Source organism: Nomascus leucogenys, chromosome 18 (assembly GCF_006542625.1).
Source record: "Nomascus leucogenys isolate Asia chromosome 18, Asia_NLE_v1, whole genome shotgun sequence".
In the NCBI taxonomy this organism is placed as follows: Eukaryota; Metazoa; Chordata; class Mammalia; order Primates; family Hylobatidae; genus Nomascus; species Nomascus leucogenys.
The window spans coordinates 37,606,664-37,825,689 of NC_044398.1; the positions used below are offsets into that span (position 1 = coordinate 37,606,664).

The 219,026-nt window shown below is 47.7% G+C and overlaps 1 protein-coding gene and 1 long non-coding RNA gene across 12 annotated transcripts; both read right to left on the reverse strand.

Moving 5' to 3' along the window:
* Positions 1-1,596: 1,596 nt before the first annotated feature.
* ARHGAP22 (Rho GTPase activating protein 22) lies at positions 1,597-217,658 on the reverse strand. 11 transcript variants are annotated; one of them, XR_004026707.1, is made up of 11 exons: positions 216,865-217,658; positions 213,559-213,721; positions 144,219-144,418; positions 116,760-116,847; positions 34,700-34,828; positions 15,218-15,425; positions 10,607-10,687; positions 9,639-9,712; positions 8,855-8,976; positions 5,807-6,686; positions 1,597-2,174 (listed from the first exon to the last, which is right to left on the reverse strand). XR_004026707.1 is itself a non-coding variant. In XM_003278162.4 (11 exons), the coding sequence occupies exons 2-11, from the start codon at positions 213,608-213,610 to the stop codon at positions 1,946-1,948; spliced, it is 2,115 nt and encodes a 704-aa protein (XP_003278210.1). In that variant the 5' UTR covers positions 213,611-213,721; positions 216,865-217,658; the 3' UTR covers positions 1,597-1,945. The 11 variants fall into 11 exon arrangements, 10 of the variants coding, with proteins under 10 accessions (XP_003278210.1, XP_030654044.1, XP_030654045.1 ...); XM_003278162.4 differs by having other exon boundaries at positions 10,555-10,687; XM_030798184.1 differs by having other exon boundaries at positions 10,555-10,687; positions 34,652-34,828.
* LOC105739096 lies at positions 23,136-34,274 on the reverse strand. Its single transcript, XR_001114964.2, has 2 exons — positions 34,109-34,274; positions 23,136-24,933 (listed from the first exon to the last, which is right to left on the reverse strand). It is a non-coding gene; the product is annotated as an uncharacterized LOC105739096 (long non-coding RNA).
* Positions 217,659-219,026: the final 1,368 nt, after the last annotated feature.

Below are 219,026 nucleotides of genomic sequence, written 5' to 3' on the forward strand. Positions count from 1 at the left end.
CAGCCTCTGTCACTCAGTGTGCCTGACAGTCAAGTCAGATGTTTTACAGATAAGATGCCCAGTGCTGGTTACATAGAGATTGGAGAACAGAACTGAACGATCATGCCAATTCATTTTGAGATAAGAATGCCATTTGCAGATCCTACTTGGCCAACAGGTGGCCGATGTGGCTCAGGCATTCATGAGCTCCTGTCCCTACTGGGGACTCACTCAGCAGGAGCCTAAGCCTTTGCCAGGATTAGTGGTTGAGACAGACAGACAAGCTTCCTTTCATCATGGGAAACCCATTTCAGTCTCCTCTGCTCCTTTGATAGCCTGGTAGCATTTTCTCTCCAGGTCAAAATCAGCAGAATTCCATGGCTGTGGCAAAAGAACTCAACAGGGTCATCAGAACGCACTGCTCTTCCTACCCAATTTCTCCAAGCCTCCGTTTCTCCTCTGAATATGGATAACAGGGCCAATTTTCTACTTCACTGGGTTGCTGTGAGGACTCAAAGTCACCTCGTATTCTCTTCTCTCTCCTTGAATAGAGGGGAGGGCAGCATCTCAACCCCAGGGAAAAATCCCATCACCCAGACAGCTGGCTCGCCATGTCAGTGGCCGAGCAAAGACAGACACCACTCTCCCTAGCCCCTCCTGAGCTCTGGCATCCAGGCCTTGATGCTGCTGAGGGCCCTGAACAGGTGCCCGTCTCCTGGTGGATGAGCCCCTAGTAGCTGCCTGGAGACAATGGGTAGCTGGCCACACTGTGGGAGCTGCCCTGCCTGCCTCGCCCTGCGGGCCTGCCTTCCTGGTAGGAAGCCAGCATTTCCTGGGAGCACTGAGCCCCTGGCATTTAAAGCATCAGGTGTGGGCAACGTTTATACCTGACTCTAGGTGGAGCTGGTTGGGCCTGAGTGACGTTTCTAGAGGCTGTGGTCAGAAACTGGGCGCTCTGGTGACCACTGCTCCCTGAACAAACCCCTGCAGGTTACTGCTCAGGGGCAGCAAGGTGCCAGCCACACATCAGGACACTGTGAGGGGAACAGGTGAAGACAGCCGTCTGACACTGCTGGGCCCAGAGGCGCTGCTGTGCTGCCTCCTGAAGCACAGTCCAGGAGCTCCAGCAGGGCCTGGCCTGGGTGCCTTGTGGGTAGGAAAGGCTTTCTGGAGGGATTTGCCCTAATGGAGCCTTCAATGAACAGACGCTTCCCATGGCCTTGGCTCAGCCCTCCTGTAGAGCGGCCACACTTGCCCACACCTTGCCCAAGCACAGCACCTGCGCTGGGTTCCCACTCAGGCTCTGGCCCTGGAGCAGAGCTAGGGCCATGGTGGAAAGCCCAGGGGACCTCCCAAGACAGAAACTGGCTGCAGAGGTCCAGATGGCTAGGGGGCAGGAGAAGTAAAGAAAGGCATCCCACCTGGAGCATGCAGACGAGACAGCTGAAAGCACAAGGCTGCTGCCCCTCAGGGGGCTTCACATCCCACTTCACAATGCCTGTGCTATTCCAACCAGGGGCATACCTCAGGGGGCGCCTAGCCCTTGGAGAAACAGGAGCAGTCCTGTATTGTGCCCTGTATTGCGCGGCATGAAAAATGAGCCAGTTAACAAGGCACCATGCTTTGTGAGCACATTTAATAAAGAAAGCTGACTGTTCCCGGTGGCTGCCTGGATCCTGGGTGCCCTCCATTCCTGTGGCCATGAAGGACATTTCTTGGGTAAGGGCTAAGCGCTACTCTTGGTACCGTCCCCTTCTGACCCTCACCAGGAGCTGCATGGTTGGAGCAGCATCTGATCCCACCTGGAGTATGTGGGGGTCCCAACAGTCCCCACAGAGGTATCAGGATCTCTCTCTCTCCAGCTGGCTCCAGAGCGCCTGGCTGCTCCAGAGATACAGAGGCTTCTGATTCCGTACATGGCTGGAGACCAGCAGACGTGGTACAGAAGTGAGCTCTGCCACTCCTTTTACTTTGGGGCCCTGGCACCTTTTGGCCCAACAGTCAAGCTTCCTAGGGTCAAAAAAAACTCCTCCATTTCCCTCTGCAACAGCTGGTTCCTCCTCTCCGCGTCCTCCCGCGCCCGTTCAGAGTTTCGCAGCTTTATTTCCAGCATGATGTATTTTTTCTTTTCCTGGTCCAGTTCTTCTTCTAACCGGGACATTCGTTTTCTCAGATCAGCACTCCCTTCTTCGATTCTGAAAAGTCAAGGAGAGATGCTGTTTGAGACTCTGCGGGCCAGGTTCACTGTCCCATGGGTGCACCCTGCTTGTGCTCACGGTGGGTTGAGGGGTCAGGCCAGGCCATGGTGGCAGGAGGAAACCCCGGCTCATCTGCTCCTCACAAGAACCCCAGTACTTCACCCGTGAGCAAACTGCCCCCTGCCATAGCTCCCCTAGCTCCCCTGGGCCTGTGATCCCGAAATGCCAACACAAGGATCCATGCCTTCGGTGCCTCCCTGGGTCCGTGTTTGCCCCTTCAGTGCAGTATGGGATCCCTGCCAGCTAGTAGGAACAGCACAGGCCCCTGCATGGGGAGGGTTGGGACTTGGACTGTCCCCTGACCTTTGCTCCTATGCTGTGGCCTCCCCTCCCACAGCTCCCCACACTGTCCCCACAATCCAGCCACACGTGGTGACCCACAGAAGATCCTGTGGGGTGGTGACTTCCATTCCTGCTTGCCCATCATGTTCAGCTCAAGCGCCCCTTCCATGATGCTACTTCCTGTGATCCTCCCCAGCAGGTCACAATGGTGCTCCTCTGCGCCACCAGAGCCTATACCACACGCTTCCATGCAGGCTTATGCCGCAGTGTGCCAAGGTTGGCACGGCCATCTTTTTGACCAGACGACCAGCTTCTGTCTGTCAGAAGGGACACACCTGAGCCCAGCCCCTGGGAACATATGCTGGATTTTAACACCCAGCCTGGTGACCTCTGAGCCACATGGCTGTGGACAGGACACAAGCCACAGTGAAATGCAGGGGGTAACTGCTCCTCAGAGAACTGGTAACCATAGACTGGAACATGCCAGGGGCCAGCACAGCACCTGGTACGTGGTGCATGATGAACAAACACGGATTCCCCAACCCACCAAAACGAAGCCTCCATCCTCATCACTGAGCTTGAAGCATGGCCTGAGCCCTCCCCACCAGGAGCACAGACACCTGTCAGAGAGAAGCCACCCACCTCCCCACTGCTGCCCCTGGCTCGGGCCTGGACCTCCCCTCTCCCTTCTCTGTCAGGCTCAAGACTCCAAGCCCCAACTACACGCTGATGACCCTGCACCATTTCATCAGCATCTCTGACTTAAAGGGTCCTGACCCTCATCTCCAGACCACTCTTCCGCAGCCCCGGTGCACTCTTGGTGAACACCTTCCCAGGTGCTCAGCTGAACAATGATGTCCTCCCCTAAGTCCATTCTTTTTCTCGGCCCCATATCTCATCAGTTAGCAAAACCTTTTGGCTCTACCTTCAAAATATGCTCAGCACCTGGCCACTTCCCCCACCTCCACCTGCTGCCCCATAGGGCCACACCCCCCATAGGTCAGGCCTAGACCCCCACACCTCCTAACTGGTCTGTTCTGCCCTTGTCCCCTGGCAAGTTCTGCTCGGCACGGCACCCAGGTGCACCTGTCAAAGTGCCCAATGTGCCAAGACCCTCCGTCGGCTTCTCACTTCATTCTCATCTCACTCCACGAAAAACCACAGCATTGCCCAGGCCAAAAGGCCCCACCTATTGCCCCTGCCCCACACATCTCCAGTCCCCAGCCCCTGACTCTCCCTGCCTGCAGGGGTCTTGGGGTCAGTGCTGGCTGCAGCTCTGGGGTCTCCTTCCCAGGGCCCTCCAACCTTCTACCCTGAGGCTCCTCTCGGCTTCCCTCCATGCTGCTCTATGTTCCCCTCCTTCTTTTCCCTTCTAACACACCGTATATTTTTAAAAATGTATCATGCTTATGGTCTTTGTCTCCCTGCAACCCAAACAAGAATGTGGACAGAGATTTTGATCAGTTTTCACCTCAACCGTGGCCACCCGCACAGCATCTGGTACTTCACAGAAAACAGGTTCTCTTTTGGGAATGCACGAAGGAAGGCTGACTCCCCAGCAGGGCCCTGGGGAGGGGCTCTGACCAGAGTCCTGGGAGCCAGGACAAGGCCAGCATCACCCCACCCCCCACCCGATGGCTCCATACTTCCAGAGGACAGGACACACATTACCCAATCACCTCCTGGACGGGACAGGTGCTAATGCCCTTGCCTTCCTTCCTGTGCTCAGAGACCTTCCTCACACTAGACCCTCCCTCTCTCTAACCAAGACAACAACCCAGACCACTCTGCTAGCAAGTACAGTCCCTCCACAAGGGCTACCACTGCTGTCCCTTTCCCTCTGGGAACCTCATCTTACCTCCAGCCAGCAGGCAGGAGTTAATGCGAGCAGCAAAGCTTCCCAAGCACTCTCATCCACTGTGAGTCACTTAATACCCAGGACAAATGGGTGAGGTCACTGGGGCCCAAAGACCCTGCCAGGGACACTCAGGCAATCCCTGGTGGAGCTGGGACTAGAATCCAAGTAGTCTGACCTGGAGTCCAACAGCCCTGCATCTCCCTTGAGAAACCAGGCCTCAGAGCAGGCCAGAGGAGCTCCAGGCACTCAGCACACAACTGGCGCAGCTGGTCCAGCTCAGCCTTCTGCATGGACAGCCTTCTGTATGGTAAGAGTTCCCACATACCCTGTAGTTTGGTCTGTGAGCTCATCTGCAGCAGATAGCATCTTCTACCAGATTTCTGGAGGCCCTTGGGTTCTACTGATGCTATTTCCTTTCTCGGCTCCATCCTATTTGTCCTTCCAGCCCTGGCTTAGGCACTGCCTGCTGTGACCTCCCCTACGGCAGAGGCCTCTGCCCTCAAGGTCCCTCTCCTGTCTCTTCCTTTTGCAGACATGGTGCCTGTACATGCCTAGCACTCTCCAGCACCCAGGGAACAGCTGTCAGCAGAGCAAAAGGGCAAGGGCTGCCATTCCAGCTCCCAGTGGAAATCACAGGCTCAGAGTGGGTGGCAGGAATGCCTTCCACCTCCATCCACTGCCTCTAACGGATAAAGGAATTCCCTGCTAGTGGGTGGGACCCAGGTGAACAGGTCGGCCAGCTAACGGGGACCTGCAGCCAGAGGGACCAAGGAGTCTGAGTTGCTAAGGGAAACTCCCTGTGCTGGAGAACCCAATCTCCAGGAGCTGAGGTTCCTCACTGCAGAGGGGAACCCCGGTCCTCATGGGAGGCTGGAACTCCGGCCCTCTGTTAGTGAGATTGTAAGCCTCAGGGTGCAGCACAGCCATCCTGTGACAAGGGCGGGCACGAGGGCTTGGTTCAGCAGGGAAACTGGATTCTGATCCCATCAAGGAAGGGGTCCTCACTGCCAGCCTGGCTGGCCTGGGGCCTGGGCACTTCCTGGCGCTCAGCATCCAGGCTATGAGCCCCTGTACTGGGACGAGCCTGGGACCTGCCTCCAGGGGACGCCCCCTCCCTAGCTGCAGACTGCACACTGACTGTTCCCACCCCTGTAGCAAAGGTCCCCGGCAGGCTGGGCAGGCATTCCCACTCACGTGGAGTCAGCAGGCCTCTGCAGCGCTGACTGCGTGCCAGACTGACTGCGTGCCAGACTGACTGCGTGCCAAGCCTGCCAGTCCCAGGGCTTTCCCAGAGCTAGGATTCCCCTCTCTGAGGTTGGCTTCCAGGGCCAGCGGCCCAGAGGTCAGGGGCCGACGCCCATGTGCCAAGAGCACAGCTCTGCCTGCAGGCTCCGCCCCGTCACAAGAGGCTCCACGGGCAGCACGTTACCTTTTCACACTCCTCTCGTACTCAGTCCGCTGGCGGCACAGCTCGGCCCTGAGCTCAGTGACCAGCCCCTGTAAGGCCTCGGAGCGGCGCGCGTGCTCCCGGCTGGGGCTGTCCGGCTCGCTGGGCTCACTGTTGCTGGCACCCGCGCCCGCCTCGTCCAGGCTGTGGTCCAGGTCCAGGGACTTGGGGTCCTCGCTGCTGCTGGGGAGCGGGGAGGGCTCCAGGGCCCAGTCGGTGTGCAGGGAGCTGCGGGCGGACGAGTCGCTGGCGCGGCACGCCGTGCAGCTGCTGAGTGAGCCCCCCACCGACGACTCGCTGGACGAGGCCCCGGACCACGCCATGCTGGCCACGCTGGGTATGCCGGGGACCAGGCCCGGCGCGGGCACATTGTCGTAGGTGGAGAGTCTCTGCACGGAGCTCGAGTCCTTGAGCCGGTCTCCCGACGAGGCCCGGCGGTGGCCGCGCAGGGAGGACAGCCCGTTCATGAGCCAGTTCCCGCCGGAGGAGATGATGGGCACCTCCAGGGATGAGCCGCCCCCCTTCGGGCTTCCCGATCGGGACCCCGGCTGCCGGAAGGAGGACTTCCAACTGGGCAGGGTCTGCACCTTCTTCCCAGGGCTGCACCGGCTCCCCGGCCCCGTGGGGGCTGTTCTGGAGAGCACCGCCACGGCCGCCCCGTCCAGGGAAGAGGTCCTGTGCGCGGGCAGGCCGGGGCCGCCGGGCTCTCCCTGGCTGTCCCTGGTGACCTCCTCGGAGCCCCACCCCACTGCGCACTGCGGGCCCCGGGGTGGGGAGGTGGGCCCTTCCGGGGCCGGTGCGGTGAAGAGCTGGCTGTGTTTCCGGATGAGGACGGTCATCAGGTGCTGGACGAGGGAAGTGCCTGCCGGGAAGAGAGGCGGAGAAGGGCCTTGCTGCCAGCCACTCGGCCCAGGCTCGCTCTGCCAGTCATGGAGAAGCTGCAGCTTCGTGGGAGCTGGCCCTGTCCCCAGAGCCAGGCCGCCCCTCAAGGGAGCCTTCATCCGCCCAGAAGAAAGGACCACACACCCTCCAACTCCAGGCAGGACAGCAGGATGGGGCCGCAGAACCGCCTTCCTCAGGCACAGAGCCGCAGCGGGGAGGAAGCACTGTGCCTGCGCTCACGCCCTCCAGCTGGGGTGGGGTGAGGAAGCAGGCACCATGGCTGCAGGGTGAGCAGGTGGCAGGTTGGAACTGGAACCTGGGACCTGACATGCCAGAACTCTCTCGGCTGCCCCATGTCATCCCCCTGTGCTGCTGACAACGGCCATGCCTGGATGTCCACACTCTGGGAGCATAGGGCTCTGGGACAGGGAATAGAGCCATCTTTCCTGTGTGGGGGCACACACATACAATTGCACACACAGTGCACCCCACCCACCCCCTAAAATCCCCCCCACAATCACACGTACAATGCACCCCATCCACCCCCAAAGTCCCACACATACATACAATTGGACAAACAATGCACCCACCCAGCCTCCCCAAATCCCCCAACACACAATCGCACATACAATGCCCACTCCCGAAAATCCCACACACATAAATTACACACACAATGCACTCTGCCCAGTTTTCCCAAAGCCCCTCCACACACACAAGTGAACACACAAATCCCCCACCCAGCCTCCCCAAATCCCCCCATACACAATCGCACAATGAACCCCACCCACTCCCCAAAATCCCCCACACACAATTGCACACACAATGCACCCTCCGCAGCCTCCCCAAATTCCCCTATACACAATCGTACACATAGTGCACCCTGCCCACCCCCCAGAATCCCACATACATATAATCTTGCACACACACAATCTCCCGTCTCTAGGCCAAGGCCCCCGAGATGCAGCCCCCAGTCCTGGGGACTCAGTTCCTGCGGTGGTGGGGTGGGGGCCTACAGAGGAGGTGGGCAGTGCAGGAAGGACCAGGGCATCTACCTAGCTGCCTCATTCCCTCCTGCCACCCTCACCACAAAGGCCAGATGCTAGGAAGTCCCCCGGGTGGGATGGAGGGCTGAGTACCAGGGTGGACTCTCCCACTGAAGTTGACTAGGAATCCTGGAAGAAGTCAAGTAAGGAATTCTGAGGCCAAGAACCTAGGTGAAGCAGGAACTCCACGAAACAGGCAGGGCAGGCCTCCCCCCTCAAGCATCTGTACCACCAGGCTGGTGGGAGCTTGTGTTTTCCTGGCCTCAAGGGGCCCTGGGGTGGGAGACCCAGCCAGGGCAGACCGAAGTGGGGACTTGAGCAAAAGCACTCCACCATGTCCCTCGACATGGGATAAGGGCAAGAACAGCCTCAGCTGTGGGCTTCCTGTCTGAGCAGCACATCTCTCATGCATACTCCACTGGGGACAGTGTTCCATGGGCCCTATGAGGTAGGCTCTCTTTTCTATGGCAGCCTACACCTGTGCCCTTTGCTAAGTCTGGCTGACTGGCCTCTGGTGAGTCCCCTCGCCTCTCCTGGCCTCAGTTTCCTCATCTATAAAGTGGGGGCGATTACCACAGCACAGGCTGGTTGTAAAGCCTGAAATGAGGTGATACAAACAAAGCACTTGGTAGAAGCTTACTGAAAGCGGCTGCTGTTGCTGCTATTTTTAATCACTTATTGTTATTTCTCATAGAGAAATTCTCCAGGGTTTGCAAAGCTGACATCCAGGAACCTATGACAATTGCTTAATTGTAAAAGAAAAGCAAACATGTCTGTGTTCAAGGGCAAGAGTGCTGATCTCTCCCATCCCTCCAGCCTCTTCCATCCACAGAAACCCATGGCCATTCTAATTGCACCCAGTGACCTGCTGCTGCCCATCGCAGGGCAAAGTTCCTTTTTATCTTATAGCTGGACCTCATGGGGGTTGGGGGGGGTGAGGTCTGCAGAAGTTCCTGCCAAGTCCCCAGAGATGGAGATGTGCCACCTGAGCCACCCCTCCTGCTGGCCTGGCCCTGGGCTGGGATGGTTCCTAGGACTTGCCCCAGACCAAGATGAGCCCAGACCCCGACAGCACCCAGGGCCACCAGGTACACCTCCCACTTACCTTCCATGATGGTTACTGGGTCCTCTACCTGTGGCCGCAGAATGTTAGGTCCAAAGACGGTTGCCAGATTCTGGACACTCATCTTGTTGACATTTGAGTATGCCTGAACTTCATCCAGAAACCTGCAAAGTAAGGAAGCAGCAGTCATCAAAGAAGCAAGTTCTGACGCCCAGTCTCCTGTGCGCGGCCTGGACGCCCCGCCACACCCCTGCTGAGCCCTGCTGCCTGTGGGCTTTTGCCACTGGGTGCAGCCTGCCTCTGCCAGGCTTGATGAGAGCAGGCTTCCCCTGGGGCCCAAGAGGGCCATCAGAAGTAAAGGTCACTGGGACAAGGGCCCACTGCTATTTGTGTGAAAGGAGGACAAGACTTTGCACATTGTAGTGGGCGCAAATTCTAGGAAGTCCCAGACCCCAGTCAGCACCGCCCCCGCATGCCCCTTCTCAGTGTCTAGGATGGGGATACATGAAGGGTTGGGGTCAAGGGGCAGATGCCTGGGGGGACAGGATGGCGAGAGGCACCCAGGAAGGACAGAGGGTATGTCCCTTCTGGAATTATCTACCCAGGGCTGTTTAAAACCAGCTGCTGCCATGGGACTGTAAGCTTCGTGAACTCAGGGTCTGTGCTTTTCCACTCCCTGCTTCGTCCACGCTGGGTGAGGCTGTGCAGAGTGGGGAATGACCCAGGCCCCCCTCTGACAAGGAAGAGTTATGTGTCTTGCTGTTGGGTTGGGGGAGCGTGGAGCCAGTGCAGGAAAGTGTGGTTCCCCTCCTGCCACGCCGCTTACTTGCAGATGTATCTGAGCAGGTTGTAATTTGCCTGAGGAAGGTTGCTCACTTGTTTAGCCAACTCCAGAGTGCCCTTAGGAATGAAGAACAGAATTTCAAACACTGGCAATGAGGCCCCTGACCCTTCTCTGACTGGGAGGAGGGGTGGGCAAGGAGAAGGGAGGTGGGAGCTACAGTGGCCCAGCCCCAATGGACCAGAGGGCTCCACCACCTCCACCTCCCCTCAAAGAGTGGCCAGGGCCCAGCTGTGACCTCCTGGGAAGCTAACTTGCTTCCAAGGAACTGGTGTGAGGGGTGAGCCTCTACGGGGCCCGTGGAGGAATGTCAGGGCCAGCACTCAGCTCACTTATCAAAACACAAATATTTGCCAGATAATGAGCCCTCATCTCCCACATGGCCGCAGGGAAGGCAAACAGTCCTTCCCTGGCCCTGAGCCACCTGGGGCTGCAGACCAGCACCTGCATGGGTGGGGACAGGAGGGCTGGCTCATCTGTCCTGGGAGCCAGCTCAAATTCTTTTGGGAAGGAAGCAAGATATAAATAAAAGGTCTCCCTGTTTCTGAGCCCATGACAGGCCTGAGTGGCCTGAGTCGGGTGTGGGGAGTGCAAGCACCTACTGGTGTGGCAGCCAGAGCCGGGCACACCAGACCCACCCCTCCCAGGGACCAAGGCTGCAGACAGGTATGGCTCTAGACAGCAGAATGCCCCGGCCCTCCCCGACCCAAGCAGGATGCCCTGGCCCCTCCTCCACCCGAGCAGGATGCTCCAGGCCCCCACCACACCCCCAACACAGAGCAGGCCTCCATAGGATCCATGTGCCATGAAAATTCATGAAAAGTCAGAGTCTGTGTCCTGAGTCTACAGGCTGCCACCCAGCCAGCCCATCTCTCAGGAGCTATCCCCAGGAGCCACTGACCTCCCCCTCGTCCTTGGTGAGCAGCTGGGCGCAGCTGAGGAAGTCCTCGTACCTGGCGAAGGGGACCACGGGCTCGGGGAGCTCCCGCAGGTACAGCTTCAGCAGGGAGGCCACCGTGTGCACATCTGTTGTGCTGTGGGGGGGAAGAGGACAGATGTGTGAGGCCTGGGATGCCAGGGGACTTCAGGGTTGACTGGTACCCTCTGACGCCAAGGGGCAGCCTCTGGTCTCAGGTGCATTCTTGGGCACCCTGGGGGCTGCATCTGCAGCCAGCTGCCCTGGTCAAGGAAAGGCCAGTGTTGCTTCTGGGAGCAGTGGATAGAGCTGGGGCGGGGATGACTAAGTATCCATAGCCAGGAGCTCCAGCTCAGGGACCACTCATCATGCCTAGGCACCTGCTCAGAATCCCTGAGTCTCATGTCTGTGTCAGTCTGTCCAGAACCTGCTCCTGTCCTGCGTAGACTGCGTAGGACTCCAGGGACTGCGAAGCCACAGGGCCCTGCAGGGCACAGCTGCTCCACCCTAGCAGCTGCCCTGGGCCAGAGGAATCAAGTGTGATGCAGGTCAGGTTGCACAGGGGAGGGCCCTGGGACACGGGCCAGGGAGCCCCTTCCACAGGCCTGGTGGCCATCCCAAGGTCCCCTGCAAGATGATGTGGGAGCTGCCTGCTCTTCGGTAGGAACAGCTATCCTGCAGGCCTTCCATAGGTGCTGCCAACCCCCAGCCCGAGCTTGCCCTCTCCACTGCACTTGACTTTGGCTGGAGTCAGAGGAGCTGCATCAAAGGCGACCACAATGCAGGGCTGCTGGCTCCTTGTCGGGGAGCAGGTATCCGGGGACCAACAGCAGGAGCAGGTCGAAGGTCAGGCCCTTTCCTCTCTTCCTGTCCACAATGGTGACACCTAGGCTTCTAGGCTCATCACCCCCTCTCCAGTGCCCCAGGAGTCCACTCCAGGCCTCAGTCTCCTGCTCTGGCTGGGAGCTGCCAAAGGCAGAAGTAGACCAGTTGTGGATGGTGGTGGCAATGGGCCTGGCATAGTCCTTCCCTGGGTCCTGTGTGGGGTCTGCAGTTCAGATCCTAAACGAGAGCCTTGGCATCTCCTCCGAGCTTGCATTCCAAGCCGTATAGGGGCCCCAGGTTGTTCATCTGCTTGTCTAGAACCAGGGACTTAAACCCTGGGCCGCATTTCCCTCAGGAAAGATGAGACTGGGGCCAGGAGACTGGCTGTGCCATTATGCTATCACCTGACCCCGGATGAATCCCGGGCTAGGCTCACTGAGATAAATACCTTCTGGCCCTGACATTTGGGATTCTGGGGTTCCATGTATACATATGCACCCCAAATCCATATACCTGGGGCCCCTCCTTGCCTGAGGCTCAGTGACTCTTGGTCTGGCTGGGTCCAGGCAGCCCCCATCCCACCCTCCTTCCATCTCCAGCCAGGCATGCTGCTACCACACCCTCCTCAGCCTTCTCCTGGGCCATGTTCCTGGCCAACTGCTCTGGGTACCCAGGCTTGAGCCCAGCGGCCCTTTCCCCACTGGGAGCCCATGGCTTCAGTGGCAGCCTGAGTGGAGCCCAAGAGACTGGGGGAAGGGCAGGAGGCAGGGAAGTGTGGTTGGGAGCCAGCCCACATGTCTTCCCTTTTTCTGCAGCTGGGGGGATGGGAGCATTTCTGCCCTGGGTGAGTGGACACAGAGCCACCCCTCCTCGGCTGCATCCCTGCCCCGCAAGGTCCTGCTGCTTGGCCCTGCCTGACCCCCTATCCGCTCAGCACCTGAGCTCTTACTTCCTTTCCTCGCCCCTGCCTCCCTCCCTCCTTCTTCACTGCAGTGCCTTTCCTCCAACAGCTGTCGCCAGGCCTTTTCTTGAGACTTTTCCCTAAACTGCTGTCCCCTTCCCCCCTCCAACAAGCACCCAAGGACAACTCTGTACAGCCCGTGGCCTTGTGGGTGCCTCCCCAGCCTGTGGGCCTCCCAGCATGCGGCGACATTAGTGCAGGTGGAGGGTGGGGGCAGGGGTGGGACAGAAAGGGCAGCAGCTGGTCAGGGGACCAGGTGCCTGCCCTGGGGGTAAACCGGCCCTGGTGGTCAGTGCAGCCCACAGCAAGGTGACCCTCCATCTGCAGGTTCCTCGTCACCTCTCTGTAACCAGGGAACCCCCTGCCCACGCCAACACCAGCATCTATGCAGGATACGCCATGCCTCCAGCCTGGCCCTGACTCGCCTCACTCCCCTAGAGTCCATTTCTCATCACCCAGCCCCACTTCCTCGACCTGCCCCCCAGCCGGGCTGCCTGCTTCACCCCACCTGGGTGTCCGCAGGGCTCCTCCCTGAGCAGCCCAGCCCTGCCATCTGCAGCACCCTGGGAGGTTCCCTACCACTAGGCCCGGGACTGGTGCCCCTGGTGTTTACTTGTTATCTGTCAAGACCCACCCCTCTTAGAATTTCTAATGCATGTGGGTGCCCCTCCACCCCTAGGCCTCCCAGTGGTCCCTCCCTCAAAGGATAGCAGCTGAAGGAGTAAGAAGAGCCTGGCGGCTAGGAGTCCATGCAGCCCTAGGCTCCAGCCCACAGGGGGCCGTCCTCAGAGCTCAGCAGCAGGGTGGCAGCCCGGGAGATGGACAGCCCAGTGCCCAGGGGACACTGTGCTGGGAAGGGGCAAGTATAGGACAGCTCCAGGCACTGAGGCTTCCAGGCCTGGTGAGGCTTTAGCGGAAGAGAAGCCCAGGACCTGGAGCTAAAGAGGACCTTCTTATAGAGATGAGCAGGAAAGTGAGGAGGGGGCTTTGTGGGGGAAGGGGCCAGGACAGAAGCCAACACCCCGGCAGGCAGGCAGGCTATGGCCTTGGGGAGAGAGCTCCATCCCGGGACCCTCTGTCGGAAGTGGGTGAGGAGGGGACCCTCTGTTGGGAGTGGGTGGGGAGGGGGGACCTTCTGCTGGGGTTGGGTGGGAAGGGGGGCCTCCATCAGGGGTAGGTGGGGAGGGCCCCTTTGTGGGTACAGCTGCAGAGCCAGGGGAGCTGCCATGGAAATGGCAGAAAGTGGGAAGGATGGCCTCAGATACCCCAGGAGGAGTTTCTAAAGGGAGAGGAAACCAAAGCCCAGGGCCACCGTGGCAGTATGGGGGTCCCTGCTGAGATGGGGGTGGAGAGACAAGGCCAACATGCCCACCATGGAGATGGCCTTCCTGACACAATTCCAGAAGCAGGGTAGAAGCAGCCAGAGAAGGAGAAGGCAGACAGGGGAGGGCCTCCAAGACATAGGGAAGGCTGCCCTAGGCTGCTGGGAGGCCGAGAGTCAGGTCTGCATGGAACTCACCCTAGGGTGCCCAGCTGCCTCTCAAGGCAGCTTCAGCAGGCAGGCCAGGTGGAGAAAGGAGGCTGAGCATGCCAGGAACCACACCTTGGGAGAGCAGGTGTGCCCAGGTGGAGACCCGCCCAGCAGGATGGGAGAAGCTTGGCAGGGTGGGTGAGGCGCGGACGGCCTGAGCCACTCCAGGGAGCCCCAGCAGAGTTTGGTAGGGGAGTGGCAAGGTCTGATCTGTGTCTGAAGAAGCCCCTCAGGTAGCATCAGGCACTAGGGCAGAGCACCTGATCCCAGGGAGCTTCCAAAAGTCTCGGTTCCCAGGCCTTACCCAGGTGACATTATTTGAAGCAATCTGCAACCCTAACGCTGAGACACAGGATGAAGAGGCCTGGCTGGCCGAGGTTCAGAATGGACGACAAGCTCATTGAGCATCAACACTGGGATGGAGCTTCACAAAGCTCCAGAGGAAGGGTGCCCTGTACCTCCCTGGGTGGAGCACCGCTAGGGAACAGTTGTCAGTCCTGGACTCCACATCTAAGGAGAAGAGCTGACACCCTCCCTGGCTGCAGTGACGGGCCTGGGAAAGAGCTGAGGGGCTGAGTGTTCTGCCCCCAGAGGAGAAGCCCTGGGAGGCCAGGGCTGCCTGTGGGTCCTGGTGGGCCCATCCTGGGGCAGATCCAAGAAGACAGGGCAGAAGCCCCATGGAGGGTAGGTTTTCTTGATGTAGGAAGAACTCTATGAAAAAACTGCCCCATAATGGGTGGGGGCACTGTCAGGGGAAACAGAATCCCCAAACGGCCCTAGGCTGGGGGTATAGTTGGCTCCACCCAGGGGCATCCAGGGCTTGGGTAAGCCCCCATGATGGGTAGGATGGACATGGCCCCAGAGCAGATGGAGGAGACTCGCTCTCCTGTCCCCAGAATCCAAGAGGAGGGGAGTCAAGCTGCTGTGCCATCTTGCCATCGATAGAGCCTGGGGGTAGGTCACCGGAGGAAGCACGGCCAAGAGACAGACCCTGCAGAAGGCCTGGGGTCCCAGATGCAGCTGCGCCTGGTCTGTCCTCACATGGCAGCCAGCAGAGGTCCTTTTCCTCCTGCCTGGGTCAGGTTTATTAGCATGTGCAGGGGAGGCAGGCTGTGTGGATGTGAGCTGGCCTCGTGCATGGCAGGCATCCATCCTGAGAGGGGACCCCGGGCTGGTGGAGTGAGGGTGTGCCCTACACTCTGCCCACTAGGAGGGCTGGCCCACCATCCTGTCACCAGCCCACCCCTGCCCACTGGAGCTGGTGTCCTGGGCAGGAGGCCCTGCAGGAGGAATGGACAAGTGGCTCCACCTTACCCCGATCACCAGCTCACCTGTCAAACAGTGGCTTCTCCCCACAGTCGAAGGAATCCTGCAGCTCCCTCACCAGGTTGGCCTGGCCCGGCATGCGGAACAGCCCCTCCTCAGTGAGCCCGCGCTCCCGGATGAAGTCCACACACTGCTCCACCAGCAGGGGCGCCAGGCGGGGGCCATACTTCCGCTCGTGGTGGACTGTGTCCTCCAGGCGCTGCCCAAAGATCCCTGAGCACAGAGAGGAGCTAGTCACACCCTCCACCACCCAGCTCAGCGTTGGGTGCTCAGGACAATGGAGGGCAGGCGCACTGTTAGGGCTAAAGGTGGCTCCTCCTCAGGAAGCAAATTACACACTGGGAGGATGCATACCAGGAGGCTGCGCCCTGGCCGCCCGGACATATGCTGGGAGGATGTACACCGGGAGGCTGGGCCCTGGGCTGCCTGTGGACAGACAGCAGGAGGGAGCAGTGAGATGGTGGTGTGACCTGGCCCATGGAGCTTGCCCAAGCCAGGAGCAAATGGCCCTTGGGAGCATGCATTATGCCTGTCATTGATTGGTTTTGCAGTCATTCCAAATGAGAAGCCATCCAATGCCCATCAACAGCAGATCTCCTGTGTTCTATTCTTACCATGGAACACAGTGCAGCAATGAGAATAATGAGGCACAGCTCACTGGACAAGACAGATGACATAGTAATGTGAAAACCATAGTCATGACTCAGCATCAATCATCATCAGGAAAATGCAAATCCAAACCACTATCTGATACCACCTCACACCCAGTAGGATGGCTACTGTCAAAAGATCAGATAGTAACAAGTGTTGGCAAGGATGTGGAGAAACTGGAACCCTTCCTTGTGCACTGCTGGCAGGATAATAAGATGGTGCAGTTGCTGTGGAAAACAGCATGGCAGTTCCTCAAAAAATTAAAACCAGAATTACCAATAATCCCTCCCCTGGGCATATACCTAAAAGAATTAAAGCAAGGTCTCAAAGAGACACTTGCACACCCACATTCACAGCAGCATTATTCACAGTAGCTGAAACGCGGAAGCAAGCCATGTGTCCATCAATGAATGAATAGAAAACCAAGACGTGGTATTTGCATACAGTAGAACTTGATTCAGCCTTAAAAAGGAGGGAAATTCAGACAAGTGCTACAACATGGGTGAAACTGGAGAACATTATGTGAAGTAAATCATTCACAAAAGGACAAATACTGTGTGATTCCCCTTATATGAAGAACCTGGAGTAGTCAAATTCACAGAGACAGAAAGTAGAATGGTGGCTGCAAGGGGCTGGGGACACGGGAGATGGCAAGTTAGAATTGAATGGGCACAGAGTCTCAGCTTTGCAAGATGGAAAGCGTTCTGGAGATGGATAGTGCTGATGGTTGCACGATAATTCGAATGAATGTAATGCTGCTGAACTGTGTGCTTTAAAAATGAAGACAGGAAATTTTATACTAAGTGTATTTTATGAAATGTTTTAAAAATTAGAAAACAAAAAAAATCATCAGAAACAAAAGAAGCCAAACCCCAGAGTGCACACTGCATGACTCCATGTATGTAAAGTTAAAGACAGGCCAAACCCATCTGTGCTGTTAGGCCGGGACATGGTTACCTTGGTGGGTCAGTGACTGGAAGGGGCTCAAAGGCTTCTGGGTTCCTGGTAACACTGTGTCTCTCCCCCAGCACTGCTTACCCAGTTATGTTCCTCTTGAGAAAATTCACTGAACTGTACACTTATGACTTATATGCTTTTCTGCATGTTACTCTTAAATAACATTAGCAAAAAGAAAGAAAAGAAATCAGAGAGAGAATGATCTAAAACAATACATGACAAGACACCAAATGAGGAATAGAGGGAGAGAGGAAGGAGGCAGAGGAACTTCTGAGAAAATCTATGAAAACAATATATCACTAGGCTAAGAGGTTCCTGGCAGCCCAGGCAAAGAAGGGAAGGAGTTGAGGTCCATAAAGCTGTCTACGCCATGGCACAGTAACTGGAGAAACAGACTTGTGCCAGCCCCTAAGCTCTACAAGGTGAGTGCCTGACTCTTTGGAGTGCCTGACATTATTCACACCCACTGTGCAGAGACCTTCCCTGCAGGGTGCCTTGTGGGGTGTTCCAGGGGCAAGATGCCAAAGCACCATGTCCAGGCTTCGGACTTCTCAGAGACCTGGGCACTGAGCCAGCTAAAAGTGGGGCTCCATTTGTCTTATTTAGCTTCCCACCCAGGGGCTATTTTGGAATAAGACACATCAGTCCCTGATACAGTGCCTGGCACACAGCAGGACACAGTAAATGCTCCTCCTCGCCCTGCTTGACCCAAAAACAAAGTGTATAAAACGTGAAAGGTGAAGACTCTTCCTTTGAGAACACATGCCCACGTGGGCTGCACCTGCTGGATACCAGCAATGCTTTAGGGAGAAGTGTGTATGCACATGTGTACATGTAGTGTGGGCTTGTGTGTGCATGTGTGTGCACATGTGCTGGATGTGGGCGTATAAAAACGTATGTGCATATGTGTGCATGTGGGCTTGTGTGTGCATGGGCCTGCACACGTTGGGGGGGGGCACGTGAGTGTGAGGAGAGTGCCGAAGTAGCTACACACGGTGTTGTGGTGCCAGGTGCTGTTCTGAGCATTTTACGCTCATCAGCACATTTAATCCTACCCATCTGATAACTTAGGGACTGTCACTATCACTGTAACCATCATCATCATTATCTTGACTTTTGCCTGTTCAGTTTGTAGGATGTTTGAATGGAGAGGCATGGGGGCTTAAGAATGTGCCCAAGTTCACTCAGCATGCATGACAGGGACAACGGTCCAACCCAGGAAATCTGGCTCCAGGTATAGGGAATGTACTCATGGCTGCTTGGCACCCATGTTGGTGTGGAGATACCTATGTGAGGCATCCCCCAATCCAGCACCAGCAGTTCCTGAAAACATGGGTCATGTGAACAGAAAACAGGTGGAGGTAGCAATACTAACACGAAGGGAAAGCTGTTCCCACCTGGGACCTGGTGGGCAAGACCAGGCGCCCCTGCCCAGAAATGGGGCCCAAGGGGCCATTCATCAGCCTTGAGCACAGGGGGTGATCCTGCTGCAAGCTTGGCCTGCTAGCTGCCTAGGACAGCTGTGAGAAGTCAGTCCGAGGAGGCTCCAGGGCCCACCACTGACAGCGTCCTGGCCTTTCCACCATCCCGAGAGTGGCCTGGGCTGGTCCAGTGACACTGAGCCCCTGCTCTCTCTTATCTCCGTCAGGGTTCAACATCTGATGCCTAACAGTGGGCCACACAGGTCCACAGATGTGCCTATTTAGCTCATACGATGTTTGAAACATTTTTAAATTAGTTATTTACAATCAAGAGACTTCATATACAAATCTGGATTCCCAGCTTCTCTTAAAAAAATCCAGACATGGTGACACCAGGCCTGAGTTCCAAAAAAAGCAACAGTTGCAGAGCTCAGTGATATCTGTGCCCTTTTGATAGGACACACACTTGCTAGTTCTCCACAGTCCCCACCATCCCCTCTCACTTCCAACCTAGCCCATGCTCTGCTCGTGTGGTCTTGACGGGTATTCGTTCACCTCTTCTGCTTTGACCTCTGGGGCACTGACTTCCCCCAAGGACACTGGGGCCAGGATAAGTAGGAAAGGTAGCAATGGGAAGCTACACCTCTCAGGACCAGAGGCCTCTGCTAGGACCTCAAATGAGCAGACAGTGGGCATCCAGGAGGAAGTGCCCATGGGCAGAGGGTCCCATGAGGGGAGAGGCTGACCTGGCAGTGCCCCTGGTGCCTGCCACCTGCCTCCTGCCTCCCTCCCCTTTCCTCCAGCTCTGCCCACTGCTTGAGTGGCATGAATCCATCTGGCTTCATGGGCCTGTGAGTGGGTAGGGCCTTCTCCCTGGGTAGCGCTTTCCTCTTTGGTCTGGGCAAATTTCCTACTAGCCCTTGGAAGAAAGCTCAGAAGTCCCTCCTATGTGAGCTGCCCCAGATCCTCCCTTCAGCTTTCCCTCCCCTCTGTCACAGCCCTGACTGCCACTACTCCAGACAGTGTGAGGACACTCCCCTCTGCTGGGTTGCTGAACTGCCCAGAGCCACATGCTGGGCTTGCAGCAGAGGCCAAGGAGAGCCAGTGAAGGAGGGACCAAGTTCTCCAGGGCCGCCACCCATCTCAACTCACAGCGTTCAGCCCCACCCTCAGCTCACAGCTGACTGAAGGCCACAGTCAAGGAAGAGATACATGGGGAAAAAATTCCAAAATTCTCTCTGGAAGCCCATGGAGCATGGGTAATTCCACCCAGCCATCTCTTGGCTCCAGCCCTGCCTGCTGTCCCATCTTCTACCCCCAAAACTCCTGCTGTCTGTCTGTCCATCCACCTTTCCATAACCCCTATACTTTGTGCCTGGCCCCACTCTAGGAATTAGAGAGCTGCCCTGAGGGCTGTAAACATATAAATCTCCCTGGGGCCTCCCCTGCTCCCTGTTCCCCCACGCACATTGTCCTCAGGATAAAGCCTAAACTTGGCAGGCAGGCAAGGCCCTGCCCCACTCCCTCCACCAGACCCTAGGGGTGCAGAGCCTGGGCCAGCCCAGGATTTGCACAGTGCCCGCACATCCAGGCAGCTCCCAGCCCCAGCACAACCACTACCCCTCTGCTCCCCCATGGCACCTTCCTGACCACTTTCCCAAAACAGGGATGGAAGAGCCAGGAAAGGGACATCCACAGGGTCCTGGGCACTTCTAGAGAGAACAGGTTCAGGGAGGAGATGATGCTGAAACCAACGTCTAAAGATGAGCAGGAGGTAGCCAGGTAGGCGGACGGGGGTGCAGGGCACATGATGGAGGAGCATGGGCATCAGAGGGCAGGGGTGAAGGAGCATGGTTGGCAGTACCCTGCCCTGGCATGGTGGGGCTGGGGTGGGGACACGGGAAAGTAGGCGATGTTCAAGGCCAAAGGTCACAGAGACAAAGATTCTGGGTCTGCATGCACTGCTCTGGTGCACATCCTGGCTAACCCACTGAGGAGAGGAACTGCCTCCCTTTCCTGGGGCTCAGTCTCTCCATCTATGAAATCTATAAAATGGGATGATCACACCTGTCTTTAGGGGGTGCTGTGAGGGTGAGACTTCCCTGAGGCCCAGCCCCCAGGTACCACCAGGCTGCAGACTGGCCCCACATTCCCAGCTGGCCACTGGAACCCTTGGAGGGGAGCTGCCAGGAGACGTGAGAAGGTCTCATTCCAGCTCAGCCTCCCAAGAGGCTTCCTTCCCAGCGGCCCTCTTGTGGGAGGCACCCTGTGCTGGGGCTTCTGGGCCCGGCCTCCCTTATTAGGGGCCCCACCAATCCCTCCCCTCATCAGGGTCTCTCGGGAGCCTGGCAGGGCCTGCCCCCGCCTGGCTGAACTCCCTCAGCTCTCCTGGCACCCTCGGAGGGGAGCCTTGCCAAGAACTAGTTCCAGTAGGTTTGTCAGCTCCCTGGAAACCCAGCCATCGTGTGGGTTCCTCGAGGTCCCAGCCCATGCTCTTCACAGAGCACTGGCTCTGCCACTGCAGGGGAAACTGGCAGAGGCTGCCTCTCCTCTTGATGAACTTGCTGCCAGGCCTCCCCCGCCAGCGTTCCCCTGGCAAAGCCGTCCCTCACTCCCCTCCCTGGGAATCCCACACCGGAGAGGAAGCCCAGGCAGAGCAGTCCGCTGGCTCCAGTCTGCGTCCTCTATGACCCTGGGCACTGTCCTAAGCCTCTCTGAGCTGGGTTTGGCCATCTCCCGGGGTGTGAGCGTCCACGGGAGATCGACCACATCAGGCACCCGGGAGCAGGAGCTTTGAAATGCAGCTTTCTCCGGACCTTGCAGGGTCAATTCCTGGACAAGTTCTGCCTGCCCCTGAGTCCCACCCCCAAGGCCGCATCAGGGAAGGGAGACCTGGGATTCCCTCTTGGAGCTGATCCCGGAGCACAGTGGAGCTGCGCAGCAGGTCTGCTTCAGTCATATGCCTGCTTTTCACTCTTACAGGAGCGGGCAATGACATAGTCTGGGAAGAGGCACAATGAGGAAAGTAATTCTAAAATTCTCTCTAGAGACTCCCAAACTTTAGGTAATTCCACAGTTTCCCTCTTGGCTCCAGGCCTTCCTGCTCTCAGGTCACCTGTACCCCAACATTCACCATCTTCCATGCAACCACCCCACCCTTTGTCCGTCAGTGCAGGGACTCACTGGCCGGCCAACTCTGTCACTTCCAGGCTCTGCGCTATATATTAGGGAGCTTCAGAATTGCCCCCAGGGCTGTAAGCGGTAAGCTCCACCAGCCAGCCGGCACAGCTGAAAACTCTCCTGCTCCCCACCCGTCTAGGCCTGGAGGAGCACAGCAGAGGCTAAGCTCACCTGGAAGGGTCCTGCCCTGGGCAGTCCACCCCAGGGCAGAAGTGATTCCCTCCTCCTGGGGCCTCCGGTCCCACACCCCTTCCTGTGGCCCAGGTAGGCTTGGGGTCAGAGCATGAGGCTCGGATCCCTCTGGGTCCCCTCCGTAGTTCGGGGTGGGGAGGGATCCTTTGCAAGTCCCTGCGCCCCTCCCAGACTCTAAGTCCTCGTCTCTACATGCGGGACGCCCACAGCCAGCAGGAGATTGGAGGGCGCCTCCGGTCCCTGCCCCTTCCCTCGGACACGCACGACCCCCGCCCCCTGGGAACCGTCCCGCAGCACCAGATCCGCGGTGACACCCAAACTCCCCCAGGCTCCCCGCCGACCCCCGCGAGACGCATGCGCGGCGCTCTCCTCGCCCGCTGCGCCGGTCCCGGCTTCGAGCGCCTCTCTGGCCCGGAGACGCAGCTTCTCTGGCGGGCCCGGGGGCGCCCGCACCCCGTCCCGCCCCTACCTGGGGCGGCGGGCGCACAGCAGGCGGGCAGGCGGCAGGGCGGCCGCGGGCAGGCGCGGCACCCGGAGTAGGCCCGCGCGGCCGGCATCAGGCCCATGGCGCGCCCAGGCGCGGCGGCGCGGCGGCAGCTGGAATGCCCGGCACGCGCGCAGGTAGCGTCTTGCCCGCCGCCCGCCCGCCCCGGCCAGCGCCGCCCCAGGCCCGGACCCTGAGGCGAGGGAGGGCCCAGGATCTGTGAGTTGCCTGGGATGCCACGCCCGAAGTCGGCCCCCGTGAGGGATCTCCGGTGTCAAACTTCACACCCTTTCCCCTAATGCCCCACGTTCCCGGGCACCGCAGGAATCCCTTCCCTCTTTACCCAGGACGCGCTTTCGAGCGCCCGCTCAGCCCTTCGCCTGGGAAGCAGGTGTTCCAGGTGAGGCAATGGAGGTCCAGGGAGGTTAGGTAACTGAGTCTGGGTCACCCAGCAAGGAGGAGGGCGCTGTCTTCACAGTGGGGGTCCAGGCTCCAGGCCCTCCTGGCCTCTTCCTGCCTGGGCATCCTAGTGCCAGAGATAGTGGTTTGGACTTGACATACAGTATGCCCCTGAGCAGTCTGAGGGGTATTAGCTTCCCTATATTACCGAGAATCAGAGAGGTTGTGTGATTTGCCTAAGGTCATACAGCTGGTGATGGACCTTCATTAACACCTACATGATCTTTCTGCAAAGCCTGTGTTCTTCTCGGGTTAAGTTTCTGAGACCAGCCCACAATCCCCATACTTCCAAAGGGTGAAGGCTGGAATGGGTACACCAGGAAGGCAGGTGGACAGAGAGGCACGGCTAGGGGCAGTGCAACGCCAGTAGCAGGGATGGGAGTCCCAAGGGTAGGAGCGCAGAATTCTTAAGGGAGGGATTTGCGGCCCTGGGGCTGGAAGAGGCTGGGGCCCTTCTTCAAGCTGGATGTACAGAGCTGGGTCACGCCTCTTGCTCATTCTAGGCAGAGCCTGGCCTAGGGTGAAACAAGCCAGGCACTCACCACAGGGGCACAATTTAAGGGGCACCCAAAACCTCACTCAGTAACTAGGATAAACACTATTGTAATATTTTTAAGAATAAATATTAGGCAAACAATCTTTGATGAACAAAAGATCAAAGTTTTCAATACAGACAGGAGCAGCTATGCACTTGCGCAGGCCTTGAGGGTGAGTGCTTCCCACCCCAATCCCACCACACTCCTGCCTTTATTTCACATGTTCGCATTTGACCATGGATGTGGTTGGCTGAATAATGCCCTTCCCCCCAAGATGTCCTGATCCCTGGAACCTGTGGCTGCGTTATCTTACACAGTACAAGAGACTTTGTAGGTGTGATGAGGGCTGGAGAGGTTAACCTGGGTTATCTGAGGGGCCAGGTGCAATCATAGGGGTTCTTTTACGAGGAAGGCAGAAGGAAGTTTGACCACAGTGGAGGCGGCGGGGGCAGGACAGAGGCAGAGACTGCAGTGCTGAAGCCACAGCCAAGGCCTTGCTGTAGCCCCTGGAAGGTTAAAGATACAAGGAACTGCTTCTCCCCATGTCCTACGAGAAACCAGTCCTGCTGACATTTGGATTTTAGCCTTAGAAGACTGGTTATGACTTCTGACCTCCAGAACTAGAAGATAATCACGTTGTGTTAAGCTGCCAAATTTCTGGCAGTTTGTTAGAGCTGCAATGGGGACCTAATATAAGGATATTTTTGTATTAATGTTCATTTTTTAAAAGATTACAATAAAATATCTTGATTACTGAGTTTTTTTGGTGCCCCCTTACATTTTGTGCCCCAGGCCAGTGAGGATCCCTAGTCCTGGCCCTGACACTGAGTATGAGGGCTAAGGTCCTCAAAACTGGGAGTGGGGCTGCAGAGCTGTTTTCTCCCTCCCCAGAGCTCAGGTGAACATGAGGGTGCCAGGGCAGGTTGGTGCAGGGTGTCACAAGCCAAGGAATGTCTGTCTTCCACCTACCAACAGAGCCTGGCATTCCCACGGCCCAGGGACCCGCCAGCTCTGGGCAGCCCTGTGCATGTCAAAGAGCAGGGGCCAAGGGTTCAGCAGAAGCTCCCGCCAACCGGGGGCCGGCAGGCTTCTCTCAGGTGGGCAGGCAGGATCTGGTGCCGACATGTTTTCTCTGCTCTGAGCCATGGTTTTCCTGCCTGTGTCTTCAGAGTCAGACTGGTCAGTCTCTGCAGTGTGCCCTCCACCCCTACCCAGGAGCCCCACATGGCTAGAAGCCTGCAGGCGCCACCCATTAGAAGGCTCTGACAGGCACTGCCACATTGAGCTCCAGGTGAAGCCCTGGCCCTGCCAATGCCCACCCCACCTCAGGGGTGGTTTTTAGCGGTGGGGCCTGTTGGGGATGGGAGTGCAGAGACAGTCATGAGACTGCCTTCTCGGGGCAGGGCTAGGGAGCTGACAACCTGAGTCTGTCCTCTCACACAAGCAACCCAGTAACAGTTGGCTTCTTCACTCTGGATGGTCTTTGTCTCTGAGCTGTGTGTACAGCAGCTCCCTGGCTAGGGCTGGGATCCAGGACCTCAGGGATTGCCTCTTCCCTCAGTCTTATGTCCCCCTCCCCCATCAAGAAAACTCAGATCTAGTGGGTAGAATGCGCTGAGGCCTACCTGGCAACAGCATCCAGCGATGAGCTTACCCTGGAGGTGGGCTGTGCTGCCCTCAGCCCCACTGTGTGTTGTTAGGTAAGTTGCTGAACCTCTGAGTCTCTGCTGCCTCCAGATTGTACCAAACTCCTGGCAAGGGCAGCCCATAGCCAGTGTGAGCTCCCTTCCTCTTCTCTCAGGGTGTGTGGGCTGAAGTCCTCCAGGGCCATTTGGAACAAGCTGAGAGATGAAGATCCAACCCTAGGATACCCTGAGGCTTCCTGGCATCCTGCTCTCTACAGCAGGCAGCCAGCACCCAGGCTCTGCACTCCAGCAGACCTAGGCCGAAATGCCAGCTTCCCACTTATCTGTGGTTTGGACAAAATGCTGGAGCCTCCTTGATTCTGTCTCCTCACCAAAAGTGGGATATAATGGGACTGATTTCATAGGGCTATTGTCAAGCTCAGCAGGGACACAGAGTCCAGGACAGGAAATGCTGGGGTCCCCAGGGGTTCATCCCCATCTTAGCAATAATTGAGACAAACTCTTTTCTGGTTCTGTGATCTGAGATCTATTGAAACCAGACTGAAACCAAACTGGCCAAGCTGATGGGCATTTCTCATCAGAGCTGCTGAGAAGGAAGGGCTTAATGAACCAGCAAGGTGGTTAAAAGAGTGTTGAACGTTAGCGTCCTGACCTTTGCAGGAAGCAGTGGTGACAGCCCCCTGTAAATCATCCTGACTAGCTTACCATGCTTTCCCTAGATAAGGCAGCTGCTCTGGCCTTTGTTCTGGTACACAGCTCTGTGGCTGTCCCATCAGAGGGGGTGGGGGAGGGTGGCTGTGGCTGGAGGCCATTTCCTCTGCCTTGGGGATCCAAGTTCTCAGGCTCCTGGGGCTCTGGCAGGGTAGAAGCCTTGAGCGCTGCAGGGGAAGGAGGCCCAAGTGTGCTCAGAACACCCTCTATACCTAGAAGAGGCCAGGCCTGCCCTCTATGAGCCTGGACAGGATCCAAGGTCCATAGTGACATCTTCTCCACTTGAGTACATGAACCCTCAGGGCCCACTAGAATGGACGGAAGGCACCAGAACTAGTCTCAAGTACCCCTCTGCTGGCTTAGTGACCTGAGGCCTAGCCCAGGTCTGCAAGAGTCCTTTCTCTCCCCTTTTGGAAGGGCTGCCTGGAAAAGCCCAGGCCCACTGGCCAGGCAGGTTGACATTCATAGGAACTAGAAATAAGACTGTTTCCTTGAATCTCCCAGTAGGGCTGTGATATAGAGCAAGCAGTGCTGGGGAGAAGTGGTCCACTAGGACCTTGGGCCCCACCACTGGCAGCCTGGCCTGGGGGTAATCACCTTTCACTCTGAATCTGATTATGCCTCCAGGGCTTCCTTTTAGAGATGCCATTCCATCAAATGATGACCACTACCAGCTAACAAGGTTGCATTGTGTCCCACCTGGTTGTCCCAAAGTTGGATTTTTTCCATGTCACATGTCCTGCCCTAGGGCTTCAGGGAGCTGTATTTCTCCCTTCTTTCTTCCACCCATGACTCCAGAGGAACCCAAGGGCAGGAGAGTTGACTCCTGGGGGTCTGAGAAAAGTCTCCTGAGGGCTGTGAGATTCCCACACAGCCAGGCCAGGGCACTGCAGTTCCGATGATGACCACAGGCCTACTGCCTGTCTCCGGCCCCCCATGCCCCGCCCCAGCACCAAGCAGTCACTCTGGGCGGGGACACCTTTTCCCAGCTGGGCTCCTTGCCCCAAGACTGCCTTCTGCGCTGTCACTGGTAAGGTTGGGACCAACAGCTTCAGGGCTTTGCTTGGTGGTGCCTGCTGGCTGTAGTGCTACTTAGCACCAGTCCCAGCCCCCAGACTTCTGAATCTAACTGCCTGCTCAGCGTCTCCACTGGTTTAATGACTCACAGACACCTCAAACCTAAACGTGTCCAAACAGAGCTATGGTCTTGCCATAGCCTCCCAAACCAGCTCTGTGCTAAGTCTTCCCTTCTTACTTCATAACAACTCCAGCCTCCAGATGCCCAGCCAGACACCTTGGAGTTAGCCTCCACTGCGCCCTTCTTCACATCCACAGCCAGGAGAGCTTATTGTCCTACTTGCAAAATAGAGTTGGAATCCGATCACTTTCACTACCCTGACCACAGGGAGAGCACCCCATTCTCTTGCTTGGGTTATTGCAAATTCATCTTCAGCTCCCCCTTGCACAACTCTGGTCAGCAGGCAGAGTGGTCCTCTTAAATGATGTATTACATCAAGACATTTCTCGGCTCAAGGCCCTCCAATGTCCCCTCCTCATTTCAGAGTAACAGCAGCCGGGCGGGGCGCGGTGGCTCACACCTGTAATCCCAGCACTTTGGGAGGCCAAGGCGGGTGGATCACAAGGTCAGGAGTTGGAGACCAGCCTGGCCAAGATGGTGAAACCCTGTATCTACTAAAAATACAAAAATTTTTAGCCACCCACGTGGTGGCAGGTGCCTGTAATCCCAGCTACTCGGGAGGCTGAGGCAGGAGAATCGCTTGAACCTGGGAGGCAGAGATTGCAGTGAGCCCAGATAGTGCCACTGCACTCTAGCCTGGGCGACAGAGCAAGACTCGGCCTCAAAAAAAGAAGAAGAAAAAAAAAAATAGTAACAGTGGCTGGGTGTGGTGGCTCATGCCTGTAATCCCAGCACTTTGGGAGGCCGAGGCAGGTGGATCATTTGAGGTCAGGAGTTCGAGACCAGCCTGGCCAACATGGTGAAACCCCTGCTATACTCAAAATACAAAAATTAGTTGGGTATGGTGGTATGTGCTTGTAATCCCAGCTACTTGGAAGGCTGAGGCAGAAGAATTGCTTGAACACAGGAGGCAGAGGTTGCAGTGAGCCAAGATTGTGCCACTGCACTCCAGCCTGGGCAACAGAGCGAGACTCTGTCTCAAAAATGAAATAAAATAAAACAAAATAAAATAACAGCTAGAGTACTGAAAGGGGTCCAGGAAGCCTCTACCTTCTGGCCACTCCCATCTGGCTCCCTTCCTCCCTCCCTCCAGCCCATCTGCCTCTGTGCTGGTTCTAGACCACATCAGATGTTCTGCTTTTGCCCAAGCTATGGCCTCCGTCTAGCACACTTCCACTAGATGTCCCCTTGACTCACTTTCTCACCTCTTTCAACACCGTATGAACAATGAGATAACACTTCATACCTGTTAGGATGGCTATTTAAAAAAAAACAAAAAAAACCAGAAAACAAGTGCTGGTGAGGATGTAGAGGAACTAGAAACCTTTTGTACCGCCAGTGGGAATATAAAATGGGGCAGCCACTGTGGAAAATGGTCTGGAGGCTCCTCAAAAAATTAAAAATAGAATTACCATATAATCTAGCAATCCCACTTCTGGGTACATACCCCAAATAATTGAAATCAGGGACTTAAAGAGATATTTGCATACTCATATTCACAGCAGCATTATTCACAATAGTTGAAACACAGAAGCAACTCAAGTGTCCATCAATGGATGAATGGATAAGCAAATGTGGTATATCCATACAATGGAATATTATTTGAGCTTAAAAAAGAGAGAAATTCCAATATTCCACATAGATGAAACTTGAGAACATTATGCAAAATGAAATAAGCCAGTCACAAAAAGACAAATACTACAGGATTCTACTTATATGAAGTACTTAGAGCAGTCAAATTTATAAAGACAGAAAGTAGAATGGTACTTGCCCAGGGCTGGAGGGAGGAAGCCAGAGTTTCAGTTTGGGAAGATGAAAAAGTTCTGGAGATGGATGGTGGTGATGGTTGTACAACAGTGCGAATACACTTAATGCCACTGAATTGTACACTGTACACTGCTTTCTTCCCTGCTGAGTCCTCTGCCTGCATGTGACAGGTCTCAATAAGTGTGATGAATGAATGAGAACTAGTACTGAGAGAGAACTGAGCACTTTATGTCCATTTTCTCTCTTAATTCTTATGACAATCCTGCAAAAAAGATATTATTCTTCCTATTTTGCAAACAAGGACACAGAGGTACAGCGAAGATAAGAGGTGTGCCAGGTCATGCAGTAAGCAAGTGGCAGAGCCAAATCACACCTAGACCCAAGCCTGTTGCCAAAGCCTCACTCTCCCTCCTCTCACACTTCAATGCAATGGGCTTGGCTAAGCCCCTTCCTATGCATATAAATTCCAGGCTTTAAGGGGGCTTGCAGACTCTCTGCAGATAACCAGGCAAGGGACACACAGGGTCACTGGGGACCCTGTGACTATTGTCTCCCTTCTCTCTCCTCTCAGAGAGAGCTGGCAAGGAGACAGCTGGCAAGGAGGTACTGCCTCATGCATCCTTCTGGGACTGTGTTCCCTGAACTGGGCGTGGAAGTTCAGAGATCAGTTTGAGGAGTATTGGCCTCTTAACAATATCAAGTCTTCTCATTCCTGAACATGGAATGTCTTTCTTCTTATTTAGATCTTTTTCAATTTCTTTCAGCAATGCTTTGTTATTTTCAGAATATAAGTTTTATACTTCCTTTTGCTAAATTTATCCCTAAGTATTTTACTCTTTTGGATGCTCCTGTAGATGAAATTTTCTTAATTTCGTTTTCAGTTTGCTCATGGCTACTGTACACAAATACAATTGGTTTGTATATACTAATCTTGTATCCTTCAACCTTGCTGAATTTTTAATTAATTCTAATCTTTTTTTGTACTTTCTGTATACAAGATCATGCCATCTGCAAACAGAAATACTTTAATGTCTTCCTTTTCAATCAAGCTTCATTTTATTTCATTTTCTTGCATAATTGACCTGGCTAGAACCTCTAGTACAATGCTGAATAGAAGTGGTGAAGGCAAGAATCCTTGTCTTGTTCCTGATCTTGGAGGAAAAGTACCCAGTATTCCTCGATTAAGTATGATATTATCAGTGGGCTTTTCGTAGATGCCCTTTATCATAGAAGTTCCCTTCTATTCCTAGGGATAGAATAGAAGTTCATTTCTATTCCTAGTTTCTGGAGTGTTTTATTCATTAAAGGGTGCTGGATTTTATAAAATGCTTTTTCTAGTCTACTAAGACGGTCATGTGTTTTTGTCCTTTATTCTGTTAATATATTACATTAATTGATTTTCAGACATCAAATTACCCTTCCATTCTTATGATAAATCTCATTTGGTCATGGGGTATAATTCTTTGGATTCAGCATGTTAGTATTTTGTGGATGATTTTTGTATCTATATCCATAAGAGACATTGGTGTTCCAGCAATCATTCTCTGTCCCTCCTGCACCATCAATCTTTTGCAATGATGCTTTGTCTTCCAACTTAAAAAAATAAACGAACTTCCTCTTTATCTCACCTCCTCCTCCAGCTGCTGTCCCCATTTCTCTCCTTCCCTTTTCTGCAAACGTTTTGAAAGAGTTGGCTATGCTGACACTCCATTTCCCCTCCTATCATCCTTTCTCATTCCCTTTATTATCAGGCATTCCACAAAAGCCCCTTTGCTCAAGTCACCAATGACTGCTCAGCTTTCACCCTCTGGTTGATCTATCAGTAGCACTTGGCTGCAGTTGATCACTGCCCTCGTTCCTTCACTTGGCTCAGGGACCCTGGTGGCTTCTGGCTGTCCTCCCTCTTGGGGCTTGCTCTCTTTCTCACCCTCTCTGCTGTCCCTCCACCCGCTCTGGGCTGTCTCATCCAGCCTCATGACTTCAAACCCCATCTATGTGCTGATGGCCCCCTAAATTCTCTCTCTAGCCCAGTCCTCTCTCCTGATTTCTAGGCCGAAATATCTACCTGCCTACTTGACATCTAAACTTGAGCATCTTATAGGTATCTCAAACTAGGCCCATATCTTCCTTCCAAATAGCTGCAGTTCCCGTAGTCTTTCTATCTCAGTTAATAGCTAACCCATTAGCTTCCCATTGCTTAGACCAAAACATCCCAGAATTACCCTTAACTTCTCTCATTCATTCTCATACACCTCTCGTCCATCTTAGCAGGGGAATACCACTGGCTCTACCTTCAAAATAAATCAAGAATTCAATGACTTCTTATCGCCACCGCCACTGGGCCAGGCCACCCTCACCTCTCACCTGCACTGTTGTGTAAGGAGCTCCTAACTGGCTTTGGTCTCTTCTCAACATGGCAGCCAGAAGGATCGTGGTAGAAGATGGGCCAGGCTCTTCCACTTCTCTGTTCCATACCATGAGGTGCTAACAGCTCTACCATGATGACAAGGCCATTCATTCTTTGGTCTCTCTCCTCCCCTTTGCCCACTCTGCTCTGGCCACACTGGCCTCCTTGCTGTTCTTCTGGGATGGGCCCCCTACCTCTGCCTGTGCTGTTATCCACCCTTTCTTTCCTTCTACTAAAAAGTTACCAAACCCTAACCCTATCTCTTGTGTTCCCCTCCCTGCCTCTTCTGTCCCCACTGTGCCCACCACCATCTAACCTGCCATGTGCCTGCTCAGCTGGTCACCTGCCTCCTCTACTAGCACATGAGAACTATGAGGCCTATGCCTGTCCTCCAGCTCGCTGCTGTCTCCTCAGCCCCTAGAACATTTGCGAGTCCATTGCAGATTGGCTGAATGACCAAATTAATTCCCAAATGAGAGGCACTCCAGCTGTGGCCACAGCTTGGTGGGCTGGTCAGGCCACCAGCAGTGAGGCTCCCCGACCACTGGCCTGCTCCCACTTCTCAAGGGAATGGTTGGGCTGTCCCATCTGCAGCAGGCATGCTGCCCACTCCTGTCTGTCAGAGGTGGCCTGCCGGTGCCAGAATAAGCACCCCAGGAAGAGCTCAGGGGCTCTGTTACAAAACAGTCAAAGAAGGACTGATCCTCTAAGCCTCCTTCCCAGGGGATACGGGCTAATAACAGCTCTTCCAGAAAACCTTCAGGGGCCAACTGAGCCCACCTGCCAGCACCATGCATGCCCAGACACGTCTGGCATCGCTAACTCCTGAGATTTCTGCATTTCCTCTATACTCCCGGGAGAAAGGAGATAAGCGCCTTTGATGGCAGTTCCTGTTTTAATGGTTGTGAGTTCTTCAGCACACAGCCTGGGAAGGCAGATAAATGCCAGGCCTGGGAAAGGGGTCAGTCTAGGGTCTATGTGGGATTCTGCCAAAGATCCCCAATTCTGAGCAAGCAGAGAGGGAGATGGACATGTGGCTGGGGAGCCAGGCCTGCTGGGTGCAGGTCTTGGTGCAGCTCTTGGACGGGCTATTTGGGCCAGGACCAAGCACAGTCTTTGAGGTCAGAACATCCACCTCCACTTCTCAGTTCTGCCCCCTAGCTGGCTGTGTCATCTTGGGCAAGTCATCTCACTTCTTTGACCCCAAGTTTCTCCCTTTGTTTCATTTATTTTTTATATGCACACATCTAGAAAAGCACTTAAAGCATAAATGTGCAGATGAACATGTTATTGTAAAAGGAACACCTGTTTAACTATCCAAGCCAAGCTAGAGAACATTTCAGATATGTATGCCCTTCTCCCATCCCATCTTAACCTCTTCCCTCCTCCCTACTATCCTGACTTTCATGGCATTCATTTCTTTGCTTTTGTTTATATTCTGTTGCCTATCTATCTATAAATAACATAGTTTACTTCTGCCCTGTGTTTCAACTTTATATAGGTAGATAATACACCATGTTATTTTGTTTGTTTGTTTGGGTTTAGTTCCACATTGTTTTTAAGATTCATGCATGTAGGTGGCACTGTAGTGGATTCATTCCCATTGTTGTGGTGTTTCCCATTGTAAGACTGAGTCATAGTTATTCATCCATTGTATTGTTGCTGGGCATTTGGGTTAGTGTCAGGCTATCATCAATAAGGCTGCCATGAACATCCCATGTATCCAAGTCTCCTGGTGTACCTGTGCACACATTTCTATGTGGGACACGCTTCATATGGAATTGCTGGGACACAGGTGTGCACAGCATCAACTTCAGCAGACACTGCTGATTTCCCTAGCAATATGTGCAAGTTTCTATAGCTTTCTATCCTTATCACCACTTGAAACTGTCTTTTTCATTTAGTCATTTAGTCATTCTGGTGGGTGCATACAAGTATCCCATTGTGATTTAATTTGCAATTCCCTGATTACTGATGAGGTTGTGCACAGCAGCCTATGTTCACTGGTCATGAGGATTTCTTCTTTTAGGAAATGCCTGTCCAAGTCTCTTGCCCATGCTTCTGCTGCCTTGTCTGTTTTCGCCTCATTCATTTGTAGGAGTTTGGGGAGCGAGTAATTTGATGACCATATGTGTTGCAAACACCTTCACCCAATCTACAGCTTATCTTTTCATTTTCTTAATCTACCTTTTACAAACAGATGCTCTTCATTTTATAAAATATAATTTATCAACAATTTCATAATAGATAGTGTTTTTTTGTAACTCATTTAAAAATTCTTTCTCTACCCCAAGATTATGATAATGCTCCTTCCCTGTTGCTCAAAATTGCCACCTGTCATACATCAAAGTCCAACTACGTAAGATTCTGCTTCTGGGCTCTATTCTGTTCCACTGGTTCACTTTCAGCAACCTGGAACCAAAGCGACTGCGAGGCTGCAGAAATCCCTGGGTGGGCTCAGGCCTTTCCAGGCCATTAATCTAGGGCCCTAAGTCAAATGTGCTGCAACCTTCAGGGATCAAGGAGACCAAGGCTCACAGTGTGATATCATTCATGAAGCCTGAGAGAACAACTTTCACTCTCAACATTATATTGACTCTTCCTTGTAAGGGATTTATCATTGAATGAAAGGTGGTCAGGCAGACCATAGCCAGGGGTGGGAGAGGAGAGTGGGCAAACAGAGGAGCAAAGGAAGGGGCTCAGCCTATGTGGCTTGTGAAATCTGGAGACTGGCCCAGAGCCCCAAAAGGTGAGTCCCTGCCCAGACTGTATGCTGATCAAACACCACAGGGAGAAAGAGGACGTCCATAGCTTGTGTGGTCAGAGCCCGGCCAGCTTTCAGACTCCCAGTCTCCACATTCAGCAGGGAGTCGGTGGCCCTGGCCCCAATGCCATGGTGATCCCATTATGAAAGATCTTTTCATGACCACTTCATATGGACACCAACCTAGAGATAGTGACTGCACGGCTGGGAGTCACCTTTCATTTCTCTCATACCGCATGTCCAGACCATAGGCAAAACCTGGCAGCTCCACCTTCAGGATACACCTGCGGCTGGCCACTTTGCACCATCAGCTGCATGCCCACCCCATGGACTCTCCTGGCCTGCTGTGTCTACTCCTGTCCCTCTAAGGTCCACTCCTCATGTGGTGGCCAGGGGGCCTTTTTCATAAATCTGACTCAGGTCCTCTGTGTCTCCTGCTCTGAGCCCTCCTGGTATCCCACTGTATATAGAACAAAATAAAAAATCCCCACCAGGACTCCAAGGCCTTGGCGACCACTCTTACCTCAGGCCCTCCCACTCTCCTGGTCTTTACTCCCTCGGGGCCCCGGGCTTCCTGACATGCCTTGTGTTCCCAAAGCTCGTCCCTACCTCAGGGCCTTTGCATGTATCCATGTCTCTGCTGGAATGCTCTTCCCCAGCATGTCCCCAGCTCCCTGTCGCTGCATTAAGCCTGCTTGGCCACTCCACCTAACCACACCCCCGCCGTCCTCTCACTGAGCTTCACTGGTTTTGTGGCATGTCTCACCCCTGGACACCACGAGACACATGTCCTTGTCTACCATCCCTCCCACAGAGAATGGAGATGAGGGAAGGTGGAGGTGTGGCCTATCCTCATGAATTCCTCAGCCCTGGAATTGAATCCAGTACATTTAGACGTCTAATACAGTTTTCAATAAAAGAGGAAGTGAGTACACGGCAGCCATTGGGTGACTCCCGAGGGCTGGCAGTGGAAGGGCCAGCCTGCTGTGAGAAGCACAGGATGCAGCCAGCAAGTCCTCAGTGAGCGGGGTCTTTGGGGCTCAGGACAGGCAGGGGGCATGATTACCTGGAGGCAAGGGTTCTAGAGGGTGGGCATGCGATCTACGGGCAGTACCTCCGCCCAGCGGGGCCCAGATGACCCGGCGGATGGCCTGCACCCAGTCCTCCATGTCACGCTGGGAGCTGGCCATGAGCAGGAGCGCCTCGGGGTTGGCCGGCACCTTCTCCCGCTCCCCGGCACCACCTGCAAGACAGGGAGACACAGGCTTACGCAGGGTCCCTGCCCGCAGCGCACTCTCCATCCCCGGCACTAGTCAGCGTTACTCCCTGTGGGATATTCCCAAAGTCCTTCCAGCAACAGCTGAGCTTTGCTTTTATCTCACAGTCCATCCCTTTCACACCTCATACCTCTTTCTTTGGAGCCTTTTCCCATTTTCTCTTTTTTCCCTTATTCTCACTTTGTTATTTTCTCATGCCAAAATAGAAATAATTTAATGCACCCCAGGACACTATTAGAAAATAAAGCATGCAGATGTTAGGCCAGCTCAGAGATTTTCAGTGCCCCAGGGTGGCCTCACTTTATGCTTTGTTTCAAATCAATTTTGCCCATTTTAAGAACACAGTTAAACATCACTATGTGCTTTTAACTTTGGCTCGGAGATTAGGGCCTCCCTTCCCCATCCTGAAGATAAGAGTCTCCGTATATATTAAGGTCACAGAGGCTGGATGTTAAACCAGGATGCAGCACAGAGCCCCAGAATTCTCCACCACACCCATCTCACGGCTAGACAGTGGATCGGTACCTAAAGGCAGAAGGATCGGAAAACTCGGACAGTTGCTTGTGAACTGACTTTCCCCTCTTCGGTTCTCAAGTTTTCATGTGTAAGCGAATTGATCTTTGGGAAATACAAAAAACTATTTATACTGAACTTTACAGGTAATTTTGGGGTTTTCAAGAACAAGTTTGTCTTTATACATCCTACCCCCGACATCCCAGGACTATCTGCCAATAGGGTGTGAGATCCACAGACCTGTGTTCCCAGGGGATGGGTGGGCCCAAGCCATGCTTTGCTGGAGCCTGTGACCCAGGGATGGAGAGCAGACAGGACCAGCGCTTACTGAGCACCTGGTACGTGCCTGGGACCCTTCTGGTAAGCACAGCTGCCACACACATGCCCTCCTGGGGTTCTTTATCGTCCACAGTGACTCCGTGAGGAAGGTACTATTTCCAACCATATTTTACAGATGAGAAAACTGAAGCACAGAGGAATTAAGCAACCTGTTGAATGCGCACAGCGAATGAGTGGCACAGCCAGAGATTCAAGTCCCGGCTCTGGGCTCTCAGCCATCCCACGCTCCCTCTTGCCATCTCTCCACCAAGAACTGGGGAAACCAAGCAGGCTGCTCTGAGGGCTGAGGCAGAGGGCAGGGCTGTGTCCTGGCTGAGGGCACCACAGCAGGCCTGCGGGGAGGCAGGGGGAGAGGCCATGGGGCCCAACGCTCAGGAGGGTGAGGAGCAGCCAGGGCTCTCTGTGATACCCTCTGGAGCCCTTCACTACACAGGTAAGCCCTGCTTGCTGGGGCTCAGGCAGCCGCTGGGCAGCAGAGCTGTGGAGGTGGGTAGGAAGGGAGCTGGAGGCTGAGACAGCGGAGCCCAACCCCAGAGGCTGCTCGGTTGGCTGCTGTGGTCACTCACAGGACTGTGGGCACTGCCACCTACCGAGGTTGCCACCTGGAAACAGCTCTGCCTTGGGGATAGCAGTGCTGCACAGCATTTGGGCTACGAAGGCTGGAATGGCTGAGTGTGCGAGATGGGGAGAGGAAGCCAGATGCCACCAGGAAGCTTTTCTATGTCAGCGTTCCTAGAAAAACATCTCAAGATGGCTTGGAAAAAAAAAAGGAACCTGGAGATCCACAGCTCCAGGAATTTGTGGTTACTTGTTTTGTCCTAAATATTCACTTTTGTACCTAATCTTGAATTTCTCATTTGAAGATTATTTTCCCTGTAGAGGGCCACCCAAGTCATCCAAGCTTCAGGCCCCACAAAACTTGGATCTGCCCTGCCCAGAGGCTGGCAGATACCCTCATGCCCAGCTGTGCCCCTGTCCTAGGTCCTGCCCCAACGTGCTCTCAGCCTAACTTTTTAAGTATTTATATATATTTTTATATATGCATAACTGTTAAGGAAATGGTCACACACTGTTTTGCAAAGTGACTGCTCCATTTTACTTTCCCGACAGCTGTGTATGACAGTTCTGGGACCCCCACATCCACACCAACACTAGCTATGCTCAGACTTTTTACTTTTAGCCATCCAAATAGGTGTGCAGGTGTTTGAATTTGCATTTCCCAAACGACTGATGACATTGGACATCTTTTACGTATTTAGTTGCTATCTGTGTGTCGTCTTTGGTGAAATATCTGTTCAAATCTTTTGCCTATTTTTAAAATAGGTTATTTATTTTCCATTATTGGTGTTGAGAGTTCTTGACATATTCTGGATATAAGGTCTTTACCAGATATTTGCTTCGCAAATATTTCTCCCAGTCCATGTCTCTCTCTTTTTTCATTCTATTAACAGTGTATTTCCAAGAGCAGAAGTTTTTAATTTTGCAAAGTCCAGTTAATCATTTTTTTCTTTTATTGAGTGTGCTTCCTGTATTGTATCTAAGAAATCTTTACTTCATCTAAGGCCATAAAAGTTTTCTTCTAGGTTTTCTTTCAAAAGTTTCACAGTTTTAGGATTTACATGTAGGACTATGAGTTACTTTTTGTATATGGGAGAAGGTGTAATTGAAGTTCATTCTTCTGCATATGCACATTACAGCCGCACTTGGTGAAAAGTCTATCATTTCTCTACAGACACCAATGAACCTTCATGTGCAATCATGCTATCTGCAAATAGAGACAGTTTACTTCTTCCTTTCCAACTAGGAATCATTTCTTTCTTTCTTCTTCTAATGACACTGACCAGAGCCTCAAATACTATGTTGAATTGAAGTGGTGAGAGCAGACATTCTTGCTTGTTCCTGTATCTTATGACAAAAGCATTCGGCTTTTCACCATTGAGTCTATCTGCTGTTGGCTTTTTGAAGATGTCCTTAATCAGGTTGAGAAAGTTCTTTTCTATTTCTAATTTGCTGAGAGGTTTTTTTTATTGATACATAATATTTGTACATATTTATGGAGTACATGTGATGTTTCGTTACATGCATAAAGTGTATAATAATCAACTCTAGGAATTTGGGGTGTCCATCACTTCAAGTGTTTATTATTCCTATTTGTTGGGAACATTTCAAGTCCTCTCTTCTAGTTATTTTGAAATATGCAATACATTGTTGTTAACTATTGTTACTCTACCCTGCTATGGAACATTAGAATTTATTCTAACTCTATGTGTGTACCCATTAACCAACCTCTCTTCATCCCCCTCTCTGCTCGACTCTTCTCAGCCTCTGGTAACCATCATTCTAATCTCTACCTAAATGAGACAAACTTCTTTTCAGCTCCTACATATAAGTGAGAACATGCAATATTTGTTTCCTATGCCTAGCTTATTTCACTTAATATGCTGGTTCCATTCATTGCTGCAAATGACATGATTTCATTCCTTTTCTATGGCCAAATAGTATAACATTTTGTATATATACCACAGTTTCTTTATTCATTCATCCACTGATGGACACGTAGGTTGATTCCATATCTTTGCTATTGTGAATAGTGCTGCAATAAACATTGGGGTACATTAATGTATTTATGCCTAGTGTTCCATTATTGGAACGCTAAGCTTGTGGGAGTTATGCATATCCTACTGCTCAAGGTCACTGCCAAGGTCTGATCTTTCCCCCCAAAATTTGCAATCTCCAGCATAAATGGGTTAATTCCTTTGATATACTGATTTCCTTTCCTTTGGATAAATACCAGCAGTGGAATTGCTGGATCACATGGTGGTTTTACTTTTAGGTTTTTTGAGAAATCGCCATACTGTTTTCCATAATGACTGTGTTAATTTACATTCCCACCAACAATGTATAAGTTTTCTTTTTTCAGTTTCTTCTCCAGTGTCTATTATTTTTTGTGTTTTTTATAATAGGCATTCAAACTGGGGTAAGATGATATCTCATTGTGGTTTTGACTTGCATTTCTCTGCATTTTTTCATATACCTCTTCACCATTTGTATGTCTTCTTTTGTGAAATGTCTATAGGATCCTTTTCCCACTTTTTAATGGGTTGTTTTGCCAGTTGAGTTCCTTGTATATTCTGGATATTCATTTCTTGTCAGACGAACAGTTTGCAAATATTTTTCTCCTATTCAATGGGTTGTCTGTTCACTCTGTCGATTGTTTCCTTTGCTGTGCAGAAGATTTTTAGTTTAATATAGTCCCACTTAGCTATTTTTGTTTTTGTTGCCTGTGCTTTAGGAGCCTTAGCCAGAAAGTCTTTGACTGGACCAACATCCTGGAGTCTTGCCCTCTAGGTTTTCTTCCAGTAGTTTCATGCTTTCATGTTTTATGTGTAAGTCTTTAATACATTTGTAGTTGATTTCTGTACAGAGAAATGTGAGAGATGGGGTCTAGTCTCAGTCTTCTGCATATGGAGATCCATTTTTCCAGAACCACTTATTGAAGAGGGTGTCCTTTCCCCAATGTATGTCCTTGGCACCTGTGTTGAAAATTGGTTGGCTGCTGAGCCACGTTTTTATTGGGAATGGATGTTAGATTTTGTCAAATGTCTTTTCTGCATCTATTGTAATGACAGTATAACTTTTTAGTGTGTTAATTGATGAATTACGCTAATACATTTTCAAATGCTAAACCAGTTTGCATTCCTGGGAGAAATCCCGCTTGGTAATGATGTATTATCCCTTTTATATATTGTTGCTTTGATTTGCTAAAATTTTGTTAAAAATACTTTATGTATTTTCATGAGGGATATTGGCCTGCAGTTTCCTTTACTTACAGTGTCTCGATCTGGTTTTGGTGGCCTCACAGAATAAGCTATTAAATATTCCCTCGTTTTCAAACCTAGAAGTTTGTAGATAATTGCTATTATTGCTTCCTTAAATATTTGATATAATTCACCAATGCAGCCATCTAGGCCTGGAGTTTACTTTGTGGAAAGGTTTGTAATAACAAATACAGTTTCTTTAACATATATATATCTATTTCTTCTTGAGTGAACTTTACTAGTTGGTGTCTTTCAAAGAATTTGTCAGTTTCATCTAAGTTATTGAATGAATTGGCATAAAGCTGTCCATAATGTTCCTTTATTATCCTTTTACTATCTGAATAAGCTGTAGTGATATTACCTCTCTCACCCTGATATTGGTAATTTCTGTCTTTTTCCTTTTCTCCTTCAATCAGCCTTGCTGGAGGATTACCAATTTTATTGATCTCAACAAATCAGCCTTTTGCTTCATTGACTTTGTTGTTTTGGTGGTTAGCAAACTTGTTTTTAAAGGACTAGATGGCAAACATTTTAGGTTTTTAGGCCATATAGTCTCTATCACAACTACTTTACTCTGCCACTATAGTGCAAATGCAGCCAAAGACAATATGTTAACGAAAGGTCATGACTGTATCTGTGTAAACTTCATTTACAAAAACAAGCAGCCAGCCCGCAGGTTGTAGGTTGCCGACTCGGGTCATAGTTCATTGAGTTCCACTCTGATCTTTATTTTTTTTTCTTCTGCTTACCTTGGGTTTAATTTTGTCTTTTTCTAGTTTCTTACAGAGTTCAGTGCTATAATTGTCCCCTGAACTACTACTTTAGAGGCAGCCCCCATATTTTGATATGTTGTGTTTTCATTTTAATTCAGTTCAAAATACCTTCTAGTTTCCCTTTGGATTTCTTCTTTAATTTGTGGGTTATTTAGAAGTGTGTTCGTTTCCAAATTTGGGGGGATTGTACCAGAATATGGCATATCTTGCTAAGTGTTCTGTGTGCACTGAGAAAAATTATTCTGCTGTGGTTGGGTGGAGTGTTCTATAAATGTCAATTTGGTCTAGTTGAAAGTTTTGTTCAAATCTTCAATATCCATACTGATTTTTCTGTCTATTTCTTCTGTCAATTATTGAGAGAAGGCTATTCAAATCTCCAATTAAAATTTTAGATTTGTCTATTTTCTCCTTGTATTTCTATCAGTTTTCGCTTCAGGTAGTTTGAAGCTGTTATGGAGCATAAATATTTAGGACTGTTATGTCCTCTTGAAGAACTGACCTCTTTATCATTATGAAATGATCTTATTTATCCCTAGTCATATTTTTTACTCTGGTCTGAAATCCTTGATATAAATATAGCCATCCAGTTTTCTTTTGATTAGTGTCAGTATGATGTTATCTTTTTCCATCCTTTTAACTTATTTGTGTCTTTACATTTTAAGTGCATTTTTTATCAGGCATATAGTTGGGCCCTGCTTTTTATCCAATCTGATAAGCTTTATTTATAATGTGATTATTGGGATGCTTAGATTTAAGTCTGGCTTCTGTTTTCTATCTGTCCTTTTTCTCTTTTCTTGTCTTGTTTTGGATGGAGTTTTTGTTTTTTGTTTTTAATGATTTCATTCTATCTGCTTTGTTTGCTTATTAGTAAAAATCTCACTCTCTTCATGCTATGGGAATTGCTTAAGGGTTTATGGTATACATCTTTAACTTATCACAGTCTACATTAAGTGATATTATACCCCTTCATGTATAATATAAAGATCTTACAAGATTATACTTCTATGTCTTCTTTCCTGACCTTTTTTGCCGTGGTTGTCTTACCTTTTACTGGTATACTTTGTTATACATCCCATAATATATTGTTGCTATTTTTATTTTATTTATTATTATTATTATTATTATTTTGAGACAGGGTCTTGCTCTGTCACCCAGGCTGGAGTGGAGTGGTGCAATCTCCTCTGCCTCTTGGGTTCAAGCGATTCTCCTGTCTCAGCCTCTTGAGTAGCTGGGATTACAGGCACGCACCACTATGCCAGGCTAATTTTTGTATTTTTAGTAGAGACGGGGTTTCACCACGTTGGCCAGGCTGGTCTCGAACTCCTGACCTCAGTTGATCCACCTGTTTTGGCCTCCCATGTTATTTTTACTTTAAAACTTAATATCTTTTGAAAATATTTAAATTATAAGAGAAAAGCATATATTTACTCATGTAGTTACCACAGTGCTTTTCATTCTGTTGTGTAGATTCGGATTCCCATATGGTATTATTTTACTGCTGCCTGGAGGTCTTCCTCTAACATTTCTTGGAGTATGCAGCTATTGGTGATGAATTCTTTCAGCTATTGAGTGTGGGAATCATTAATTCATCTTCATTTTTGAAAGATATTCTCACTGGATAAAGTCTTCAAGGTTGGAAATGTTTTTCTTTCATAACTGTTAAAGATGTTGCTCTACTTGCATTGTTTCTCATGAGAATTTTGCCATCACCATTATTTTTTAATGTTTTGTGTCTTTTTTGCTGTTTCACTAGTTATGGGTAATTTGATTATGATGTGCCTCAGTGCAATTTTATTCAGGTTCCCTATACTTGGAACTCACTGAACTTCTTAGATTTGTGAGCTTATAGTTTTCATAATATTTGGAATATTTTGGCCATTGGTACTTCAAATACGTGTTTCCATCCCCTGTCCCTACTTGAAATTCCAGTTACATGTATATTACACAACTTGAGGTTGTCCCGCAGCCCGCTGATGCTCTGTTTTTGTTAAATTATTTTTTTCTCTGTGTGTTTTATTTTTGTATAGTGTGGTAGCAGAATAACAGCTCCCCAAAGACATCCACATGCCTGTCTGTGGAACCTGTGATTAGGTTAGGTTACACAGTGAAGAATTAAGGTTGCAGATGGAATTAAAGTTGCTAATCAGCTGGCTGCTTTAAACTAGGAAGATTATCCTAGATTATCCAAGTGGGCCCAAGGTAATCATAAGGGTATTTAAAAGTGGAGGGGGAGACAGAAGAGGAGTGTAAGAGAGAGATGTGACTACAGCAGAAGGGATAAAATGTGAGAAGAACCTGATCTGTCATTTTTGGTCTTGAAGGTGGAGGAAGGGAGCCAGGAGCTGATGAATGCAGGCAACCTCTAGAAACTGCAAAGCTGAAGAAAAATGGATTCGCCCTCAGACCCTCCATAACGGAATTCAGGCCTACTGACGCCTTGATTTAAGCCCAGTGAAACCTGTGTCAGACTTCTGACCTATAGAACCATAAGGTAAATTTGCATTGTTTAAGCCACTAAGTTTGTGGTAACATGTCACAGGCCAGGCACCAGGCACTGTGGCTCACGCCTGTAATCCCAGCACTTCGGGAGGCTGCGGTGGGAGGATTGCTTGAGCCCCAGTTCAAGACCAGCCTGGGCAACATGGCAAGACCCCAACTCTATGAAAGATAATTTAAAAAAATTAGCCAGGCATGGCATGACCAAGCCTGTGGTTCCAGCTACTAAGGAGTCTGAGCCCAGGAGTTCCAATCTGCAATGAGCTGTGATCACGCACTGCACTCCAGCCTGTGCCACAGAGCAAGATCCTGTCTCAATAAATAAATAAATAGTAAACAATGTGTCACAACAGCAATAGAAAACTAATACAGCTAGTTGCTATTGCTATGTCTTCACAAATCTTTTCATGTTAGTGTGTCTAATCTGCCATTAACCCCACCCAGCATTAGTTTTCATCTCATACATAATAGGTTTGATCTCTAGAAGTTTAATTTAGGTCTTTTTAAAAAAATAACTTTCATGTGTCTACTTTTTGATCATATAGAATACAGTTAGATAAACTGTTTTAATGTCTTTGCTAATTCTAAAATCTGTGTCATTTCTGGGTTTGTCTCAATCGATTGCTTTTTATTTTTCTCCTCATTATGGGCTACATTTTCCTGCTTCTTTGCATTCCCGTTATTTCTAATTAGTTGCCAGACACTGTGATTTTTAAATGGTTGGGTGATGAATATTTCTGTATTTCCATAAATATTCTTCAGCCTTTTTCTGGTATGAACTTAGATTCTTGGAAAGAGTTTGATCCTTACAGATTTTGCCTCTAAGATTTGTTAGGTGGATCCAGAGTACTCAGTACAGAGCTAATTACTTCCCACTACTGAGGGAAAACCCTTCTGTGTATTCTGTCCTACGCCCTACAAGCTGTTAGGTTTTACCGTCTTGCAGGCAGGAACAGGCGCCATGCTTTGCCTGGTATTAGCGTGGGCGCTGTTGCCTCTGATCCTTTCTGGTAGTTCTTTGCCCAGCCTGGGGTAGTTTTCCTCATGTGCATATGCTGATGAGTGCACGGCTCAATTCTCAAGGCATTTTTCTCTCTGTGCAGCTCTTTCCTCCTCAGCAGCTACCCTGCAGACTCTAGATGTTTTGGTCTCTCTGGACTTTTAGCTCTGTCTCTTCAACTCACGGAGTCCAGCCGGCTCCACCTGGGTCTCCCCTTCCTGCATACAGCCTGCAAACTTTCTCCAGGCAGTCAGCTGGGGCACATGTAGAGAATCACCTTGTTTCCCATCTCTTGGGGGTCACAGTCCTTCCCTAACATCCAGTATCTTGAAAGCATTGTTTCAAATATTTTGTGCTTTTCTTTTTTCTTTCTTTCTTTTTTTTTTTTTTTTTGGTCGTTTCAAGTGGGAGGGTAAATAGGTCCCTGTTACTTTATCTTGTCCAGAAGTGAAAAACCTATTACCATGCCTAAGGGCCTACTCTATATGAAACACCCTGCAAGGTGCTTAACAGGCACAGTCCCAGGCAGTCTTCATAGACACCCTAGGAAGGAGCATTGATGATCCCATTTGACAGGTGGAAAAACTGAGGCTCAGAGAAGTTAAGAACTTTGCTCATGAACAGGCAAGTGGAGGTGTTGGAATTCAAACACAGGTTTGTTCGCCCATAAACTCATTCTGTTTTCTCAATATAAAATTTTCCTTATGGCAATAAAGGGGAGTGCAAGGAAGATGAAATGGGGGATTACAAGATTACAACAAACTTGGGGACTTTCTACAGTGTTCCATGGTTTATGCTGACCTTCTTCTCTGTAACTTAGGAAACATTAGTATTAGCTTTACTTAAATGAATAAGAATTACACTGGCAAATATTTCAGGAATAAATTCATTATGAAAGATGAGGGTCTATTATCATAGTTCCTGGTTTTTCCTCTTTTTTAGTTGTCTGTGTGGCCACTGTGTTTCCACCCCATCCCATTACACATGGCAGACTTCTGAGGCTCTCTGTCTCTTTTTTTTTTTTTTTTTTTTGAGACGGAGTCTCACACTGCAGCCCAGGCTGGAGTGCAGTGGCGCAATCTTGGCTCACTGCAAGCTCCGCCTCCCAGGTTCACGCCATTCTCCTGCCTCAGCCTCCCGAGTAGCTGGGACTACAGGCACCTGCCACCACGCTCGGCTAATTTTTTGTATTTTTAGTAGAGATGGGGTTTCACCGCGTTAACCAGGATGGTCTGGATCTCCTGACCTCGTGATCCACCCGCCTAGGCCTCCCAAAGTGCTGGGATTACAGGCATAAGCCACCGTGCCCGGCCCTAAGGCTGTCTTAAACAGTGCTTAGGGTCCAACGTCTATGGGTCAAACCTCAGCTCCCTCAATATGGAGCACAGTGACTTAATTTCCCCAACTGTCAGACTCATGCACCCATAGGGGGATGAAACCAAAGGCACCCACCTCATCAGCAGAATGAAATGGGACAGCCCCTTAGCTTAGCCCCTGGCAACTGGCAAGCACTCTCTAAGTGTTCCCTTTTATTATCATATTTAAGTACAGGATAGAGGGGGATTTCTCAGCCTAAGCACTACTGACATGTTGGGTGAGATCATTTTTCATGGAGTGTGGGGGCCTGTCCTGTGCATAGCAGGATGGGCAGCGGCATCCCTGACCTCTGCCCACTCCCTCCCTCCCAGGCTGTGACAGCCAACAGTGTCTCCACACATTGCCAAATGTCCCTTGGAGCCCAAATGCCCCGGTTGAGAAACATTGATACAGAACAGCCAGATCTCTATTGTCTATGAGTCTAAATGACTTACAATTCTATCGTCCTGTGACTTCCCACAGGCACAATGTGGCATGTCCGAAAATTCTAAGTGCCACTTCTACCAAACTAGCTCCTCCTGTGTTCCCACTTCGGTGGCCACAACCAGGTGCCCAAGGCAGGACATTGGGAGCCCCCTGGATTCTTCCTCTCCCTCACCTTTACACTGACCCCAGTCTCCCTGGTGGGCCCATCCGTTCTCAGGCTTTAAATGCTGTCCTCGTGCTGATGACATCCAGATTCACTGCTCCCCTGACCTCCAGACCTGTGGGAAGTCCACCTCCCATCTGCCTACACCCTTTGCTCTCAGGTGAGGGCAACTCCATCTTCTGGTTACTCAAGTTGAAACTGGACACATCCTTGCTCCACTCTCTCTCACCTCTCCTATCCATTCCTCTCAGCAAATTCTATTAGCACCTCCTTCAGAACATAGCTGCAATCTGGTCACTTCTCACTGCTCACCTGGTCTGGGCCACCACCACACCTCATCTAGAGTGCTGCAAAGTCTCCAGGCTCCTTCCTTTATCCCGACAGTCTATTATTCTCAGTTGAGCAGCCACAGAGACCTGGTAGATGCCTGAACCAGCTCCCCAACCCCTGCTCAACATCCCTCAGCAGGCCCCTCTTGGCAAAGGCCTCGCAGTGAGCCTGAAGGCCCCTCACCCCTACTCCTGCAACGTCATCTCTGGCTCCCCTTCCCTTTGCTTTTGCCAGTTCTCAAGCACACCTGGCATGCTCCTGCTTCATGGTTTTTGCACCTGCTGTTCCCTTGCTCCTGCTGTGGCCCAGAAAGCTGTCCTTGCAGCATTGGCCCCCTTCAGGTCTTTCCTCAGATATTACCTTCTTGGGGAATCTTTCCTGACCACCCTATTTAAGCCTCACCATGCATCACCCACCACACCACATGCTCCTTCCTGGCCTGAATTTTTCCATAGCACTGACTGCAATCAATACACTCTGTATGTATTTTATGTGTTTACATGACATGCTTATTCATAATGTTTCTGGTTGGCCCACCCCGACTCTGTCTGTTTTATAGGCAACTCCAGCACAGCCAGCAGAGCCTGGCGTGGAGAGGACACGCGCTGAGCCTGAGATGAATAGGAGGTTAGTGAGGGCAGCAGCGGCAGAACAAAGGAGACCAGCACACGTGAAACCCTCGCGTAAGGCGGGCATGACACTCACAGACTGATGAGCGTGAGTAGTGTGAACACTTGTGGGATCTTGAGGGAAGCAGTATCACTATTCCCATTTTAAAGAGTGGAAACTGAGCCCAGAAATGTTTAGAAACAGCCCAAGCTCTAACTATGAGCTGTGTGTGTATGTACCAGGGAACTATGACCCCAGGAAGTCTGGCTCCTATCCCAACCCTACTTTTCTCACTGCTTCTGCCTGTGGCTTGTTCAAGCGCACCAGCCCCAGGTGACCAGCCCTTTTTGATTCCAGCCAGGCTTTCTCCCCTCTGAGCTTCTGAACTTAAGGATTTCCTTTTGAGACCCGGGGAGAGGGGGAGGCTCGAAAATGCAGGGGTCCCAGGACAAGAACTGACTTCCAACTTTTCCATATAAACATTTTCATAAGAAAAAGAAAAAAGAGTAACTGATATGTGTGAAAGCATTTTGTAAGCCACTGGGACTTATTCCATGATGTTCAGGTGAAAAAGTTGTCAATTGATCAAATTATATATCTGACTTAACCTTTCTTTACCAAGGTTTATTGAAAAATATTTTTTAAAATCACCATTTAAAAGTGGCAGCAGCAATGTATGATTTGTCACAGGGCCCACTGTCACTCTCCTGGCTGCCTAGAGTATAGAAGCCCTCGGAGGGCCCTAGCAGCTGGGTGTCAGGGGTGAAAGCCAAGTGTCTAGATGCAGCCGTCTAGGGCAGTGTAATCCAACAGAGATGTAACGTGAGCTACATGTGCAACTTCAAATGTTTTAGCAGCTACACTCAAAAAGTAAAAAGGAACAGCTGTATTTGCGTTTAATGTATATACAAAATAAATTACTTTCTTTTTTTTTTTTTGAGATGGAGTTTCACTCTTTTTGCCCCAACTGGAGTGTAGTGGCACAATCTTGGCTCACTGCAACCTCCGCTTCCCAGGTTCAGGTGATTCTCCTGCCTCAGCCTCCCGAGTAGCTGGGATTACGGGTACCTATCACCACACCCAGCTAAATTTTGTATTTTTAGTAGAGATGGGGTTTCATCATGTTGACCAGGCTGGTCTCAAACTCCTGACCTCAGGTGATCCGCCCACTTCAACGCCCAAAGTGCTGGGATTACAGGCCACTGCACTCAGCCAAAAATAAATTACTTTCAATGGCAAAAACAGCAATTACTTTTGCACTAACCTAATATTTTGTTTATTCCAATATATCTACAATAGTAGCATTAACTTCAACATATCAATTAAAATTATTGAGATAATATCGTATGTATATGTATAGTATACATATATTTGTACAAAGTCTTAAAAATCTAGTGTATATTTAGCACTAACAGCACATCTCAATTTGGACTAGCCATGTTTCATGTGCTTAGCAGCCACATGTGGCTGGTGGCTACAGTGAGGGACAGTGTGGACTGGGGCTGGCAGTGTATGTTGCCTTTGATGGGCCATTATTTTGCCAACCACACTCTCAGGCATCCTGAGACCTGCCTGTGTGTGTGGTGTTAGCCCTGGGCAATGAGCCAGCTGGAGGTTCCTGCACAGGATCCCCAGCGGCGGCCTCACCTTGCCAGATGTACCGGGCTGAACCTCCCTGCTGTCCTCCCAGTCTTCATTCATGTCTTTCATTTCTCTTTACCTGGTTGCGGCCACCAAACACCACTTCCCTTTCAAGGGTTAATCACCCTCCCCAGTCTCCTAGCCTGGTCCTCGCAGCCTGCCAGTGACTCCAGCTATCCACTTACCCCTGGGCAGACGCCTGCTCCTCTTCAGATGCCTGATGGGCCAGAAGGGCATGGTGTGGAGCAACGGGGGCTGCAGTGGGAGGAGCAGTGGCCAGACACACCTGTTAGGGTGCAGAAAACCACCAGGTGCATGAGGCACTCCTCCACTGCGGGGCTGCGGCCACTCGGCTGCTTGTGTGCTCTGCCTGTGGGCACCAGGCTGAGGCCTTTTGTCTCTCCTGGGGAACTTCTGCATTTATCAGTGCCCGAAGGCTGGGACTGTCTGGGGCGGGGCAAGAAGGACCTGCTGGGATCCCCGCCAGTGGGAGGTTGGCATGGTTGTTCTGCATCCGCATCTGTGCCTGCCGCCCCGTGCGCTTGTCCTGCTGTGTTCTTGACTCCCTGGAGGTGGGGGGAGTGTCCATCCTATTTATCTGGCATGTGGGAACCCCGGCTCAGCGCCACTAGCTTTATGCCTCAGGGTTCTCTCCAGGTGGACCCACCCACCAGGTAGTGGAGATTAATGAATGCATGGGAGAAGCCTGATATAAGTGCTTAGTTGCCACATGGTCTTGAGATAGTTACTTAATCTTTCTGTTTCCATTTTCTCATCAGCAAAACAAGGCCAATAACTAAACCCACCTCCCGGGACTGTGGTGAAGATGGAATGAGACCAAGAAGCCAGAGGCTGAGCATGGCACCTGCACATGGTACTTGGTAAGCACCCCCATATCCTCTAAGGTAGGCACATGGTCTGCGTCACAGACAGAGAAGCTGATGCTCCATGAGCTTTCAGTGGCCCAGGGTCACCACGCTGGGAAACGGCACAGCCAGGATTTGAACTAAGCTGTTGTGGATTCTGTGTGCCAGTCAACTGCCACCCTTATGGTGTCTCCCTTGCCTCTGGGACACAGGGAGCAGGAAGCAGCTCCTTCACCTAGCCTGGTCTCCTCTCCTCCAGCAGCAGTCGCTCCTCCCAGGATGTGGTGTCAGGAGCTCACCACCTCAGGCAGCCCTGAAGGGCAGAGGGAGGCAATGGGCACCAAACTTTGCTCAGCAAGTACAGAGCAAGGGGCTACGCCTGTGCCAATGCCACCTGTTCATCTGCCCATATCCCCCATTTCTCCATCCATCTGTCCACTTGTTCATCTTCCCATCTATCCATCTGCTCATTTGTCTACCCATCTATCTATCCATCCATCTGTCCATCCATCCATCCACCCATCTATCCATCCACCCATCTATCCACCTCTCCAACAAAGAAAAGCAGCCTCTTAAGGGCAAATCACAACTGCTGGAAACCCTTCAGAGGGCCTACCGTTCTTGGAATAAAACCCAACTCTGATGTGACCATGGGCCTCCAGGTCCCTCGGACCATCTCTCCTCCCCCTGGCCCATGTCCTGCTGTCGGCCACTCTAGCACCCTCTCTCCCTCAAGCTCACCCTCTTCCCACCAGAAACTTTGCATTCTCTTGGGTGCTCCAAATGCCCTCCCACCTCCTTGCATGGCTGACTCCCTCTCATTTTCCAGCCTCAGCTCAAATGTACATTACAGAATCCTTCCCTGGCTGAGAGCCTTTGTCAAGGAGCTGCCCCCTCCCACCCAATTAGTCTTACACGACTTTCTCTATAGAACTTATCCTGATTGGAAAGCAGCTTGTTTGCATACGTGTTTACTGCCTGTCTCTGTAAAAGGAATGTATGACTTATGAAGGAATGTATGACTGTTCTTCCTGGTGTCCCCAGGGACTAGTCTAATGCCTGGAAAAGGGTCGGGGTTCAGTGAATGGCAGCAGTCACAGTGGGGGATGTGGAGGGCTCTGAGAGGTAACAGACAATCTCTCTTAATTAAAATATCCAGCTTTGATTGAGTGCTCACCATATGCTGGGCACCATCCTAAAAGCTTTCGTGTTTTATCTCGATGTCCTCACAACCACCTGATATGGTGTTACAATGATGATACCCAATTTATAGATGAGAACACAGAGGCTACAGAAGGTTGAATAATTAGTCCAAGGTCACATGACTAGTAAGGTATATCTTCCCAGCTGCCCCTGGTCACCCAAGGGAAATTAGTTGCCAACTGGTGCCTAAAGCACTGGCCACTCAGAGCCCACTCTTAATAGCTGAGGATCTGAATGCCCCAGGCAGTCTGGCTGCAGAGTGGGTGCTCCAGGCTCCACCCCTTGGTGGGCAGCCTCTGCAATGGCCCCCAGTGAACCTGCCTCCTGGTAGTCAGACTCTTGTGTAATTACTCCTTGTGAAGGTGGGCAGGACCTAATAACTTGCTTTTAATGAATAGAATGTGGCAAAAATTGACAGGATGTCACTTCTGAGATTAGGTCACAAAGAGACAGTGGCTTCCCTCTCACATTCCCTCCCTTGTTCTCTGGCTTGCTGGCTGTGATGAGGCAGGCTGCTCTGCTGGGAGCTGCCCGAGGCGGGAGGCCCACGTGGTGAGAAACTGAGAGAAGCCTCCAGGAACAGCCAGCAAGGGACTGTGGTGGTCTGTCCAGCAGCCCTCAAGGGACTGTCCCTTACAAATAGCCGTGTGATTCAGCTTGAAGTGGATCTCCCATCAGTCAAGCCTTCAGATGAGGCTACAGTTGCAGCCAATTCTGTGATGAGCCTGTGAGAGCCCCCAAGCTACAGGATGCAGCCAAGCCACACCCGGATTCCCGACCCACAGAGCTGTGGGATAATAAATGTTTGTGTTTTAAGCCACTAGGCTTGGGGGGTAACCTATGATGTAGCAAAGGTGATGTATGCAATTCCCATTTTGTCAAAACATAGCCTGAAGCACAACTGTCCCCCTTGTGGTCGGTTGCCTTCAGAGGCCTGGACAGTGGGGCTCTGGTGGTATGAGGATATACAATCCTCACATTTCTTCTTGTACCAATAAAGACGGGGATGGTAATAACATTAAATAACAACAGCAGCCTACTATGCGCCAGTCGTGTGCCACATACATGCAATCACATAGACTGGCATTTTATCCTCTCCATAGCTTGTGAGATAGGTGTCATGATTCTCATTTTACAGATAAAGAAACTGAGGCTCAGAGAGATGGACTTTGTTGCTCATAGTCACATAGATAAGAATTGGAAGAGCAAGAATTCCCAGCCCAGAGCTGCTGCCTCCAGGGCTGCCTGTTCTGGCCACTCTCTTCACCTTAGCTGCTGGGACCTGACCTCCTTCTCTAGGATCTTACCTAATCCTTGTTCCCAGGTGCCTGCTGAACAATCGCCTGGTGCCTGCCAGAATATCTACAGGAAGACAGCGGTAACACTAGGTAAGGAAGTCTGTACTGCCGTGTGCCAGTTGCTACTTTATGGAGTCGCCCTCCTAGTTCAGGGCAGTAATGGAGGGGGGCTGCATCTTGCCCTAAGGAGTTCACAAACCTGGCTGTGGAGGTGCTGTGTAGTACACCTCTGGAGATTGGGGGGTAGGAACCAAGGTGCCCTATCTGCCACTGGACCGTGAGCTACTCATACTCGGCTTTCTCAGGTCCTAGCTCAGAGTGAACTGGGTGTACCAGATTCCTTGGGGCTCTGTGCAGGGGGCCCAGGGCCCACTGCTCCATCCCCCAGGGCAGCACTGCAGTGGGCCCTGGCCCTGACTCTCCCAGCTGCCCATGGCTGGTCAGGAGAAACTGCATGCTGCTGACCTCCTAGGGGGTTGACACCTCCCACCTGCCCTTAGGTGGTGATCATGGGACCTGGACAATCCACTGCCTGCACATACAGGGTTAGGGCCTCCCACGGAAAAATTGTCAAAATGGCAAGATGTGCTTGCTCAGCTGCAAAAGCAAAGCCCACTCCTGAAGGAGAGCAGGATCCTGACCTTGTCTCCCCCGGTTAGGCCTTGGGCCACAGCTCTGTCTCCTTGGCATGGGTGAAGAGTAGGTGGGGTTCTCCAGGGCAGCTGGGCTTTCTGCTTCCTGCCTCCCCGTCAGCAGCGCTCAGCCAGGGATAGGAGGAGGCCAACGACTCACTTCTATGTTTCCAGAAAGTGTTTTTATTGCCATAAATGCAGAGAGAAAAGGAGACGCAGAAGGCAGAGGGGAAGGAAGGAACAGGATATTGAAGAGGGAGTGCCGGTGGTCAGCGGACACTGTGTAAGGGGTCGGCTGTCTGAGGCCTCGCAATGTGCTGCAGTACAAGCTGAGCAGTCTGGGGAGGAAGGAGCCCCTCCAGGAAAACAGCTCTGGAAAGAAGAGGCAGGGCACTACGGGGGACACAGGAACAAAGCCAAGGAAACCTGGGGTCTCACCATCCACCTGCCCTGTCTTCTAGGTCCCACTTGGCCACAATACCTCAGTCCCAGGTGCAGCTCCTGCCACTTGCAGCAACTGCAAGGCCCAGGGGCTCAATAAACGGACCCCTCTCACTCTGCTCCATCCCCCAGGGCAGCACTGCAGTGGGCCCTGGGCCCTGACTCTGTCGCTGTCTGTCATGGGATAGGAGAAGGTGGCCATCCCAGGGTCCTCCCAGCAGGGCTGAAGAGATAAAGGGCAGAATATCAGGAGGGGAGGCAATAGGCTGACAGCAGCAGAAACTTCAGGTTTCCATGATTCCTCTAGGGCTCTGCCTCTATCTATCCCTCAGAGTTGCTGTGGGTGCACTCCAGAGAAAGACGATGCAGCACCTCGGGCCAGTCCCCAACTTTCATAAGGCTCCCTGCAGGTAACATCTACCTTGGCCTGTCATCACGAGCCCACATGCTCTGTTTTCTGAGAAGGAAGATCGGATTCTGTGGTGAAAGGAGAAAGCTGGCCAGAGCAGGACAGGGCCCAGAAGAGTCTCCCATGACCTACTCTCACACCCCTGCAGGGACCATGGCAGCCACACTGCATAGCTGTACCGGGGCACCTAGAAACCTGGTGAGTCCCCCACCTCCTTGGGATGTGCTGGCGAACAATGAAGGCCCCTGAACAAAAATACTGGGCACTTGTTTGTCCTCAGAGCCTCCAGGTGCTGCACATGATGGCCCTTCTGGCCCCTTGCCCAAGCCAGGAGCCAGTGAAGTGAAGTGGCCCACATGTAGAGGAAGCCACCCCAACACCCCTACCAGTCCCAGCACAAGGATGTAGAGCCCTCTGCATCCCCAAGCAGTGGCCCCGCTGCAGCCTCCCTCGGCCCGGCCCCCTGCCCTATCCTTTGTGGAGTTCTCATACCCGCTTTGCACACAATAGCACCTCTTGATGCGCTAGAGCCAAAAGTACAATTCTAGCTGGCCTAAGAAGGGCAGCAGCCACAGAGTCCATACTCAACATTTCGGAACCCAAAACGCCCAAACAAGCAGGCAATGATAAAAGCCAATCCAATACCAGAAGCAACATCATGACCAAAGCAGGGGAATGGGACACCAGGATACACAAAGGTGATGGAATGACAGGCAGCCATTGAAAGAGGTGCATACCTATCACTCATTAAACAAGATCTGCAAAGAAATGAAAAGCAGTTCTATTTTACAGGCTGCCCTAAGACTAGAGATGCGGCCACTGAGACCCAAGGGGAGCTTCTCGGAGGGACATCTGAGAAAGGCTCCCTCCTGTCTAAGAAGGACTCCACCAAGAGACCCCTCTCCATGGAAGGGGCATGTCCTGCCTGTTGGTCGCTTGGGGGTCACCTTGCAGCCACTCCGGCCAGCAAGCAGAGCCAATAGTCCAAGGCGGGTGAAAGGGCATGGGGAGGCCATGCCCTCATTGACAGTGCTGGGGCCCCGAATCACCAGCCCGGGGGGCCGCCTCCTTCTGGGTTTCTTGGTCTGTAAGAATAACATAGCTCCTTTGATTTTAAAAGGTTACATAGGCTTTCCTGTTTCCTGCAGCTGGAAGCAGGATGGTACAGACGGTGTGAGAGCCACAGGCCGCCCGCATAGCTGCACCACTTCCTCCCCAAGCTGCCAGGCATGGGCAGGCCTCGCTGGCTTGCTGGTGCACACTGACAGCCTGCAGCTCACCAGTCTAAGGGGAAATCTGAAAAGACACTTGACAAAACTGAACATCCATTTTGATAAATATTCTTTGTTAAATGACAACAGATGGATTCTTCACCTGGATATACTCAAAGCCAACACTGCATTCAGTGGAGAGACAATGGCAGCATTCCCATCAAAGCCAGGAACGATACAGGCACGTCTACTGAAGCCCCTGGTATAGAGCATTTCCCTGGAAGCGTTCACCAATGAGACAAGAGAAAGAATGGAAAACTATGAAAGCTGGAGAGGAGGGTGAGCTGTTATTACTCCTGCTGTTAAATTATTTTTCAGGGTACTTGTTTATATGTGTGGAAGTTCTAAGTCAATGAACTGAAAACCCATCATAATCAATAAAAGAATCCAGTAAATCAACTCGGTGCAAAATTAATATATAAAAAGAACAATCTATTTGTAAATTAGGAGAAAAGAAATGCATTCTATATATGTAAGTAGGAAAATAGAGATGCCAGCAGCCTAATAGAGATGCCAATTCTCTCTAATTTGGTCTATTAATTTAACACAATATGAATAGCATTTCTCTTTAAACCAGATAAGTTGATTCTTAAGGTTCATAAACAAAAATAGCAAGTGCACTTTTGAAAGAAAACACAGTGAAGTCTGACCAGCCCAACCAATTATTAAAAGAGAGTATAGAGGCTGGGCATGGTGGCTCACACCTGTAATCCTAATATTTTGGGAGGCGAAAGTTGGAAGATTGTTTGAGGCCAGGAGTTCCAGATCAGTCTGGGCAACATAGCAAGACCCCACCTCTGTAGACAATAATAATTTAAAAATTAGCCACGTGTGGTGGCGCACACCTGTAATCCCAGCTATGCAGGAGGCTGAGGTAGGAGGGTAACTTGAGCTCAGCAGAGCAAGAAGCTGAAATAAGCTGTGATCTGAACTCCAAACTGGGTGACAAAGCAAGACTCTATCTCAAAACAAAACAAAACAAAAACAACAACAAAAACCTGAGTAGAGCTACTCAGTAATTAAAACAGCACTGGGTGGCATGACCAGAGAAAGACTCACACACATATGGGAGTTTGGAATGTTTAAGGAGCTCTTTCAAAGGGGTGAGGACAGGTGGGATTCTCTAATAAATGGGATAGGGACAACGGGAGAGCCACATGAGGAAAAATCAAGCTGAATCCTTATGCCACACCTCACAACCAAATAAAAATACACAGTAGATCAAAGATTAAGGCCAGGTGCCGTGGTTCACACCTGTAATCCCAGCACTTTGGGAGGCTGAGGGGGGTGGATCACATGAGGCCAGGAGTTCGAGACCAGCCTGGCTAACATGGTGAAAAAACCCCATCTCTACTAAAAATACAAAAATTAGCTGGGCGTGGTGGCAGGCACCTGTAGTCCTAGCTACTTGGGAGGCTGACGCATGAGAATTCCTTGAACTCAGGAGGCGGAGGTTGCAGTGAGCCAAGACGATGCCATTGCACTCCATCCTGGGTGACACAGTGAGACTCCGTCTCAAAAAAAAAAAAAAGATTTAAAGTTGAAAAATGAAACTATAAAAGTGCCAGGCTCAACCATGGGAGAAATTTTGTATAAAATTTTGGAGAAGGCCTTTCTAAGTATGACTCAAAAACAAGAGACCACAAAAGAAAATGTAACTACATAAAAGTTAAAAATAGTTGCAAGGGAAAGAAAAGAAAGTGAAAAGACAAATGGCAGAAGGAGAGGGCCCAGCTACATATCCATAAAATGGGATGCTTTGCAGGTATTAAAAAATGACGGTGTACTTTATGCCCAGATTTGTTTGAATATGTACAAAGTATCTCTGGACAGAGAAAGAGAACAGTGGCTTTTTCTGGGGACGAAGGTGAGTGGCTGGAAGGCAAGGAAACAGGGAGACTGGCTTGTGCCTTCGGATAGTTGTACTATTTGTTACCTATTTTAAAAAACAAATGAAAATGAGGTTTAATATAAAGTGACAGGTGAAATAAGCCTTCTCACACCACGTGTTCCAGGTGTGTGGGTGAGGCCAGTGCAGGGACCCTGAGGCCTCCCCATGGGAGGTGCTCTTGGCTGGTTTACCAGCATCTCAAGGGAGGGGTTGCAGCTGAAGGCACCCACCTGATGGGAATGGTGAGGAAAGTGGGCAGACCTTCGAGCTGTTGCTAGAAGTAGATTTTGGTTTTGACAATCTCTTTGGAAGAATAATTGGGGATCTATCAACATTTTAAATGACCCAGCAATCTATTCCTAGAAATTTACTCTTCAGATAAATTTGTACATGTGCATAAAAAGGTAGTAAAAATAACTAGGAACAACTTAAACTTTCATCAAATTAAATAATGTATTGATTAAATTATGTACGTCCAAAAAAAAAAAAAGAAGGTGGTGAAACTGTGTGCAGTGATACGGGACGCTCCGTTACTATGTGGAAAAAGTAAATGGACAATATATACTCAGAGGTGCACAGATCTGCATGCCTATTTCTGGAAGGAGGAGCTGGACCCTGGGCCCCAGGCTGGCTCCCAGAAGAGAAGGGAGGGTCTCAGGAGCAGGGGAGGAGCAGCTTCCTCTCAGGAGAGGCTCTGAAGTGCTGGCATGTGGATTCTCATAGGCACAGATGACTGTCTTGAGTGAAGATTGTGTTTATTTTCATTGTTGAGAGAGTCAGGAGCTCGTGTTTGGTGCTGGAGAAGTTAATCCAGCCTTGTGTTTTGAGTACTTTTAATTTAGGAAAATACCCCAAATGTTCTCCAAATGGTTTCAGCTCCATTCCCCTTTCACTAGCTTATAATCATAGCAGAGCTTCACTTCTTAAAACCAGCCTCTCCCTGAGAATCTTCCTTTGTGATTCTCGGGATGTTGGGGCTTTTAGGGGATTGGTGTGTGACCTTGACCTGGGCAGTACCCCGTGGGGGAAGGAGGACTCTGATTTTTCTCCCAGGGACAATTGCAGAAGTGAAGAGTGTGGGAACAGCTGGGGAATGCCCAGGCACTGCCAAGGGGTGGTCTCTGCAGTGCAGTCAGAACTTTCCCTTCTCCATTGAGAATCTTACATCATGGCCTTACCCTGTTGTCTTCAGGACACGTCCCAGTTTGCTGCTTCCCACTGGGCTCCTGCGTGATGAGTGGAGAGCACCTTTCCAGCCCCAGCCAGCTCTCCCCATCTCACTGGACACTCCAGGCGCCCTGCCCTCTTGCTTATTGCCAGGAAGCACCACATTCTTCATGCCTCCAGGTCTTTGCACGTGCTCGTGCCTTTCCCACCTGGCCACCTGGCAAACTCCTACTCATTCATCAAGACCCAGCTCAAATATCCCTACTTCTCCCTCACCTTCCCCAACTGTTGCCCCTCATCCACTCCCAAATTTCCATATCCCATTCTTCCTCCCATATTTATTGATGGTCTACCATGTGCCAGACACTGTGCCACATACTGGGGACACAGCAGTGACAAAAGCAAGAGTCTCTGCCTCTCAGAGAGTGTGGCCTGGTAGCAGAGACAGGCATTAACCAACATCATCAACAAACTCAAAGCAGCCAATGCTAGGAAGGATCCTGGGGGCCTACTGGGGTCGGGGATGAGGCCATAAATTCAGAACAGCATCCTCTCGGCCACCTCCACCCACGGCTTGGGCTCGCCTGGCTCTGAGGCTGATTGGACGAGGCCCCCTCGTCTCCTGACCTTGGAGAAGCCAGGACTTGCGCCTCAGCCGTAAGGATGCATGGCTGAGACTGGAAAACACCAAGGAATGTGGTGCCATCGCTGATGTAAAGGTATTTGGAGGGAGAAGAAAATAAGTTAAAACAGCAGCATGTTAAACGGAATATGTTAACTGTCAGCTGAAGACCATGTTCCGAAATGTTCAAGAGAGGGGTTGTGGGGACAAATGGGTGGCCTGGTGGTTAGACTGAAAAAAAATGTAACTGATGCTGAGTGACCTGGAGGGAATAATGGATGGCTCAACTCATTATTCTAAGGAACAAAAAAGGAACGAACATTTATGAGGCACCTACTCAGTGCCAGCTTCCAGTGTCAATCTGTCCAGTGACTCTGGAGGGGAGGATTATTTATTTCAACATTGGTACAAACAATGTCAGTCTCAGAGATGAATGAGGCCCCACACCTGCTGCTGCTGCTACTGCTGCTACCATCACTGGCACCACCACCCTGCTAACACCACATACATACTTTGCAAAGCTCCTCTCCAGCAACTCTGGGAAGTGTACAGGCTATTATCACGCTGTCCTTCCCTACGATCCCATGGTGCCGGGAGAAGCCCAGGCCACTGGGTGAACCTCCCAAGCCCAGGAGGCTAGTAAGTGATGGAACTGCAATGTGCATCGATGTCCCCTCCTCAGACCAATTCCTGCTGGCACCCACCTGGAGTGCCCCTTCTGGGCCTCCTGGGGTATGAGTGGTGCCTGCACCCCCTGTAACTCCTGCTAGAGTGCTCTGCTATGAGTGAACACATCCACATTTGCTAAATGAGTAACTCCGAGCAATGTGGCCTAATAGGAAGCAGATATGAACCCCGGCTGGGCTGTGCCTTTCTCTACTTTGGTTTGCTATTGAGAACGTTTTCCCCCAACTAACAGTGTGTCTTAACCTGGGTTCCCTAAAATCAAAGCCTGAAGAAAAGGTTATTGTTCAGGAAGCTATCCCAGGGAGAGGTGTGGGATGGGGAAGGAGGGATGGGAAGGAGGGAGAGCCCCACAGGGAAGCTGGATAAGCTGCCTGCTGCCCTGGGAGCCTGGGGACTCCATTTGGCCTCATGAAATGTGTGTCAGGACTGCCAGTCCTGGGACAAAAAGGGGAGGAGGGATCCCCTGGCTCCAGTCATCCAATGGCCAAGGGTGATCCCTGGAGCCTTAGCTCCTCACTCTCCAGAGGGCTGGACCCATGCAGGAAACCTGAAGGGCAGGGAGGCTGATTCTTCCAGTGAGACCACAGGTACTTCCCAAGACTCTGGTGTGTGCAGGATGCTGTGCTTGACATATGGGGTGGCGTGGTGGGGCTGTGTGGTTGAACAAGGGAGACAAGGCCCCCGCTCTCCTGGAGAACCAGCCAAAGGACAGGGAGCCAACCAAGGTGGCAGGGGGAGCTCAGATGGATGGGATAACAGAAATGGGGTGGGTCAGGAAAGGCCACTCTGGGGAGGGGATCCTCTGGCTGAGAACTCAGGAACAGCAGGGGCTGGCTTTCTTGCACAGATCTGGTCTGGGCACAAAAGGATGAGCAGGGGAGGCGGTTGGCAGATGGGCAGGAGAATTGCAAAGGCCCTGAGGTGAGAAAAGTCCTGAGCTCTTCTGTGGGGCTCCGTGGGCTGAGGAGGGCAGGAGTAGGTCAGGAGCTTAGACAGGAGGTTCTGGCAGGTGTCCAGGGGAGGGAAGCAGAGGCTGGGGCCACATGGGCTGGGATGCAGGTGGTGACAGGCACCCAGGCTCAGTGCCTGTCTGGATCTGAGACTCACCAGAACTTGCTCCTAAGTTGGGGGTGAGCTGAGAGAGGGGGTGGAAGAGTCCTGGTAGTGATGAATTGAGAGGAAATTTGAGAGCATGGGTGTGAGTGGAGCCTAGGCCGGCAGAGGGGCCCAAGCAAGCGATGGGGAGAGGGGATGCCCCAAGTCCCACCACACCCTGCTTCCTCTGTCTCCAGAAACTGTACATTTTATTTTATTATTACTATTATTTTTTAAGACAAAGTCTCACTCTATTGCCCAGGCTGGCATGCAGTGGCACAATCTCGGCTCACTGCAACCTCCGCCTCCTGGATTCAAGCGATTCTCCTGCCTCAGCCTCCTGAGTAGCTGGGATTACAGGTGCCTGCCACCACACTCAGCTAATTTTTGTATTTTTTAATAGAGATGAGGTTTCACCATGTTGGCCAGGCTGGTCTCGAACTCCTGACTTCAAGTAATCTGCCCGCCTTGGGAAACTGTACACTTTAGACTAAATATAATAAATAAATAAAAATCAGTCTGTAATTGTAAGCATCAGACAAAATATGCTGGTGGCATCGCCCTACTCCCATCCCACTCCCCTAATCCATCCCCACCATGAGACCACACCCAGCAGCTCCAAAAGTACAGACGCAGGAGTCCCGTGCACCTGACCCTGCTCTCCTGGCTGTCGGCCACTGAGCCCCATCCCCAATTCTGCATCACAAAACCTCCCAGAGCCAGGCTGGAGGTGGCTCTAGAACTCCTCCTTGTGGTTGGGGCAGGACCTGGCTGGCCATTCCCAGTTCCTTCCTGGAAACCTAGGGTGGGTGGATGGGGATCCCCTGGGAGGATTTTTGCCTCCCCAGAGGTGTGTTCAGACCGCTTCTCCTGGCTGGGATGGAGAGAGGGGTAGGCCAGGAGGGCTGCCTGGTGGAGGCATGCTGGAGATGTAGCTAAGGCCTGTAAGAAGCCTGTAAGGGCTGGTTGGAGAAGCTGCAGCCCAAGGGAAAGTGGCTTGCCAAATGGCAGAGGCCGCCAAGGCCTGTGGCTCTCCACACCCGTGTTCTACAGGCCCAATACTCTATACCCCAGTTCTGCCCCCTCTCTGGCTGGTCATGCAGACATTTGTTGAACCACAAAATCTATAGGCATGTAAGAAACTTCCCTAATTTGATTTGGCCACCACGTATCTCTCACTGATGCTCCTTCCCTCTTCACGAGGGGTTCCTGTAAGGTCAGGCAGCAGTGGGCCCTCCTCGGCAGCTGGGTGGGACCTCAGGGCCTCAGCTAATGTCCTTCCCACTCTTTTTCACTCAAGTTCTTTAGGTTCTTATAAAAACAACATATAGTCAGGCACCACTTAGTGACAGGGATACATTCTGAGAAATATGTCATTAAGCAATTTTGCCATTGTGCAAACCCCACAGAGTGTGCTCACACAAACCTAGACAGTACAGGTACTGCACACCCAAGCTCTATGGTACAGCCCATTGCTCCTACAGTACAAACCAGCACATCATGAGACTGTGTGGAATACTGCAGGCAATAATAACACGGTGGGAAGTATTCATGTATCTAAACATAGAGAAAAGGTACTGTGAAAATACAATACTATAATAGGAGCACTGTCACATATGCAGTCTATTGACTTAAACGTCATGATGTGGCACATGACTGTACTATTTTTATAAGCTGCCTCCTTCCTGGAGGCCAGGTATAAGCATCCAGACACGTAAGAAGTACCCTTGCCAGTGCTAGGATAGAAGTTTCACAGGTTCACTGTCATCCAGCACCATTCCCTAGCACAACACCAGGAGACAGCCATTCACATGGTAGTCCCAGTGCATGCGCCCCGCCCCCCCACCAAGGCAGCCACTCTCACTGTAGTCTAAATCAATGGTGCCCTCTGGAGGCAACATGGTAGCTTATGTGAATGGTGCCCCCTAGAGTTATGTGACACGAGGGCCTAGATGTTCTCGCATTCAAGCCTGTAGACAACCTTCAGGAAGGTCTTATTTTTCCATTTTCTGCAGAAGGAAACTGCTCAAGCAAGAAGGCCAGAGCTAGGATTTTATGCTTTGTCTGCTAGACTCTTAGTTCAGTGCTATTCCCCTTGGCAAAGCTCACAGGGCTGGGGAGCAAAACCTGAACTCCTCCAGCCTCTCAGGGCCTCCCACGCCTCCCACCAGTCCCCCGGCAAGATAGGGTTCAGCACTAATTTTGGAAAACACGCTCAAAAATGACCTTGTTCCCAAGGGCCATCATCATCTTAGCCATCCTCATGTGAACTTGCAGAGCCAGAAAAGCTGCCAGACCCAGGGTGACTCCTGTCCCTTCCATACACAGAGCATCACAGTAACACCTGGTTTATCTAGAAATCACCCATCTGTCAACCTCATCCATCTAGAGTCCAAGGACACGCAAAACAATGATTGGGAAAGGCCAAACAGGTGAAGGTCCCCTATGAGCCAAACGACTGACCTTCGAGGGCCTTACCTGGGGCTTGCTGACTCTTACTTTGCATACATTTCTAGCAAGTGCAGTTCACTGCTTCATGATATACAGTGAATTAGAACAGTTAAAAAAGGATTGGGAGAGCTGACAGAGGCAGCCACACTGACATCAGGAGGTGATGGCTGACAGCAAGAGAAGAAACAGGAAACACCAGGACTCAGAAAGGTTAGCCTTTTGGGGAAAGGGTGAGCAACATCAACATAAAAAATCAATCGTGCAGGCACACAGAGTGAAAAGTGAAAAGTCAGTCTCCCTCCTGCCCCAGAGCTCTGTGTGCTGGGTCCTCTCCCACAAAGCGGCATCTGTGAGCAGTTTCACATGTCCTCATGGGACAGTCATCCACCCATATATCTATGTGCTGAGGACACCAGGATAACAAGCAGTCAATCCTGAATTTGCTCACAACCTCAAGTGGGGACGGCCACAGGCTAAATAAATCACAAAACCTCCCATTTACTTTGTAATTCACTTAAGGATAGGATGCCACCAGTAACAGCCCCCACTCAGCCAGACACAGTAATTACACCGTGAGCAACTGAGGCTCGGAAATGCTGGGGGGTGGGGGTGGGGGTGGGGGGATCTGAACATAGAAATGCCAAGTCACTTGCCTGAAGCCCTGCAGCTGCTGAGTCATGTGGACCTGCTTGTCTTGGAGGCACCTGCTTCTCGGGCCATCCCTGCCTTCCACTGGGATGGTCAGACTCCAAGTGTCAGGGCTCAAAGGCTGGGGTGGCCACTCTCCTTACTGAGGCGGGTTTTGTTCATTACACCGTAATGCTTTGAGAATCCCAAAACCACCTGTGGGACTTCAGCCTCTGGCCCGGCTTTCACCCCAGGCATATTTGCACTCCCAGGCAGAACTTCCCCATCAAAGGTCACTTTTCCTGCTGCAGTTGGGTGTAACAGCCTCACCACTGCTCAGGGAGTGGCCATGTGTGCCTCGTGACCAGCTGTTACTGGGGACATGTTGGGGACCTGCTGACGACAAGTGGCTATACTGTTAGAAAACTCAAAACCTCACTTCAGTGCGGCTGGCATGGCTGCCCGGTGAGGGCCGCTGGGTCCTGGCTGCCTAAGCCTTTCCCACCTGGGAGGGGGTCCCATCAGCCACTCCCAGATCCACTGCAGGCCCTTGTCTTCAGGCATTGGCCAGGACCAGCAAAGTCACCTCCTTTTGGAGCAATGTCTGGCTGCCTATGCAACTCATGGGTAGGTATCCATGGGAAAAGACAAAAAAATGGGAAGTCATCAAACCCTTTGAACAGATGGGCACACTGCCAGGAGCTCTAGCCACACCTGCATCCTGCAGGGCCAGGGAAGGCCAGAGCAGGCTGCCCAGCCAGGCAGCTGTGTGAGGAAGGGCCTGAGGGTAAATTGTATGGGAGGCACTGCCCAGGGCAGGGTACATTCACATAGCAAAGGCTCTGACAAGTCCAGAAGCTGGGAAAGCCCTCAAACTGCTCCACTTATCCCAGGTAGCACAAAATGCATTGCTAACAGTGACACCAATCAACATGCCAGGAGCAAGCGTTCCTAAGGATGCCCTGTGGGTACCACTGGGGCAGGGGAGAGAGAGATGCAGTTGGCAAGGATACCACTGTTATCTAATGGGAAACTGAGGTCTGCCCACAGGGGAAGGCAGAGAATGCCCGCGGCTTTGAAACTGAATGCTAAAGGCTTTATTCTCCTGGGTTCCCCCTGTTGTTCTTTGCTCGTTGTCAGTCCACTCAACTGTAGCTAAGCAGGCTCTGGGCTGAAGCCTGACGTCAGAGCTGGGGGTATGGGGACAGCCACGAGAAGGGCAGCGGTCTCACTTGCAGAGTGCGGCATGCCATCCTGCACTCAGCTGGCGAGCGTGGCGCAGGATGTGCTTCTGGCCAGCGTGGGGGACCAGAGTCTCTGCTGGACCCCATGGGGCCTTGCTCAGGAGCACCTAGGACAGGGAGGACACCAACATCCCCAGTCAGTGGAGCAGAGGCGACACCTCCAGCAGAGGCCAGAACGGGATGCCAGGCACAGCGGAGCTTTGTTCTGATGTCCGCCATCGATGGCTGTGCAGACGCTCCATGAATGACACTGTTGTGATATTTTAAGAAGATTCTACAAATAGCACTAACGTGGAAAGGGCCTCAGAGCCAGGCTCATGAATGCTCAAGTTGAAGGCGGGCCAGCCTGGGAGATCCAGCCAGGACAATGGGGCCTCACAGCAGAGGCAGGGCGGGATGCTGGGTGACCCTGGCCTCTTCCGGGGCTCCACAGCCTCATTTCCCCCAGACTCGCTGGGCCCTCCCCACACAGCCCCATCCTCCCCACCATCAGTGCCTTCCCAGAAGGTTATTGGAAAGGAGAACCTCTCTGAATAAAGGGAGGGGGCCATGACATCCTTTCAGTGCCTGCTACTCCGGATTTCCAGGGACTTCCAGGCTCTGAAGACGCCCGACGAGTCATGGAGGAGGGGGCACAGGAAGGAAGGATGTTCTCAGATTTTCATCAGAAATCACTTTATTAGGAGAAACTCAAAGACCTGTAGTCCCACAGTCAAGAAGTACTAACAGAATGCTTTCCAGACAGTCCATTCTGGACACTTGGAAGACAGCCGAGAGAAGAGAAAAGAACATGAATTTTGGAGTTAGTCAGCAGTGGGTTCAAACATAGCTTCACCAGCCACATCTAGGTGGCCTGGGGCAAGTTTTTTACCTCTTGGAGCCTTGATATTTTCATCTCTTTAAAACCAAGGGCATTGCACCCCCTCGTGGGGACAGCTGAGAACCCAGGGCACAGTGAGCCCTCAGCAAATGTTAGCCTCTCTTCCTCCCTGAGTGAGAGACCACTCATTTAGTGCATGAGCATACTCCATGCATAAAACAGTTCTGTGCTATGGCTGAAAAACACAGCAGGCATAGAAGGAACTCCTCTTGACCAAGTGAATCTACAGACATCAGGGCAGGCAGCAGGAGCCTGCGTGGGACAATAGAGAGCACTGGGGCCTGCGGCAAAGTAGAAAGGCTTACATCTAAGCCATTTTGTCCTGTCTGGTACTTGGAAAATGTCTTGAGACAACAGAGGAAAGATCATTTAAGAAAGGGGTGCCTGACCCCACCCCTGGCACACTCTGAACCGGACTGCTGCCATGGAGTGGCTATGCCCTCCAGCTGTCTCAGAGGTGGCATGGAAGGGCTCGGCTTCCTCCCTGCACCCTCATCCTTGTCTTGAGTAACTCTTGTATGTACTGTCTCCACCTCCACCATTTCACAGGAAGGAAGGGATAGCACTGCTCTGTAAGTGCTATTAGTGGCCTTGCACAGTTTTGTGTGCAGAACTTGTGCTCAAGTCACACAGACTAAAATGAAGTGAGGCAGCCTTGCTTAGAGCCAAGAGTACAGGGATCCCCAGACTCAGGGGCTGTGAGTGGAGTCCTAGCTGGCCCGCTGACATGCTGTGGCCTTAGTCAAGTCATTTAGTCTCTTTGGACTAAAAAAAAAATCATCTGGAAAATGAGAAGGCTGAGCCAGGTGATCTCCATGGACCTGTCCTCCAACCCCTCCAAGGCTGTATGTTACATCTAAAAGTAAGCGCGATGCCATCATTAGCAAGAGGGGGTCAGGGTTTGAACAGCAGATGCCCTCCTTGACTCTTCCCTGGGGGCTCTTCACTGGAATAGACCTTGCTTGTTTTTCAAACTGGACTGGGGCAGGATAGAGAGTGGCTGTTTGCAGGCAGGTGACTCCATGCATGGCATGGCAGCCAGGATGTCACCAATTTAGAAGGTGCTGGTGTCTACAAAGGACCTTGGTTGCCCTGGCCCTCATCAGGAAGATCGTGTGTGGTACTGGTGGACACACATCCTGCACAAGTCCTGCTCTCGGTGCCCTCATGGCACACGGCAGCCCTGAAATGCCGCTCATCCAGCCAGCATGAGACTGAAGCCCAGAGAGCTCAGGCACATGCTCAGTGGCACAGCAACGGTCAGGATTTGAGCCCAGGATGGCCTGACCCCAAGGCCATCCATGCTGCCCCTGATTCTGCACCCTCAACTCCCAAGGAGCTGCTGCTCCCTGCACACAAGCCATGTGCCGCAGTGGGTGATGCAGGCCTCTCTCCATCCGACTCTCCCTATTGGTAAATGGAGGAAGCAGAAACAACCTAATCTCAAATACCTCTCCTTGCTCCAAGGTTCAGGGACTCTCTGCTTCCAGAAGTTGTTGATGCAGACTGGGTGCTGCTGGAAATCCTCAACAATGGCTCCATAGGGCCCAGGACTCATCATAACAAAGTGGCCCGTAAGTCCCCAGCAGAGGACTGGTGCGTCCATGCTGGGCCAGGCATGAATGCACCAGATACTTGATAATGACATCATTGACTGTTCAAGTCATAATGACTGAATGAATCCCAGGGTGGGGTTGCCTGGTCCTACCTGGCCCTGGCCTGTAAGGGTTAGCACTGAACCGGCTTGTCAAGATGAGCACTGAGTTAAAAATCCTCTCTGCCGCTACTGTGGGCTCCCAGGTGGATCTGACTGTGACAGGCTGAAGCACAGCAGTCCCTACCCACCTCCCCTAATTAGCCCCGAGTCTCAACAACAGCCTGAGCAGACTTAGTGGGCAGGGAGGAGGCTGCTCCAGGGACAGGGCCCTACCTCAAGAGGAACTTCAGTGGTGAGCAGCCTCTCTGCGTGACTGATTCTCAGAGAGGAACCTGGCCAGGCTGAAGCCACAAAGGGGAAGTTTGTATCTGACCTTTAACTTCTTCCAAATTGGATTGACTAGGGGACGTCCCAGGCCTTTTGTTGCCAGTTTCAGTGGCAAATGGCATATGCTGCTTTTCTTATTGTCCTTTGGTGTTCTCCATTGCTATTTGTCAAAGTGCACACCGGCTTCTCGGTTGTGTAGTATTAACATGAAACAGATACAAGAGTGCAGGCTCTGGTGCCAGATAGCCTATGGGAATCCCAGCTGTGGGTGGCCTTAGGCAGGAAACTCTGCACCTCAACTTCCTCATCTCTAAAACAGGACAATTAATAAAGTCCACTTGAGGCTAGCATGAGGATTAAATGAACTCTACATAGAAAGTGCTTAAAACAGGGCTTGACACATAACGTTTATGTGTTAAAAATGCTTTTATTTCAACAAAACAATACTGGTCTCATCACTTTTTAGCGTTTTAACCTAAGCCTCAAGCCAAATAGTAATCATTTCCATTTTGGGACATTTTCTGTGTGCTAGCAATCTTACACACAGAGACCAATTTAATTCTTCCCTTAATACAACCTAGTGAGGCATCCCAATTTACAGACAAAGGTATCCCTCTTTGGCTCAGAGAAGCATCCCATCCAAAGGCTGCACAAACAGTATGTGGCAGAGCCAGAATTCAGAACCAGGTCAGCCCAGCTCCAAGCTTCCAGAGCTTCCAACATTTCACACTGCTTCCTTGAGACCAAGCCCTCAGGTACCTTAACCCACCTCCATGTCAGCACTTAGCATTTAGATAAAGATTAGGTAAGGGGGACAAGGCCCCATCTAGAGAAGCCTTGAGAACTTGCTCATATACCTTGGTATGAATTCATTTCTCGAGGATTCTCATTCCTAGAGCACTGTAAAAATTTGATCTGTTTTGCAACTTCTTTAAAAAGCCCCTTTTACAGAGCATTGCTTTTTCTCTCTTTCTCCCCTATCCCCTCTTTTTTAATCCCCTGTGCTTCCACAGACACCGAGAGAGCATTGTCATATTTGATCTGACTCAGAGCTCACTCTGCAGGAAAAGATCTAATTCCAGGGCATTTGTCAAAAACAATCAGCAGCAATTCCTTAACATTACAGCTGCCTAAAGCTGCGATATCAACTGGGGCAAACAAGAGTGACCAAAACTTACAGATCTGGGGAAGGAGATATCCACTGGGGGCTTTGAAAACCCATGATATACTCCTAGAGATCCAGAAAGCCATATGCCTGTGCAGTGCTATGCCATTGTGGAGGAAAGACCTGAGAGGGCCTCTGTCTCTCATCTCTGGCTGATTTTGAGTCCCTGCACAAGCAGGAAGGGAAGACTATGGCAGAGTCACAAACTTCCTAAGCAATGGAAGTGTGCCCCAACACACAAACTTACATGTGCAAATACACTCTCCTCAGAGGGTAGAAGACTTATTGCTTCAAGACACTTAAGTATATTTCTGACAAATCATTGGCTGACCAATAAACTAACCAAGAGACTTGGTTAGTTTGGTGACTGCATACAACAGGCAACACAGATTTAATTCAGGAAATTCACTAAACAAAATAGCTACAACAGCAACCTGAGGAGGGAGGGTAAATCTGATTTGCAGAGTTGCCACATTATATTATTTACAATGTCTAGGTTTCAACAAAAGATTGTAAGATACCCAAGAAAAATAGGTAAGTATGGCCCATACACACACAAAATAGCAGTCCATACAAACTGTCCTTGACCTAGATGTTATACTTACTAGACAAAGTCTTCAAATCAGCTACTGTAAATATGTTCAAAGAACTAAAGGAAAATATGTCTAAATAATAAAACATAGTGTGACAATGATGTCCCACCAATTAGAGAATGTCAATAAAGAAATAAAAATTATAAAAAGAAACAAATATAAATTCTGGAGTTTAAAAGTACAATAACTGAAATATATAAATCACCATTTGAGCTCTAACAGCAGATTTGAACTTATAGAAGAAAAAAAATCAGTAAACTTGAAGATAGGTTAATTGAGAATAGCCAGTCTGAGGTCCAGAAACTAAAAAATAATGAAGAAAAATGAACAGAACCTCAGAGATTGACGGGACACCATAAAGTGTACCAAAATACATAAAATAAGAGTCCTAGAAGGAGAGGGGAGAGAAAAAAGGTAGAAAGAATATTTAAAGGAATGATGGTTAAAACTTCCCAAATTTGTTGAAAAAAAAGAGATTTACACCTAGACATATCACAGTCAAGCTGTCCAAAGACAAAGAATCCTGAAAGAAGCAAGAGAAAATACAAGAGATTCTCAATAAAATTAACAGTAGACTTCTCATCAGAAACCATGGAAACCAGAAGGCAATAGAACAACATTTTCAAAATACTGAAAGAGAAAAAAAATGACAGTCAACCAAGAATTCTATATCCAGCAAAACCATCATTCATACATGGAGAAGACATTCTCAGAGAACTAAAAACCAAGAATATTCAGTCCTTCGTCCTAGCTGATTGGACCTACAAGAAATCCTAAAGGGAGTCCTTCAGGAAAAATAAAAGGACATTAGATGTTAATTGAAATCCACATTAAGAAATGAAGAGCACATATATAGTTAAACATAAAAGACAAAATAAATGTATTTTTATAGCTCTTCTATTTAAAAGATAACTGCATAAAGCAATACTTACAAAACTCCAGTAATTCATAAAGATATAATTAGTATGGCGATAATGGCACCAACGAGTCAGGCAGCAGGAAGAACAAAGTTATATTGGAGCAAAGTTTCTGTAAACCACTTAAGTATTAATCTGACCTATATCATTTTAAATTAAGAGGCTAATTGTAATCCCCAGAATAACCACTAAGAAAAGAACTAAAAAAATACTGTGAAGAAACAATCAGGGAATTATATTGGTATGCTGGAAAATTTCTATTTAACACAAAAAGAAAGCAGTAATGGAGAAATAGAACAAAAAAGATATAACATGTATAGAAAACAAATTCCAAAGTGGCTAACATAAATCTGTATTATCAGTAATTACATTAAATATAAATGGAATAAATACTCCAACAAAAAGGCAAAGAATGGCCAATAAATTTTTTAAATAATCAAACCATTACTGCTTATGAGAGACACATTACATTAAAAAACACAAGTAGGTTGAAAGTAAAATGATGAGAAAAGATATACCATAAAAACAATACCCAAAAGAGATCTAGAGTGGGTATACAAATATCAGACAAAATTGACTTTAAAACAAAAATGTTACTGGATACAAAGAGGATGAACATTTTATAATGATAAAAGGGTAGTTGCAGGAGGAAGATAAAACAATTATAAACATATATGCCCCTATAAACAGAACCCCATAATTCACATGACAATAATAAACAGAACGTAGGAGATTTTAATCATTGTTGGAGACTTTGATGTCCTACTTTCAAAAATAAAACTAGGCAGAACATCAACAAGGAAACAGAAGACTTGAATAACATAAGGAATCAAGTAGAACTAACATACAACTGTAGAATGCTCCACCTAATAACAGCAGCATGCACATTCTTCTCAAATGCACACAGAACACATTTGAGGATAGACCATTTACTAAATCATAAAGTAAGCCTTAAAAATTTTAAAGGATTAACCAAAACAAAGTTTGAAAGTATATTCACTGACTACCAAGGAATGAAATTAGAAATCAATAAAAATGGACATTTGAGAAATTCACAAATATGTGGAAACTGAACAACTCCCTTCTAAATACTCAAAGAAGTTGATCATAGTGGCATCTGTGCTAGCATCTTTGGGTATTTAGGGGTGAGTTGGGACGTGTAGTCCCAACCATTCAAGAGGCTGAGGCAGGAAGATCGCTTGAGCCCAGGAGTTAGACGCAGCAGTGAGCTATGATTGTGCCACTGCATTCTAGCCTCAGTGACAGAGCAAGAACTTAACTCAAAAAACAAAACAAAAAAAGCTAGAAAAACAATAGAAAAAATTTAAAAATCTATAAAAACAAAAGTTGGTTCTTTGAAAAAATTACCAAGTTTGACAAACTTTACCTAGATTGACCAAGAAAAAAATAATATTATTAAAATCAGGAATGACATAGGGAACATCACTACCAAACTTACAGAATAAAAAAGATTGTAAGGGATAATATGAAAAAGAGTGGCCAGGTACAGTGGCTCATGCCTGTAATCCCAGCACTTTGGGAGGCCAAGGCAGGAGGATTGCTTGAGGTTAGCAGTTTGAGACCAGCTTGGGCAACACAATGAGACCCCATCTCTAAACTTTTTTTAATTAAAAATTAGCCAGGTGTGGTGGTATGTGCTTGACTCCCAAGTACTTGGGAGGCTGAGGCAGGAGGATTGCTGGAGCCCAGAGGTTTGAAGCTGCAGTAAGCCATGTTTGTACCACTGGACTCCAGCCTGGATGACAGAGCAAGACCCTGTCTCAAAAATAAATAAATAAATAAACAAAACCTATAACTGTTTGCCAACAAATTAGATGACTTAGATAAAGGAGACAAATTCCTAGAAAGGCACAAACTACCAAAACCAACTCAAAAAGAAATTGAAAATCCGTATTACTGAACATTTAAGAACTAATACCAAATGTTCACAAACTCTTCCAAGAAACAGAAGAGAGGGAAAAGTTCTCAATTCCTCCTATGCAGCCAGTAGTCCTCCGATATCAAAAACCAAGACATCACAAGAAAACTACAGACCAATATCTCTTATAAATACAGATAAAAAATCCTCAAGAAAAACTAGCAAAATACAGTCCAAATCTACTGATGAATGGATAAACAAAATGTGGTATATTCATACTATGGAATATTACTCAGCCTTAAAAAGGAATGAAGTAGCCATACATAGATGAACCTTGAAAATATTATGCTAAGTGAAAGAAGTCAATCACAAAAATACAATATATTATTGTATGAAAACAGTTTCACGGTTGTCTAGGCTGCAGGGCTGGGGACGTGGGGATACGGGGAGGGTTGTCTCTGGAAGGAGACATGACTACTAATGGGCATGGAGTTTCTTTCTGGGGTGATGACAATGTTCTAAAATTAGATTTTGGTGATAGCTGCATAACTCTGTGACTACATTAAAAACTGCTGAATTATATAAATTCAAATTCAATTCAATTGAATTAATTTCTATAATACATGAAATACACCTCAATACAGCTGTTTAAAAGAGTCCAGTGATAGGATGTTTAGGAGAAGAGCCAGCAAAAGACAACTTAGGCAGTATAAGCATTAGCTACATAGCTGGCTGGGGGTGGGCGATAGGGAGAGATATTTTAGGGGTTCATTTCATTGAGGTGTTCCCCATTTTGGTCCCAGGATTCCTGGGGACCAAGGAGGGTCCCCTACAGGTACAAGGACCACAGAGCAACAAGATGAGAAAACACACCTCCAAGCCTCTTCTTCCTCTTCCCTTCGGGAGTTCAGACCTCTGAAGCTCTCTGGGAGGCTTGCTGCCCTAAGGGCCAAGGTCAGGGACTTAGGGCTTCCTCAGGATTGGTTCCTCTCTGGAGCCATGAGAGCCAACCCCCTAACCCTGGAGGCCAGCAGCGTTGACCCTGGCTATGTGCTGTCGAGCCCCCACCTTCCAGCTGAAAGGCCACAGGACACCTCTCCAAGCAGGTAGGAGGGGCCACCGGGACTTCTCGTTTCCCTTTGCTAGGCACACGTAGCAGTTCTGGGTTTCCTCGGAGAATCATCAAGGTTCAAGCCACCAGGGACCTAGAGATCATCGAGTCACGCCTGTTTCCCTCTTTCCAGATAAAGAAACTAAAGAAACTGAGGTTCTGAGTGGCAGGGAGCTGGGACGACTGCTGGGCTTTCTGACAGTCTTGAGGCCTGCGTGCCTGTCCCCATTACAGGTGGAAGGGCAGAGGCTCAGAGGGGTGAGGGGGAGGCCTGGCTAGGAAATGAAACCAAATTTCTCTGCTGGATGCTGGTTCCCTTTTTGAAAAACCCCCAGGGCTGCTGTGCAGGACACCGAGTGGAGAAGAAGTCACAAAAAGCAGCCCTTCTCAGAAACCGAGTGGAGCCAGAAGCCTCAAGGTTCAGTCTCCTGAGCATGGCCCGCAGGACGGCAAGGCTCGACCACACCCCAGCATGTGGTTCCAGGCCTCACATCTGTCCACATCAGCCCACCACTGCCTTCAAAGTCAAGTCAGATATGAGGGCTGCTACCTCGCCTGGCCCCTGCCAGCCTTCCCAGCAGCAAGCATAAGACAGAGTCTGCCCTGGCCTTCAGGGAGCTTCTGGCTCACTTAGTGAAGGAACAGATTGTGCAAAATAATGACACATGTATATTTACACATTATGGTAAGTGTTTTAAAGGAAAAATACATAATGGCAAGTGAGCAAATAACAGAGGTCAGAAAAGGCCTCTCAGGAAATAGTGACACTTAGGCCCAGACAAACGAGGAGCAAGGTGACTTCAGGCAGAGAGAAATGAGGGAAGCAAAAGCAGGCAACGTGTGAGAGGAGGACGGGGATATGGGGAGCTGGAGACCACATGGCCGGCAGTGAATGGCACTGAGAATCAACTGTCACTGCCGCTGGAACCACTGAGCATGCGTAAGCAGGGAGCAGTGAGACCCTGCTGGTGACCTGCACAGGCCACACTGGCTACTGGAGAAGGGACTGGAGTTGGGGAGGGTCCATGTGGGAGGCCTTGTCGGGAGAGGCCACTGCAGCAGATGGGGCCGCAGGTGCTGGCATAGCATAGAGACAGCAGAAAGATTCAAGTGCACTTTGGAAATAGAACTGGCAAGATGCGGGGATGGCAAATTGGAGTAAAAGGATGAAATTGAGAATTCAGTTTTAGCCCGATTAGCTTTGGCCAATCTCTAGCCCAGGAGACATCCAATGGAGGTGTCCAGGGGCCAGAGGCCTGAGCCGGGAAAGTGACCGAAGATTCTGATGAGTTTGCCCGCCAGAGGGCCGAGCAAGCAAGCCAGAAGCATCAGAATGTGCAGGCCCCTGGGGACAGGAGCAGAGACAGAATAGCAGAGCAGGAGGCAGCCACTGTGCTGGCCTGAGGACTGTGGCTCCCTGAATGCTGCAGCGGAAGAGCAGAACCGGTCCTATCACCCAGTCAGTGACAGCCATGCCTCCTGACCTCTCCCTCCAAGATAGAGCAGGGCACTCTGTCCACTCATCTTGCACCAGACCAGCAGCAGCATTCCTGCCCAGGCCCACTGGCCTCTGTACCCTGGCTGCTGGGCACCCCAGTGAGCCCAAGCCTGGCGGAGCCTATACTTTGTCCACCAGCAAAGGGGCACAGGGTCTGCAGGAACCCATGCCCAGAGCTCATCTACTACAATGCAGTGATAAACACAGTGGACTGCCACTGGGATCTGCTGGGTGTTGGGTGACCCAACAATAGGCTGGGTCCAGCCAGCAGGTGAGCTCGATGGTTTCCTGTCTGCCCACACTCTGCTCTTGCTAGTGTTCACAAGTACAGATTCTGTGCCAGTGTGGTGCCAGGCCACATAGGTGACAAGGTGATCACCAGCGGCAGACCCAGGCTCACTGCACCAAAGGGAATGAAATGAACTGGGCCCGAAGGCTGGGGCTCAGAGATGGATCCGGGCATAGGCCACCTGCCCAGGCTCGACTGCCCTCAGGCCCATTTGATGGCATCTTGAGAGGAAGTGGTGTGGTGCAGAAACCACAGAGGTGGTTTGGGGAGCCTGGGAGGGGGAGGGGGGAACACAGTGCCAGCAAGGCTGGGAAGCTGAGCCTTTTCTGCAGGCAGTGTGGGGCCAAGGTGGGGTTTGAGGAGGACCATAGTGTCACCAGAGCTGTGGGTGGATGCTGGCTTGGGCAGTGGACTAGAAGGGGCAAGGGTGAACTCAGGATGGCCAGCCAGGAAGCAGTGCCATCAAGGTGACAAGTCGATGAGTGAATGCACAGGTGTTGCGGTAGCCTTCAGGGCAGGAGCACAGGAGCCATCAGCCATTGGTTGTGAGAAATGAAGAAGAGGGCAGGGTCGAGAGCCAGGAAAGCAGAAGGGGCAGTGGGAGTGCGGGACTGCACTGGAGTCTGATGAGGGGCTCTGGATCTGCAGGCCGCAGACAGGCACTGCAGAGCTTGGAGGGGGAATTTCGGGGGGGCATTTGTTTAGAGGCAATCACAGTCATCAGGGCCTTGAGGGAGACAGCTCAGAAGGTGAACAAATTTATAGCCAAAAGCCAGCAGGGCAGGGCTGCCTTCAGCCCTGGTTCTGCTGTTCTGCTGCAGCATTCAGGGAGCCACAGTCCTCAGGCAGCCCTCAGCAGCCCAGGAGGGGCCTAAGGGGAGTAGGCTCGTAGGCGCTCAGAGCGTCAGGACTGGTCACCTGGTCCAGTGCAGATGATCTCCTTCAAGGCAGAGCCTGACGGGGGGCCAGGATGAGTGGGGAGGAGGACAAAGGGGAGTCAGGGCTGGGCACACTGCTCCCTGGTGCTGGGAATGGAGGGGAGGAACAACGGGCAGGGCTTATGGAGCATAGAGGGGGACAAGAAATTGGCCTTGTTGGTTTTGTTTTTGAATTTTTGGATGAGCAACTCAGGCAGGTTTATGGGCTGACAGGAGTTGATGGGAGGGAGGGTGAGGATGTTGGGAAGAGCATGGGACCTGGTCATGGGCAAAACCCCAGAAGGCAAGGAAGAGCTGCTGCTGCTGAGAGCAGCGGGAAGGGTGAGGGGCGAAGAGCTCCAGAGGCAGCAGGAGATGAAGCGGTGGCAGAGTATGAGCACGTGTCAGGATCTGAGGGCCTAGCAGTCCGCTCCTGCCCCTTGCTGCCCTGGAACAAAAGCTGACTCCATGCTGTGCTCCAGTGCCGCCTTCTTCCTCCAAATCTCCACCTTGGGTAACGATGCAAAGCTGAAGAAAATGAAATTTGCCACCAAACAGACCCATCACAGAGCTCTAAATACAGATGCACCTGGAAACATGCCCAAGAAACAATACCCTCAGAGTTCAGACAAGTACATGAGCCCTCTGCTTTTAGGGGAGGCTCATCCTCTACAAATCAGATCCTGCTCACTGACCTTTTTGGGAGCACCTGGAACCCAGGATTTCTCTATTTGTGACAACCTGTCTTGCACATGATATTAAGTGGGATTAATGACACAGCATATCACACCCTCCCCTTCCTGAAAAAGGCAAGCGACAATCCCTTCCTGGACCCACTGTGCCCACCTGCAGCGTTGCAGCCAGCAGGAGAGCAAGGGGCTCCTGGATAAAGCCCAGGATTTGGGTTTTAAAGGCGTGATGATGACACCTACTAATGTGGCTCTGGCTCTTGGTATATTTTTGCTGCTCTCTTCATGAGATTATAGAATATTTGAGCTTTTCTACTTTATCAAGTAGATTTTTACACAGGGACAAACATGCTAAAATGTTCTGTTGTAAGAGTTTGATTCATCCAAGAATGAAATCAATAAGAACAACTGTTGTCTTAGCTGTTGCTTTAATTGAAATGATATCAATGATTAATGGACTCTCTTTCGACCTTTTCTTAAAAAAAAATGCGAGGGTGGAGCCAAGATGGCCGAATAGGAACAGCTCCGGTCTCCAGCTCCCAGCCCCAGCGACACAGAAGACGGGTGATTTCTGCGTTTCTGCTTGAGGTACCGGTTTCATCTCACTAGGGAGTGCCTAACAGTGTGTGCAGGACAGTCGGTGAAGCGCACTGTGCACGAGCCGAAGCAGGGCGAGGCATTGCCTCACTCGGGAAGCGCAAGGGGTCAGGGAGTTCCCTTTCCTAGTCAAAGAAAGGGGAAACAGACGGCACCTGGAATATCGGGTCAGTCCCATCCTAATACTGCACTTTTCCAACGGGCCTGGAAAACGGCACACTAGGAGATGGTGTCCCGCACCTGGCTCGGAGGGTCCTATGCCCACGGAGTCTCGCTGATTGCTAGCACAGCAGTCTGAGATCAAGCTGCAAGGCGGCAGCGAGGCTGGGGGAGGGGCGCCCGCCATTGCCCAGGCTTGCTTAGGTAAACAAAGCAGCCAGGAAGCTCGAACTGGGTGGAGCCCACCACAGCTCAAGGAGGCCTGCCTGCCTCTGTAGGCTCCACCTCTGGGGGCAGGGCACAGACAAACAAAAACTCAGCAAGAACCTCCACAGACTTAAATGTCCCTGTCTGACTGACAGCTTTGAAGAGAGTAGTGGTTCTCCCAGCACGCAGCTGGAGATCTGAGAACGGACAGACTGCCTCCTAAAGTGGGTCCCTCACCCCTGAGCAGCCTAACTGGGAGGCACCCCCCCAGTAGGGACAGACTGACACCTCATTCAACTGGGTACTCCTCTGAGACGAAACTTTCAGAGGAACTATCAGACAGCTGAATTTGTGGTCTCATGAAAATCCGCTGTTCTGCAGCCACCGCTGCTGACACCCAGCCAAACAGGGTCTGGAGTGGACCTCTAGTAAACTCCAACAGACCTGCAGCTGAGGGGCCTGTCTGGTAGAAGGAAAACTAACAAACAGAAAGGACATCCACACCAAAAACCCATCTGTACATCACCATCATCAAAAACAAAAAGTAGATAAAACCACAAAGATGGGGAAAAAACAGAGCACAAAAACTGGAAACTCTAAAAAACAGAGCACCTCTCCTCCTCCAAAGGAACGCAGTTCCTCACCAGCAACGGAACAAAGCTGGATGGAGGATGACTTTGATGAGTTGAGAGAAGAAGGCTTCAGACGATCAAACTACTCTGAGCTACGAGAGGAAATTCAAAACAATAGCAAAGAAGTTAAAAACTTTGAAAAAAAATTAGAAGAATGGATAACTAGAATAACCAATGGAGAGAAGGGCTTAAAGGAGCTGATGGAGCTGAAAGCCAAGTTTCGAGAACTACGCGAAGATTGCAGAAGCCTCAGTAGCAGATGCGATCAACTGGAAGAAAGGGTATCGCTGATGGAAGATGAAATGAATGAAATGAAGAGAGAAGGGAAGTTTAGAGAAAAAAGAATAAAAAGAAATGAACAAAGCCTCCAAGAAATTTGGGACTATGTGAAAAGACCAAACCTACGTCTGATTGGTGTACCTGAAAATGATGGGGAGAATGGAACCAAGTTGGAAAACACTCTGCAAGATATTATCCAGGAGAACTTCCCCAATCTAGCAAGGCAGGCCAGCATTCAGATTCAGGAAATACAGAGAACGCCACAAAGATACTCCTCGAGAAGGGCAACTCCAAGACACATAATTGTCAGATTCACCAAAGTTGAAATGAAGGAAAAAATGTTAAGGGCAGCCAGAGAGAAAGGTTGGGTTACCCACAAAGGGAAGCCCATCAGACTAACAGCTGATCTCTCAGCAGAAACTCTACAAGCCAGAAGAGAGTGGGGGCCAATATTCACCGTTCTTAAAGAAAAGAATTTTCAACCCAGAATTTCCTATCCCGCCAAACTAAGCTTCATAAGTGAAGGAGAAATAAAATACTTTACAGATAAGCAAACGCTAAGTGATTTTGTCACCACCAGGCCTGCCCTAAAAGAGCTCCTGAAGGAAGCACTAAACATGGAAAGGAGCGACCGGCACCAGCCACTGCAAAAACATGCCAAACTGTAAAGACCATCGAGGCTAGGAAGAAACTATAGCAACTAACGAGCAAAATAACCAACTAACATCATAATGACAGGATCAGATTCACACATAACAATATTAACGTTAAATGTAAATGGGCTAAATGCTCCAACCAAAAGACACAGACTGGCAAACTGGATAAGGAGTCAGGACCCATCAGTGTGCTGTATTCAGGAAACCCATCTCATGTGCAGAGACACACATAGACTCAAAATAAAGGGATGGAGGAAGATCTATCAAGCAACTGGAAATCAAAAAAAGGCAGGGGTTGCAATCCTAGTCTCTGATAAAATAGACTTTAAACCAACAAAGATCAAAAGAGACAAAGAAGGCCATTACATAATGGTAAACGGATCAATTCAACAAGAAGAGCTAACTATCCTAAATATATATGCACCCAACACAGGAGCACCCAGATTCATAAAGCAAGTCCTGAGTGACCTACAAAGGGACTTAAACTCCCACACAATAATAATGGGAGATTTTAACACCCCACTGTCAGCATTAGACAGATCAACGAGACAGAAAGTTAACAAGGATATTCAGGGATTGAACTCAGCTCTACATAAAGTGGACCTAATAGACATCTACAGAACTCTCCACCCCAAGTCAACAGAATATACATTTTTTTCAGCACCACACCACACCTATTCCAAAATTGACCACATAGTTGGAAGTAAAGCTCTCCTCAGCAAATGTAAAAGAACAGAAATTATAACAAACTGTCTCTCAGACCACAGTGCAATCAAACTAGAACTCAGGATTAAGAAACTCACTCAAAACCGCTCAACTACATGGAAATTGAACAACCTGCTCCTGAATGACTATTGGGTACATAATGAAATGAAGGCAGAAATAAAGATGTTCTTTGAAACCAACGAGAACAAAGACACAACATACCAGAATCTCTGGGACACGTTCAAAGCAGTGTGTAGAGGGAAATTTATAGCACTAAATGCCCACAAGAGAAAGCAGGAAAGATCCAAAATTGACACCCTAACATCACAATTAAAAGAACTAGAAAAGCAAGAGCAAACACATTCAAAAGCTAGCAGAAGGCTAGAAATAACTAAAATCAGAGCAGAACTGAAGGAAATAGAGACACAAAAAACCCTTCAAAAAATTAATGAATCCAGGAGCTGGTTTTTTGAAAGGATCAACAAAATTGATGGACCGCTAGCAAGACTAATAAAGAAGAAAAGAGAGAAGAATCAAATAGATGCAATAAAAAACGAAAAAGGGGATATCACCACCGATCCCACAGAAATACAATCTACCATCAGAGAATACTACAAACACCTCTATGCAAATAAACTAGAAAATCTAGAAGAAATGGATAAATTCCTCGACAAATACACCCTCCCAAGACTAAACCAGGAAGAAGTTGAATCTCTGAATAGACCAATAACAGGTTCTGAAATTGTGGCAATAATCAATAGCTTACCAACCAAAAAGAGTCCAGGACCTGATGGATTCACAGCTGAATTCTACCAGAGGTACAAGGAGGAACTGGTACCATTCCTTCTGAAACTATTCCAATCGATAGAAAAAGAGGGAATCCTCCCTAACACATTTTACGAAGCCAGCATCGTCCTGATACCAAAACCTGGCAGAGACTTAACCAAAAAGGAGAATTTCAGACCAATATCCTTGATGAACATTGATGCAAAAATCCTCAATAAAATACTGGCAAACCGAATCCAGCAGCACATCAAAAAGCTTATCCACCATGATCAAGTGGGCTTCATCCCTGGGATGCAAGGCTGGTTCAACATACGCAAATCAATAAATGTAATCCAGCATATAAACAGAACCAAAGACAAAAACCACATGATTATCTCAATAGATGCAGAAAAGGCCTTTGACAAAATTCAACAACCCTTCATCCTAAAAACTCTCAATAAATTAGGTATTGATGGGACGTATCTCAAAATAATAAGAGCTATCTATGACAAACCCACAGCCAATATCATACTGAATGGGCAAAAACTGGAAGCATTCCCTCTGAAAACTGGCACAAGACAGGGATGCCCTCTCTCACCGCTCCTATTCAACATAGTGTTGGAAGTTCTGGCCAGAGCAATCAGGCAGGAGAAGGAAATAAAGGGTATTCAATTAGGAAAAGAGGAAGTCAAATTGTCCCTGTTTGCAGATGACATGATTGTATATCTAGAAAACCCCATTGTCTCAGCCCAAAATCTCCTTAAGCTGATTAGCAACTTCAGCAAAGTCTCAGGATACAAAATTAATGTACAAAAATCACAAGCATTCTTGTACACCAATCACAGACAAACAGAGAGCCAAATCATGAGTGAACTCCCATTCACAATTGCTTCAAAGAGAATCAAATACCTAGGAATCCAACTTACAAGGGATGTGAAGGACCTCTTCAAGGAGAACTACAAACCACTGCTCAATGAAATAAAAGAGGATACAAACAAATGGAAGAACATTCCATGCTCATGGGTTGGAAGAATCAATATCGTGAAAATGGCCATACTGCCCAAGGTAATTTATAGATTCAATGCCATCCCCGTCAAGCTACCAATGACTTTCTTCACAGAATTGGAAAAAACTACTTTAAAGTTCATATGGAACCAAAAAAGAGCCCGCATCGCCAAGTCAATCCTAAGCCAAAAGAACAAAGCTGGAGGCATCACGCTACCTGACTTTAAACTATACTACAAGGCTACAGTAACCAAAACAGCATGGTACTGGTACCACAACAGAGACATAGATCAATGGAACAGAACAGAGCCCTCAGAAATGATGCCGCATAGCTACAACTATCTGATCTTTGACAAACCTGACAAAAACAAGAAATGGGGAAAGGATTCCCTATTTAATAAATGGTGCTGGGAAAACTGGCTAGCCATATGTAGAAAGCTGCAACTGGATCCCTTCCTTACACCTTATACAAAAATTAATTCAAGATGGATTAAAGACTTATATGTTAGACCTAAAACCATTAAAATCCTACAAGAAAACCTAGGCAATACCATTCAGGACATAGGCATGGGCACGGACTTCATGTCTAAAACACCAAAAGCAATGGCAACAAAAGCCAAAATCGACAAATGGGATCTCATTAAACTAAAGAGCTTCTGCACAGCAAAAGAAACTATCATCAGAGTGAACAGGCAACCTACAGAATGGGAGAAAATTTTTGCAACCTACTCATCTGACAAAGGGCTAATATCCAGAATCTACAATGAACTCAAACAAATTTACAAGAAAAAAACAAACAACCCCATCAAAAAGTGGGCAAAGGACATGAACAGACACTTCTCAAAAGAAGACATTTATGCAGCCAAAAAACACATGAAGAAATGCTCATCATCACTGGCCATCAGAGAAATGCAAATCAAAACCACAGTGAGATACCATCTCACACCCGTTAGAATGGCCATCATTAAAAAATCAGGAAACAACAGGTGCTGGAGAGGATGTACACTGTTGGTGGGACTGTAAACTAGTTCAACCATTGTGGAAGTCAGTGTGGCGATTCCTCAGGGATCTCGAACTAGAAATACCATTTGACCCAGCCATCCCACTACTGGGTATATACCCAAAGGACTATAAATCATGCTGCTATAAAGACACATGCACACGTATGTTTATTGCAGCACTATTCACAATAGCAAAGAGTTGGAACCAACCCAAATGTCCAACAACGATAGACTGGATTAAGAAAATGTGGCACATATACACCATGGAATACTATGCAGCCATAAAAAATGATGAGTTCGTGTCCTTTGTAGGGACATGGATGAAACTGGAAAACATCATTCTCAGTAAACTATCGCAAGGACAAAAAACCAAACACCGCATGTTCTCACTCATAGGTGGGAATTGAACAATGAGAACTCATGGACACAGGAAGGGGATCATCACACTCCGGGGACTGTTGTGGGGTGGGGGGAGGGGGGAGGGACAGCATTAGGAGATACACCTAATGCTAAATGACGAGTTAATGGGTGCAGGAAATCAACATGGCACATGGAAACATATGTAACAAACCTGCACATTGTGCACATGTACCCTAAAACCCTAAAGTATAATAAAAAAAGAAAAAAAAAAAAAAAAAAAAAAAGAAAATACTCACCCAGCATGGGCTGTAGCTGGAGATGGCTGTGAAGTCAAAAAAAAAAAAAAAAAAAAAAAAAAAGAAAAGAAATCCAAGATTGTATTCATTGGAATAACAGACCTTTCTTCAAGGTGACTTCTTCCAAAAGAACAATATTTAGGGGCATATAGAACATCATTTTTAAAATAATTTATTTTGCGATATTTGTCACATTTCATGACACCCTAAAAGATTTTGGCTAATGAAGTTTATACAGTTCAAATGTGTATTCCTGAAGAGACAAGACTGAGGGGAAAAAATTATCCCAAAGTCATTCTCAAATTAGATATGAAATGAATTACTATTAATTTCTACATATTTTGCCATCATGCTTGTAGCTTTAATAAACAAAAATCAAATGCAAAAAAAAAAAATGCACATACACATCTCTAGGCTAGAGAGTCAGATATCTCCTTAGGTGGGTGGCAAGAGCTAAACACACACATGGATACATACACAGACATACTGTGTTACTGCTATTACAACTGAACAGTTTAATGTCCAAAGCAGCATTTTGCAAAGTGTGTCCACACATATGTGTGCCATGAAATGCCCTATGAAAAGAAGGTTCCCTAGGGAAAGGTGTGGAGACCATACCTCCAATCCACCTGACTTAGCAGGCACAACTGCGCCAGTATGGCAAAGGCTCTGTTTGCTGTGAAAAATCTTCCAAACTTTCATAATTCCTGATGTCTAAGATTATTTGACCAAATAACCCTTCCCGTGTTTATTGCAGAACTAATTGTGAACAATGGTTCGGACTGTCCACCACCCAGCCAGACTGGCCACATGGGTTCAAATTTGTTAAATGAGCCTGCAGCATTTAAACCCTTGGAGATTTTGTACACTAAGAGATCAAACATCTGTCTTCCTTGAACCACAGACTCTCCAAAAATTGCATGGGTTCTCTCCTCCCTGCCAGACAGTGGCTGGTCACCCACTCTGGCACCACAGTGCTCCCCACCCACTTGGCCAGCTTGGCTAACTTCCATGGGCTGCAGAACCTTGTAGGCACTTCAGACTCAGTGCCTACTCCCAGGCTGCTGTGGCCAGCCGTCTCTCAGGTGGGTAGGAGGGTAGGGCCCAGCTGGGGAACACTCCCGGACCAGGCTTGCTCCTTACCTGGATTGGTGAAGCCAGCAGCTGGCCTTGGGGGTCCACAGCCCCAGAGGACAGACCTAAGCAAGAGGAGGTGCCCCCGGCTCCCTTCTGGGGCTGCTTAATGAGTCTAAGTCCTCTCTAGCCAAGACTTTGTAAATCCACCCTTGCTTTTGGGACACCCTTTGCCATGTTTACTGAAGAGGGGTCAGGACTAAAGCTGCTCGTCCAGGCCCTGGTGGGGGTGAAATCCTGGGCTCCGACCTGCCCTCGGGGAGCATGCAGCAAGACCTTGCCCTCTAAACCCTACTGCAGCCCTAGCTATTGTCATAGTGAAGACACCACACACAGGGCTCTCGGCCCCTGCTTCCAAGAATGAAGCCTCATGTGCAAAATTCTTTTTCATTCTTTCTACAATCAGAAGCCGAGAAAACTGTTGCTCTGGGACAATGAGAACCTTGCAACTACAACACTCACATTTTTCACTTGGTTTTGGTTGCAAAGAGGCTCAACCACAGATCCTACCTCATGGCCAGATTAACTGGGCTCCATTTTCCCTTGACCTCTCTACTTCCTGTGTAAATGTAGGGTCCTGTTTAGGTTTTTAAATAGTTAAGTATTATACACGTTATAAGCTACTTCAAACCCTTTGTGAAACCAGCCTGTACATTGATGGCACCATTCTCACCTGGACAAGGTCTAAGGCTGTCTGCCCTTTTCTGCATCTGGATGCAGAATACACTTTTTGGAGGAAGGAAGACCTAGTGCTCATTCTGGCAGAGCCTTCCTTACCCTATATGGTTTACAGGCAAGGCTTCCCAGACTCACCTGGCCATAGGTGTCACTTGGGAAACTCCTTAAACACACAGTTTCCCAAGGCCTTCCCCAGAGCCTATCCAGCAGGCCAGGGTGGGGCCTGGAAATCTGCATGCTTAATAAGCGCGGCAGGTGAGTGTTAGGGTTAGGTGAGTTTAGGGAGCGCTGCAGGAAAGGGATGCACCACTGTGTTCCCAACGATCAACAGGGATCATTTCAGTCAGTCAAGGGTTAAGTCGGCCGGGCCCCAGCCCCCGGGAGGCCGGACCTCCGGCGGCGGCCGCCAACGTCCTAAGCGTGTTTCTGGGCTTTGGGCCCTCTCCAAGACTGCTACATTGCTCAAGCAGCTCTGCTCGCAGGTTCCGCCGCGAGTTTTGGAAAACTCTGAGTCAGGGCCCCACCGTCCAAGTTTGTGACAGAGGCGGGCGAGAATGAATGGTCCCTCTCCCGGCGGTTAAGCCGCAGGGGCGGCGCAGGGCGCGGGCCGGGCTCGCGGTGCAGAGACCTGCGAGCGGGTCTGGGCGCCGGGGGTTCCTCGGCTCCGGCAGTGGACTTGGCGGACCTGCAGCCGGCGCCGCGGCCAGCCCCGGGCCCTGGAGGACGGATCCTCCCCTCGGCTCTACCCACTCCCGCCCAGGGGCCGGACCCCACCCCCACTCCCACATGGGGACCGAGGAGCCCCCGGATGCGCCCCCGCGCCCCGAGTCAGGGGAAGCCTCCCCTGCCAAAGTTAGGAGACTCAGGGGAGCAGCAGCCGCACCTGAGCCCTTTCCAAAGCTGAGGCAGGTGCGGGCGGCCCTGGACAACCAGTGGCGAGTCCCCGAGGCGGGGCTGGCAGCCTCTGGCGGCGGCCGCAGGGAGCGGGGCGCACGTGCGCGCCGGAGTTACCTTTGGGCGCTCGCAGGTGTCCCCTCCAGTCCTTGCAGCAGCACAGCCCCATGGCAGCCGCCCGCGGCCCCGCCGCTCGGCTCCTCTCCCCGTCTGCCGCCTGCGCCCCGCGGCGGCGCGGCCGAGGTCCGGCCCACGGGCAGTGCCCAGCCGGGCGCAGGGTGCGCGGGGCCGCCGGCCCGCGGCTCCCGGGCCCTCACACTCCACCGCGGCCCCGCGCAGCGGGCATCCCGGCCTCCGGGCAGACCCTGCTAATCAATAGGAGAACGCGCAGATCGCGCCCGCCGCGCCGCTGCCCGCTTTTATCTCCGCGCGCCGGGGCGGCCCCGCGCTGCTCCCTGCCCTCGCCGGCGCCCTCCCCACGGCCCGTTACTCTCCCGGGGTGCCGGGCCGCGCGCTCGCCCAGAAGCCGCCAGGGGGCGCCGCGGAGCCTGGGCTGCCTCCGTCTCCCTGGGAGCCAAGCAGGGGTTGGGGGCCACACCGGCCTGGCCTCCCCGCGCAGAATGGGAAGAAGGGGCGCCCTCGCTGTGCAAGGGAGACGCCCCCCACCCCACCAGCATCCTCTGGGCAGTCATCTCAAGGGTGATTTGGTCGGGGGTGTTCGGGACCACCGAGCTCTCAGTTTCCCAGCTCACCTGTACTGTGCAGTAGTAGGAAGAGGGAGTGTTTGCCCAGGCTACCCTCAAACCTGGCGGGGCTGCCTATGAGCTGTGTGACTTTGGGTGAGTCATCTCCCCTCTGAGACTGTTTCCTCACCTGAAAAGTGAGGAAAATGATACCGGTTCAGATGCCACTTAGCACAAATTAAGAATTAAGTTATTCAAATTCTCTCTGTGCCCAGTTTCCCCACCTATAAAACAGAGAAGATAACAGAAACTGCTTCACCGGATGGTTGTGGCAATTAAATGAGTTGATGTATACAAGGACTTAGAACCCAAGTGGCCTGTAGCTAAGTGTTTTGCAAGTGTGAGCTATCATCATCATCACGTCTTGGCGAGGATTTGGGCACTTTTTCATGAGAGTGTGTTTGGTGCAATCACCTTGGAAGGTAACATGGAAGCTGCTTTATTAAAACTAAAAATGCTGATGCCCTGGGAGCAAGCTATCTCATTTCTTTGTATGCACCCCATGGAAATGTGTGCCCACATGCCCAGGAAAGTCTATGGAAGGCTATTCATGGCAGCCTTGCTTGTGATTGCAAAAAGTTGGAACCACCAAAATGTTCATCGGTAAAAGAATCATCGGCCAGGCATGGTGGCTCGTGCTTGCAATCCCAGTACTTCAGGAGGCCAAAGTAGGTGGATCACTTGAGCCCAGGAGTTTGAGACCTGCCTGGGCAACATGGCGAAACCGCATCTCTACTAAAAATACAAAAATTAGCCATGCATGGTAGCGCACACCTGTAATGGCAGCTACTCGGGAGGCTGAGGCATGAGAATCACTTTAACTCGGGAGACGGAGATTGGGCCACTGCACTGCAGCCTGGGTGACAGAGCGAGACTCTGTCTCAAAACAAACAAACAAATGAAAGAATTATCAAGTACATTGGAATTTTCATAAGATGGTATATAAAAGGAGAGTGCTATGGCTGAATGTTTGAGATTTATGGATTCATGGCACTTATGTAAAACACATACCCCTACTCACAAAATATTACTATAGTGTTCACTCTATACCATGCTCTGTTCTAGGCCCTTGGGCTTAGAAAATTATGTGAGAGGAAAACAGGAAACCAAGAGTGGTTCCCTTTGGGTAGAGGGTGGAAGAAGAATGGAGTAAAGTGGGTGTCAAGAGACTTGGGCTTTTTTATAATGGCCTCATTCTGTAAAAGGAAAGCATAATCATGTATGATTGTGTAATTAAAGTAAATAATCAATTTACTTTGATTGAGATAATTATATTTTTAAGTGTTTGGCACAGAGTAGGCTTCTTCATGTAAGGTTCTTTGTCACCCCCCAGTTCCTAGGATCTGTTCCTGACCCTGAAGCAGGGCTGTGGTCCAGCTCTGATGGCCTCGACTTGACTGGAATTTTCTCCCTCCCTCCTACCACAATTCCATTTGGGGAGAACAGAGGTGGTCTCAGAGGAGAATCTCAGCAAGCGCAGGCTGGAAAGCAGAGGCTGCCCAAGGCATGGAGCAGAAGAGTTAAATAAATGTGGGGGCAGGAAAGAATGACTTAGAGCAGGGAAGAGGTTTTCCCAGGAGTTAAGTCTTCATTCAAAGGAGAGATTAACAACAGCGGGGCAGATTTCTGCCTCCCTCCCTCTCCTTTAACTCCTCAGAAAGATCAGGGTGAGGCTTTGGGGAGAGAGAAGGGTTGTCCTGCGTTAGATCCGGAAAGATGTTTTCACTTCATGACATGTAGGCGGGGGTTACAAAGAGAGAGTAACTGAGAAAAAACAGAGAGACCTGACTTCTGGTTGCTGCCAAGTCATTTTAAACAATTTTAGCACCAGGCAAGATCACTTAGTCACAGCGGGCTTAATGAGGCCCCAGGAATTCCAAGCTAGAGCTCCCTGCATTCAGGGAGAGCATCTGCGGGGAGCGAGCCCCTCGGGTGATTGTCCAACAGCCAAGTCCTACATTTGGAAAGCAAGATTTAAAAGAAAACATCACAGCGGCCATTGTGGGCCGCTTGTTTATCTTTCTAAGAGGAAGTAGCAAAGCAGGATCGTTTCAAATGAGCCTATTATAAAGGGTCAACGTCCCCATTGAACCGTTTAAATATATTTTGGGATACTCGACTTTTCAAAGGGGCTTTAAATATCAACTCCCAAGGCAGTTCAGCAGACAAATAGGAAGGCAAGGGCTTCTTGTTTTATTGCCTTTGGTTTCACACACTTTTAATTCCTAATTACACATTGTCTTTTTATAGTTTTTTAGTTGTGTGTTCTTCCTCAAGGGGGAAGGAAAATAACATTCACTATGTGTTTCCCACCATGTGCCAGGCAACTCACAAAGGTTATCTCAGTTAACCACAGGACAACCGCATGAAGCAGATGCCATGAAATTCAATTTACAACGGAAGAAACTAACGTTCAGAAAGGTGAAGAGACTTGCCCAAGACCAATGAGATGGTAAGTGGTAGAGCCAAGATGGATGGGTGGATTAATGGATGGGTGCATGGATGGATGGATGGATGGGTAGATGGATGGGTAAATGGATGGATGGATGGATGGATGGATGGATGGATGGATGGATGGATGGACGGAGAAATGCATGTTTGGATGGAGGTGTAGATAGGTGAATAGATGGATGGATGGGTGGATGGTTGGTTGAATGGAGGTGTGGATGGGTGAATACATGAATGGATGGGTGGATGGATGGTTGATTGGATGGAGGTGTGGATAGGTGAATAGATGAATGGATGGGTGGATGGATGGTTGCATGGAGGTGTGGATAGGTGAATAGATGGATGGACGGTTGGATGGATGGTTGGTTGGATGGAGGTGTGGATAGGTGAATAGGTTGATGGATGGGTGGAGGGATGGTTGAATGGATGTGTTCCATAGGTGAATAGAAGGATGGATGATAGATGGTTTAATGGTTAAATAAACAGAAGAATGGGTAGTATTTCCCTAGTTAGGCCTAAAGTCATGGGCTGCAACTGGCAAAGCACCCACTTAGCATAGAATTTGTCTGAAAAATCAAATTTTCTGAACATAGCTCTGCCACCCAAATTGATCATGACCCCAAACTAACTAGAATGTAGCCAAAACATCAGGATCACACATGCTGCAAGGCTCTAGCTGTGCTCAAGCCGCCTTGCTCCAGAAGAAGGGCCAGAGGTGGGAACCTCTAGGACATGTTTCCCAGCAGGAAGGCCAACCTCCAGCCCACCACCAGGCACAGGGCAGAAGAGCTAGAACCAGGGGGTGGATATCCAGTGGGCACAATGGGCTCTGGGAGGAGGCTGGACACTAGCTTTGAGGACAAAGTTTCTATAGAGGCTGCCCCATTCATCCAGAGCTCTACCTCCTGCCACTTTACTCCATTTCTCTTGGAGACCCACAGTTGGGTGGTGAGAATGTCAAGCTGTTTCTTGGGGGTGCTACTGCTGCTGCTGGGATCCTGAAGCCTGTGCAGCCTGAGCCCCTGGTCCCAGATATGCCCCAGGCCATTCAAGGATTTTCTTAGGAGACTCAGGACCTGCTCTCCATAGTTCCAATGCAGGAGTCTGGATTGCTCCTCCCCAGAATATCCAAGGCACCCTCACAGCACTATCTCAGGTGTGAGCTCAGCCCTGGGTAGCACAGGGGAAGGGAATAAATGGGAGTGTACCATCTTAGCCACAAGCATAGCTTAGGGAGCCTATAATGGTCATTCTTTCCTTCATTCATGTACAAATGATGACTGAACACAGCTCAATGCCTGACACAAGGCCCAATGTGGGGCGGGGGATAGGAGGCTGCCCTGGGAGCTGTAGGGGACAGAAAGCCAGTCTGCAGAGGGTGGTAAAGAAAACTCTGCAGAGGAGGATGCTTTGAGGTGGGACCTCAGCTGCAAGGAGGGGTCCAGCACCTTAGGGGATGGCACAGGAATGGTCCCTGATATGATGTAGATGTGTGTCCCCTCCAAGTCTCACGTTGAAGTATGACCTCCAGTGTTGGAGGTGGGCCTAGTGGGAGGTATTTGGGTCATGGGGCAGATTCTTTATGAATGGCCTGGTGCCATCTCTGCAGCAATAAGTGAGTTCTCACTCTGGTAGTCCACATGAGAGCTGGTTGTTTAAAAGAGTATGAGACCTCCTCCTTTCTCTCTCTCTCTCTGTCTGTTACTTTCTTGCCATGGGACACATATGCTCCCCTTTGCCTTCTGCTGTGATTGTAAACTTCCTGAGGCCTCCCCAGAAGCCAAGCAGATGTTAGTGCTATGCTTGTATAGCCTGTAGAACTGTGAGCCAAAATAAACCTCTTTTCCTTATAAATGACTCAGTCTCAGGTATTCCTTTATAGCAATTCGCATGGACTAACACAGTTCTCCAATGGGTGCAGTAGTATCCCATTAAGAACTTGCTCTTTACTTGGGTGGGGGGAGTCACAACATGGCATTTAGGGTAGGAGACATGATGCAGCCTGTGATTCTGATTGGCTAGTCTGGTGGCTGGAGCGAGATAGGGACTGGAAGGGGGAGACTGGAGCAGAGAGAAAGCAAAGATGCAAAAGGCATAAGCCAGGTGAGAGATGTGGGCCAAACACAGGTTGGAGGAGTTGGAGACCAGGCAGGGCAATGTGTTAGCTCAGGGGCCCCAGTTAACCACACCTTCCAGTTCTTGCATCTTATGTAACCCCCTCCTTCGAATCTAGGCTGCCCTATGAGCTGCTTTAATTGACAGAAGGTAGCAGAAGTGACTCTGGACCAATTCTGGGTCTAAGTCTTAAGAAAACTTGGCAGCTTCTGCTTTTCCCTGTCGTCAGGGAAAGCACCCCCTTGTAAACAGTGGAACTGTCCTGAGACTGTTGTGCTGCAAGAACCCCAACCTAGCAACGTGGAGAGGCCTAATGGAGAACTGAGGTCCAAGCCAGCAACCACATTGACTTCCAGCTGTGTGAGTGAGGCTGTCCTGGAAGTGGATTCTCCAAGTGATACCATGTGGAGCAGAGAGAAGCTGTCCCCACCAAGCCATGGCTACACTGCAGAACAGTGAGCAAATAAAATGTGTTTTGTTTTTAGCATGGTACTGGTATAAAAATAGGCATATAGATGATTGGAACAGAATAGAGAACCCAAAAGTAAAGCCACATACTTACAGTCAATTGATCTTCAACAAAACAAACAAAACATAAAAGTAGGGAAAGAACACCCTATTCAACAAATGGTGCTGGGATAATTGGTAAGCCACACATAGAAGAATGAAACTGGATCCTCATCTCTCACCTTATATAAAAATCAACTTGGCTGGGCTCGGTGGCTCAAGCCTGTAATCCCAGCACTTTGGGAGGCCAACGCAGGCAGATCACCTGAGGTCAAGAGTTCGAGACCAGCTTTGCTAACACAGTAAAACCCCATCTCTACTAAATATACAAAAATTAGCCAGGCGTGGTGGCGGTCGTCTGTATTCCCAGCTACTTGGGAGGCTGAGGCAGGAGAATTGCTTGAACCCAGGAGGCGGAGGTTTCAGTGAGCCAAGATTGCACCACTGCACTCCAACCTGGGAGACAGAGTGAGACTCCATCTCAAAAAAAAAAAAAAAAAATCAACTCAAGATGGATCAAAGACTTAAATCTAAGACCTGAAACTGTAAAAATTCTAGAAGATAACTTGGAAAAACCCTTCTAGACATTGGCTTAGGCAAAGACTTCACGACCAAAAACCCAAATGCAAATGCAACAAAAACAAAGATAAATGGATGGGACTTAATTAAACTAAAATGCTTCTGTATAGCAAAAGAAACAATCAGCAGAGTAAACAGACAACCCACAGAGTGGGATAAAATCTTTGTGATCTTTACATCTGACAAAGGACTGACATCCAGAATCGAAAAGGAACTCAAACAAATCAACAAGAACAAAACAAACAATCCCATCAAAAAATGGGCTAAGGACACGAACAAACAATTCTCAAAAGAAGATATACAAATGGCCAACAAGCATATAGAAAAATGCTCAACATCACTAATGATCAGGGAAATGCAAATCAAAACCACAATGGGATACCACCTTACTCTCGCAAGAATGGCCATAATAAAAAAAAAATAAAAATAAAATAGATGTTGGCATGGATGTGGTGAAAAGCAAACACTTCTACACTGCTGCTGGGAATGTAAACTAATACAACCACTATGGAAAACAGTGTGGGGATTCCTTAAAGAACTAAAAGTAGAACTACTATTTGATTCAACAATCCCACTACTGGCTATCTACCCAGAGGAAAGTAAGTCATTATATGAAAAAGATACTTGCACACGCATGTTTATAGCAGCACAATTCGCTATTGCAAAAATATAGAACCAGCCCAAATTCCCATAAGTCAATGAGTGAATAAAGAAAATGTAGTATATAAATACCATGGAATACTTCTTAGCCATAAAAAGGAATGAAATAATGTCATTTGCAGCAACTTAGATGGGACTGGAGACCATTATTCTAAGTGAAGTAACTTAGGAATGGAAAAGCAAACATCGTATGTTCTCACTCATAATTGGGAGCTAAGTTATGAGGATGCAAAGGCATAAGAATGATACAATGGACTTTGGGGAATTGGGGGAAAGGGTGGGAGGAGGGTGAGGGATAAAAGACTACACATTGGGTACAATGTGCACTGCTCAGGTGATGGGTGCACCAAAATCTCAGAAATCACCACTAAAGAACTTATTCATGTAACCAAACACCACATGTTCCCCCAAAACCTATTGAAATACATTTTTTTAAAAAAAGGAAAATGTGTGTTGTTTTAAGCCATTAAACTTTGGAGTAGTCTGTTAGGCAGTTACAGATAGCTGAAACATAGGAAGTGATGCAAAATCCTCATGGCTAGCACTGCCTGGCCCTGACAATGTGCCAGGCTAAGAGCTGGACATGTGCACGTTCACTTAGAATCCAGAGCAATCCTATGCATTCGATGTCATCATTATTTCCACTTTCAAGAGGAGGGCACTGAAGTACAGAGAAGTGAAGTCATTTGCACAAGGTCACACAGCCAATTAGTGGCTAAGCTCAGATCGGAACCCAGCCCATCTTGCTTTCTAGCCTGTGATCTTAACAATTCTATGATAAATGTTTTTTGGAGAAAAGGAGCAGGACTCGGTGGTGAATAAGATGGCCTGTGGGACAAAGGCACACATAACTGTAGTTGAGACTTCCAGTTAAAAAAGACAAGCCCTGTGGAGTGCTGGACTGAGACCGTGGGTCATTGCTCCTAGCTTTTCAGAATGATGTTTGTCTCCTGCCAGCTCTGGCCTCTGGTAGAGGGAGCTTGTTGAAGAAGGGCGTGATGAAGACACTTTGTAGACAGCTTATCACAAAACATACCTTTGATTGGAACTAGTAACTCACAGACATTATTTTGTTTAATTTTCACAATAGCCCGTAAGGGTGATATGTCATCAGATCCAATCTACAGGTGAGGATATGGACACCCGCCCAGGTTATGCGAGCTCTCAAGATCACACAGCTGGTAGGTAGAGGGTAGAGGCTGTCCTCCAATCTGGGCAGTCTGAACACTGCTGGTCACCTTCTTACCAACCACTCACTGCCTCCTGCCTCTTGGCGGTGAGGGTCTCTTCGGGGCCTGCCTCCCTGCCCCCACCCCCTTCTCCCATCATATTTCTGATCTGTATTAGGAGTTTGGCTGAAATTCAGTGTGCACACACACTGTATGTCCACATACCGCAGACCCACAGACATTGGAATTGGAAGGTTCTCTTTTAGCACAACCTCCTCATTTTTCACAAGCAATTTTTTTCCTTTTTTTAAATTATACTTTAAGTTCTAGGGTACATGTGCACAACTTGCAGGTTTGTTACATATGTATACATGTGCCATGTTGGTGTGCTGCACCCATTAACTCGTCATTTACATTAGGTATATCTCCTAATGCTATCCCTCCCCCAACCCCCCACACCACGACAGGCCCCAGTGTGTGATGTTCCCCTTCCTGTGTCCAAGTGTTCTCTTTGTTCAATTCCCACCTATGAGTGAGAACATGCAGTGTTTGGTTTTTTGTCCTTGTGATAGTTTGCTGAGAATGATGGTTTCCAGCTTCATCCATGTCCTTACAAAGGACATGAACTCATCCTTTTTATGGCTGCATAGTATTCCATGGTGTATATGTTCACAAGCAATTTCTTGAGGGCCTACTTTGTGCCAGGCACTGTAAGGTGAGTTAGTGACAAGTTGGGGCTGTCCTTATTTAACTCCAGTTTTTGCTCTGAAACAAATAGATTTACAGAAATGATAAGCAGAAATTAGGCTTCTTACACCCTCTCAAAATGTTTTATGCACTTTGAGCACAGTGCATGGAAGCCAATTGCTTTGCCTTTTGATATCTAGCTCAATCTCTGGTCAGACATATTAACAAGAACCCCTGTCCCCATACTGACCCTCATCAACAGCATTGCCATTGCTATTCATTTTGCAGACTCATTGTTCTGTTTTTTTTTTTTTTTTTTAACTAAGTATATGATTCTGGGGAAGGTGGGTATTACTCTTTCTCTGTTTGAAGCAAGCCCCATACATCTTTGTGCTAGAAAAAGCTCTAGATCCCACAAAGACTGGTATTCTTTTTTCTTTCTTTTGATGAGACTTGTCTCATTTCTCTTTTTCCTTTGGCTTCCAGGAAGCTCGAGAAAAATTTAAAACCTGGCTTTGGCAAATATGTAGGTCCTAACAGTCTTCATATTTGTGTTGTGGTTCATGATTTTGCGTTGCTACTTTTATTTGCATTTTCTCAGGCTCTCAATTATTTTGAACTATTGTGTTATCACTATTTTATTCTAAGTCTTCTCAATAGAGGCCATTTCAAATCCTGTGTGGAATAACAAAGGAGTAAACCAGAAGTCAGTAAACTTTCTCTAAGCGGCAGATAATAAACATATTTAAGCTTTGAGGGCCATACAGTCTCTGTAGCAACTACTCAGTTCTGCCATTGTGGCGTGAAATCAACCATCGACAATGTGTAAATAAATAAGTGTGGCTGTGTTCCAATAAAACTTTATGTACAATAGCAGGTAGCAAGCCAGATCTGGCCTGTGGACTGTACTTTACAGTGTTTTAAAATAATTTTAGAGCATCTGGGAAGTAATTTCCTCTTAAGTCGGGAAGTACTTGGCTTAGAAAAAGAAGTGAATGGATGGGAATTCTCTCCAAGATGTCTAGTCTCCACTTCCGGGTGACAGATTGTGGAAAAGCAGCTGTGAAAGCTGTCTGGGCAGTTTGGCTCAGGAGAGGAGAGGGCCGTGCCCAAGAGGGGTCAGTCCCTGACAGAGCAAGCTGTGAGGTCTGCCAGTGAGAGTGCATTCTCTGGCACACTCGCAGTGTCCACTCCTTGAGGGGGGGAGGCAGTAGGGGCAGAGCTCTAGAAGTGCTCAGCCAGCCAGGTTCCCCAGCTCGGGCCAATGGGCCTTCAGCTGCCACGGATGCTGTTCATGGAAGGAATGTGTCTGCAGCTCCAAATTCCCACAGAGAAAGACAAGGGGAATCGTTGGGGAGAAATTCCTGGGCCACATTTTTCTTGCTGTTCATGTGGCCTGAAGCCATTGAACTTGGCCAGCCTGCCCAGGGAGGGATTTACAAAGCCCATTGTCCTTTCCCTGAAGCCTCACCCCCACCCTGCCCCCACCTGCTCTTTCCAACTTTCTTTCCTCCCCCACCCCCAGGAGAAATGCAGCATGGGAAAGAGCAGGAGGCCATGGGGCCAAGAGGGCTCTCTCTCCTTGCCATATGGACAAACACAGCAGCAGCTCCCAAAGCGGACAGGTACTTCCCAGCGGCTGTGATGACATCAGACCCTACCATGCACTCAGGGTGGGAGGCAGTCTCGGTTGCCTGAGCAGGAGTCACTTAGTGGCATACATGCCACTTACTGTATGCCAAGCACTGTTCTGAGCATTCTGCATAAATTAACTCATTAATCCCTGCAAGAACCCTATCATAATCTCCATTTTACAGATGGGGAAACTGAGACTTGAAGTGGTTAAGTGATTTATGTGGGTTCCAACTAGTAAGTGGAAAAGTCAGAATTAGAACTGAGGTGTCTGCCTCCAGGGTGATCCTTACTTTCTTACTTCTCACTTTTACTATGTGTGACCCCTCAGCTTAGCATTCTATTTACAGATATCACCTTAATGGTCTGCAGTTATAGGAAAAATTCATTTTACAAAGCATTTGCAGTCAGTCCTGCACACCTTTTAAGGCTCCCAGCACCCCCATGCTATAGAACATGAGACCCTGTATATGAACTAGGCCCATCTGGTGTCTGGTCCACTTAGCTGGGGCATAGTACTGTGCACACTGGGAGTTAACTAGTGCTCCTTGCACTGTTGCTGCTGTGGCTGCTGCTGACACTGTAAGGAGGGACCTTAGTTACCTAGAATGTGTCAGATCCTGGGTTTGTGTTTTCACTGCATCATAAGTCATTGACACAACAACCCTGAGAATGATGTTGATAACCTCTTTTACAGATAAGGAAACTGGGCACATCAATCAGGTAATTCATGCTTGCTGCTCTAACAACTCCCAAATCTCAGTGGCTTAATCCCCTAAAGACTCTTCTTGCTCAGGTCACTGGCTCCTGCAGGTCAGCCTGAAAAGGGAGGAGGGAGTGGGGCTGCTCCATGTGGTCACTCAGGGACCCAGGCTCCTTCTAGGACCTCAGTGTCTTCCTCTGAATCCTCTGCTGTGAGATGCAGGGAGAGGGGGCAGGGAGTTTCTCAGGGGATTTTAGGATCTGTTGCTGACAACAGCCTCAGAAGCCTCTGAGGTCACCTGTCACTCCTACCTGTGTTTCCTTAACCAGAGTTTAGTCATGTGACCCTGTCTTACTGCAGGGAGGATGGGAAGTGGAGTCAATCTTCGCAGCTGCAAGAGAAGCAGAGGCTTTGGCTGCTACACGGGTCCAGAGGGGTGAGGTGCTGTAAGGGACAGTCAGAACTTTTGGCACCCAAGCTGGTGCTTTGCCACCATACTGCCTTGACTGAAACTGACGCCAAAGCTATCTGAATTGAATTCCAACTCCTGCCATCTTGAAAGACTCTCAGTTCATGTGGACAACGAATGGGGTGGAAGGCCCTGAGGGTTGTCAGCATTGGCTGTGATATGAAAAAAAGAGAATGGCACATGGCAAATGCCCGACACCCTTCCCTTTCTCAGTGGAGCTGTGGCCAGGTGTGCTCACAGGTGGAGGGGCAGGAATTGGGAGAGTTTCTGCCCTGAGGAAAGGGGAGCATGGGCACTTGCTGCTGCCACCTAGCTGTGGAAGAAGAAAGGCACAGGACGGGGCCCAGCGGAGGCTGGCCTGGGTCCTGTCCAAAGCGTAGATAGATGTTGGGGTGGGGAAGGTCCCTTTTTCCTTGGGGTTTTGCTGCAGAAACTGCAACTCTTCGAGGGTGTTCTGCCTTCTGAGAACACCTCTGCACTCTGCTCAGTCTTGGGGGGATGGTCTCTGCCAGACGACGGCACTGGGTTGCCCCAGGATGATGGGCACAGGGTTGGTATCTTCCAAGCTGGCCTTGGTGTTGCCAATGAGATGACAGCTGTATAGAAATAGGGGGTTGAGCCTGTGGAGCTGCCAGCAGGGGAAGGAGAGGGCTGCCAAGTCTCTGCAGGGTCAGGCAGGGGACCTTCATGCTAGAGGACCAAATTTGCAAGCTCTTGTGCCCTCGCCACTATTTTCCGGGATCAGTTGGCCTCAGATGGCCAAGTCAGACCCAGCTCTACTGTTGCATAGCTTAGAAGACCACTGTCCCCCCACCTGCTAGTTACTCAGTACCAGGTTGGCTCACTCAACCTCCAGTGCTTCTGTTTCCCCACTTCCTACAGCCAGGCCTCAATCCACCCAACAGACCTCCTGTAAACCAAATCTCGAAAAACATTTTTCAGACTATGGACACCAGTTCATTAGAGGGGTCATGAAATCAATTCTGCGGGCTTTGTCTGGAATTTTTAAGAAGGAGATAGACTCATATAGGACAGAACATGCCAGAAGGCATTGCATGTAGGAATAGCAGTGTTTCCTGAAGCCTTAGCTTCTGTAGCCCAGGGGGCAATGTAATGTCTGTTTCTTGTCAAAAAAGTGTGAAAACACTGTGTTGGTGTATTTGTCTCATTCCTTTCAGAAAACCTGGGCTCTTTGTGCAAATTAGTCCACAAATTTCTTTTCCTCCCCCAGCTCTCTCAACCAATCACCCCTCTTTTGCAGGCCAAAGAAGGGCACAATCTTTGCCAGGCCACTCAATAAAAAATAAAACCCATCACCAAGGGCTGCAAAAATTCCTGTTATACAGGAATCCCAGGAGGCCTGCTGCTTTCTAGCCTTGCATTTGCATATCTAAGAGGGCCACTTAAGTGACCCTTCACAGGACAAAGAAGGTTAGCTTCTCTTAGTTTTTAAAAAATGAAAGAAAGAAATCCTTCTGGTTTCCACATTCCTTCAGGGCAGCCCTTGCAGGGTGGCTGGTCTTGCAGCTCTGCTCTGGTGCACCAGCCAGAGGGTCCTCTGCTTCTCCAGCATTATTCCTGCGACCAGGATTTGTGGAGCCCTGCTCTGTGCCAGACATGGAAGACTGGGGACCAGAGCCCCTGCCTGGAGCCCTCTCCTCATCCTCGGGCTGTGTACATGTGATGAGGATAAGTGGCTCACATCCCTCTCCAGCCTCACTATGGGTGTGTTGCTCCTGTCCCCACATGTTCCAGCTCTGCCCTCAAGCCCATCAGGGGAGGCCTGGTTCTCCAGGATGCTGGAATTCTCAGTCTTTCCTATGCTGACTTGACGGGAGGTTCTCATGTTTATTGAGCATCTGCTGTGTGCCAGGCACTGCTGTATTCCAAAATCTCTGCCAAGGGCCTGCAAAGGTCATTACTGTCACCATCCAGTGAGACTCAGGGAGATGAGGTGACTTTCCAAGGTGGCGCACGTGGGCGGGAAGCAGCAGGTCCTCTCCTGGGTCTCTTGGATGCCTGCAGCTCTGTTCTTTCCACCGGACTGCAGGCCTCCGGGAGCGGCACCGGAAGTCCCAGGGGCTGTGTCTCGGGCCAAGTAAATGATACAGCATGGCTGGAGCAGCATGCTGCATGGATGGAGGTGCTGGGCAGAGAGGGGGCGCAGGAAGATGGGAGACCGGCCAGTAGTGGACAGCAGGAACAGGAGCTTGGTCTTCTGGCCCCTGAGAGTGTGGACTGGATTCCAAGATTAGTGAGCATGGGCCCTGCTGTGGAGGGCCAGTGGCCCTGGCAGTGTCCCTCCCACTGCCACAATGGTATGAGTTTTCCATAGGGATGCCATAACTAACTCCTACAAACTAGGTGGCTTAAAACAACAGAAACTTCTTTGGTTAGAGTTCTGGAGGCCAGAAGTCCAGGATCGCGGTGGAGCTCTAAAGGCTTGAAGGAGGAATCCTTCCTTGCCTCTTCCAGCTGCTGGTGAATTCCAGGTTCCCTAGAAACCCTTGGCTTGTAGACACATCCCCCAGCTTCTGCTTCTGTCTTCACATGACCTTCTTCCCTCTGTGTCTCTGTGCATCCTGTCTGTCCTCTCCTCTGCTTATAAGGACACCAACCATCGGATTTGGGGCCACCCTAATTCAGGATTACCTCCTCTTAGCTCATTGCATCTGCAAATACCCTATTTCCAAATAAGATCACATTCTGAGGTTACCAGTGGGCATGAATTCTGGGGGACACTATTCAACTCGAGACAACAACTTCCCTTCTTTCCTAACCTTGGCCTCCCAGACTCTGTCCCCTCAATCTCAAGTCAACAGAAAAGCATCAGGGAGAGCTATGTTCTTGGAACCCACGAAGGCAACTGACTTGCAGAAGACTCTGTAGACCTGGTGTTTTTCAGTAAGTGTAATTCCAGTTTTGGGGATTCTGGGATTCCAGAATAATGTGCTTTTGAGAAATGCTGAACTATTAGTATTTCTGTGACATGTTTTTTAAAAATTAGAACCATTTACACCTGGGAATACACTACAGTAGGCGTTTGGATCCAGTAAAGGAAAGCCTGTTTAGAAAGCAGTTTTCTGTTCTTCCACAACCCAGAAGGAGGGGAACTACGCTGCCTCCATCGTGATAGAAATCTTCACTCTGCTTCAGAGACTTTCCAGCCTGGAATTTGCTCCAGGCGACCCACTGGCATCTCCACCTACCCACATTAACACTGGAGAAGATGATCACAAACCAGGAACGCTTTTTCTGAAATAAAACTAAAGCTACCAACAAAAAAGAAGGGAGTTTAAAATAAAAGATATCTTCTCAAGTGGGGAAGAAGCAATGGAATTACTTGAAGATGAAAAACTCAAAGGATAATATTGGAAATTAGTTTGAAATTTAGCTTGGAACATCTCACCATTGCCTTGATCAGCCTAGGGTAAAAAAAAAGGTTTCAGCAGCCGGAAAAAATGGGCACAAAACTATGCTCATGATCCAGATAACATCAAATAGCAGATTTTCATTCCAAATATTATTAGAAGTTTCTTTATCTTACAGGGTTTAGTTCATTACTTTTGAATAGTATTTTATTCGTGTCATCTGTTAACAATTAGTATGAGAAGGGTAACATTTTTAACATTTATATTTCATAGATTTTTGTTTTCACTTAATGCTTCTAATATTTACTTTTTATTTGAAATGTCTAATATTTTAGCTGAATTTTAAAATGTTAGGCATTCTGAACACCTTTTCATAGAAAATATTGATAATCAGTGTTGGTATTTTAGCAATGTAGGGAATAAATACTTGTATTCCTTCGTGTTGTTTTGCTCTGGTACTGCAATTATAATGCTGTGCTAATTAGCTATTGTTAAATAGCTGTAAATTAATTTAAATACATTGACTTATAATAAATTTTTTTATTTAAACTAATTTATAGCCTTTACCAATAACTAACCATGTGCCAGGCAACACGTTTAACATCCTATATGGAACTACTTTTGTCACGGCCATTTTTCAGATGAGGAGCCTGAAGTTTACAGGGTTCTGTGACTCGCTCTGGACCTCAGATCTGGGGAGAGGCTGAGCCGTGATTGAAACTCAGACAGTATGACTGAGCACCTCACCCTTAACCATGACCCCACAGGACAAATAATTAAGGGTGTCAAATAAGTCAGCCAATACATAATAACCATCATTTTCTAGCCATCTTTGCTTTTGAGTTTATTATGTGCACTAGTACACACAGACTCTAACCCCACAGAGATCAGGCAGGTAAAATAAACTGAAAAAGCAGCTTCTGCTCTTGCTGCCCAGGCTGGAGTGCAATGGCACGATCTCAGCTCTTCACAACCTCCGCCTCCAGGGTTCATTCTCCTGCCTCAGCCTCCTGAGTAGCTGGGATTACAGGCATGCGCCACTGTGCTCGGCTAATTTTGTATTTTTAGTAGAGACAGGGTTTCTCCATGTTGGTTAGGCTGGTCTCGAACTCCTGATCTCAGGTGATCCTCCCGCCTTGGCCTCCCAAAGTCCTGGGATTACAGGCGTGAGCCACCACGGCTTACCAGCTCCTGTCAATTCTTCATATGGAGAAAGCAGGCCCAAATTTACCCTATAGCAATCTATATATTTTTAGTGGGTAAAATCCTGCGCATTGAAAAATATTGCGTGAGCCAAACAAAATATGTCTGTGAGCCAGAATCAGCCCATGGGTACTCAGCCCTGGCTTGCAGCTCAGTTTGCAGCCTGAGAACTAGACTCCATTTCTTGTTATTGTTGCCTCTCCCAACCATGACTTTTAGCATTCTTTCTGCTTTTGGATGATTGCTCCTTCATTGGTTTAATTTATCAAGCACCTTTAAAGAACCAGGCACCTTAAAAGCAGCGCTTTGGAGCAAAACAACATCAAGGCTACTCAACCCTGGACTAGGAGTTCTTGAGGGAGGGGATCACATCTCAGGAGCTCCTAGTCCAGGGTTGGGTAGGCTTGATGTTGTTTTGCTTGAAAGTGCTGCTTCTCCAATTTTAAGATGCACACAGAGCACCCAGGACATACCGCAAGAACACAGATTCTGTTTGCGGTGGCATGGGTGGGGCCCTAGGGTCTGTATTTCCACCAAGCTCACAGGCGATGCTGATGCAGCTGGCCCATGGACCACATGCTGAATAGGAAGAACCTACTCTGGGGAGCAGCCTCTGTCTCAGAGGGTTCCTGAGCTGACAGTTGGAGGAGCCTCTGTACTTAGGCTTGGTTTCTCAGAGGTGACCTGGGTCATTCAACCCCCACCTACTAATCCCCTGCCACATTCCTCCCCACATCCTAATTTATCTAGGGATTTAGTCTAGCTGAGATCACTCATAAAGAATTTTATCTACATCTTTGTTCTGCGCTGGCACCAAGCATGCCTCCTCCTGCGCATCACCCCTTCCTGCCCGGTGCGCTATCACCATCTGAGGGATTTCTGTGCACATCCTTCTGTGTCTCAGTGTCACAGAACCATGGTGCCCAGCACCAGCCTGATCTTCTGTGAGCCTCCTGCTAAGAGGGTGACCCTGCTGAGAGTCAGCCTGGAGTCTAGATCCATGCAGCTAACCCACTGCAGGACAGGATGCATCCTGGAGCCCGCAAAGGCCATGGAAGTGTCCCCCTGTGTAGAACAGGCTGTGGGGTCAGGCAGGCAGGCAGAGTGTCACACTGAAGAGAGAGGCTGGGCCAGTGCACTAGAGTATAGACCATGTTATGCAGCCAGGAAGCCAAGCTAGTCCAGGTGGGCAGTCCTATTGGTGGGACACTAAAGGCACCTTCCAGTTGGCATCATTCAAGAGATGTGGCTGAAGTTTAATCACCTAATTGAGACCCTGGCCTCAATCTGCAAGGATGAAGGTGCAGGCCATGCTCCAAGGGTGACATTCCCTATTGTGCTCCATGGGGGGAGTTCAGTTAAAGGCTCCTTTGCCGTATTGGATCAGGAAGAGCCACCTGTGAAGTGTGTGCTGGAGTCTTGCTATCAGCAGGTTGGACAGGAGAAGGCTGTGGGGCAGGGGCCGGGTGCTGGAGGGAAGAGCATGGCGCGAGAATGTGGTGGGAGCTGCGCATGCCCAGCCCTTGGAGAAGCCACTTTCCTTCTCTGGATGTCAAGTTTATGAATGAGATGAGGACCATGATAAGATGTGCACCAAACTCACTCAGGACTTGAGCTCTGAGGGCCAGTGCATTTGCAGGATGAGACCAGCAAGGAATGTTCGAAGGTTGTACCCACAGGATGGAGCCCAGCAGGTCAGAACGGAGGGCCACTTCCTGCATTTAAATTCAGAAACTCATGGTCATGGCCAGTTTCATGGCCTTCAACTAGGGCATGTGCTCAGTGACACCCCTGCCTCTTGAAGGGCTCTGAGTTTAGAATTGAATGCTCTGTGGTTACTGTCTTGAAATTCTTAATCATTCTATCTTTAAATTTGTGTTTTTTAAGTGAAGTCAAGTGGGCCAGTGGAGTGTATGCTGAGGGCTGGGGCCCTTCTGCAGTCCTGCCTCCTGCTGCCTCTGCCTCCGCCTCCTGTGAGTGGGTTTTCCTGGCTCCCTCCTGCCTCCTGGTTCCCAGGCTGCTGTCCCACCTCTCCCCGCCCTGCCCAGTGGCTGTTGCTGTCTTCCCCTCAAGCCCAGTGGAGGCCTGACCACAGGCATGAGGAGAGCTGGGGTTGGGGTCAGGCACCCCAGAGTGTTTTGGGGTGGAGTACGCTCAGGGTTGGCAGTGCCAGTGCCACAGGGTGGATATCTTTGTGGGGATGGGTCTGTTGCCCATCCCCAATCCAGGTGCCTAGTGCATGGCGGAGTGGAGGCTGAACACCCTTGGGGGTGGCCTGTCCACTGTAGGCGGGGTAGCAGGCTGTGGGAAGAGGAGCTGCCTGGCTGGATTTCCTTGCCCAGGATGGTGTCTGTATGTAGAAAGGAAGGCTCCAGAGGAGAGCTGGGGAGGCTGAGCCCAGGAATCATCTCCCTATTTGTGCCCATTTTCAGTACACCCTCAGCAGAGCACCACGGTCCCAGTGACTGGTGGGAGAGGGACCTGGCTGGTGGTGGGAATGTATGGAGCAACTTGGGGGCCCCTGGGTGTCTGTGTGGGTCTGTTCTCACCCCTTGAGTATCCATGTGCCCAAGGGGACACACCAGCTAAATATCAACTAAAAAACATGGTGCAGGGGCTAGCCCTAGGCCCGCACAGAGATGTGCAGCCCTTCACATCCATTTGTGTGGCCGTTCAGCCCCGCAGAGTCCTCTTTCCCTCACAGTGGAGCAGCTCACAGCTGCAGGGAAGCAGAGTGGCCTCCAGGCTCCTCACTGCCTTGGGGACAGCCCTCCTGAGCACAGTGCCCAGAATCAAACACAGTCCAGGGACATCTCTCTGCATCCCAGATTCACACCACCCTGAGCACAGCCTCAGGGCTCCTGCTTCTGGGGTGGCTCATCCACTCTGCTCAGGACCAGCTAGAGAATTTTTGGGGACTCAAGGCAAAAATGAAAATGTCCTGTATTAAAAAAAGGAAAAAAAGTGCCATTAAAGGGATTAAGTATAAAGTTTTTTTCCTTTTTTCTGCTGTTTCTTGACCTGTCAGAGAGTGGTTCTCAGACCAGCAGCACCAGTATTGTCCAGAGTTCATTAGAAATGCAGATTCCTTGACTCACTCCAGGCCTCTGGAGCCAGGGAAGGGCCAGCAGCCTGGGGGATTCTGATGCACCAGGAAATTTGAGAAGCACAGCTGTAAAGTGATGATTATTAAATTTTTTGTTTGTTTGTTTTAAAGCAACACAACTAAAATATTAAAATCTCATTGGAAGCTTGTCTATGACAGATAAAAGAAGAACTGAAAAAAAAAAAAGAGAGGCTGGGCGTGGTGGCTCATGCCTGTAATCCCAGCACTTTGGGAGGCCAAGGTGGGCGGATTGACTGAGGTCAGGAGTTCGAGACCAGTCTGGCCAACATGGTGAAACCCCGTCTCTACTAAAAATACAAAGAAATTAGCCAGACATGGTGGTGTGCGCCTATAATCCCAGCTACTTGGGAGGCTGAGGCAGGGGAATTGCTTCAACCAGGGAGGTGGAGGTTGCAGTGAGCCAAGATCGTGCCACTGGACTCCGGCCTGGGCGACAGAACGAGACTCCGTCAAAAAAAACAAAAGAGAAAGGACTGGGTGGGGTCATGGGAGAAACTGTCCTGCCGTCTGCACTTCTGCATATCGTACTTCACATGATGATTACAGCCGTCTTGCCAAGTAGGCAGTTTCCCTTCTACGATCAGATGATGAAAATGAAGCTCATGGGATTTAAGTTATTGGTCCATGTTCTTTTATTGAGCAAGTGGCAGAGCTCAAATGTGAATCTGGCTCTGTCTTACTCCAAGTCCGAGGCTCCCACCCCCTCCCCATCCCTGCCGTTCTTTCTTTGTTCATCCTTCCTTCTTTCTCTTTCTCCCCTCTCTTCTTTCATGTTTGCCTGTAGAGCACCTGTTCTATGCTGGTGCTCTCATCTAGGCCTGTGCTGTCCAATACGCTGCCACCACATATGTGGGTCCCGAGCACGTGAATGAAGCAGGTGTGCCTGAGCAATGGAATTGTCAATTTAATTTAATTTACATTAGCTTAAAAACTGACATTCAGTTCCATTGCTGAAAAACATTTAAGTATGTTTGGAATAACTTGGGTATGTGACTCTACTTTTCAATCACACATTTTATGAAATCTAAACGCAGATCAAAGATGGCAATAGTTAATTAATATATTACATCATTTCAAATAGCCAGAAGGAGGACAGTGAATGCTCCCAACACAAATAAATGGTAAATGCTTGAGATGGTGGATATGCTAATCACCCTAACCTGATCACTGTACCATATATGTATCAAAACATCACTATGTACCCCATAAATATGTACAATTATTATGTGTCAATTTAAAAAATTAAAAAATTAGAATAAATAAATATGTATCAAGTACTTCCAGTGAAAATTTAGTGTCTGCATGGAAATGTGCTTTAAGTGTAAATACCAATTTAGACTTGGAAGCAAAAAAGAATGTGGAATATTTCACTAATGTTTATTTTGATTACGTATTGAAATGGTAGTATTTTGGAGCCAGTAGTTTAAATAAAATACATTATTAAGAATAATTTCACTAGTTTTCTTTCCTTTTAGTTTTAAAAAAAATTTAAATTTTTAGTCTTTGTGAGCGTGTAGTAGGTGTATATATTTATGCAGATGTTTTTACATGTGAACTCACTAGAAAATTTACAACCACGAACATGGCTTGGGTTACATTTCTATAGAAGAGCGCTGCTCTAGGACACGATTTTGGCCAAAGGAATGATCCTGCTCAAGGGGCCTCTTTCCAGGGAGCCTGCAGGAGTTTCCCACACCTGTCCTGTGCTGAGCTGAGAGAAGTGAGGCTAAGACAGGAGAACCCCACTGCAAAGCCAGGAAGTGTCAGAGCCACTCCCATCTCAGGGGTGGGGATCACTCGCAAACTTCTCATCTAATTGCATTTCTGTCGTTACCCATCATCTGGCGCTCTGCAGACAACCTCAGCAGGGGCTGCGCGAGGTCAGGCCAAGACTCAGGCTGGCTGGTACCAGGTGCCAAGATAGGCCGGTATCAGCATCCTCCCCACTCAGGCGGCGGCTAAGGTGATCAGGGATGCTCTGGGCATGTCAGACGCACAGTATCAGTCTCCTCTGCGGAGTAATCTGTGCACACTGGCTCCCTTTCAAGGTCAGGCCTTCCTTCAAGACAGCAGGCAGCAGTCTCCTATCTGCTCCAAGGGCAGGCTGGATAAGGCCAGGCAGCTACAAGCTCCATGCCTGAGGGCGACTTCAATGACTTTGTGTAGCCATAAGACAGGCAGGAACTGGCTCCCTCTGGGCAAACTTGGCTATAGAATGCCAGCTGGTGCCATTCTACTAGGTCAAGCAGACACCTCGGAGGTCACTGGGCCAGCCCTCTCATCTTACACAGGGGGAAACTGAGATTCAGAGAAGGGAAGAAACCTAATCTGGTTGCCCTTGAGAGCCAGGGTCTGAGCTGAGTCTGGAAGCCACTTAAACAGGCCCCAAGGCAGAGATGTTGTTAGTGATCAGGACTCCCTGGCTTGATCCCGGAGAATTTGGCACATTAACTTGTAAATGCACGAAAGACTCAGGGCTCTGCTTTAAGCAGCCTGGCTTCTGTGTTGCCTCCCACAGGGGTCCCTGTTACTCCTGTGGCAGTGTGGTCTTTTCTGTCGACACTGCCAGGGTGGGGGTGAGGGCCCAGAATAGACATTGGTAGAGATGAGCATCAGACATTATAGTCCTTGTAAGCCCCTCAGTTGGTCTACCCTGAGTGATCTTTCTAACACATAGTTTTGGTTTTATTCTTAAGGATTCAAATGTACTTTACTTCTTCTATAATGCCATATTTTAATGGGCACATGGAGCTTTTACTTGACATCAATTATAATTTGTGTTTTAAACAATTCAGTATGACACCAGCTGAGATGATTACTGATCTCTCCATTCCGTTAGGGGTGACCCTGGCAACACGGCACAAATTCCATCCGATTCCAATTTGTGTTGCAACATAGGTCCATATGGGCAGTAGAGAAAGAGGCTCTGCTAGCTAACATGGCATTACTGTATCTGTCATGAAAATCATGTGTATATTTTTGGTGGCTCTGCCTTTCCATTGTTTGCTGAATGCTTTGAACTCTGAGGTTACTTACTGTGCTGTTGGCCAAGGGAAATCATGAAGCTGAAGATAAAAGTGTCTCAGTCAGGGACACCTCTATCAGAGCACTCATCACATGGCATTGTGATGGGATTGGGATGCTGTTATTAATCATAACGATTAATGATTAGAGAGCATGCAGGGAGGAGGGGAGCTTATCCAGACCAGGTACCTACTATGAGCCAGGATCTGGGTTCTCAGGGAATCCTCACCACAACCCAAGGTGCTTGGCAATATTCTCACCCCCAGTTTATGGGACATTGAGGCACGGAGCGCTCTGTGACTTGTCAAAACCCACAGAGTCCCTGAGTAGCATGGCTATGCTTGCATCTGGCTCTCCCTGACTCTGGCCTGGAGAGATGGGTGGTCTGGAACAGCACTGACTAGACACTGCAAGGCCCTTGGTGTCTGTTGAGAGTGTGTGGAAAATGGGCACAAACAGGAAGACGGCTCCCAAGCTTGCCTCCCCAGCTCTTCCTCGGAAGCTTCCTTTCTACATGCAGACACCAGCTTGCCCAGGCAACATCTGCATCCGTGTGTGGTGTGTCTGGCAACAATCAACCCCATGACCCTGATTCCCATGGGACACAATGCTAGCTTTGCTACTACCATGGTCTCTGAAGACTGGTTGGAGCTGAAAACCCAAGACCTCAAAGGCATCCCTGTCCAGGCCTCCTATTGCCTGCAGGATGCCCATCTGGTGTTTGGGGAGTTGGCGGGAGGCCCCAAGGAGCCCAGTGGGAGGGAAGGAGCACGGACCTCTGTGGGAGAGCAGACAGCTTGCCAGGCCTCTGAATGGTGCAGCTGGCTCCCAAGTCTCCTGACCCTGATCTTGAGAAATACGGGGCTCCCAGCCCAAAGCAGACAGGTGCTCCAGGATGGGGACTAGACCCAGGCCTCAGAGCAGCTGTGGTACCCTTCACCTCCTTCTGCACCAGAAAACAGAGCACTCTCCTCCTCCTCCTTTTCCTCAGATCCCGGGTGGCCATTCACGTCTTCTTCAGGCTAATCCTCAGCACTGCACACTCAGGTCCTTCCCCACAAGTAGGAATTGCTCCTGAGTGTGGGGGACCATTGACTCAGTGCAATGTTGTTGAAAAGGCACCCCATCCTGGCCCCTTGTCTGGCACTTGGAAAGGGCAAGGCCAATGATGTGACACTCAGCCCTGCAGAAATATAGTCATGGACCATCTGGAGCAGTGAACATTTGACAGAGACTGGCTGTTCGTCATCGACTCTCCCCTCTGGAAGGCACCCAAGTTCCTTTGGAGTCTCCTTGCCCCCACTAGGCAAAGCCTTGGGAGGGCTGGCTCAGATGCCAGAGCGGACAGGCCCTTCCTCACCACCCCAGTGTAGTCAGGGGTGGGCATGTAGCTTAAGAACAGATACTGAGACTTTGGGCTTTCGGCAAGTGAGCCGTGCTGGGATTGCAGAGCCAGGCAAGATACAACCTTCCCAGCACAGAGCACCACCTGCTCGCCCCTCCCAGCTCCTGGCCCTGTGACAGCCCAGCCGCCTGCCCCGTCCACAAGTGTCACTCCCACCCCATCCCATCCCCTGGTTTCTGGTGAATTTCCCCTTTGCTAGAGTTAGCCAGAGCTGGCTTCTGCAACCTGCTCCCACCAGGACTGTTAATCTCCAATCCCCTGGCCCCATCGCATTTACATTTACTCACTAGAAAGACTTATGGCTCTGGTCTCAAGCCTGCAGCCAACCCGCTTGGTTCCCTTTGATAGCACTAACCCACTTGGTTCCCTTCAATAGCATTGTGCTAATTCCAGAAGAAGCATTTTAGCAATGAGTTACAAAGCTTAACAGATGACCTAATTCATCTCACCAAACATGGCTGTTTTTTGGGGACAGGCCTGCTCTGGGATTTAGCAACTCTTTTTGCCCAGAGTGCCAAAGCAGGCCTTTCCACTCCCCACCCGCTCCTTGTGGATTTAAAGGGAGGCCTAAACTTGGCCTGGGGCTGGATGCCCACATCAGCAAAAAGCCCAGGTCTGAGAGGCCCCCAGGATCAAGTCTGCAAGGAGCAGACAGCTTTCAAAGGGCTGGGAGGGGCAGGGTTTGCCAGGCAGCTGCCCTGGCAAGAGAGAAGTACCAGGTGGGCAGGACCTGGGGGTCCTTGAGTCTCAGTCCCTTTGTGGGGCCTGGCTTCTTCATGCCTGCGCCAGGGGAGCAAGCCTCAGCAGGCTGAGGAACAGCAGGGCTCTGGGGTTAGAGCTGGCTCAAGTGCAGTTCCACCGCTCACTGGCCCTCAGATCCCAGCAAGTTACTTAGCTTGTCAGAGTCCCAGGGGCCTTGCCTGTTAGATGGGTTAGTAGAGGTTAGTCCCAGGAGTGTGGTGAGGATAAACGTGGTGTGCTCAGCTTCATTCCTTAGAAGGAACTCAGTGAATGTTTAGCCCACTAGCACTCATACACACGTTGGTCTACAACCTCAGGCACTCAACAAATATGATATTTATTAGAAAGAATCATGTTAATTCTATCTCCAAGCCCTATGCTCCCAGGGCTGGAAGGGAGCTGAGTCCCAGCTACTATTGAGATGGAGGGAAGGGGTCCTCTTTGCTGTGGTCAGGCTTACATGGGGCCTGGCAAATGAGAATGGGCTCTTCTCGGTCCCTCCTGGTCACCTGATGTCTTTACCTGCAGTCACTTGGAGCTGGAAGCTAGGTAGCTCCCCTGCCTTTCTTGACTATGGTGTGTCTGTCTGAGGCGGGACCCTGGTGCCTGGAGCCAGCTTTCCTGGTGGCACCATGCCTGTCACCTTCCTGGGGCATTGCTGGGGGCAGGGTGACCAGTCTAGGGGAATACCTCTTGCCCGACCCTGTCTACATCAATTTTCTGGGGTGGGAGAGCAGGAGACTTCTGCTTTCTGCTCCAGAGACCTCAACTTCCCCTGAAGCAAGTGACCTATGGATTAAAAAGGGCCAGGAGATCAAAGCACAAACCAGCATCTTATACATTATACGGTCCTCCTCCTCCTAGAATAATAATTATTAGAATTAAAACATTGGTTGTAGCGTTGCCTACCCCCAATTAACTCAAACCTCCTCCCACTCACTGCCCCTGTGAGGCCCATCTCATTCACCCTTCCGGGATTCTAAGTCCCCCACTGTCTCTACACCAGGGGCAGCCTCTCCACCTGGGACCCTGAGCCCGCTCAGCAGTGTTTTTTGCAAGCCCTCCAGATGAGGCAGAGGCTCGCTAAAGCTTGAGAACCACTGCCCATTCTCCTGCCACAGAGGACAATTTTTCATTCTGATAGAAAGCTTAACCTCCTGTTGCTTCCAATCCTTACATTAAATTCAGTTACCTATGTGCTGAGCGCCTTGGAACTAAGGTGTGAAGGAGACACACAGGCCCCATGCCCACTGTGCTTGCCCATTGCTGCTTCTGCCCAGCTGCTCTCCCTGATTCTTCACCTGGCTGACTCTCACTTAACCCTCAAAGAGCAGGGTCATTGTCACTTTATCCTGGAAGTCCTATGTACTCCCTGCATGCATTAGGGTCCCCTCCTCCAGGCTCACACAATTGCCTTTTTACTCTCCTCCTAGCCCTTCTCATCCTATGAGTCAATGTCTGCCTTCCTGCCTGTCTCCCTGACCTTGTTAATTCTGTGAGGGTAGGAAGGTGTCTTTCTTACTCCAAGGTAACAGATCATTATACAGAATGGCAGGACTACTGACTGTTCACCAAACCAGCCTTGCCTTCCTCCTGGAAAGAGCTGGACTCCATTTCCCAGATGCTCTTGCTCCTAGGTGTAGCCACACAATCTGCATTCTGGCCAATGGGCTGTGATGGGATGATGGGGCCACTTCCAGGCCTGGAACAACACATGTCCCAGGCATGATGGCCTCCTAGCATGGAAACAACTAGGATACCTTTGCAAGCCACAGGTTTCAGATGGTGAAACCATGAAACAGGAAGATGCTGGGAGACCAACTGCCTGCCAATCACAAGTGTTCATTTTTGACTTTATATGAAAGACAAATACACTCTTGTGTCAAGATCCTGAGATTTGGGGGTTATTTCAGCATTTCACTTACCCTAATACAAAAAGCTAAGCTCACTGGAGAATAAACATGAAATGGTTTTACTTTCCCAATAACTATGCCTATCACTTCCCACCTTCCCTTTGAGTAGCTGCTCACTTGGTGATTTTCCCAGGGTCCAGAGTGTGTGCCACTCTTAGTTATTCTAACAGTCTCATTAAGGATCCCTCCAATTCTTAATTCTGTTCCCTCACATCTGGTTCAAAGCTCTTTTTGTGCTGCTCCCCCAGCACTGTGGCCCTCAGGGACTGGGGTGTGCTGGCATAGATGGGGGTTGCTTCTCCTAGACTCTTCCCTGAACTGCACCCTGGGCACTAGGGTGGGAAGGAGGCAGAGGGGAAATGCAGACCTTTCTTTGCTTGCCAGGCAAGGTTGCAGTTCCCTCCCTTGTGGATGGTGTTGTGAACTGGGGCAGGGGCACCCTCCCAACCAGCTCCTCTGGGCACTGGGGATCTGTTGTGAGTTCTGACCTCAAATCTCAGCTGACTTCCTGCAGGTGGCATCTTGCCTGTCTGCCCTGCACTATGAGAATTCTAGAAAGTCTGAGGGCCCATGTCACCCTCTTTTCTCCATCAGTGCCCAGGCCTGTGGTCCCACAGAAGCTTCACATTCTGCTCCTCTTCAGAACTGGATGCTTACGGCAGGAGGTGTGCCTGGCCCCACTCTCTGCTTGGCAGAACCCCATCTGCCATCAGTCCTCAGTTAGATTTTCCTTGCCTGGTAACCATGAAAAGCAAATCTTGTGTGTAAGCAACTGTCCAAGCAAGACACAAATGCCAGTCACCCTTTCAGCCTCCCTTAAATTTTATAAGTGGTTTTCTTGCGTGTCCCCACAGCTCCAGGGAGGAGACCGACACCTCTGCCCAAAGCAATTGCTGCCACCTCTCAGTATGCTTTATATACTGACCATGTCGGGGAAGCAATGGCAGGCCACAGCCACAAGAGGACAGAAGTCCTACTGGCACTAAAGCCCCCTTATAACAGTGTTTTCTCTGTGTCTTGCTCAGTGGCTGGATGTGCAGGTTCTCAGGTGTTTTGGGAACCAGATGTGTATGTTTTATCAAGTTCCAAGACCTCCCAGCCCAGATGGGAACAATGCTAGAATCTGTAGGAGGCCCCATATGGCCAGATGCCTGTGTTGGAGGGCAGTTTTAGTGTGTGGCTTTGGAAGCCAGATGGCTTGGCCTCAAGCTCCACTCCTATCTAGCTGTGCTGGCTGAAAGGCTGGGGGTGGGCAACAGGGCCTGCACTTTCTGGCCCAGAACTGGCAGATCTCTCCACTAGATGGCACTCACAGTATAATGTTTCCTCATTTTAAATTCTACTTTGAAAACATTGTCATTTTTTATACCGTTGAAGAGCACAAATAGAACTATGGCTTAAAATTTACATAGGTGATTCTACGCATGACCATCCTTGGAATTCTGTCACATTTCCAAGAGTTGTCAAGTTTTTCTTCCTCTTGGGGGTGCTAGCTGGAGAGCGAGGGATCCACTGTGGTGTGACCGGTGCCACACGTCAGCACAGGCATAGCCTGGAAGTGATCCGGGGTTTGTCCTCCTTCCTTATATCCTGCCCTGATTTCCTGGCCTAGGCCCAGACCCCAGGCGGGGCTGTTAGGCTCCTTCCTGCGTCTGTTAGTTCACTGCTCTCAGAGCCTGCCACCCGGCACCCTCGGAACTGTAGGAGAAGCCCCTTGTCCCCCCAGCTGCACTTGCCGCCCTTTGCCCACCCAGCCTGGACTCCACTGCTTCCCCCGGGGGCTGTGCTTGGTGCACACTGGCATGGCCCACTTGGTGATACTTCCTGCTCCTGCCCCCAGGTAACTGTGCTCGACCTAGTGAGGATAAGTCCTTATTGTGCCTTGAGCTCAGGAAGAAAATGTCCCCAGACTCCTTAACGGCATAGATGGACCCCTGCTCATCTCAAGGCCCCACAAGGCTGGCTCAAAGCTGAGGTCACACTAGAGGTTTGCTGAGTTGGATGTGAATGGGTTTCTTGGCCTTCCTGTGACTGCATGTTGCTGTGGTTTAGGGTGGGTTCATCCAATCTTCTTCTTATTCATTTTTAGCCCCAACATGGCCTATAGCTGAAGCCTCAGTCAGCAACTGCTGTAACAGGAAGCCCACCCTTCTGGAGTCAGGCTGACCTGGGAGGGTCAAGGCTCCCCTACCTTCCAGGTGTTTGGCCTCAGGAGATTCACCTTACCCCTCTGGCCTGACACCTTCATGGGCTGTGAAGGATGGGGAGCTTTGCCAGCTGCAGCCAGAACCAAGCATGAGCTTTGAATGCAGCCTCCCAGGTCCCATCTGAGCAGGCTGATAGGAAGCACCCTACATCCGGAGCCCCCAGTGGGAGGGGAGCAGAGGGGACCACTCTTGGGCCTCGGGCAGCACTGGCATTGTGCTCTGCTCTGCAGATAGCCGTGCCGCACTCTGCAAAGGCTGACTGGACCGCTTACTGCCCACCACCCGTCCTGTTCTCCCTGAACTGCTCAGCAGCTGCACAAAGACTGGAGGGCAGAGAGGGGAAGCTCTGGGGAGCAGCTCTCAGGATCTGCAGGAACCTGATGCGCAGGCAGGCTACTGTTGCTGTGCTTGAGACAAAGGAGTTCAGGAACTTTCCTTCCCGTAACAAAGTCCTTAGGCCCAGGTGGGGAAAATGCTAGAATCTGTAGGGGTCCTCAGATGGCCAGATGCCTGTGTTGGAGGGCAAGGTAAGTGTGCAGCCCAGAATGTCTGGGCTGAAGCCCCAACTCTGCCACTAGCTGTGTGTCTCTCTGGGGATTCTTTCTAATCCCCAACGGTCTGTTTCTGTACAATAGGTCTGACGACATTCCCTATCTTAAAGAGATGTTGGGAGTATTGTGGGAGGCAGAATAATGGTCCTCAAAGATGTCCGTCTTCTAATTTCTGGAACCTTGTGACTATGTTATCTTTTATGGCAAAGGGTCTTCTCCTACCGCCCCCCATACCCTCAACACCACTGGCAAGAGTCAAATAAATTCTTGTAAATAGCTCTGACCCAGATAATGAACATGCACACAGGTGATGTCCCTTATCTGGTCTATGGGGCACACACTCAGTGCCTTTCTGAATTGATGGCTGGAGTGTGTTGACCTCTACCTTCTAGTTCTGGCTTTGACTCACTACCCCTCTCCCCAGAGCCAGGGCCACATCCCTCGCCTAGATGGCAGGGCCCTGCCTACCTCACTACTTGCATTCCTTCTCTATCTGAATAGCTGAGGCCTTTTCTCCTGGTTCCACAGTCAACCTCTGTTTTCTACTCCATACCCCAGGATCCCTTTGTTACCACCTTCTGATGTGCAGTTTTACTACAAAGATTCCTGCATTAGATGGAAAGGAATACCCAAGTGAAACCATAGGTACTTGAATTTTGTACAGGGTCATACAGTTGGAAAGGGTGTTTCTGCACTTCAACTTCAGCCTGTGCCCCTGGGAACTCTAGCATGGACAGGACAAAGGTAGACATCCCCCTATCCCAGGCAGGATCTGCTCATACCTGTTCCCAAAGAGCCTCTGCTCGTGGCCTCAGCCTGGGGTGCTCCCTCGGTGGACAGCCAATAGGTCATTTCTCAGGGTGGCTGGGGTGGCTTTACTGCTTTGCGACCAGTCATAGACTTACTGGTTCACTGGGCCCCAGTGAGGCCCTAGTACACTCAGTTCACAGCCACCACCACTTCCTGGGATGTCTAAATTCAGCTGACACTCTTGGTACCCTTCCCAGACCCCTCAGCACTCACTGTTCCCATCGCCCTGCCAGTGGTCTCCTTCTTCAAGCATCTGCATCTGTCCCTGAAGGCTGTCTCTGTCTGCAGAGTTTGGTCCATGTGAGGATAGGCCAGAAATGTCAGTTATTCCCCAGAAAGCAGTTCTCAAAGACTTGGGGGTGGGAGTGGGTGGGTAGAGCCCCAGCCTCACTTCTTGGGTGAGACCCCTCTGAATCCTGTTCTGCACTGTGTCCAGAAGCCCCTGTGGGAACTGAGCCAGGATGCCTGCAGCAGCAATCCACTCACCAGCACGCCCGGGCTGGCTTTCTTCCCTTCTTTGACTCCCTTCCTCATGCCAGATCCTTGTCTCAGGCTCTGCTTCTGGGGGAGGCCAAGCTAAAGAAAACACTGGCTGACAGCAGAGTTGGCCCTGCCATGTACACTGGCTTCTCTGCAAGGCACTTTTACTTAGTGCATTAACAATGATATTGTCAAACTTGGAAGTTTAAAATATTGTTTTGTAACTGCTAACGTGACAGTAGAGTAGTTCTTTAGGCAAAATTATTCCCCTTCCTCCTGCCACATCCCAATTCTCTGCCTTGGAATTTATAATCATCCTTACTTAAATATTCTCCACCTGTGCTACTGTTTTTCCCTGGCTTTATTTCCAGGTATTGTGTTTAGATTTTCACCCTGAGATGTTCCCATTGACTAGTTTCTTTCCTTGCATTTATCGTGAAATTAAAAATCCTCATTTCGCATTACCCAAAAGCTTATTGTCCAGATAATTAATGGGACTTTCTAATTTCTTCCCCATGTGAGTATCCTGTCGATTTGGCCCACATTTCCGAGTCATGCCTGGAGACTGTGCTGGGCTCCTGCGGGAGGAGTGTCATGAAGGTCTGCCCTTCCCAGGCCAGGGGCATGGCAACACCCCCACCAGGGCCGCAGGGCTGGAAGGTGCTCAGGCCTACCTGGGCTGATCTCAAAGAGGTGCTTCCCTGGGTCCTCGGGGCCAGGAGGAAGATCAGTCACCTGTGTCCCTTGTAGAGAAATAAATCCCTAAAAAGGAGGCAAACACAAACACAGGGAGGATGAGATGATGGGGAGGGGACTGCTGTTGTCAGGGTCCCTGGAGAGGAGAGGTTAGGACCTGGGGCCCTCCAGGTCATGGCTGGGAAGGCTGGGCCTCAGGGAGGGGCACACACCTCCTCTCCCAGGGAGAGATGAGGCCTACTCAGGGTCCCAGGTGGATTAAGGTGGACACTGTTGTCTGCATACATGCTTGGAGGAGCTCTGCCCACAGGCAGGGGGAACTCTGGAGCAGGGAGGGAGGCTCCCACCACTGGGAGCGCCTGATCCAGTGTGCCACCTAAGCCTTTCTGGGCCAGCAGGGTTTTAGGCTGGACAGGGTCAGGGAGAAGCCTGGCACTCTGGCTCCTGAGGCAACATGGGGGAAAGGATCAACAGATCTGTGTGCGTCCAGTCCTGCCACCTCTTGGCTGGGTGAGATTTCATTTCTTTACCTATGAGATAGAAGTCAGCTACCATGTACACGGTACCCCACTACACAGAGTGCCAGGTGCCTGGGGTGCGTGTGTATGCATGACAGAGGGCGGCTCCACCTGCTCTCTAGTGCTGAGGTCTGGCAGCCGGGCTGAAAGGTGCAGAAAAAGAGCATGAGGTATAGGGATGGGGAGGCTGGCTTTGAGTCCCAGCCTTGCACTTCCAGGCTGTGTGACCTCAGGTAACCCGCTCAATGTCTCTGAACCTCAGTTTCCACATCTGCACAATGGGACACTAACTCACATGTCTCAGGAGGGTTGAGATGCCAGATTCCCATGTGGTAAGTCCTACTCAAGAGGATGAGGTGTTACAACTGCTGTGATTGACCCTTCCCCAACCCCCAGGCTAGGCAGGGCCTCCTTTATCCTCCCTCTGTATGTCAGTGACTATGGGCTGTGCTGAGGCCTTTATTTCATTCATGCTTGGTTTTGCTCAACTCAGACTTGGTATGGCTTCACTACACATTTTTGGTCCTCTCAGTGGGAAACCCATTTTGAACTCCATCCCTGCAACCAACTACCTGGGTTCAAATCCTGGCTCAGCTACAGGAACATTGTTCAACCTGTCTGTGCCCCAGTTTCCTTATCTGTGAAACAGGAATAATAAAATACTTTGTGGGGATGTTTGGAGCATCAAATGAATTAGTACTTGGAAGTTCTTAGTACTTAGTACCGGTACACAGTGAGAACTGTGTGTTTGCTAAATAAATGCCTGCTATTATTGTATGTCAGGGCTCCACACCTAGTGGGGCGCCACATCCCTGTGTCTGCATTTACCCAGGTGAGGGGCAAAGTCACCTGCTGTATCCAGGTCGCCTCCTGCCCCTACCCCCATGTGTACTCACAGAGTACACCCCCCCAATATTTTCCAGGCAAATCCTGGCTTTCACAGGGTGATGGGAGCCTCCCATGTGCTGCTGGAATCTTGTGCTGCAAGGACACGTGGAAATGCCTCTTCTCATTTAAGCAACGTTAATGTGGAAAGGCAGAACGTCGTCCTTACCCGCAGATGCTTGCTTTAGAGGAATTACAGCAATAAACCAGAGAACCAGCTGGTAATCTTTGTAACAGAATTAATGGTTACTTTCCTGCTAGAGAACTTGGAGCTACTGGAAATAAATTAGGATCACAGCCCCAGGATGGAGAAATGTGCTCATTAGAGGGTGTGGGTGAGATCCATCACTGGCTAATGGGATGCATCTCGGGCATTTGCTGTTTCAGTAAGAGTCCCTGTGTCGTTCATTCTGGGTACTTTGGTATTTTTTTTCTGTGTCCCAAAATCTGTCATCCATACAAGCAGAGTAACAATATTGACATTGACATTGCTTTCTACTGTAGCTAAATGGAAAAGCAGTAATAGTTTCTGTTTATGAAGACTGTACTATATTCCTGGCTCTTTGCCTAAATTATTGGATTTAATGTAGAGACCCCAGGGGGGTAGATACTACCATTCCTGTCTTCCCAGACAAGCAGACAGAGGTCAGGAAGGTGATACAACCAGCCCTGTGCCCACAGCCCACAGGGTGTGCTGGGGACGTCGGCTCAGGTGTGCCCAATGCTGGAGCCCCAGGCTTTACTCTTTGCTTCCCTATCTTTATCATGGCAGCCACCAACTGACTTTGTTTGCAAGAAGCCACAGTAGAGAGCCAGGCTGTGACTGTGGGATCCGCTGCTCACTTCTCAGGGGAATCCCAATGTGCCCCCCACCACTGCAGGGGCCCTAGCACTGGCCCTTGGCTGCCCAGATTCCTCTGCCTCCCACAGGTCAAGAATGTGGCTCTGGGACTGGGTGGGGGTTGGGGGCCTGGGGAGCAGAGGGAGTCTGCTCTGTGGTCCCTGGTATGACATTTGCTAAGACTGTGATGAAAAGATGTGAATGGAGTCAGAATATAGCATTCAGCTGAGACACTCAGGGTTGGTCTCAACACTGAACATGCCTTGGAGTCACCCCAGGGCTTGTTAAAACACAGAGAGCCTGGTGTTTTGGTGGTGTTTAACAATGGGGTCTCTGAAAACTATAAAGTACCCTGATTTGGAGTGTTTGCTAACTTCAGTGATATAAATACCCTCCCCCTCCATGGCCCATTTTATGACGTCATTGCATGTGGAGCTGAGAAGAGATGCACCATAGTGTTTGCACCACACAGATGCAATGGATGTCAGTAACCTCCAGAGCTTAAGACATACTATGTGAAGTCATAGTACATTAAGTTAGGAAATGAATATTTTGAATACTTTTTAACCTTTGTTTTTACTATAACATTTATCGGTAGTTTTTTGTGATTTAATGATATTTTTTGTTTTTTTGTTTGTTTGGTTTGTTTTGTTTTGCTTTTTTGGGTCTTACTCTGTGGCCCAGGCTGGAGTGCAGTGTTGCCATCATGGCTCACTGCAGCCTCTACCTACTGGGCTCCAGTGATCCTCCCACCTCAACCTCTACTTGGGACCATAGGTATATGCCACCATGCCCAGCCAATTTTTGCCATTTTTAAATTTTCAGTAGAAACAGGGTTTCCCTATCTTCCCCATGCTGGTCTCGAATTCCTGGGCTCAAGCAATCTTCTTGCCTCAGCCTCCCAAAGTGTTGGGGTTACAGGTGTGAGTCACACCACCCGGCCTGATTTAATTTCTAATAATGTAAGTGTTCAATCAGAATAGTGCTGGACCCCACCCTTGAGTTTCTGACCCTATAGGTCTGGGGAAAGTAGGACCATTTGCATTTCTAACCATTTTTCTGATGCTGACAGCCCTGGGGAATACACTTTGAGAACCACTAGTCTAGGGAAGGTGGCCAGAGGATGACACCTTTTTCATGAGCTCACTCAGCACCTTGGTTTCCTTACCTGGAAAATGAGGACAATAATAGTATCTGCTTCATGGGGCTGTCGGGAGGATTAAATGATTCAATATCTGGCCCCAGTGGCCTTTGAGAGCCTGTTTTTTGCCAAGATTCTGTGCTTTAGACACATGCAGGTCACAAGAACCAATACCTGCTTCTAGCACCTCAGACACTGCCCTCAACTATGAGGGTCCTGGGAATTCTTTGAGGAGCCCAAAGTGAGTGTCAGCACTTTGCCAGCTGGCCTTCCTACTGTAGTGCCAGGGCAGGGCTTAACTGTTTGTATCTCAGAAGGAATCAGGCACACAGTTTGCACCTAGAATGGCAGTTTGCAGACAGGCACCTAGGTACAGAAAGAGTGTACAAACTCCAGGCACATGATAGATTTCCACAAATGTTGGGCCCTTTCCCCCTTCCCCATGTGTCCGAGCTCATGTTAATTTGCTCTGTTAGGGAATTGCTCAGCCTATGTATCTAAGTTCCTCCTGAGAGGCTGCAGCTGACTTAATGCATCTCTAGCTCCATACAAATGCAGTCCATTGGTGTAAGTAGCTAATGGACAAAGAATGTGCCATTTTGTCTGCATCTAGGAGGGCTCATATTTGCAAGTTTTAGACCTTGCAAAATTGCTTTCAAAAAGTCTTTATCAAATTATGTTTCATCAAAAGTGTATGAGAATGCCCATTTCTGTATGCTGTTCCCGTTGCATGGTCATTAAGTGCTGATTGTCCTTTTAAATGGAGAATCTTATGACATATTTATTGACCGTTTGTATTTCTTCTATTAATTCCTTGTTAACATCCCTTATCCACTTTTCTATTGGGTTGTCTTTTATTTTAACAATATATTTTTTAACATAATTATTTATATTGGATAACCCAATATGTCAAAAAAATCAGCATTTCAACAAGTAATCAACATAAAATTATTAGTGAAATAGTTTACATATTTTATAGTAAATCTTTGGAATCTACTTATAGCATATCAGATTTACATTCCAAGTTTTTATCAAATATATGTGATCTATATTTCGATCTTATCAAATTTGAAGTAGATTCATGTACCCAAATTGTTTCAGATATACTGTAGTAGGTAGAATAATGGCTCCCCAAAAGATATGCCTGTCCTAATCCCTGGAACATGTGAATATGTTATGTTACATGACAAGCATTTAATTAAGGTTGCAGATAGAATTAAGTTTGCTAACCATCTGACCTTAAATCTAGTAGTATTAGAACTCCAACTTAATTATTCTATTTCAAAATTGTCTGGCTATTCTAGGCCCTTTAAATTTCTATATGAATTTTAGAATCAGCTGGTCAATTTCTATTAATAGAAAAATGCCTACTGGGATTGTAATTGGGATTGCATAGATCAATTTGGGGAGAATTGACATCCTAACAATAATAAGTCTTCTGACCAATGAACACAGTATAACTCCTCATTTATTTAGAGCTTTCATTTTCCCCAACAATAATAACTCATTTTTTAGTTCAGTAGATTTTTGCAGGCTTCATCAGATTTTTGACATAAACAATTATGTTGGGTATGGATACAGTTTTACCTCTTCCTTTCCAATCTGAACAACTTTCATTTCTTTTTCTTGCCTTATTACACCAGGCAGGACTCCATGAAAGTGTTTTATGGAAGTGGTGAGAATAAATATCATTATCTTTATCCTGATCATAGGGAAACAGCTTTTAGTCTTTCACCATAAAGTATGATATTAGCTTTCAGTTTTCCATAGATGGCTTTTCACAGGTTTAAAGAAGCTTCTTTGTATCCCTGGTTTGTTGAGAATTTTTATCAGGAAGCAATATTGAATTTTGTCAGATGCTTTTTCTGAATCCATGAGATGATTATTTTTTTCTCTTTCATTTATTAATATAATGAATTACTTTAATAATTTTCAAACACTAAATCAACCTTGGATTTTTGGGATAAACCCCACTTTGTCATTATGTATTTTCTTTTTTATGTGTTGTTAGATTCAATATGCTAAAATTTGGTTGAAAATTTTTTCAACTGCATTCACAAAGAATATTGATCTATAGTGTCTTTGTCTTGTGATGTCTTTGGCTAGATTTATATAGGGGTAATGCTAACCTCATAAAATGCACTGGAAAGTATGCTTATTTTGAAATAGAATAATCAAGTTGGAGTTCTAATACTACTTGATTTCAAGACATTGTAAAGCTACAGTAACCAAAACAATGAGATATTAGCATTAAAATAGACAGATTAATGAATGAAACAGAATAGAAAGGTCAGAATAGACCCATATATACCTCCATATCTATCTATCCATCTATCTATCTCCATATATGGATAATTGATTTTGACAAAGGTGTAAAGGCAATTCATTGGAGAAAGGATAGTGTTTCAACAAATGATGGTGGAGCAACTGCATATCTGTGTGCAGAAAAATGAATCTCAATTCATACCTCACACCATATATAAAAATATACTCAAAATGATATACCTAAACACAAAATCTGAGACTATAAAGCTTCTAGTAGAAAACCTTTATGACTTTGGATTAGACAAAGAGTTCTTGGATACAACATCAGAAGCTTGACTCAAAAAAGAATTGATAAATACGACTCATTTAAATTAAAACGAACTGCTTTTCAAACACATTAAGAGAGTGAAAAGACAAATTACATACTAGGAGAAATATCTGAATGTCATGTATCTGATAAAGGACTTGTACCCAAAATATATAAAATACCATCAAAATTCTATAACAAGATAACAATCCAATTTAAATAAATAGGCAAAAGATTTAAACAGATAATTACTACAGAAGATATAGGATTGGAAGATAAGCTCATGAGATGATCTTCAACATCATTAATAGTTAGGAAAATGCAAATTAAACCCATAATCGGATACCACTACATATCTATTAGATAAAGCAAAAAGACTGACCAGACTAAGTGTTGGTGTGGATGCAGAGGACCGAGAATTCTTGTACACTGTTGGTGGTAATGTTAAACAACAATCACTTTGGAAAACAGTTAAGCAGACTCTCAAAAGAGTTAAACACACTGCCGGGGGCAGTGGCTCACACCTGTAATCCCAGCACTTTGGGGGGCCGAGGTGGGCAGATCACGAGGTCAGAAGTTCGAGACCAGCTTGACCAATATGGTGAAACCCTGTCTCTACTAAAAAATACAAAAATTAGCGGGGTGTGTTGGCATGTGCCTGTAGTCCCAGCTACTCAGGAGGCTGAGGCAGGAGAATCTCTGGAACCCAGGAGGCAGAGGTTGCAGTGAGCCGAGATTGAGCCACGGCACTCCAGCCTGGGCAACAGAGCGAGACTCCGTCTCAAAAAAAGAAAAAAGAAAAAAGAGTTAAATATACACCTGGGATATGACCCAGCCATTCCCCTCCTACTTATGTACCCAAGAGAAATGGAAGCACATTTCCCTACAGAGATTTGTATGCAAATCATTGCAGTTTTGTTTCTAATATCCAAAAATTCACTATAATGCAAATGGCCTTCACCAGGTGAATGGATAAGCAAATTGAGGTACCTGCATACAGTGCAATACTACTCAGCAATATGAATGAATGAACTCTTAATGCACACTGCAACATGGATGCTTCTCTAAATAATTATGCCACAGGAAAGAAGACAGACAACAAGCCAGAGTACATACTGTGTGATTCCATTTCTATAAAATTGTAGAAAATGAGAACTAAGTGGACCAGCCTGGGGTCAGGGATCAGGAGGGGCAAAGGGAGTGGGAGGAGGGATTACAACAGGATACAAGGAAGCTTTTGGCAGTGATGGATATGTTTGCTGCCTTGGTTGTGGTGATACTGTCACAGATGCACATCTATATTAAGACTTACCAAACTGTGCCCATGAAATATGTGCAGTTCATTGTATGTCAATTATACCTCCATAAAGCAGTTAAGAAAAACTGAATTTGATTCAGTTATCAAAAAACTTTTAGAAATATGTATTTGTTTCCTAACAGATTACTAAAAACGTAGTGGCTCAAAATTTATTTTCTTACAGTTCTGGAGGTCAGAAGTCTGCAATGGGCCTTACTGGGCTACAGTCAATAGCTGGCACCACTGTTCCTTCTGGAGCTCTAGGGGAGGATCTGTTTCTCACTTTTTCAGCTTTTAAAGCCTTCCTGCACCCTTCCACCATCTTCAAAGCCAGCAGCCTCACATCTTTAAATCACTCTGACTCTGACCTCTTTGTCTGCCTCCCTTTCCACTATAAAGAACCCTTGTGATTATATTAGATTCACTTGGATAATCCAGGATAATTTTTTTTTTTTTTTGAGACAGAGTCTCGCTCTGTCCCCCAGGCTGGAGTGCAGTGGTGTGATCTTGGCTCACTGCAAGCTCTGCCTCCCAGGTTCACGCCATTCTCCTGCCTCAGCCTCCCGAGTAGCTGGGAGTACAGGCACCCGCCACCATGCCCGGCTAATTTTTTGTATTTTTAGTGGAGATGGGCTTTCGCCGTGTTAGCCAGGATGGTCTCGATCTCCTGACCTCGTTATCTGCCCGTCTCGGCCTCCCAAAGTGCTGGGATTACAGGCGTGAGCCACCGCACCTGGCCAATCCAGGATAATTTATTTAAGGTCGGATGGTTAGCAACCTTAATTCTATCTGCCACCTTAATTAAATGCTTGTCATGTAACATACCATAATCACATGTTCCAGGGATTAGGACAGGCATATCTTTTGGGGAGTCATTATTCTACCTTATAGTACAGTAGACTACAGTATATCTGAAACAAGTTGGGTATGTGAATCTACTTCAAATGTAGATTTGATAAGATCTAAATACAGATCACATATATTTGATAAAAACTTGCAATGTAAATCTGATATGCTATAAGTGGATTCCAAAGATTTGCTATAAAAGATGTAAACTATTTCATTAATAATTTTATATTGATTACTTGTTAAAAGGCTGATTTTTGGACATATTGGGTTATCCAATATAAATAAATAAAATATGTTGTTAAAATAAAAGACAACCCAATAGAAAAATGGGTAAAGGGTGTTAACAAGCAATTAATAGAAGAAATACAAATGGTCAATAAATTTGTCATAAGATTCTCAATTTAAAAGGACAGTCAGTACTTAATGACCATGTAATAGGAAGAGCATACAGAAATGGGCATTCTCATACACTTTTGATGGAACGTAATTTGATAAAGACTTTCTGAAAGCAATTTTGCAATGTCTAAAACAATTTTAAAGTAAAGTGTCCTGTAACCTTGTATTGAATTTTAAGAATTTGTTCTAAGGAAAAACAAATGCACAAAAATGGATGCATAACAATCCTCAATGTAACATTTTTTACTACACAAAATGAGAAATGACTTGTTCATCTGTCAACAGAGGAATGGTTAAATCATTTCTGGTAAGGCCATACCAGAATGAGGTACATACAAAAGGTTTCTAAGATGAATTGCTAAGAAATAAGAACACCAGAAAAATAATTTTAATACAATTCCATCCCAGTGTCTATTACTGTCCTCTTCCCAGAGCCCACAAGTTACATGTTAATGTATAGAAATAGCACAGATAACTTACACTCTAGGAGGGAGTGGTGGGAATGGTGAAGGAGCTTTCATGTTTTGCCCTATCCTGTTTGCATCAACATAAAATTTAAACAACGTTAAAGTTGAAGAGGAAAGCAGTCAGCTAATTCATGCAGCACTGCCCATGCCCAACTCATGGGCTGCTGCCATCTGATTACCATCATACTCTCCGACCTCACGTGTTGGGGCCAGGCCAGCCTGCACAGTGTTTCTGCAGCCCAGAATGCCCATCCATCATTTTCAGGAAACAAAGAGTGATTTTCCCTCTCTCTTCTGCAAGCATTTAGGGTGACAGTCCCCTCAAGCTTCCGCAGACTGAAATAAAGTGGCAAGTACTTTCCAGGTCCTCTGATCAGGGTCTGCACACATCCCTGCCTGCAGGGAGCCCCTGCCCACATCAGGAGACTGCCATAGCTCATTTTGCAAAGAATGATCTGCCTTGGGAACAGCTCCCAGAACACTGGATGGTCTGGAAGCCTCAGCTAAGTCCAGGAGAATAAATGAGATTAACAACAGCAACAGCAACAATGATTTCTACTCACATGTCTCTAGTCAGATGTCACACACCCAGAACTCACCCAAATCGTAAAAAGATAAGCACCCATTACATAATAAATCCGAGATCCTGTAAGACCGTCATGGAAACCTCACAGGTTTTAGCCCCAGACAGATCTGGTTTCAATCCTGACACCACTGCTTAGTGATAGTAAACTTCAGGACAAGTTTAGCCTCAGTTTCTCTGTCTGTTAAATGGGGTAGTGGCATCTCCCTCACAGATCTCTGAGAATTAAACGGGATCGAGTGAGCAGAGGGTATGGAATGGAGCTGGGCTGTAGCAGGTACCCAGGATGGCAGCATCCTAAGAAAGGGCAGTGCTGCAGAGGTTTTGTGTGAGTTCATGACTGGGGGTCAGGGTCAGACAGGTCCTCCACCACCAACACCTGTGCAACCTGGCTGAACTTCCGTTTCCTCCTCTGCAATGTGGAGGTGTTTTGAGGATTTCCCCAGGTTTAGAGCCCAGTGAGAGTAAGTGCTGTTGCTGTGATCATGCATTATCATAGGGCCAAGGAGTAGACTCTGTGCATGAACATTTTATAGGAGTGGGAATAGATAGAAACACTTAGAATTATTACAGGGTTTGTAATTACTGTGACATTGCCACTTAGGTAGAACACAGACAAGTGTGTTCCAGCCTGTTCCACCAGGCTGAGGCCTGGTTTCTTTATGTGTAAAAATGAAGATATTTGTCCCAGATTTGTCACTGGGCCATCTGAGATAGTGCTGTGTATGCACTAGGGGCCTATATAAATATGAATTATCATAATTATGACCTCAAAACTCATTTTGGCCACTGTATCATTTGTTTGGTCTGTTTGTAGAAACAATCTCCCCTCCCCTAATAATACCACTGCTTGTGCCATGAAATGAGATGTGAAACAGACTTCAGGAGTCCTAGCATGGTGAAGGCAGGGCCCTGCTTCCTAGTGTGTGATGACAGTTCACAGGGACCTCCTGCAGGGCCCGGGATGTCTGTAATCCTCCTATCGGCCAGCCTTTGGAGTTTGCAACAGTTTGAGGTCTTTGCAGTCTGAATTCTGCTCTTTTCAACATGATCAAAGACTGGCTCTCTGGGAAGTCTTCATTTTTCACCTAGTCTAGGAGACTGCCTGAATAAACAACTTCTGCAATTCTTCTTAACAAGTCTCCTGATAAAATCCTCCACAGGCAGCATCTTGGAAAACGGCAGGCATGTTTTAGAAAGCAATTGCTCAGGGTTCCTTATCTCTGTTAACTCTGATTGGGGCCTCAGATCAATCTTAAAAACCTTTATCCACCTGACACCCAACCAGGAACTGAACGTCTCTGAGTAGTACATAAATAATACAGATCAGAATGAAGTTCAGTGCCAAGGAGGGAAGCATCCTCCTTGCTTCCTTATCACACAAGCCTGTAGCCATGCCCCATGACTGTCCAGAATACCGATTTAAAAAGGCATTGTAAAAATTGGAGACAATTGAGTTCTTGGTAAAGGAACGTTCCCTCCCTAAGGAGTTGAGGGCAACTCCTGGACATAATTTGTCCAGCTTGTTTCCTTGCCGATGACTTTGTCTTGAAGCTTCTTCCAACAGATTCCACAGTGACACCGCCAGCTGTGAACCTGTGAACTCCAAATGCTCTTGTTATGATCCACAGGTCTGCAGTCTGCAGATCAGCCCTGGGAACGTCCTGCTTCTTCACTGTGTCATGAGGCTATCCATGGTCCTCTTAGAGAATCTTCAGCACATGCGGTGTGCCACAGGGACAGTGTGTTGAGGTCAGCACCATGTTCTGCAGAGAGCAGGGGCTTTGAAGGCAGAACACTGGCTCCCTGCACCTTCCCTATCCCTCCCAACTAGCCACAGCCCCTAAAGCCCTTACTCTCAGGGCTGCACATCTCAGGCCCTGAGCCTGTGGAAGTTCAGCTGGGAGCCATGAATGAGCCCAGGGCCTGGGGCCTGAGACCTGGGATAGACTTGCAGCCTAAGCTGGAAACCCTGGTGGAGCCCTCAAGAACCTTCAGGTCTCAGAGCTCACGGCCTCTTCCAAACCCCAGGGAGTGCCCTTTTCAGGGTGAGTGGGTCCTCTTTGCAAAGTTCTGGTTGCTCTGTTGTAAGCCAGGACCTTGCACTAGACTCCATACCAAACAGCGTGCCCGTGACTTGCCCTGAGTCACTCCTGGGGTCTACCCCTTCAGGCAGCCTCATCTCACTGGATTCCTGAGCCCTACAGAAGACCCTGTGGTTGAGGCTGCTCTACTGGTCCTCACCCAGTGGCCTTGGGCTCAGCCTCTCTTCCTCTCAGTCCTGTCATTCATGTGAACATTCTAATGCCTGCGACCACGCTCATGGGAATGAGATGCCATGCCACGTTGGGAAGAGTCACTAGTACTAGTGTCCCGGCCTTGGTGGCAGCCCGGGGCTGGGTGCTGAGTAGTGCCACAGGGACGCAGCAGGATTAATGTGGAAGGGACTAGTGAACAGAATGCTTACCCAGGGGAGCTCCTGAATCCTCTAGTGTTTAGCTTGCCCTGGGAGAAGGGAGGAGAGGCCAAGGTGCACGTGATTTTACAACACATTTGGGGCAGACCATTAGTGTCATCAAATCTCCATGGGCTGCTCTCTGAGTGTCCTTTGTGCTTAGGTTGGGGCCATGGGAAGGGGTTCTGGCCAGTGGGATTGGGCAGGAGTGACAGCATCCACTTCCAGTCCTGATCCTTTCAAAACTGCCAGTGACCTCCAGTCCAGTCCTCTCTCCTATCTCTCCCCCTGAGTCAACCTTGGTGACCACAGAGAAAGATGAGGCCAACATCTGGCTCACCACAGACATTACTACAGTGAGAGGTAAACTTTTATTATGTTTAGCTGCTGGGATCTCAACGACATTTAACGTTGTTCATTTTACTAATTAGATGTTATTCTGAGAAAATAAGTGTTAGAGAATTTTGTCCTTAGCTGATCACGTGGCCACATGAACAAAGAAGTTATAAAATCATAGCACTAATTAAACATCGTATTTCCATGCTGGTAAATCCACTTAACTAATAATGCTGATTTCCTTGCTCCTTGGATTGGATGTTGGGAAGGAAAAAGAAAGGAGAGTTCAGTCTCATCTACTTTGACTCTGGGGGCCTTGGGCTGATGGGAGCTGTCTTACTCTGATGGTTAGAAGCACTGAGCATGGCATGTATAGGTTCTGGCTCAAGCTGTGATGGCCGTGTAGTACCCGCTTCCTGCCTCACTTTTTGGACTGGAGCATTGGAGGGAGCCCAGAAAAAACTGATCTAGATGACTGAGGGGTTGTGGACCCCATGCCCATTCCTAGCTGAATGACATGCCCTGGGCAGCATGAGATCCTGGGAGTGTGCTAATGACCCTGCTTCCTCCTTGGCTTACTGGACCATATGGTAGGCCTCTTTGCCCCCTGAAGTACCTGGTGTTCCATGTGGAGGGGCTAAGGGGGAAACTCAGATGAGCTGAATCCCTCTGGCTGTCCATGGCGTTTGGTGGCTGCATCAGACACTGCAGTCGAGGCAGGTGTGTTCACAGGGAACCAGCCCTCAGAGGGCACGTGCTCTGAGCCTCTCCAGAGGGAGTGACCACCCACTTTTTAGTATTTTCTCTGATCTGGGACTCAGGTGGATATGGGCGTTGACTGCTGCACCACTGTGATGCTCACCGTCTCTGCTGCTCTTCAGAGCCTGCCGGCTGGGTGTGAAACAGCCTCTCGTGTTCCTCCAGAACTGGGAGCTCTTGGTAGGTGCTGCCTGGCCCCACCTCCACCAGGAGGAGCCCATGGGGACACAGGGCCTCTCCACTGCCTGGGTTGACAGCACTGAACCACCGCCCTGCTCTTCCATGCCATGGTCCCTGCCATGTTTTCTGGGGTTGCACAGTGTTTCCAATCTTCTCTGTCCACAATGAACAGACCCAGCTGCTCAGACTGGGATCACTGGTGCTGTCCCGTCTTGTCCTGAGCCTAAAAGCACACTCTTGGAAGATTTTTTTCTGCTCAAAATACACCTTTGGGACATGTTGATGCTGGGTCCAGGGCCCCTCCTTGGAGTGGGTGGGGCCCTCCTTTGGCTGAAAATGGTTTGATTCTGTCTTATTTCTGGGAGGCCCTGAAACTAGTGCTATGCTCTGGGATATATGGTGTCTCTGTGAGAGAGGCTGCCATGCTGCTTAGTTGAGCACAGGTTAGCCTGAATAAGATGGTATAGACACTTTTGCATTGACCTGCCCTGGCTGTGCCAGGCTGATCTGCTGAGTCAACTGCTGCCAAAGGGCACTGGCTGCATTTTGCTGAGGAAGGCACACCTCATCCCTGTCTTAAGCAAAGACCACAGTCCATTTGGGAAATGTACCCATCGTCCTCGGCAGCCCTTCCAAACCACCTCCATTATGCTGATCAACTGTAACTCAGTATTCCACCAATGCATTAAGGAGCTAGAATGCTCCAAACACGATGAAACATAAGTTATGCTCTTTTGAACAATGAATAAAATATGTTTCCCATGCTGCTTCAGTGTTACTTGATTCATTTTTCTGCCTTGTGATTGATAAAACTCATAATTTAATTATCATTTTTCTACCTATTACTGTAAATTAACTGGGTTACAATGAAAGCCAAAGGACTGCTCTATTACAAGTGGGAGACCTTTAAGTGCTGTAAACGAATATCCATGCTGACTTAAATTAGCAGACCCTGAGAGAAGCTCATTACTACCGGTAACACTGGAGGAAACACAAAAGTCATTTTTAGAAGGTGAAGATCCGTCTTGTAGGCAGTATAGCTCTGGGTGCAAAACAATTCGGGGGCAACCAAGACATTGCCACTTGTAATTTATTTGGTCTTGAGGTGTCATCAGGCCTCTTCTAACTTGATTTCCTTTTCCTAGAACAGTGGCAGAATTTTGCTGTCCATACATTAGTCCCCAGATATTACTGATGCTGTCATTTCAGGGGCCTGCTCTCAGAACCCTGCAGGATGGTATAAAATAAACCTTAAAATGTATTTTTGTATGATTACTTAAATCTTGTGTTTTTCTTTGACATGAAGAAAAAATAGTTTTAACTAAATATTGTTTGAAATTTGTTTAAAAACACGGCTGCTATTGCCAATTTCAATTTAGTAAATACATTTATATTTGATTTAAAATAACTTGCTTGAATAGAATTTTCATTTTGATATGTTTAATAGTGGGGAATTATGGTTCTAAAATAGCTGCAAAAATACAGCATCCCTTTAAAAAAGCCACAAAGTCTCATAGTTGAACCTAAATAAATGATACCCCTCTCTCTTTTTATGACTCCAATGAGTAATTCTTCACAGAAGAAGCATTTCAAGTTGTCCCCCAGGATATTTTTAAAAAGGAAATATCTGTTGTTTAATTTTTCTTCTGCAGCACTAATGGGAGTGTGAAGCTCAGTTCCTAATTAACTCAAGGTGCTCTCTAACGTTCTGCAGAAGACACTTTTCAATTATTGCTGGCTTATCCTGGAGCAGAGAGGGTCTGGGGGATGCATCAGAGCCTGTCTTTTATGCTTAGGTTTGTTTTTTTCTGAGTGTAGATAGATCAACTGAAATTTGCTGTGGCAAGATCTATGGGAGCAGCTTGGGAGGTAATCAGTTGCTTGTTCTTTTGTGGACAGAGACTTACAGGTGGGAAGTAGGAAGGAGGGAGTGAAGTCAGACTCTTCAGGGCTTCTCAGGAGGTCAGGGGCAAATTCACCAAGAGCAATGAGATCCATGAGTGACCCTATCTTCAAGGGCCCCATGGCATCAAGGTCTGCATCCATCAGCTCTCTTGCCACCAACTGTGTCTCCCCAGAGACCTTCACCTGGCCCAATAGTGGAGTCAGGGTTCCAAACGCTCTGCACCAAATGGCCATTGAAGACTGCCAGGGGTGCCCACATTGGGACTTCTGGGAAACTGCCCTGCTCTGGCCAGACCTCCAGAGCATGCCTGCTTCTTTGGCCTTGTTTTTGACTCATCTAGGGTGGAACTTCTGAAAACTGCTAGGATTTGGCTGAATGTAGTTCTTGTTCCTCCATTCCTCTTTGCCTTATAAGGTCTCAGATGAACTTTTGACTTTTGGAGTTGAGAGGGCTCTTGGAGATCATCTCTGCCCAATCTGCTACCCAGTGGTCAGCTCTTCTTCAAGCCACTTAGCCTAGTGATAGTCTGGCCTCTACTTGTCCAGCACCAGGGACTGGAGCCTGCTACCACCAGTAGACCACTCCATCAGAATGAAGTGTGGAATGGAGTGTAGAAGACAAATCGGGGAGTCTGTCCATTTGTCTTCTGGTCTTGTTCATATGAGGATTCAGAGCTTCATATACTGCCCCTTGGCAAGATTTCTTTTCTCCAGATGACTTATTCAGTTATTCCTCCTATGGACAGGAGTTTGGACTCCTCTTGCTGCCCTGTTCTTGAAAATATAGTGCCTTGAGGGGACCGTCACTCTCCAGAAGTGACCTGGTCTGACCATGGAAAAGCTTGGTGGGGCTTCCCCTCCCTTGTTCTAATTTCTATGCATCTTAAGAAAGTAGCCTAATCTCTTTGTGCCTTAGTTTCCTTATTGGGACAGTGGCGATAGTACTCATTCCTAAATTGTTTCAATCATCTACTGCTGTGTAAGAAAACTCCAAAACTTATTGCCTACAAAATAGTGATCCGTTATTTGTCATGATACCATGGCAGGGATCAGTGGATGGTTCTTCTGCTCTATATAGCTTAGTCCAGAGTCACTGACACAGTTGCATTCGGCAGCTGAGCTGGGCTATAAGGTCCAGGAAGGAAGGCCTCACTCATTCATCTAGGCTGTGTGGGTTTTCTCTCGTCCACGCTTCCTCATCATTCTGTGGTCCATTCAAACATTCTTACAGCATGGTGGCGGCTTTTCAGAGCAAAGCAGAAACATGCTTGGTTTCTTAGGGATGAGAACTACAATTAAACCCTAAGGCCCCCACCTGACCAAATAAATACACTCTTGGCCAAGGGGAACCTAGGGAAACCTTAAAAACTGAGTTCCTGGCTGTGATAGGAGGTCAAACACGCCTTGCTACATCCTTCTTCAGTTTAGACACCCCATCCAAGCAGCAGTGTTACAGTGGCGATCATACAACTGACTTTATGGCAATAAGATACCAAATTATAAATAAGACCCAAGGCCATTCCAACCAACAGTTAAGTCATACACCCCCACACTTAAAGAATAAACAATGTTCTATCTACCACAGGTTTTTCTTTTTCTCTAGCAGTTAAACAGGTACTGGCCCTAAGAAACAAGTGCTAAAACAATTGTAGTTCACCATTAGACCTTGACTAACTGACCCCCAACCCCTGGTCCACAAGTCACAACTACAGCTTTGATTGGACAAGAGATGGATGTCAGTAACTTTCTCCTGATAAAAGACCACCAACCATAGGCTGGCTCTGACTGGTTAACAAGAGGCTGCACATGGAGGGCTTTCATGTCCCTGCTTCACCTATTGCTGTATAGGGCCTACCTGCAATGCATTTAAATGTTAAGCCTCTGCTCCAGAGTGAATATGAATCACATTTAATATGGATGTTCAGTAGGCATGCGTCAGGACCCTCTTTGTGAATATTCGTAGCTCCTCCTGTAACCCTACTTAGCTAATCTGCTCAGCATAAATTCCTGCCTTACCATCCATTCCCTCAAAGTGCCTGCCTTTCCGGGTCTACCAGAGGCTGCTTCCCAGCCTGCAGATGGCCAGCCTGCAGGTTGCAATGCTTTATGAAAACTAAGATCTCCTGTCTAAATTTATAAATTGTGTGATTTTTAAGTTAACAGAGACCAAACCTGGAAATGGCCCAGCATCGCTTCTGTCTTATTCTGTTCGTCAAATAGTCACAAAGACAGCTCAGATTCAAGGGGAAGGGAAATAGACTCTGCTTGTTGGGAGAAGGGGCAGGAATGAGTGGCAGCCATCTTTGGGATTATCTACCATGTATCTTGCAGAGTTGCTGTGGGAATTAAAGCAAGTTAATACGTGCAAGACACTTAGAACAGAGCCTGGTTCATCAGATATATGAAAGTTAGCTTTTATTTAGATTCAAACTGTTGATCAAACTCACGAAGTAAGGCAGAGGCGAGGTTGGAGCCATGTTGCCTGCCCCTAGACTCCACTGTTTGATTGTGTTGAATGATTTGCTAAACCTTCACTGGGTGAAGTTCCACCCAGGGGAGAAGGCCACAACTAGGGTATTTCCTACATGGTTTACCGCATGAGTTTACTCTCACCGTAGTCCTATAAGGTAGGTGTGGTTATTCTCAACTTACAAGGAGGAAACTGAGGCTCAGAGAGTGAAATATCTTCTCTAGTTACCAGCTAGAACCATCCTGGTTACTCACAAGAAATCTGCCATTTTTCTCTATCACGCAAGATCCTGTAATATGACATGCTAAAATTTAGATGCCAGGTATTCGTGGCAGGCCTACCACCTACTAGTCTGGACTCCTAATCAAGAAAGGGAGTGAGGACCATCTGAAGGGCTGGTCTCAGGGAGCTCTGCATGTTCAGGCAATCATTGTTTTCTAGATCTGCAACTTCCTTTTTGTATTTCATATTAGATGCCTTCGCATGCTTCTTGAAGGTCTTTCATTTCAGAACCCATTCTAAGAATTGTAACAGTCTTATCTCTGAGTGTTTAGGCAGCACTGACAACACTATCAACCACAGCAACTTCCATTTGTCCAGTGCTTAGTGAAGCCACAGCCTCAAAGACCCACACCAAAAGTAGGAACAAGAGGGCTTCAATGATCTTCCCAAATCTATAGATAGTAGGTGGTATAAACGGGACTTGAAGCCAGGTATTCTGGTTCCAAATATTATGGTTTTTTCCATTATAGTATGCAAGCTTTCATTCTACCTTTTTGAGCCCCACATTCTCCACCAGTACAATGGAAATTGATTGTGCCTGGCCTTGTGGACATGCTGTGTGAATGTTTATTGAACAAGTGTTTATTGAGCTTCTACTATGTGTCAGAAATTGTTCTGGATACTGAGACACAGAAATAAACAAGATAGACAAAATCCTCACCTCGATGGGCTTACAATCTAATAGGGAAGGCAGTCAATAAGCTCTTTGCCAATTCTCAGGCACTTTACAAAAGCAATAAATTATTTTTCCATTGAAGATCTAATACAAATCTGGGTCACACTATGCACTAATTCATTCCATTTATTTATCTTCATTTATTCATTCATTCATTCAATTATTCATGTAAGCATCCAATATTACTGGATACCAATTATGTGTCAAGTACTGCTAGGTAATAGGAAAAGAGAAATAATAAGACAGATTGAAGCCCCACCTGAATAAGGTTTATGATCTAGAATGGAGAACAGAAATTAAATTGAGGAAGTGTTATAAATAACAACAGCAATATCAAAACAGTAATGTAATAATAATAGTAGTGACATCCTCTTGGCTGGTTTGAGTAACAATTTACAGCTTACGAAGGATGCACAATTAGGGTTTGCTAAATCAACTTGAGCTGGGTGGAAGTTATGAGGTCTAGAAGGAAGGGCATCTGACACAGGGGCGGTCCTGTGAGCTGTGAGCACAAGATGAGCTCTGACACCTGACGGCATCTTCATCATACCCCCAGGTGGTGCTGAGATGAGGGCCATGGAAGATAGAGCCAGCCAAAGGTGTGAGGTTTTTGTGGGCAGACATTAATGGCACAGCAAGGGGTTGTCCTAGCAGTCTCACTGAACCTGTGTCAGCCTTCAGGCACTATCTGAGAGTGAGTACCTGTTAGTCTTGGCCTGATGTCAGCCCTTCAGTTTCCTCATTTGAGAAATGGAGACAACCCAGGCATCTACTCCAGGTCAAGGACTCAGGGAAGGAGCGTGATATGGTTTGGCTCTGGGTCTCCATCCAAATCTCATGTTTAATTGTAATCCCTAGTGTTGGAGGTGGGGCCTGGTGGAAGGTAATTGGATCATGGGGGCGGTTTCTCTTGAGTGGTTAGCACAATCTTCTTGGTGCTGTCCTCAAAATAGAGAGTGAATTCTCATGAAATCTGGTGGTTTAAAAGTGTGTGTGGCACCTCCCTGCTCTCTCTTTTGCTCCTGCTCTGGCCATGTGACATGACTGCTCCCTCTTCGCCTTCCGCCATGGTTGTAAATTTCCTGAGGCCTCCCCAGAAGCTGAGTAGAGGTCAGCATCATGCTTCCTGTACAGAATGCGGAACTATGAGCCAATTAAACTGCTTTAAAAAAAATTATCCAGTCTCAGCTATTTCTTTACAGCAATGGGAGAATGGACTAACACAGAGTTCATGAATGCAACAATTTGTTTTTTGTTTTTGTTTTTGACGTGCAAGTTTGGTAAACAATGAGCTGGGGAATGAAGATTCCCTGCAGGCTGAAATATTCCTGTGACCTTCAAGCTATGGGATAGGATGGCCTCTCTTTCTTCCCCTGAGGTTTCCTCTTTCTTAAAGATTTCTGGTTTCTGACTGTCCAATATTAATGTTCCACTCCTAGAAGTGCATGTGCTTTCCCATCCATCTTGTCTTTCTCCCCACCAGTCGCAAGCTTTTACTCAATTACATCAAACTTTAAATCAATCTTCTATGGCTCCTTATTGCTGAGCTTCCCTCACTTATTCTCCTGGAAAAAAAAAAATAAAACATACAACAGAAACCTAGCCTGCTCTCAAAGTGATTTTTAAATTGCCTCTTCCAGAACGTAATGTTGCATCAGCCATGGCAGGTAGGTGGGAGGGGGAAGAGTGGATTCCAAACTCCACCTGCCATGTTCCCTCCCCCTGCTTCTTCCAAGGCCCCCAGCCCTCGTTCCAGCATGGTGAGGATTTCCTTGGCCTCAGCTGATATTAGAACACCAGCCGCATCTAAGTGGCCTTTCTGCTTCCAGCCTGGTCCTGGCCAGCCCCTATCTGTGCTGCTGCAGGATGACTCTCCTCTTGGGGTTCTGATGGCCAAGTATAAGCAACCCACAACCTTCACCGACCCCTATCGCAGCCCATGGAGTGCAGACCTAGGTCCTGGGTGTGGCAATGAAGCCCCTCTACAGGCGTCCTCTAGTCCCACATCTGCATTTTGTGTTCCCGCCTGTAGGATGAGCATCCTATGCCCTATGTCAGAGACTATGGGCTCCCCACTGGGTGTGGGCTGCCAGACACATAGCATCCGTGGACCTCCCACACCATTCCTAGGTTCATCTTAAACACATCTTCCAAGAACCTCCAATATACCAGGGCCTCTTCAGAGGCCAGAGTGGGGCTCAGTGGCCCTTTCTAGAAGAGGGGGCCCCTGGCCTGGCCTCCCCATTCCCCTCCTGGTCATCCAAAGAACCTCTAATGCTGTGGCCCTGCTGCATTCCTTTTTTTTGGTTTTAGTTTTTCTTTTCTTGTTTAAATTTTTAAAATACTTTAAAATATGGACTTACATGAAGATAGTCTCAACGTGAGAAATTACAGTAACACAGAAAAAATGCAAGCTGACCCTGTCACCAGCTCACTCCCCTGCCCCACATCCCTGCTCCATGGCTCTGATTTGTCTTATCTGTACGCTCAAAATCTCAAAAATAAATTATTTCCATCTTATTTCACTTTTTTTTTTTACAGTGAAAGTTACACTTGCACATAGTTTGAAGAATCAAGAGTTCCACACGGCTTAGCAGGAGGCAGCAAATTCTTCCTCTGCCATTGCCTGCATCTGTCACCACGTTCTATGCTTTCAGATGAGGTTTCTTTTCTATCTTTTTCCTTTTTTTAAGATATTTATTTCTAATTAGTATGCTTATGTTACTCCTTTTTGATTTTACATTTTAGTCATTGTCTGTGGAATTCCTAGCAGGGGCACTGAGATTTTGCTTTCTGCCCCTTCTCCACCCACACCACACCCCTCCCCCCACCGCCACCCACCGCCACCCAACCACATGCCTTCCCAAACCTCCACGGTAATTTTGGTTATCTCAGTTCGTATTTAGTGTTTATACTCCCATCCTGGGGAATTTATTTCAAGCATTTCTTTAAAGACTTTTTTTCCTTCATTTCTCTCTTTCTAAAACTCCTCCTAGTCGGACATTGGGTTGTCTCTCTTATTGTCCTCTTCTTCCTAGGAGTGTCAAGTTTTCATCCAACCCTTCTTCGGAGTTTTTATTCATGATACCTTATTTCTGACTTCTGGGGATGGGTTCCTTCTCTGACTCTTCCGTATTTACAGATTCTCTCTGAGGATATTACAGTAGTTTTGTATAACAGTTTTCTTCCCCCTGCACAGTATCTGCTGCCTGCAACTTGCTTTTTGTTTTCTTCCTGTTTTTGTCTTGGTTCCTCAAATGAGAGTCTTTCCTCGAATGTCTGCTGAACCAGGCCTATCACTCCCACTTGGGAATGGTTCTCTATGGAGCTGACTGGGTGGCATTGGAGGATGGGGAGGGCATACACAGGGAGGTCCACCTCTGCCATTTTACTGGAGAAAATTCATCAGTTTCCTTCCTGGGGGTTACTCCTGACTGCTGGGGCTTGGAAACCAAATGTGGATGGAGACTGGGGGCTAAGGAACTGGTCTGCACACTGATGTTCACCCAACCTTCCTGTTCTCTAAGATATTCCACCAAGAAAGGGCCAGAGTCCCCATTCTAAAGGCCTCCCTTTTATTCTCAGAGAATACAACTCCAGTCTTACAGCTGAGTGGGGGTGGGCAGTCACCTCTTGGCAACGGATTGTTCAGAAAATCTGGAATCTAACTGCTCTTTTTTGTTTTTTTTGGAGACAGAGTCTCGCTCTGTTGCCCAGGCTGAAGTGCAGTGGTGCAATCTCATCTCAACCTCTACCTCCCAGGTTCAAGCAAGTCCCCTGTCTCAGCCTCCCGAGTAGCTGGTATTACAGGCATGTGCCAGCACAACCGGTTAATTTTTGTATTTTTAGTAGAAACGGGGTTTCACCATGTTGGCCAGGCTGGTCTCGAACTCCCGACCTCAAGTGATCTGCCTGTCTTGGCCTCCCAAAGTGCTGGGATTAGAGGCGTGAGCCACTGCGCCTGGCCCTTACTGCTTTTTTTAAGTTAACCTTCACCCAGTGCTCCTGTCCTGAGCTCCCTTTTTGCCCTCATTTCCAGAGATATCTAGTCCTGCCAAGCCCAAGTCTTTGAGGAGTTTTGTTTTGCAAACCAGACAGCTTCCGTGCTCTCCTTTGTGCTGGTTTGGGATTTAGCTGTCTTGGATCAGCTAAATAAATCAGCAGGCTCTCCCTCGTCTGTTTTCCTGCATACAGAATGCTTTCTCCCATCATGTTCTTTCCATCTAGTTGTGCTTGTGCCTTTAAAAACATCCTTTAGTGCTGTTTCATGAAGTTTTGTGATGCGGAGGAGCCAAATATGACTTTTAAATGTCACCCTTAACTGGAAGTTTGAATTTGAGTTTTGGTTTTCTCATTAACTATAGAAGTATTATGCAGTGCGTGTGTGTGTGTGTGTGTGTGTGTGTGTGTGTGTGTGTGTGTTTGATCCTCGCTCTCTCATGCCTGCACACTCTCCTCAATGTCATTTTGTTATTAACTTGTCTTTTTTGCTTTAGTATTATTGACAGTGAATGGGTCTCTGATTTCATTTTTTTGAGAAAGTCTTTTTTTTTAAAGGGAAACAATGAGTGTTCTTTGTTTATGTCTTCCTCAAAGCTATGTCATTAGGAACATAAAAGTTCACAGCTCCTCTCTTTTCTCAGTAGATATTAGGAATTATATCTCTCTGTTCCCCTTTTTTCTTAGTATCTTGAATCCTACTTTATTTGATGTTACTAAATTTGCTTTCTTTTTGCTAACATTTACTTGCTTACCTTTTTTTCCCCATTCTTTTGCTTTTTAATCTTTTTGTTTATTCCTCTCTCTTTTTTAGACCCAATCTACACTTCCTATATTAAGGGATAGTTGAATCTAACCTATTCATGTTTATTATGAGAAACAAAATGTTTGTATCTTCTTTTGCTGTCTTATTTATTTGTTTTTTACTTGTCTTTCTTTCTTGTTTTTTTTTTTTCCTTTCCCCCATTTTGTCCCATTTGCTCAACTGATCACATTTAATTTTTTCCTTTTTTTTTTTTGGTCTTAGGTTTCGGAAGTTATACTTTCCATGTCTATTTTGTTCCATTTCTATTCAAAGCCAAGAAACCCACAACAAATAAAGAACCGAGATAACTAGACTTAAAGTGAGTTCCCAACAGTGGAAATAGACCAGGCTGATCAACAAAGAATGTGGCAGGAGTTTTCATGACTCAACATTCCAAGCACAAGCTAAAATCACTAAGGTTTAAAAAACCTGGAAGCCTTTACTTGTGAAACTGTGGGATCTGTCTGCTAGAAACCCTCAGGGACAGGTGCTGGGAAAAGCTGGAGGGACAAGGGTGCACTTTCAGGCTCTGCTGTGACATGCCTTTGCCTGGTCTTTCCACCTGAGCTTGTGCAAGCTGCTTCCTCTTTCTCCGTCTTGAACTGTCTTGTCTCTATGCTCTCTGTCCTCTGCTGACCCTCCTGCCAGCAAGATGGTGAGAGGGGAAGAGATCGGGCTTTGGAGAGAGAACAAGGAATGTGGGCTGGGAGTGATTCTCCTCCTGTGTTGTGAGCTCTGCGCAGCATCAAATGTGGCTGGATATCCCTCTTCCCGACAGTTACATCTGCTGGTGCAGCCCGTCCCACAGGAGAGTGCTGACCGGCTGGGCCCCCTGTCACTGAGAACAGTGAGCAGGGCATATTTTTCCAGGAACCAGATATTGAGAATTAGTCTATTACATGCCGTTCATGCAATTAAATAGAAATTTGTGAGGCTATGTTGCCAGCAGCTGTGCAAGTTTGAGATCATACTGTATAAGCTGAATGAATCAAAATTGACCGACAGTTGCCTTGAGATTGGGAACCTGGGCAGTGGGGTGCCATAGAAGCCAGGCTTTGTTGGGGGAAATGGGAATAAGTTTTATTGCCCCAAGAGGAATTGGGAGTGAGTGCCAGCCAGACCCAGAAAGGCCACAAGAGCTCTGGGCAGATGCTGGCATCTGCTGGGAGATACTGGCCCATCTCATGATCCAACGTGCTCCCTGGCAATAAATGCCCTGGTCCAGTTTGGATTGGGCTTGAGGGCTGCTCTTGTGTCCTGGCTGGTGACTGCGGATGTCCATGCCTCCATTTTATTAGTTGCTTCCACCAGAGGATGTGGAGGTCTGGAAAACGTGGCAGGGGAGAGAGAGGAGTGTCTGGCTTAGAAATTTCAGGAGATAGAGGTTCCTTATGGAGCTAGCTGATGGGTGAGGGCTCCCAGGGCCACTTCAAGGCTCACTATAAGGAATACGTGGGGAAGCCTGTGGCAGAGGAGGCTCTGTCCATGTGTGGCCTGGGTGGCCTCAGGGTCATGAGCACCCGGGCTCTCCCAGCATCACAAAGTCCTGCTCCCAGGAGGCAGCGCTGTAGGCTGGTCCAGGAGGAGGGTGACAGTAAGGGTCCAGGCAGGGCTCTGAAAGGCTGGGAGCAACTCTGGCAACTCTGTTCACAGTAATCAGAGTGACAGATCACCAACAGGTCAGACAGGAAAGGCAAGACACTGTTGAAGGGCCAAGGCTGGTCTACAAAACTGGGAAGCCAGAAGGAAATGACTGTGGGGAACCAGAGGCGTGGTGCCCAGCCTAGGGGTGAGCCTGGGGGGCAGTTGGGGGCCAGGTGAGGGCAGGGCTGGGTGGGCTTGTTGGCTCAGATTTGAGTATCCAGTGTGCTAGGATTTGTACCCAGTTATGTGTATGTTATACAGTTTAACCCCTAGCTCATCCCTGTGATGGAGGTAATATTGTCTCCATTTTACAAATGATACAATCTAAAGTAAAAAAAAAAAAAAATGCACTCCCCATTGTAAACAAATGTGAACCTGAAACAGTCAGTCCTTGAAGATGAGTCCCCAGGGGCTAACTGGACCTAAATTTAAAATAGGGCCAAGTGGACATTGGCTGACTAGGGATTACACAGGTACTCTGCCTTTCCCCAAAGACCAGACTCCTGTTTAATTCTGGAACTTTCAGATCTCACCTGAACCAACCAATCAGAGTTCACCTGAACCAACCAATCAGAACTTACCTTCCAGAGCTCAGCTGTATCATCCCTCAGAACTAAATAAGTCCGAATCCTCCATTTGCATAAACAGACCTGATTGGGAACCTGGGCTGGCAAGTTTGCTATAAAACCCTCCCTTATGTTCTCTGGAACACACTTTCACCTTTTGCATGGAAGCTGTGTCTCCCCAGTTTGCAAACTGTTCACTGGAATAAAGTCTCTTTCCTCCATATTCCATTTCAGAAAACTTTTGTTCACACTGCACAGCTAGCATGCTAGGTCTCATTCAGATCTAGCTGACTCCAGAGTTCCTATCTGGCTCACTTAACTACTTAGAGTTCTCCTTTCTCATACAATCAAGGAGGCTGGACAACATCAGGGTTTTCTGAATCCACCTTCATGATTTTTGTCATACTCACGTTTCATCTGTGCTATTATTTGTGTAAAAGTTTTCCTGAGGCAGTCTTACTTCTAATTAATTTATTTTTATTGTGGTAACGTATGTGTAACAAAAAGTCTACTGTTTGAACCACTTTTAAATATATAGGTAAGTGCCATTAAGTGCATTCACGTTGCTGTGAAACACTTTTGGTTTTAATGTCAATATACAGTATTTTAGAAAGGAAAACTTGATATCTCTATCACAAGTGGGAACTTTCCACAGAGGTAGCTATTGGAATTACTTTCCATAGAGGTAGCTATTGGAATGGACAGAACGAAGGCAGAAAGTTATTCATGAGCAGCCAGTTCCTGTTGCACTGAAGGCTCTAAGTAAGATGAGGCCTGTTCCCTTTCCACCCCCGCACCCCCATATTTTGTTTAAAAGGAGGATCCGTGTTTGAGAAGTGTCAAAGGCAGGCTCACAGGGTTGACACTTTATCCTTGACATGCTTAGAAGAACTGAAAGAGGAGAGAAAGGGACATTTTCTCATGCCCAGCTCCCCCTTCACCCCTTGCCCATCCCAGAGTCCCCTCTCTGCCCCCAAGCTGTGGGGATGGCTGGATGTGAACCAGGTCCCTTCCCAGCAAGATTCCGTGACCTGTGACCCCAAACAAGGGGATCTGCCCTCTCTGACTTGGACCCATGACTAGAAGCAGCTTTTCGGACAAGTCCTTTAAGAACCCTTCCTGTTTTTTCCCCAAGAGATACCCTTTCTCTCTCTGAAGCCCATCACAGGGACTGGATTGCCCAAGTGCTTCTGGCCCAGTTGTCTTGGATGGCAGCACACAGAGTACCTCATTACGACGTTTGCATGGGTCGCTGTGACGAGGCTACACTGTGATGGGCGAGGCTACTAGCTGCTCTGAGGGAGTAAACTTAGTGCAATTTGGATAAAAGGCAAATATTTAAAGCACCTTCTTAAAATGTGGGTCTCACAGTGCTGGACACAGAAACCCTATGCGGGATAGGCACAAGGGCTTCAGAGTGAGCCAGGTTTCAGTTTGAGGCTAGATGTGTCTAGTGACCCATTTTCCTGCAAGATAGAAGTAATGAAATGTGTGCATGTATGTCCTTCTTGGAAGCATGAAGGGACCAAAAAGAACATGGAAGAGTTGCTTTCTTAAGTTGGGCAGGGACCTTCTCTATCAACATTTTAAGGAAACATTTTCATTGCAGAAGTTGTGGAATGTTCCAGTAAAACAGGCTGTGATACCAGGAACGTGGGGGATAAGAATGAAAATTACTTTGGAAATCCTGGCAAAACATCACTGTGATGGAGTCAGTGGCTCTGTGCCTTCCTGCCTTCTCCTGGGCATGGTCTTCCCTCTTGTAGAGCCCTGCCATGATGCCCACGGCACACCGGACATGCACTTCTCACCTGGGGCTTGATCTCATCTTTGTCCTTGTAGTAGAAAAGCTGATCCCCACGCAGCACAAACCAGCGCTGCTGCCAGTTCTTCATGATGCTCCTCTGCTTCTTCAGCCAGCCCGCCTTCAGCACGGGGCCCAGCCTGTGAGGGCAGGGTGTCCTCCCGGGGTTCCGGCTCTGCTCCCCCATCACCAGGCTTTTGGAGCGGGCTGAAAGCCAAGGACACACACAGTGAGCATGAAGGCAGTGTGCCTGCTATCAGTCCTACCCCCATCCTGGCGTCCCAGCTGCCTCGTGACTGAGGCATGGGAGCCAAGGCCAGCAGGATGTGAGCAGCTGGGCCTACTTCCCCTTGGCATTGAAGGGGCATGGGTTGGAGCATCTGTGCAGGAGCCTGTAGTGATCCCCCTGGGGTAGGGGTACAGCCTGCCCACCTGGTTAGTTTCTGCTCTGTCTCTGGGATCCCAGGTTCTTCATTCCTCCACGTTTGTTCATCCATGCATCCTTGTATCCATCCATGCATCCACCTGTTCATCCATGGATTCATCCATCCACCCATTCATTTGTTCAATGATTCATTTATTCATTCAGCCATTGCTTACTGATTTCCTACTATGTGCACAAAACCATTCCAGTTTTCCAGGGGACAAAGTAGTGAAATAAAAAACAGATAAGCCTCTGGATCCTCCTGGAGCTCACAGTCTAGCAGGGTTCCTGTTGCTTAGGTCCAGAAGGAGCTGGCCCCACCCAGATCTGGTTTCTGCTTAGCCCCTCTCTTCTGGAGGCATCCGAGCCCCCAAAGCCTTTGTATTTGTTCCCTGGGACCATCCCACAGTGGGGCTTCTGCTTCAGCTGTTTGCCGTGGCTTGTTGGTGGCTTCCTGGCAGGGCAGAGGGGCCAGCACTCCTACCCCAGAGCCTCTGAGTGCCCGTGAGCCCTGTAGGTCCTTCTTCTGGTTGATGGTGCTGAGCCACACCCCGCCAAGGTTGGTGCTGCCCTTCACAGGGATGACTGAATTCTTGTCCCCTCTGCCCCTACTCCTTCCCCTTCTGTCCCCCTCCTTCATTCTCCTCTGTCCCCAGGGAAGCTCCTCTCCTCTCTCTGCCCAGTATCAAGGCCATTGCCGCAGTGATCACTAGGAGGGGCCATCTTGAACTCTGGAGAAATCATTCTGAGTTCAAATGTAATCACACCTGTAATTCTTAGACCATGGATCCTAACTTGTGATTGGAAAGCACAGTGCCTGTGACCTACAATTCTTGCACTGTATCTGTGATTCTGTGTGTGTGTTTGTAAACTCTTCCCACTACACTAGTGACTGCAGTTCCCTAAGCCTGGCCTACTTCTGCCCACGCGGTCCCACTAGCCTGGACTTTTCTTCCATCCCTCTCCCATCCATACCCTGGCATTAGCCACATGGTGAGCTCCTACATATCCTTCAAGAGCCAACTCAAAGGACACTTCCTCCATGGAGCCTTCCTTCTGAATCTCCTCCAAATAGTCACTCCCTCCCCTACCAGGACAGGTGGCCCATGGCTGGTGATTATCTGTGTGGTTGTCTTTCTGCCACTCTGGACTGAAGGGTGGGGACTGGAGGAGATGATGCCTTACCCAGTTCTACATGCGTGTCCTCATTACTGTGGAGGGCAGGGAATAGACGTAAGTCATGGTGGTCATATATCACTGGATACTTAGGGTCACCCTTATTGTTAGGTATTTTTTGTATCTTAACATGACATTAAATATTACATAGCACTGGCTGGGTGCAGTGGCTCACGCCTGTAATCCCAGCACTTTGGGAGGCCAAGGCGGGCAGATCACGTGGTCAGGAGATTGATACCATCTTGGCTAACACGGTGAAACCCTGTCTCTACTAAAAATACAAAAAATTGGCCGGGCATGGTTGCAGGCGCCTGTAGTCCCAGCTACTTGGGAGGCTGAGGCAGGAAAATGGCCTGAACCTGGGAGGCGGAGCTTGCAGTGAGCTGAGACTGCACCACTGCACTCCAGCCTGGGCAACAGAGCAAGACTCCGTCTCAAAAAAAAAAAAAAAATTTACATAGCACTCAGGCAGTGTCTGAGGACACATTATAGCTTGGTGTGCTGGGAGAAAAGCTGAGTGTTGAGAGAGAAGCTGAGGCAGGGCTTGGAACATGTCCAGGGTCCAGGGTCTAAAACCCCTGGTGGCCTTTGCAATGTGTCTAGACTTGCTGGCTCCTTGCTTCTAGCACTCCCATTATCTCAAGTAGCCATATGTTTCAAAGAAAATGCTAAACCATCACAGCTGTAGCACATTTGCTTGATACACTCTTCCTTTCAACCTCCACATCCTCACCACCTGTTTCTTTCTTTGATCACCAATAAATGGTGTGGGCTCCCAGAGCTCGGGCCTTCGCAGCCTCTGTACTAACGTTGGCCCCCGGTCCCACTTTCTCTCTTAACTTGTCTTTTCTCATTCCCTTGACTCTGCTGGACTTCATCACTCCCACAGCCTGGTGTTGGGTCCGATCACCCCAACACTCGTGTTCACACCTTCACCTCAACTGTCATACGGCCTGCGGTATAATACTGAATCTATCACTTTTACACAGGCCCCTGCTCTGGAAGGGGTTGGCTCATGGACAGCAGCAGCATTCACAGGAGGCCTCATCTTCTCCCTCTGGGACCCAAGTAGCTGTGATAGATCTATGAGTACCACTAGCCACCCTGGTGTCAGACTGTCTATTTCCTCACCTGCTCCACCTTGATTCCCTATTGCTTTCCTTCTGCTGCTGGAGAGGTTGAGGTTGAATGCTCTAGCCTTGCCTTGGCTGTGTTTTGGCCCAGAGAGGAAGTGAGTTGTTTGCATGCTTGCCCCTGCACACTGAAGCTGGATTGGTGATTCCTCAGGACAGTGGGTTTTTTCCAGAGACTAACGGGAAGGCAAATCAGGGAGCTGAGTGTGGATCACATGGCCCAGGACTTTCAAGGAAAACAGCCCCCTCTGAAGCCCAACAGCGCCCTGAAACTGGGCTTGAGCTTCACCTTATCTGTGTTTCAGAATGATCAGCACTTTTTTTCCCTCCTTTCTGTGGGGCTGGTCCCCACACTTGTTCATGTGGATTCAGAGTGTGCTTACCTCCTTTATTTCTATGGCTGGTTATTATCCTTGCAAATGGGCACACCATACATTGCCTTTAGATTCTTATGTTGATGGGTATTGGCATTCTCCTCAATGTGAGTTATTTAATTAAAAAGATGTTGGGACCCAACTGAAGAAATACAGGCTTTGGACTAAAGCTTGAGTTTGCATCACCACCAGCTCTGTGAACTCTCTGTGCCTCAGTTTGCCAATCAGAAAACTGGGCCCATATGAGATAACAACACCTCACCCAGCAGGGCAAGCTGGCAGAGGGGAGACACCATAACTGCAGAGTGCTTAGACGTACGGGTGCCTAGTAATGGGTTACTATGGTGATGAGGATTAGGATAATGGAGATGGCGCAGTGGATGTCTCCATGCAGAATTTGTTTCCTAAAGCTGGGCTCCCAGCAGCGAGGTCACAGGGCAGAGAATGGACCGCTCTCTGGCCCCTGGCCCTTTAAATGCCACTACACACTGCCTTCTAGAGATGGCGTTTGGCTGTATTCCATCACACAATTATGCCAGTGTGCCACTTTCCCCATCACCACCAACATAAAATAGTATAATTTGAGCATTCCTACTCCATAATTTAGTAGGTATAAAATGGCACAAAGTTATTGTCTTAGCTGTTCTGATTTTGGGTGATTAATCAGCTGGAACATCTTTGCATGGGCTTCTACTAATTGTATGAGACGTCTGCTCACTCCCTTTGCCCATTTAGTTGATTGCCCACAGCAGGAGGAGCACTGAGTCAAACTCAGTGGCATAAAAACCTGGAGTCCTGGAGGCCCAGAGCTACCAGGCCCCCTTTCCCTCTCCACAGGAGCCCCAGCCCTTCCTGCAAGTCTTCCTACAGCCTGGAATTTCCAGAACCTGTATTTCCAGACACCTGTAGCACCCTATCCTGCATCTGTGCTGCACAGCCCTGGCTGCTCTGCAACCTCAGCAGCCCTGTGTGGAGGACACAGACTTGGGAGAAACCACCCTGCCCAGATGAGGGTGAGGTGAGCCTCTGATGAGACAGGTGGGGTTGTGCCATAAGAGACCCAACGTTATCAGAAGGGGCCTTTCTGCTCCAGGGCTGCCCCCTCCCCTTCTCCATCTCAAGCCAGTGAAGGGTTGAGTGAGGCTGGATTCAGCAGCACTCGCCAGTCCCTTTCCAGGGCTGGGGCTGCATCAGGCCCTGGGAGGTGGAGCTGACAAGGGTTTTCAGGACCCCTGGGCTTGAGTGGAGTCTGGCAGGGGACTGAGGAGGACAGGGAGAGGTGTGCCCCTTTGATTACTGAGTTTTCTTATCTGGGTCTCAACTTGCTCATCTCTAAAATTCCTTTAATGGGTTGAGAATCGCTGGTCAAATTAAGTCACCAGTGCCTGGGCTTTTGTTGTTTAATCACATGAGATTCCTACCATGAGACTCAAGAGATGTTGTTTCCCCTGGCGGGGAGGAGTCTCTGGAGCTGGTGGGTTGGCTCAGGCCTCCACTGTCTATTCTTGAATTCTCCTTTATCTCTTATCAGAATCTTCAAGGGCTATGGAGAACCTTTTGTCCTTCCACAGATGTTTGCAGAGCACTCTTTAGGGTCTTCAGTGGGGACTGAAGTCATGGAATGTTCTAGAGCTACATCCCTGATTCTGTCTCTTGTCTTCTATTACAACAGGGCCTGAAGCTGGCTCATTAAATGCACCTGCTCTTCCTTCCACATCCCCCCCCATAGTATCCTGTGCAGGGCTGGTGCACCTTAGGAGCTCAACAAAAACTTGGTGACTCATCAGCACAGTCCAACTCCTCTGAGCGCTGCTGTACCGTCTGTCCCAGTGGTGGACAATGTCTGTGAGGTGCTCTCTGTCCAGGCATGCCTGCCTCAAGAAGGGTGAGCTCCCTGTGCACAGGACCATGGACGCTGAGCCTGGCTGAGAGCAGGATCTTGTGCAATCAATACGTGGCTGACTGCGGGACTGGCCTGTAGTCAGTGTGGCAAGACAAAGAAGGTGGGCACACTCTGTGCCCTGATGCCCAAGGCCCAGGCATCAGGCCTCCTGAGAGCTTCACGTAAGGAGGGAGCAGGTATGGGGGGCCATGTTCACCGGGGCAAGGGAGCTGGTAGGCAGGAAGCTCTGGGTGGTCTCTATTTCAGTAGATGCAGGCATCCCCGAGGGTCCCACCTGCCCCACCCTGGAGGATAGGAAAGGCTGGCTCCAGCCCCTCTGACAAGGAGGCACTTCCTGCAGATGCTGCTGAAGCTGCCAAACCAGCCTAAGATTTTCCCTAGCTGATCAATCACACACATATTAGGCTGATGGAGCTTCTTGAAAGGAAAATAATCATTGCTATGATTTATTAATAACTGCTGTTCCTGTCATCTGCACTTCATTTAATCAATTTATTTGGTCCTGTTAATATTTAAACCAGGCCTCAAGTCAAACAGCTCTGGCATTCTAAGTCTCCAGAACGGATCTGAGTTTCTGGAGGGGCCCCAGGGGCAGGCCCCAGGCAAGCTCAGGACCAGAGAGGAGGAGGGTGCCCTTCGCCCTCCGCCCTTCCCAAAGGTGGCTCTTCCATGCACATGCAGGACCATCTGTTCACTCATCCATTTATTCCAAATCTATGGAGCTCCTCCAGGTACAGAGCCCAATTGACTTGATGGTGTTCCCCGTGGGGTCCCCCACTCTGGCAGGGGAAGTAAATCACAACCACCACAGAGGGATGAAAGAGCACAGGCCTTGTGGGGCAGGCAAGGGCTGTGGATGCTGACCCTGAGGTGCCGACCCTTCCGCTGTAAACCTCTGCTGAGGTCCCTCCACCCCGCGGAGGGAGCCCCCAGGCCAGGCCTCGAAGGATACTAGAGTGTGGGATGACCTCAGGGGAGGTGGGGCTCAGGCTTGGGAGGAAGAAGCTAGCCTGGCACTTGCAATCTCTTGGCTCACATGAGTGCATGTGCCGAGGGGCCGCTGTCACCTACTCTTGCTGACAGGCACATCTTGAGAGGGTAGCCCACACACCTGCCTCTCCTTCCTCACCCCCCAGTCCCCACCAACTCCTTGCATTTGGAGATTTTGGCCTCTCCTGATATTGCTCTGACCAAATACAACCTGAATTGGATCTCAGGGTCTCATCCTCTGATGCCCTGTGGTGGCTCAGACACTGTTAATCACCTTCTGCTTCTGGAAGCTCTTCCTCCCCCTCTGCAGAGCCCAAATACCAGCGTTTTTGCCCAAGTTTCTTTCCGCCTCCCCAGCCTGTTCCTGGCCTCAACTTCCTCCATCCTCCCAAATCCTGCTGTTGCCCAGGGTTGTCCCAGCTGTCTCTATTTCATTATGAATCCCAGGGCATTATTTCTGCCTGGATCTTACTCAGGAGCTTCAGACTCATGTGTCAAACCATCTGCAGGACACTCCAGAGAAACGTCTCATGGTTATCTGGGCCTATGTCCAAATTCAACATGTCTCTCCCCAACCCACTCCTCCTCCCCATTCTCATCCAGGGCTCCATGACCAACCAGACTTAACAGCTTGGACTTGTTCAGACAAATCTCTCCCCGTCAAGCCCTAGAGTCCCTTAGTTTCCAAATCTGAAGATTCTCTCTGTGCGTTCTGCCTTCTTTTCGTCTCCCCTTTACTGAACCGATTTGTATATAACCATCCCTTGCCTGGGCTACTTCCTGACTCTTAGCTCCTGCCTTCCACAAGATTCTCCAAAATAGATATGCAGCTACTAAGGGAGCTACACACAGATCTTCCTACACAGAGTTCTAAAAAATCTTACTCTTTTCACAGAAGTAGTTATGGTATTTATTATGCACAGAGGAAAATCCAGCCCCAGCCTGGCAATCGCCACCCTTCTGCAGCACAGGATTTTCCTGTGTGTAGCTCCCTCCACACTGCACCCCACAGGCATGTACAATCATTATGTGTCAATTATAAACAAAATTTTCAAAAGCAGGTAAACCACGCCAAGGGAAGAGAGTTAAGGTCGCAGTGTCATGGGTGGAGTGGTGAGGGTACACAAGGGCCACTTTACAGAGAAAGGGTAGGGGTGACAGGAGGGGGAGTACAGCAAAGGAGCCTGGAGAACTCTTTCAGGAATGTTCCCTGCAAGCAGGAGAGAAGGGGGGAGTGTGCTGGAGGGGAGGGTGGCATGGAGGGGCAGGGTGCCCCTTGCTAGAATGGGAGGGACCTGAACCGGTTTAAGTGCATTTGGACTGGCAGAGGTGGAGGCTGTGGGTGACGGTCAGGTGGGGTGATGTGTCAAGAGGGAGCTTCCTGCGAGGTGACAGGATGTGGAGCCTGAGCTCAGGTGGTCAGAGGTTAGCATGAGATGGCAAGACACTCTCTTCTGTTGTGGCAGGGGGCAAGGAGGTGCCCTGTAGCAGGAATGAGGCCTTCCTCTGCTCCGAAGTGCCCCACCAGCTGAGGCCCTACCTGCTGGGATTAGAGAATCTACCTGTTCCCCATAGCCCTCCTTGTGCTCATTCTGATTATATCCCGATCTCATGCCTCTATATTGCTGTGGCCCTGAGCTGCATCTGTGCCAGGGTGCCCATAAACCCTTGGGTGGCCTGGTCCAGACTGTGCAGGTTGCGCTGAGCCCCGCCATCTGGCCTGTGAGGGAGGACATGGGCTGCACGCCTTCCCAGTCACTGAGGATGGTAGACTTGGCGTTTGCTGCCTGACTCTGGCCTGGCCGTCCTGGGGATGCTGGAGGTGGTCATGGGGGTATTGCTTCCTCCTGGGGTGAGATGAGAGAAAGAAGAAACTCAGCGCATGGGCAGGGTAGGGCTGGGGTGGGTGGGCAGTGGGAGGGATGGATGTGCACAAGAGCCTGTGATGGCCAGAGCTAGGGCCAGGTGGGTGACCTGAATAATTTCACTTATTTCTCAGAGCAGCCCTGATTTCTCAGATGTTCGAATTGAGGCTCAGAGGAGAGACGAGCTTCCTCAAGGTCACACAACATTGCTCTTATGTGGCAGAGCCAGGATTCAAACCCTGGCTGGTCTTGCTCACTACGGACACTACAGTTCTGAGACTGCCATTGGAGCCTAAGCAGCCCTTAAGTGCTTCAGCTCACAGCCTCCAGAGAGGAGGAGTGCCAGGCTAAGAGGGAGGGTGCCTGCGAGCCCGCAGACTTGAAAAGAAATGAAGCCTGAGATGAAAAAACGTTAACACAAACCCAAGAGGTCAAAACCCTGGGTGTAGGCAAATGGAATTCAAGTACCCAAAGGTTCATTCATCATTAGAGGAGAGCAGAAGGGCTGTTCAACGCAAAGTCACCCCAAGGTGCAGGGCCAGCAGAGGAGGCACCGTTTCACGCCATTTTCTCATCCAGGAGGGATCCTTCATTACTCAGAATTGAATAAATTAAGGAAGTGAATATACAATAGAAGGGAGAGGAAATACAAATAACTACTAGCATGTATGGGTATGCTGAACTTCAGCAGTGAGAGGGGAAATGCAGACTACAGCCGTAATAAGATACCGCACTGTGTACCATTTAGATAGGTACTTTTTTTTTTTTTAAGTTTGGCAACATCACATGTTGGTGAGGCTGTGAGTAATCCTAAGTCACATATAGAGAGTAATTGGGCGGTATTCATTAAAATTAAAAACGTGCATCCTGGGCAACATGGCGAAACCTCATATCTACAAAAAATACAAAAATTTTCTGGGCATGGTGGTGTGCCCCTGTGGTCCCAGCTATTCAGGAGGCTGAAGTGGGAGGATTCCTTGAACCTGGGAGGCAGAGGTTGCAGTGAGTTGAGATTGCATCACTGCACTCCAGCTTGGACAATAGAGCAAGACCTTGTCTAAAAAAACCCCCAAAACAACAACAACAACAACAACAACAAAACATGCATACTCTGCAATCTAACAATTGTGCTGCTCACCTCTGTCCTGCAGAGAGAACTACAAATGCATGGGTAGTCACAATCAAGCATGCCCATTGATATCTAAAAATGCAAAAACCTGAGTCCCCATTAGTAAGAAAATGGACAAACTGTGCTATATTCACATTAGAAAAGACTTGAAAAGAATGAGATCAAAATATACAAGCTAACATGGTTAGCTTCTCTTTTTATCCAGCACCTCACTGTCTTCAATCCTTGTCTCCAATTCCTGCCCTGTTCTCTCTGTCTCTCTCTTTTAGACCAGAGTCTAACTACTATGTTGCCTAGGCTAGACTCGAACTCCTGGGCTCAAGCAATCCTCAGTCTCCCAAGCAGTGGGGCTACGGGTACCTGCCACCGCACCTGGCTTCTGTTCTCTGTTGAGCACACTCCAGTCAGGCTTCCCCAACATCTGTCCCACCAGAACTGCTCTTACCACGTTGGCAATGACTCTCACATTGTTCAACCCAAGCGTCCAGTCAGTCCTCCCATTCTTTGGCCCTTTGGCTGCACTTGATAGTGAGGCTGATCCCTCTCTGCCCCAGGACCACTTTGTACCTCTGGGTTCCAAGATTATACTCCCCCGCTTCTCCCCTCCCTCACCGGCTGTCACTCTCAACTCCCCGTCTTCCTGACCTCTCAGTGCTGAGTGTGCAGGGCTAGTCCTTGGCCCCCATGTCTGTCTATATCTCTGCCTCATGGGTTTGGACACCATCTGTGCACAGAAGGCCCTCATGTGGCTCAACTCTGGCCTTGACCCTGCCAATGCTGCATGTCCAAAGCAGAACTCCTGGTCTTTCTCTGCCCGAGAACCCACTCCTCCCATGGTCCCTCCATCTCAGCCAGTGGATACCCCATCCTCAGACCTTCCCTGCTCCCAGCTGCTTTGTTTCTCACCCAAGTTACTGCTGCAGCCTCTTCTAAACAAGGCAGCCAGCAAGAGTTCTTAAGGTGGGACTTAGATCATGTCGCGCCCTATGAAAACCCTGCAGGCTCCTGAGCTCTCTCAGAGCAACAGTCAGATCTGACGCTATGGCCTATGAGGGTTCTGGGGACCGGCCACATGGCGTCTCGGCCTCCTCTGCCCTGTCCTGTCCTGGCCGCACTGTCTCCTGCTGTTCCTGCAGACATGTGCCCAGCACCTGGCTCTACACCTGCCATATGCCCTCTGCTCGCTGGGCCCTCCCGGATGCCCTAGGGTTCCTCTCTCAGCCCCTTCACTCTTTACTGAAACATCACTTTTTCAACGACGCCTCTCTTACCACTCTTTAGAAGCTGTTTCCCCCACTGCTCTATTTGTCCTTCCTGCTTTACCTCAACATTTACTTCAATTATATTATAGAAGTGGAAGAAAGTAAGTTGCAGAACAATATACAAAATATAAAACTAGAGTAGTCTCCCCTTATCCAAGGGGGGGATATGTTCTTAGATCCCCAGTGGATGTTCCCAGACCCCCTAGGGATGCCTGAAACTGTAGGTAGTACTGAACCCTGTATACAGTTTTTCCTATACATACATATCTATGACAAAGTTTAATTACTAAATTGGCACCACACTTTTTATTCTGGAGCCATTATTAAGTAAAGTAAGGGTTACTGGAAGACAAACACTGTGATACAGTGATAGCGCATCTGATAGCTGAGAAGGTTACTAAGTGACAACAGGCAGGTAGCTTAGACAGTGTGAAGATGCTGGACAAAGAGAGGATTCATGTGCTGGGCAAGAAAGAGTGGGACAGTGGGAGAGTCCACCACGCTACTCGGAACAGCATACAATTTAAAACTTATGAGTTGTTTATTTCTGGACTGTGGGTGTCCATGTGTAACTGAAACTGCAAACACGATACTGTGGATATGGGGGAACCACTTTAAAAGGAAAGGAAAACAGAATCCTAAACAAAAGACATTGCAATGTATTCTCAGCGGGTGCTCGTGTTCATACACACTTAAGTCTGGAAAGAACATATCTCACCTAGAACGGTGATAGTGTTCCTAAAGGGAAGCCTGGAGCTGTCATATTTTACATTTCATGAAGGAAATGAATTTTTTTATTATATAAATTACAATTAAAAGTTTTAAATGAAAGAGCTCTTTTGGAGTGGAGCTGGATCCCCTTACAGGAGATCTAAAATAGCAATTAAAGGATCATTATTTGATACATGCTCATGAGTATTTATCTGAGACAAGCATCACACTAGGCTCTGGACCACAACAAGCAAGAAGGACAGAGCCTCTGCCTGCATGGAGCTCCCAAGCTAGTGGGAGAGACTAACACCGATCAGCTCAAAACGAACAGGCCAGGATGCTGGTGGAAGCCTGGACCAAACCTATCTGTGGTCCTCCCATGGGACCACCGTCGGGGAACTGTGAGTGAGCACACTGGTCCCTCTCTGCAGGTGAGCTGCTTGGGTGAGCCTGGGACTCCAGGCTGCCTCCTCCACCCCATCTCTCTCTTGCCAATCAGGGGCTCAGTGAGGATGTGTGGATCACTCATGGGCCCAGCCCTGCACTGACAAGAGCACCTGGCAGCTGCCAAAGCTCAGACATTGCTCTCTGAGATCATACGGATCATGATGGAGCTCTGCCCAAACTCTCTTGGATCCCTTTTCCTGTGTCTATTCCCCTCCCCACCCCCAACTGTACTGTCCTTCCAACGGTCTTCCCAGGGGTGGGTGGTGGTTTCTCAGGATTGCTGGCAGGTTTTGGAAGACTGGCCTTGGGCTACTGGAGCCTGTTTTGCCCACGTACTGGGAAGACTGGGAGTGCCTAGGAGTTTATATCATCCACCCCTCGCCCAACTTACGAGCTTAAAAACCCCTAACCAACCTTATTTCTAGCTAGGTACAGGGGTGTACTTCACTCTTCAGTTGGGGGCACGGGCTGAGACCTCCCTTTCCTGTTACACCTGAAAGGGTAACAGGGCCTTGCTCATGTCCTGCTTTCAGATCCCCCTCCCCCCACACCCCACCCCCCAGCTGTGTCCCCTGAGGGTCTCGTTAATAGATTACTGCAGGTGAATCCTTATCTCAGGGTCTGCTTTGGTTTGGAGATCCCCACTGAACATATTTGATTGTTTTCAGGACCTTTTGAATAGACTGTGGCAGCCTTTGAATAGACTTGTGCCTTCGGGCAGCTGCTGGGCTCTCAGCTCTGGAGATGCTCCCTGGGGTGAGGCGCCCTGCCGTGGGCCAGAGATGTTTCCTATCTGCAGCTAAGTGAGTGCAGCCCCTAGAGCATGGAGAAGTGGCTGCAGGACAGAAGAGCTAAAACACAATTGATTTATAAAAGTCAATGAGATTTTAAAGCCTGGCTGGGAAAAGAGCAAGATGGATCTCAGAGCTGAATTGATTTAAAGGGTAAGTATTGAGGCCAAAAGATTGATTGAGGAGAGAGAGATGAGGTATTGGAAGAGGCACTCTGGAGGGGCCGGGAAGAGATGGTTTCATAAAGTTAATGCAATTTGCCGCCAAGGGCAAAGGGGACCTCCTTCAGGGTCCCACACTGTCCTGGGAATTCTGCACAAGCATCAGATGATGCTAATGGTTCTTGAGTGCCCCTACTTTTAAAAACTTGTTTATGTATATGTGTATAATTTTGTTTATTTTTTTTTTGAGATAGGGTCTTTCTGTGTCACCCAGGCTGGAGCGCGGTGACATGATCATAGCTCACTGCAGGCTCAAACTCCTAGGTTCAGATGATTCTCCCACCTCAGCCTTCTGAGTAGCTGAGATTACAGGTGTGTATGACTATGCCTGGCTATTTTTTTTTTTTTTGTAAATATGGGGTCTTGCTATGTTGCCCAGGCTGGTCCCAAACTCCTGGCCTCAAGTAATCCTCCTGCCTCGGTTTCCCAAAGTGCTGGAATTACAGGCATGAGCTAGTACACCCAGCTTAATTTGTGACTTGCATTATTCCTGGCTCTAATTGGCCACCTGTTTGTTCCTAAGTCTCCATCTAAGGGGTCTAGAGAATGAGCCAGGCCCTCCTAATGAGCCTCACCTCGGCATGAAGAACTAAAGCCAATAAGATGCACAGCCTATCTATTCCTGCCCCTAGGAGTGAAAAATATTAATTTTTAAATAGTGATTAGGTAGATTAGAGAGTTTGGATTTTTTTCATAGTGAATAATGATTTAAAAATCAATATAAAAGATTTCATTCTTGAAAGTTATTTTAATCAGTGCTTCCTGGGCCTGCCTCCTGGCTTAGCTGAGGCTGGTATTCAGCAAGGGCGGTGGGAAACAGGGATACACCCGAAGTGTTTGCTGTTTGCTTCCATGCAGGTTGCAGCCCTAGATTCAAGTGGATCTGGTGTTCATTTATCCATTCTTGAGATTATGGGGCCTCCTGTACTGTGAGAGCCACTGCATATGGAGACACAAGACACACACTTGCCCTGGCAGAGCTAATGGGGGACAGATGCCCCAACACCAGATGTTTCTGTCACCTATAAAGGGAGAGGGGAGTGTGAAGGCAGCAGCAGCAGCAAGACAGTCGGGCTTGGGGTGGGACTGGCTGGAGAGGGCAGGGAGCCAGTGTGAGGTGAGGAGGGACGAATGAATGCGATGAGCCTCACTGGGGGGTGGAGTGTGCCCAGCAGGGGAATAGGAAGATGCAGAGAGTGAGAGGGTGAGTCCAGACAGGAAGTCTGGCTCCACTCTCAGGCTTTTTACCCTGACTCTCATAGGACCCACATTCCTGCCTTAGGAGAGACCATACCTTAATCCCTTGCCAGACTAATGAAAACCCACCCTCTGAGAAAAAGCAGCCTGTTGGACCTCTTCCAACTTCTGCCTTCAACCCATTCTGGGGTATCTCTTGCTGTGGCTCCTTGGAAGAGACCATGCCCCCTTTTCAGGGTGTAGACAGTTTTCGCTACAGCCTTAGCCATCAGAGACATGGGTCTGATGTGGCTGTGATGTGGAGGGCCTCTGTGAGCTGGTGCCCAGCTTCCTCCGTCTCACACCACACTCCTGGGTCTCTCCAAGCTGACAGGTCCCGCATGGGCCATTGTGCCACACCTCCACCCCTGTATGTCTGCCTTTCCCTTTCCCTGGACTCATGACTCTGCTGGTGAATCCTGACTCACTTTGGAAGCATCAATGTCAGTGCAGTTACTTCCTAAGGTATGAAGACCCCTCTGGTAGGCTCTCAACGCAGAATGATTGACTTCCATCCCTTATGCTGCCCTTGGGACCTTGCTGACACCTCTGGCTGGACATGCACCTCTCCTTCATAAACATGTGTCTCATGTCTGCAAATGTGAGACAGGAATCCTCAAGTTTGAAGAAGATGGGAACTCATCAAATCCAAGAGACTTTGTGCGTCTGTAGATGATCTGCTTGGGTTGGAAGAAATCTGCCAACAGGATTCTCCTACCCACAGCCTGTTTCCACACATGAAAAGCTAAAGGGCATGAGATTACTGATTCTCTGCCCATAATCAGAGAAGCAGCAAGCAGGAGAGTGGAAAAGCGAAACTGTAGCTTAGCAGTGGGTGTGGAGAGGCAGTGGGAGGTCATGGAAAATGCACAGGATTCTGAGTCCCGAGGCCCTTTAGCCTCTTAGAGCCTCAGGTTTCTATCTATAAATGGGGGCCAGATACGGATCCTGCTGCTTCCTAGACTGTGGTGAGGATGAAATGAATGGGCAGTTTTCTTTGAGAGCAGTGAAGTGCTGAGTGAACAGTGTTGGCCCTACTTCTTGCTCCCGCAGGCTGTGCCCCTTGGAAGCCTCTCTCCTCTCTTCTGGACTTTGTTCAGGGGCTGATGGCCCAGGACCCCAGGTGCTTGCTGTTCCTGCTCTGTTCAGATAAGCAGGCCATTCACAAAGAGCCTGAGATCAGTAAAATCAATATAATTCCATGTCGATTATAAATTTCATTTTCTGCCTGCCTGTGAGCCATTAGCTTAGGTCAATATATTCTCTACCCTTGGTTAAGTAATCACTGGGGCTGGTGAGGATTTCAGCAGAGTCAGGGCAGGGTCCTGACTGCCTTTCTGCCTTGGATAGTGGAGTCCAAGGTGGCCTCCTGGCCCATGCCTAACTCAATTCAGGCCTGTCTTGCAAATAAATCATTTATCCCCACCTTCAAACAATAAGGTCATGGCCAGTTCTCCAGCTGTCTGGGGCTACAAGGCCAGCTTGGAGCTGCTCCAGCCCAGCACCTGGCAGCACTGTGTGTTCTGAGTGTCTAAGAGCACTGGTCAGGTGGGGGCACTTATGGATGTCTAACATCTTCCGTGGGAAGAGAAACTCTGTTTTCCCATCAGTTGGTTGGAGTTATCTGGGAAGAAGGAGAACATGAGGGTTGATGGGGGAAGAGGCTTGAGTTCGCAGCGCCCCTCTTCTGGGTAAAAACAGCCACTTTCATCTCCTGGCATGAACCTCAGGCAGCAACAGATGGACTGGTGGCCTAACGGCTGGGTGGAAGGTGGTGGCTGGGAGTGTTTGTTCTCAGCTTGTGGTGCTGAAACACTCTGGTACTTACAAACTCTGCAGGGTGGGGAGGTGCCAGCTGCTGCCCAGCACACAGCTGGCACTGGGGGAAGAGTGTCTGGAAGCAGAGGAACCCAGCTCTCCATAGATCAGCTTCAACAAAGGCCCCTGTGTCTCCCTCTCCTTCTCTGCAGGTGGCAGATGGGAAACACCATTGCTCCCACTAGCATTTACCCTCTCTCCCTGCCCTCAGGGCCACTCCCTGCGCACCTGCTGCCCCCACTGCAGCCTGCATCATTGACTAAGGCTCCAGCCAGGCATGCCACTCCATTGTCTAAAACCCTGTCTGGATGTGGGACAGGCTCATTCCCTCATATCACCTTGTCCTCTCACTGCCTTCCTGCATTGCAGCCACCACAGGGGCACACCGCTTGCCCCAGGTTGCCACCTCTGGGCCTTAGCACAGAGGCTTTCACAACCTGGGGCAGCTTTCCTCTCTTGCTGCCTGCATCCAAGCCTGGCGTGTAAATATGAAGGCACGCACTTTATGTTCAGAAGCCTTTGGGTTCTGGATCCCAGCAGTGCCCCTTCCTGGTTGGGTACCCTTACTGGCTGGCAAGTTCTTTATCCTTTCTGGGACTCAATTTCCTTATCCGAAAAATGGGGTAATAGTGGTCTTTTTCTCAATGGGAATCTTTTGAGGATGAAGGGAGACAACGCATGTGCCTGCACATGATAGGTGCAATAGGACTTCAAGCAGGAAGTTCCAACAGCCACACGGGATGTGACATTCTAAAGTGAGGGACAAACCAGGAAGCATCCTTTCAAAGAGGTAGGTCAAAGCCAGCTACCATGGACCTAGAAATGTTGACCTAGTCTCATATGTTGCAAACAAAAGTGACCCTAGGGCACCTCTATCCAGGCATGCCCAGAGTTAACCCAGGGCCTGCCAGGTGGGGACATTGGAGGACACAAGTAAAGTCATTTCATGTGCTGTGTTTGCTTGACAGCATGTCCCATGAGCTCAACAGGCATTAGTGTGGTTGTTGCGATTATTAAGCACTTGGTAAGCGCATAGAGAGTTAAATCAGTGTCTGACTCCTCATGTGAGCAGGGAGGGGAAGCTATCTGAGCCTGCAGCGTTTGGAATAGCCAATCTTTTTTCCCAGAAATATGGGAGTTGAAGTAAAATAGCAGCCAAATCTGGGATTCCTCAACATCACCAGGTGGAAGGGGCCAGGCCCATCTGAGCCCACCACATACCTTTGCATCCCTGGCCAACACCTGGCACCCCTGGTGAGGGCTAACTCCACAGGACGCGCACTGCTCTGTGTCCCATCAATTCCCCTCCCCTTTCCCACTAGCCTGCTGCTTGGCCAGGCTGACTTTCAGGGGAACGAATCTAGGACAGGCCAGGACAGAGTGGGTGGCCTGTCTCCACCTTTCATTTTGGCCCCTGCACCTAGTGATAGCATTGTGCATACCTGCCATGGAGACAGGTGCTTGTGAGGGTTGGACAGGATCTGACAGCTTTGTACTGCTGGCATCGCTGGGGGCGTGAGCTGCTTAGTGACACATCAGCCTCCATCTGCCTCTGTGCAGCACTAGATTTGGGAGGGAGGCTTCTCAGACCTCGGAGTCCTGTGTTTAAGCTGCTTCTGCTCTTATCAGTGGTGCAGTTTTGAGCATTTTACTTATATTATTCTGCCTCTGTGTTCTCCCTTGTCTCACAGCGTTGGTGTAAAGATTAAAATAGGACATTTGCATGTAACGGAAGGTCCAGCTTGCATCCGGCACATTCTAAACACTCAACAGAGATTCTCTCACTTTCCTTCCTTCCTTAAAGAGGAAAGTGGAAGGACTGTTTGTGGCCTTTAATGTATTAATAGTAGAAAGTCATATCCTTGATTGCATTTATATAAAATTGAAGAATAAGTAAGATCACTCTAGGGTGCTAGAAATCAGAAAAGTGTCCCTCTGGTTGGGAGAAGAGTCAGGGTGACTGGGAAGACACAGGAGAAAATTTTCTGGGCTTAAGGAAATTGCTTTATATCTTGATCTTCAGGCTGGTCACTGAGAGAACACTTAAGATTTGTGCATTTTACTCTGTAAATTATGCCTCAATAAGAAAATGTTAAAAATTTTAGAAATAAACAATGAAAATCCTAGAAGAGTATTCAAAAAAAAAATCAGGCTGCAATGTGATTTGAGGCCACTCTTGTTCAAAGATCCCCAAATCAGAAACTTTTATTTCCTCGAATCAGGTTCCCCAGGGTTTGTCCTGGACCCTTTGCTGATCTGAGGGCCTCTGTAACTTCATTTCACGTCTGAGCAAACTTTTAGAAGGGACTGACAAGAGACAGCTTGGTTCTGTCCATGGGGCGGAGTACCAGTGGCAGAGGATGTCCAGGCTTGGGCACCTCTGCTGTCACGGAAGGTATCAGCTACAAACAGCAGTGCCAGGGCCTGGCCTGGAAGTAGAGACTGCTGGGTGAGTTCCCTTTGGCCCTCCTTCTCCAGAGCAGGCTTTTCTGAGGCCTCCAGTCCCTGGCTAAGCTCCAGCCCACAGCCTGGATGCACCCCTCCATGAGCGGTTCTAATACGCCCCTTCCTCAGCATACTTTACTGACCATTCTGCTAGACCTCCGTCCTCTCTGAATGAGGCAAAGTCAGATGCTGTGTCACCTAATTAGGTGACTGTTCCTTAGCTGCTTCACTCTCAGGGCCATGAAGTTGGCGAGAGCTCTCATAGGGAGCCATCATGGTACCTGACAAGCCTGGGCAGGGGCATCATGGCATCGCCAAGGGCACATCCTGGGAGCCACAATATTCATAACTAAGCAATCCGAGGAGGCCTGCTAACCCTATGAGTGTCCCTGAAGGGCAGAATCTTCCAGGGCTCTGAAGGATCCCCCAGTCTGAGCAGGTATGAGGTCGGTTGACCTCTGGGCTGTGATTCCCTAACCACTTTTCAAGTAGTCCTGCAGCCTTGGGGCAAAACCCAGGAGTGTCCTATCCCCTTACTTCCATTCCCCACCCCACAGAGGCAGCCATTTTCAACCTTTGTCATTGGTTCTTTTGGTATTACTTCTATGTTTCCAGATAGTATTTATTTATTACCACTTCTTGATTTTTTCCTTTTAAGTGTTGTCTATTAACTTCTTATTCTAAAAGATGAATATTTTGTTTCTTTTACACCCTTTTCCCCACCATCCATAAGCACCCACTCCACCCTCCCGATTAGTTATATTATAATTTTGGTTAGATCAACAACAGAATTTCCATTATTAGCACCGTTTAATTGCTAGTCCCACTTGAGGTATGTTGTATATGATAATAATTTTTCTTTCATGAATCACTTTTGTTTTCCGTGGAGTTCATAATTGCCCTGCTTTTTTATTTGCTTAGTTTTCTGCTAGGTATCAATAATCCAACCTTAAACATTCTATGAGTTGTCTAGATCTAATCTCCATGTGTTTAGATGCACCTTCTCAAAAATATCATTGCATTTTATCACTGAAAGAACCTACAGCTCTCATGGAGATGTACAGGGCCATAGTGTTGGGTTAGGGAGAAGGCAGAGGCCTTAGCATTGGACAGACAAATTTACATCCCACATTTATTGGCTGGGCAACCATGATTCTTCTACATCTGTCAAAATGGTAACAATGATATCACGTTATAGTGTAGTCATGAGAATTAAATGAGGTACAACAAAAGTGCCTGGAGCATGGGTGCACAATAAATGTTGGTTTACTTTCTTGTGGGACAATCACAAGAATAAGGCCATTGAAGGTACTTCATCACACTAATAGAGCTTTCTCTCCCCACCCCCAAAGTATTGACCAGGCTCTGAACATTCATCAAGGCTCCTGAGACATTGAGACTCCTGCTACAGGAGATGGTTAAAGCTCCTATAACTTTGCCCATCAGTCTGATGATTTCCTTTAAAAGAAGGAGCCTCCTTAATAGCAACAACAATTTTATTCTGAAATATTGCAAACAAAGACAGAAATTCTAAAAGGAAAATGTATACAAGTTAAAAACAGGTAAATCTAGAAAAAAAAACACTCTAATATAAAAATAAAGGGCAAGCAACAAATTGGGAAAATATTTGCAACATATGAGTCAGTGAAAGGTGAGGCCAAATTTCCTAAGTACCGGGCCAGCTTGGGTAGAGACAGTGCTCCAGCCACCCAGGCAAATGCTTTCTCCTCTATCCAGCTATTCATCCACTCATTCAAGAAACACAGGTTGAGTGTCCACCAGGTACCTGGCATTGGGGGTGTAATGCTGCCCCCGAACAGAAATGGTTCCTGCTCTCACGGAGCTCATGGAGCAATGCAAGTGACAGATATTCACCAATCAGTCACACTCAGGAGTATACAACTGCAACCTATGGTAAATACCATAAAGAAAAGGAGAGACGGAGCAGAGGATCCAGCCTAGACTGGGGTGTGTGGGAAGACTTCCCTGGCTGGCAACACTTGAACTATACTATAACTGGAGGGTGAATAGGAATTAAGGTGTGTGTGTATGTTTGCATGCATGAACGCATGTGCACACATACATGCATGCATGTGCACACATGTGAATGTGGGAGGCATTTCAGGGGAAAGAAGGATGTGCAAAAGCCCCATGGTGGAAGGCTCATGGAACACTGAGGACTGGAAGAGGGCTGTATGGCTGGCCTATACGCACTAGATGCCAGTAGCACCCCTCAGTTGGAATAACCAAAAATACTCCAAACAATGCCAAATGTTCCCTAGGGGGGCAAATTGCTCCTGGTTGAGAACCATTGACTTAAAACAAATGTTTATGAGAAATCTTGGATTTCAAAGACAGGCTGCCTGTAAGCCCCTTTGCTGAAGCACTGGTCTCTTACTAGCACTGTCCAATAGAAATATAAAAAATATAATATGAGTCACATATGTACTTGTAAATGTTCTAGTAGCTATAGTAAAAGAATGTAAAACAGGTAAAATTAATTTTAATAATAGATTTTATTTAACCCAATATATCCAAAATATTGTCATTTCAGGAAAATAATTATTAATGAGATATTGTACATTCTTTTTTTTGTACTAAATCATCAAAATTTGGACTAGTGACATGCCAAGTGCTTAGTAGCCACATGTGGCCAGTGGCCAGCCCATTACACAGGAGTGGGAGGGTGGAACTAAACTCTCGCAGAGGCATCTGGCCTGTCCTATCCCTTGGGTGATCACCAGACTTGCCCCCTCCTCAGCAGAGCCATGCAAGGTCCTCCTTTGCCCATTGGGGTACACAGGGTTCAGCCCATCTGAAAGCACCCCACAGAGGGGTCCTGATGGCTGTGGAACACACTGGAAGGCCGGTCCCATCCAGGAAAATCATCTAAGTGCTTGACGTGTGCTAATAAGATGGGTGTGTTCCCTGTGAATCCACAGGAGGCTGGAGGCCCCCAGCTGCAAACACCTGGTGAGACACAAACCGTTTCCAAGCTCCCAGGCAAATGCTCCATCCACCTCCAAAGACCCATCCTCCACTTCATTGTTTACAAAAGGAGCTCAGCCCTCCCAGATACTGGCCACCTGAAAAGACACGTTCTATTTTTGTAAAAGACAGATGTTCTCATTCAAAATGACACTTTCCGTGGCTAAGAAGTTGTTGTCCATGAAGATGCTGTCTCTAGCCCCATACAGTGGCCAAGTCTTCAGGTCACTGTGCTGGGTCGCTGGCTGGACACAGGCTGGCTAGCTCAGTCCTGGACTCTCCTGACCCCCATCTCTTGCTGTTCTGAGTCTGCTCCCCCATCCACCCATCCTGCCCCCAGACCCTGCAGCTTTCTGGGTGTTCTCCTGGCAGGAAAGCCTACCTGCCCCTGGCCTGGTTGAGGAAACACTGTCTGCAGAGCAGCAGGAATGAAGACCCTCACTTGCACCCAGCTGTCTCTAGAAGCCAGGGCATTGCCTTCCCTGGTAAGGGGTGCTTCTGTGTTGGCCACAGGGCAAATCTTGGGCATTTCCTTTTCAGTAAAGAAGCAAAGTTTCCTTAAAGTTGCCACCAGGTCACCTGGAGCGACCGAGGGCCTCTGTAAAATGTGGAATGTGGGGCGAAGTGTGCACACCCACTGGGGCACTAAGCCGGCCACCGCCCTTTTGCAACTTCAGGTCGCGTCCCTACCCAGCCCAGGAGTTTCACGAGGAAGGGCACTTCCTCAGGAGGATGCTCACTATTCAGCGGCAATGGTCCCAGAACGCCCGCCCCATGTGACACACGGCGTGACAGCTGGCCAAGTGTCCGCGCACGTTTGCCAAGAGGCACATGCGGTGCCCAGAGAAACCCCAGAAAGTTGGACTTACCCCTCCTGGCCTGCCTGATCTTTGGGCTCAGCATGTTCTCGCAGCCGTCCGGCCAGCCACGCGGGGCCGTTCATGCTGTCATCAACTTGCTTTTGCTCGTCCTCGCGCCCAGTCGCCCCTCATGCCCTGCTAGCTCGGGGCCCCGTGGCCGCTGGCGTCAATCGTCAGGCTCCCTCGGCTACCTCTCCCGGCTCCGGACGGACTGCTCGCCTTGGACTACATAAACCTCGATGCATTATTTATCCATCCCAGAATTAATTCCCATCCAAGCGGACCATTAAAGCCTCAGTAATCACTGCTGATCAATCACCGGACCAGGGCGGGGCAGTCCCTCTGCCTGGCCTGGGCGCACGCGTGGCTGTCCAAGCTGAGCGCGGAGGCGGGGCGGGGCCGAGAGGGGCGGGGCCAGCCAGAGACGCCGGGCGCGGTCCCGGTCGGGGAGAGGGTACCGGGGTTCCGGCCGTCCTCTGCTGAGGCTGGAGGAAATGCGCCGTTCTGCCGCCGCCTGGGAGCCGCACTCGCTGCCAAGCCCGGGTGGGAGAGCGCTTTGGTGAGAAGGTAGCCGAGACTTCCCCAGGGCCCAGCCCACGGGGACCCGCTTATGAGCTCACTGTTTTACGTGTTGAAAGTCAGGTGTGTCTGGGAAGGAGCAAGCAGCCCGGCAATGTAAACTCCTCAGGAGACTCGCAACAGGAAGATGCCTGTTAGGGATACTATTTATGCCTCTTTAGTAAGGTGACAGGAATAAGAGGGCAGGAAGCACTTAACTCAGGGCTCTTCGTAGGAAGATCTGAATTGAATAGTGAATCTCTGCTAATTGCCATGTTTCTGTTTGATGCTGGCATAATTTTAAAGGATGCATACAGGGGCTTTGTGAGGAGGGGAATCCAGCCACAAGATGCTAAAAATTAACCAAGGAATGCAATCATAACAATAGCTATCATTTATTAGGCACCTACTGTGTGTCAGGCACTGAGGCTGGTGCTTTACGTTCAATATCTCATTTAACTCTCAAACTCCTGAAGCAGGTGCTATATATATAGCGTTTCAAATCTGGAAAATAAGGCACAGCAAGGTTGAATCACCTGCCCAAAGTCATATAGTACCTAGCGGCAGGGCGGGCACCGGAACCCAGGGCTGTGTCTACAGCTGCTCTATGATGCCAGCCTCTCCACTCTATTCTCATCACTGCATGGTAACAGTTTCTGGCTTGAGCCCCCGATGAACTTGCTGAACGGTGACCTGCCTCTGTGCCCCTGATAATCACCCTGTGTATCCTCTTAGGCATCTGAGCTTGGGTCTGGCTATTTGGGCCTGAGAACTGTGTGACCCTTTCAGTAGCTGGTAAAGAGGGATTTGAACAATGCCCTCCCCTGCTCAGATGGCCATGGCCTCCATCTGACCCTCCACACTCGCTCGAGTGCCCCGTGTCCACAGATCCCCAAGTGTCCTATTGGTATGTAATCAACTTTAGCAGCTGTAGAGGGAGAGAGCCCACCAGGAGATCACTGTGGCAATCCTCCCTAGGGAAGAGTGTGCCCTATGGAGAGGGGAGGACTGCAGAAGAAGAAGAAAGACTCACCAGGATGTGGTGAGCCACATGGTCAAGCTGGTGGGAGAAGGTAGAGTCCCTGGACACAAAGCTGTCTTACTCAGCATCAAGTCACTTGTTCTGGTCTTCAGCTGCTCCTCAGAGGGATGAATGAGTACCTCGGCATAACATTCCAGGTTCTTTCATGGTGGCATCCATGGCCTCCTCTTTGACCTATCTCTTGCCGATGCTCTATACAACCATATGCACATACAGCGCCTGTTCCTGTGTGCCCCAGTGACTTTGCACATGCCTTGCTCCTGTGTATTCCTGTTCTTGCATGTGCAGCTTCTGCTCTCGTGTGCCTCTGTGTTTTTGCACATGTAGCTGTGTCTTTGCACGTGCAGCTCCCTCTCTCTGGAATGCCCTTCCTCACATTGCCTTGTCCTTCTTTGGGCAATTTCCCAGTGAAATTCTCCTGATTCCACCAGCAGAATGAACCACTAAGCACTTCCCCTGGGCCCTTATCTATGTCCCTGGACTGCCCCTCTTTTACGCTCTCCCTGAGCCCCAGGCTGACTCAGGCCAGAAGCCTCACAGGAAATTCTGGCTTGATGGGCAGATCCAAGAAACACCACTGAATGACAGAACTGACCTCCTTTTCCTTTAGGACCAGGTACAAGCCCTGTTTGGGACAGGGGCCACCCACGAGGAGTGGGGAGAATATCAAGCTAGAAAATCTTATGTCGACACCAGGGTCACAGGGCAAGTCCTGTGGCCTGTGACAATGTCTTGAGCAATCAGGAAGCCATTTGTGAGTAATGCAGCCTGGACCACTTTATCCAAGTCAGAGGCAAGGAAATGCCCTGAGACTTAGTCTGGGTCCACTCACGCTTGTTTTGGTTAAGAAACCACCCCCAGGCGCTTTTCCTGTGCAGCTGTTTTCCCTGATGATATTAAGTCACTGTGTTCACTCGCCTGCTTTTCTGGGGATCAGAGCTGGAAGTGGACAAAACCACAGGCTCTGGGCTCACACCCAGAAGTCAGGCTGGGAAAAGGGCAGGAGTTGATCTGGGTTCTTCGTCTGAGAAGGCTGGGGGAATGGGGCAGGTGGGCAAAGTAGCTCCTTTCTCCTCTCCACCCTCAGACTGTGCTCTCAGTACTTCCTGAGTTGAAGGGTCCATAGAGGCAGGAATTGGAGCCCCTCCATCCTGAAGTTTACCAACCCTGATCTGCAGGGCCCTGGGAGCCTCCCACTTCCTCTGGGGTGACTTGTGGGAGGATGGAATGGGGACAGGGGCAGGGCAAGGGGATCTGTTGAACATGTGACCTCCTATAAGCTTTTATTTGAAGAACCAGCTCTACTCTTCTCACTTATAAGTGGGACACCAAGACCAAGGAGTGGGAGACGCAGGTCTAGCTTAGCAGTGGAGACAGATGCCTCCTTCTCCACTGCCCTGTGCCTGCCTGCACAGTGCTGCCCCTTTCCAGCAGTGGTCCTGGGTCTGCCTTCACCTGGTTTCCTGCCTTGAATCATTCGGTATTTTCTAAGGGCTGTTCAGGGACAAAAGCTGAAGGGTATGTGGAGAGTACTGAATGGACAGAAGTCTCTGGAAGGCATCTATTGAAATGCACACCTGTTGGTGGGATGGCTGTCAATCAGCATTAACTGGCCCAGAGCCAGGATACCTTCAAAACAGTAGTTCCTAACCTTGGCTGCACATTAGGGAGCTCTGAGAGTGAATTCCTGTGTCCCACCCCCAGTGGCTGTGATTTAACTAGTCTGGAGTGTTTATTGTCATTGGGAGTTGTAAAAGCTCCTCTAGGGATTCAGCCAGGGTTGAGAACCACGGCTTTAGAAGACAACTGCACATGGGGTGTTTGCTGGCTGCCATCCTAAGGGAGATTCTTCTCAGGGAGAGGCACATCTGCCAATAAATCTCCTGGTCAGAAAGTGGAAAGCGCATCTGTCCCAAGCCCCAACTTGAGACAACTGGACGCAGAGCCACAGGTGCTGTTGAATAGTCTGTGCACTGCGCAAAGGTGTCCAGTAGAGGGAGGTAAGGAGGCTGAATTTGGGCTCCATTGGCAAAGCCCTGTGTTCCAGCACGGGGAGGTGGGGAGGTGTGCAGCTAGAAGAGGGAGCTTTCCTCTAATTTGCACAAAGGCGACATATAGATAGCAAAGCCCTGCTTCCCCTGTTCCAGAAGCTGCATGGAGGACTAGAGTAAGCCCTTCTGGAGGCAGAGGAGAGAAACAATGCTACTCTGGCTTTGTGATGCCTGCCCAGGGGTCACCAGCACCCGCGTCCCCAGCATGCCTGCTTAGCGCACTCTCTGTTCCTGCTGCCAGGAGGTCGATGCCGCAGCTCTCTTGCATTTCAGTCAAGGTCTTCGTGGGCAGCTCCCACCCTCATACTTTGGTTTCTCCTTCTGTCTATCCCAGTAGTGGGCTGGACCAGCTGGAGAGTACCAATGACATAACTGATTGTTAAATTTTCAGGAGTTTTGTAAGCCAGTTGTTTAGCAAGAACATCATTAGAAATTAATGTATATAAACTTATAATTAAACTATTTAAGACAAAGGTAACAAGCCTAAAAACTCATAATTTCCAAATCATTTTACTACATTTTATTATTCTTAAGGTAATTGAAATCTATTGTTTCTACATGGTGGATAATATATACTGGGTTGCTGCCATGCATCTCTTCTCAACTCTAATGTTCAGTGACATCATGCTGGTAGTTTGAAATTGAATGCGGTGGGAGTATTTGCACCAAGAAAACCAGCAAATGCAGTACATCAGAGCTTAGATGTTTTGTTTTGTTTTGTTTTTCTTCTACAGAGCTGGTTGTTAAGCATTTGTCAGCACACCTCTGGCCCATTTTCACCACATTCACTCTGTCTGCCCCAGTCACTGTAGACTCCCTGTTCTAGGCAGAGGATGCCAGCTCTCTACCTGAATCTGTTCTCCCCTTCTTCCTGGGAACACACAGATATTCTACATTTCCAGCATCCTTGCAGTTAGGTATGACTGCATCCTGGCCATTATACATGAGCAGAAGTGATGTGGTTACTTCTAGGCCTGGCTTCCAGGATTCCTTCTCTTGCTACCCTTCTAAGCTCATTTCCCTTTTCTGGTTGACTGGGATAGGACCACTTTGGAATTCCCATGTAGAATATGGTAGAATCCCTGCAGTCTGGGGCCCTGAATGACTGCATGGAGCCAAGCCCTCACTGTCAACCCGGAAGCATCTTGAGAGAAAGAGAAATTAACTTATACTGTATTGAGTCATTTCATAGTCGGTCCTCTTCATTACTATAGCCGACATTCTCACTGGATACACACTCCACTCTGCCTGCCCTTTTTTGCTTCTTGAACTTTGATGCATCCCTCTAGACCTTGTTCCAGCACCACCTCCTCGCTCAGTGCTGTATGGTTAGAGTTCGGCACCTTTAACATTTCCCATTTCATCCATGCCCAAGGCCACGGGGACCTTCTACAAGGCCTGTTGCAAGATCTTTAGAGGAGTACGAGTTTTTCCTGCCCCCCTCACCAATAATTTAAATATCGTCTATATACAAAACCTATCATATGCTCAATTAAAAGAATTCTTCCCAGATTTTTAAATTGGGAAACTGTCTGGGATTCATCAAAGGTGAACTTTTGCGCCACTTTGGTGGCCTTGCCCTGCTTATACTGTAAGCCTGTCCTTGGTCTTCCTGCCGTTGGGCACTTGGGCACTGCAGGCTGCTGTGTCATAGAGGGAATGGCCTTTCTCTCCACCCACTGTTCCTGGCTTCAGCTCTGCTGCCTTGGGCCTAAAGTCTGTCTGCCCTTTGGCTCCACCATCTCTGTCCCCTTGCCTTGGCTTTTCGTTTCAGTTTTGCCCACATCCTGCAGTCCATGGCATACCCTCCCTTTGTCAGCCCAGGACCCCTTTAGAAGGGGTCTAAAGCCTGGACTTCTACCTATCTGGGGTCTATGTTGTCTTGGGATCCTGGACAGAAGGACAAAGACGCAGAATTAGGCACTAGGAAACCACCCAGACATACCGAGCGAGAGAGTTCAGACTGGAGCACAGAGGCTTTGCTTGGAAAGCCCCTGGATTGCAACCTGTATCCTTGGGCATGATTTCTAGAGTCATTCAGCCATGGTCTGCAGGAAAGGTGGCTTAGGGGCACTGCATTGGCCCAGGCACCATAACCATAACCTTTTGTTCCAACCACTGTTGTAGCACTTGTCACACATCACCTTTAACTTTGCAACAGTTAAGTCAGAGGATGCCTAGTGTGTGCTGAATAGATGAATGAGTGGTGCCTCAGCTGGGTTCCAGTGGCAGATGCTGAGATAAGAGTTTTTTTAGGGATTAACATTTTGCTCAGGAAAGGAGGGAAGCAGGGACGGGGAGGAAGGTATCAGAGCACGCTGCATACCTGACAGTATTGCTGCCAGCCCAACTGGCGCTCTGAGCAGATGACCCACTGGAGGGGTCTGGCTTTGGGCAGAGGTGGCCAGGACTTGTGCAGTCATTGGCTGGGAGCCACCCAAGAAGAGAGTGAAGTTGGCTGGAAAGCTAAGGCTCACCCTAAAAGAGCTAACAGCTAGCAGCTGGCAGCTGACTTCACTCCTGCAGTTGGGCAGTGAGTCCTTTTTGGAAGCAGGCTCAGAGCGGCTCAGTTCCATGCCTACCACACTTGGGCTTTAGAGCTTGCAGACTTAATTTTAAGCCTCTGTAAATGTTGGATTCAGGGAAATACTACTCACCTAGGACTCTTTGATCCACTTGGACAACTATCTGGGCTCCTCATTGAATTGAGCAGCTTTCAGGTAAAGAATTTATTCATCTGTAAAGTCTGTGGGTTTCTCACAAGGGGAAGCTTGTATTTGAGTGAGTGTGGGACTGATAGTAGCACAGGCTCTGCCTGTGAGTGCTGGGTTCTCACAGGGTACCTTGGAAAGCAGCTTCGGAGGGACCCTAGCTTACCAGGTCTGACACCCTGGGCTAGGCAGGGTCCCTGCTTACAGGAGTCAGAGGCTGAGACGAAAGAGTGAAACGTGTCCTCGCTATATGGCAGTCCTGTTTCTGGGTCCTGGGAACATGATGCACTGAGATTCCCAAAAGCTGCCCCCCTTCCTAGAAAAGAAGGGGAGCAGTCATTGCATCAGCTGCCCAGGCTCCAAAGGCAACCCCTGCCCTTCCACAACCGTACCAACAAGGAAGTGGGTCTGAAATGATTCCCTTCCCTGAAACTTAGGTAAAGAGTCAGATTTTAGGTAAAGAGTCAGATTTTAGAAAATGATAAATCACCATTTTGATCAGCTTTGCACTATTGAAAATCAAGCCTTCTCCCTCGAGAAAATACCTGCTTGTTGAACAGATAGAAAGAATGGAAATTTCCCAGGCTCCTTCTCTCATTGCTCACACCTCTCACCAGTCAAATTCTTCCCTGCCCCACTCTTCTGAGCAGATGCCACACCCTCGATCCCTCCTGTAACTTCCTTCTGCTCCTTTCCCTTCCCTTGCCTTCCCTTCCCTTCCCTCCCCTCCCCTCCCCTCCTTTTCCCCTCCCCTTCCCTCTCCCCTTCCCCCTCCCCTTCCCCTCCCCTTCCCCTCCCCTTCCCCCTCCCTTTCCCCTTCCCCTTCCCCTTCCCCTTTCCCTTCCCCTTCCCCTTCCCCTCCCCCTCCCCTTCCCTCCCTTTCCCTTCCACCTCCTGGGTCCACGCAATTGTTTTGCCTCAGCCTCCTGAGTAGCTGGGACTACAGGTGCGTGCCACCACACTCGGCTACTTTTTGTATTTTTAGTAGAGATGGGGTTTCACTATGTTGGCCAGGCTGGTCTTGACCTCCTGACCTCATGATCCGCCTGCCTTGGCCTCCCAAAGTGCTAGGATTACAGGTGTGAGCCACCCTGCCCAGCCAACTTCCTCCTGCTTTTCTATCCATTTCCCCTCCTTTTGCATCTTTAATCCCTCCCTCATTGGTGCTTTTTTCCAAGTTGTCAAACTCCCTCAAGTCTTTCCTGTTCTCAAGATTACGCCTCCTCTTCACCTCATCTGTTATAGTGGAATGGAATTTGTTTTTTGGCTGTACCGTATCTAGCCCCTCCCTGTTTTGGAGGAATTCCCCATCTCCCTCTTCGGACGCTACAAGAATGGATCTGCTCTATCTCTGGCAGGCAGTTGGATATGGTCATGTGGCTGAGGCTCAGCTGAGCAGATGACCCTGCCTGGGTTTTGAATCTCATCTTGAGTGTGACCCAGAGATGGACAGAGTCGACTTCTCAGCACTGGTGGCAGTGATGATACCTGCTGTGATGATGAGGCTTTTCCACAGGTGGCACTCTGCAGGGGTGTCCTCCCCAGGCTCTTCTTGCAAGAAGACTATACTTGTGCTTCTTGCTTTTAGGCTCTCTGGAGCCACCACCATTCTGTCCATTTTCTAACCTGGTCCTCCAGCTTACAAAGGTTTTTTCCAATAAATTCTCTTTTCTGGCTTTAGCTGGTTTGGATTTCCTTTCTGTGACTCACAACCCACAGAATTCTAACTGATGCCCACATTATGCCTCTCTGCCGTGTTCCCCATTCCTGTTCTCCTCTCTCACTTCCTAATCCTTTTTAATTGGCACAGATGGTACAGTCCCCCACTTTTCCATTCTCTCACTGATGGCATTTCCTTCCCTATTTCCCCAGTTATACTGTCAACCTCATCACTGTATGTCTCAGGCTGGAAACCACAGGCCATCCTTCGAAACCCTGGACTTTCGGTTAGGACCGATAGTAATCTCAGCTCACCAGAAGGTGCTGCTGGATGACACCCTCCTACCTCTGACCAACACTTCTTGTCTCCCAACCTTTTTTTTGTTCTCATCTGTTTCAAAATCCAGCTTCCATCTCAGTGTACACCTTTGGCCTTTGTGAGAGTCTCGTGCACATGTGCTGCCTTGCTTTAGTGAGGTCTCAGTGACTCTTCCTTTAAGGCTCTCTTGTGCGTCACAGGCTTCTTAATGGAGCAGTTTATACTCGTCATCATGATGTGGCCTCAGTAACCACTACCTCTGTCATGTGACAGAAACTGTTTTCTTGGAGGTCACTGATGAGCACCTAGTTGCCAAATACCCTCATTACTCATCTATCCCAGTTAAAAAAAGACAAGGACTTTATAGTTTAGTAGGAAGATGGTACGTTTGAAGAATCCTTGGTTTGAATTACTTAAACCAAGCATTCACTGTATCAGTTGATCTTCTTAATTTCTGGACCATTATTGGAACCAGATAGAAGGAAACTTAAGCCAAACCCAAGTTTCCAGTGTTGCTAGTTCTTAGACCTAGGCCAGACTTCATGGTGCCATGCCCTTGTGGTATATGACTGAAGTACATCTAAGTGGAGAAGTTCAGAAAAGAATTGGATGTAAGACTATATTGTTTAGAGGAGAGTTTGGCTGGGAATATAACTTTTATAGACCACTGAGATGAATTAAAAAAGAAAAAGAATAGAAAAATAGAGAGGCCAGGACCAAACTATGAGAACCTCCAACATCTAAGGATTGTTAGAAGGAGGACCAAAGTTTACTTAAGGAAGTGCTATGGTTTGAATGTCCCCTCCAGAACTCATGCTGAAATTTAATTGCCATTTTGATGGTATTAAGATGTGAGTCTTTAAAGAGGTGATCAGGCCATAAGGACTCTGCCCTCATGAACGAATTAATGTCATTATTGTGAGATTGGATTGTTATAAAAGCAGGGTTGATGTTCTCTTGCATGCTCTCTCTTGCCCTAACTTGCCCATCTGTCTTCGCCTGGGGCTGGCATAGCATGAAGGCCTTCACCAGATGCTGGTGCCATGCTCTTGGGCTTCCCATCCTCCAGAACTTACAGCCAAATACATTTATGTTCACTATAAATTACTCAGTCTGTGGTATTCTGTTATAGCAGCATAAAATGGACTAAAATAGGGAGCTAACCAAATATGGGCAGAGAGATGGGAGAAAACCCTGGGGAATATGGTATCATAAAAGCCAAAACAGGTTTAGTGTTTTCACAAGGTAGTGTCTCACTCTGTCAAATGCTGATGAGAGAGTTAGACAGTTGAGAAGAGGACAGTATTTACTAGATTTGGCAAAGGAGAGTTGTTTATAACCTTAACAAGAATAGATTCATTGTAGGAGTGGAGTAGGATGCCAAACTGAAGTGGATTGAAAATGACTGGTGAATTCCAGTTCCAGGAACATTGTGGATTATATGCTCCCCAAATCCCCTCATGAAAAAAACCCCATACTCAGCATGCTAAGTATAATGCAGAACACTCATTTTTAAAATAAATAGCTGAGGAAAATGGTGTCAGTTAAAATGGCAGAGTAAGACATTTCAAAATTCTGTCTCCTGTAGCAGCAGCAACAACAACAAAAAAGTGACAAATCAGTTTTTCGGAACTCTAGAAACTAACCAACAGCGTGCATCAGCCAGGGGAATGCTTAATCAGGAAAACCCAGCTGAGTCTCAGTAAGAACAGCAAGGTTTGTTGCATTTTAACTTACCCTAGTCCCATTCCAACTCTGCAATTGGCAAGAGTCTTGAAAATGACAGCCCTGGTGACAGTATCATTACTGTAGGAAGCACAATGGACCTCATTTGCAAATAGCTAAAATTATTTGTTTTGACCTATTCGGTAGTTACCCAAGAGCTGATTCAAAGGCTTGCCTTCATCTCACCTAACCCAGAACTCTTCCAGTGCTAAAGCAGATATCTGTGGAATTTTGTCAAAAACATTTAGAGGAAAATGTTTTACTCACTGCTGCCTCAGGCAGTGGATAATAGTGGAGCAAAAAATAGACTAACCTAAAGCTCTGGAGAAAAGGCTGGTAAACAAGATGCTTTGAAGAGTAAGGATTTTGAAAAGCTCCAACATACACACACACATGCCAGGGTTGTGTGAATGATCAGGAAAGACCCAAAAAGACCTGAAACTCTAACATAAGGCCAACCTCTAGACTCTGCTCAAGCAGAAAGTGAAAGCTAAAACATGGTTGTAAACTTCTGGGCTGAGTCTTGAAGGCAAGCTTCAACACACCTACACAGTAAAGATATTGGAGCAACCCTTGCCCCCAGGTATTTAAAGAAATCTCTGTCAAATCACTAATTGACCATTAAGCTAATGGAACAAAGACTTCAATGGCCACAGATGATAAAGAATACATAACTCACAAAAATTATTTCAGAAAAGTTATTAAACAAATAAATGATGGAAACTACAACAAGCAGCAACAACAAATCCTGGAAAGAAGAGAAAATCTGATTTCCAGAATTGCCATATTATACAATTCAAAGCATCCAGTTTTCAACAAAAAATTATGAAGCATGCAAAGAAACAAAAAATATTGTCCAGAAACAAAGCTACACAAAGTATGGCTTTTTTTTGATGGGAGAAATCAATCAGTAGAACTGTCCATAATGGAGCTCAGATATTGGACTTACTAGACAAAGACTTTAAATCAGCTATCTAAAATATATTTAAAGGTTGAAGGAAACCATGTACAAAGATCTAAAGGTAATTGGGAGAATGATGTATCATCAAATACTGAACTTCGATACAGAGAAATTATATAAAAAGACCAAAAGAAATTCAAGAGTTGGGAAAGTACAATAACTGAAATAAAAAATTCACTAGAGAGACTCAAGAGCAGATTTGAGCTAGCAGAAGAAAAAATTAGTAAATGTGAAGAAGGTCAAATGAAATTATTCACTCTGAGGAACAGAAAAAAAAAAGAATGAAGAAGATGAACAAAGCCTAAGATGCCTGTGGGATACTGTCAAGTACAAGAATACCCTGTTTTATTGAGCTCCGCTTTATTGTGCTTCACTTTATTCCACTTGGTAGATATTGCATTTTTTACAAATTAAAAATCTGTGGCAATGCTCTGTCAAGTGAGTCTATCAGTGCCAATTTTCCAGTAGTATGTGCTCACTTAGTGTCTTGGTGTCAACATTTTTTGGCAATAAAGTCCTTTTAAATTAAATTATATACATTTTATGCTTAATGGACTACAATATAGTGAAAATATAGCTTCCATCTGCACTGGGAAACCAAACATATATGTGGCTTTCTTTTTGTGACATTCACTTTATTGTGATGGTCTGGAATTGAACCTGCAATGTCTCCTAGATATGCCTACATATGCATAGAGGAAGTCCAAGAAAGAAAAGAGAAAAAGGAGAAGAAGAATATTTCAAGGAATAACGGCCACTTTCCAAATTTGATGAAAGACATGACTGTACATATCACAACCTCAATGAATCCCACGTAGAATAAACTCAGAGATCTGTACTAAGTCACATTATAAAAAATTGTCAATTGGCAATTGACAAATTGACAAATTGTCAAAAGCCAGTGTCAGGGAGAGAATCCCAAAAGCAGATAAATGACTTGTCATACACAAAAGATCCTCAATAAGATTAGCAGCTAGTTTCTCATCAGAAACTAGGGAGGCCAGAGGCAGTGGAGTGACGTATTCAAAATGCTGAAACAAAAACCTGTCAACTGAATTCAACATCTGGCAAAACTATCCTTTAAATGTAAAAGAGCAATCAAGACATTTCTAGATAAACAAAAATTGAGACAGTTAATTGCTAGCAGAACTAACCTACAAGATCTATTAAAGTGAGTCCTTCAGGCTAAATGAAAAGACACTAGACAGTAACTGAAATTCACATGAAGAAATTAAAAATAGTACTTAAGATGACCATATAGGCAAATACGTAATTATTAACTTTTTTGCAACTTCAATTTTTCTCATGTTATTTAAAAGACAACTACGTAAAACAACAATTATAAATCTGCATTAATAGGCCCACAATGTATACAGATGTAACTGGTAATAATAACATAAATTTGGCAGGGGGGAACAGAGATATACAGAAAAAATTTTTTGTAATACTATTGATATTAAGTTGGTATTAGTCCAAACTAGAGTGTCCTAAATTAAGATATGATCCCCTATGCACTCAACACTGGACCACTCAGATATACAAAGCAAATATTATTAAAGCTAAAGAGAGACATAGACCCCACATACAATGATAATTGTGAACTTCAATACTTCAGTCTCAGTGTTAGACAGATAATTTAGACAGAAAATTAACAAAGAGCCATTGAACTTAAACTGCACTTTAGAACAAATGGGCCTAACAAACATTTACAGTACACTTCACCCTAAAGCTCCAGAATATACATTCTTTTCATCAGCACGTGGAATATTGTCCAGGATATACCACATTTTAGGACATAAAACAAGTCTCAACAATGTAAAATAATTGAAATTATTTCAAGTATCTTTTCTGATCACATTAGAATAAAGCTAGAAATCAATTACAAGAGGAGTTTTCAAAATCATACAAACACATGAAAATTAAACAACATGCTCTTGACCAACCAATGGATTGATAAGGACATTTAAAAAACTTTCTTGTAACAAATGAAAACAGAAGCACAACATATAAAAATCTTTGTGACACAGCAAAAACAATGTTGAGAGAAAAGTTTATGGCAAAAAATGTTACATCAAAAAAGTAGAAAGATTTCAAATAAACCTAGTAATGTATCTCAAGAATCTAGAAAAGCAAGAACAAACCAAACCCAAAATTAGTAGAAGAAAATAAATAATAAATATCAGAGCAGAAATAAGTGCAACTGAGGCAAAAATACAAAATGTCAACAAAATGAAAAGTTGGTTTTTTGAAAAAATAAACAAAATTGACAAACCATTAGCTAGACCAAGTATGAGAAAAAGAAAAAAGACTCAAATAAATACAATCAGAAACAAAAAAGGAGACATTACAACTGAAACCACCTAAATACAAATGATCATTAGAAATTAATGTGTACAACTATATGCCAACAAATGAAAATAAATAAATTATTTTCAAACCTTATGGAAATAAGTAAATTTCTGGACACATACAACTTACCAAGATTTAATTAAGAATAAATGGAAAACCTGAACAGACCAATTACGAGTAATGAAATTGAATCTGTAATTAAATGTCTCCCATCAAGGAAAAGCCCAGGACCTAATGCAGAATTCTACCAAACATTTAAAGAAGAAATAGTACAATTTTTTTCTTAAACTATTCCAGAAAATACAAGAGGAGGGAATTCTCCCAAATTCATTCTATGAGCCTAGCTATACCATGATGCCCAAACCAGATAAGGACACAATAACAACAAAAACAAAACTACAGGTCACTACCTCTGATGAAAATAGATGCAAAAATTCTCAACAAAATACTAGCAAACCAAATCCAGCAGCACGTTAAAAAGGTCATTCACCATGATCAAGTGGGATTTATCCCAGGGATGCAAGTGTGGTTCAGCATATGCAAATCAATAAATTTGATACATTAGATCAACATAATGAGGCACAAAAGCCATGTGATTATCTCAATAGATGTATAAAAAACATTTGATAAAATTCAACATCCCTTCATGATAAAAAATTCTCAACAAGTTAGGTACAAAAGGAATGTACCTCAACACAATGAAGGCCATATATGACAAACCACAGCCTACATCATACTGAATAGGGAAAAGTTGAAAGCTTTTCCTCTAGGATCTGGAAAAAGACAAGGATGCCCACTCTCACCACTGTTATTTAACATAGTACTGGAAGACCTAGCCTGAGCAATTAGGAATAAATTGAGAAAGATGTAAAGAACATCCAGGTTGCAAAGGAGAAAGTCAAATTGTTCCTCTTTGCAAATGACATGATCTTATATCTAGAAGACCCTAAAAGCCCCACCAACAACTCTGAGAACTAATAAACAAATTCAGGAAAGTTGTAAGATACAAAATCAACATATAAAAGCCTATAGGGTTTGTATACACCAACAACGAACTAGCGGGAAAAGAGATGAAGAAAGCAATCCTGTTTACAACAGCTACAAAAAAATACCCAGGAATAAGTTTAACCAGGGTGGTGAAAGATCTCTACAAGGAAAACTATGAAACACTGATGAAATAAATTGAAAAGAACACACAAAAATAGAAAGGCATCACGTAGTCATGAATTGAAATAATTAATATTGTGAAAATGACAATCTTACCAAAAACTCTCTGCAGATTCAGTAAATCTCTGTAAAATACCAACGACATTCTTCATAGAAATGGAAAAAATGAGCCCAAAATTGTATGGAATCACAAAAGACCCCAAGTAGTCAAAGAATACTGAGCATGAAGAATAAAGCTGGAGGCATCACACTACTGAACTTAAAAATAAACTCAAAGTGTTGGAAACCAAACAGCATAATACCAGCATAAAAACAGACACATAGACCAATGGCAGAGAATAGAGAGCACAGAAATAAATCCACATATTTACAGCCAACTGATTTTTGACAAAGGCACAAAGCATACACTGGGGGAAGGACACTCTCTTCGATAAATGATGTTGGGGGACACTGGGTATCTATGTGATCTATGTGCAGATAAATGACACTAGACTTCTCTCTCACACTGTATACTAAAATCAACACAAAATGGATTAAAGACTTAAATGTAAGACCTGAAATTATAAAACTACTAAAAGAAAACATCAGGAAAATGCTTTAGGACATTGGTCTGAGCAAAGATTTTATGAAGAAGACCTCAAACACAAAGGCAGCAGAAGAAAAAATAGGCAAATAAGATTACATCAAACTAAAAAACTTCTGCAAAGCAAACAACCAAAAGAATGAATAGACAAGCTGCAGAATGGAAAAAATATTTGCAAACTATTTATCTGACAAGGGATTAATATCAATTATATACAAGGAACACAAATACCTCAAAAACAAAAGAACACCAAATAATTTGATTTGCAAACAACCTGGAAAGCTAATGAGCAAACTATTCTAATGTGTGATACACTTTAGTGTATTACCTTTGATCAGTAAGAAAATAGATTTATTTCAAGCTATGAAAATACAGCTTTCTGGGCCAAAGTCTTGGGAAAGAATGAATCAATACAGTTCCTTATAGAGTTTATTGGGTTGGAGCACAGTTGATTCTTGCTCATCCTGAGCCATGGAGCTGTATGTTTATACATATGCTTGTACATTTTTTTTTTAAAGTTTTGACAGTTTCTTAAGTGTTTTTCATACACTGTCTTCCCATCTCAGATAGGTAGGGCAGACATTATCATATCCATTGGTTGGATGGAGAAGCAGGCTCAGAGATGTTAAGGGACTTTCTCGAGTCACTCAGATCAAGAGTGACGGAGCCAGGAGTCACACTTATATCTTCTGGCTCTTTATCTTCATGGATTCCCACTGTGCAATGCCACAAGGTTGTTTTCACCTGGCCATGGAAATCATTTCCATTTTGCTTCAGTTGGGGCCTTGATCATTCCTTGCCTATACTATCCAACTCTTCTGCTCAGTTCCCAGCCTCCCAAAGCTCTGACTATACCATCTTGTACTGCTCAGGAGCCATGCTGGGGTCTGAGCTGGAATCCAGCTGGGGAGATGAACTGGCCAATAGGCTGTGGGTGGAGAGAGGGAATGTTAGTTCTCTCACAGAGGTAGTGAACAAAGTACATAGGGTGCAGAGTAGGGAGCCACCCCTCTGCCCATAGACAAAGACATTTAGGTCGTAGTTTCACATAAATTTCAACATCCATGGCAAGACGTCTCCCCACTCTCTGGTCAAATTCACCAGTGCACTGGGGCTTGAAGCCCAGGCTCCAAGGCCTTGCTGCTTCACCTTCCTCAGAGGGAAGAGTTCAGGCTGCCAATTACAAACACCATGGCCTTCACTGTCACTTCACAAAAGTTGGGGGCCCACATCAAGAGGTGAAGAGCGGGATGTGCAGAGCACTCTAGCAAGCTTGGTGTGTTACTCGCAACTGATGTCTGCTCTTTCCAGAAAGCCCAATACATAATTGCCTTTGCACGGCCATCCAGGCTATTCCTACATACTTTTGTTTAAGACTCTTTCATTGTATATGAAAGTACATTATACTTGCATTTTTAGTAAGTTATCTTTTTAAAGGCATGTACATCTCCATTACAGCTTTATATTTCTTTATTTTTTGCAATAAGTTGTCCTCGTTTTTACATTTTTGCCTCATTTATTTTGGTTAGTTTAAACTTGCCTCATGTAAACATGTTGTCATCTCTGTCATTTTGATAATAATACTTTTCAGATCATTTATAATCTTATATACTCAGCTTCCTATGCAAATCATATTATAATATTTATTCAATTACACACTGAATACCTTAAGTTGGATTCTTATTCAGAAAATAAGTAAATTGTAACTATTGTGTACTCCAAATGGTGGAGGATTTAGATATGCCAAATTTGTTAAAAGTGTAAATCACATTATTGTTTATCCTAGCATCCTCCATCTAAAATCTATTCATCCCTAGATATTACATTTAGCCCTGGGTGGCCTCAGCCTTCAAACTCAGGGCATGTTGGGGCATGGAGTGGTGGCCGTAGAAAAAAGGTTTAGTTGATTTATAATGTTGTTGAAATCTTATTTCATTGCTGGTCTTTCGTCTAGTTATTCTATTATTGGAATTGAGATACTGAAGTTTCCAGTTATTATTGTTGCACCATTTATTTCTCTCTAAGTCTTTCTGGTTTTGCTTCATGGACTTTGGTGCTCTAGCTAGGTGAATATGTGTTTATATTGTTATATATTCTTGAAAGATTAATGCTTTTACTAATATATATTATCCTTCTTTCTCTTTTGTAATAATTTCTGTCCTAAAATCTCTTTTGTTTGATTTTAGTGTAGCCACTCCTCCTCTCCTTTTCTTTTCATGGAGAATTTTTTTCATGGAGAATTTTTTTCTATCACATTCAACCTATTTATGTCTTTGAATCTAAAGTCTTCCTAGACAGCATATTGTTGGATCATGTGGCTTTTTAAGAAGCCATCTTGCTTGTCTCTGCCTTTAAATTGTAGAGTTTAATCCATTTGCATGTAATGTAACTGCTGTTAAGGAAGGACTTACTTTTGTTATTTTGCTGCTTGTTTTCTGTGTGTGATAAATCTTTTTTTGTTCCTCAACTACTGCCTTCTGTTGTGATAAAAAGACATTTTCTGTCATACCCTTTTAAGACCTTTTTTTCTTTTACTGCATATTTTTGGGTTATTTTGTTAGTGGTTGCCTTGGGGATTACATCTTCTTTTGTTTGGTTGGGTTTGAGTTTTGAAATTTGCATTTTCTTGATTACTAATGAGGTTGAGCACCCTCTTTTTGCTTTTATTATTATTTTTAATTAACACATAATTGTATATGTTTATGGGGTACAATGTGATATTTCAATACATGTATACAATGTTACATGATCAAATCAGGGTAATTAGCATATTCATCACCTCAAACACTTACCATTTCTTTGTGTTTGGAACCTGGGTTTTGGAATTAGACAGCCCTGGGATCAAAATCTGACCATCATATACTGGCTGAGTGGATCAGACTAGCCACTTTATCTCTTTGTGCCTCTGTTACCACAGCTATAAAATGAGGATAGTAATAGTCAACTGCCAGGGGTGTCTTGGAGATTAAATGAGATCAAGAATTTAAAGCGTGTAGCACGATACTTGTTACCTATTTGGCCCTCTACCAAATATAGGCATATGGCTGCCTTTATACTGGTTATTAAACAGATAACTGGAGAAGCAGGTCTCCTGCTCTTAAGAGCCACTAAAGTAGTGGGAGAGGGAAACATGCAGGCAGGCTCCTCATTACCCACTGGGCAGACAGAGCTCCCTGCCTCCCCATACTCAATGCTTATTCTCAGAATATTTTACTCTGGTCAATAATAAAATCTAGTCAATTTTTCAGTCCTCTAAAAGATCAAAAGCCTCTGGTCCTAGGGTGGCTACTTTCAAAATGTGCCTCTGTGACTCATGCCAGGGACTGCCAGCCTGTGGACATAGCCATCAGCTCTGGAGACAGTCCTATCTTGTTCTTCAGTGATGAGCTTGGCATTCCCCTCCTGCCTTCAACCAGCCTGCCATGGTTGAAGGCTGACAGTCCCTGGTTCGAGTGACCTAGGAAGTGCCCAATGTTCTCTGGTGCCCAGTTGGTCAGCCAGTACTGGCCAGGGCAGCCTGGGTCTGACTGGCAATGTGAGGGAGGGCTGCATGGTCACAGTTTTGATTCTAGCTCTGTGTGTTTTAGCTTTCCTACTGTCTTTGTTGAGAAAAGATTTCATCCTTCACATGGCTCTGTGTCTCCAGGGGTTTTAATCCACTCAGTTATCTGTTGAGCGAATGATTGTCATCTAGGGCATACTTGCAGTGGTGCCTCAGTTGAAGGTTGGATTGGAAGTGGCCATGAAAACTGAGCGATCACTTCTCTCCAAATGCAACAATGTGGGTTGCATGACAGAGAGTACATCAGGCACCCAGACTGTCCAGGTCAGGGAACACCTCTATCCCTCAAAGCCCTTTGAAGTAAAAGGGTGACCTGGATGCTAAAGAACCCTGGACCCCTCACCAAGCTCCTGGTTAAGAGGAGCCCACATCCAATCTCCAGGGCAGATCTGGGGTTGGCATGGAAGCTGCCACAGTGAGAATGTTTTGGGGAGCACATCCTGAAACAGGAATTGGCACAGGGGGTCACTGTGACTCATTAGTTCTCACATTTCCTTTCAAGAGAAATTCAAATTGGTGACAAAATATGACTTCCTGAAATTACTAGTGCTTGAAATTACTTTGTTCTCCATGTGAAACTAAATTCCTTAAAATTGGGCTGTGTGAGTGTATTTTTTAGTTACTCTTCTTGAATCAGCCTCTGCAGTCACACTTGGCTTCCCATGCCTGCTTGGCCACTGATGAGCTTGGCTTTACCCTTGATGAATCAGTTAATCTGTCCATGTCTCTTTTTTTCTCTTCTTTAAAATGGGGACACGAACACCATCTGGCAAGGACTGTTGAGAGCATCAAAAGAGAGGGCCTAGGCCGGGCGCAGTGGCTCATGCCTGCAATCCCAGCACGTTGGGAGGCTGAGGCGGTGCGGATCACCTGAGGTCAGGAGTTTGAGGCTACTCTGACCAACATGGTGAAACCCTGTCTCTGCTAAAAATACAAAAAAACTAGCTGGACGTGGTGGGTGTGCTTGTAATCCCAGCTACTCGGGAGGCTAAGGCAGGAGAATTGCTTGAACTTGAGAGGCGGAGGTGCCATGAGCCAAGATTGCGTCACTGCACTTTAGCCTGGGCAACAGAGTGAGACTCTGTCTCCAAAAGACAGAGAGAGAGAGAGAGAGAGAGAGCCTGTTCAGGTCATTTTCTGGGAATCTGTGGGCTTTACATTCCTGGTCTCCCATCCCAATGTTTTGGGCCCCATTTAAGCTCCATCCCAATGTTTTGCACCCCATCCAGCCCAAGTCCCTTTCCTTCAATCTGTTTTCTCTTTTGGAAATTGCAGGCATTGGATTAGATAACTTCCATGGCATATTTCAGGTGTAAGAGAACATGATTGGGTTAACTGGAAGACAGCTATTATTTTGAGCCAACTCCAAGAAAGACAAGTTCTCATGCCACGAGGAAAGCAGCACAGGTTGGAGATCAGTTCAGTAAGAGTGAAGTGATTCCACCACATTCCAACTCTAATCTAAGGGCAAGTTCCAGTCCTAACAACAGTTATAGCTTCTCTGAAAATCATGGTGATCCTCTAGATAGGGAAACCCAAGCTACAGAGATGAGGGAAGAGCAGACGGCAGACCTATGTAAGGTGGACGGTGATGCCTGGTGACCACCTTCCTCCTCTGGTGTCTGTTGGCATAAAGCTTTTTAGAAAGAGTCACTCCATGGAGGTCTGCAGAGTCATGTGGAGTACTTAGATTTTGGGGCCCAGGAGACCTGAGTGTAAATCCTTCACTGCCAGTTCACTGGCTCCATGAACTTGGGCCAGTCTCTTGTCTTCTCTGAGCTTCTGCCTCCTCATATGGAAAATAGGGACAACAATACTTACCTCATAGTGAGGTCATAGAGGAAGTCCCAGATCATGAGCTCCCTTCCCTTGACTCATCCCTTAACACAGGGATGAATATTTATGTTGTTTATCAAATCACACTTATGGAACAGAGACTGTGTGTCAGGGAACTCTTATAAGTATCTTAGCTCAAACAGCTCTCAGAGTTAGATGTGATCGTGACCCCCTTGTCTAGCTGAGGGGCTGGAGTCCCACAGAGAGTCTGGAAGGGGTGATGATTTGAATTCAGGTCTGTAAGGTGCTCTAGGACTTCCACCCTAATCATGCATAAGGCTGCCCCATTCTGCTGCGTTGCAGTTCATGACCAGCTTTAAAAACATGTGCTTGATATTTGCAATACACTCAAGTGAAGAGCCATGCCTTCCAGTGCCATTATTTTGCATTTTCACCCTGAAACACTTTTCTTCTGTTTAAGGATGTCTGATTCTAGCAGGAGCTAGACCAGACGGTGCTCACGTTTCCCCCTTTTGCAAAGGAAGGACCTCCCTGTAACGTGTACACGCGCACACACACACACACACACACACACACACACACACACACACACCTGCTTTGCTGGGCTTTTCTTCTGGGTCAGGTCAAACTCAGAGGAGAGAAGATCTGAATGTGCCCCAGCTTCCATGCTTCCAGGGATGATCTCTGCTCCACACCTATCCACACCCAGCCATCCCAGGACCCTAGCAAAGGAGTGTGTTTACATGTGCACAGGACTTAGCCCTATGACACCGTTGTCACCTAGAACAGAAAGTGCTTCCCCAAATGCTCAGCTCACCACTAGCATATCTAGTCCCAAGAGAGACCTGGGCAAATCAACGTCCAGTTCTCAAAAGCAGCCATGTCCCTTCTTTGGTAGACTGACTGTAAAAGTCTCCATGAGAGACATGTGGTCCCATCAACCCCATTTTTGGCCCAGCAGCATGGATACTAGCATACTATTTGAAGCCCTGATATTATGCTGGTTTCTTACACTAGCCCTATCCCACCCCTAAATCAGAGCCAATTATAAGAGAGACTCACCCGGGGGCTTTCTTGGTTTTGCCTTTTTCTTGTCCTGATTCCAGACCAGCAGCCCGGCATGGAAACTGCAGAGGTGTTGTCAAGAAACAGGCTGAGTGTGAATTCTGATGCCCCCAGGGTCTTAATACTGGGGACCTCATCAGGACCAAGGACATCCAGGACCAAGGACATCTACCCCTCAGTGTCTTTGTGAAAATTTGTGAAAAACAGATGGAGCTTCTAGATGGTGCTGAAATCCAGTAAGCTGTCAATGGTGGCTGCTAGGAGGTGCTACATTGATATTTGTTAAGCGTTTGCCTTCAGAATTGAAGCTCTGGCTGCTTTTCCAAACCCATGGCACATTCAGAACTTCCTGAATATCCTGGCAGATATTAAACCCTTTCCCTCCATGCGCATTTGCTAATAACCAACTCTGCGTGAAGCCCAATATCCAGCCCTGTGGAAGGTGCCTGCGCAGGAGACAGAGCCGCCTGTCCCCAGGTCACTCATGTGGAGGGTGTGGTACGATGGGAACTAGATATTTGATATTTGTACCAGGCACAGAGCTCCTAAAACTCTGGGAATTTCCTGAGTGACAGAAGTGAGGGGAGCATTTTTTGTTATTCAGAGAAAGCCCCTTTCAAAGGCACCTGAGACAAGGTTAAGGAGGTGACTGTGGGAGAGTGGGAACTGGTTGGGAATGGGGGTGAACCAGCCATGTGATTAGAGAGCTACAAGTTTCAGCCCTATCCTTGACCTCCAGGAAGGAGAGAGGAGCTGGAGATTGAGTCCAATCACCAATGACCAATGATTTGATTAATCATGCCCACGTAACGAAGCCTCCATAAAAACTCCTAAATGATGGGGTTCAGGGAGCTTCCGGGTTGGTGAACACATGGAGGTTCTGGGAGCAGGGTGTGCATGAAGAGTGTGTGGAAGCTCCATGCCCCTCCCTCTTCCCTGGCCCTACACATTTCCTGCAGCAGGCTGCCCTGAGTTGCGTTCTTTGTCATTAATCTGCAAATGTCAGTAAAGTGTTTTCCTGAGTTTTGTGAGTCATTCTAGTAAATTATTAAACCTGAGGACGGGTTGCAGGAATCTATTAATGCATAGCCAAGTAGGACGGAGTGTGGATGGCCTGGGCACCCATTTGCATCTGAAGTCGGGGAGGTCCTGTGGGATGGAGCCCTAACTAGTGTGGTCTGCACTAGCTCTGGAGAGCTAATGTCAGAATTGAATTGAATTGAATTGAATTGACCTGTTGGACACCCAGCTGGTATCGCGGAATCAGAGAGGGCAAGACAGGTGTCCAAGGATATTTGTCCTCACTCTAGGTCCAAGGCATGGTGTGCAGGGCCTGTCCCATTCCCATCTGGGCTAGCAGCCAGGACAGGGTTTGGGAGAAAGCCGGCGCTCCACACTGAGTGGGGACACAGGGCTGCACAGCGCAGGCCACTGGGAAGCTTGGGCTCATGCCCACAGCATCTTGCTCCTCTGGTCAAGTTTTTAGTTTTGAATTTCAGTCTCCTCTGATATTCCAATGGCTTTATGAAAGATCCCAACTGATAATGTGAGGCATGCATTGTCAGGGCCCCTGGATGAGGGGCACTTTAGGCCCGGCATCTGGTGTGGCTGGCTGAGGTGCGTGGGCACTTCATTCAGGCCACCAGGTGCTCTACTGGACAAGCTACGGGGTCTGGTGTGAGGTTGGCTCAGCCCAGAGGAAGGGGCATCTTTGTCATTTGTAGAAAGGTACTGTCTATACTTTGGTTCCTTATCCTGCACAAGAGTTGCTTGAAGAATCAGTCCCAAGTAAAATGTATTAACACAGTGCTCTGGGACTCAAAGAAAGGAGGGCAATGCCACAGCTGGCATCACAGGGACAGACATCTGGCCTCCTTCTCTTCCTTGCAGTGGGTGAGTGAGTCTATCTTGGGAGTCCTCAGGGTGCCTGACTGGCCACCCTCTGTTCAGGATGGCCCTGCCTTCCAGTTCTGCACTCATGGAGTCTCAGAACCAGCCCTGATGTGGCCAGGAGCATGCTGTGCCTGGTGGCAGGTCTACCATTAGTGCAGATGTTACAGTCCTTGTTTTAGCAGTTACCATTTGCTGAGCATCTGCCAGGCACCTACCATGCACCAGGCCCCAATATCTTGATTCACACATATGGCTGCCCAAATATGTCTTGTTAATTCTTATTTTAAGAGAAAAGTGAGGCTCAGAGCCAGTGTGTGCAAGGTCACTGGCTAGCAGATGGCTAAGTCTGCTGGGTTGAGTAACACCAGGTGGCCCCTGTCTGTTTCCATAGCAAGGATGTGGGCACAGATGTCCACCATATGGTACTTGTATGTTGGAGTTGACTGCCTGTTCTGTTGGCTCTACCCTACCACCTTGAGGCTCCAAACCACTCCATAGGTCCAGAAATCTGCTTTCAAGGCATTTGGTTCCACCTGGTGACTCCTGTTAGCAAATTTAAAGCATATGAAATTTTTGCAAGTTATTGAGTCATGGCCTTGACAATATAGTCGAAGTATATTAAACCAATAGGATTTCATCACAAAATGGACCTAAACCCCTTCCTATTCCCCAGGTGGCCCCTTGGAGTCATCATCTTTGGTGCAGATAGGACATGGGGCCATAGTGACATATCTTGCAGTAAGGGGAGCAAAGTTTGCCTTCCCACCCACCAACCTGGGGAGTCCGAGCTGAGAGAGGCCACCACCCTCAAGGTGCAGTGGTGGCCACTGCTGTGACTAAGGGAAGAACACAGTGCACACCCCTGACCAATGTGTCTGCTCCTTGGAGTTTATCTTGCAGGGAAAGGTGCATTCACAGCATTATGTGTAACGGTAAAAATCTAGAGACACCTGGAATGGGCTCTGTTATGCTACCCAGATGGCCCAGGACTAGCTCCCAGCTGCTAACACCCAGCCCTTTCAGCCTTTGCCTCCACTGGGAATTTCTCAGAGACACACTCCCTTCCTAGGGGCAGCCACCACCAATGGCTGGTAATTATGGGGGCATAGAGGCCTGGCCTTCTTGCCCCAACTTAAGACAGCCTGGAAAGCCCAGCTGACCCTCAGAGCTAAGTATGGAGTCTACTGAGGCTGCTGTTGTGCCTGCATTGCAGTCTGATTTCGCATTTTGCTCACTCCTGCTTCCTGCCCTCTCCATGGGTGTCAATCCCAAGGTTATCTAGATTTTTTCCTATTTTCTTCTAGAAACTTCATATTTTGTATTTTTGTATTTAGGTCTACCATGCATTTTGAGTTGATTTTTGTAAAAGGTGTAAGGCCTATCCTTTCTCCATTGAATTACCTTGGCGTCTCATTAAAGGCCAGCTAGCTACATTTGTGTGGGTCTATTTCTATTTCTCTATTTGATTCCATTCTTCCACGTGTCTATCCTTTTGCTCATATCACCATATTTTGTTTACATGTTTATTTTAGAGTAAGTCTTGAATTTAGGTTGCATGCTTCCTTCATTTCTGTGTTGGTTATTCTAGATGTTTTGCCTTTCCATATAAATTTTAGAATCAGTGTGCCAATACCTATAAAATAGCTTGCTAGGATTTTGATTGAGAATTCACTGAATCTATACAGATCAATTTGGGAACAATTGACATTTAAATAATATGGAGTCTTCCAATCCACAAACACAGAATAGCTTTCCATTTATTTCAATCTCTGATTTTTTTCCATCAATGTTTTGTCATTTTCTGCAGTAGATCCTATGCCTGTTTTGTTAGTTTTATAACTAAATATTTCATTCTTTTGGTGCTATTTTAAATGACAGATTAAAAAACATTAATTTCAACTTTCAATTGTTCATTGCTGGTGTATGGAAAAGCAAAAAATAGCTTGCTAGGAGTTTGATTGGGATTGTACTGAGTCTATATACCAAGTTAGAATAAGCGACTTTTTTTTTTTTTTCAGACAGAGTCTTGCTCTGTCGCCAGGCTGGAGTGCAGTGGCGCTATCTCAGCTCACTTCAACCTCCACCTCTCTGGTTCAAGTGGTTCTCCTGCGTCAGCCTCCTGAGTAGCTGGGACTACAGACCCCCGCCACCTTGCTCAGCTAATTTTTGTATTTTTAATAGAGATGGGGTTTCACCATGTTGGCCGGGATATTCTCGATCTCTTGACTTGGTGATCCACCCACCTCAGCCTCCCAAAGTGCTGGGATTATAGGAATGAGCCACTGCGCCCAGCCCAGAAATGACATCTTAACAATATTGAGTCTTCTAATCCACTACAGTGGAACATCTCTCCATTTATTTCTATTTTGTTAGATTTCATTAATCAGAGTTTTATACTTTTCTGCATAAAGATTATGTACATATTCTGTTTGTTAGGTTTATAGGTATTTCATTTTTATGCTAATGTAAATGGTATCGTGCTTTTATTTTCAAATTCCAGCTGTTCATTGTTGGTATAAAAAAGCATTGACTTTTGGATATTAACCTTATATCCTGTGACTTGCTATAATCACTTATAAATTGAAAGAGTTTTTTCCATCAATTCTATGGAATTTTCTGCATAGACAATCCTGTCTTCTGTGAAAAAAGGCAATTTTATTTCTTCCTCCATTCTGTATATATATGGTTTCCTTCTCTTGTCTTCCTGCATTTGCTAGGACTTCCAGTACAATGTTGAATAAGTGTGGTGAATTGCCTTATTTCCAACATAGTGGGAGAACATCTAGTTTCTCACAATTAAGTATAAATTTTGCTGTAGGGTTTTTGTGGATGTCCTTTATCAAGCTGAGGAAGTTACCTCTATTTCTAGCTTGCTGAAAGTTTTTATCATGAATGAGTGTTGGATTTTGTCAAATGTTTTTTCTGCATTAATTCATATGATCATATGATTTTTCTTCTTTAGCCTGTTGATGTGGTGGGTTACCACATTGTTTATCACATATTAACTACCACATAATAGTTTTTTGAGTGTTCAATCAGCCTTCCATATCTGGAATAAACTCCACTTGGTTGTGGTATATAATTCTTTTTATACATTATTGGATTCAATTTGCTAATATTTCATTAAGGACTTTTACATTTATATTCATAAAAGATACTGATGTGTAGCTTTTCTTTCTTGTCTTTATCTGGTTTGGGTATTAGGGTGCTGTTAGCCTCACAGAATGAGTTAGAAAGTGTTCCCTCCACTTTTATATTCTGGAAGATACTGTAGAGAATTTATCTAATTTCTTCCTTAAGTGTTTGGTAGAATACACCAGTGAAACCATTTGAGAACTAGTGCTTACTTTGTTGGAAAATTGTTATTTATTTAATTTCTTTAATAGTTATAAGCCAATTAAAATGATATATTTCTCCTTGGGATATCAATTATACTTCTTAAAAATATTTTCTTATTGCAGTAGATTTTGCAATATATATTTACAGCTAATCTGAGTCCACTCTCAAATAACACTACTACTTAAAAAATAGTACAGCTTCCTTATATCAGTATTCCCAATTCCTCCCTCCTGTTCCTTATAATATTACTGACATTCACTTTGGTTATCTACGTGTTATAATCACCCAACACATTGTTGCTATTGTTACTTGGACAAACAGTTACCTGTTAGATCCATTAAGCGTGAGAAAAATGAAGACTTTGTTTTACTTTCATTTATTCCTTCTCTGATGCTCTTTCTTTATGTAGATCTGAGTTTCTCACCCATCATTTTCTTTCTCTCTTTTAATGTTTCTTGTAGGACAAGCAATGAATACTCTTGGTTTTTGTTTGTCTGGGAAAGTCTTTATTTAGTCTCACTTTTTTTTTTTACAATGAAAATTATTTTTCTATTTCAACAATTTTGGGGTACAGGTGGTTTTGGTTACATGGATGAATTCTGTAGTGGGGAATTCTGAGATTTCCGTGCACCTGTCACTTGAGCAATGTACACTGTACCCAATATGTAGTCTTTGGTCCCTCAACCTCCTCCCAAACTTCCCCACGAGTCCTCAAAGTCCATTATATAATTCTTACGCCTTTGCATCCTCATAACTTAGCTCCCACTTACAAGTGAGAACATATGATATTTGCTTTTCCATTCCTGAGTTACTTCACTTAGAATAATGGCCTCCAGCTCTATCCAAGTTGCTGCAAAAGACATTATTTCATTCCTTTCTATTAGCCTTCACTTTGGAAGAAAAATTCCAGTAGGTATGCAATCCTATATTGGTGGGGAGTTTTATTGCAGCACTTTTAATGTACAAACTATTCAACATATTTTTATTTCAACAGTTGAAATATTTCCCTTCACTTTCCACTTGCTTGCATGGCTTCTGTTGTGAAGTCTGATGTAATTTCTATCCTTGTTCCTCTAAAGGAAAGGTGATCCCCATACCCCTGGCTTCTTTCAAGATTTTCTCTGTCTTTTGTTTTCTGCATTTTGAACATGAGACACCAAAATGTGTATATTTTTTGTTTTTATCCTGCTTAGGTCTGTGGTTTGTTGTCTGTCACTGCCTGGAGTTGGCCAACTCCAAGTTTAGAGGGCACACAGTTCTTCACAAGACCAGCCTCACTTCCAACACCAACTGCAAATTGGGGGGCGTTCCCAAAACCACCCTGGCTAGGAGCTGTGCTGTCTTTAGTATTTGCTGTGTCTGCAGATGCCAGAGCGGAATCATTGATTTTAAGTTTGCTCAGCTTTTTCCTTGTTGTAAGGATGAGTGTGAAAATGTCTAAGGTTTTCACATGTCAAAGATGAAACCAGAAGCCAGAGTCTTTCCATTTTCATCACTGCTGCACAACGCTGACTATTCTTTTCCTTCATCTACCCCTGGAAGATCCTGAGTCACCTGCCAGAGGTCCATGACCCACACGGAGGACATCAGTGGATGATATGAGAAGAGCATGAGCTCCAGAAGGTAAGAGTTTTTGCCAATTGTGTTGCCTGCTGTATTCCAGTGCCTAGAGCAATGCCTGGCACAACTCGTGTTTGCTGGGTGACTGAATAAATTATCAACCCTTAGGAAACTTTTGAGATCATTTCCCAAGCCTGTCCACCTTTAATGGCCCCAGTCAGCTCTCATTTCTGCAGACAATCTACCTTCCTCTGAGACTCCCAGGTCTGAGGTTTGCAGTGACTGCATGCTGGAGAAGTAAAACTGGGAGAAAGCTCCAAATGTAGGGTCCCTGTGTCCACAGTCTCCATCATACCACTTGGTTTTCAAAAAATTCCCAAAGGAAACAATTGTCAGCCAGAGATTAACAGTGGCATCTGATTGTTTGTCTGGAAGGGAGTTCCCACTTATTCAGGGTTTACCCTGTGCTTTTCCTTGAACTCTCTGCTTTTAATTAGACATGTAATCCTTATTACAGTCTTGTGAGATATGGCCTATTGTGGTCTCACTTTTACAATGAGGAACTGAAGCAGAGAGATTATATCACTTGAGTAATGGCATAGAGTAAGCAGGTGGTAGAACCTGGATCCACACCCAGGCCTAGCTTTCTCTAGACTGTTTTTACATTTTGTGGGAAAATGACGCCAGCAGCAGGGAGGGAGGGCTGGCTTTCCCTGTGGACTTTCCACAAGAAAATCCCTGTTGATATCCATCTGCAGAAGGAGATGGGCACATTAATAGGGACAGGATCATTCCACAGGGCTAAGAGGAGGAGGGAGCAGAAGGCTGGGCATGGGAGGAGGGAGAGCCTTTCCTAACTGAACACTGGGCCAAGCTGGCTGCAGGATGCCCTGACTTCTGGAAATCTCCAGGGCAGGTGTCTGAGAGTTGACACCATGGGCATCTGTGCCCTGTGTTCTCCCTCACCTTCTTCCTGGCCACCAGGATGCTGCTTCCTCCCATGCTTGTTTCTATGATAACTGGCAGGAGGTGTTATCTGCCAGCCAGCTCACCTGTTGAGAGAAGCCAGTTTGCACCAGTAGCTCAGTAGTATCATGCGTAGCTGAATGGGTACTTTCAGATTTGGGTGGCAGATTTGATGGCAGCAGCCAAAGGTGCCATCCATGTCCCTAAAAGCAGAAGTACTTCTGTGAATGAGCACTAAAGATGGGTCAGCTCAGATCTGGGTTGAGTCCTGTCTGCCACTAACTAGCTGTGAGCTTTTGGCAAGTCAGTAGCCTTCAGATCTTCTGCTTCCTGATCTAGCCAACAGGGAAAAGTGCTCTGTCCCCACAGAGCTGGGCCATAAGAGAGGATAAGCTGCTGGGTGCAGAGGGCAGTGAGCCTGCACTGTGGTTTGCCCATTTCACAACCATTTCCAGAGTCAAATCATTTCTCCCAGATGTGCAGAAACAGAAACCATTGTAGGAAACTGGGTCTCTAAGAAGAGCCGCTGACTCAGCCCTTATTTGGTTCTGTGGCTGGGGGTGGGTGAGCCTGGGCTTCCGCTTGGCTCCCTGGAGGGTAGTGTGGCTGGCAGAGCATCTGTCTAGACACTCTCTGAGGCTCTGCCCAGCCTGTTCCTTGGAATAGACTCTCCTCTGCTCCTCAGGGCTGACAGCTCTGAGCCCAGGAAAGCAAGAGGGCTGAATTGTGTCCCCTGACTCCAGTTCATGCTGAAGCCTAACCCCCACTGCCCCATACAGAAAGTCGCTGTATTTGGAGATAGGGCCTTTAAATATCAAAGTTAAAATAAGTGATTAAGTTAAAATGAGGTCATTAAGGTGGGCCCTAGTCCAATATGACTGGAGTTCTTATGAGCAGAGGAGATAAGGACACAGACACCAACTGTGTGAAGACACAGGGAGAAGGTGATATTTACAAGCCAAGGAGAGAGGAGAAAGAAGCTTGCTAACACATTGATCTTAGACTTCCAGCCTCCAGAATGGGAAGAAATACATGTGTGTTGTGAAAGCCCCAGGGCCCGAGGTACTTTGTCATGGCAGTCCGAGCAGACTCATGTACCTGCCCTCCCTCTTCCTCAGTGTGAACAAGGGAATTCCAGCACCCATGGGAGGCTCTTGGGGGCAGGGCTCCTTCTGGGTCCACCGTGAATGAAGCACTTCACCTTGTTTCTGGGCCTCTGTCTCTTGTTGCCCCCACCCCCACTTCCGCACTGGGCCTCGTGTGTCCCTGGATTCCAACTCCCTGTCTCCTCAGGCATGACTAGTTTCATACTCCTCCAAGGTTGGTAAGAGAAAAATGCCTGGGGTTTAGGTCATAGCTTGAAGCACAGCTTTGGGTGCCCCGTAACTTGTCCCAGCCCCTTGGCCAGCTCTAAGTTCAGCCACAGCTGTGGTGAAACGTCCCCTCTTAGGTGAGCCCACTGATGGCTTCCTGCTCCAGGCTCTCAGTCCTGGGCTTTCTCTGAAGCCACAGAGACCCTGAGCCCTGGGCAAACAAATGCAGTCCAGAAGGGCTGGGTGTCCACACCCCTGGGGTGGCCCTCAGCCAAGGGAGAAAGGGGGCTGGGTAACCCCCATCCTCTCCCCTTCCAGGCTTATGGCAGATGAGTCTGCACTCTTCCCAGAGTCCCTGTGGAAGTGAGTCTTGGGACAGCAGCAACCTTCATTATGCCCCTCACACTGGCCTTCCCTCCTTCCTGGTGTCACTCTTTGCCCCATCAGTCCTGCTTCCTGGCATCACCTCCCAAATAAACCACCTGCACCCAAACTCTTGTCTTAGGCTCTGCTATTGGACAACATAAACTTAGACCACTTCCTGGCTGGGGAAGCAGGATGGAAGGACTGCACTTTTGAGCTTCAGTTTTCTCCTCTGTAAAATGGGAACATTAATATCTTGCAAGCTGGCTACAGGAATTAAATGACATCACCCCTGTGGATATTGAAGACAGTTGTAAACCATGCAAGGTGATTTCAATGTTGTTATTTATTATTATTTTTAGTTTGGTGGTAGCATCAGGTCCTTACTCTCTCTCTCTTTTCATTAAAGAAAGAAGAAGGAAAATCTCCATCTTCAGACTCATTTCCCAGGGGTCCTGTGCTGCCAGGTGCAGGTGAACATCCAGGAGAGGCTTGGGGGTTAAGGGGTTAATGACATGGCTGCTCCTTCTTCCTCTGCCCTGCATAGCTTCAGCATTTCTCTGGTGGCTGTCGATAAAGGCATGTTAGCTGTGGGGACACTGCATGAAGGAGACATTCGGGGTGTCTGGGTCTTTCCAGCCCAGCCCTGCATCCATGCTGTCTGTGTGCCTGTGTCCCATGCTTGGTGCTTGTGCAGGGAGACTGCAGTGAGCAGGATGGAGGCCTTAGAGCTTGTGGTATGGCCCTGGTCCTCTTCCAGGAATGTCTGCTTAAGTCTGCCCATTGGGCTGCTCCTGCCCAGGCTCCAAGAGCCAACAGGGATTCTCCCTGCTCTGGGACCCTGCCCTGAATCCCTGGGTTACATCGGGGTCCTCCTGTTTCTTGCTGCTCCTTGTACCCCCTGCACCACAGCCCTGCCCTTTTGCAGACCACGATCTCCTAGAGAGGAGGGGATATATCTCTACATGTGTTATGTTATGTGTGTCCAAGCTTTAGAGCCATGACTGCTGGCAAACAGTACCAGCTCCAGACCCATGGCTGTAGTCATCGCTAGTAGGACAGTGGGAGACCAGAGAAGAGTTCTCACTTGAGGTCACCACAAAGAGGCCACAAAGTGGGCAGGCAAAGCCCAGACCTTGACTGGCATGCAAAACCCAGAGTGCTGGGAGGGAAGTCAGAAGGGACAGGACAAATGTTTCGGGAAGCAGAGCCACTCGTAGAATCAGGATATGAAAGTAAAAGGTAACAAGTTGGAATAGTACATTGGGGTGGGCAGAAGACATATCAGGGAGGGCCAGAGTCTGAGAGGCTTTCTCATGATGGCCAGTACTTTAGCTTCATTCTGAGAGCTCCAGCGTGAAGGGCCAGAGTGGGTGGTTGGGACAATCAGAAAAGCTGCCTGCATACACATTGCTGCCATCCCTGCAGGCCAGTCTCTGAGAAGCTGATCTCCCCAGAAGCCAACCAGGCCTTTAGATGAATGCCACTGAGAGTTTACTGCCCTGGGCATCCACAGTTCTGAAGCTGCAGATGGAGACAGGCTCCAACTATTGTGTTGAGGTTGGGGGCAAGGGGTAGAGAGGAGCCATGAATTATTGCTTGTGTGAGGCCACGCAATAGGTGTCATTCGTCACTCACAGAGCTGTTGTCCAGAGATGGCTGACAGGTGACACAGGTATACAGATGAATGGATGGATGGTGAATGAATGAGTGGCAGATGAGTAGCAAATGGATGAATGGTGAATGAGTGGGTGGATGGGTGGGTGGATGGATGGGTGGGTGAATGAGTGGATTTGTAGGTAGATGGATAGATGGTAGACGGGTGGGTAGATGGATGGATGGTAAAGAGATGGGTAGATGAATGACTGGTGGATGTACAAATGGATGGATGGATGGGTAAATGGATGGATGGATGGGTAGATGGATGGATAAATAGTGGATGGGTGGGCAAATGGATGGATGGCAAATGGGTGAATAGATGGATGGATAGATGGATAGATGGATGGTGGATGAGTGGATGGGTGGATGGATGAATGGTGGACGAATGGGTGAGTGGATGGTGCTGGGATCAGTGAGACAGGATGAAAAGAAGACAGAACCTGCTGGAAGGGTCAATAAGAAAAGGCACAAAGTATCCTCACTTCACCTATCCCTTCACCTACACTCCCCTGCCAACAAGGATGTCTCCATCCTCTTCACTGCTAAAGCCAGTAGGCTGGCCTCAACTTTCCTTCTTTCTCTCTCTTTTCCACATGCTGCCAGCCACTTGTGCATTCCATCTTCTTAGACTCTTGTTATGTTTCTACCACCACTTTTTGGCCTATATTCTCATAAGCACTCCCTTGGACTGCTTAAGTAGTCTCCTGCCTAGTAGCTTTCCCTGCTCTGGTCTCTTCTCCCTCTGCCCATCCACTACCCCTCCTAGAGCCATTCCCTTAGAACCTTAGAATGGCTTCTGATCTTCCATTGTTTTCCCCTAACAGAAACTACAGAATGAGGTCTTGTAGCTGCTTTGTAATGCAACTTGGCTAGGCTGAATTACACTTCCCAGGATTCCCTTTTGTGTATCTTTCCTATAAGTCTGTGCCATGGGGAGATTCTTGGGGGGATTTGGGAGACATACATTGCTGCTGATCAGTGGATTCACCTCATCAGTGTGAAGCAGCAGCTGGGCCTGCCATTGTTCCAACTTGCCATGAAACCTTGGGCAGCTTCTTCAACTCACAGGCCAGGAGTGTGTGTGTGTGTGTGTGTGTGTGTGTGTGTGTGTATGTGTGTTTAGCTTAATGATGAAGGGCCCTGGATTCTGCAGGATTACCTTGTACCACTAAAACTAATCATCTCATTACCCAGCTAGAAACCCCAGACACCTGAGTGCGTCCCCCGCCCAGTACTGTCAAGTGTTGTCCATTTTGCTTCCCAGTATCTCTTGAACCTCCTTTTCCCTCTATATTCTTACTTACTCAAGCCCTCAGGAAGGTCACCTGACCACCATTAGTCCCATCTCCATGCTATTTATTCATTCATTCAACAAACAACTATTAAACATACATTATGTGCCAGGCATAATTCTAGGCACTGTGCAAAGAGCTCTACCTTTAACATTCCCCTTCCCCTCCTAATTCTAGTGGTGCTTAATGAGCAAAGGGATAATGGCAATAATGCCTGCAAGATTATGCCTATATCCTAATAAGAAAGGGGATATGGGAAACTTGAAAGAAAGAAGTAAAAGGCAGGACTTCCAGCTATGGCTAAATGATGATGTCAGCAAATTCTCTCCCCAAAACACAACAATAAAGCTTGAAAGAACTGACATAAACAACCATTTGTGTACTCTGGAAATTGACCAAAGACATGCAACACTCAGAAAAGTGGTTATGCTTCAAAAACTTCTAAACTTTGAGTAAGAACAGAACAAGTCTGCTTTGCAGAGTTGTACTGTTTGTTAGGGCAATTCCCATCCCACTTCTCTAAGCTCAGTCCTCACACAGGTTCTGTCAGGGTGGGACATTGTCATGGGGAGCAGCAATTTTGCTGATGCAGTCCAAAGTTGCTTATTCAATTATGATTGTCAGTACTACTGACAATATTGGCAGCTAGTGAATGGGGAGGACCAATGCTCAATTAGTCTGAGGTTGCAGTCAAGGTTGGGGCAAATATATTCCTGGCTTGGACTGTATGCATGTGCAGTGGAGACCAAAGATGGCTCAAAGTATCCACACATTCTTGCCAACTCTAAGACTGAGGGCATGTGCAGAGGTTATATGAAAGGTCCAACAGAAAGTAAAAGCCAAGGCAGTCTTGTAAACAACCTGAACTTTGAGAGTATTTCCCTACCCATGCACAGATTTATTGGCAGATAATAGAGGGTTTACTGGCTCATGGTTTGTATATGACATCTGTCTCATCGTTGGCTGATTACTAAATTACACAGAAACAAGAGTGACCCCTAGGAAGGCAGGTTTAAAGGTATGAGCAAGAATAAAGGCAAATATAACAGATATTAGTTGCTATGTTCTGTGAGGGAGACAGATTTCACAGATTTAGGCCAGGCAAGTTATTAAACAAATGAACAATTTAACAACAACATTAATCATGTGAGAATATCAGAATTCAGGGTTCTTAAAATATGTTATCTAAAATGCCCACTTTCTAACAACCAAAAAACAAAAGGGAAGTACAAAGGAAAAGTGTGACTCATATGTAAAAAAAAAAAAAAGTCAATTGAAACTGTCTCTTTGAGTATTGCCAGATTTTGGATTTAACAGAGACTTTGAAATGGCTACTGTAAATACGTTTTAAAAAACTTAAAGAAACATGATTAAAGAATTACAGGGACATAGGACAATAATAAATCAATAAATAGAGAATTTCAATGAGAGAGAAAATATTTAAAACCAAATGGAAATTCTTGAGTTGAACATTCAATAACTAAAATAAAAATTTGCTGGAGTAGCTCAGCAGAAGACTTGAGGAAGGAGAAGAAAGAACAGGTGAATGTAAAGACAGAGTTATCGAAATTAGTGAATGTGAAGAAAATAAAACAATTTTAAAAATTGAAGCACAAAGAAAAGACTTTCAGAGACCTGTAAAGCAACATAAAGCATGCCAACATGTGTGTAATGCAAATCCCAGACTGGAGGAGTCAAAAGAGAAAAAGACAGGAAAACTATTTGAAAAAGATAATTACTGACAACTTCCTAAATTTGATGAAAAACATTATTTTTCATGTATAATTATCTCAAAGAATCCCAAGTAGGATAAATACAAAGAGATCTACACCTCAGCACATTAGAGACAAACTCTTGAAAGTCAAAGAGAAAATCTTGAAGTAGCAAAAGAAAAATGTCTTGTTGCATGAAAGGGAGTACTGATGCAATTAACAGTTGCCTTCTCATCTGAAAAGTGAGGGCTAGAAGTGGGAGGACGTATTCAAAGTGCTGAAAGAAAAATACAAACTGTTAACTAAGAATTCTATATCAAAAAATATATCCTTCAAAATGAAGGCAAAATAAAGATATTTTCAGAAAAACAAAGACTGAGAGAATTCCTTGCTAGCTGATCTATGTTATAAGACATTAAAGGAAATTTTTTAAGCTGAAAGGAATTTCACCATGCAGTAACTTGAATCTATAGGAATAAATGAAAAACACAGGAAATGGTAAACATGTGGGTTAATATGAAGGTCCCATAAATTTATTTTTCCTCTTAACATCTTTTAAAGACATAGTATGTTTAAAGCCATAGTTATAACAGTGTATTTTTGGGCTTATCATGTATAAATAAGTGTTATAAATGTTATATATGATAAGCCCAAAACAAAAGTAGCACAAAGGAAAACGGATAAAATGGAGCTGTCTTGGAGCAAAAGTTTGTGCATTTTACTGGAATTATTAATCTTAAGTAGATTAAGGTAAAATGCATATTGTAATCTCTAGAGCAAACACTAAGACAACACAAAAAATACAGTAAAAAATAGAAACATTAAAATGGTATACTAGAAAATATCTATCTAACACAAAAGATGGTAAAAGAAAAACAGGAACAAAAAAGAGAAGACATACATAAAACAAATTATAAAATGGCAAACGTAAATTCAAACATATCACTAATTATATTAAACGTGAATGGTCTAAATACCTCAATCAAAATACAAAGACCATCTCCATAAAATAGCAAGATCCATTAGTATGTTGTCTAAAAGAGACACGTTACAGATTCAAAGACACAAACTGGTTAAAAGAAAAAGAATAGAAAAATATATGCCATACACTTCATCCTTGGGATGAAAGGCTCGTTCAACATATGCAAATCAATAAACGTAATCCAGCATATAAACAGAACTAAAGACAAAAACCACATGATATCTCAATAGATGCAGAAAAGGCCTTTGACAAAATCCAACAGCCCTTCCTACTAAAAACTCTCAATAAATTAGGTATTGATGGGACATATCTCAAAATAATAAGAGCTATTTATGACAAACCCACAGCCAATGTCATACTGAATGGGCAAAAACTGGAAGCATTCCCTTTGAAAACTGGCACAAGACAGGGATGCCCTCTCTCACCACTCCTATTCAACATAGTGTTGGAAGTTCTGGCCAGGGCAATCAGGCAGGAGAAAGAAATAAACGGTATTCAATTCGGAAAAGAGGAAGTCAAATTGTCCCTGTTTGCAGATGACATGATTGTATATCTAGAAAACCCCATTGTCTCAGCCCAAAATCTCCTTAAGCTGATAAGCAACCTCAGCAAAATCTCAGGATACAAAATCAATGTGCAAAAATCACAAGCATTCTTATACACCAATAATAGACAAACAGAGAGCCAAATCATGAGTGAACTCCCATTCACAATTGCTTCAAAGAGAATAAAATACCTAGGAATCCAACTTACAAGGGATGTGAAGGTCCTCTTCAAGGAGTACTACAAATCACTGCTCAATGAAATAAAAGAGGACGCAAACAAATGGAAGAACATTCCATGCTCATGGATAGGAAGAATCAATATCGTGAAAATGGCCATACTGCCCAAGGTAATTTATAGATTCAATGCCATCCCCATCAAGCTATTAATGACTTTCTTCACAGGATTGGAAAAAACTACTTTAAAGTTCATATGGAACCAAAAAAGAGCCTGCATTGCCAAGACAATCCTAAGCCAAAAGAACAAAGTTGGAGGCATCATGCTACCTGACTTCAAACTATACTACAAGGCTACAGTAACCAAAACAGCATGGTACTGGTACCAAAACAGAGATATAGACCAATGGAACAGAACAGAACCCTTAGAAATAACACCACACATCTACAACTATCTGATCTTTGACAAACCTGACAAAAACAAGAAATAGGGAAAGGATTCCCTATTTAATAAATGGTGCTGGGAAAACTGGCTAGCCATATGGAGAAAGCTGAAACTGGATCCCTTCCTTACACCTTATACAAAAATTAATTCAAGATGGATTAAAGACTTAAATGTTAGACCTAAAACCATAAAAGCCCTAGAAGAAAACCTAGGCAATACCATTCAGGACATAGGCCTGGGCAAGGACTTCATGTCTAAAACACCAAAAGCAATGGCAACAAAAGCCAAAATTGACAAATGGGATCTAATTAAACTAAAGAGCTTCTGCACAGCAAAAGAAACTACCATCAGAGTGAACAGGCAACCTACAGAATGGGAGAAAATTTTTGCAATCTACTCATCTGACAAATGGCTAATATCCAGAATCTACAAAGAACTCAAACAAACAAGAAAAAAAAAAACAACTCTGTCAAAAAGTGGGCAAAGGATATGAACAGACTCTTTTCAAAAGAAGACATTTATGCAGCCAACAGACACATGGAAAAATGCTCATCATCACTGGCCATCAGAGAAATGCAAATAAAAACCACAATGAGATACCATCTCACACCAGTTAGAATGGCGATCATTAAAAAGTCAGGAAACAACAGGTGCTGGAGAGGATGTGGAGAAATAGGAACACTTTTACCCTGTTGGTGGGACTGTAAACTAGTTCAACCATTGTGGAAGTCAGTGTGGTGATTCCTCAGGGATCTAGAACTAGAAATACCATTTGACCCAGCCATCCCATTACTGGGTATATACCCAAAGGATTATAAATCATGCTGCTATAAAGACACATGCACACGTATGTTTATTGCGGCACTATTCATAATATCAGAGACTTGGAACCAACCCAAATGTCCATCAATGATAGACTGGATTAAGAAAATGTGGCATATATAAACCATGGAATACTATGCAGCCATAAAAAATGATGAGTTCATGTCCTTTGTAGGGACGTGGATGAAGCTGGAAACCATCATTCTCAGCAAACTATCGCAAGGACAAAAAACCAAACATCGCATGTTCTCACTCATAGGTGGGAATTGAACAATGAGAACATTTGGACACACAAAGGGGAACATCACACACCGGGGCCTGTCGTGGGGTGGGGGTAGTGGGGAAGGATAGCATTAGGAGATATACCTAATGTAAATGACGAGTTAATGAGTGCAGCACACCAACGTGGCACATGTATACATATGTAACAAACCTTCACATTGTGCACATGCACCCTAGAACTTAAAGTATAATAATAATAATAAAAAAAAAATATATATATATATATGCCACACAACAGTAATCATAAGACAGCTGGAACTGGTCATGTTAATATATGAAAAAATAGACATTAAGAAAAGAAACATTCTGGGCCAGGCGTGGTGGCTCACGCCTGTAATCCCAGCACTTTGGGAGGCCAAGGCAGGCAAATCACCTGAGGTCGGGAGTTCGAGACCAGCCTAAACGACATGGAGAAACCCCATCTCTACCAAAAATACAAAATTAGCTGGGTGTGGTGGCACATGCCTGTAATCCCAGTTACATGGGAGGCTGAGGCAGGAGAATCACTTGAACCTGGGAGGCAGAGGTTGCGGTGAGCCGAGATCGTGCCATTGCACTCCAGCCTGGGCAACAAGAGCAAAACTCTGTCTCAAAAAAAAAAAAAAAGAAAGAAAAAGAAACATTCTGAAAAAGAGGAACATTTAACAATGAAAAACAGTAACAGTATTAGGAAGCTGTAACAATTATAAATGTATGGAGATAACATGAGAGCCCCAAAATGCATGAAGCAAAAACAGACGGTATTGAAGGAGAAACAGAGGACTAATTAATTAAAGTTGGAGATTTCCATATCCCAATCTCAATAATTGATAGAACAACTAGACAGAATATCAGCAACTATATAGAAGTCTTGAACAACAGTATCAACTAATTTGACCCAATCAACATACATAGGGCACTCCTCACAATGACTGCAGAATATACATTATTTTCAAGTACATTTAGAATATTCTCTAGGAGAGACCTATGGTAGGACATAAAACAAGTCCTGATCAATTAAAAAATGTAAATCATATAAAGTACATTATCTATCTTGGAATTAAATTAGCAATAACAACAGAAAGCGATTTTGGAGACCCTCAAATATTTGGAAGTTGAACAACACACTACTAAATCACCCACACATCACACAGGAAATCAGAAGGGTAGTTGGAACATATTTTGAATGGAATGAAAATGAAAAATAATATGCCAATATTTATGGTATACAGCGAAATCACTATAGGGAAATCTATAGCTTTAAACACCTATATCAGAATATAAGGGCTCAAATCAATAAGCTAAGCTTTCATGTTAAGAAACTAGAAAAATTAGAAACTAAATCTAAATCAAGCAGAAAAAGAAAGAATAAAGAGAAATAAAATAAATAAAAAATCAATGAACTGGAAAACAGTAAAACATTAGAGAAAATCCATGAAACAAAAAGCTAGCTTGTTGAAAAGATTAATAAAATGGAAAAGCCTGTATCTGGACTGACCAAGGATAAAAAATCAGTAATGAAAAAGGGGACATAATGTCAACTCAACTGAAATTAAAAAGACTTATCAAAGAATGCTATGAACAACCTTATGCCAACAAAGACAGAAATAATCATACATATACATGCACGTGCCCCCACCTCCCGCCACAGACGTATAAATAGATATAACACCAATACTTCACAACATCTTTCAGAAAATGAGAGAACACTTCCCAACTCATTCTATGAGGCCAGTATTACCTTGATATTAAAGCTAGATGAAGACCTCCTACAAAAAGAAAACTACCAGGCTAATATCCCTCATTAACACACATAAAAATGCTCAACAAAATATTAGTAAAGTAAATTCAGCAAGATATAAAAAGGATTACACACACCATGACTCAGTGGGATTTATCCAAGGAATGTAACATTAGTTTGACACCTGAAAAAAATCAATTAATGTTGTACATCTATTACACATCTATATATTTTACTAATACAAATAGAATAAAGGACAAAACCCATATAATCATCTAATGGATGCAGAAAAGCATCTGACAAAATCCAATAGCCATTCATGATTTTAAAAAACAACTCTCAAGAAACTAGGAGTAGAAGGGAAATTAATGTGTTAAAGGGTATCTATGACAAACCCAGAGACCAATATCATATGTAACCATAAAAATACTGAATGCTTTCCCTTTAAAATAAGGACAAAGGCAGAGGTAGCCACTTTCTCCACTTCTAGTCAACAATATACTGTATTATTCTATCCAGTACAACAGACAGTGAGAGACAAAGGGAAAAAAGAGGGTCAGGAGAGGGAAGGAGAGGAAGAGAGGCAGAGAAAAATTTAAAGCCAGATTGGAAAGGAAGAAGGAAATCTGTCTTTATTTGCAGATGATATGATACTGTATTTGGAAAATTATCACAAGAACTAATTTAAAAAACTGCTAGAACTAATAAGTTTTTCAAAGTCGCAGGATACAAGATGGACATAGCAAAAATCAATTGTATACCTACACTCAGCAACAAAAACTCCATAAATGAAATTAAGAAAAGAACACCATTCACAATAATATCAAAAAGAATAAACTATTTAGAAATAAATTTAACAATGATGTGAAGACATGCAGAAAACACTTCTGAGAGAAGATTAAGAAGATATAAATAATTAGAAGTACATTTCTTTTTCATGAAGTTAAAGAATCAATATTGTCAGGATGGCAATTATCTTCCAATGAATCTACAAATTCAATGTGATTCCCATCAAAATCTCAGAAACATTTTATGGGGGTGGAGAAATTGGCATGCTAATTTGAAATTTTATATAAAAACACAAAGGGCCTAGAACAGGCAAAATAATTTTGTAAAAGAATAAAGTTACAGACTACCTATTTTTACATTTTCTCCGAAGTTATAGTAATCAAGATAGTATGGTATAGGCACAAGGATAGGTCTACAGGTCAATAGAATATAATTGAGAATCCAGAATTAAACCCCGATATTTGTGGCTAGCTGATAGTTCACAAAGGAGCTTGGGCAATTCAGTGGGGAAAGGAAAATCTTTTAACACATGGTGTTGGGACAATTGGCTATCCATAAGTGAAACAGCAGCAGCAACAACAACAACAACTAAAACCCTTCAGACAAACAAGCAACAAAACAACCCTTTGACTTTACCTCATACTATACACAAAAATTAACTCAAAATGGGTCTTAGCTCTAAATGTAGATGCTAAAACCGTACAACTTCTAGAAAGAAACACAGGAGAAAGTGTTTGTGATGTTGGGTTAGGTGGACTCTTAGATACCATATCAAAAGCATGATTCATAAAAGAAAAGATAGAAAAACTGAACTTCGACAAAATTAATATTTTTTGCACTTTAAAATTTAAGTACACCATTAAGAAAATTAAAAGTCAAGCCACAGACTAGGAGAAAATATAGGCAAATTATATATCTGATAATAGATTTGTATCTAGAACATGTAAACATTCTTACAACTCTAATAAGACAGACAACCTGATTTAAAAATGGGCAAAAAATTTAAATAGGCATGTTACCAAAGAAGACAAACAAACAGGCCGGGCTTGGTGGTTTATACTTGTAATCCCAACACTTTCGGAGGCTGACGGGGGTGGATCACCTGAGGTCAGGAGTTTGAGACCAGCCTGGCCAACATGGTGAAACCCCGTCTCTACTAAAAAGACAATAACTAGCTGTGCGTGATGGTGGGTGCCTATACTCCCAGCCACTCGGGAGGCTGAGGCGGGAGAATCGCTTGAACCTGGAGGCAGAGGTTGCAATGAGCCAAGATCACGCCATTGCACTCCAGTCTGGGAGACAAGAGCAAAACTCAGTATCAAAAAATATAAAAATGGAAATAAAAAGGCATATGAATAGTTAATAAGCACAGGAAAGTACATTCAACATCATTAATGGTTAAGCAAATGCAAATCAAATCCCCAATAAAATACCACTTTACACCCACTAGGATGGCTATAATAAAACCATAGCAAGTGTTGATGAGGATGTGGAAACTTTGGGACCCTTATGTATGAGGTGGGATTGTATGATGGTGGGAATGTAAAATGGTACAGAGATTTCAGAAAACATTTTGACAGTTTCTTAAAAATTAAAAAATAAACCTACCATATGACCCAGCAAGAGAAATGAAAGCCATGTGTTCACAGAAACATATGCGTGTGAATGCTTATAGCAGCATCATTCATAATAATACCAATCCAAAAACAACCCAAAAGTCCATCAGTGGGTGAGCGGAGAAACAAGATGTGCATCCCTACAAGGGAGTATTACTCAGCTACAAAGGAGCACACTGATCACTGATTCACACAAGAACATGAATGACCCTCAAAACCTTATGCTACATGAAAGAAGCCCAATGCAAAACACTACACAGTTTATGCTTCCATTTATAGAAAATGCCCAGAAAAGGCACATTTATGAAGACAAAAAGCAGATCAATGGTTTCCTTGGGTTGGGGTTGGGAGGAAGGATTAGTTGCAGATGGGCTTGAGGGAATTTTTTGAGGTGCTGGAAATGCCCTGAAACTGGATTGTGATGGTGGTTTTACAACTCTATGAATGTAGTTAAAATAATTAAGCTGTGAACCTCGAATGGGTGAATTTTATTCCATGTAACTTACATATGAATAAGGCTGTTAAAATACATAGAATATGATAATAACCAATGCTATGAAGAAAAAAAATGGGAAAGGAGTATGGGAAGGCAGGGCAGGGTTTCAATTAGTGCGGTCATTAAAATCTCCAGGCCCCTAGGATGTGGTGGGACTGCACTTCCTGGGCCCCTTGCAGTTGACTGGGGCAGTGATTAGCTTGGGACAGAGTTGTGAGCAGAATGTGATGTGTGTCCCTTCCAGGCTGAGGATTTAACTGCTGACATGAGACCATTCACAAGCTCACTGTTTCTCGGGCCTCTGGTCTGGCAGCATCAGCCTGGGTCTTTAAGTCACTATGACTGACAGGGCAGCATCCACCCCTCAACTCACCCAGGTGACCTGGTGGTTGTGTAACTCATCCCATTCAGACTCACACAGGTGGTCAGAGAAAGCCTTAATAAAAGCTTTGGGTAAAAGTCTGAAGGAGGTGAGTCTGTAGGCCAGGCAGCTGTCCTGGGGGACAATGGTCCAGAGAGTGGGCAGATCATGCAAACACCAGACCAGCAGGGAGGCCGGCACTGCTGGTGCAGAGCAGGCTCAGCGGGGCGGGGGAGCATGGGGTGCTTGGCAGGAGATCCTTCGATGGGCAAGGCGGGTGCCAGAGGAGGGCAGGCAGCCAACAGAGGTAAAGTGGCCTGGGCATCCGTGTGGATGTGTTGAGCAACATGGATGCCCATGGATGTGACAGTGCTGATTGGATTTAGGTTCAAAGAGTCTTGCTCGGTGCAGTATGGAGAGATGGAAGGGCCAAGGGTGGGAAGAAGAAGAGCAATGGGGAGGATCCTTTGCAAAGATCCAGGTGAGAGCTGACCTCTTGCCCCGCTGCCATGCAATTATTCCTATGAACATTCTCATCAGATCAGTCCTGTGCTTATAACCATCAATAGCTCCCTATGCCTCATGAGAACAAGTCCAAGTTTCTCAATATGGCATCCACCTACCATTCCTCCCTTATTACCCCATTCCAACCGCTTCTGCACCCCTCTCTCTAAGTCTCCTATTCTCCCAGGACACAGTCATGCCCCCCTACCTGGGTTCTCACAGTCCCCTTACATCTCTGCCAGCAGTTGGGGAGAGAGTCTGCTCTGGAAAAGGCCAAGGTGAGGACAGCCACAGAGTCAGGGAGGCGTGGGAGAGGGTTTCGAAGGAGCCTCCCTACCCCAGGCTGCTCCCAGCCTTGGTCCCAGCGTGCAGGTCAGGGATTTGGGGACTTGCAGGAGTGGTTGGATTCAGAGACGCCTTCTCCTTCTCTTTGGACACTCTGGCTGGGTATGGGCAGAGGCCACTGTCTTTCTCTCCACTGTGATCCCGAGGCACAGTGGCTCCTTGGCGTGGGGAGTGCCAGGAGGGTCAGACAGGGAGAAGCCAGCAGTCCTGGGAGACAACCAGGCAGACCAGAGGTCTGAAGTTTGGGAGCTGGTGAGAAAAGAGGCTGCAGCTGGTCCTGCTGGCAGGAGAGTTCCCTAGGAGGAGCTGAGGCCCACAGTGATGGAGCTGAGGGTGTTGCCCACTGCTGGGTGAGACCTTTAGCACAGAACTCACCAAGTGGGAGGCCAAGAGGCTCACCACTGGCTCGTGCTGGAGGGAAAGTGCTGGTAGGTTCTTGATGTGGCAAGATTGTGGACAAAGTGAAGAAATGAAGCATAGCAGTACAGTTTAACCCATAAGAACCTTTCATTTGTCCTCAATCCTTGAAAATGACAGTTAAAAGCAAACTTAAGTTTCTCAATAATCTCCATTAGCTGAGAAAGACAGAGGGAGGGAGGGAGAGAGGGAGAGAGAGAGAAAGAGAGAGAGGGAGGGAGAGAGGGAGAGAGAGAGAACGAGAGAGAGGGAGAGAGAGAGAGAGAGACCAGGAGGTGGCAGGTGGAGAGAAGAAAGATAAACACACAGAAGTGCTAACCGAGAGACCACGGATGGGGAGGAGAAGCCCCCTCCCCCTGTGCTGAAGACTTTTTTTTTTTTTTCCTGCAGCCTTTCATGAAATGGCATTGCCAGTTCATTTTCACAGAGTTGTCAAAGTGTTTGAGATTAGGTAATCATTTACAAATTAATCCAGTGTCAAAAGGAATGAATGTGGATGAACCTTGGAAAAATTATGCTAAGTGAAAGAAGCCAGACACAAGGCTTCATAAAAGGATACATATTGCATGAATCCATTTACATGACAAATCCAGAACTGGAAAATCCATGGAGGCAGAACACAGATTGGTGTTTGCATGGGGTGGAGAAGAGGGAGCAACTCTTAATAGGTACAAGGTGATGGAAAAATTTTGGAATTAAATGGAGCTGATGGTTGCACAACATTGTGAATGTATGAATTGCCACTGACTTTTACACTTCAAAATGGTTAAATTCATGTTATAAAAATTTCATCTTGATAAAGATATTAATTCAATCAAATTCATTAAGTTCAAATATGTCATGCAGTATGTCCTCTGTCCCTTTCTCAAAGGAAATCCTTTGAGAAATCCTTCACACCTATGCTATGAATCCGGGGAAGAATTTATTTCATCATAGAAATCTGGTGACTGGAACCTCCTACAAAAGCAAGTGACTGTTCCTTCCAAGCCAGATAATGCAATAAACCTAGCACAGGGAAAATGATACCTGGAGATATTACGTATTAGGCTTGAACAGTTAAGGGTTAATCTCAGCTGCTCCCCCACCCCCTATTTTCTCCTGTGGAAAGTGAGATCCAGGGAAGTTGACAGTGTGAGAAGTGTCTGCATCACGAGGCCAGCCCAGGGGTCCTGGCTTCTAGCCCACTCCGTTCTTCATGAACACAGAGCTTTACTCCTCACCCCATGAATATCTACTCAGACCACAGCAAAGGGGCTCTGTGGAGTCTGAGCCCACCCTGGGCTTGGTCCGCTGTATCCTGAACCTGGTAGCATATTACATTACATCACCTGGGACTTTAAAAATATGCTGATATCTTGGATTCATCTGGGACCAATTAAACCTGCATCTCTGGAGGGGGAGCCTGGGAATTTTTAAACGCACCTTGGGTGATTTTAATGTGGAGGTTGAGGTCCATGACTGCATTTCACCCACTAGCTTCTAGAATTTCCAATCTTTACCAGTCCTGGAGGGGCTCAGGCAACATCATTTCATAACTGAGCCCATCAGGTCATGCATGTGACCTGACTAGCAACTGCCAACCATCACCTACACAGCCCACGCAGCCCAGCACCTGCACAAACCATCCAATCATCACCTGTATAGTCCACCCAGCCAGCACCTGCACAACCCGCCGAATCCTCACCTGCTCAGCTCACCCAGTCAGCGCCTGCACAACCCACCCAATCATCACCTGCATAGTCTACCCAGCCAGCACCTGCACAACCCACCCAATCAGCACCTGTACAACCCATCCAAATCATCACTTATACAGCCCACCCAACCATCACCTGCACAATCCACCCAATCCTCACCTGCACAGCCCACCCAGCCAGCACCTGCCTGTGACCCACCTGCATAACCTAGCCAATCATCACCTGCACAGCCCACCAAGACAGCACCTGCCTGTGACCCAAACAAACAGTCATCCCACTTGGTCTAACAGTTGTCTCCCAGACACTTTACTGAGGGTTACTGAGATGTCCTATTTCTCTACTAGCCCCTTGGCTGGATCCTTTCCAAGCAGAGATGCAGAGTAGCCTTCAGCTGCACACAGCGTTCCCCTGTGATGGACTTGCCTACTGCCCCAGCGGTCCTTGGACACAGGGGTCCTTACAGACTTTGAATGCAATCAGAGCCCTGAGTCATTAGAGCCCAGGACCCTGAAGCCTCTGTTTTTCAGGCAGACACAGAGCAGCTGCCATAGTTCAGGGGTGGGGTTTGTGCCATCAGCCATTTCCAGGAGCTGAAGGAGGTCAGAACCCTGACCACAGATGCCACCTGGTGCTCTCAGCCACAAGACCAAGACAGCCTCCAGGGACCCCATCCCTCAAGCAAGAAGTCAAATGCAAAGGTAATCATTTCCCACATAGAACATAATAAAATTCTTACTGAAATATCTGGCTGCAAACGTCCTCCTTTTGCTGGAAGCTGTCGGTAGCATAATGAAGCTGGCAGTCTGTGCAAATTTCTTCTATATACTTTTTATAAAGAACCAACCACATCCTCAAGCAGACAAGCTAATTCCTGTTTTCCAGTAACAGGAGATCCACATCTATAGAAAAGAAATATATTTAGAATGCCCTTTATCTGGTATTTTCCTGGATTTTAAACAAGAAGCCTCGCTGTGAAGAATTAGTTCATTAAGCGTAAGTGCATCTAGGGATCTTGGAATGGCTTTGAGCAAGTCACAGGGTCTTGGGGTATCAGTTCCTCAAATCTGTAAAATGGGAACAATAGTGACAACCACTTCACATAACAGAGGGTTTAGAAGTGGAAAGAAGGGGCTTTGTGAGCGAAGCCCTCAGCACACATCAGATGCTATATTTGATTTTTTTTCCATGAGCTGACCTGGATTTAAGGGAGCTGGGTTTCCAGAAAGCCTTAGAAATAAGTACAAACAACACTGCAGATTTGCAGTGTGACTTCCAGGATGCATTTATGGCCTTCGTCTGGTGGGCACAGCAGTCCTGTTAGTGGGGAGAGCAAGTCCCACAGAGGGACAGTCAAGGCCCAGGAGCACCCCACGTGAGACCCTCACCAGGTACACAGGCTGCTCATGGCAAGGCTTCTCCATTCAATTTCTGGAAATTTAGCATCATTACAGCATAATTTACAGTTGTGGAGAATCAAAAAGAAAAATCCTGATTATGAAACAGCCAAGCGATATTTACGCAGCCATGAACATCATTGACATAGTGGTCCTGGCAGTCCAAGGCAAAGGCAGGCTCCAAGGCAGTGGATACAATGTTATCTAAATGAGGGCAGCATTGATTCAGATGGAGCAGTGACTCCTGGGAGGGCATGCATCAGAATTTTCTTCCCAGCACCCTCCTTGTCTCCTCTATTCTATTGAGCTTGCATCACATTTATTGATAGTGACCTGAAACACCTTTCAATTGCAGAGAGCATAAAAGCAGTTAAAAACCAATCACTGCTATAAAGATAAAACAAGCATAGCCAGTGCTCAGTGGCTCAGTGCAGGGTAGATCCTTCCTACACCTGGGCTTGGGGGTGCAGGAATTGGGGCTGTCATCACTGCAGGAGGGTAGAACCTGGGCTGCCGGACAGCGCTTAGTGGGGTGTGTTGGGGGAATGTCATCTTGGCCCATGCCTTGGGGATCTGTGGACAGTTCCTGCTGCTAATGTTCTCAGAAGGGAGTGCTGGAACAGCACAGAGAAGGGGGCCAACCTGAGCCTCTGGGGAGTGACCAGGGACAGCTGGAAGCAGAAGGAGGCAGCAGGCGAGCACTCAACTGCTTGAAGAGAGCAGCAAGGGCCAAAACCCAAGGTGCCAGCATGTCCTTGCAACAAAGCAAGCAGTAATTTGGGTTGCAAAGGCCAGAGTGCAAGGCTGATAAGAGCTCACAGGTACAGAGGCAGAGAGGAGTGAGAGGAAGCAGCCCATCCCACGACCTGGTGTACAGGGGGCTTTGGAACTAAAAACTCTAGGACAAAGTCCAGGTTTTCCTTTTTCGAGTGCTGGGAATTTAGACATGGGCTAGATTTAGCAAATAAAGGTATAGGATGCCCACTTAGTTTTGCAGTGTAACTGTGTTCTAAATATTGCATGGGACATAATACCTGCTAAAAAGGTATGTATAGTTTACCTGAAACACTATTCAGCTTTAACTGGGTATCCTGTATTTTATCTGGCAAACGTATACCTTCTGAATATCCATTTTCTCTTTAATCAAAAAAGAAAATACCACCAGGTAAGAAACTTTCAATTGCAGACAACAAGAAAGCCAGTTAAAAAGAGGGGATTTATTGGCTCCTTGAGTAGGAAAGCCCTCATAATATGGACTTCAGGCATGGCTGGATCCAGCAGCTTGACAATGTTAACCAAGTCTGGGTTTTTTTCCAGTTCTCCTGTTTGCTTCTGGAATGCCTGCTTCGTTCTCAACAAAGTCCCGTCATTATTAAAAAATGCTGGACACCAGTTCGCTTCAGGAACTAATACTCTTTCTTTCATGACCAACACAAAGGAAGAGCCTATCTTCCAGTGTCTCTCTCAGAAGTGCTGGGAAGCTGCCCCTCCCTACTCTCCCAAACATCTCTTCTTGCCTCATCGCCTTGGTTGGGCCACTCACCCATCCCTGAACCACCCAAACCAATGCAATGTGCTGAATGGCTAAAGCCAATCTGGTCTCATCCCAGGAATAGGGTGGCTTGGCTTCATAAAAGCCACCTCAGCTGGTATGGAAAAGGGGTGGATGCTAGAGTGGATGCCAGGCACTGCAACCAAGGGTGGGGAGAAGGGGTCCAAAATACAGTGCCCACAGTGAGGTTGCCCTAAGGATAAGATACATGAGACTTCCCCGCTGATGTGGTGTATGTGTAAGTGTGTGCTGTATGAGAGGAGAGAGAGGGAGACAGAGACAGAGGGAGAGGGGGAATGTTAGTTCCTATCCCTGGACATGCTGATTACTCTCTTTCTTTCTTTCTTTCTTTCTATCTTTCTTTCTTTCTTTCTTTCTTTCTTTCTTCTTTCTTTCTTTCTTCTTTCTTCTTCCTTTCTTCTCTCTCTCTTTTCTTTCTCTTTCCCTCTTTCTTTCTTTCTCTCTCTTTCTTCTTTCTTTCTTTCTTTCTTTCTTCTTTCTTCTTCCTTTCTTCTCTCTCTCTTTTCTTTCTCTTTCTCTCCCTCTTTCTTTCTTTCTCTTTCTCTTTCTTTCTTTCTTTCTTTCTTTCTTTCTTTCTTTCTTTCTTTCTTTCTTCTTTCTTTCTTTTTCTCTCCTCCCTTCCTCCCTTCCTCCCTTTCTCTCTGTTTCTCTCTCTCTCTTTCTTTCTCTCTTTCTTTTCTTTCTTTCTTTCCTCTTGGCCAGGTCGGTGACCCAGTCTCCTTCCTGGTCTCAGGCCCCTCCCCCGAACTGGCCCGTGTGTGCCCGGGCAGGTCCCTGCTCCTCACTGACCTCCACCCACACCGTGGAGAGTGGATGTGTGTGTGTGTGTGTGTGTGGTGGGGGGACGCTGCATCAGGAGACCTCTGGTTAGGGAAGTTTTAACAGGAACCACCTCTGTGACCTTTACCAACCTCAGCCTATAGTGGGGACAAGGTCCTACAGCGTGGGCCTCTCCTTTGGAAGGCTTGGGGACAGAGTTCTGCCCACCAGCTGGAGGACAGTGACCTCAGGGGGAGAAGGGACAGGAGACTGCTCTCCAGTCCCTCACCCCAGCCCTCGCCTTTCCCTCACCCACCTTTCTTTGCAGCAAGTTCAAATGCAGGTCATACACCAGCTAAGCGGGCACAGCTGGGCACAGTTCCCGGGGCCTGCCGGGCAGCGCTGGGAAGGGCTGCAGAGACCGCGGGCTGAACGCTCGTCTCAGAATGACTCAGCCAGGAGCAGCCGCCAGCAGCATGGGCCACGCAGCAAACGGGCGCGCCGTGGGGGCTGGAGAGGCCAGGTCTTCTGGAACCAGGCCAGCACACCCTGCCCGGGCGTCACCCCACCATGGACATTCACAATGACAGCACTTCTCAGCACACTGTGGATCACACGCGTTAGCCTGGCACCTGGCAGCGCCCCGAGGTGGGCATCACGGTGGGATTGGGAGGCACTCCAGTCACAGGGTTCACCAGGGCCGAGGTGGCGACGAAAACCCGTCCCTCGGGCGTGGCAGTGGCCTGGCCACGTGCGCCCCAGGGCTTGCACCCGCATCTCCCGCCGGTGGTGAGCGGGGCCTCCCGCAGAGCGGGCGCGGCTGCTCACCTGGAACCAGGGCCAGCCGTCTCCTCCCCAGCCTCGGCCGCCCGGGGCCTGCCTGGGGCTCCTTCCTCGCCGCCCGGCGGCAGCTCCTGAGCTCCCGGCCCGCTCCTTTAGCCCCGCAGGCTCCCTGGCCGTGACCCTGCCCCCGGCCTCCGTGTGATGAGCAGGCGAGCAGGGCCGGGGGAATGCAGCCCGGGCCCCGCATCCTCAGGCAGGACGGAGCTCCCGGCTGCTCGGCGCCTCTGGGGCGGGGGGTGGGGGGGGGGATGCGGCTCGGCGGGCGGTCCCAGCGAGTCGGAAGGGTGCAGCCGCCGGGTCGGGGATGGCCGGGCGAGGCTGACCCCTGCCGGGCAGCGCGGGTGGCGCCACGGGCAGAGGCGACTTCCTGGGCCCTGGTGCACGGCGCCCCCTGGCGGGCATCAGGGACGCGGCCTCCTGCTGGCCCGGACCGCTCTCCGCGCCTTCCCGCCTGGCTTCTGGTTACCCAACCTCATCTCGCCCGAGCCTCATCTGTAGCTCACCGTCCTGTGCGCCCCGTGCTGTTGGCAGGGCGTGTGGGATTTAGAGGGTTTTCTGTACTGAGTCTTCCTCGGAGCAGGTGAATTCTGCATAGCTGGCCCAGTTCTGTCTTAAGTATGGGGAGAAAGTGGGGGCTGGAGAAATCACCAGCAGGGGAGGAGCCCTGAGGTTGCCGAGGGGGATCGGAGCTACTTCCCAAGGCTCCCACACCGCCCGTAGACTGGGAAACTACGGTCACAAAGGGTCAGCGCATTCCCCAAGGTCCCAGAGCCACACGCAGCATGGCTGGCATTTGAAAGTCAAAGCAGAAGAAGCAGGCAGGTGGCTCTTGTTGAACTGGCTTCCAGAGTCTGCGTCGGGCAGAGAGATCCTTCCCCGAGAGTGGAGTGGCCTCCTGCTCACCTGGGTTCAGCGTCGAGGATCACCTGGAATCACCTTCACTCTTGTCCTTGACCAAGGCAGAGTGGTTAGCCATGGGCTGATAGCCTTGGAGAGCCTGATTCAGCCTTTGGGCAGAGCTGGGTCAGTCAGCCTCTGGGCCATCACTCACCCTAAGCATTGTGGTAACCTCCTGCCTGCCCCTGGAGACCCCGGGTGTGGGGCAGGGTGACCATGGTGGATGGAGAGTGGGAGCTGGCAGAGCTAAGGAGGCACACGTCTGCCACAGCACCAGAGCTCAGGGCACCTGAGAAGCAAGATCATAGCATCCTGTTCTTGGACCCCGGCAGTCTCCACAGCTATAGGGGGCTCCACTGTAAACAGTGTGCCAGGCCTTCTCTGTGTGTGCCCTGGTGAGGGCTCACTCACTCTCCAGGCTTGCTGGGGGAGGCGACATGTACTTCGGTGGAAAGAACAGAACTCAGGAGCCAGAGAATCGAGTTTGATTCCTGCCTCGGACACTTCTTAGCTAGGTCTCTAGGGGGCTCAGGCTCTCTGAGCCCCTTCCTCATGTATAAAGTGAGGATAGTAATACTGCTGAGTCCCTGGGTCTGTTAGAGGATGAAGCGAGGAAAGTCAGGCAGAGCACTTAGCTAAGTGCCCAGCTCGCATTAAGTATGCCATGCTCATGCCCATGGCCAGGATGGTGTGTTCCAGCTGCAACCTTTAGCAGGGGCCCTGGAAGTGCTTGTGTCT

Excerpts from the sequence above, each read along its gene's own strand:
- ARHGAP22 (XM_030798184.1), bottom strand. The coding sequence starts at position 213,610 with ATGCTACCGACAGCTTCCAGCAAAAGGAGGACGTTTGCAGCCAGATAT. Across the intron at positions 144,419-213,558 it reads GTTTGCAGCCAGATATTTCA|CCCGCTCCAAAAGCCTGGTG; the intron begins GTAAGAATTTTA and ends CTTGGCTTTCAG. Across the intron at positions 9,713-10,554 it reads TCACCAAGGACGAGGGGGAG|GGCACTCTGGAGTTGGCTAA; the intron begins GTCAGTGGCTCC and ends TTCATTCCTAAG.